At 37.4% G+C, this 288,358-nt stretch overlaps 2 protein-coding genes across 2 annotated transcripts; both read left to right on the top strand.

Annotated features, from left to right (window-relative positions):
* The first annotated feature begins 69,619 nt into the window (after positions 1 to 69,619).
* Positions 69,620 to 71,035, top strand: LOC128657740 (tigger transposable element-derived protein 6-like). Its single transcript, XM_053712146.1, has 2 exons — positions 69,620 to 70,482; positions 70,594 to 71,035. Exons 1-2 carry the CDS (start codon positions 69,620 to 69,622, stop codon positions 71,033 to 71,035), a joined length of 1,305 nt encoding a protein of 434 aa, XP_053568121.1.
* Positions 71,036 to 83,855: 12,820 nt separating this feature from the next.
* On the top strand, positions 83,856 to 279,739 carry CLVS2 (clavesin 2). Its single transcript, XM_053710775.1, has 5 exons — positions 83,856 to 84,244; positions 162,661 to 162,835; positions 259,962 to 260,072; positions 275,144 to 275,364; positions 279,652 to 279,739. Exons 1-5 carry the CDS (start codon positions 83,856 to 83,858, stop codon positions 279,737 to 279,739), a joined length of 984 nt encoding a protein of 327 aa, XP_053566750.1.
* The last annotated feature ends 8,619 nt before the right edge of the window (positions 279,740 to 288,358 follow it).

Raw genomic sequence — 288,358 nt, 5'->3', positions numbered from 1 at the left:
CGGCAAGCCTGAAGGCTTGTGTGGAAACAAGGGGATCAGGGGCCATTCGGGCCTTTGATATTTCAGCCCCTTTGTCATCATACACTTAGGGGCCGATTTATCATCAGTCTGTCCGATGTGATCCGCTCAGTGGATCATGTCCGACAAACATTGATAAATGCAGACAGCATACACTGTCGGCATTTATTATTGTACAAGCAGTTCTGGTGAACTGCTTGTGCAATGCCGCCCCCTGCAGATTCACAGCCAATCGTCAGCTAGTACAATCAGCCCGATCGCATAGGATCGGGGCGGATTGATGGTCCGCAGCCTCAGAACAGGTGGACCAGTTATGGAGCAGCGGTCTTAAGACCGCTGCTTCATAACTGCTTTTTCCGGCGAGCCTGAAGGATTGCGCAGAAACAGGGGCATCAAACTCCATTCGGAACTTGATAATTCGGCCCATATTCTAAATGTAAGGGAAGGCAGCACTAAAAAATAACATATTTTTTTATAAAAAAATGTATATATATATACTTTAGAACCCATGTCACAACATGAAAATCAAATAAAGTGTAAATATTCACATACCAGAATTAAAACAAGCACATAAATACAGTCACCCTGTGAAAAACATAGTAAGAAGTCTCACTGACCACAGGGCTTCACCAGAAATACAAGTGAGAAATGCCTGTTCAATATATCACTGGGATCAATGCTATCTCTCACTGTAGGGATATTAGCAGCAACAATATGAGTATGTGAAATTATATAGGGCCAGACCACAAGTGGAGTGCAAACGTTTGCGCGCAATTGATAGGGGGTTTACCACTGGTATTACAACTTGAAAGTAAATGCAATCACTTGAGCGCAATCGCGATTTACGCTAAAATTATTACTGTGCCCTCAGAGCTCTGGTTAGCTGTTTCACAAAACAAAAAAGTTGCACAAAACACATCAAAAATACATTACAAAGTACAGTTACACTCATAATAACACCATCTCATAAAATATATAAAAAAAATATATTGCACACAACAGTTATAAGGGCTCAAACGTATGAGGCCTTGTGTTAGAAAAAAGGCAGGCAAAGGGCTTTAACGTTGAGATACATACAAAAACATGTCTAAAAATGTATATGTATGTATTTGTGTGTGTATATATATATATATGTATATATATATATATATATATATTTATATATATAATATTCATATTTAATAAAGGTTTTAACTATGTATTTAATGTAAATATTTCATGTTCCAATGTTATGCACATAGCAGAATATGTTCTATGTATTTCTAAATATATATTACTATATATATCTGTATATACAGTATATATATATATATATATATATATATATATATATATATATATATATATAGATACACGTATATATTGTACCAAAAAACAACAGATATATGTAGAAATATTTATTTATGAATAAATAGGACATATTTTTGTTTGTGAAGAACATTGGGATGTGAAATATTCATATTTTCATGCCGGGTTAGCTCACGAGTAAGATGTTTTTTCCCCCCACTTTTTTTGCTCCATTGACTTGAATGTGTTAATGCACATTGGGTTAGACAGCGAATGAAAACTGTTTACTTTCAACTTTTAATATGAGCACTACCCAACGCGTACAAAAAACTTACTTCTAGTGGAGTTTGCGCTCGAGCAGGGAGTTAAATACCCCCCCCACTTATAATCTGGTCCTTAAAGTTTACAAGCATGTACATTCTGAAATCAAACTCCTCCATCAAAGATCATATTTATTTTATTATATAATACTATATATTAAATTGCTACAGACACCCCTGCAGGTACTCCCTTTTTCTTTTACATGATATACCGAGTCCACGGGTTTCATCCTTTACTTGTGGGATATAATCCTCCTGCTAACAGGAAGTAGCAAAGAGCACCACAGCAGAGCTGCTATATAGCTCCTCCCTTAACTTCTCCCCCAGTCATTCTCTTTGCCTATGCTAGCAATAGGAAGGGTAAAGTGATAGTGGTGATAAAATGATAGTTTTAATTTCTTCAATCAAGAGTTTGTTATTTTTAAATGGTACCAGTGAGTACTATTTCTCTCAGGCAGCATTGGAAGACGATTGCTGCCTTGAGATTGATGACCTTAGCAGACGTAACTAAGATCCATAAATAAAAAGAGAGAAGCGCTCAACCTGGGAACGAACAATAGCATAATAGCTTGTTCTATGGCAAGTTACCACCCTAGAAGCAGCCTCTTTTTGCTCAATATGTGCCTTTCACAGAGAAGAACTTTCCTGTAGCATATCAGTCTGATCCTGACTTTTCAGTACAGTCCAGCCCCGAAATACCAGGCAATCCCCTCTCTGAACAAGAGAAACAGCAAAACCCCAGACGTACGTTTCGGCCTATTGTGGGCCTCGTCAGTGAGGTGCAGCCATATCCCTCTAGGCACACTGAGCAACGGGTCCACGTCTGGATTCCCGCATCACACTTAGGGAGACTTCCCCAAGTGTCATAATTTGCATAAATAAAAAGAGAGAAGCGCTCAACCTGGGAACGAACAATAGCATAATAGCTTGTTCTATGGCAAGTTACCACCCTAGAAGCAGCCTCTTTTTGCTCAATATGTGCCTTTCACAGAGAAGAACTTTCCTGTAGCATATCAGTCTGATCCTGACTTTTCAGTACAGTCCAGCCCCGAAATACCAGGCAATCCCTCTCTGAACAAGAGAAACAGCAAACCCCAGACGTACGTTTCGGCCTATTGTGGGCCTCGTCAGTGAGGTGCAGCCATATCCCTCTAGGCACACTGAGCAACGGGTCCACGTCTGGATTCCCGCATCACACTTAGGGAGACTTCCCCAAGTGTCATAATTTGCATAAATAAAAGAGAGAAGCGCTCAACCTGGGAACGAACAATAGCATAATAGCTTGTTCTATGGCAAGTTACCACCCTAGAAGCAGCCTCTTTTTGCTCAATATGTGCCTTTCACAGAGAAGAACTTTCCTGTAGCATATCAGTCTGATCCTGACTTTTCAGTACAGTCCAGCCCCGAAATACCAGGCAATCCCTCTCTGAACAAGAGAAACAGCAAAAACCCCAGACGTACGTTTCGGCCTATTGTGGGCCTCGTCAGTGAGGTGCAGCCATATCCCTCTAGGCACCACTGAGCAACGGGTCCACGTCTGGATTCCCGCATCACACTTAGGGCGACTTCCCCAAGTGTCATAATTTGCATAAATAAAAAGGAGAAGCGCTCAACCTGGGAACGAACAATAGCATAATAGCTTGTTCTATGGCTAGTTACCACCCTAGAAGCAGCCTCTTTTTGCTCAATATGTGCCTTTCACAGAGAAGAACTTTCCTGTAGCATATCAGTCTGATCCTGACTTTTCAGTACAGTCCAGCCCCGAAATACCAGGCAATCCCTCTCTGAACAAGAGAAACAGCAAAACCCCAGACGTACGTTTCGGCCTATTGTGGGCCTCGTCAGTGAGGTGCAGCCATATCCCTCTAGGCACACTGAGCAACGGGTCCACGTCTGGATTCCCGCATCACACTTAGGGAGACTTCCCCAAGTGTCATAATTTGCATAAATAAAAAGAGAGAAGCGCTCAACCTGGAACGAACAATAGCATAATAGCTTGTTCTATGGCAAGTTACCACCCTAGAAGCAGCCTCTTTTTGCTCAATATGTGCCTTTCACAGAGAAGAACTTTCCTGTAGCATACAGTCTGATCCTGACTTTTCAGTACAGTCCAAGCCCCGAAATACCAGGCAATCCCTCTCTGAACAAGAGAAACAGCAAAACCCCAGACGTACGTTTCGGCCTATTGTGGGCCTCGTCAGCTGAGGTGCAGCCATATCCCTCTAGGCACACTGAGCAACGGGTCCACGAGGCCCATAGGAGGCCGAAACGATCGTCTGGGGTTGTCATGTTCCTTGTTCAGAGGAGAATTGCCTGGTATTTCGGGGACTGGACTGACCTACTTGGCGGATCAGACTGATATACTTAAGGAAAGTTTTCTTCTGTGAAAAGCACACTGGTCTAAAAGAGGCTGCTTCCGGGTGTAAATCGCCATAGAAACAAGCCACTGAGCAGTTGTTCGTTCCTGGTAGAGCGCTTCTCTCTTTGTATGCCAATATTATGACCCTGGGGAAGTCTCCCTATGGGTGATGGGGGAAACCAGACGTGGACTCCTTGCCCAGTAGTGCTTAGAGGAATGTGGCTGCACCTCACTGACGAGGCCCATAGAGGCCGAAACGATCGTCTGGGGTTGTCATGTTCCTTGGTTCAGAGGAGAATTGCCTGGTATTTCGGGGCTGGACTGACCTTACTTGGCGGGATCAGGACTGATATATCTCAGGAAAGTTTTCTTCTGTGAAAAGCACACTGGTCTAAAAGAGGCTGCTTCCGGGTGGTAAATCACCATAGAACAAGCCACTGAGCTGTTGTTCGTTCCTGGTAGAGCGGCTTCTCTCTTTGTATGCAAATTATTATGACCCTGGGGAAGTCTCTCCTATGGGTGATGGGGGAAACCAGACGTGGACTCCTTGCCCAGTGTGCTTAGAGGAATGTGGCTGCACCTCACTGACGAGGCCCATAGGAGGCCGAAACGATCGTCTGGGGTTGTCATGTTCCTTGTTCAGAGGAGAATTGCCTGGTATTTCGGGGCTGGGACTGACCTTACTTGGCGGGATCAGACTGATATACTTCAGGAAAGTTTTCTTCTGTGAAAAGCACACTGGTCTAAAAGAGGCTGCTTCCGGGTGGTAAATCGCCATAGAACAAGCCACTGAGCTGTTGTTCGTTCCTGGTAGAGCGCTTCTCTCTTTGTATGCAAATTATTATGACCCTGGGGAAGTTCTCCCTATGGGTGATGGGGGAAACCAGACGTGGACTCCTTGCCCAGTGTGCTTAGAGGAATGTGGCTGCACCTCACTGACGAGGCCCATAGGAGGCCGAAACGATCGTCTGGGGTTGTCATGTTCCTTGTTCAGAGGAGAATTGCCTGGTATTTCGGGGCTGGACTGACCTTACTTTGGCGGGATCAGACTGATATACTTCAGGAAAGTTTTTCTTCTGTGAAAAGCACACTGGTCTAAAAGAGGCTGCTTCCGGGTGGTAAATCGCCATAGAACAAGCCACTGAGCTGTTGTTCGTTCCTGGTAGAGCGCTTCTCTCTTTGTATGCAAATTATTATGACCCTGGGGAAGTCTCCCTATGGGTGATGGGGGAAACCAGACGTGGACTCCTTGCCCAGTGTGCTTAGAGGAATGTGGCTGCACCTCACTGACGAGGCCCATAGGAGGCCGAAACGATCGTCTGGGGTTGTCATGTTCCTTGTTCAGAGGAGAATTGCCTGGTATTTCGGGGCTGGACTGACCTTACTTGGCGGGATCAGACTGATATACTTCAGGAAAGTTTTCTTCTGTGAAAAGCACACTGGTCTAAAAGAGGCTGCTTCCGGGTGGTAAATCGCCATAGAACAAGCCACTGAGCTGTTGTTCGTTCCTGGTAGAGCGCTTCTCTCTTTGTATGCAAATTATTATGACCCTGGGGAAGTCTCCCTATGGGTGATGGGGGAAACCAGACGTGGACTCCTTGCCCAGTGTGCTTAGAGGAATGTGGCTGCACCTCACTGACGAGGCCCATAGGAGGCCGAAACGATCGTCTGGGGTTGTCATGTTCCTTGTTCCAGAGGAGAATTGCCTGGTATTTCGGGGCTGGACTGACCTTACTTGGCGGGATCAGACTGATATACTTCAGGAAAGTTTTCTTCTGTGAAAAGCACACTGGTCTAAAAGAGGCTGCTTCCGGGTGGTAATTCGCCATAGAACAAGCCACTGAGCTGTTGTTCGTCCTGGTAGAGCGCTTCCTCTCTTTGTATGCAAATTATTATGACCCTGGGGAAGTCTCCCTATGGGTGATGGGGAAACCAGACGTGGACTCCTTGCCCAGTGTGCTTAGAGGAATGTGGCTGCACCTCACCGACGAGGCCCATAGGAGGCCGAAACGATCAGTCTGGGGTTGTCATGTTCCTTGTTCAGAGGAGAATTGCCTGGTAATTTCGGGGCTGGACTGACCTTACTTGGCGGGATCAGACTGATATACTTCAGGAAAGTTTTCTTCTGTGAAAAGCACACTGGTCTAAAAGAGGCTGCTTCGGGTGGTAAAACGCCATAGAAAAAGCCACTGAGCTGTTGTTCGTTCCTGGTAGAGCGCTGCTCTCTTTGTATGCAAATTATTATGACCCTGGGGAAGTCCCCTATGGGTGATGGGGGAAACCAAGACGTGGACTCCTTGCCCAGTGGTGCTTAGAGGAATGTGGCTGCACCTCACTGACGAGGCCCATAGGAAGGCCGAAACGATCGTCTGGGGTTGTCATGTTCCTTGTTCAGAGGAGAATTGCCTGGTATTTCGGGCCTGGACTGACCTTACTTGGCGGGATCCAGACTGATATACTTCAGGAAAGTTTTTCTTCTGTGAAAAGCACACTGGTCTAAAAGAGGCTGCTTCCGGGTGGTAAATCGCCATAGAACAAGCCACTGAGCTGTTGTTCGTTCCTGTACGAGCGCTTCTCTCTCTGTATGCAAATTATTATGACCCTGGGGAAGTCTCCCTATGGGTGATGGGGGAAACCAGACGTGGACTCCTTGCCCAGTGTGCTTAGAGGAATGTGGCTGCACTCTCTGACGAGGCCCATAGGAGGCCGAAACGATCGTCTGGGGTTGTCATGTTCCTTGTTCAGAGGAGAATTGCCTGGTATTTCGGGGCTGGACTGACCTTACTTGGCGGGATCAGACTGATATACTTCAGGAAAGTTTTCTTCTGTGAAAAGCACACTGGTCTAAAAGAGGCTGCTTCCGGGTGGTAAATCGCCATAGAACAAGCCACTGAGCTGTTGTTCGTTCCTGGTAGAGCGCTTCTCTCTTTGTATGCAAATTATTATGACCCTGGGGAAGTCTCCCTATGGGTGATGGGGAAACCAGACGTGGACTCCTTGCCCAGTGTGCTTAGAGGAATGTGGCTGCACCTCACTGACGAGGCCCATAGGAGGCCGAAACGATCGTCTGGGGTTGTCCATGTTCCTTGTTCAGAGGAGAATTGCCTGGTATTTCGGGGCTGGACTGACCTTACTTGGCGGGATCAGACTGATATACTTCAGGAAAGTTTCTTCTGTGAAAAGCACACTGGTCTAAAAGAGGCTGCTTTCCGGGTGGTAAATCGCCATAGAACAAGCCACTGAGCTGTTGCTTCATTCCTGGTAGAGCGCTTCTCTCTTTGTATGTAACTAAGATCCATGTTGGTTCCCACAGTGTGCTAAGGAATGCTAGAGAAATCTTCAGTGTGAGGAACAGTTTTCATGCTACAAGCAGCATTGAGGTATGTTCAGTCATTTATTTCTGAGGAGACTGTGATATATCAGAACTGGCTGACATAGTTCCCATAGAGGGAAGGGGTAAGCAGTAATTCTGTGGAAAAATAGGGTATTACTGTAATCCTGGGCATTATTTGTTTTTCAAGACTAATGCAACTTTATATGTTATGGTGAGACACTGGGCAGCCTAATGATTTTATTGTCAATCTAAAATGGGTGGCTGGTTGTTATACTTTTCCTCTAAGTGAATCCACATTGCTAGTACTTTATTTTTTATACCCACATGCATATGTTTGCCACTTTACTGCGGTTGTTTAGACTCAGCTTATTCCGGAGAGGATGGGCAGGCCTAATTTCGCGCCTCAATGGCGCAGTTTCTTCACAATACCGGAGTGATTTTCAAACTGTCATTTTCAGCTCCGGTTGGGCCAAACTGACTCCTGGTGTTCCGGAGTGATTTTGAGGCTTGATTAAGATCCCTGGGGGCAAGTAGGCGCCACAGCAGAGCTGTGGCGTGGTGCAGGGGATTATAAAGTTTTCCTAATAAACGTTGTTTTATTGATAACTCAGAGGATTAATTGCTCTTTACTGTGGTGTGCAACATATAACCTGCATTGTAGGGCAGGTTTATCTTAAAATTGGACATATGTGAACACTTTTAAGCTGTTTTTGCAAAATTGTGCGCTTTTTATTTTCTTAAAGGAGCAGTACCATTTTTTTTTTCAAAAAATTGTGTTATCTCACTAAATAGAGTGTTTAACGACTTTGTGGTGTTTACATAGCCTGTTTAACACTGACACTAAGGAAGTTCATGTTCTATGTGTTTAGAAGCCATTGTGGAAACCCCCTTACATTGTGCCCTTCTTGTACTGAAAGGACCTTACACTGTAAAGAACATATTTTATGTAATGAAAGTGTGTCTAAGGATTATTTTCAGTCTGTAGAGAATCAGGATACGCCATCTAATTCTCTCCCCAAGTGTCTCAACCTTTAAAGCCCACTCAAGCGACGCCAAGTACTCCTAGTGCGTCTACTTCTTTTACTTTGCAAGATATGGGCTGCAGTGATTTCTACTACCCTTACAGAGGGTACTATCTAAACTGCCAGGTTTGCAGGGTAAACGCAGTAGGTCAGGTATTAATGTAAATACTGAACCCCTCTGATGCCTTAGTGGCTATTTCCGATACACCCTCACAATGCTGATTTGGGGGGTTAGGGATTTAATGTCTGAGGGAGAACTTTCAGAGTCAGGAAATGTAATTACCTCAGACAGATTCGGACGTCACATCCTTTGAATTTAAACTGGAACACCTCTGCCTGTTGCTCAGGGAGGCTTTAGCGACTCTGGATGATTGTGACCCTATCACAATTCCCCCAGAAAAATTGTGTAAAATGGACAAATATTTAGAAGTACCTACTTACACGGATGTTTTTCCGGTTCTAAGAGAATTTCGGAAATTGTTAAGAGGGAATGGGTTTCTCCCCCTCCTAACTTTAAGAAAATGTTTCCTATATCTGACACCATACGGGACTCCTGGTGATTGGTCCCTAAGGTGGAGGGAGCTATATCTACTCTAGCTAAGCGAACAACTATACCCATTGAAGACAGTTGTGCTTTTTCAGACCCTATGGATAAAAAATTAGAGGGTCTTCTAAAGAAACTATTTGTTCACCAGGGTTTTCTCTTACAGCCTACAGCCTACATTTTTCCAGTAACTACTGCAGCTGCCTTTTGACTTGACGCCCTGGAAGAGTCTCTGAAGGTAGAGACACCTTTAGAGGACATTTTAGACAGAATATATTCTCTTAAATTAGCCAATTCATTTATTACAGATGCTGCTTTTCAAATTGCAAAATTAGCAGCGAAAGGACGCATGCCATTCTGGCGCGCAGAGCGTCATGGCTAAAGTCGTGGTCCACTGACGTATTGTCTAAAACTAAGTTTTTAACTATTCCTTCAAAGGTAAGACCCTATTCGGGTCTGAGCTGAAGGAAATAATCTCTGACATTACTGGAGGTAAGGAGCACGCCCTACCTCAGGTCAAGTCCCTCAAGATGAGGGGTAAACAAAATTATTTTCGTTCCTTTCGAAATTTTAAAGGAGTATCCTCTGCGTTTTTAACGGAGTATCCTCTGCTTCCTCTTCCTCCACTAAGCAGGAAGAGAATTTTGTTCAATCCAAGTCGGTCTGGATTCCTAACCAAGCCTGGAATAAAGGTAAACAAGCCAAGAAGCCCACTGCTGCTACCAAGACAGCATGAAGGGGCAGCCCCGATCAGGGACCAGATCTAGTTGGGGGCAGACTCTTGTTCTTTGCTCAGACTTGGGCAAGGGATGTACAGGATCCCTGGGCATTGGAAATTGTGACCTAGGGGGACTAGCTGGAATTCAATGATTTCCTCCCAAAGGGGAGATTCATCTTTCACGTCTGTTTGTAGACCAGACAAACAGAGAAGCGTTTCTTATGCTGTGCAAAAGACCTTTACACAATGGGTGTAAGTTGCCCAGTTCCACAACTGGAACAGGGGCAGGATTCTACTCAAATTTGTGGTTCCCAAAAGACCAATTTTAGATCTCAAATGTCTAAACAAATTTCTCAGAGTCCCATCGTTCAAGATGGAGACCATTCGTACAATTTTTGCCAATGGTCCAGGAGGGTCAATATATGACCACTGTGGATCTGAAGGATGCGTACCTTCACATTCTTATCCACAAGGATCATCATCAATTCCTAAGATTTGCCTTTTAGGACAAACCTTATCTGTTTGTGGCTTGTGGCCCTTCCCTTCGGGTTGGCCATGGCTCCCAAGATCTTCACAAAGGTTCTAGGGTCCCTTCTAGTGGTTCTCAGGCACGAGGCATAGCGGTGGTGCACTATCTGGACGATATCTTGATCCAGGCATCAGCCTATTATCTGTCCATATCTCACACGGACGTTGTGTTGTCATTTCTAAGAACTCACGGTTGGAATGTGATGTAGAAAACAGTTCACTGGTTCCACAGACAAGAGTTCCATTCCTGGGAACTCTGATGGACTCGGTAAACATGAAACTATTCTGACAGAAGTCAGAAAATCAAAGATTCTAAATACTTGCCGAGCTCTGCAGTCCTTTCATCGGCCGTCACTGGCTCAGTGTATGGAAGTCATCGGACTAATGGTAGCAGCGATGGATATCATCCCGTCTGCTCGCTTCATCTCAGACCACTACAACTGTGTGCGCTCAGTCAGTGGAATGGGGATTATGCAAATTTATCTCCTCAGATAAATCTGGACCAAGAGACCAGAGACTTTCTTTGGTGGTGGTTGTCACTGGACAATCTGTCCCAAGGGATGTGCTTCCGTGGGCCATCTTGGGTAATAGTAATGACGGACGCCAGTCTCCTGGACTGGGGTGCAGTCTGGTATTCCCTGAAGGCTCAGGGTGTGTGGACTCAGGGTGGAGTCTCAATTGCCAATCACTATTCTGGAACTGAGAGCGATATTCAACGTGCTGCTGGCGTGGCCTCAGTTGGCTTCGGCCAAATTCATAAGATTCCAGTCGGACAATATCACGACTGTGGCATGTATCAAATCATCAGGGGGGAACAAGGAGTTCTCTAGCAATGATAGAAGTATCAAAAATAATTCGAAGGGCGGCTCACTCTTGCCATCTGTCTGCGATCTATATCCCAGGAGTAGGAAACTGGAAGCGGATTTCTAAGTCGACAGACTTTTCATCCGGGGGAGTGGGAACTTCATCCGGAGGTGCTTGCAACCTTGATTCATCAATGGGGCAAACCGGAATTGGATCTGATGGCATCTCGACAGAATGCCAAACTTCCACGTTACGGGTCCAGATCAAGGGATCCCCAGGCTGTACTGATAGATACTCTAGCAGTACCTTGGTCGTTCAACCTGGTTTATGTGTTTCCACCTTTTCCTTTCCTTCCTCATGTGATTGCCAGAATCAAACAGGAGAGGGCTTCAGTAATTCTAATAGTGCCTGCGTGGCCACACAGGACCTGGTCAGATCTAGTGGACGTGTCATCTCTGCCACCATGGAGACTGCCATTGAGAAGGTACCTTCTCATTCAAGGTCCTTTCCAACATCCAAATCTAACTTCTCTGCAGCTGACTGCTTGGAGATTGAACGCTTGATTTTATCTAAGAGGGGTTTCTCTGAACCGGTCATTGATACTCTGATTCAGGCTCACAAGCCGGTTACTAGAAAAATTTACCAGAAAATATGGCGTAAATATCTTTATTGGTGTGAATCCAAGAGTTACTCATGAAGTAAGATTAGGATTCCTAGGATTTTGTCTTTTCTCCAAGAAGGATTGGAGAAGGGATTATCAGCTAGTTCCTTGAAGGGACAATTTTTTGCTTCACAAGCATCTGGCAGATGTCCCAGATGTTCAGGCTTTTTGTCAGGCTTTAATCCAGAATCAAGCCTGTGTTTAAAAACAATTGCTCTGCCATGGAGCTTGAATTTAGTTCTTAATGTTCTTCAAGGGGTTACGTTTGAACCCATGCATTCCATAGATATTAAACTGTTATCTTGAAAGTTTTGTTTTTACTAGCTATTTCTTCGGCTCGAAGAGTTTCTGAGCTTTCTGCATTACAATGTGATTCCCCTTATCTTATATTCCATTCTGATAAGGTGGTTTTGCGTACTAAAACCTGGATTCCTTCCTAAGGTTGTTTCACATAAGAATATTAATCAGGAAATTGTGGTTCCTTCCTTGTGTCCTAATCCCTTCCTCTAAGAAGGAAGTTTGTTACATAATTTGGATGTGGTTCGCTCTTTAAAGTTTTATTTACAAGTGACCAAGGATTTCTGTCAAACATCTTCCTGTTTGTTGTTTATTCTGGGAAGCGTAGGGGTCAAAAAAGCTACATAAACGCGCAAGTGATTATTCTAAGTTTGACTTTTTGTGACTCCTTGGGTTAGCGTGCGTAGTTAACGCTCAAGCGGAAGCATTAATTAGAGCTTCACTTGTAATCTGGCCCATATATGCTCAATAAGCAGGACAAGCATAAAGATAAAGGACATATTACAAGTGGAGTGCTATTTAGCACTTTCGCTCTTGCACTAACTGCGTTAGAAGTAAACTTTTTGCGTGCATCGGGTTGTGCTTGTATTACAAGTTGAAAGTAAAAAAATATCGCTCTCACACTAACCCGATGCACACAAAAAGCCAAACTTAGAATATCGCGTGTGGGATAACCTAATCTCCCATATAAGTCAATGGAAAAAAAGACAGAAAAAAAACTTAACAACTCACTCGTGTGCTAACCCGGACTCATATTCTCAAGTATGCTAACCGGGCATAAAAATATTTCTCATTGTAATGCTCTAACATAGAAGAATATGTTATATTTTATTCATAAAATACATATTTCTACATAATCTGATGGTATTCTGTACAATATATACCTTTACCTATATATAGCGGATTATATATAGGTATAGATATATATACAGATACAGAGAATATAATACCTATTATTTTAAAACCTTATACTATAGGTGAAGGTACAGCAGTATATTTAAATTAATAACAACTAAAGAAAAAGACAAAAGACTGCACCTTTTTTTTTAACACAGTAATTGAGTGCAGTCTTTTGTTCTTTTTCTTAAATAGCCATAATATATTAATTAATATATATATATATATATATATATATTATATATATATATATATATATATATATATATAAATAAATACTCTGTTTATAGAAGACCCAGGAGTTCAATGCAGGAAGTGTATTTATTAATACCAATATTGTTAGAACACACATATGTGTATATCAAAGATATCACTATCATGAGCAAATCCTGTTGGAAGAGATTTAAGAGGGCAAACATAAATAAGCAGTGTAAGTTGGGGTATCCATAGAGATGCTTGCACAGTCAGTTAGTATATTGGCATATGAGACATACATCTTGCAGACATTGAATTGACAATTAGTGTAGTGCTGGATTGGTTCACCTAGGTGCTAAATCTGTACATATATAGACATATATAGACATTCACTCACCGAGGCACTTATTAAGTACACTTTGCTAGTACTGGGTTGGACACCCTTTTGCCCTTATTTCTTTGTGGCATAGATTTAATAGGTGTTGGAAACATTCCTCATAGATTTTAGTCATATTGACATGATAGCATCACGCAGTTGCTCTGCAGATTTGTCGGGCCTGCTACATCAATGATGCGAATCTCCCGTTCCACCACATCCAAAAGGTGCTCTATTTGATTGAGATCTGGTGACTGTGGAGGCCAATGAAATACAGTGAACTAATTGTCATGTTTAAGAAACCCAGTTTGAGATGATTTGAGCTTTGTGACATGGTGCATTATCCTGGAAATAAACCAATCAGAAGATGGATACACTGTAGTCATAAAGGGATGGACATGGTCAGCAAACAATACTCAGGTAGGCCATGGCATTTAAACAATGCTCAATGGTACTAAGGGGCCCAAAGTGTGCCAAGAAAATATCCCTAACACCATAACACCACTACCCACCAGCCTGAACCCGTTGATACAAGGCAGGATTGATCCATGCTTTCATGTTGTTTACGCCAAATTCTGACTCTACCATCTGAATGTCGCAGATGAAAATCGAGAATCATCAGACCAGGCAACATTTTTCCAATCTTCTATTGTCTAATTTTGGTGAACCTTTGCAAATTGTAGCCCTCAGTTCCCTGTTCTTAGCTGACAGGAGGGGCACCCGGGTGTAGTCTTCTGCTGTTGTAGCCCATCTGCTTCAGGGTTCAACGTGTTGTGCGTTCAGAGAAAGTATTATGCATAACCTTGGTTGTAACGAGTGGTCATTTGAGTAACAGTTGCCCTTTCTATCATCTCGCACCAGTCTGCCATTCACCTCTGACATCAACAAGGCATTTTCGTCCACACAACTGCTGCTCATGGATATTTTCTCTTTTTTGGACCTTTCACTGTAAACCCTAGAGATGGTTGTGTGATAAAATCCAGAGTAGATTCAGCAGTTTTTTTACCTTCTTCACCTCTAGATGCATTGAGTTGCTGCCATGTGATTGGCTGATTAGCAATTTGTGTGTTACAAGCTATTTACAGGTGTACCTAATATGGTGGCCCCGGTGAGTGGATATTTATATATCTTGACAAATGTATATATCTTAAAGTTAAAACCCTTTGCCTGTCTTTTTTTTTCCTTATAACTAAGACATCATATGTTTGAGCCCTTATAACTTTTGTATGCAATATTTTTTTAAATTAATTTATATTATGTAGTGTTTATTATGAGTGTAAGTGTACTTAGTAATGTATTTTTTATGTGTTTTGTGCAACTTTTTTGTTTTGCAAAACAGTAAAGCATACATCTGAGGATGCAGTAATCATTCTAGCATAAATTATGGTTGAACTAAAGAAATCGCGTTTACTTTCAACTTTATTAATCCAGCGGTAAGTTTGATGAGCGCAAAAAAACACGTGCGATAAACCCCATATCGCTCAAGCAAACAGTTGTGATCCACTCGTTTTATGGCCCATAGTGCATAACGATATATATATATATATATATATATATATATATATATATATATATATATATATATATATATATATATAAAATCCCACGTAGGGCTCAGCACTTACTTTGTCAATAACATCTGCCCAGGGTGCATTAAAAATATCAGTCCAAATCAATAGTAAGCACTCACCGGGTCTTATAATATAAACAATTTTAATATCAGTAACGTTTCGGGGGTGTTAGCCCCGTCCTCAGACCGTACAAAATACATTAAGACATTGTATGAAACAATAGGGAATAGGTTCCCTGAAAGAAATGCTTATATAGCACTCTCTGCCTAGACTGGTTGTAGAGGCAAAGAAAATGTATGTTAAAATTTAACCTTTATTGAACTGATTAAAACATGGACAATACAAACGTTTAAAATTACTCTATCATGAGTCGCTGTATTAAATAGATTGCAAGATCTGAGAATTATAAATCTGGCCTTTATAGTATAGCCTGTATTGTCAGATCTCTCTATATAGTATCCAGTAGATGGGGTTATATAGGGCGGTGAATATCAGATAACTAATATGTACTGTACAGATAATCTTGTTATTTCACACTGTCATGGTGAGTGTACAAATAAATTGAAAGTCCTTCTATTAATAATCTCTAATCTAAAGTAGATTAGTTCATTCAGTATTGAAGGTAGGTAGTATTATAACTCTGTGGTTTTAAACTGAATACCACATTATAATTTATATTTCAGTTACCTGTTATTTGTTATTAGTTGATTATTTATTTAAACTGATATGTATGTTACTGTGGTGTATCAATATCAAGAATTGAGTGTTAGTCTATCACTCTGTAACCGTCTTAATTACATTTCATATGATGTTAGTAGAATTTGTGGCGCACTATCAACGGTTAACTTCTGTACCCTTTTATTAATAAAAATTGTTTTAATGAATATGCATTGTTAAGCTAGTAACACTTAGATCTATTTTCAGTAGCATATTGTATCATTGACTGGTTTGTATCTACTACAACTGTTAGATTCTAGCACACTGTTAGGGTTAAATGTCTGATAATGTCTATGCGAGTATCTCGGTAATGAATTGGTTTGCTTAACACTAGTACTATGGGTTATATTTTAATATTGGTATTCACACATTACTTCAATAGAGCCAATGTGCCCAGTTAGGGGTTAACTATTGTATCGGTATGCATGGTGTTAACTTATTGATAGATTCTTAATACATCCACATGTATATTATTTACTTAGTCTGCATCCATAGATTTTATCTATAATTGTTTGCTTTCACTTGTTACTATTTGTTAATAGTTAACTGATATATCTATATATATGCTGAATTCCCAGTTTTGCAACGTATAAAAATGTTGCTTGATCTATGTTAGCAAGTTGTATCACTGGCTTTATTTACATACATGTATTGTTTATCACACTCATGCACACTGTTGAAGTTAATTTTGTAGCGCTACATATGTGCATGCTACGTGGTGTTTTTCTCAGTGATTTAACATCTGAATCATATGCTATATTTGCTTTAGCGTGTGTTTGTCACTGGTTTTCTGGGCATTCATATAATATTTGTGCACTCTTGCATCTTAGTGAATTTAACTAGCTATATCAGCATCGCCGTATACTGTTGCTGGTTCTATTGTCATTTGATTCCCGCTGGTGCACTGTTACCTTTCTGTTGAATTAGCTACTGTATTGTGGACATATAACTCCTGCGTGATAAATTCACGATTACGTTATACACTCAATGTTCTTGAATTAATAACCTCTATAGTTGGCGGTAAACACAAGAGGATTTAAGGCTCAATATAAAGCAAACACAAGGAAGACATACATATAACTTATAGTTTCAACATAATGAAACGTTGTAATTAGATTTCATATTACAATCTTGTATACATAACTTTCCTGCACTAATTATTATCACAAAATGTATATATTAATAACGTTTCTCTTTTGAAATCCTTATTGCACATCTTCTCCAAGGCTTATTTATCCACATATTCATTCTAACTTCCAGTACCAGTAGTCGCTATATATATTGGTCAGTATTCCAACTAATGACAGATTCGAACCCTTCTGCAAAAACAAGCACGTCCACCTTTATGAGACAACTAATCCACCTTAGGACAACATAGGTCTGTTCGTACAATTAAACACCAATAGGCCGTTTGGGAAATACAGACAGCGATGTAAACCAATCAAAAAACAGTAGAGGCGGGTACATCCGGATCACGTAAGGAATAAATATTTTGAACCACGGCAGCCCGCCGCCTTTGATAAAGCCTAAAACAGGCGAAACGCGTCAGGGGGGTTGTGTGGGGACAATGGAGTCCCATTATATGTCATTTTAATCTATCTATCATAGCTGTAACGTTACAAACAATATAATTTGAAATATGTCAAATTAACCAATCAGGTGGGACCGGGGATGGTGTCCTCAGTTTGTAACAGTGGCAACATTGTATTTACCGCCAACTATACGTAATCGTGAATTTATCATGCAGGAGTTATATGTCCACAATACAGTAGCTAATTCAATAGAAAGGTAACAGTGCACCAGCGGGAATCAAATGACAATAGAACCAGCAACAGTATACGGCGATGCTGATATAGCTAGTTTAAATTCACTAAGATGCAAGAGTGCACAAATATATAATGAATGCCCAGAAAACCAGTGACAACACACGCTAAGCAAATATAGCATATGATTCAGATGTTAAATCACTGAGGGAAAAACCACCAGTAGCATGCACATATGTAGCGCTACAAAAATTAACTTCAACAGTGTGCATGAGTGTGATAAACAATACATGTATGTAAATAAGCCAGTATACAACTTGCTAACTTAGATCAAGCAACATTTTTATACGTTGCAAACTGGAATTCAGCATATATATATAGATATATCAGTTAACTATTAACAAATAGTAACAAGTGAAAGCAAACAATTATTGATAAAATCTATGGATGCAGACTAAGCAAATAATATACATGTGGATGTATTAAGAATCTATCAATAAGTTAACACATGGATACCGATACAATAGTTAACCCCTAACAGGGCACATTGGCTCTATTGAAGTAATGTGTGAATACCAATATTAAAATATTAACACAATAGTACTAGTGTTAAGCAAACCAATGATTGTTTAAAATCCAAGAATAAAGACGTAGCAAGTAATGCACATGTTAGTGCACTAAGAATCTATCACGAGTCACTACATGTACAACGTTATAATAGTTAACCCCTTACAAGTGCACACGAGTTTCACTGCAGTGATGTGTAAATGCAGAACAAAGCAATTGTAACCAAAAGCTACAACAAAGGGAATTCATTACCGAATACTCGCATATACATTTATCAAACATTTAACCCTAACAGTGTGCTAGAATCTAACAGTCGTAGTAGATACAAACCAGTCAATGATACAATATGCTACTGAAAATAGATCTAGTGTTTACTACTTTAAACAATGCATATTCATTAAACAATTTTTATTAATAAAAGGGTACAGCAGTTAACCCTTGATAGTGCGCACCAAATTCTACTAACATCATATGAATGTAATTAAGCGGTACAGAGTGATAGACTAACACTCAATTCTTGATATTGATACACCTCAGTAACAATACATAAATAATAATATCTAATAACAAATAACAGGTAACTGAAAAATAAATTATAATGTGGTATTCAGTTTAAACCACAGAGTTATAATACTACCTACCTTCAATACTGAATGAACTAATCTACTTTAGATTAGAGATTATTAATAGAAGGACTTTCAATTTATTTGTACACTCACCATGACAGTGTGAAATAACAAGATTATCTGTACAGTATATATTAGTTATCTGATATTCACTGCCCTATATAACCCCATCTACTGGATACTATATAGAGAGATCTGACAATACAGGCTATACTATAAAGGCCAGATTAATAATTCTCAGATCTTGCAATCTATTTAATACAGCGGACTCATGATAGAGTAATTTTAAACGTTTGTATTGTCTCATCTTTTAATCAGTTCAATAAAGGTTAAATTTTAAACATACATTTTCTTTGCCTCTACAGCCAGTCTGGAGAGAGTGCTATAATAAGCATTTCTTTTCAGGGAACCTATTCCCTATTGTTCATACAAATTCAGTGTTAAATGCTAGCACCACTCCTCATAACAAACATAATATATTGATACTTAGACATAAGGTATCTGGAGTAATAAGCAACCGAGGAGCTTGCCTTGATAGTGCCCTTGCAATTGTGTGTATAGTGTTAAGTATACATTAAGACATACCTGTAATATATACCCCAGCACCAAACACCCGTGCCGCAAACCGGAAGTCCCATGACGTCAGACCCGCTCCACTGCGCAGGACCAATCGTTACCATGGTAACCGAAAGCGATGTGACTGAAATAGAATAGTGACAGATCATGTATACATTTAGTAAGCTCACAATGAATATCAACTACTACTTCCCTATTTCTACCATAAGCTTAATCTGCATTTGACAAGCATTTAGTCTTAACAAAACATCCTGTAAGTAATCTATAAAGAAATTACATACCTCAAATCTGAGACTGCATGGCCAAATTGCCCAAAATCTTGTACTATCTACAATGGGCTACTCAACACCAAATTTTTTACCCATCCGTCTACAAATAAAATGTTTGAGATCCGGCATAGAGTAACCTGCACGACAACACATATTGTGTATTTGCTCCATTGTCCATGTGGGTTATTCTATGTCGGAAAAACTATTGATGACCTCCGGACTCGCATTGGCCAACCACCACACTTCAATACGTATGGCCATAAAGAATTGCACGTCTGAACAACCTGTTGCCCGACATTTTGTGCAGTTTGGCCATGCAGTCTCAGATTTGGGGTATGTGATCATTGATCACATCCCCCCTCTTACGAGAGGGGGTGATAGAGGGAAGTTGTTGTTGCAGCGTGAGTCTAGGTGGATATTCAACCTGGGCACATTGGTGCCCAGGGGGTTGAATCCCCACCTGGACTGGCACTGCTTCCTTTGAGTCATCCATTCTGTTAGTCAGCTAAGAGGATAGCCTAGCTAGTTGAGATCTAGTAGTGAGCAATATGAATCCTTTTTGTTTATTCTCTGTCCTGAAATAGAGATTGTTAATTCTTTTTAGATAGTTGCCATATAATTAAATAATTATTTGTAGTCTTCTATAGTACTTCTACCATGCTATCTAGTGCATAATTTGGGCTTCTTTAGATCTAGAGTTATTGTTTGAGTTAGCATTGATTTGCAACTGTAATATAGTAATTTCTTTATAGATTACTTATAGGATGTTTTGTTAAGATTGAATGCTGTCAAATGCAGAATAAGCTTATGGTAGAAATAGGGAAGTAGTAGTTTATATTCATTGTGAGCTTACTAAATGTATATATGATCTGTCACTATTCTATTTCGGTATTTTGGTTGGTCCTGCGCAGTGGAGCAGGTCTGACGTCATGGGACTTCCGGTTTGCGGCACGGGTGTTTGGTGCTGGGGTATATATTACAGGTACGTCTTAATGTATGTTGTACAGTCTGAGGACGGGCTAACACCCCTGGAACATTACTGGTATTAAAATTGTTTATATTATAAGACCCGGTGAGTGCTTACTATTGATTTGGACTATATATATATATATATATATATATATATATATATATATATATATATATATATATATATATATATATATATATATATAAAATAAAAATAAAATTTTATTTTGAGCAAAGAACAATGCTATTTCAAGTTTTTCTTAATACACCTTAATACACCTTCTGCTTTAGCACACTTGGATTAATAAACCTTCTGCTTTAGCACACTTGGATTAGCGTATCTTCGGGTTAACGCACAAGCAAAATCCAGAACATGGTTTTGTAGGGCCTCATAGAAATCTATGGTTGGAGGGAGTTAGTGTGGCCCTGCAGGGTCGGCTCCAAGGGGGGGCATTGGGAGGCAAATGCCCACCCAAATGTAATGCTGTGCCACCTTAAAAAAATATTGATATGATCATACGCTTTTAAAAATAATAAATAAAATAATAACTTGTTATGTAATGCTGCATGCTGGGGGTGAGTTAGCTGCCGAACTGTGAGGTTGCATCACGCATCTGCAAGGAGCTCCGTGTCTTAACCTCTTATTTGGAATTGGAAGTTAGAGACTTTTTGGACTTGTCTTTAACCCTATTAATTTTACCTAACTATAGCGAGTTACTCATTTTCTTAAACAATAGACCGTGATAAGAATATGATTGTATCATATAAATATAAGTCTATAAATGGCTACCGGCTTCTATCGACATCTCAAAAGTGCACTGTGATCTTAGGCCGGGCAATTTATAGACTTATATTTATATGATACAATCATATTCTTATAGGTTCACAGTACATAGGTTGTATTAAATAGCCTGATATCCGTTGTTTATTGTGCAACAGGTATAGCTAAATCTAATCTCCAAAATTACCAGTACCTGAAAACCTTGTATCCTCACTGCTATTGCAAACAAAGGGGTTAATTGCATTGGGGGGTTTGGGGTGCATGGCTGTTTAGGGAACATGATTCAGATTTGAGAATGAGTTTAAGGGTTTTGGATCATGGTGAGTAAGGGGTGAATTTTTTTTTTAAGGAGCTATTGCACTGGGGGTCTCAAGTTTAATGGCTCTGTTTTAGTGCACTGCATAGGATTTAGACTTCATTCTTTTACCTAGTGATTTAGCACATATTCTCCAAATGTAAATAGTGGGGGATAAGCCAGCCAAAAGCTACACTTCCCTGCAGAATATGTAGGTCTGCTCTTATTTTGACTCTAATACATGCTTTGTAAATGTGTGCCCCCTCGCGAAAAAAACAATGCTCCCCATTTCAATTGTTCTGGAGCCGACCCTGTGGCCGTGCTATTTGACCTCCAGATGTTAATTTCATCTTTTAACAGGAGTGCAATATGTTATTGATTTAACTTGTGCTCCACCGGCAACCTAGGCCAAACTTGGCAAACCATAACATTTATATTTCCCTTTAAAAGGGTAGTTTGAGGAGAAGTATATTTGTAAAGGGCAACATACCACTGACTTTGATGATTTTTTTGCTGCCCCCTTGTCAGCTGTTCTAAAGCCATGGGGCCGATTTACTAAGCTGCTAATACAGCTGTTTCCGCACAAGCCTTCAGGCTCACCGGAAACATAAGTAAAGAAGCAGCGGTTTTAAGACCGCTGCTCCTTGAATCATCCGCCACCTCTGAGATGGTGGAAAGCAATGATTGACACCCCTTGCTAGCGGCCCCAAATGTGCAAGGGGCGACTTTACACAAGCATTTCACGAGAAATGCTTGTGCAATGATAAATGCCAACAGCCTATGCTACAGCAGATCATGTCTGCTCGCAAAATGATAAATCGGCCCCATGGTGTCATTGGATTTTAGTGAAATCTGTGTAAAACGTGTCTATTTAATCTTGAGCATAAAGGACCATATACATATGCTGTTGTACAGATGTAGTTGCAGATCATATTTGTTTACATAAATGGCACATACAGCAATAACGTGTTAACATACTCAATTACAATCATTTTTGCTGATTTAACCTAGAGCTATCCATATTCTCTAACCAGTGTGCAAATAAAAATATAAGAATATTATTGTAAATAATAATATCAATGGTGTGTTTTGGTCTTCTTACCATAAGATGGATAGCTGTAGTAAAAATATAAATGTCCTTTATTTAGCACACCTTGTATTCATTTTATCTGCAATATATTTATAGATGTAATCAGGCACTTTTCATGGGATAAATACTTTTTTCCCCTTGAACCTAAGGTAAAAAGTAAAGAATAAACTTTGTATAATGTTGTTGGAATACGTATTCATGTTTCTTCAGACAAGATCCCCTCCACAAAAGTAACAGTTGCCATGGAAACTAGTTTTTTTTTCCATTTAATGGCAAACCATTTTCTCTTGACACAATAACAAGCTTTACATTTGGGAAGGAATCAAATTATGTAAACAAAACACATTAAAGGTTCGATTTATAAACATTTTTGTATGTGCCTTATTAAAACATAGTAAATCAATACATTATAAATAGCTAACATAGAGGGCTAGATTATAAGTGGAGCGCGAAATATCGCTTCTGCGAAAGCTATATTTGTGCTCCACGCAAATGTGTGCTGGTATTACAAGTTAGAGGCAATGCGAACACAACCTCGTGTTCGCATTGCACGAAAGCTTTGCGCTCACAAGAGCGTGCTTCCAAATATATATATGTGGCTGAACTGTTATCCGACGGACATTTGTCTAGGGTTGCCACCTCAGCCATGTTTTCTTGGACACTTTTGAGTTACACATGCTGCAGGGTGTGCACTGTGCAGGGAGGAACATGTATTGTGTTTCTGGACAGCACTATTCATATTCCTCCCTGCACACCCTGCAGCATGTGTAACTTATAAGTGTTCTGTATTTTAAGGGACGGGTGGCAACGCTAGCTGAGACTGTTCAGAGTTGGCATTTAAAAGCCAATATGCTGAAATTTAGGACAGAAGTCCAAGTTTAGGAGTGTCTCACAAAATCCAGGACACTTAGGATTAAGGTTGCCAACTTGGCCATGTTTTCCTGGACACATATGAGTTACACTGGCTGCAGGGTGTGCAGAGGGCAACATGCACTGTGCAACTGCTGCACAGCACATGAATAGTGGCCCTGGACAGCACTATTCCTGGTCCTCCCTGCATACCCTGCAGCATGTGCAACTCATATGTGTCAAGGAAAACATGGCAGAGGTGGCAACCTTACTTAGGACCTCTGGGCTTAGGGCTAAACCAATGCTATTTTGCTTAATGGGACACCAGCGTAGGGTTGCCACCTCAGCCATGTTTTCCTGGACACTTATGAGTCACACATGCTGCAGGGTGTGCAGGGAGGAACATGTATTGTGTTTCTGGCAGCACTATTCATATTCCTCCCTGCACACCCTGCAGCATGTGTAACTTATAAATGTTCTGTATTTTAAGGGACGGGTGGCAACCCTACATTTGTCTGACTGACATCTGTGCCTGTCGGATAACAGTCCGGCCATGAGATAGATAGATAAGGATAGATACAGATCGAAAGACAGACAGACAGATAGACAGACAGATAGACAGACAGACAGATAGACAGATGGGGGCTGATTTATCAAACTTCAAATGGAGCTTGATGCTTCTGTTTCTGCGTGAGCCTTCGGGCTCGCCGGAAACACAGGAAACACTAGTTATGAAGCAGCGGTCTAAAAAAGATAAAAGGCAAAGATAAATGCCGACAGCGTATGCTGTCGGCATTTATTGATATGCAGCGGACATGATACGCTACATCGTATCATGTCCACCCACACTTTAGTAAATCGGCCCCATAGATAAAAGCACGTCGTGGGGGGTGGGACCCATGGTTAGGTTCCCAGAAGCAGTTACGGTGCCTGAGGCTCTGATTAGAACAGAGCACTCTGGAGCATATCTGCCCTCGGCCGACGTCGGTAAAGAGTCTCTCGGACATATATCTGACGGACAAATGTGCTTCGGCATTCTGTCTGTCGGCATTTTGTCAGAGCACCATATATATATATATATATATAATATAGTTTCTGTTATTCTTTGAACCTTAAAATGGGCCTTTATAGTTGAAAAATTACATCCTCTAACTTGTTAGAGCATTTCATTTTAAGATGTGGCCTTTTAATGCTATGGGGCAGATTTAATAAGCAGCGGGTGCTGCTTTCTCCACAAGTTAGCGGTCTTTTAGGTGGTAGACTGCAATCATCCCGATCAGATACGATTGGGATGATTGACACCCCCTGCTAGTGGCAGATTGGCCACGAATGTTCAGGGGGTGGTATTGCACAAGCATTTCACAAGCGTATGCTGTAGGCATTTAGTAATGTCTGGCAGACATAATTTGCTACAGCGAATCATGTCCACCCGACATATGATAAATTGCGAATCATGTCCGCCCGACATACGATAAATTGACCACTCGCAAAGGTTTTAAGCATATAATAGAAGTTCCGCTCTGGACCCAAAGAGCACTGCTGATTCTAAATGGAAATTGTTGGTGCAGTTTCCGCTTGGGATCAGCATGTAATTTTTTTTACTATAATGGTCCTTTAAGTTAGACCTATAACTTACTTCATAGAATGAGATTAAAGCAATGTAAAATCTGCCTGATATTTTTTTATTATTGCAGATTGCCGGTTTCTGTAAACAAAACAAACTTGAACACAGTATGTTTATAATGTTATAATGTTATGATGTTTATAATGTTAAAATACAAAAAGATACCCCTTTTCCCACCAAAAATTGATACATAGGTTTTCAAGCATTGACGTTAAACCAAAAATGATTTGTAATAAAAAACTTCTACCATCACAATATTATTATCTTGCTGTGCTGACATTGCTTTAAAATTCTTCCAGCTTCTTATCCTCTCCTCCACCTCTGAAGTGGAAGAGATAAATCATCCTGAATAAGCAAGCTGGAGTGATAGACAAGCCCTGCTCTCACATAATTAGTTGCGCTAAAGCAGGGGGTGCAATTGCACATGAGGGCTCTTATGTCATCTTAAATTTTGCCAACCCATACTGCATTGCAAGTGGCAACTGCCGGCAGACAGGTTCTCAGCATAAGAACTTGTCTTCCTGCAGCTTGAAAACTTCTCCTTTATGTATCATTAACTCACTGATCTTACACATTGTTATTTTGTATTTGCATTTTAACAAATCACTGTAGTATAGACTCCCCACTGAAAATGTTTACCTTTCACTGGAACTGCACGTTGTCACCCCATACCAATTTCACTCATTTGCAGTCCTCAAGGCACACCAACAAGCCATATTTTCAGCATATCTGGACTAGAGTACATGTGAAATAATCAGCTGATCAGTAACCATGGTTATTACCCTGCTCTCTTTCAAGGAAATCACGAAATCTGGCCTATCAGTGTGCCCCCGGACTAAAATTGAGAAACACTGCCCTATACTAATACTTACTGAAACACTTCCCTATGATTAATAGCCTCATCCCCATTATAAATAAATTCCGATGCCATATTAAAGCTGATGATGTTTTGTATAATGTCAACAAACCCTAGAGAACAGTTTGATGAGAGTAACATTTCCTATAGTTTGTACAATTAACGGAGCACATAAAATATAATCATGTGCTGACGTCTGTGTGGTTCAATAACACATTTTACTTTAGCTGTAGAAAACCTTTATCACCGTTCATATCTGGTGGTGTTTTGCTTAACTTCTGTATTGGAGGTAGCTAAAGTTATTTTCTAAAAGTGTGTGCTAAAAAGGGTTTGATTTGTGTAGCTGACCCAGAATCAAAGCATCGAAATTGATGTGTTAAAGGGACAGTAAAGTCCAAATTAAACTTTCATGATTCAGATAGGAAATGCAATTTTAAACAACTTTCCATTTTATCATCTCATTAGCTTTGTTCTCTTGGTATTTTTAATTGAAAGCTAAACTTAGGTAGGCTCATATGCTAATCTCTGCCGCCTCTTATCTGAATACATTTTACAGTTTTTCACAGCTAGAGGGCGTTAGTTCATGTGTGCCATATAGATAACATTGTGCTCATGCACGTGCAGTTATTTAAGAGTCAGCATTAATTGCCTGAAATGCAAGTCTGTCAAAAGATCTGACATAAGGAGGCAGTCAGCAGAAACTTAGATACAAGATAATTACAGAGGTAAAAAGTATATTAATATAACAGTGTTGGTTATGTAAAGCTGGGGAATGGTAAATAAAGGGAATATCTATCTTTTTAAACAATAACATTTTTGGTGTTTACTGTCCCTTTAAAATACTACACGCATTCCTAGCATAGGGGTGTGAAATGGCTTAGCAATGAAGTGGTTAAAACACAGGTTCCTTTATGGCTAATAAATTGTAACATGCAGAAATGCATATTCAGGGATTTTTTGACCCTGGCTCAGTATTTTATCCTCTAGAGACCCCTTTAACAACACTATTCAGTTCAGTGCTTATTGCGAGCTCCAGCTAAATATTAATAAAGTTTAAAGTATTTCCCTAGTTTGTCATAAAAGTTTCATGAACTGCTGCAGAGTGTAAGGTGGGGCTAAACACACTCACTGCTTCACGGAGTTGGTTACATTCATTTACATTTCTTATGACAAACAGGCACAGTTTAATCTTTTTTTGTATTTATGCAAAGTCATTTAAATGGTAATTTAAACCTGTTTTCCCTTGTTTAGATTTGGATGAAGTACAAAGGAAACAACAAAATGCTTTATGTTGTTTCTCATTTTAAATATATAAGTCGCTAACAGAACTATAAACATCTTTTTGTAGTGAAGTGAAGTAAGTGACAAGTATAAGGAACAGTTATGAATTGAACTGATAGCTTCCCCATGAGTTTTAAACATGCAATAAATAAGCTATTTCAATGGTGCAATTTCTTTGATAGTTTTTTAAGTCCATCTACAAAGATTATTACAGAAAAATTACACAGAGTTTGTAGAACCATTAGAATAATTATTCTCTGCTTATCATTTATCTGCTGTGGTCTTTTTAACCCCACACTGCGACTCCTTGGAAAACAACACTGAATATTTCATTACACTGCTTTCTGTTATGTTACATTCAGTTTGCAAGGATTTTGCAGTTAAAAAGATCACTCGATATATTTAATAACAGCCACTATGTTGCTTCATGGATCCTATTCAAATTGTCATGTACTTTACTGTACTTTAGTGAGTGGTCTCCATAGAATAGCCTGAGAAATGGCAAATCTAAAGAGGACGAGGTTGCTAGTTAATCTAACCCCTCTGCTAATTGTTCAGTACCCCTAAAAGATCTGTTTTAAGGAATTTCCTAAGAAAGTTGCTAAATAATTTCACAGCTATATCCAAAGAAAATAATTATCCAATGGCCAATAAACAAATAGCAAATACCCTTGTTCACTGTAGCTTGTATATACTGGCCATAATCTTAAATGATGTTGCAAATTATATAGAAAGTAATCCAGCATGCAGGAAGTCGTGTAAAGACACATAAACAATTTTACACAATATTTAAATAGTCCTGAAAAACAATATATTTTTGCAAAAAACAAACAAACAAAAAAAAACACACAAGATGAGCTAACACAGTAATTAGCTAACAATTTGTAAACCTGTTTGTCTAATTTGCATTGATTTTGAACATGGTTTATCACAAGAGCCCAAATCTTCAAGAGGCTGGAGGTAGGACTTTGGTGGAGAATGTAAAGTGGTGACAAAGGGCCCTGTTAATTATACTGTGGGCAGACATTAAGTGAGCATCCACTGCTGGAATCTAATATTGCTTGTGAAGCCCCTCCCCCTGCTCACATGCAACTGTGCAAGAGCAGTGCTTTTCATCCTTGATGAATCGTCACCTCTTAGGAGGCACTGAGGTTAGGAAGCAGCAGTTATAGAACTGTTGCATCTTACCTTGCTGTTGCAGGCTCACATAAATGAGCACACCCTCATTAGCCACCATGTTTCCCTTGCATTATCTGCAATACATACAGAGACAGCATCGGGGGGCACAAGGGGTGCTGGAAGCCCTACAAGCCCCTGTTGTGGAGGATATAGTTGCTGCTGAGGTCCCTGGTCATGGTGCTGTAGCCGTCCCTGCTCCTGCTGTCCCTGCTCCTCACGCTGTTGTCCCTGTTCCTGGTGGTGCCCCTGCTGCTGTTGTTGCTGCAGCTGGTCATAGGCCAGCAGGGCCTATAAGACGTCGACATCAGCAGAGGGGAAGTGCAAGGGCAGCAAGGATACACAGGGTTAGGGTCACCCTGTTTGGGATGACAGAAGGGGAGGTCAGGGAAAAGTATTGCTTGACTTCTGCAAGCCTCATTGACCTATATGAGGTCTTGAAGGATGATATTGACCCTCAAGCGAATAGGAACCGAGCTCTGACTGGTATGCAGAAGCTGTTGTGTGTTGTACACTTCCTGGCATCCTGCTCATTCCAGTCAACAGAGGGGCTTGTGTCTGGCCTAGCGCAGTCTACCTTCTCCAGGATTCTAGGGGAGGTTTTGACTGCTCTAGATAACCAGACACAGCGATACATTAATTTCCCCCGTACCCCCCAGGAATGGAACAGTCTTAAACAAGGCTTCTATCAACTGGGGGGTATTCCCAATGTCATGGGGGCAATTGATTGCACACATGTGCGTATCATGGCCCCACATGAGGAGCCATTCCTCTATATTAACAGGAAAGGGTTTTACTCCTTGAATTGCCAGATGGTCTGCGATACCACTCTGAAATCCACACATGTGTATGCAGTCTTTCCAGGTAGTGTACACGATTCCTACATCCTGCGCCAGACCTCCTTATTCCAGCTTTTCGAATCTGGCACACTCTCGGGAGGTTGGCTGCTTGGTGAGTATGCACTACCTTCATTCTATCTGTATATTTCTACTAAAGGGACACTAAACACAAAATAATTTTCTCATGTTTCAGATAGAGAATACAATGTTAAACAACATTACAATTTACTTCTATTATCTCATTTGATTTATTCTTTAGATATCCTTTGTTTAAGAAATAGCAATGCACATTGATGAGCCAATCATATGAGGCATCTATGTGCAGCCACCAATCAGCAGCTAATGAGCATATCTAATATGCTTGTCAGCAAATGATATCAAGAGAATGGAGCAAATTACATAATAGAAGAAAATTATAAAGTTGAATAAAATTGCAGGTTCTTTTTAACTCATGAAAGAAGAAATGTGTGTTTCATGTCCCTTTAAAGGGACAGTATACTATAAATAGTTTTTCACTTAAAAGGACATTTTCTTGAAAATAGAATTTTGTCTAGACTAATCCTGGTATAAAAGTAGATTGCTTACAATGCACCAATTTAATGTATTTGAAAAATAGATCTTTTAAATGAAATCCATGTTATGTCCCTTTAAGCACATGATGAACTTGTTGTAATCAGAATACATATGTTACATGACAGGTGACGCAGGGTACGGCTGCAGACCATGGCTGTTAACTTCCTTGGTACACCCCCTTACAGAGCCACAACTCAGGTACCAGGAGGCCCACATACGGACCAGAAATGTAATAGAAAGGAGCTTTGGCCTATTCAAAACCAGATTCAGGTGTCTGGATTTGACAGGTGGAGCTTTACAGTATAACCCCAACAAAGTGGGTTCCATTGTCAATGCATGTTGTATTCTACATAACATTGCTGTGAACACACATATATTGGGGGACATGGAACCAGAACAAGATCAGCAGCTGGTTCCAGTACTTGAGCATGTGGACAGGGGGGCACTGAGGGGGAATGAAGTGAGGGACCTTGTCATCCGTCAATACTTCACCTGTAAGTTACTTGTTCATAAGTACAGTAAACCGTAACATTCACATGTATTATGATGTTTGACTGTACCTCACCAACCATTGCATGTGTATATATCATGTCTTGCAGAATTACATACTGCGGATTTCCACTGCATGTAAGTGAAACTACTACATCCCACCCCCCTTCCCTTAACCATCCTAATTACTGAAAATGTCTCATTTGTTTAATTCATGTTTATGTCACTCTGATTTATTGACTATCATTAATAACAATGAAAATGGATGTTTATACCTTATGTTCACACCTTCTGTAAATACATTATTATTTATATATATATATATATATACCCACATGGCAATTTATATTGGATGTGAGAAACCTTGATTTACATCTTAGAAATGAATATTACTATATGTACCCTTCATACACAACTATGTGATGTGGTTTATACAACATGAAATGTCATAAACATGATAATATTACCTTTGTTTGCCATTTCCACACAGGTCATATTATATGTTTTAACAATATTAGTGTACTAAAACACACCTCACATGGATGTGGATGACAATTATATGGTAAATAACAGAGGACAAGATTTATGGTGAACTATAAGAATATTTATTTATTTTTTGGCTTCTTGGATGAGGGAGCTGAGGTGGCTGTAGTAGATTGCCTTCTTCTCCTTGTTTGAGAAGATTCTGCTGTTTCTGCTGGTGTGCTGGCCACAGATGATAGGCTGGAGGCAGTGTCCTGCTGGTGTGTAAAGTGCTCAACCAACACACCCAAGAGTTGCTTTTGTTCTCTCCATCTATTGTCCATTTGCATCTGCATATCAGACAGAATTCGCATCATCTGTGACTGGTTATGAACACTTGCACTTAACGATGCTGCTATGTCCCTCTATAGCTCTATGCTACGTTGTTGTCTCCTCTGTTGGCTCCTGAAGAACCACTCTTGGCCTTTTTGTATGTTCTCCGTGCTTGTTATGAGCCTCCTCTGGAGTGCAATGTATTCCTCACCCAGGGGTGAATACAATGCATCCACAGGCTCTTGAGCAGCAGGGCTTCTATGTGCTTGTGGGGAAGGGTCACCTGCATCTGCTGTTGCCTGAGGTGCAGGTTCAGCTGCATCTGCTTGTTCTGTTGGGACAGGTTCAGCTGCATCTGCTGGTTCTGTTGGGACAGGTTCAGCTGCATCTGCTGGTTCTGTTGGGACAGGTTCAGCTGCATCTGCTGGTTCTGTTGGGACAGGTTCAGCTGCATCTGCTGGTGCTTCAGTCCTTTCAGCTATATTTTCATCATCTGCAGATGGTGGAGCTCTCCCAAGTGATGAGGATGGTGGAGCTCTCCCAAGTGATGAGGATGGTAAAGCTCTCAGGGTGGATCAATAGTCCCACTGATGACCAGTGTGTGACCACTCAGCCTGTCCAGTTGGCACTTCTTGTGACATACTCGGTGTGTAAAAGCCATGACTGCCCTGAGATTGTGTTGGGGGGGGTAAATACATGGACCCTTTGTGCCTGTCTTGGCTCCCCCTCAAATCCAAAAGAAGAATATTCCTCTGGCCAGGAATCTTGCCAGGGGTCATATGTCAATGGTGGTGGCATCACTTACGGGTCCTCAACTGAAGCCATCCAACCCTGCTCATGCCTGGGAGCATACTCTCCATGTGGTTGCCTGAAGACTGGTGGTGGATGCTGCATGCCTGTGACTGGTGGTGGTGGTGGTGGTGGTAGCGGCATGCCTGTTTGCATCCTCGTGACAGAAGGTTCTGTGGAGGAGTCAAATGATGAGAGGGATTAGTACAGTCATATATATGTCCATGTGGGCATACAATGTACATTGATACATGCTAGGGCCTATACTGATTCTCATGTCAAACTCTATAACATGCATGTGCACATTGTGATTTGTGATATGAGGGATTTTAATATGCGCAGTATACAGGTATGTGTTTCATAGAATAGTTATGTGTACATTTCAATGATGGAGAAAATGTGTTCTTTAAGTGACACTATGGTCACACAATTTACTTTAGCCTGATGTAGGCACTGAACCTGCTTTCTCTAGCTAAAAGTATTGTGATGGATATAGTGTCCATTTACTGAAAACTCTACATGTGGCTTGTGGCCTGTGTTACTCTGAGACGTTAGTATTGCACTATTCCACCTCATATCATGAATTGCATTGTGTTAAGTAGCATTAAAGGGACACTGAACCCAAAAATTTCCTTCATGATTCAGATAGAGCATGCAATTTTAAGCAACTTTCTAATTTACTTCTATTATCAATTTTTCTTCGTTCTCTTGCTATCTTTATTTGAAAAAGAAGGCATCTATGCTAAGGAGCCAGCAAATTGTTGGTTCAGAACCGTGGACAGCACCTGTTTATTGGTGCTGTCCAATCAGCAAGGACAACCCGGGTTGTTCACCAAAAATGGGCCGGCATCTAAACTTACATTCTTGCTTTTCAAAAAAGAGAATGAAGAAAATTTGATAATAGGAGTAAATTAGAAAGTTAATTAAAATTACATGCTCTATCTGAATCAAGAAAGAATAAATTTGGGTTCAGTGTCCCTTTAATGTCAAATATAATGGTAGATGTTTTTGTTAGTAGGCCAAATACCATGCTCCTCATTGTGTACATGAATGTGTGATAGTAAAGGATGTTATATCTCAAATACATATAATACTGGTGTGTGGGATGTTACTCACCAGCATGATGTGCTGTGGTTGCAGCCCCTGAGTCATGAGCCCCTGGAAGTCCACGGACTGCTGTGATACTCAGGGACCTGCGTATCATTTCCTGCCAGGTGTTATATTCTGTGTCCAGGGGTGGACCACCGCCTGTTCCCCTCTGGTGCATGGCTTCCTGCCCCATCTTTTCTTTCACCTGCCTCTTGCAGTCATTCCACCTTTTTTTAAGCCCCTCAACAGTCCTCCTCTGTGGGGCCACACTGTTGACGGCATCCTCTACTGCCAACCATGCAGTTTTATGCCTTTTGGCAACGCCTTTGCCCTTCTCCTGGCCAAAGAGGGCACTGTGATTGTCCATGATGGCCTGGACTAGGGCAACATTCTCATTGAATGAGAAGTTTGGACATCTCATCCTCTCATCCTCCGTGGATACCTGGCTTGCTCCCTGTGATGTCCTTGGTGTGGGTTCCTCCCTATCCTCTCCCCCCCCCCCCTTCTGTCCCCATGTGCACCCTCTGTCCCTCTTCTAGATGTGCCTGGTCTCTGGGGCTCTCGGGCATCTCCCCTCCTATCATCCCTTCTAGCTCTCCCTCTCCCCACTCCACTTACTCCCTGATGGGGACCCCACTGCTCCTCCTGTCCTCTACAATACTCCTCTCCCTGCCACTCCTCTCCCCTCCCCTCCTCCCCTCCACCCTACCTCTCCCTGCCATCCTCACACTACACACACTCACACACTTACACTCACTCCCAGTTCAATCACACACAATCACAACCAAACACTCAGCCTATCACACTGTAAAATTGAAATAAAATGTGTGAGGTGTTTGGAAAAAAAGTGTGGTGTATTTGTATATGTATATATGCAATATGTGTGCAATATGTAAAAATATGTGTGTGTACAAGCTTAACCAAACAGTAATGCGACCTAACTAACTCCTCTGTTTGCGCCTCTCTCTCTACTCTCACTAATCCTCCACTCCAGTGTAGTGTGCTGTAGCTCAACAAACCATCCAAACACACTGAAGAAAATGGCGGCTGCACATGGGTTTATATATGAATTTTGAATAGCATAATTACGTGGTGCATTTATTTGAAATCGCGGTTCATTTTTACGAGTGTTAGCCTAATTTGCATAAGACTACTCTTTATTGAGACTTTACATGGACAAAATACAGGCATAAGTGACTTGCGACGACTAAAATGTGTATTTGCACACTTTTCGGAAGATCGCCAGTTTGTCCTACGTACGCCAGTTAAGCATCTAACGGTGCAGTATATGTAATACCCCGATGTGCAAGGTGAAATTACGGGCGGCGCGGGTTCCCTCGCTTGCGCCAAAAACTACGCTGTATATCGGATCGCGGTCCTGATGCTTGTTTTTCAGCACACAAAAAACTGTAGTACATATTACAACCACCTCTTTTCGATGCAATGAAAAACAAAACACAAACAAACAAAATAAAACAGCTGGCATTAATGTCTCCACATTTTCCATTTCACACCCAAAAATTCTCATTTTTTCTTTACCAATTAATTGACTACTTTTTAACCAGCTTACCAATATACTGCCTCTCTTACCCCTCATATTTAAATAGGCTGTCTGTAACAGTGCTGTTTAAAGTCAGCCTCACTGAGAGGCGTTGTACCATACATTTCAGTAGGTGGCAATGATTCTCTAATACCGGCAATATATTCAAAACCACCTACATTGAAGGTGTAATGTAAATGATCCCTTTACACAGTAATGTATGACAATTTACATGTGTCAAGAGGAACTCAACACCTGTTCTTACAATACATTAGTGAATTAAACATATCAGTAATACACCTAAAGGAGCAGGGGGATTTTGGGTATATGAAATATGTATATACAATGTTTAAAGGTACAGTCTACATAGTGTTGCCACCTCAGCCATGTTTTCCTGGACACTTATGAGATACACATGCTGCAGGGTGTGCAGAAAGGAACATGTATTGTGTTTCTGGACAGCACTTGATATATTCAGTATTCATTTTCCTCCCTTCACACCCTGCAGCATGTGTAACTCATAAGTCTCCAGGAAAACATGGCTGAGGTGGCAACCCTAAGTCTACACCAGTATTTCTATTGTTTAAAAAGATAGATAATCCCTTTATTACCCATTCACCAGTTTTCCATAACCAACACAGTTATATTAATACACTTTTTACCTCTGTGAGTTGAAAGTTAAAGGGACAGTCAACGCCAGGATTGTTGTTGTTTAAAAATATAGATAATCCCTTTATTACCCATTCCCCAGTTTTGTATAACCAACACAGCTATAATAATACACGTTTTACCTCTGTAAATACCTTGTATCTAAGCCTCTGCAAACTGCCCCCTTATTTCAGTTATTTTGACAGACTTGCATTTTAGCCAATCAGTGCTCACTCCTAGGTAACGTCACGTGCATGAGCTCAATGTTAGCTATATGAAATGCATGAACTAACGCCCTCTAGTGGTGAAAAACTGTCACAATGCATTTAGATTAGAGGCAGCCTTCAAGGTCTAAGAAATTAGCATATGAACCTCCTAGGTTTAGCTTTCAACTAAGAATACCAAGGGAACAAAGCAAAATTGGTGATAAAAGAAAATTGGAAAGTTGTTTAAAATTACATGCCCTATTTGAATCATGAACAAAAAAATAACCTCCCCTATGAAATTACCATGCCCTATTTGAATCAAACAAAAAAAATAACCTCCCCTATGAAATTACCACATATCAGTCACACTTACATTTATTAAACATTTATATTAATTCTAGAAAATTCTGTAACAATGTAAACTTTAATAAAAAAAAAAAAACAGTTTTCTGTGATATTATCCATGTATCTTTTAGTGATGGCTGTATTGATAAATTTTTTTTATAGAAGATCTTACATTTATAGAAACATACATTATTTAATATGATTAATTCAAGTATCTTTATTAAAATACAAATTAAATCCTAATAGTTTAAAGATGGACACGTAATCTTGATGTGACTTACCAAATATCTTTGACATAAAATTAGACTTTTTTGTTATACTTTCTTATAAAAAATGTTTGACAATCAAGAAGCTGTAGGTAAAAAATAATCATTATGAGAATGCTTGAATCAGTGCACACTAACAAAAGATAGAGCCCCAGAATCAGCAGGTGTTCCTGGTTAGCTATAATTTTTGCAAGTTTATATCCTTATGTTGAGCCTGGATACCCTAGGGGAACGATTTGTTGTGTCACTCATAAAGCACAAGGGCAGCAGGTGCAGAATTAAATAGGGATCAACAACAAAGCCTGCTATTGGGATGTGGGGGTTGTCATGTTCCAGTTTGCTGTATGTAGATATCGGTACAGTTACATATGTGGAAGGGTCAGAATATTTAGAATTGGCTTATAGAATAAGTGCTGAACAACCACTGCCCCCATTTTAAAAGTCCTATACATCAGGAAAACTAAAAATATAGTGTTAGACTGTTTCTTACTTATACTGAGATATTAAAAAAATAATAACAATTATTAAAAAGTATTATTTATACTGTAAAATAGTCTAACTAATCCATAGACTATCTATCTAATATATCTATCTATCTTATCTACTGTATCTATCTGTATATAAAAAAAAATACATACACACATATATATATATATTCTATGGATTATTTGGAATATTTGACAGTATGAATTATAATTTGTAATAATTGCTATTGTTTTTATTTTTATTTTAATATAAGTGAGAAGAGTCAGGGTGAGGATACAGAACAAGTGTTGAACAACCACTGCCCCCATTTTAAAAGTCCTATACATCAGGAAACCTAAGAATATAGTGTTAGACTTTTTCCTCACTTATATTAATATATATATATATATATATATATATATATATATATATATATATATATATATATATATATATATATATATATATATATATATATCAATTATTAAAAATTATTAATCATACTGTAAAATATTCTTAATAATCCATAGAATGTATATATACATACATATATATTTATTTTACAGTATGTATAATATATAATAGTTTATATTTAATATTTCAATAACGAACCATGATGAGCTTTTTTCTATTTTACATTGAAAATAATGTACTTTTTATTATTAAATATATATTTCTATATATATCTGAAGCTGTTCATGTAAAATACATATCTATACCTACATACCTAGGAGTGTCCATTTGAGGGCTGAGACTGGAGTACCCACTTGATGGCCGAAGATATGAGCGCCCACTTGAGGGACGAAGACAGGAGTCTGCCAGTGCTGGTAGCAGCACAAATAAACTGCTGGAGACAGAGCCCTCCAGTAGCACAAAGACAGTGCAACAGGCTCAGAGAGAGCCAGCAGCAGATGTCCCAGGTTCAATCCTAGGAACAGACATGACACACTAGCTGCACCACCCCTTTAAATTGTAGCTGGCCAGCTTCTGCAGCCCACTGGGAAATCACCTTGTAGGCCAATACTGCCATGACTATAGCTATAATTTCCCTCTGATAAAAATAACACTTTCGCTTGAGTAAGGAAAAATGTTATTTCAAGTATAGCTTTTTTTCAGATTAGCACACAAGCAAAAGCTCATAGGATGCCCAATTTGCAACAAGTCCGTTTGTGAGATCTGATCTACCCAGATCAACCGTGCTATCATTGTGAAGTGGAAGCATCATACCCAACATTACAAGAACTTTTAATACTTCTCACCTCTCTTGTATCCCAGTCCTATCTATGCTTCCATAGGAGGAAGGTGAGTAATAGAGGGGTTCTCAGTCCTACTTAGAGCCCATTTTTCCATCACAGAGCCAGGAGAAGCAAAGATGAAACATAAAAACACCTTCTGTGAGTTATTCACAAGCATGGCACAGGTTAATATCTTTCTTTTTTTAATTTTCTGTAGAATAGTGTTCCCCCAACTCCTTCCCTCCAATGATCATTAGTTCGGGACCCCCACCCCAACCCACATTTCTTCTGTAGTGTAGCTCCCCATCCATCCCTTTCTATTTATTTTTTTATTTTCTGCAGTGTAGCGCCAACCCATTCCCTCCCCCTCCCCCCTCTACTGCTGCACCGCCCACCTGCCTCCCGGGTTTTCCTCCCACACCTCTTGCCAGCACCAGCAGATGATTGTTACAGATGGTGACACACACAGTGTCGTGCTCCGGTTCCATATGCAGGCAGATGCCTGGAGCTAAGGAAATCCAGCTCTCGACTGTAACTATTTGCTTTGCATATGGATCATATTATTAATTATACCTAATACTGCTTTTCCACTAAATGTATCTGTTCACCTTCTAATGCACTACACAGGGGAGTTTTAGAGCATTTGCTCCAGGATTTAATAATTTTGTGTGATCAATAATTTTTGAGGTTTTGGAGTTTATGCTTCCTCAATATACAGTAGGTGCAAATACATTAGTTTGATACGTATCTTAAATTGGATTTTCTGTTTTTCTGGTTTTTAAAGGATCAGACCAGGTAAGGATAATCTTAAATATCAGGTTCAAACAACTCAAACAACTTGATTGATTTTTTAACTTTCTGCTAACCTCCCAGTTGTATTCCTGTTTCTGAGGGAATTATCAATATTTAGATAAAATACGAACTAATAAGCGCAGAGTGTAATCGCTAAACTCCTGAATTACCTATGGGTCTCTTTCAAAGGTGTGGAAAATCAACATAAATAGTTAAAAATAATCAGGAGCGCTAAAAAAGCTAAAAACGATTGTATAGATATATTAAAGTGCTAAGTGCGGCCCCTATGTGCCAAAAATAAAAGTGCAAAAAATCACTTATAGATTGAGTGCATCTAATTAGATTAACAATTTATCATAAAGTGCATTCATGTAAAGATTGTCTATTAGTACATATGTCTTTAGGATTACTATGTATCTAAGAACATATAGAAAAAATGTGAAGATAAAATGTCCTCTTGTGCAATCGATTAAAAGCACAAGCTGAGGTATGTGGATCTGTGTCTAGTATAACCAAAGTGCTATATCTATAATCAAGTGAAAAGAAAGTACAGGCTGTGATTCACAGAGCTGATTTCTAAGTATGTGTATAGTGTAATAATGTACTATAACAAAATATGATAAAAGAACAATGTCTACAGTGGTTAAATTAAATTAAAATCTATACATAAGATAGAAAAATTATAAACATAATATGCTTTAAATCAATAAATGTGTCGAAACACTAAAATTAACTTGATAGTTAAAATACAACAGAACAAGATTTTAAGGCTATGCCTAAAATTTAATCAGTAGTCAACATATGCAAACAGATAAAAATAAAAATAAAAATAAAAGTAAAACGGACGTCTCCGTATAGCACTAAAGAAAGGTTGCCACCATATATTATGAGAAGGAAAGTAGACTTTACAAATTTAAAAGTCCGGATAGCCAAATAAGCAATTCTTATAGTAAACGGGAATACTTATCTTGCCCGTAACCAGTTCACAGAGTTAGTTGGAGGGGAAATGTCCTCACTTGACTCCAAACAATTCAGCGGTCAGTCCCGTAAATGAAAAATTACCGTAGTGGTCCTTAGGTAGGCAGTGTCGAATTTTTCTTCTGCCGTATCCAGAGGCTAGAAATAGTTATTATCATAATGACCACTATAGAGAGAGGCCAGATTATTATAGATCAAATAGACCAGTCTGGGATAATCGAAACCATTGGGAAATACCAATGAAAAATAGGTACACTCCTCTAAATCATGAAGAAGTAAGACCTAAGCAAAAAGAAGATGAGGCCTCTTTTTTAGGGAACAGCCCTCTAAGAGAGGGCACATCCAAAGATCTGATAGAAAGGAACAAAACAAATACATGGACAAACAAAAACAACAAAAAAAGACCTCTAGAGGAACAAGAGGGAGTGGGATCAACACACGAAGCAAAATGAGGGAGATAAATACATATAGAAATGGAGTTTTTAATATTAGCACTAGCACTTTAATAGAAGATGAAATAAAGATTTTAAGCTATGGTCTATCTTTTGCCCCCAGTGTAAGGTTAAATAAATTTAACACACACATACATATTAGGAAATTCGTGAGAAACCTCACACTTAAAAGATTTTATATGAAAAGTCCACTAGAAACAAGTTGTACTAATAGAATCATGACTAAACAAGACAGTTTTATTCATACTAATTTAAGAACCAAGTCTACTTTCAACCCTGTTTCGTCCAAAGGGACTCATCTAGACACCTTCGAACAATTGGTCCTTAAAGATTTAAGGAGAAGTAAGTTCTCAAAATTTACAAAGATAAATATGACAAAGAAAGAAAGTTTAAATTTAGAAAATTTAAAAAAGAATAAAGATGTAACCATTAAGCCCGCCGACAAGGGCGGCGGGATTGTAGTAATGGACACAAGTTACTATAAAGCAGAGGCCAGTAGATTGCTAGGTGAGACTAAAACATATAAAAAATTAGAATTGAATCCAACTAACAAATTTGCAGCTTGTCTTAAAAAATTGATAGGAAATGGCAAAAGACTGGGTATACTTAATGAGAGGGAGGTGGAATTCCTGGACCCCATCTATCCGAGGGTCCCGGTATTCTACTTCCTTCCTAAAATTCACAAGAATTTAGAGCGACCTCCAGGGAGACCAATTATCTCCGGGATTGGATCTTTGTCATCCAATCTTTCACACTATGTGGACATATACCTACAAAAATTTGTTAAAAAATTAGATTCGTATTTAAAAGACTCAACTGAGGTTTTGAATATTTTAAGGGATACAGTTTGGGAAGAAAATCTGATTTTAGTTACTGGGGATATAACATCGCTCTATACAGTGATAGATCATGCAAAGGGAATAAAAGCAATCAGTAAATATTTAGATACTGATCCTGATATGATGAATGAACAAAAAGAATTTCTCCTTACAAGTATAGAGTTTATCCTAAAAAATAATTATTTTATGCATGATAAACAGTTTTATTTACAAATCGAGGGTACGGCTATGGGCACGAGGTTTGCACCCAGTTATGCTAATCTTTTTGTTGGAAATTGGGAAGAGTCCTTTTTCCAGATGCATGACTGTGGTGCAGACCTTGTGCTCTATAGGCGGTACATCGATGATGTCCTATTGCTATGGAGAGGGACAGAAGACAAATTACTTAGTCTCTTTAAAGACATGAATACCAATGATAGTGGCCTGAATTTCACTTTTAATCACAGCAGGGAAAAAGTTGTCTTCTTAGACTTAGAAATCATGGTTATTAATAATTCTATACAAACAAAAGCACATTTCAAAGAAGTGGATTCTAATAGCTTCACTCACGCTAATAGCTGTCATTTGCAACAGTGGAAAGATAATATCCCTGTTGGACAAAGTTTAAGGATAAGGAAAAACTGTTCTAGAATGTGTGACTTTGAGAATCAAATTGAAGTATTAATAGAAAAGTTTAAAGACAGAGGTTATAATGAAGATACTGTAAATAAAGCTGTAAAAAGAGCCAAAGAAACAGATAGAGACTCCTTACTTATTTATAAACAAAAAGATACTAAAGATAATAAGGAAATAATTAATGTCCCGTTTATTACAGATTTTAGTGCAGACCATGGCCTCATGAGGAAAATCCTCAATAAACATTGGGCAATACTTAGAGAAGATCCTATAATAGGAGCTTCCCTCCCACCCAAACCTAGAATGATTTTTAAGAAAACCAAGAACTTCAAGTCCATTCTGGCACCTAGTATACCAAACACTAGAACACATGGGTTTATACAAAAAGACCTACAGGGAGAAAAAATTTCAGGTTTCTTTCCCTGTTACTCCTGTAAGGCCTGCAAACATAGTGATAAAAGAAGAATCTTAAAGGTCCCCAAATCAGGAGATGAAATTAAAATTAAAGAATGTATCAGATGCACCACCAAGGGAGTTATATATGCCCTTAAATGTACATGTGATTTGATTTACTTTGGTGAGACAAAACGAATGATCAAAGATAGAATAAGGGAGCACCTTCTTTGTATCGAAAAAGGAATTGATGATACTAATTTGTACAAACATTTTAAACTAAAATATAAAGGCAGAACTTCAGATCTTAAATATTGGGGAATATTACACGTTAAACAAAATTGGAGAGGGGGAAATATAGAAAAATGTCTTAAATTAAAAGAAGCAGAGTTCATTTATAAATATGAGAAACTATTCCCTACTGGATTGAACTCAGAACTTGATATCTCACCATTTTTATTGGACTAACCCCATTTTAGACTTTTAGATTTTTATCACTCTTAAGTAACCAATTATTCTCCCATTTTTGTATAAAAGTAGAAAATATTTTCTGTACCTATTAATGTCCTGAATATTAATTATATATTTTTAAGTATGTATTTCTTTTTAATAATTTAATAATTGTTTATAGACTCTTACACCAAGGTTTTAAGGATTATACTGTGAAATATTATATTAAGTTCTTATTTTTCTTATTTTTATTATTATTGTTATATGAATTATATGTATCTTTCATTTAAATTATAAGTAAGGTTGCCAAAAATAGAGGTCTGTCAATACCATCTTATGTAACTATTTCTACCACCTTAACTAATTACTTTGGACCAATGAAAAATTGGGAACACCTTTAAAAAGGTGCAACTGTCGGCAACACCTTCATCTTGAAAAAGCCCTGTATAGGGAGAAACGCGTTGATGTTAAGTTGCCTTTGGACTTTGTTACTCTATTTGCAGTTTGAATTATAAATCTGCTAAAGAATCCTATTTCTTTCATTTAAATTGCCTGGGTTAGAGATAAGCTAACATAGCCCTGGGAACTGCATAAGCACTTTCCACACAGGCACCAGCACTTTTTGAAGTGGAGGATTCCACATTCCCTGCACACTTGGAAGATTGTGCGCATTGGACTGGCTTTAAATTCAAAGTAAGGTGAGACTATAATTGCCATAAACTGATCGGAGCATTTGTCCCCTTACAACGGATGTTCTAATTAGTAGGCTGCGTGCTCGTTGGCACTTAAGAGCGGATACCTCATTCTAAGGACTACGGCAGAAGAAAAATTCGACACTGCCTACCTAAGGACCAATCAGATTGCGCCCTGTGAACAGCGCCTACAAAAAGTGACGTCACTCCGCTACGGCGGTAATTTTTCATTTACGGGACTGACCGCTGAATTGTTTGGAGTCAAGTGAGGACATTTCCCCTCCAACTAACTCTGTGAACTGGTTACGGGCAAGATAAGTATTCCCGTTTACTATAAGAATTGCTTATTTGGCTATCCAGACTTTTAAATTTGTAAAGTCTACTTTCCTTCTCATTATATATGGTGGCAACCTTTCTTTAGTGCTATACGGAGACGTCCGTTTTACTTTTATTTTTATTTTTATCTGTTTGCATATGTTGACTACTGATTAAATTTTAGGCATAGCCTTAAAATCTTGTTCTGTTGTATTTTAACTATCAAGTTCATTTTAGTGTTTCGACACATTTATTGATTTAAAGCATATTATGTTTATAATTTTTCTAACTATCTTATGTATAGATTTTAATTTAATTTAACCACTGTAGACATTGTTCTTTTATCGGATTTTGTTATAGTACATTATTACACTATACACATACTTAGAAATCAGCTCTGTGAATCACAGCCTGTACTTTCTTTTCACTTGATTATAGATATAGCACTTTGGTTATACTAGACACAGATCCACATACCTCAGCTTGTGCTTTTAATCGATTGCACAAGAGGACATTTTATCTTCACATTTTTTCTATATGTTCTTAGATACATAGTAATCCTAAAGACATATGTACTAATAGACAATCTTTACATGAATGCACTTTATGATAAATTGTAAATCTAATTAGATGCACTCAATCTATAAGTGATTTTTTGCACTTTTATTTTTGGCACATAGGGGCCGCACTTAGCACTTTAATATATCTATACAATCGTTTTTAGCTTTTTTAGTGCTCCTGATTATTTTTAACTATTTATGTTAATTATCAATATTTCCTAGGTATAAGCCAAACAGTGATTCTTTGTTACTACATCTTCTAAACTCATCAGGATGTTTCCTTTATCCACTTCTCTCATAGGCCTTTGGGAGTTCATTCCAAAGGTGGTCGGAATTATCTCCATAATAAATGGAGAACTACTATTCCATTCATGGATAGTAATTTTCAGGAATCCTTTGGATAGGAAATTGGAGTCCTTCCATAGAAAAGCTTTTCAAAAGACAGGTTTTATTTTTAAAACTCTTTTTGGTTTCACTGTGTAGCTGCAGTTTTGAACTTTAGTGTGATACTCTGCTAGATCTATTCTCAGATGTTCCTGCTGATCTTTCAAATTGTTTACAGCTTCTAAAATTTAACAAATTATTTATTGTGATGCCATTGTAAACATACTTTCAATTGAAACCACAATTTAGCTTAGCACTCTTGACTAAGCTCTGTGATTATTTTGTGGTCAGCAGACTTGTTTTTCATGTTTTCTACAGAGGCTCTACAGTTAGCCTCTCCTCAAGGAGAGACTTATTTTAGTCAGATAATGTCACAGCTGTGAAGCATATCAGTCATCAAGGGAGAACTCATAGTTATACTTCATGAAAAGGTAGCACAATCTTGTTGCATGTTTGTGTTCACTCTAATTTTACAATATATATTCCTAAAATATGTACACACATCAGATATATTTCCTTTTTTTTTTTTTAAAAAAAAGCAATTAATTTAAATAGCTTAAATAATATTATAATAAAACCAAAATACATATATATTATTATTATTATTATTATTATTATTATCGGTTATTTGTAGAGCGCCAACAGATTCCGCAGCGCTAACAGATTCCGCACATGGGTGTCTAATCACAAATGTAGAAATTGTCTTTACAAGGATCTTCAATAAAAATCTACTGCATGGTATTCAATACAATCCTATATAAAATATTAGAATAGGTGTATAGTTAATTAACCTCTATTTTAACTGTGTTCTCCATGAATTGGTATATTAACGAGTGACTGGTAATACTATATATCATATGCGTATAGTTAATTAACCTCTATCTTAACTGTGTTCTCCATGAATTGGTATATTAACTAGGGACTGGTTCACATATATTAGTCCCTGGGTCATGTTGTCTTTATCACTATTTCTTCAAATGATGCATTTGGAGAAATGTTGGTTTGCTATTAAAAAGAGTCTTGTGAAAGATGACTTTAACAATGTTTCAATTGTGGGTAAGTAAGAATACCTTATATAATTTTGCCAGCTACTTTTGTGGGTTATGTTCCTCTCTGTGTGAGATCCCGTCGCTCGTCAGGTGATCACTTTTCTGCCAATCGACCCCCTCCTTTACTGGTCATGTGATCATTACTAGTCTGCCTTTTTGTCTTCGGTTTTGTAGAAAATTCACAGTGCACTATTTTCCAATTTGATTCTACTCTGAGATAGATCCTCAGTGGGTTGGGACTGCAGCAGTGCTAGCAGATATGTTGTTTCAGTCCAAGCTCCTCTGATGGAGTGCTGCACTGGGAGTATATTTACCACTTAGTCCTCTCGTAGCCTTCCTTCAACTAGCTGCTTGATACTTTTTTTTTCAGCCTTTGTCAAAATACCTGATCTCATCGTTGTCTTTCCTTTTATTGCCTTTTAAGACTCCACCTCTTTAGTTTTCATTGTTTAACTCTTTCCTTTTAGTTTTTCTAGGTATCTCTTCAACAAAGAATTAGATGAGAACCAAGCGATTGCGCTACTTTTTTTTTAAAGTATAAGATAAGAAACAAATCATTTTTAAGAATAACTGTTTTTAAAAGGTTAGTTGAGTTCAAATCTCACTCTTCTAGATAAATATACTACCTATCTCAATTTTACTGGGAACTCATAGTTCCCTAACATTGTATAAGGTCACATGGATTTTGACTTGGGCAAAAAACAATCTCTGTACAATATCTGCAATTCTCATCCCAGGAGTGAACATCTGGAAGGCATATTATTTTAGATGACAATCCCTTCATCTCATCAAAAGGTTTTTGACCACATTTTGAATCAGTGGGGTCTTCCTGGGATAACCCGTATGACCTTTATTAAACCACAAACTTCCTAGATACTTTTTCAAGGTTCGTTTTGTTTTTTTTAAGATCTCAGGCTTCTCAGTTTATCGGTTTGGAGATTTTAAAAAGTTTAATCCTCAAGCAAGGTGAGTTTTCTGACAAGGTATTAGTTGAAAGCTTATAACAAATTACACTTATTACAAGATTTGGAAGGTTTGTATTCCCTGATTTGATAAACATTGTTTTCCTAGCATTCTTTCAGAATTCCTAGAATTCTCCACTTCTGATAAGAATAATTATATAAGGGCTTTTGCATCAGTTCTTTGCAATACTACAATTGTGTTTTAGTTCATAGCAAAATTACTAAAGTAAGGACAAGTCAAATGATTAAATTTCTCTTCCCTGGAACCTAATTTTGGTTTTAAGTGTTTTGGATTTTTTTCCTTTTGAGCATATGCATGACTTAGACATTCTTCTTCTATCTTGGTAGGTATTGTTTTCTTTTAACAATCACTTCTGCAAGGAATGTTTCTGATTTGCCTACCATTTCTTGTGACACTCTTATCTTCCATCAGGATAAGGCAGTTTAAAAACCTTAATATTTTTTTACCTAAAGTGGTTTTTTCAAAAAACAGTTAATCAGGAAATTATAGAAACTTTATTTTTTTTAGAAAGTCATTTGTATAATTTAATAAAAGCATTAACAAATTTCAAGGGATTTTAGACAATACTTTTGTTTATTTGTTCTTTTCACTGCTTTTCCTTTGGATCAGGCAGCTTCATCTTTCATTTTAGCTTCCTGGTTTAAACAGTGGATACCTAAGGTTTTCTTGAAGGTGGGAATGTTTTCCTCAAAATAATTACAGCCCATTCTACTACATCAGTTTCTGCTTTTTGGTCGTTTAACAGAGAAGCTTCTCTTGAACAAGTTGTAAAACAGCAACCTGGTCTGCTTTACACACCTTCACCAAGTTCTTTCTTTTGATATTTTTGCCTCTCCTGAGGCAGCTTTTGAAAGGAAAGTCCTTTAGACTACAGTGTATGGTAAAAAAATGCCGGCCTTAGTTTTCATCCCACCCATTTACTCGTGGTCCCCACAGATTCGGTATTAGATTCTAGGAGTAATGGCTCATGGACTCTCACCACTATATGAAAGAAAACAACATTTTTGCTTACCTGATAAATTCATTTCTTTCATGGTAATGAGAGTCCACAAGACCTGCTCATATTTATTTTTTCAATTGGGGGCAGTTCTAGTATGCACCTCATTTACCCTGCTTTGTCCTTTCCTACTTCTCCTTTCTCAGCTATACATTAGACTGGGATACCAAAGAGTTGTGAGGGATTAATGTTTGGTATCTTTGCCTCATCCTAGTGGCCAGGAGTTGAATTCTCAGGAATAATGGCTTGTGGACTCTCACCACCATGAAATAAATTAATTTATCAGGTAACTATACATTTTCTAATTGTTCTTTCATAACATAGAAATAGAATCCTACATTTTGGTGTTATAAGAATATAACCTTAAATGTGGAACCGAAAAGGTATAATTAAAATGTTTAGGAAACAAGAACTAAGATGCTGTTTACCTTTGTGCCAATGAGAAATGACACAAAGGCCTCTATTTAACAAAGTCTGGCAGACCTGATCCGACAGTGCGGATCAGGTCCGCCAGACCTCGCTGAATATGGAGAGCAATACGCTCTTCGTATTCAGCATTGCACCAGCAGCTCACAAGAGCTGCTGGTGCAATGCCGCCCCCTGCAGACTCGCGGCCAATGGGCTGCCAGCAGGGAGGTGTCAATCAACCCGATCGTACTCGATCGGGTTGAATTCCGGAGATGTCTGTCCGCCTGCTCAGAGCAGGCGCACAGGGTTATGGAGCAGCGGTCTTAGTGACCGCTGATTCATAACTGCTGTTTCTGGTGAGCCTGCAGGCTCGCCAGAAACACGGGGCATCAAGCTCCATTCGGAGCTTGATAGATAGGCCCCAAAAAGTTTTTAATTCTATATGATAGTTTTTTTTATATGTGGGTATCCTTATAAGCTAAAGTTATTTTCCAAGGGGGTTAAGTCATTTGAAAAAATAATGATCCCATGGCTAGATCAGCATATAAATAAGCAATATTAGCCTGTGCAAACATACGGCTAGATTACGAGTTTTTGTCAGTAAGGCTTGTGGGGCTAATGAGCAGTTTCAGCTCACCGCTAACCTACAGACAACGCTGGTATTACGGGTTTTTTTCAACCGTAAAAAAGTGAGCGGAGAGCAAAATTTAGCTCCACATCTCACCTCAATACCAGCACTGCTTACGGTAGCGGTGAGCTGGCTAAACATGCTCGTGCACGATTTCCCCATAGGAATCAATGGGGCTGATTCAGCTGAAAAAAAGTCTAACACCTGCAAAAAAGCAGCTTTCAGCTCCTAACGCAGCCCCATTGATTCCTATGGGGAAATACATCTTATGTCTACACCTAACACCCTAACATGAACCCTGAGTCTAAACACCCCTAATATTACACTTATTAACCCCTAATCTGCCGCCCCCGACATCGCCGCCACCTGCATTATAGTATTAATCCCTAATCTGCCGCTCCGGACACCGCTGCCACCTACATTATACTTATGAACCCCTAATCTGTCGCCCCCAACATCGCCGACACCTACATTATAGTTATTAACCCCTATTCTTCTGCCCCCAATGTCGTCGCAACCTACCTACAATTATTAACCCCTAATCTGCCGCCCCCAACGTCCCCGCCACTATAATAAAGTTATCAACCCCTAAACCTAACCCTAACCCTAACTTAAATATAATTTAAATAAATCTAAAGAAAAATACTATTATTAACTAAATTATTTCTATTTAAAACTAAATACTTACCGATAAAATAAACCCTAAGATAGCTACAATATAACTAATAGTTACATTGTATCTATCTTAGGGTTTATTTTTATTTTACAGGCAACTTTGTATTTATTTGAACTAGGTAGAATAGTTATTAAATAGTTATTAACTATTTAATAAATTCCTAGTTAAAATAAATACAATTATACCTGTAAAATAAATCCTAACCTAAGTTACAATTACACCTAACACTACACTATCATTAAATAAATTACCTAAATTAACTACAATTAATTACAATTAAATTAAATTAAATAATCTAAATTACGGGAAAAAAACAACTAAATAACAGAAAATAATAAAATAATTACAATTTTTAAAACTAATTACACCTAATCTAATCCGCCTAATAAAATAAAAAAGCCCCCCAAAATAATAAAAATCCCTACCCTATACTAAATTACAAATAGCCCTTAAAAGGGCTTTTTGCGGGGCATTACCCCAAAGTAATCAGCTCTATTACCTGTAAAAAAAAAGACAATACCCCCCCAACATTACAACCCACACACCCAACCCTACTCTAAAACCCACCCAATCCCCCCTTAATAAAACCTAACACTACCCCCTTGAAGATCACCCTACCTTGAGACATCTTCACCCATCCGGGTAGAAGTGGTATTTTATTCAGAATATTTGTATTTATTTTAACTAGGAAGTTATTAAATAGTTAATAACTATTTAATAACTATTCTACCTAGTTAAAATAAATAGAAAGTTGATTGTAAAATAAAAATAAACCCTAAGATAGATACAATGTAACTATTAGTTATATTGTAGCTATCTTAGGGTTTATTTTATCGGTAAGTATTTAGTTTTAAATAGGAATAATTTAGTTAATTGTAGTAATTTTATTTAGATTATTTTAAATTATATTTAAGTTAGGGGGTGTTAGGTTTAGGGTTAGACTTAGGTTTAGGGGGTAATACATTTAATATAGTTGCGGCGACGTTGGGGGCGGCAGATTAGGGGTTAATAAATGTAGGTAGGTGTCGGCGATGTTAGGGATGGCAGATTAAGAGTTAATAAAATTGAACTAATGTTTGCGAGGCGGGAATGCTGCGGTTTAGGGGTTAATATATTTATTGAAGTGGCGGCGATGTCCGGTCGGCAGATTAGGGGTTAAAAAATGTATTTAAGTGTTTGCGATGTGGGGGGGCCTCGGTTTAGGGGTTAATATGTAGTTTATGGGAGTTAGTGTACTTTGTATCACTTTAGTTAAGAGTTTTATGTTACGGCGTTAGCCCATAAAACTCTTAACTACTGACTTTTAAATGCGGTAGGAGTCTTGACAGGAGATGGTGTACCGCTCACTTTTTCCAAGACTCATAATACCGGGACCTCTCAAAGCTGCTTTTTAAGGCTAACGCAAGACTCGTAATCTAGGCGATAGCATTTTTATTAGTGAAATAAATAAAATATTTAGTTTGAGATCATAAAACTCCATAACAGGCCTTTACCCATATAAAAACATGTCCAGGAACTAGCTTCCATGACCAGAGATTTTTTGTTTATATCTAGGAAATGTTCTCCTTGCTTGAGATTCTCAATCGATTTTCAAACAGGTAGTTAATATGTAGAAAGCAAAAAGTGGTAAACAACAATTCTCCATCACAATATATATTAAGCTATGGAAATACTTGTGTGAGATAAATGTAATCTTTGTTCCAGCTTCTTTCCAGGCTCATAGATGGGTAAGAGCTAAAGGGACATGAAACACAAACTTTTTCTTTCATGATTCAGATAGAGAATACAAATTTAAACAACTTTCCAATTTACTTCTGTAATCTAATTTGCTTCATTCTCTTGGTATCCTTTGTTGAAGAAGCAGCAATGCACTACTAGGAGCTAATAACATGAGGCATATATGTACAGCCACCAATCAGCAGCTCCTGAGTCTACCTAGGTATGGTTTTCAACAAAGGATACCAAGAAAACAAAACAAATTAGATAATAGAAGTAAATTGGAAAGTTGTTTAAAATCACATGCTCTTTCTAAATCATGAAAGACAAAATGTTGTGCTCATGACCCTTTACAGGGAGTGCAGAATTATTAGGCAAGTTGTATTTTTGAGGATTAATTTTATTATTGAACAACAACCATGTTCTCAATGAACCAAAAAAACTCATTAATATCAAAGCTGAATAGTTTTGGAAGTAGTTTTTAGTTATAGCTATTTTAGGGGGATATCTGTGTGTGCAGGTGACTATTACTGTGCATAATTATTAGGCAACTTAACAAAAAACAAATATATACCCATTTCAATTATTTATTTTTACCAGTGAAACCAATATAACATCTCAACATTCACAAATATACATTTCTGACATTCAAAAACAAAACAAAAACAAATCAGTGACCAATATAGCCACCTTTCTTTGCAAGGACACTCAAAAGCCTGCCATCCATGGATTCTGTCAGTGTTTTGATCTGTTCACCATCAACATTGCGTGCAGCAGCAACCACAGCCTCCCAGACACTGTTCAGAGAGGTGTACTGTTTTCCCTCCTTGTAAATCTCACATTTGATGATGGACCACAGGTTCTCAATGGGGTTCAGATCAGGTGAACAAGGAGGCCATGTCATTAGATTTTCTTCTTTTATACCCTTTCTTGCCAGCCACGCTGTGGAGTACTTGGACGCGTGTGATGGAGCATTGTCCTGCATGAAAATCATGTTTTTCTTGAAGGATGCAGACTTCTTCCTGTACCACTGCTTGAAGAAGGTGTCTTCCAGAAACTGGCAGTAGGACTGGGAGTTGAGCTTGACTCCATCCTCAACCCGAAAAGGCCCCAGAAGCTCATCTTTGATGATACCAGCCCAAACCAGTACTCCACCTCCACCTTGCTGGCGTCTGAGTCAGACTGGAGCTCTCTGCCCTTTACCAATCCAGCCACGGGTCCATCCATCTGGCCCATCAAGACTCACTCTCATTTCATCAGTCCATAAAACCTTAGAAAAATCAGTCTTGAGATATTTCTTGGCCCAGTCTTGACGTTTCAGCTTGTGTGTCTTGTTCAGTGGTGGTCGTATTTCAGCCTTTCTTACCTTGGCCATGTCTCTGAGTATTGCACACCTTGTGCTTTTGGGTACTCCAGTGATGTTGCAGCTCCAGTGATGTTGCCAAACTGGTGGCAAGTGGCATCTTGGCAGCTGCACGCTTGACTTTTCTCATTTCATGGGCAGTTATTTTGCGCCTTGGTTTTTCCACACGCTTCTTGCGACCCTGTTGACTATTTTGAATGAAACGCTTGATTGTTCGATGATCACGCTTCAGAAGCTTTGCCATTTTAAGAGTGCTGCATCCCTCTGCAAGATATCTCACTATTTTTGACTTTTCTGAGCCTGTCAAGTCCTTCTTTTGACCCATTTTGCCAAAGCAAAGGAAGTTGCCTACTAATGATGCACACCTGATATAGGGTGTTGATGTCATTAGACCACACCCCTTCTCATTACAGAGATGCACATCACCTAATATGCTTAATTGGTAGTAGGCTTTCGAGTCTATACAGCTTGGAGTAAGACAACATGCATAAAGAGGATGATGTGGTCAAAATACTAATTTGCCTAATAATTCTGAACTCCCTGTAATATAAAAGAAAAGGGTTATATGAGATGTATCTCCTAAGCACATGACTATTAAACATGTATATGCCATGGCTATCTTAGCCTACAACCTTGCAAATAGATATTTTCAAGCATCTCATTTTCATGACATGACTTAAATTTTCTCAACCTTTAGTTAGCAGGTCAAAACTATAGCTTTAAAATACATATTGTGGAATTAATATATAATCATTACATAATTCCACCTCTTTATAGCTCTCAGCCAATCATCATAGTAATATTAATAATCTGGTAGCAAATGCTAACCTCAATTTGCTGTGTTTTTGGTGTCAGGTCTCATAGATCCTTGTTTATTCAAGATAGAACAATTGCAGGGATCCAAATAAACAGGAAAACTGGTTGACTTAACAAATAAAATGATCACCCTTTGTGAATTGATATATAGGATAGTTTGGTGCAAGTATTTTATGTATTTTTATTTTAATATATATGCTTTGTTAAGTCAGGGGTAGGTGAATACATTGCCAATATTGACAAATAAAATGTCACCCCTTTTGGAATTTTGGGGTGCTGAACCAAAAATTGGCCGTCTCCTACGCTTAGATTCCTGCTTTTTCAAATAAAGATAGCAAGAAAATGAATAAAAAATGATAATATTAAAATAGAACGTTGCTTAAATTGCATGCTCTATCTGAATCATGAGATAAAAAAATTGTGTTTAGTATCCCTTTTTAAAACATGCATCACAAATGAGTTGCAAATACTCAGACTGTCATCTTCATAACATTTCCTAAATAAATTTACCCCAGGTAGTGAGAAACCTTGTCTGGACTTAGCTTCTCCTGCTGTCATGGTATGGTGTACCTTTAAGTAGACAACTCCACCCATGATCACTCACCTACAAAAGGAGGAGTTGTAACATTCACTAACTGCTTGATTATTGCAAGAGTTAGTTTGAGTACTTGATACCTGATTAATTATCCTCCAAGATTTGTCTCTACTATACCTTATTTTCAAGCCATTCATTGCTCTAAGGATCTTAATCCTGTGTTCATCCATAAGTGTCTACCTTTAACAGTAGCGTTAGCAGCCTCCGTCTGTTAGAAACCTCTGACAGCACTTCTGACGTCATCCGCCGATAACAAGGAAACCCCACAGCTCTTCTCACCAAACTTCCTCAGTGTGCAGCGTACGTGAACGCTGAATCTGCTTTCTCTCTTCTCCGTGTTCACAGATATCTCACTGGGTGGATATAGATTTCTGAGTTTGTATTACACGCAAGTATATTTTCTCTACATACTTAAAGACTGCCTAAGATTTACTTACCTGATTAAGCCCCTGAAGTAGTTCTCTGTGTACACGCTAAAACACTGCATCTGCTGCTCCCCTGTGAATAATTGCAATATACCGCATATTAACTGCTTCAGAGGCTACAACTGTATAATAACTGTTTTATAGGCTATAACTGCATATTAACTATTTCACAGTATAAGAAGAGTTCCTTCTAATTCTCTCTCAAGTGTTCTTACATTGATTATCTGGTTTTCATATGCTTCCATTCTCATATGTACATGAAATTATCTGTGAGAATATGTTATAAATAACAACTGTTATTCCTTTAAAGGGACATAATACTCATATGCTAAATCACTTGAAACTGATGCAGTATAACTATAAAAAGCTGACAGGAAAATATCACCTGAGCATCTCTATGTAAAAAAGGAAAATATTTTACCTCACAATCTCCTCAGCTCAGCAGAGTAAGTTCTGTGTAAAAAGTTATACTTCACCTGCTCCCAGCTGCAGGTAAAAATATAAAAAAGTGAAGAAATGAACAGCAGCCATTCAGCATCAGCAGTGCTGAGGTCATGAACTTTTACTGTGATCTCATGAGATTTGACTTGACTCTCATGAGATTTCATTGTAAACTTCCTTTACCTGATTGGTGAAATAAGATGAGAGTGCACGATGCTCAGCCCTTCAGATGTCCCAGGACAGACACACTAAAATGCTGCTTAGAAATCCTTTACAATGGGAGGTGGCTACTGAGGAACTTTTGAGGTAAAATATCTTTCTTTTTTACATAGAGATGTTCAGGAGATATTTTCTAGTCAGCTTTTTACAGCTATGCTGCATCACTTTCAAGTGTTTAAACATTTGGGTATTATGGCCCTTTAAATCCTACTCATTATTTGAGTTTGTGAGTTGGAAATCAGGAATATCTACATATACTCAAATAACAAAAATACAGGCTTTACTCAAACACTAAGAGGATTAGCTTATGATAGAATAATCAAGCCATTATTACCTTTTGATTACCATGGATCCCACAGAAATGTCTAACCAAATCGCCACATTAAATCAAAAGGTAGACTTTCTAGTACAGGGCTTAACAGAAGTCCAAAATGAGAACAACACTCTAAAACATATTATGAACGATTTCTTCACACAAAAATCTAATGACTATCCTGAACCACACATAAACTCACCTAGAGCGTTTACAGGAGTCCGTTCACAATTTTGTGAGTTTAGGAACGCTTGTTTGTTAAAGAGACAGTATACACTCATTTTCATATAACTGCATGTAATAGACATTAGTATAAAGAATAAGATGCACAGATACTGATATAAAAATCCAGTATAAAACTGTTTAAAAACTTACTTAGAAGCTGTCAGTTTGGCTCGGTTGAAAAGGTAGCTGGAAAGCCCACTGCAAGTGACAAATAAGACCCCCCCCCTCCTACTTCTTTTACATATGAAAAGACCCTTTACACAAACAGGAGCAAGCTGGAGAAGGTAGCTGACGGTATTCACATAAAACTTTGGGGCTTGGTTAGGAGTCTGAAAATCAGAGCAATGTTATTTAAAAATAAGCAAAACTATACATTTATTTAAAAAAAAAAACTTTATGGGCTATATAAATAGATCCTCTACAAAACATTTATGCAAAGAAAAAATGAGTGTATAATGTCCCTTTAATGTTCACAATGAAACCTAAAACATACCACACTGAAAAAATTAAGGTATGTACCACTATATCCTATTTGAGTGGGGGATATAGAACTTCTCGCTATCAAATGTGCACTCGAACATTGGAGGCATCTTTTGGAAGGAACCATAAGACCATTCTTCATCTTTACCGATCATAAAAATCTGCAATACTTAAGGAATAATAAAACACTCTCTTCCTGACAAGTACGTTGGGCTTTGTTTCTTGACCGTTTCAACTTCCTCATTAGCTACAGACCAGGGTAAAAAAACATAAGGGCAGACGCCCTATTCCGATCCTTGGAACCCCTACCTGATAATGAAGAGACACTGCCCATCATTCCTTCCCATAAATTCTTAGCAGTATCAGCTACCTTACAATCAGATATCTTAACTGCCCTCCAGAAGGATACCACAATACCACCGTCATGTATCAAAGACGTTACTTCAGGTCTTTATTTTCACAAAACCCTGACCTATATTCCACCACCATTAAGGAAAACTATAATACAACATCATCATGACTCACCGCTTTCCGGTCACCCAGGAATCTCAAGAACACAAGATCTCATAAGCCGAAACTTTTGGTGCCCTCGGGTCAAGCAGGACATATATGACTACGTAAGAAATGGTCAAATTTGTGCCAGGAATAAAAAAGACCATCATAAACCTTTCGGATTGTTGAATCCTCTACCCATTCCAGAGATCCCCTGGAGTATGATTGCTATGGATTTTATTGTGGACTTACCACCCTCAAACAATTTAACCACCATACTAGTTGCGGTTGATCATCTCACTAAACTGGCCCATTTTGTTCCTCTAAAGAAGATTCCCAATTCTACGACAACAGCTAAGGTATTCTTTTCTCACATAGTGAGGCTTCACGGTTTACCATCCTCCATTGTCTCAGACCGAGGGACGCAATTCACATCCAAATTATGGAGAGAATTATGTCAAATGCTGAAAATCACCCCAAGACTGTCCACAGCATTCCATCCCCAGTCCAATGGACTCACTGAGCAAATAAACCAAACATTGGAACAGTACTTGAGATGCTATGTCTCCCACTTACAAGAAGATTGGTCCGAGTGGCTTCCCATGGTGGAATTCGCCTATAGTAATTCGATTAACTCCTCCATGAAAACTTCACCCTTTTTTGCATCTTATGGTTATCATCCAATGTCCCTTCCCAACATTAAATCTGTATCCAATTCTCCTGCTGTGTTGGATTATGTTAGTAATATAAAAAACACTATGTCTGTGCTAAAAATGCATCTAGAAGAAGCGAAGACAAAACAGAAATACTACTTTGACAGAAAACATTGTGCTCCTCCGAGTTATAAACCAGATGATCTCATTTGTCTCTCAACAAAAAATCTGAAAATTAAAGTGCCATGTAAAAAGCTGGCGAACCAGTTCATTGGCCCTTTTAAAGTCCTAAAGATTATTAACCTGAATGCAGTTGTACTTAAACTGCCACCTACTCTCTGAATTCACTCCTCTTTTCATGTGTCCTTGTTAAAACCCTTTCTCAGTGTTAACGATTTGTCTGGACAAGGAACTCTGGCACCTACAATAATTATTGATGACCAGACTGAATATGAGGTTGAAAAGATATTGGATTCACGCATCAGATGGAGGAAAGTGGAGTATCTGGTCCACTGGAAAGTATACGGACCGGAAGAAGATTCCTGTATACCCCTTCGAGACCTTCATGCACCTTGTCTACTCTCTGTCTTCCATGCTAAATTCCCATCTAAACCTGTTTCTGCATCCTCATTGAGGATACCCTGAAAGGGGGATCTGTCATGGTACAGTGTACCTTTAAGTAGACAACTCCACCCATGATCCCTCACCTACAAAAGGAGGAGTTGTAACATTCACTAACTGCTTGATTATTGCAAGAGTTAGTTTGAGTACTTGATACCTGATTAATTATCCTCCAAGATTTGTCTCTACTATACCTTATTTTCAAGCCATTCATTGCTCTAAGGATCTTAATCCTGTGTTCATCCATAAGTGTCTACCTTTAACAGTAGCGTTAGCAGCCTCCGTCTGTTAGAAACCTCTGACAGCACCTCTGACATCACCCGCCGACAACAAGGAAACCCCACAGCTCTTCTCACCAAACTTCCTCAGTGTGCAGCGTACGTGAACGCTGAATCTGCTTTCTCTCTTCTCCGTGTTCACAGATATCTCACTGGGTGGATATAGATTTCTGAGTTTGTACTACACGCAAGTATATTTTCTTTACTTACTTAAAGACTGCCTAAGATTTACTTACCTGATTAAGCCCCTGAAGTAGTTCTCTGTGTACACGCTAAAACACTGCATGTGCTGCTCCCCTGTGAATAATTGCAATATACCGCATATTAACTGCTTCAGAGGCTAAGACTGCATAATAACTGTTTTATAGGCTATAACTGCATATTAACTATTTCACAGTATAAGAAGAGTTCCTTCTAATTCTCTCTCAAGTGTTCTAACATTGATTATCTGGTTTTCATATGCTTCCATTCTCATATGTACATGAAATTATCTGTGAGAATATGTTATAAATAACAACTGCTATTCCTTTAAATCCTACTCATTATTTGAGTTTGTGAGTTGGAAATCAGGAATATCTACATATACTCAAATAACAAAAATACAGGCTTTACTCAAACACTAAGAGGATTAGCTTATGATACCTGGTGATAAAACACATTCTCCCAATGTGCATTTTACCAGGCAACCTAAGCTTTTTCAAGGTTTATAATTTGGTTTCCTGTTTTCTTATGTTTCAGTTTTTGTGGTTTCCGAAATTATTGATGGATTTAATATCAATTGGTGCAGTCTCTTTATAAAGAAAGAATATTTAGGAACAGTACAGAATGCTACATTTAGGTATTTGGGTATGTCAGCTGATACTAAATGTGGTGCAAAACGTGTGTGAAATAATTCATTAGATGTTGTTGGTTGCCATGTATGCTATATATAATTATAAAGAAATTCAGTTTTTCTATTGACATTATATATTGTAGGTTTTTTTTTACCATATTTGTGTATTTGTGTATTCTTAATATTTGTGTATTCCTGAAATCTGTTTTTCTAATAGTGATTAATCTGTAAATAGAATCAGTGCAAACTACTAAAGAACATCTTAAACACAAGGGTGTGAAATGGCTCTGTATTGAAGGGATTAAAAAAGTTGTAAAAAGTAGAAAAATGAATTAATCTCACAAACTTCTTAGCTTTAGTCAAGCTGAAGATACTTTGTTCTTTTGTCTCTATCGGTGCTAATATTTAGGACTCAATGATTAAACTTTTGCTGTACCAGACATGAAAAGCCGCACTGACACTGGCAGGGGCTGTTCATGCAAGTTACGAGAAAGGGAAATTACTCTGGGGCTAGTAAAATTAGCAGGAAGCACGGTTTCTGGGTAGTTTGACACAATCTCACCACCTTTCATTTTGCAAAAAGAAAAAATAGCGAGAACTGCCAGGAAAAATATTTACAGAATAAACCAGACTTGACAAAATTTTAACTACTCCCATGGAATGTTCCTGTTCAGCTCACTAGCAGAGTTGGGGAAACTCGTTTTACAATAAGGAAAGCAACACGCTTTGGGTTTTATATTATAAATATAAATTCCTTCTTGTTTTTTGCATGTGCACTGTAGTTTCATTACAATTTCTACTGTGTGCCTTAAATAGGTTTTTTTTTCTGCATAATTTTAATGCGATTTTTACATTTTCACTAAATACTAGTTTTTAATTTCATTTAAATTTTTAACTCAATTAAACAATGCAATTTAATACTACATTTGTATGTCAATATTTAATTTATTAATTTTATATAATGATTTTTTGTGAGCCCTACTGTAATGTATGCATCACCTTAAAGGGACATGAAACCCCACATTTTTCTTTCATGATTCAGATAGAGAATACAAGTTTTAAAAAGTTTCCAATTATCACAATTGCTTTGTTCTCATGTTATTCTTTCTTGAAGAGATATCTAGGTAGGTACACATGTCAGGAGACCTACATGACCGGAAATCATGCTGCCATCTTGCTAATGTTTACCATTGATGCTAAACTGCTGCCGTATAGTGCACAGGGGCGTATATATTCGCCCGTCTGCTTGGCTTCTCCTCCTTTAAAATTGCACACGAGTGCTCCTGTGCACTTGTGTTCAATCCCGCCCATGCAGAGCCAATCACGTGCGGGCAGAAGCTGTCAATCTCTCTGGTCGGAAGAGACTGGGGAGGTTGAAATTCTCCACCTAATTGGAGGAGAACAGGGCAGGGAAACAGTGGTCAACAAATAAATAAAGGGGAGAGACGGGCTTGATAAATGAAGCTCATAATGCTGCAGACAAGTGCACACTTCTAAACTTACTTTAAGCAAAGGAAAACAAATAAAATTTGATAATAGAAGTAAATTGGAAAGTTGTTTAAAATTGAAATCTCTATCTGCATTAGGAAAGAAAAGATTGTGGTTTTATGTCCCTTTAACACACTTTAAAGGAGGGAATACCTCTTTGCGGGCACACTGTTCTCAAGGTAAAAACTGCCTTTATAGAATTAGGGCCGCGGCTTTATAGTACTGGCAAGTTTATTTTAAAATCTCAGAAGCCCAGAACTTTAGATAAGTGGGCCCTAAATCACTAGCTTTAGTGAAGCTGCTATTAAAAAAAATACTCTGCTCTGCTATAAAATATATATATATATACTGTATATATATGTGTGTGTGTGTGTGTGTGTGTGTGTGTGTGTGTGTGTGTTCAATGGGGGTTTTATATATAGATTCTCTGTAATTATGTATATTACATACAAAGTTGATGGTTTAGTAAATGGAGCTATATCCAAATAAATAGATCTGTCACATTCATCCCTTCAACCTTTTAGTCACACAAGTGATTGTACCTGTTTTGGGGGATGAAATGGTACAGATATGGACACTTTAACAGTTGGAAACATATTTGTACCTTATTTACCCCTAAATTATACATATTAGTTCCTTAAGGAGTAATTATACACCACATAAACCACAGCAATTGTACCCCAAGGGGCCTATTTATTAAAGGTCTTGCGGACCTGATCCGACAGTGCGGATCAGGTCCGCAAGACCTCGCTGAATGCGGAGAGCAATATGCTCTCAGCATTTAACATTGCACCAGCAGCTCACAAGAGCTGCTGGTGCAACGCCGCCCCCTGCTGACTCACGGCCAATGGGCTGCCAGCAGGGAGCTGTCAATCAACCCAATCGTACTCAATTGGGTTGATTTCCGGCGATTCCTGTCCGCCTGCTCAGAGCAGGCGGACAGGGTTATTTAGCAGCGGTCTTTAGACTGCTGCTTCATAACTTGTGTTTCTGGCGAGTCTTCAGACTCGCCAGAAACACAGGCCCACAAGCTCCGTACGGAGCTTGATAAATGGGTCCCTAAGTGTTCACAAACGGACCCCAACTGTACCCTTTTTTTCTGACAGTGTACAAACATCTGAGAAAATAATGTTCACACAGCACAGCCTTAAAGGAATATGAAACCCAATTTTTTTTTAATGATTCAGATAGAGCATGTTATTTTAAATAACTTTCTAATTTACTTCTATTTGCGATGTGGTTCTATGTTAGCTTATGGGAGTAAAAATTGCAGGTGACGGTGAAATATATGCGCTGCATTTATATGCGGCGCCATATATGTGATAAAAAAAACGCGTAAAAACTGGCATCGCCGGCTTTTGCGGGTGACGCCGCATATGTAATCTTGCCCTTAAGAGCCAGGCTGCCAATAAACGGGATGTCATCCAAGATGGCGTCCCTCGAATTCCGATTGGCTGATAGGATTCTATCAGCCAATCGGAATTAAGGTAGGAAAATTCTGATTGGCTGATGGAATCAGCCAATCAGAATCAAGTTCAATCCGATTGGCCGATCCGATCAGCCAATCAGATTGAGCTCGCATTCTATTGGCTGATCGGAACAGCCAATAGAATGCGAGCTCAATCTGATCGGAACAGCCAATAGAATGCGAGCTCAATCTGATTGGCTGATCGGATCAGCCAATCGGATTGAACTTGATTCTGATTGGCTGATTCCATCAGCCAATCAGAATTTTCCTACCTTAATTCCGATTGGCTGATAGAATCCTATCAGCCAATCGGAATTCGAGGGACGCCATCTTGGATGACGTCCCTTAAAGGAACCGTCATTCTTCAGTTGGACGTCGTCGGAAGAAGATTGATCTGCGCTGGAGGTCTTCACGATGGAGCCGTTCCTCATCGGATGAAGATAGAAGATGCCGCTTGGATCAAGATGGTTGCCGGTCTGGATCGCCTCTTCTTCCCGGATAGGATGAAGACTTTGGAGCCTCTTCTGGACCTCTTCAGCCGCAGGATTATGGATCGCCAGCCCCCGCTTGGGTTGGATGAAGATTTTGTAGCCAGGACCGATCGGTGATACCCGGTGAGGTGAAGATAAGGTAGGAAGATCTTCAGGGGCTTAGTGTTAGGTTTATTTGAGGGGGGTTTGGGTTAGATTAGGGGTATGTGGGTGGTGGGTTCTAATGTTGGGGGGGGGTATTGTATGTGTTTTTTACAGGCAAAAGAGCTGAATTTCTTGGGGCATGCCCCACAAAGGGCCCTGTTCAGGGCTGGTAAGGTAAAAGAGCTTTGAACTTTTTTAATTTAGAATAGGGTAGGGCATTTTTTTATTTTGGGGGGGCTTTGTTATTTTATTAGGGGGCTTAGAGTAGGTGTAATTAGTTTAAAATGGTTGTAATATTTTTCTAATGTTTGTAAATATTTTTTTATTTTTTGTAACTTAGTTCTTTTTTATTTTTTTGTACTTTAGTTAGTTTATTTAATTGTAGTTATTTGTAGGTATTGTATTTAATTCATTTATTGATAGTGTAGTGTTAGGTTTAATTGTAGGTAATTGTAGGTATTTTATTTAATTTATTTATTGATAGTGTAGTGTTAGGTTTAATTGTAACTTAGGTTAGGATTTATTTTACAGGTAAATTTGTAATTATTTTAACTATTTTAGCTATTAAATAGTTCTTAACTAATAGCTATTGTACCTGGTTAAAATAAATACAAAGTTACCTGTAAAATAAATATAAATCCTAAAATAGCTATAATATAATTATAATTTATATTGTAGCTATATTAGGGTTTATTTTACAGGTAAGTATTTAGCTTTAAATAGGAATAATTTATTTAATAAGAGTTAATTTATTTCGTTAGATTTAAATTATATTTAACTTAGGGGGGTGTTAGTGTTAGGGTTAGACTTAGCTTTAGGGGTTAATCCATTTATTACAGTAGCGGCGAGATTAGGTCGGCAGATTAGGGGTTAATAATTGAAGTTAGGTGTCGGCGATGTTAGGGAGGGCAGATTAGGGGTTAATACTATTTATTATAGGGTTATTGAGGCGTGAGTGAGGCGGATTAGGGGTTAATAACTTTATTATAGTAGCGGTGCGGTCCGCTCGGCAGATTAGGGGTTAATAAGTGTAGGCAGGTGGAGGCGACGTTGAGGGGGCAGATTAGGGGTTAATAAATATAATATAGGGGTCGGCGGTGTTAGGGGCAGCAGATTAGGGGTACATAGCTATAATGTAGGTGGCGGTGGTGTACGGAGTGGCAGATTATGGGTTAATAATAATATGCAGGGGTCAGCGATAGCGGGGACGGCAGATTAGGGGTTAATAAATCTAATATAGGGGTCGGCGGTGTTAGGGGCAGCAGATTAGGGGTACATAGGGATAACGTAGTTGGCGGCAGTGTACGGAGCGGAAGATTAGGGGTTAAAAAATTTAAATATAATGGCGGCGATGTGGGGGGACCTCAGTTTAGGGGTACATAGGTAGTTTATGGGTGTTAGTGTACTTTAGAGCACAGTAGTTAAGAGCTTTATAAACCGGCGTTAGCCCAGAAAGCTCTTAACTACTGACTTTTTTCTGCGGCTGGAGTTACTTCAGCCACGACTCTAAATACCGGCGTTAGAAAGATCCCATTGAAAAGATAGGATACGCAAATGACGTAAGGGGATCTGCAGTATGGAAAAGTCGCGGCTGGAAAGTGAGCGTTAGACCCTTTCCTGACTGACTCCAAATACCGGCGGTAGCCTAAAACCAGCGTTAGGAGCCTCTAACGCTGGTTTTGATGGCTACTGCCCAACTCTAAATCTAGGCCTTTGTGTTTACCACCTCAAATGGAAGTTCATTCCATGAATCCACCACCCTTTCTGTAAAAAAAATGCTTCCTTAAATTTCTCCTGAATCTGCTACCCTCTAACTTTAGATTGTGACCCCTTGTTCTGGCATTTATTTTTTTGTGAAAAATGCTTTCAGCTTCTATTTTATTAAGTCCCTTCATATATTTGAAGGTTTCTATCATGTCACCTCTTTCCCTTCTATCCTCTAAACTATACATATTTAGATCATAGAGTCTTTCTTTGTACTTTTTTTATATTTTAGACCATGTACCATTTTAGTAGCCCTCCTTTGAACAGCTTCTAGTTTATTTATATCTTTCTGAAGATATGGTCTCCAGAACTGTACACAGTATTCCAGATTTGGTCTAACTAATGATCTGTAAAGTGGCATAAGAACCTTGCTATTTCTGCTACTAAAACCTCTTCCAATGCAACCAAGCATTTGACTGGCCTTGCTGGCTGCACTGCGGCATTGTGTACCAAATTTTAAATCATCTGAAATAATAATTCCCAAATCCCTTTCTTCTTTAATTACACTCAGTAATGTACCATTTAGACTATAATTGGCCTTTGGGTTTTTGGATCCATTATGCATAATTTTGCTCTTGGTAATATTAAATTTCAGATCCCATTTATTTGACCAGTCCTCTAGTTTATTAATATCACAGTTCATTTGATCAACTCCTCCTGGAACATCTACCATGTTACAAATTTTTGTATCATCAGCAAACAAGCAAACCTTCCCCTCAAGCCCACTTCCAATATCACTTATGAACATGTTACAAAACAGGCCCAAGAACTGACCCTTGGGGTACACCACTAGTAACTGATACCTCATTTGAATGTACTCCATTAATTGAAACCCTCTGTCGTCTATCTTTAAGCCAGCATTCTACCCACTTAACAATCTTAGCATTTATTCCAAGGCAATACATTTTGTGAATAAGTTTGTTGTGTGGGACGGTGTCAAATGCTTTGCTAAAGTCTAGATATGTCAATTACGTTTACTCACAGGGAATAGTTCTTGGCAATAACTAGCAAAGGGAAAATGCAAGTTTGGTACAAGTAGGGAACTATTTCCCTCATATCCTAACAAATTAGATTTTCGATAATCTGTTGGAGATCAATATGTTTTTGCATTTTCCCTTTGCTAGTTATTGCCAAGAACTATTCCCTGTGAGTAAACGTAATTGACAGGGATCTTTACTCAACAGTAAAATAAGATAAGTGTATCATCAATGCTGGTTTCTTGTGTTTTATATTTTATATTAGAAATGTTTTTGTTCTAATGTTTTTTTCTTGTTTTTTCAAACATCTAAATTTTATGCAATGTAATCTGTTTAAATATAAAGTTACTACTTAAAGGCAATCTCAACCTGTATACATTTAATAACTATTTTGCAGTGTTATTGCTCTTTGTGGGCCAGATTACAAGTGGAGTCCAATATTGTGCTTATGCACTCAGTAATACCATCGCACGTAAATGTGCCGAAAGCGCACTTCCATGGGCTCCTGACTTCTGGTTAATTGCGCTTAGTACAAAGTGAAAACGCAAGCTTTCAGTCACATTAACCAGCCACTTGTAATGGCTGGTTATTTAACGTGACACTGGAAACGGGCAAATTTGTCCCTTTACGGGCGTATGTTAAGATAGCACCTCACTAGTTATCTAGCCCTGTATAATCGGAAAAATTCCCAGTGACAAATGTGCTGAATTTCTATGCATGTCTATGCAAGTGTGAGATGACATTTCTTTAGGAACCTTTCTTATGTTCATCACCGCTTGAAATTAATATAGCATATTATTCCTCCACCTCAACCACCTGACAACTCAACCACACTCATGCACTGGGCAGTCAGCTTACTCTCATCTTTGACTTTTCTAACTAGGCCAACAATCTGCTGAGACACAGGTCACACTCGCATACAATGTGTATATCTGCTGAATGACCTGCTGACAGTCTAACCTAATTACAATGTATACAAAGGATGGCGCTAGTAGCTTGGTGTAACAGACACACTAATTCAGGACTTATAGTCAAAAGATTTTACTCTATAATAGAAACTTAAAATAAAAGTGTCATACAACATGCATTTGGAATTTACTCAAACAAAATGTTAATAATCAATATTCATAAAAAGGGACGTCTCCCTTACATATATAAAAAAATGTTGCATTATGAAATTGCAAATAAGGTAAAAAAGCAATGAGTGTATATGTTATACCACCTTAAAGAAGCCAAAAAAATAAAAATACAAAATTATATAAAAAAATATAATATCATAGACTGATGTTGAGTCCCAAACAGTCCTCGTAATATTAGATATCCTTGGACGTTATATCCCAAAAGTGAGAGTTCTAGAATAACTCCTATATTTGTCTCCAAATAGGTCTGCAAATCTCGGCAGAACATACAATGTATCATATAAACTTTCCAACAGTTCATCATATAGATAAAATGCCTCCTTATAGATTCATGCAACATAGTACACCATATGAAAAAGACTGCTTTGCAGATTGATCATCAGAATATCACGTTATAGTGAATATTGGCAGAATAAACAATATGTTTTCTGATTATGTGAAGCTTTCAGATATCTTTTCATATATGTTTAAAAGACTTCTGTTTAAAAGTTTGTGCTGCGCATAATACCTTGTTCGAAGCTGCTCTGCAGAGTTAAATTCCGAACTGGATGTGGAACAAATACTCGCCTCCTTGATATAATAGGAGTAATTTCACTCACCCCTTTTCCACCACTGTAATGGCTTCTGTATCAGGTTCCGGTCGGTAATGGAGCCAGCAGATTCAATCAGATGATTATGAAAAAGGACCCGCTCTATGCGTAATAAACGCGTGGGATACTAGGTACCTAGTGATGTAAGAAGTAGAAATATTGCAGGATAACAGCTTAACTTCCAGGGTATTGAGCTTTCTCAAGATAGCAGCTGTACCTGGAAGTCAAGTTTAAAAACCTGCTGCCTATTTTCCATTGGATAAAGATTTTTTGGAGTTAATGGATTTTTAAGGTGGAATGTACTTAAGGTGATATTTGGAGTATTCTTATTCATTGAGAGTTATAAGGCTTAGTGTCAAGCCTCTTAAGGTGGTATACAAAAATTTTGGTAAGAACTTGCAAAAATATATTTAAGGTGGTATATAAAAGATTTTTTTTAAAAGTTGTTGTGTTTTCACCAATGGTGATAATACTAATAATAATGATGAAACTATTCAACAGATTTTCTACATTTCTTTTAACAGCTTTTTAATGCATTTTTGTTTAACGTTAATTTATAATATACAGTGTGTATAAAAAAATTTCATAACCTGATACATACAAAGACAAATAATAAAATATTAATAGATACCTCAAACTAAGGGGAAGAGACTATCTATTATATATATATAAGCTGATAGATCTTAAGAGAATATATATTCCCAAAAAAGGGAAAAGATAAAATACTAAATTAACCCTTTACTAGATTTAGATTTTTCTTTTTACAGCATAGTTTATTGTTTTTATGTATAACGTTAATTTGTAATGTATAATATATGTCAAAATATGTCAAATTTATTCATGACTTATACATACAACACCTCTAGGACAAAATAATGATAGATATCTCAAATTAGGAGAATTGTTTTATTTTCTGTGTATATATATATATATACAGGGAGTGCAGAATTATTAGGCAAGTTGTATTTTTGAGGATTAATTTTATTATTGAACAACAACCATGTTCTCAATGAACCCAAAAAACTCATTAATATCAAAGCTGAATAGTTTTGGAAGTAGTTTTTAGTTATAGCTATTTTAGGGGGATATCTGTGTGTGCAGGTGACTATTACTGTGCATAATTATTAGGCAACTTAACAAAAAACAAATATATACCCATTTCAATTATTTATTTTTACCAGTGAAACCAATATAACATCTCAACATTCACAAATATACATTTCTGACATTCAAAAACAAAACAAAAACAAATCAGTGACCAATATAGCCACCTTTCTTTGCAAGGACACTCAGAAGCCTGCCATCCATGGATTCTGTCAGTGTTTTGATCTGTTCACCATCAACATTGCGTGCAGCAGCAACCACAGCCTCCCAGACACTGTTCAGAGAGGTGTACTGTTTTCCCTCCTTGTAAATCTCAAATTTGATGATGGACCACAGGTTCTCAATGGGGTTCAGATTAGGTGAACAAGGAGGCCATGTCATTAGATTTTCTTCTTTTATACCCTTTCTTGCCAGCCACGCTGTGGATTACTTGGACGCGTGTGATGGAGCATTGTCCTGCATGAAAATCATGTTTTTCTTGAAGGATGCAGACTTCTTCCTGTACCACTGCTTGAAGAAGGTGTCTTCCAGAAACTGGCAGTAGGACTGGGAGTTGAGCTTGACTCCATCCTCAACCCGAAAAGGCCCCAGAAGCTCATCTTTGATGATACCAGCCCAAACCAGTACTCCACCTCCACCTTGCTGGCGTCTGAGTCGGACTGGAGCTCTCTGCCCTTTACCAATCCAGCCACGGGCCCATCCATCTGGCCCATCAAGACTCACTCTCATTTCATCAGTCCATAAAACCTTAGAAAAGTCTTGAGATATTTCTTGGCCCAGTCTTGACGTTTCAGCTTGTGTGTCTTGTTCAGTGGTGGTCGTCTTTCAGCCTTTCTTACCTTGGCTATGTCTCTGAGTATTGCACACCTTGTGCTTTTGGGCACTCCAGTGATGTTGCAGCTCTGAAATATGGCCAAACTGGTGGCAAGTAGCATCTTGGCAGCTGCACGCTTGACTTTTCTCAGTTCATGGGCAGTTATTTTGCGCCTTGGTTTTTCCACACGCTTCTTGCGACCCTGTTGACTATTTTGAATGAAACGATTGATTGTTCGATGATCACGCTTCAGAAGCTTTGCAATTTTAAGAGTGCTGCATCCCTCTGCAAGATATCTCACTATTTTTTACTTTTCTGAGCCTGTCAAGTCCTTCTTTTGACCCATTTTGCCAAAGCAAAGGAAGTTGCCTACTAATGATGCACACCTGATATAGGGTGTTGATGTCATTAGACCACACCCCTTCTCATTACAGAGATGCACATCACCTAATATGCTTAATTGGTAGTAGGCTTTTGAGCCTATACATCTTGGAGTAAGACAACATGCATAAAGAGGATGATGTGGTCAAAATACTAATTTGCCTAATAATTCTGCACTCCCTGTATATATATATATATATATATATATATATATATATATATATATATATATATATACAGTGAAAACTGTCCAAGACGGACTCTGTATAACACGGAAACCTGTCCATGTCGGAAATATCCATTCGTCCCGGCACTTAGTGTATACTTTCATTGTTTTACTACCTGGATAAGCCGGAAACTGTCCAACGCGGAAACGGAACGTGGTCACAGTGTTAATTGCGTATACATTTGGTTCACTTACTTGGATAAGCCGGAAAATGTATGTGAAAGGGTGTGGCAACACTGGAACGGAAGTGAGGTGGGAACGAGACGACGGAGCAGACGCTGACACTGAAGTGCTGTGAGAAGGACGCAGAAACGTTAGTGGTGTGGGAAGGAAGGGGTGTTGTAAGGATGCTGAACAGACGCTGACACGGAAGTGATGTGAGAAGGACGTAGAAACGTTAGTGGTGTGGGAAGGAAGCGGAAGGGGTGTTGTAAGGACGCTGAAACGGAAGTGGTGTGGGAAGGAAGCGGAAGGGGTGTTGGAAGGACGCTGAAATGGAAGGGGTGTTGGGACGGATGCTGAAACTTAAGAGGTGTGGGACACAGAATGGCTCCTAGAAAGTGCAACACTCTTACTCTTGCTGCAAAAGTTAAAGTGATTGAGGCCTACACAAAAGATAAGTTGTCTGTAAAACAATGCATAGAGAAATTTTAAGTGTGGCAAAACGCAAATTTATGAAGCTATCAAAAATAAAGAGAAAATCATGGAAGAATGGTTAGCTGGCAATGGCGAAGTGAAGAGGAAAGTAAAGGCAACTGGAAATGAAGATTTAACCAAGCTCCTGTGGGAATGGTTTGTATCCGCATGCTCTAAAAATGTACCAATTTCTGGTCCTATACTACAAACACAAGCCCTCGAACTAGCCAAAGAATTAAGCAAAACAGATTTTAAGGCATCTAATGGCTGGTTGGAAAGTTTTAAAAGGAGGCATTGCATTGTATGGAATGAAATATGTGGAGAAGCAAAGGATGTAGATCAAGCAACTGTTAGCCAATGGGAAGAAAAGCTCAAAATGCTTAAGGAACCATACGCTACAAAAGATATCTACAATGGCGATGAAACTGGCCTATTCTTTAGGTTGCTACCTTCAAAAACTCTGGCTGTTAAACGTGAAAAATGCACAGGAGGAAAGTTATCCAAGGAAATATTGACGGTGTTCCTCTGTGGAAACATGGATGGGAGATTTGAGAAGCCTCTTGTGATTGGTAAGGCAGCAAAGCCACGTTGCTTCAAAAACATAGACACTACACAGCTTCCCGTTATTTCGCATGCAAATAAAAAAGCCTGGATGACAGCAGAACTAATGTCTGAATGGCTCAAGTTTTTTGACAGAAAAATGAAGAGAGAAGGTCATAAAGTCATCCTGTTTTTGGATAACGCTACCTGCCATCCACATCTGAAACTTAGCAATGTAAAATTAGCCTGGTTCCCTGCAAACACAACAAGCGTAACACAGCCAATGGACCAAGGTGTTATCTACACGATGAAGACACACTATAGAAAATTATTGCTACAGTCCTTGGTTGCAAACATTTCTACCACACAAAATGTACACCAGCTTTCCAAGTCCATAACAGTCCTTGATGCTGTCAACTGGATTTCTATGGCATGCAAGGCTATTTCTGCTGATACCATTTGCAAGTGCTTTGTAAAAGCTGGTTTCTCTAATTCAAACAGGAACGATAATGAAGAATTGCCAGAAATAATACAGGTGACTGTAGAAGAAAACAATGATATTCGTTCATTATTCCAGCAAGGTCTTGTTGACAGTGAAATAGACCGTTACATTGACATAGACAAAGAACGTGCGACGGAAAGCACATTTACAACTGCTGTGGAACTTTTAGATCAACAACAAGACAGTGATGAGAACATGGATGACGATCAAAGTGCTGAAACCACAGAAATTCCCAGTGAGCCATTGATTAAAAGCTACCAAGATGCTCTAGAGAAAGTTCACCAGTTGCAAGAGTTTGCATTATTTAATAACTGCCCGGAGCTTCTAGAACCAATAACATCCACTAGACATTTAATTGAAAAAAGGATAACCAATGCCCCAAGAAAACAAGAAACATTATTGGGAATGTGGGGACAAGTAAAAACATACAGTAGACAGTAACTGTAGTACACTATCTAAATACAGTAGACAGTAACTGTAGTACACTATCTAAATACAGTACAGTACTGTATAAGAGTATGTAAAGCTTAAATACAGTACTGTACTGTTTTTTAGTACAGTAATGTACATTATTTAACAGTACTGTTGAATGTTTTGTTTATGATCATTATTTCTGATGACTAACTACTGTATTTTCCTGTTTTAGAACACACTGGCCTGTTCAAGATCATTCTGTATCCGGACCTTCAAGCAAGACCTCTCCAGCAACAGTACAGTACAAACATTTTAAAGTACAGTATTGAACTTGATTAAAAAAGTAATCTATGTAAACACTGTCTCCATCTGCAGCTACAAACATTTTAAAGTACAGTACTGGATTGGATACAAAAAACATAACACACACTATACAGTACTGCACTTTAAAATGTTTACTGTATTACAGTAATTGTGAACAAAGTTGATGCAACAATTAATCTTTTACACTTAATAATGTTCAGTACTGTATTTGTATAGAATACAGTTGATGTCTTCATAGCCATTTTCTGTTAGAATGACAAAGTACTGTAGTAAAGTACTGTAAAATAAATCCAGATACTGTACTCTACAGGTGTACAATAACAATTTTAAAGTATGTACAGGTAGAGTACAGTACCTGTGTTTTTATTTACAGAATTTTATTTTCAGTAGTTGTACACTATTTTAAGTACTGTGCATTATTTTATTTACAGTAATTGTACTGTATTTTTATTTACAGTACTGTATTTTATTTTCAGTACTGTACTTTAAAATGTTTGCATAAGATGTGATTATTAGTGGGCATTGCGCTCAATAGATACTGTACCTGTAATTGTACTGTTGTACAGTATTTAGAAGAGTTGAAGTTTGTGTATTACAGTACAGTAATTATGAACAAAGTTGATGCAACAATTAATCTTTTAATAATGTTCAGTACTGTACCATTTTCTGTTAGAATAAAAAAGTGCTGAAGTACAGTACTGTACTGTAGAAATAAATCCAGATACTGTACTGTATAGAACAGGTGTACACTAAAAAAATGAAAAGTACATACAGGTAGAGTACAGTACCTGTATTTTTATTTACAGTACTGTACTGTATTTTATTAACAGTACTTGCACAGGTATTTTTTTATTTTCAATATTTTACTGTATTTACAGTACTGTAGTTTAAAATGTTTGCATATTACTGTATGTGATTACTGTATTAGTGGGCATTGCGCACAATAGATACTGTAGCTGTAATTGTACTGTATTTAGAAGAGTTTAAGTTTGTGTACTGTATTACTGTAATTGTGAACCAAGTTGATGCAACAATTACAGTTAATCTTCTACCGGTAAAAATGTTCAGTACTGTTCCATTTTCTGTTAGAATAAAAAAGAACTGTAGTACAGAACTGTAAAAATAAATCCAGATACAGTACTGTACAGTACAGGTGTACACTAAAAAATAAAAAGCACGTACATGTAGAATACAGTACTGTACCTGTATTTTTATTTTTACAGTATTTTACTGTACATTTTATTTAAAATGTTTGCATAAGGTGTGCTTACTGTACCTGTATTTGGGGGGAATTGTGCAGAATAGATACTGCACCTGTAGATGTCTTTGTACTGCATACTGTACAGGTACAGTTTAGAAGACTTAAAGTTTGTGTACTGTATTACTGAACAGTAATTGATGCAACACATAATCTTTTAATACAGTACTGTACTGTGCTTGTATACAATTTATGTTTTCTCACCCATTTTCTGTGTTAGAGAAAAAAAGGTAATCCAGATAAAAACTAAATAAAAGACTGTAATGATTAAGCAGAAAAATTGTACTGTCTTTGTTACTTGCATGCAAGAAAAACAAGAAATTGATTCTGATTAGGGATGCAATGATATTGGTACTTTATGGTATGGTGCTGATCCTGAGCATTTGCGCCAAAATGCTCAGATACCAGAACTGACGGTCAGAGGGAGACCTGCAATGCCGTGAGGGAACATGGGAACGGCTTCTCAGCCAATCAGGTAGCTGGACAGCAGGTCATTACCTGCCGCCCGACTTCCTGATTGGTCAGGAATCCAGTCTTATGCTCCCTTGCGGCATGGCAGGTCAGACTGGCTTCATGACCAATACGGTAACATTATTCTGCCATTTTTGATTTTGCGCATGTCAAAAGATGCTCCATCAGTTACTAACTGTATAAGACGGAAACCTGTCCAAGACGGAAAATTTCCGTTGTCCAATGCCATTCAGTCTTAAGCAGGTTTCACTGTATGTGTGTATATATATATATATATATATATATATATATATATATATATATATATATATATATATATATATATATATAGACTAATATAATATAGGAGATAATATCATGTATCAGATTAGATTCCCAAAAAGGGGGACAAGTCAAGTTCTGAATTTAACCCTTTAGAAAAGAGGGTGTCAAATCTATATATCATTTCTGATTCCTTTCTCAAAAGTCTGGTTTCAAAGTTGCCCCCTCTCCAGTTTCCTTTTACTTTACATATACCTCAGAATTGGAAATTGTTGATGTTGTTATTGTGTGCTTCTCTAAAGTGTTTATACAAATGTGTATTGAGGTTACCTTTTTCTATATTACAGAGGTGCTCTCTGATTCTATCCCTCAAAATTCTAATAGTTTCACCAGTGTAAAACAGATTACATGAACATTTTATTTTATATACAACTCCTTTTTGAGAACATCTAATCATATCTTTAATGTTAAAAGTCTCTTCAGTTCTTGGTAAAACAATGGTTTTGCTTCTTGTACTGTATCTACAGGCTCTACATGTGTGGCAAGGAAAGAAACCACTTTAATGTTTTCCTTTCAGGTCCCTTTCAACTAAACGTATATTATTTCATTTTAGTTCACTAGGAGCCAGTATCTGTTTAAGATTTCTGACCTTTCTAAATATCATTTTTGGTTTATGTGGCAAAACATCTCCTATTAATTGGTCTTTTTTCAGTATGTGCCAGTGCTTGTTTATTATTTTTTTAATGGTTGAATGGTTCTCACTATAGTATGTTAGGCTAGGTTATATTCTCTGTTTGTTTGCAATTTTAGGGGTTCAGTTTTATTGTAACTGAGCAAAGTACTTCTTTCTGTCTCATGTGCTCTATTGATAGCCTCTTGTAATTCATTATCTGTATATCCTCTCTCATTGAACCATTTCTGTAGTACGTTTACCTGGGCGTCAAAATCTATTTGTCTCGAACAGTTTTTTTTTTAATCCTTAAAAATTGTCCAGTTGGAATATTGTACTTCCATCTTTTGAGATGGCAAGTTTTTTTTATGGACATAATTGTTACAGTCGACTTTGTTAAACATTTTGGTGGCAAATTTATCTTTATCTATAAATATCTCCAAGTCTAGGAAAGATATTGATTCTTTGCTATATTCATAAGTGAAATTTAACCCCTTGTCGTTGGAATTCATAATTTGAAAAAACTTTTGGAGATTATCTTCTGAACCTCATATTATTAGAATGTCATCAATGAACCCTTTAAAGAAAATGAGATCCGCACCAAGCTCATGTGTATTCAGGAAATTGGCTTCCCAATATCCCATGAAGATGTTAGCATAGCTTGGTGCGAATCTCGTGCCCATTGCTGTGCCCTCTATTTGCAAGAAATATTTTTTGTTGAACCCAAAATAATTGTTATTTAGTATGAATCTAATACTTTTTAAGAGAAATTCACACAATTCAGAACTTCTTTATCTTCCCGTAGGAAATTTTCTACTGCTTGTAATCCTTTAGTGTGATCTATCACTGTGTACAGTGAAGTGACATTGCATGTTGCTATCATGAGATTATCTTCCCATTCTATATTTTCTACTAACTGTAGTACATGTCTGGAGTCTCTGAGATATGTTTCCAAATTCTTAACATATTTATGTAGGTGTATATCTACATATTTAGATAGGTTGCAGGTAATGGACCAATTCCGGAGATAATAGGTCTCCCCGGGGGGTTGGATAGGCTCTTATGCACCTTGGGGAGAAAAGAAAAAATGGGAATTCTCGGAAATTCTGGATACAGAAACTTATATTCATTTTCATTCAAAATGCCTAGATCTTAACCTTCTTGGAGAATACCTCTAAAAAAAATTCTAAATTTATTAGTTGGGTTTAAGTCTAATATTTTGTAAGTTTTGGAATCATTTAAAATTCTATTAGCTTCTTTTATGTAATTGACTCTGTCCATAATTACCAGTTGGTTTGATTATGACTTGTTTGTTTTTTTGTAAGTAATCAAGAATATCTCTATCCTTTTTGTTTAAATTGAAATTGCGTCTATGTTTTTTGGGGTCATAGTCTTTTAGATCTTTTAAAACCATTTTCTCGAAAGTTTCAAGATTACATCCTTTAGCATGAATTGGGTAGAATTTTGATTTTGGTCTTAAATTAGTGTGAGTATTGATGTTAGTTTGTCCTCTATCTCTTCTCACAAAATTAGAAAATTTAATTTCTTTCAATTTGTTCTTTTATAAAAAATCTCTTGAGTGTAAGTTTTCTTACAAATTGTTTAACGTGTATGAGTGTATCAAATTTGTTTAGAAGCTTTGTTGGAGCAAAATACATGTCCAAAGATAAGATACGTTTTTCATCTTCATTTAGAACAACATTACTCAGATTAAAAATACCATTCGAGTCCCCTACTATCTCACTCTTCTGGCCTCCCCTTCTATTATTTGCCCCTCTTTGTCCTCTAGTTGTCTTTTTTTAAGTGTAACGGAGTGTATGGTTTTTCTCTCCTTTCTTGTATTGTTAGGTTTTTTGAGCAGTCCTCCCTCAGAGGGCTGATCTCTAAAAAATAATTTTCTGTGTTATTTGATGGATGTGTCTCACTTTCATGTCTCTCATTAAAATGTGTGTATCTGTTACTGGTTTCTAATCTCCAACTATCTGCTCTCTGCCTATAAGGTTGATTTAAATATTGTCTTTCATTTGGAAAGTAACCTTCATTTGGATAAGAGTTGGAATTAGAATTATAATTCCTATTTTTATGAAAGGGATGTGTATGATATTGTCTGTTGATATTGTATTGTCTGTCTGTATGTTGATAAGGAGGTCTGAAATTTGATTGATAAGGTTGATTTCGTTGATATAGGGATCTTTAATTTTGTTTTTGTGTTGTATTATCTAAATGTGATCTACATTCGGAGTACATACAATAGGGTCTGTTATGAGTACTGTCTCCTTTAAATTGGCCTTCTCTATATTGACCTTCTCAATAATAGCCTTGATTACCTCCCCTATATGGAGCTTGTTGACTATGTCTTTTCCAATTATTGCCTCGATTGTAATTAGCTGTTTTCCAGTCTACTTTTTGCCCTATATTATCTATGTTAGTCTGGTTTTCTGTTTTTTCCTGATTCTTCCTAGGAAATTAATTTGCTTAGTTTTTATCTCTTTACAGTTTTCTCCATTTTGTGTCTAAAAGTTTATGTTTCAGGTCTGTTAGTTTCTGTACAAGAATAATCTGTCTTTCTTTAAAACCCTGACTTTCTTTTTTATTTTATAGTCTTTGTTTGTATTCAATAATCTGTTAATTTATAGTGCTTAAGGTATAGTTCCTTGATTTCTTCAGAATCCCTATAAGACTACACGAGGCCTCCATTAAAACTGTGTCCCATTCCTTCTGTAGGGTTTACAGTAAAAGTGCATGCTTTTTTAAATTTTAGACCACTGGCTCCTAGTGAACTAAAAGGAAATAATATAAGTTTAGTTGAAAGGGACCTGAAAAATTTAAGTGGTTTCTTTCCTTGCCACACATGTAGAGCTGCCTGTAGATACAGTAACAGAAGCAAAACCATTGTTTTACCAAGAACTGAAAAAACTTTTAACATTAAAGATATGAATAGATGTTCTCAAAAAGAAGTTGTATATAAAATAAAATATTCATGTAATCTATTTTACACTGGTGAAACTACTAGAATTTTGAGGGATAGAATCAGAGAGCACCTCTGTAATATAGGAAAAGGTAACCTCAATACACATTTGTATAAACACTTTAGAGAAGCACACAATAACAACATCAAACATTTCCAATTCTGGGGTATATGTGAAGTAAAAGGAAACTGGGGAGGGGGCAACTTTGAAACCAGACTTTTGAGAAAGGAATCAGAAATGATATATAGATTTGACACCCTCTTTCCTAAAGGGTAAAATTCAGAACTTGAATTGTCCCCCTTTTTGGGAATCTAGTCTGATACACGATATTATCTCCTATATTATATTAGTATATATATATATAAAATAAAACCATTCTCCTAATTTGCGATATCTATAATTATTTTGTCCTAGAGGTATTGTATGTATGTCATGAATAAATTTGACATATATTATACATTACAAATTAATGTTACACATAAAAACAATAAACTATGCTGTAAAAAGAAAAATCTAAATCTAGTAAAGGGTTAATTTAGTATTTTATCTTTTCCCTTTTTTGGGAATAGAGTTTGCCTAACTATATATTCTCTTAAGAGCTATCAGCTTATATATATAATAGATAGACTCTTCCCCTTAGTTTGAGTTAGCTATTAATATTTTATTATTTGTCTTTGTATGTATCAGGTCATGAAATAATTTTATACACACTATATATTAACGTTTAACAAAAATGCATTAAAAAGCTGTTAAAAGAAATGTAGAAAATCTTCCTGTTGAATAGTTTCATCATTATTATTAGTATTATCACCATTCATGAAAACATAACAATTTTTAAAAATAATCTTTCATATACCACCTTAAATATATTTTTGCAAGTTCTTGCCAAAATTTTTGTATACCACCTTAAGAGGCTTGACACTAAGCCTTATAACTCTCAATGAGTAAGAATACTTCAAATATCACCTTAAGGACATTCCACCTTAAAAATCCATTAACTCCAAAAAATCTTTATCCAATGGAAAATAGGCAGCAGGTTTTTAAACTTGACTTCCAGGTACAGCTGCTATCTTGAGAAAGCCCAATACCCTGGGTGAAACGCGTTGAAGTTAAGCTGTTATCCTGCAATATTTCTACTTCTTACATCACTAGGTACCTTGTATCCCGCACGTGTATTACGCTAAGAGCCGGTTCTTTTTCATAATCATCTGATTGAATCTGCTGGCTCCATTACCGACCGGAACCTGATACAGAAGCCATTACAGTGGTGGAAAAGGGGTGAGTAAAATTACTCCTATTATCTCCAGGAGGCGAGTGTTTGTTCCACATCCAGTTCGGAATTTAACTCTGCAGAGCAGCTTCGAACAAGGTATTATGTGCAGCACGGACTTTTAAACAGAAGTCTTTTAAACATATATGTAGGGATATCTGAAAGCTTCACATAATCAGGAAACATATTGTTTATTCTTTCAATATTCACTATAACGTGATATTCTGCAGAGCAGTCTTTTTCATATGGTGTACTATATTGCATGAATCTATAAGGAGGCATTTTATCTATATGTTGAACTGTTGGAAAGTTTATATGGTACATTGTATGTTTTGCCGAGATTTGCTACACAGTGGCAACACTATATAATGCTGTAAAATCATTTTATTTACCTATTTGGAGACAAATATAGGAGTTATTCTAGAACTGTCACTTTTGGGATATAATGTCCAAGGATATCTAATATTATGAGGACTCTTTGGGACTCAAAATCAGTCTATGATATACTTTTTTGTATAATTTTGTATTGTTTTTTTCTCCGGCTTCTTTAAGGTGGTATAACATATACACTCATTGCTTTTTTACCTTATTTGCAATTTCATATTGCAACATTTTTTTTATATATGTAAGGGAGACGTCCCTTTTTATGAATATTGAATATTATTAACATTTTGTTTGAGTAAATTCCAAATGCATGTTGTACTTTTATTTTAAGTTTCTATTATAGAGTAAAATCTTTTGACTATAAGTCCTGAATTAGTGTGTCTGTTACACCAAGCTACTAGCGCCATCCTTTATATATATTGTAATTTCCTTTTTTCTGTAACCCCTTTTAGGGAAGTGGTCTAGGATTGGATAAGGTGTAACTTTAGGCTTAGTGCAGTTCTTAGTTTGTTCATATCTATAATGACAGTCTAACCTAAGCCTCCTGCCAACCTGCATATTTCACGTTACAGTGTATGTTATGCATCTGTTATCATAGCTGTGTATTTGTCAAGTGAGGCAGTGTGTGAAAATGCTTATTTATCTCTGTAAGCAAACCTATTTCCATGAGCAAATGTGTCATTCTGGTCACTTGGGCGACATTCTAAAACTCCTACTGCACAGCCGTAAAGGAAAGGAGCACAATGTTCACACACAGCTTTAAAAGGACAGCTCAAGGCATTCACACACAGCCTTAAATGCCATAAATGGATGGTTTATGGTACACACAGATGTAGAGATGGCTCAAGGCATTCATACACAGAGTTATAGAGATTTCACACAAAGACATGAAGCTGTCATTTTTGTCTGTGTGTGGGTGTGGTGGGGGGCATGAGTTTGTCCTTCAAGGCTGTTTGTGTGCATGCTATGAGGTGCCATTTTAAGACTTTAAAGCTTTGTATATTGAACAGTGCTGTGATCTGTCCCTTTAAGACTGTGTGCTGCGTATGTATTGTGGCCTCAATCCCTTTAACCCCTTTACACCATTAGGATGCTGTCCTAACAACGCTGGGCCTAAACACTGTAGGACAGCATTGCACGTCCTACTCGATATGATCATCCTGCAACCTCCTCCTTTGACGCAAGCTAGAACTGGCTTGGGGGGCATGCTTAGAAGTGTAGGCAGTCTCCCTTTGTCTAAACAGATCCAGAATGTAGTGATATTTTAGATGGAGTTGAATTCATCAGTTGTAATGAAGATGCACTATAACTTTCTTTTTAAAAGTAATTTTTGTTGTTTGAACTGTTCTCCAATCAGCGCTCTAGCCATACGGCACCTTTGTTGTAGAGTACAGATATTTCAATATTTCAAACCGTTAGCTCAACAAAAATATTACTTTTGAAGTGGGCGGCCAGAGTGCAGAGTACTTGAATTTCAGCACTACATTAAAAAGTAAGTTATAGCGGATCTTTATTACAACTGCAATATCTCTAACATTTCAGTCACTTTAAGGACTGTGTGCATGGTGGGAGTGTGCCCGTGCCTTTAAGACTGTGTAAGTGTAATGTGATCTGTGCCTTTAAGAGTGTGTGTGTTTGTGCACTGTAATATTAAAACTGTGTGAATGTAGTGTGAGCTGCCCCTTTTAAGGCTGTCTTTGTGTCTATCCATTTTATGGGATATTAAACCCAATTTTTTTATTTTATAGAACATTATATAGAACATGTAATTTTAAGCAACTTTCTAATTTACTCCTATTATCAATTTTTCTTCATTCTCTTGCTATCTTTATTTAAAAAGCAGGAATGTAAAGCTTAGGAGCCAGCCCATTTTAGGTTCAGCACCCTGAATAGCAGTTCCTTATTGGTGGCTACATTTAGCCACCAGTAAGCAAGTGTAACCCAGGTTCTGGACCAATAAGGGGCCGGCATCTTAGCTTTACATTCCTGCTTTTAAAAAGATAGCAATAGAACAAAGACAATTTGATAATAGGAGTAATTTAGAAAGTTGCTTAAAATTGCATGCTCTATCTGAATCATGAAAGAAAAAATGTGGGTTTAGTATCCCTTTAAGATTGAGTTCCTATTAAGTGCATTTTGGGTGTGCTTTAAAGCCTGTGTACCTGTCTCTAAAAGACTGTTCATGGTGTGAGCTGTTCCTTAAGGCTGTGTGCATATGGTGCAAGTTGTCCCTTTAAAGGCTGTGAGTGCCCTGTGTGTGTGTGTGCATATATCCCTTTAAGACAGAATATCCCTTTTAGGCTGTGTGCATTGCACAATTATAAATGAATACTGTTATCACTCCCTTTAAGACCATGCCTGTGATGTGAGTTTATCCACTAACTGTTGTGTGTGCCTGCCCCTTAAAGACTGGGTGAACAGGTGCCAAGCGGTCTTTTAAGACTGCACTGTCTGAACATTATTGTGATCTGTCCCTTTAAGACTGTGTGCGTGTGATGAAAGTTGTCCCTTTGAAGGCTGTGAGTGTTGTGTGTGCAGCATCCATTTAAAGAGATTGCCAACTTAACGATTGTGCTGCAGGGTATATAAAAATATTATTCAAAACAGGGGTACTTTAATTTCTGACATTTTTAAATGACGCTTCATTTGTCAAATATTTACAATATAGCGCTGTTCCTCCGGAGTATTAGTCAACCCTCAGCTAAATAAAGTGTAAGATGCGGGCGGAGGAATAGCGCTATGTTTACCATCGCTATATGGTAAATATATGACAAATGAAGCAACATTTAAAAATGTCATAAATTATAGTTGCCTGTTTTGAATAATATTTTTATATACCGTGCAGCACAATAATTAAATTGGCAATTCCTTTCAGGTGGTGTGACCTGCATGTAGATGATTACTGTTATTGTTCCCTTTAAGACTGTGCATGTGGTGTGAGTTTAATCACTAAAGTTTGTGTGTGCCTGCCTCTTTGTGTGAGCAGGCAGCGAGCTTCCCTTTATGGCTGTGCTGGGTATGTATGGTGTGAGCTGTTCCTTTAAAGCTGTGTGCATGTGGTGCAAGTTGTCCCTTTAAAGGCTGTGAGTGCTCTGTGTTTTTGTACATGTGCCCCTGTCCCTTTAGGACAGAGTGTCCCTTTAAGACTGTGTGCACTGTGCAGATGCATACTGTTATTGCTCCCTTTAAAACTGTGTGTGTGGTGTGAGTTTATCCATTAAAGGTTCTGTGTGCCTGCCCCTTTAAGACTGCGTGTGCAGATGTCACGCTGCCCTTTAAGGTTGTGCTGTGTGAACATTAATGTGATCTGTTTCTTTAAGAATGTGTGTGTGTGTGGTGCAAGTTGTTCCTTTAAAGTTTATGAGTGCTGTGTGCACGTGCCACTGTCCTTTTGAGACAGAGCATCCCTTTAAGGCTGTGTGCATTGTTTGCGGATGCATACTGATATCGCACCCTTTAAAACTGTGCATGAGGTGTGAGTTGACCCTTTAAAGGTTGTGTGTGCCTGCCCCTTTAAAACTGTGTGAGCAAGTACTGAGCATTCCTTTAAGGTTGCTCTTTGTGAACATTAATGTGATCTGTCCCTTTAAGACTGTGTGCGCGTGGTGCCAGCGGACCCTTTAAAGGCTGTGTGGGTTTTTTCCTTTCCCTTTAAGACTGTGCAACCTAGTGGAGAGCTGCCCTTTAAGGCTGTGCTGTGTGAACATTATTTTCTCAGCAGTTTGTACAGTTGGTACTGACAGAGCTGTGTACAGTAAACAGTTACAAATGTATAAAATATGTAGGCTGGGGCTTTTATGCAATGTATCCATGTAGGTGAGCAGAGCAGGCTGGGCAAAGTCTATGGGGAAAACAGGAACTTTACATCCCAAAATATGGCTCCCCTTTTTGTTCATTATGACACAAACAGTGCTGTATTGTCAGTAACCCTCATCTGCACCTTAATACCAATTTGTGAAGTAAAATAATGCTGTATGGCCGAGAAAATAATTTAGATAGCTAAACTCAGATTTTACCCAGGTGTAATCATGACAAGGGGGATGTGAGTGAGTCGGCTGCTACATACTGCTCTAGCTAAGTGATGATGAGGGCAGCTGGAGTCCCTCTTATCAGAAGCCGTTAGAGGTACAAGCTGCAGATACAGACTCAGCCCAGGCTGACGTCACCCAGCCTCTAGCAGCAGCAGCAGCAGGACGGCAAGTGATTGAACACACACAACAGACGGGCAGCTTCTCATCTCGTTGTCATCTCAGGCTCAGCAACTGCAAAGCAAGAACACAAGCAAAACAGGCAGCTTGTGCTCTCCAGGTCTGGCTCTGATGCAGGGATCGTATAAAAACAAGGAGCAGGATATTGTATATACAGAGAATAAGGGAAGGAGGTACATTCAGAAGGCTTGATAGCCCATTCATTCTCCCTCATTGTCTGAGAGGCTCGTGATGTGAAAAGAAGAGGGTGTAGTCTTTAAAATTAGCTGCAGCATCCACCCGTAGAGGAGACCTCAGTATTCTACATCCTTGTATGTAAGAGATGCGACTTCATCCTCCCCTGAGGTTTCCTGTAACAAGATGAACTACTGGAGGTTGCCGCATTGATTGGTTTTATTTTTACCTGACACAACATGGGATTTTTTCTTGGTATTTTTGTTGCTACCTTTTGTTGACTGGCCAAGAGGAAGCTTATGATGGTACTTTTTTTGGTATTGTAAGCACATGACTGTGGATAATACGCTGTAACTGGTAATCTGCTCTGCAGACCCAGGATATAAACCAGTAACAATTGCAAGATTAGCATTTTTTTAATATAAAGATATTATCACTGGAATAAGTTACCAATGGTCAAACTGGAGCACATCCTATGCACATTTTAAAATTGTTAGTTTGTCAGTTATCCTGGACAGAGATAATCGCCAGAGATGATTGTGAGGATGCTATATGGTCCTGAGGATTAGCTTTTCCAGCTGCTGCTTATTGGGGGCGCTCTATTCATCTCTCATTGCTAATCTTTGGGGTCAGGACAGGGGAATACAGATACAAGTTGAGACTTATCTGTCAAGAAAACCGTTGATAAATGCCTTTTCTGGTAAACATCCTTTAGTCATCTATATTCACATCTTGTATTTATGCAATTTGTGTTACACATTATCTTACACAATATCACTGAACACAATTTGCTATAATTAATATTTCTCAGGTTAAAAAGGATACATTATTTTATTGCTTGCATATACCACATACAAAATGACTCACTTGCAGGCTGGTCTGTCTCCTGAGACACTGGAGAAAGCTAGATTGGAGCTAAATGAGAACCCAGATACTCTACATCAAGATATCCAGGAAGTTAGGGATATGGTAATCACAAGACCAGATATAGGATTTCTCAGGACAGATGATGCCTTCATCTTGAGATTTTTAAGGGCAAGGAAGTTTAACCACTTTGAGGCTTTCCGGCTATTGGCTCAATATTTTGAGTATCGCCAACAAAACTTGGACATGTTCAAGAACTTTAAGGCCACAGATCCAGGCATTAAACAGGGACTCAAAGATGGATTTCCTGGAGTACTCTCTAATCTTGACCACTTTGGCAGGAAGATACTAGTTTTGTTTGCTGCCAACTGGGATCAAAGCAGGTAAAACTCAACTACTAGCAAAACAGATTTTAAATATAAAAGTAAAGATAAAGTAATATACTAAACAATTGTTAATTGCTCACAAATATTCATAGAAATCAAAGTCAAATGTTTTTCATAGAAGACTAGAGCTTGCTTTTGGCATTAGCCAAGGTACTAAATTAGGACCTTCTTTGCCAACCCAAACATTCCATCTGTGTGTCAATGTCATTACCACCCCATTGTTACTACACCTTTGTATGTATTATAGAAACACGCCCATTTCATCTTGATGACAAGCTTCCCGTTGGGGTTCTTGGCAGTAGGTTTGGATGTAGGGGACTTTTGGCTATAAAGTAAAATTGTTTACTAGGTGCCCCTAGAGATCTGGTCAGTCAACTTTTTATGTTGTAGCATCCTATGGTGATGCCATTTTAGGCAGTTACAAATTGACATGTTTATTTCCCCTCTTATTGTGCTAATCATATTTTGGCCATACACAATAGAATGGAGACAAGGTCTATGAGGGAATATAATATAAAACATTTGAAAACAAATGAGAATATAAAAAAATTTCATAAAAATAATAGCAATTACAGAACCAGATCATTTAATTTATAATTTAGAAGGTTCAGGAGTAATTTACACGAACAGTTCTGTTCTATTCATGCAATAGGCTTTCCACAGAGGTGAGAGGTGAGCCCACCTCTTTCAGATTGCATTTTAACAGTTTTTCACCACTAGAGGGTGTTAGTTCACATATTTCATATAAATAACACTGTGCTCATGCACGTGAAGTAATCTGGGAGCAGGCACTGATTGGCTAAACTGCAAGTCTGTCAAAAGAACTGAAAAAAGGGTCAGTTTGCAGAGGCTTTGATACAAGATAATCACAGAGGTTAAAAGTATATTATTATAACTGTGTTGGTTATGCAAAACTGGGAAATGGGTAATAAAGGGATTATCTATCTTTTAAAACAATAAAAATTCTGGTGTAGACTGTCCCTTTAAACATATTACCCCTCCTTTAGTTTTATATCATAACAAGTGATATCATCCTAATGTTATTTACTGGTCAGGCCTGAGGGTTATTTTGGTTAATGTACTTGCTTTCGGGATTGTGCAATTTTTCACTCTTTTCATAATAACTTAATGGGATAGAAAGTGTACTATTTTGCAGCAGCATACACACATATGCTGTGAGGGCCTGAGCACAAATATTCAAACACTACACTTTCCCGAAGAGTCAGGAGTGGCGTGTATGACACAAATTAAGTCTTTACAGGCACAAAACACACCGATGCCAGTTCTCTGATCTTGATTTCTGGTGCACGGGCTCACACAGCATATGCACATATGCCACTGAAAAATAGTAATAATAGTGCAAAAATGCTTCTATTTAAACTTGAAATGCATCTATGCATATTTCAATTTTGACCTTTCTACCCCTTTATTAATCTCCTTTTTCAGTAGAACAAAACTATTTCTGTCATATGTCTTCAGTTCTAGGGCAGGAAACATTTATATAATTTCATGTTTAGAAACAATCTCACTTAAGAGACATTTTTATGTCTGGACCTCCATACTGATTGGATTGAGTATGCTTCATGGCAATAGTAAAGCTGACTCTACACCACACATCTGTAATACCTTTCAAAGGGAACAAGTGACTGCTATATAATCTTAGGGGTCTTTTCCTTCACTAGTTGCAAATTAAAATGAATCCCAAACATATCCATAACCTCAGTCAACTAAATAGAGATTTGCTGATTTTGGATGCTACAAAAGCTTTGCAGCAGATATCCTTAAAGGGACAGTCTATTTAAAATTAAACTTTCAGGATTCAGAGAGTGCATGCAATTTTAAACAACTTTCCAATTTACTTTATTATCAAATCTGCTTTGTTCTCTTGGCATTCTTTGTTGAAAGCCACACATAGGTAGGCTGATATGCTAATTTCTAAGCCATTAAAGGGAGCCTCTTATATTAATGCATTTTGACAGTTTTTTTATGGCTGGAAAGTGCTAGTTCATGTGTGTCATGTAGATACCGTTGTGCTCACTCCAGTGGAATAATTTATGAGTCAGCACTGATTGAATATAATGCCATATGTCATAATATAATATAATATAAGTCTGTCAAAAGGACTGATAGATACAAGGTAATCACAGAGGTAAAAAGTATATTAATATAACAATGTTGGTTGTGCAAAACTGGGGAATGGGTAATAAAGGGATGTTCTATTTTTTAAACAATAATAATTTGGGAGTAGACTTTAAAGGGAAATTAAATTTGAAAATTTTTCTTTCATGATTCAGATACAGCATGCAATTTTAAATAACTTATCTTCTTTTATCACATTTTCTTCATTCTCTTGTTATCTTTTGTTGAATAAAGCTCAGGAGTGAGCACGTATCTGCAGCACTACGTGGCAGCATTTTTACGAGAATGTTATTCATTTGCAAGAGCACTAAATGGCAGCACACATTCCTGCCGTGTCGTGCTCCAGACACCTACCTAGGTATCTCTTCAACAAAGAATACCATGGGAACTAAACAAAATTTGATAACAGAAATTAACTGAAAACTTTTTTAAATTGAATGGTCTCTCTGAATCACAAAATAAAATGTTTTGGGTTTTTATTTCCCCTCAATTTAGTATGAAGCTGATCAGTTCTAACAGCCATGATTGAAATAAAATGCAATGAAACTTAACTTCTTTCCATGAGAGCCTCTCTAGACTCAGGAGAGTGCATGTGTCTTCAGAACAATATGACTAACATCGTTACAAACATTATTGCAATCACTGCTGCCATATATTACTTAAAGGGACAGTCTACACCAGAATTTGTATTGTTTAAAAAGATAGATAATCCCTTTATTACCCATTCCCTAGTTTTGCATAACCAACACGGTTATATTAATATACGTTTTACCTCTGTGATTACCTTGTATCTATGCTTCTGCAAACTGCCCCCTTATTTCAGTTCTTTTGACAGACATCCATTTTAGCCAATCAGAGCTGGCTTACCTGAACTCCACGTGCTTAAGCACAGTGTTATCTATATGTCAAACATGAACTAACACCCTCTAGTGGTGAAAAACTGTCAAAATGCCCTGAAAGAAGAGGTGGCCTTCAAGGGCTTAGAAATTAGCATATGAACCTCCTAAGTTTAGCTTTCAACTAAGAATACCAAGAGAACAAAGCAAAATTGGTGATAAAAGTAAATGGGAAAATTGTTTAAAATTACATGCCCTATCTGAATCATGAAAGTTTATTTTGGACTAGACTGTCCCTTTAAGACTTTACACGTGCATAAACCTACCTTAGTATGCTCTCATGGAATTCAGCTAAGTCTCAACAAAGGATATCAAGATAAAGAAGTAAATTGTATGTTCTGTCTAAATCATTCTGACTCCTAAGTCCTTTTAATACCTTAAACATGCACATCTCACACCCATTCTGAAGAATTCTCTTGACTCAGATGCCCTTCTGCCTACAAACCCTTAATGGTATTCCTGTCATTAAAGATTTTACACTGCTGTGTATTTTAGTGTCTATTCTGAACACTCAAGACTCCAATACACTAAAATAAAAAAATTAAAAGTCTTATAACTGGGCTCCCTTGGATATTTATATAGATGATGATCACTAAGGCAACAAAGAATGTCATTTCACCATAGCTGTGCAGCAATATCAGCAGTAGAAGCAGCACATTGTAACCCCTTTAATGCCAAAGAGGATTGCATCTATTCTCAATCACCTAGATTACAAGTTTTGTGCTATAGAGGGTGCAAAACGAAAGTTGCGCTATTTCACCCTCCATAGCGCTGCCATTACAAGTTTTTTAACTTGGGGGAAAAAAAGTTAAGTTTAAACCTAACACCCTGACATAAACCCCAAGTCTAAACACCCCTAATCTGCTGCCCCCGACATCGCCGACACCTAAATAAAGTTATTAACCCCTAATCTGCCACCCCGACATCACCAACACCAAAATAAACTTATTAACCCTTAATCTGCCGCTCCCGATATCGCCACCACTATAATAAAGTTATTAACCCCTATTCCCCCGCAACCCAACATCGCAGACACTATAATAAAGATATTAACCCCTATTCCACCGCTCCCCGACATCGCTGCCACTAAATAAAGTTATTAACCCTAAACCTCTGGCCTCCCACATCATTGCCACTAATTAAACCTATGAACCCCTAAACTGCCAGCCCCCAACATCGCAAAAAACTAAATTAAACTATTAACCCCTAAACTTAACAACCCCCAAACTTTAAATTAAAATTTCAATATCCCTATCTTAAAATAAATAAAAACTTACCTGTGAAATTAAAAAAAACTAAGTTTAAACTAACAATTAACCTATCATAATTATTCTAATAAAATTAAAATAACTACAAATTAAATAAACTAAATTACACATTAAAAAACCTAACACTACTAAAAAAAATTATTCTAAAATTACAAAGAATAAAAAATACTAAATTACAAAAAATAACAAACTATAAATTATGAAAAAAAAACAATCGAAATTATCCAAAATAAAAACAATTACACATAATCTAATAGCCCTATAAAAATAAAAAATCTCCCCGCAAAAAAAATAAAAATCCTAGCCTACAATAAACTACAAATAGTCATTAAAAGGGCCTTTTGTAGGGCATTGCCCTAAAGAAATCAGCTCTTTTCCCTGTAAAAAAAATACAAAGACCCCCGCAACAGTAAAACCCACCACCCAACCAACCCCCAAAAATGAAAAACCTAACTCTAACAAAAACCTAAGCTACCCAATGTCCTGAAAAGGGCATTTGTATGGACAGTGCCCTTAAAAGGACATTTAGCTCTTTTGCATTGCCCTGAAAAGGGCATTTAGCTCTTTTAAGAAAGCCCAAACCCTAATCTAAAAAAAAAAACCCACCCCAAAAAAGTTAAAAAAAACATAACACTAACCCCTGAAGATCCACTTACAGTTTCTGAAGTTCATCCATCCAGGTGGCGTCTTCTATCTTCATCCAGGTGGCATCTTCTTTCTTCATCCCAGTGGCATCTTCTATCTTCATCCTGGCGGCGCGGAGCAGGTCCATCCTTCAAGACATCCGGTGCGGAGCATCCTCTTCATATGGTCACCACCATACACTGAATCTTCAATGCAATGGAACCTTTTCAAAATGGCGTCCCTTGCATTCCTATTGACTGATTTGATTTTTGAAATTCAAATTAGCCAATTGGATGAGAGCTGCTGAAATCCTATTGGCTGTTTAAATAAGCCAATAGGATGATAACTAGTGAAATTCTATTTGCTATTCAAATCAGCCAATAGAATTTCAGTAGCTCTCGCCTGGATGGATGAAGACCTCGCCACCTGGATGTCCGGACTACAGAAACTGTAAGTGGATCTTTGGGGGTTAGTGTTATTTTTTTTTTAAACTTTTATGGGGTATTTTTATTTTAGATTAGGGTTTGGGCTTTCTTAAAAGAGCTAAATGCCCTTTTCAGGGCAATGCAAAAGAGCTAAATGTCTTTTTAAGGCCAATGCCCATACAAATGCCCTAATCAGGGCAATGGGTAGCTTAGGTTTTTGTTAGAGTTAGGTTTTTTATTTTGGGGGGTTAGTTGGGTGGTGGGTTTTACTGTTGGTGGGTCTTTGTATTTTTTTTACAGGGAAAATAGGTGATTTATTTAGGGCAATGCACTACAAAAGTCAATTTTTGTAGTTTATTGTAGGCTAGGGTTTTTCTATTTTGGGTTGACTTTTTTATTTTTATAGGGCTATTAGATTAGGTGTAATTGTTTTTATTTTGGATTCTTTAATTTGTATTTTTTCATAATTTACTGTTTGTTATTTTTTTAATTTAGTATTTTTTATTTTTGTAATTTAGTATTTTTTTCTTTGTAATTTTAGAATTAATTTTATTTAGTAGTGTTAGGTGTTTTCAATGTGTAATTTAGTTTATTTAATTTGTAGTTTTTTTTTAATTTTAGTATAATAGTTGTTAGGTTAATTGTTAGTTTAAACTTAGTTTTTTTTTTATTTCACAGGTAAGTTTTTATGTATTTTTAGATAGGGATATTGTAATGTTAATTTAAAGCTAGGGGGTTGTTAGGTTTACGGGTTAATAGTTTAATTTAGTTTTTTGAAATGTGAGGGTCTGGCAGTTTAGGGGTTAATAGGTTTATTTAGTGGCGGTGATGTGGGAGGCCAGAGGTTTAGGGGTTAATAACTTTATTTAGTGGCTGCGATATCGGAAGGCGCGGAATAGGGGTTAATAAATTTTATTTGTGGCAGCTATCTCGGGAGTGGCAGATTATGGGTTAATAAGTTTAATTTAGTGTTTGCGATGTGGGAGGGCCTCGGTTTAGGGGTTAATAGGCAGTTAATGGGTGTTAGTGCACTTTGTAACAGTTTAGTTATGAGTTTTGTGTAACAGTTTTGTTGCGCAAAACTCATAACTACTGGTCTCAGATTGCAGAACGGATCATGTCGTTATAGGCTGGAACGCAAGCATTGTAGCCTCACCACACAACTTGTCATACCAGCGCTATGGAAATCCCATGCAAAAATATCATTTTTTTGAGTGCGGGATTGACGTTGCGTTACAGGCTAAAATGCTTGCAGTACAGCTATACTGACAAAACTCGTAATGGCTGCGTTCCAGTTTTTTTTTCAGCTTTAAAACCGGAATGCAAAAGTCGTAATCTAGGTGTTTGTGTTTTAGTTCTCCCTGGCATACAAACGTTCTCTGATGACATTTATCTGAGCATGCATGAAACGTTTCAGATCGAGGATGTTTTTGTCACACGTATGATGCTTACTGTAAAATGAATAAAGGATCTTGTTTGGCTATTTTTCCCAATGTGGGAGCTTACTTCTTTGACTTATCCAAATGATTGTTTCTATAGATGGTTGCTTGAATTCATCATAACCCTAAATCTAAAACCAAATTAAAAATGCTAAACATTATGCCAACCCGGGGGCGTGTCCGGGCAATGGTGGTGTACAGCCGCATTTTCATAAGCTCTTGATGATGACTGGCAAATCCGCCGATTTGCACAGAAATCTGACAGTAGATTTGAGGACAAATTACAAGAATCAACGTTATATTCCTAATGCATCTACAGGATATCCTTATTTGCTGTCTAAATGACCCTTGAGCCCTGAACCGGACATCCAAGGCCTTAGGTGGAGGCCTACTCAAAACCTTGGCACCCTCCCCCGGTTATCCGGATACAACAGTTGTATTGAAACTGTATTCTCCACCGGAGATATCTTAGGCGGTTCCACTTTGTGTACCTTTCTAGTTAACCATGGAGATAATTGAGAGATGGGAATATAAAGTAACATCCTTGATTCATACCCATTTCACGGATATCAAGCAACTATTATGCCACACTATGGAGATGCTATTAGCAACCTCAAAGGGGATCCGAAGCTCTCATTTCAATCAGCCTAACTACGCAGAGTGTCCACAGTCGGAGGAGATAGCAGATTTGGGGTCGCAGTGCCCAGAGAAGGGCTTGTTCCTCACTGAGGCACACAGTTCAGGAACTGGTAATATCCTCAGGAACCCGCATTAACCTACCGGCACTGAGGACCCTATCTAAAGAAGCAGCTGAACCAAGTCGACCAAGCTTATCAGGTCATGCTGTACCACATAAAATATGCGCTTCAACGGCTGTGCATAACAGAGGTTGTATGAACCGAAGTGCTTCTGTTTCAGAGAGACAATTACAACCTAGGAGAGAGCAGGTAAATATCGCTCAGGACCGTCACAACAGCACTACAGCGGATTTTATACTACAAAATCCTAATGACCCTGTGCTGGTGCTAAGTAAAATAGGAATTGGCTGACTGGATACCGCATTGCTACAGCGGATCACCTAACGTGGGAGCTCATTGTCTGTAGTAAAGTGCTGATCTGATTATTCCATCTGTCTATTTGTACTGAATAATATGACAGCAGTGTGCTTGAGTCTACTTCACATGGACACCAGATCTCTCTCAAACTTTGTAGCCTACTATTGTTGATTTTTCTTTTGGAAATCGGTTTTCCCTCATGGTTATTAAAAGTTAAGTATAGACTGAATATGAGAATATACTCACCACAAAGCTATTAAGGAGCAGCACACATCTGCATGCTATTGATGTATGTACCTTAGAAATGTGTATCTGTTAGCTAATACCAACATCTATGGGTTCAGAGTCTTCTGTTATGTACTAACTAACTTATTGAGTGTAGACCATTTTCATATTAGTTAATAGGGGTAAGCCTCATTGATAAGTGGGTCTGCTGGTAATGTTAAATTTCACTGGCATTGTTTCTTATTATTTGTTTAGAGATAGGTTGCAACTAACTAACATCAAATATACACTCAGAGTAGTATGCCTCTGGGTCTGCGGCCGAGACTTCAGAGTGCATCCCCTTATGACCATATGAGCTAAGTTCACAAGTTGCTTACAAAGGCTCAGCATAGTTGGCATCTTGACTAGCAGTCTAATGCTAATATACCATGTACGCTGGATCTATGTTTTCCCTGTGCTGACATGACATCCTCACACTCACTAACAGCAATGTTCTATTCTAAGTCCCTCACACTCAGGTCAAAGTAAATATTTTTCTCCCAGATATACTTTATGCAATGGAATCTAACCTTGAGAGTATTCTCCCAATTTCAGCTCATGTCTCTTCACATATACTTAGGTACACTTATTATATCTCCCATATTCCATCAGTGGACCACTACATTTTTCTTTTTACATTTTTAAGAACCTCAGGTTTCCCCTGATACATATTCATCCATAATACCTACTCTTTACTACACCATCCTAGTTTTATATTCAGACGCTTACATTTTCATGTCTATAATCTTGGCAAGTCAGGAAGGACTAACAGATGACTACTACTATAGCTAAAACATGGATCTAAACCCACAGACATTATAGTACCCTATTGTTACACTAGTGTTCTTAGCTCATTTACTACTAAGTACTTTCCTACATGTTCTTACACATTTTACCAACTGACAGTTTATGTATTGTTATTTATCATTATCTAGTTCTTAAATACTATATACTACCTACTGTATATTTTCCTCTATTATATCAGTAGCTAATCTCCAACCAATCTTCCCCTGGTCCAAATAATGATCGCTTTATACGCTAATCCCCCTTCATTCAGTTCATAAGTTTGGTAAGACCTAAGAGTGGATTTGGATATTTTATGAGGAATTTGTGCTTCAACCACCCTTTTGCCCATCCCATCAAGTTTATAATGAGCTCAATAGAGATCCTACTAAACCATATCATAACAACCATACTGTATCTCTCAAATACCCGGACACGCCCCCCCCTTTTCCCCTTTTTTTTTAACCAGAGCAGCTCTTGCCCGCTGAATCTCCCTCCCCCCAAAATAAAACCACGGTACTAACCCCCATCTTACCACAATTCACTCTGAATAGATAAATTACTCTATGGTCTCCACAGTAATTTGGGGACCATTCTTACCTTTACTAAGTCAAAGGTTATAAAATTAGGTTCTTTAAAATATGTTCCAGTTAGCCATCTCTGCCACACGCAAAGACTTTACTTTTTACTTTCAACCCTATATATTATACATTTTATAATCCACATCTTAGACAGACTTTTGTAATCTCTGCCGGAACTTTAATTCTTATTGCTAGACTTGTTGTTTTGTTATTTTGTACAGTTCAAGTTTTCATTCACAGGTACTTAGTATAGATGTGGGTTTGGCATGGCACTTATAACAATTTCACTGGTACCTTAATGTTTTGGACCTAGCCTATTTTCTACGTTAGAATTGTAAAGAGTTTTTTTTCCAAGTCTGATCTGTATCTGAACATATGTACTGTTTCTATGTTACTACTCATTACCTCAATAAAAAATTTATTTAAAAAAAAAAAAAAAAACATTATGCCAACCCTAAACCCTGGCAATTGTTACCATTGGATATGTTACACAGTTGGTTTATTGTTGTAGGCAACCGTGGAAATGTGGCTGGATTATTAGGTTAAGGTTTTAGGTGGATGAAATCTTATTATAATTTCCTCTCATGCAGCCTTTTATTCACTTGATTAATTATATGAGTTATATTGTCTTAATATCCAGATGTTTATTGGGAAATTTCCTTTAAAATTATTTTTAACCACCATTTTCATATAAAATTGTGCTTGTTTTTTTAGTTCCACACTCCCTATAGAGGCCAAAAAGGCAAAATTTCCCAGCACTTGTGCGTTTGGGCTTCCAAGCCTTTAAATGGATCTTTGTCAGTTTTATTAACTACATAAATACACAGTAACAATTAGGAAACAGTGAATGAAAAATGAATAAAATGTTTTGCAGCTCAAGCTGCATATGTTGACACTGATATTATTAAATACATGGGGTTTGTTTGTCAGCCACTTGAAACATTTCTGTGGACTGTCATGATATCAGACAAAATTTATATATCAGTAGCCCTAGAAATGACATTGTTTCTGAAAAAAAATGTTGTTTTAGGCTGAAAGAACAAAAATAGATTAGTTAATAGTAATTGCAAATGAAAAAAACAATCAATGCAGGTTATCAGTTCTTTTGCCTGGAAGCAACGGCAAATAAACAAGTGCACACAAATAGAATGTTGCCTTAGTTCCAGGGTAATGTCATCTTAATGCTACAAGACAATTGGGTGCTTCCAACTTTATGACAACAGATCGGAAGCTTTGCTCTCACGAGCTTTCATAGGCCCCAAGTTATCAAGGCCCCGTATTCAGCATTGCACCAGCAGCTCACAAGAGCTGCTGGTGCAACGCCGCCCCCTGCAGACTCGTGGCCAATAGGCCGCCAGCAGGGGGGTGTCAATCAACCCGATCGTACTCGATCGGGTTGATTTCCGGTGATGTCTGTCTGCCTGCTCAGAGCAGGCGGACAGGTTATGGAGCAGCGGTCTTTGTGACTGCTGCTTCATAACTGCTGTTTCTGGCGAGTTTGAAGACTCGCCAGAAACAGGGGCCATCAAGCTCCATACGGAGCTTGATAACTAGAGGCCATAGGCTCCAATCTGGTCCTCGTTCTCATGCCATGAGACACGGCATGAGAACCAAGCACAGCGAAGGGGCATGAGAACCTAGCGCAGCAAAGAAGGTAAGTTGGGCAGCAATGGTTAGCAAATTTAAATATATATGAATATATATACATATATAATTATGTGTTTATATGTGTATATATACACATATTAACACATAAATATATATGTATATTAGCATGTACATATATATATTTATAGAGAACACACAGTTTCTCATAGACCCACACCCGCACACTTTAACCCCTAAAGACTGCTTAGTGCAGTTTTTTTTTCTTTTAAACATGCTACATTTATTTATTTAAAAAAGAAAGTTTTATTTTGAGGGCAATTGGGGGAAATTTTAAAAATTGACCAGAGGTTGTAAAGGCTGGTCAATTATTGTTTGCTTGGTCGAAAGATAAATTAGCGCTCCACTTGTAATCTAGCCCTGTGTGTTTAAAACTGATTTTATGGGCACTGTGGGCATCTACAAAAAAGATAGAAGAAAGTTAGTACTCCGTTAAGAACTAATTTCACATGTTTTGTTAGTAACCCGTATCTTCATCTTCAGCCATCCACATGTCCCTTGCCGGCTTGAACTCCTGGGAACAGTGGACAGAGAACATGTCATTGTCTTTACCCCAGAAGATATATTTCCTAGAAGGGATATATAGTAAAATGATGGATATATGTATAAACCACACTTCTTTTTTGGGGTGCATCGTCTAAAGTTGCTAGAAAATCTAGACTACTCGTTTCATTAACTTTTGAGCATACCAAAGAGGAGCTGCTAAATTGTACTTTAACTTCACCTGTCTTTCTCCCAGTTAGAACCTGTTTTATGACTCTTCAAGACTAGGGATGGGCGAATGTTTCGCAACATTCGAAAAACGGCACGAATTTTAACTCATTCGATTTTCGAATGTTCGGTTTCGAATTTTACGATTACATTCGAAAATATTCGAATTCGAAAAATTCGAATTTAGATTGTAATAGTATTTCTAATGCTTTTTCTTTAAATGTAATATTCGAATTATGCAATATTCGAATTCGAAAAATTCGAATTTAGATTGTAATAGTATTTCTAATGCTTTTTCTTTAAATGTAATATTCGAATTATGCAATATTCGAATTCGAAAAATTCGAATTTAGATTGTAATAGTATTTCTAATGCTTTTTCTTTAAATGTAATATTCGAATTATGCAATACGTGTATTCGAATTCGAAAAATTCGAATTTAGATTGTAATAGTATTTCTAATGCTTTTTCTTTAAATGTAATATTCGAATTATGCAATATTCGAATTTGAAAAATTTGAATTTAGATTGTAATAGTATTTCTCATGCTTTTTCTTTAAATGTAATATTCGAATTATGCAATACGTGTATTCGAATTCGAAAAATTCGAATTTAGATTGTAATAGTATTTCTAATGCTTTTTCTTTAAATGTAATATTCGAATTATGCAATATTCGAATTCGAAAAATTCGAATTTAGATTGTAATAGTATTTCTAATGCATTTCTTTAAATGTAATATTCGAATTATGCAATACGTGTATTCGAATTCGAAAAATTCGAATTTAGATTGTAATAGAATTTCTAATGCTTTTTCTTTAAATGTAATATTCGAATTATGCAATACGTGTATTCGAATTCGAAAAATTCGAATTTAGATTGTAATAGTATTTCTAATGCTTTTAAATGTAATATTCGAATTATGCAATATTCGAATTCGAAAAATTCAAATTTATATTCGAATTAGAAAAATTCGAATTTATATTCAAATTCAAAAAATTCGAATTTCGAATGTAGACATTCGATATATTTATAAACATTCGAATTCGAAAGTGACATTCGAAAACTGTAAATAACATTCGATTTTCTAATTTTTAAGAATATTCGTTCTTATCGACATTCGAATTTAGAATTCGAATTTCGGTAATAACATTCGTTCTACATTCGAAATTCGAAAATTTGCACATTCGCCCATCCCTATTCAAGACCCAGCTCTCTGATTGGAGCTGGTATCCATGTGACATGTGCAGGGTGGAGGACTCAATAGAATAGTTAGTGCCTTTGACTGGTTTGACTCTAGCTGCAGTGTCAGGCTGCACTTAAAATGCAGGCTCTTACTGTGGCAATATGCATTCCCATGAGTGCATTCTAGCAGGAAGGAGCTTTCTCATGGACAGGCACCATTGGAAGTGGGGAAGCCTTGGTTGAGGTTAGCAATTGGGATGCTGATTCTCTACATTTCCTTCAAGTACAACATTTGGGGACTTTCCTTCAGAGCATAGATAAGCAACTTGTGGAGAAAGATCTGCTATGGAGCAGTGTTTTGGAGTTCCAGTATGTTCTTCTAGGAGACAAGTATTATCAAGCCTTTCCACAGAGCACGAAGAACAGAGAAATTGTGTTTCATTCTATACTATGTTATGTGCTATGTTGTTTATATTTAGCTCACAGGCAATACCTCTGTCTCACTTGTTGCCCAAGTGAAAGATGGTAATGTGAGGATTGATGAGGGTTAAAGCAGTTTGTTGACATTTACAGAAGAAGAAGTATAAATGCAACCTACAATAAAACTTAATCTAAATATCATAATTTTGGGCTGAGATATAAACATGCAATTTCTTTCTGCTGGTTTATTTCTTTTTCACAAAATCTCTCAGCATCTATTCATAGGTTAACTTAATATATACTCGTAGACTAATGGCTAGATATGTAATGAACTTGAGGACATGTGCACTTATAATTATTTAGTATTCATTTTTTTGGCGGCTCTGACATATCTATAGTCATTATGCAATTTTATATACAGTTATATTTATTTGTTTTTCTTTTAAAAAAAGTTAAGTAACTCCGATGGCTCTGAAAGTGATCTTTGTGGAGAACTCACTCAAAACCGGGAAACACATAGAAGAGCTACCACCCAGGTGTAATAATTCCAAAGGAGGAATCTGCACTCATATCTACATTCCATCAACTGCTAGTATGTCATGGTCAATTGTAGGTATAATCAAATGTATCAAAGGATCTGCACTTGCTGGACTTGGAATAAAATAAATTTATTTAGAAAAACATGTGACATTTTTGGGACCAACATACCTTTCTCAGACAAACAGAGTGCATAGTACAAACAGTGTAAATAAAGCACATAAGGTCCCTCCCATTGCGAGAAACCGCCAAGTTTACAACATCTAGTGGAATTTTTATCCAAATTTCATTGTGTATAAAATACATTGAAGCCGTTTATATCACTACATAAAATTATCAGTGCTGTACATCACCAATAATAATTGTTTACCAAGCTCCTGACACAACTTAGCCAACATCAATAAATATGACACTCAGTCACTGAGTTAAAACGTATGTGTAATGTAGTCCCTCAAGCCACATGAACACAACCACTCTATCTTGTTACTGTATCCATGTATAAAATGGGGAAATAAATGTAATTATGTGAATGACCAAAATAACCTGCCAAGGTCCTGTTCACCTGAATAGGACAAGTGTGATTCAGCATTGGCCATTTTGTAATATATATATATACAAACAGCAAGAAGTTTCAAACAGAGTCTGCAACACTCATACAGATTAACAGCAAGTAGGGGACAACTATGAGGTAATAAATCCATAACACAGAGGATGTGACAGTGTAAAGTAAAGTTATAAAATATTCATTAGTTGGCTAAAATTGAAGGGCATGGATTGTGCAGTAACAACTTATAATGGGACCATAACAAAATGGCCATTTGACATATGGTTACAATACTGGACCATAGAACATAAATTAAACATATTAGAAGCAGAGCAGATGGGGATGCACAAAATATTATCCTGCAATATACAAAGTTATTATTCCCTATGTACACCCCAGTATCTATATACATTTTCAATTGAACAATTTTCAATTGAACAAACTAAGGTGAGCATAGGATGATGCATCAGATCAACAGCCACACTGGTGCCAGAAGACACAAGTTTTAGAAGGGTATTCACAGTACTCACAGTTATGGTGGATAGTCACAATTTTGTATGAATTCGGTGGAATGACAAAGATGGTCTCAAAAATTTACATAAACAAAGCCACCCCACTATTCCAGCCCTGTTGTGCAGACTTAGAATCCACACCAAGGTAGCTGAAACCATTCTCTAATGTTGTTAAAGGGACAGTAAAGTCAAAATTAAACTTTCATGATTCAGATAGAGCACGCAATTTTAAACAACTTTTCAGTTTACTTCTGTTATCAAATTTGCTTCGTTCTCTTGGTATCTTTTATTGAAGAATAAAACTAGGTAGGCTCATAAGAGCTCAGGAGTGTGCACGTGTCTTTAGTACTCTATGGCACCAGTGTTTAACAACATTATTGGTAGCTTTGTTATACAATGTTGCAAAACACTGCTGCCATAGAGTACTAAAGACACATGCACACTCCTGAGCTCTTATGAGCCTACATAGTTGTACTTTTCAATAAAAGATACCAAGAGAACAAAGCAAAAATTTGATAACAGAAGTAAAATGGAAAGTTGGTTAAAATTGCATGCTCTGTCCGAATCATGAAAGTTGAATTTTGACTTTACTGTCCCTTTAAGGATGTCGCAGGGGTGAAACAGTGCCAGTGCTAGTTTATTTGTATGTTCAAACCATGGGGAAACATTGTATCCAGGGTAAAATACATTAATTCCAGTTGCAATAATATAACACCCACAATTATATGATTACAATTAGTATATTCAATTAGTATATTCATAAATCAATAAGTGAAATTCTACTCACTGACAATTGTATTCATTACATTTATTTATTTGCAACTGCATTAAAGGGACATAATACTCATATGCTAAATCACTTGAAACTGATGCAGTATAACTGTAAAAAGCTGACAGGAAAATATCACCTGAGCATCTCTATGTAAAAAAGGAAGATGATTTACCTCACAATTTCCTATGGTCAGCAGAGTAAGTTATGTGTAAAAAGTTATACTCAGCTGTTGCTCACTGCAGGTAAAAAAAAATGAAGAAATGAACAGCAGCCAATCAGCATCAACAGTGCTGAGGTCATGAACTCTTTTACTGTGATCTCATGAGATTTCACTTAACTCTCATGAGATTTCATTGTAAACTTCCTGAAGCTGAATAGGGAAATAAGATGAGTGTGCACGTAAGCTCGCTCCTTCCGCTGTCCCGGGACAGACATACTGATTTGTTGCCTAGAAGTCCTTTACAATGGGATGTGGCTACTGAGAAACTTTTGAGGTAAAATATCTTTCTTTTTTACATAGAGATATTCAGGTGATAATTTCTAGTCGGCTTTTTACAGCTATGCTGCATGACTTTCAAGTGTTTAAACATTTGGGTAATATGGCCCTTTAATTAAATATAATCCTCAATGATCATACACTCATCATATACTATATATATATATATATATATATATATATATATATATATATATATATATATATATATATATATATATATATATAAAATTCAAATAGGATTAAATTCTTCATATTCCACATGGAAATCACGGTGACAACTTATTACATTGCAATAGACTGATGTTTAGGAATTCTTGAAATCTCTTACCCTAATGATACATTTTGGTGATTTGAGTAAATTGTGCCATAGTGTCTTTTGTTTAAAGTTTTTTTTATTATTCTGAAAAGATGCTATTTTTTTCAGATTCCCATGTTTTGTTATATCTGCCACATTTAACCGTTTTCAACATTTAAAAGCTTTGGAAAATAATGATTTAACATTTATCATAGTCATAATTATATACTACTTATATTTAGATTGTTGTTAATAATAATTGGCTAGATTACATGTTTAGCGCTATACCGGGTGCGTAAATAACACAATAAAATGAGCGGTACCGCACTTTCCATATCACTGCCATTACGAGATACTGAAAAACCTCCTTGTGCTGTGCGTTATGGTGCGTTAAGCTCCATACTGCACAAAAGCCAAGGGCTGAGTTTACATGCTCATGCACACTTTCCCCCATAAACATCAACGGGGAGAAAGTGTTAGAAAAAAACTAAAACCTGCGATCGCCGAATAGCTAATCGCCGTAACGCAACCCCATTGATGTCTATGGGGAAAAGAAAGTTACTTTTTCGTTTTTTATTTTTCGTATTTTTAGTGTTAATTATTTTTTGTAATGATAGATTTTTTTATTTTTTCATAGTATTAGGTTTATTTAAATTTGCAATTTAGGTTTTTTAATTGGTAGTTTTTTTATTTTATTATAATAATAATGTTAGGTTAATTTATAGTTTAATGTTAGTTTTTTTTTTTTCACAGGTAAATTTTTATTTATTTAAAGATAGCTATATTGTCACTTTTAATTTTAAAGTTAGGGGGTGTTAGGTTTAGGGGTTAATAGTTTAATTTAGTGTTTTGCGATGTGGGGGGCCGGCAGTTTAGGGGCTAATAGGTTTAGTTTATTAGTTAAGATGTGGGGGGCTGGCGGTTTAGGGGTTAATAGGTCTATTTATTAGTTTTGATGTGTGGGCCAGCGGTTTAGGGGTAAATATGTTTATTTATTAGTTGCGATGCGGGGGGCCGGCGGTTTAGGAGTTAATAGGTTTATTTAGTGTTGTTGATTTCGGGGAGCAGCGGATTAGGGGTTATTAACTTTATTTAGGAGTCTGCGATGTGGGGGCCCAGCAGTTTAGGGGTTAATAGGTTTATTTTAGTGTTGGCGATGTGGGTGGGCAGCGGATTATGGGTTAATAAGTTTAATATAGTATTTGTGATGCGGGAGGGTGGCGGTTTAGGGGTTAATAAGTAGTTTATGGGTATTAGTGTACTTTGTAACATTTTAGTTATGGATTTTGCAAAACAAAAAATGTTTCACAAAACTCATAACTACTGGTTTTAAATCGCGGAATGGCTCATGATGGTATACGCTGTAACGTAAGCATTTTAGCCGGACAGCACAACCTGTAATACGGCGCTATTTTTTGAGGGCGGAATGGACGTTGTGTTACAGGCTAAAATGCTTGTGGCATAGCTATACTGCCGCGACTCGTAATATGCATTACCAGCCATTCAACGCACAATGACACATTTTTTTTCAGCAATATAGCCGCAAAACGCATAATCTAGGTGAAAGTGAGTATAAATGCATTCAATAAGAATCTACACACATTATTTAAGATACATTCAAGCAATCTGTTTTATAGTTATTGAATATAAAGTTGTTATATGCCAGTGGGGAATAATAACAATAGAGCAGGGAATTGCTATGTCCCAATTGGCCAGATGCGGTAACTAACCCTTCCATGTTTGCTTTTAATCCTAGCTGAGAGCTTGTAAGTGAGTGCTGGACTTCCTCTGTGTGTTGTATTAATTTGTTTTGTAATTTTCCCTATGGTTCTTGCACCCAGACCTGTCTGGGGTAAACTGCCTGTGACTCTGGGGACAGCACAGCTTCCTGTGAGTGCCATTGAGCACCCAGAACTGAGCATGTTGCAGGGATATGGGATGTGTACCCAGTCCAGTCTGAGAGTGTAGTCCCCTTCCGTGTTCTGTATATGTCTAGGGTGATTACATAAGCCTGTGCACCCATTACTTGTTCCCAATTTGTTTGATTGGGAGCTTGCATTGTTTGGCTGGTTTAGGGAACCAGGTTTTGAAAGTGACTTTGGTGTGGTACCGGGGCTTGTCCCATTTGGCTAGATGTGGTAACTAACCCTTCCATACTGATTTGTTGCTTAGAAGTCCTTTACAATAGGATGTGGCTACTGAGAAACTTTTGAGGTAAAATATCTTTCTTTTTTACATAGAGATATTCAGGTGATAATTTCTAGTCAGCTTTTTACAGCTATGCTGCATGACTTTCAAGTGTTTAAACATTTGGGTAATATGGCCCTTTAATTAAATATAATCCTCAATGATCATACACTCATCATATACTATATATATATATATATATATATATATATATATATATATATATATATATATATATATATATATATATATATATATATATATATATATATATATATACTAAATTAAAATAGGATTAAATTCTTCATATTCCACATGGAAATCACGGTGACAACTTATTACATTGCAATAGACTGATGTTTAGGAATTCTTGAAATCTCTTACCCTAATGATACATTTTGGTGATTTGAGTAAAGTGTGCCATAGTGTCTTTTGTTTAAAGTTTTTTTTATTATTCTGAAAAGATGCTATTTTTTTCAGATTCCCATGTTTTGTTGGATCCAATTATATCTGCCACATTTAACCGTTTTCAACATTTAAAAGACAGCTTTGGAAAATAATTATTTAACATTTATCATAGTCATAATTATATACTACTTATTTTAGATTGTTGTTAATAATAATTATTTAAGATACATTCAAGCAATCTGTTTTATAGTTATTGAATATAAAGTTGTTATATGCCAGTGGGGAATAATAACAGTAGAGCAGGGAATTGCTATGTCCCAATTGGCCAGATGCGGTAACTAACCCTTCCATTTTTGCTTTTAATCCTAGCTGAGAGCTTGTAAGTGAGTGCTGGACTTCCTCTGTGTGTTGTATTAATTTGTTTTGTAATTTTCCCTATGGTTCTTGCATCCAGACCTGTCTGGGGTAAACTGCCTGTGACTCTGGGGACAGCACAGCTTCCTGTGAGTGCCATTGAGCACCCAGAACTGAGCATGTTGCAGGGATATGGGATGTGTACCCAGTCCAGTCTGAGAGTGTAGTCCCCTCCCGTGTTCTGTATATGTCTAGGGTGATTACGTAAGCCTGTGCACCCATTACTTGTTCCCAATTTGTTTGATTGGGATTGGGAGCTTGCATTGTTTGGCTGGTTTAGGGAACCAGGTTTTGAAAGTGACTTTGATGTGGTACCTGGGCTTGTCCCATTTGGCTAGATGTGGTAACTAACCCTTCCATTTTTGCTTTTAATCTTAGCTGAGAGCTTGTAAGTGAGTGCTAGACTTACTTTCGGCTAGATTACGAGTTTTGCGGTAAGCTGAAAAAGCAGCGTTAACAGGTCCTAATGCTGCTTTTTCAGTACCGCTGGTATTACAAGTCTTGCAGGTTTAGGGGCAACGCACACTTTTTTGGCCTTAACGCAAACTGACTTACGTAAAGTTCGTAAACCTTTTTTTCTATGGGACTTCCATAGCGCTGGTATTACGAGTTTGTCCTGGGAAGCCAAAAAGTGAGCGGTACACCTTCTACCTCCAAGATTCGTAACGCATTCTAAAGGCAGTAGTTATGAGTTTTACGCTACAAAACTGTAGCATAAAACTCAAAATTAAAGTGTTAAAAAGTACACTAACACCCATAAACTACCTATTAACCCGTAAACCGAGGCCCTCCCGCATCGCAAACACTATAATAACATTTTTATCCCCTAATATGCCGCTCCGGACATCGCCGCCACTAGAATAAACATATTAACCCCTAAACCGCCACACTCCTGCCTCGCAAACACTAGTTAAATATTATAAACCCCTAATCTGCAGCACCTAACATCGCCAACACCTACATTATATTTATTAACCCCTAATCTCCCTCCCCCAATGTCGCCGCAACCTACCTACATTTATTAACCCCTAATCTGCCACCTCCAACGTCGCCGCCACTATTCTAAATTTATTAACCCCTAAATCTAAGTCTAACCCTAACCCTAACAGCCCCTAACTAAAATATAATTTAAATAAATCTAAATAAAATTACTAACATTAACTAAATTATTCCTATTTAAAACTAAATACTTACCTATAAAATAAACCCTAAGCTAGCTGCAATATAACTAATAGTTACATTTTAGCTAGCTTAGGGTTTATTTTTATTTTACAGGCAAGTTTGTATTTATTTTAACTAGGTAGAATAGTTATTAAATAGTTATTAACTATTTAATAACTACCTAGCTAAAATAAATACAAATTTACCTGTAAAATAAAACGTAACCTAAGTTACACTAACATCCAACACTACACTACAATTAAATCAATTCCCTAAATTAAATACAATTAAATAAATTAAATTAAATTAGCTAAATCACAAAAAAAACCCACTAAATTGAAGAAAATAAAAAACAAATTACAAGATCTTTAAACTAATTACACCTAATCTAAGAGCCCTATCAAAATAAAAAAGCCCCCCAAAAATAAAAAAAAAACCTAGCCTAAACTAAACTACCAATAGCCCTTAAAAGGGCCTTTTGCGGGGCATTGCCCCAAAGAAATCAACTCTTTTACCTGTAAAAAAATACAAACAACCCCCCCAACAGTAAAACCCACCACCCAAACAAACAACCCCCCAAATAGAATCCTAACTAAAAAAAACTAAGCTCCCCATTGCCTTGAAAAGGGCATTTGGATGGGCATTGCCCTTAAAAGGGCATTTAGCTCTGTTGCAGACCAAATCGCTAACCTAAAAAATAAACCTACCCAATACACCCTTAAAAAATCCTAACACTAACCCCCGAAGATTCACTTACTGGGAGAAGTCTTCATCCAAGTGGCAAGATGTCCTCAACGATGCCGGCAGAAGTGGTCCTCCAGACGGGCAGAAGTCTTCATCCAGACGGCATCTTCTATCTTCATCCTTCCCGGTGTGGAGCGGTTCCATCTTCAAGACATCCGACGCGGAGCATCCTCTTCAAACGACGAACTAACGACGAATGAGAATGAAGGTACCTTTAAATTATGTCATCCAAGATGGCATCCCTTAGATTCCGATTGGCTGATAGAATTCTATCAGCCAATCGGAATTAAGGTAGAAAAAATCCTATTGGCTGATGCAATCAGCCAATAGGATTGAGCGGGCATTCTACTGGCTGTTCCAATCAGCCAATAGAATGCAAGCTCAATCCTATTGGCTGATTGGATCAGCCAATAGGATTGAAGTTCAATCCTATTGGCTGATCCAATCAGCCAATAGGATTTTTTCTACCGTAATCCCGATTGGCTAATAGAATTATATCAGACAATCGGAATCTAAGGGACGCCATCTTGGATGACGTCACTTAAAGAGATATTCATTCTGAAGAAGACGTGGTTTGAAGAGGATGCTCCGCGCCGTTTGTCTTGAAGATGGAGCCGCTCCACGTCAGAAGGATGAAGATAGAAGATGCCGTCTGGATGGAGACTTCTGCCCGTCTGGAGGACCACTTCTGCCTGTCTGGAGGACCACTTCTGCCGGCTTCGTTGAGGACATCTTGCCGCTTGGATGAAGACTTCTCCCGGTAAGTGAATCGTCGGGGGTTAGTGTATTGGGTGGGTTTATTTTTTAGGTTAGGGCTTTGGGCTGCAATAGAGCTAAATGCCCTTTTCAGGGCAATGGGGAGCTTAGGTTTTTTTTGTTTGGATTTTATTTGGGGGGCTGGTTGTGTGGATGGTGGGTTTTACTGTTGGGGGGTTGTTTGTATTTTTTTTTTACAGGTAAAAGAGTTGATTTCTTTGGGGCAATGCCCCGCAAAAGGCCCTTTTAAGGGCTATTGGTAGTTTAGTTTAGGCTAGGGTTTTTTTTATTTTGGGGGGCTTTTTTAATTTTGATAGGGCTCTTAGATTTTTATTTTCTGTAATTTAGTGTGTTTTGTTTTGTGATTTAGCTAATTTAATTTAATTTATTTCATTGTATTTAATTTAGGGAATTGATTTAATTGTAGTGTAGTGTTAGGTGCACTATTCTACCTAGTTAAAATAAATACAAACTTGCCTGTAAAATAAAAATAAACCCTAAGCTAGCTACAATGCAACTATTAGTTGTATTGTAGCTAGCTTAGGGTTTATTTTATAGCTAAGTATTTAGTTAATGATAGTAATTTTATTTAGATTTATTTAAATTATATTTAAGTTAGGGGGTGTTAGGGGATAGGGTTAGACAGGTTCAGGGGTTAATAAATTTAGAATAGTGGGGGCGGCAGATTAGGGGTTAATTAATGTAGGTAGGTTGCAGCGACATTGGGGGAGGGAAATTAGGGGTTATTAATTATAATGTAGGTGGTGGCGATGTTGGGGACGGCAGATTAGGGGTTAATAAATATAATGTAGGTGACGGCAATGTCTGGAGCGGCAGATTAGGGGTTAATAAGTATAATGTAGGTGGCGGCAATGTCAAGGGCAGCAGATTAGGGGTTAACAAGTGTAAGATTAGGGGTGTTTAGTCTCAGGGTTCATGTTAGGGTGTTAGGTGTAAACATAACTTTAGTTTCCCCATAGGAATCAATGGTGCTGCGTAACTGAGTTTTACACTGCTTTTTTAAAGATGTTAGACTTTTTCTAAGCCGTCTCTCCCCATTGATGTCTATGGGGAAATCATGCACAAGCATGTACAACCAGCTTACTGCTGACTTAAGCAGCGCTGGTATTGGACTGTAGTGTGGAGCTCAATTTTGCTCTACGCTCACTTCTTGCCTTTTAACGCCGGGTTTGTAAAAGCCTGTAATACCAGCGCTGTAGGTAAGTGAGCCGTGAGAAAAAACTGCACTTTAGCACCGCACAGCTCATAACGCAAAACTCGTAATCTAGCCTTATTTGTGTTATATATATACAGTTGTGCTCATAAGTTTACATACCCTGGCAGAATTTATGATTTCTTGGCCATTTTTCAGAGAATATTAATGATAACACAAACTTTTCTTTTACTCATGGTTAGTGTTTGGCTGAAGCCATTTGTTATCAATAAACTTTGTTTACTCTTTTTAAATCATAAAGACAACAGAAACTACCCAAATGACCCTGATCAAAAGTTTACATACCTTGGTGATTTTGGCCTGATAACATGCACACAAGTTGACACAAAGGGGTTTGAATGGCTATTAAAGGTAACCATCCTCACCTGTGATCTGTTTGCTTGTAATTAGTGTGTGTGTGTAAAAGGTCAATGAGTTTCTGGACTCCTGACAGACCCTTGCATCTTTCATCCAGTGCTGCACTGACGTTTCTGGATTCTGAGTTATGGTGAAAGCAAAAGAATTGTCAAAGGATCTGCGGGAAAAGGTTGTTGAACTGTATAAAACAGGAAAGGGATATAAAAAGATATCCAAGGAATTGAGAATGCAAATCAGCAGTGTTCAAACTTTAATCAAGAAGTGGAAAATGAGGGGTTCTGTTTGATAACATACTGCATTCATCTTGCCATCAATTCTGACCAAATTTCCTGTGCCTTTGTAGCTCACACATCCCCAAAAGATCAGCGATCCACCTCCATATTTCACAGTAGAAATGGTGTACCTTTCATCATAGGCCTTGTTGACTCCTCTCCAAATGTAGCATTTATGGTTGTGGCCAAAATGCTCAACTTTGGTCTCATCACTCCAAACGACTTTGTGCCAGAAGGTTTGAGGCTTGTCTCTGTGCTGTTTGGCATATTGTAAGTGGGATACTTTGTGACATTTGCGTAGTAATGGCTTTCTTCTGATGACTCGCCCATGCAGCCCATCTTTCTTCAAGTGCCTCCTTATTGTGAATCTTGAAACAGCCACACCACATGTTTTCAGAGAGTCCTATTTCATTTGAAGTTATTTGTGGGTTTGTCTTTACATCCCGAACAATTTTCCTGTCTGAAATTTTAGTTGGTCTACCTGACCGTGGTTTGGTTTCAACAGAACCCCTCATTTTCCACTTTTTGATTATAGTTTGAACACTGCTGATTTGCATTCTCAATTCATTGGATATCTTTTTATATCCCTTTCCTGTTTTATACAGTTCAACTACCTTTTCCCGCAGATCCTTTGACAAGTCTTTTGCTTTCCCCATGACTCAGAATCCAGAATCATCAGTGCAGCACTGGATAAAAGATGCAAGGGTCTCTCAGGAGTCCAGAAACTCATTGACCTTTTATACACACACACTAATTAAAAGCAAACAGATCACAGGTGAGGATGGCTACTTTTATTAGCCATTCAAACCCATTTGTGTCAACTTGTGTGAATGTTATCAGGCCAAAATCACCAGGGTATGTAAACTTTTGATCAGGTTAATTTGGGTAGTTTCTGTTGTCATTATGATTTAAAAATAGTAAACACAGTTGATTGATAATAAATGGCTTCAGCCAAACACTAACCATGAGTGAAAGATAAGTTTTTGTGTTATCATTTATATTCTCTGAAAAATGGCCAATAAATCATAAATTCTGCCAGGGTATGTAAACTTATGAGCACAACTATATATATATATATATATATATATATATATATATATATATATATATATATATATATATATATATATATATATATATATATATATATATATATTGATATAACCTCGTAACCTCGAATCGCTGGAGCCGGGCATGGGGATTACCTGGATTCTGTATACTTTGATTCTAGCAGAGCACTGGGTTGTTGGAAAGGATGGTGTGTGCCGTTTCCTCTACATATATATATATATATATATATATATATATATATATATATATATATATATATATATATATATATGGGTGAGGATCCCAGATTGCAGCACTCATAGAAGGGTGGGAACATAAACAGAAAGCAATTGATGGTGCAGTATGAATATACTAGTATACAGTGTGGTACAAAGAGTAAGAATATTGCTCACCTTTTTGACCCCAAACATATGAGGTCTGTTGAGAGCATTGAGGGGAATTAATCCCTATCTGTGTTAAAGATGATGATCCCTTGGTAAAGGTGATGATCCCTTGGTAACCTGTTGGAGTATGGTACTTCTTTCTTTTGGTGTCTTTGGGAAGTATTATTCTTCTCCTCTATGAAGTATGGTATCTTTATCTTTCTATAGATGATGGTGAGCTTCTGCTGTGTACTAGTTTAGTGATTCCGTTCTCTATGGAGTATGGTAGGGACCACTTGTAGAAACAATGAAGTACTTCTCCTCTGTGGAGTATGGTAAACTTTTACCCTTTTGCCCTTCAAAAAAAAAAGGGGGGGAGTGTAGTAGAAAACGTTTGGTGATGAGGAGTAAAGGATAATGCTCCTTATCTTAGTTAAGGAGTGTGCAATATAATGAGTTAATCGATTGTATAAAAACTCAGAGAAAACTCAGATGTGAGTTTGTAATAAAGATAAAAAAACTTTCAGCTAGATTACGAGTTTTGCGTTATGAGCGGTCCGGTGCTAACTTGCACGTTATTGTCACCGCTCACTTCCTTACAGCGCTGGTATTACAGGTTTATAAAAACCCAGCGTTATCAGAAAAAAGTGAGCGTAGAGCAAAATTGAGCTCCATACCGCACTCCAACACCAGCGCTGCTGAAAGCTGCGGTGAGTTGGTTTTACGTGCTCGTGCATGATTTCCCCATAGACATTAATGGGGATAGCCGGCTGAAAAAAGTCTAACACCTGCAAAAAAGCAGCGTAAAGCTCAGTAATGCAGCCACATTGATTCTTATGGGGAAACAACATTTATGTTTACACCTAACACCCTAACATGAACCCCGAGTGTAAACACCCATAATCTTACACTTATTAACCCCTAATCTTCTGCCCCTGACATTGCCGATACCTACATTATACTTATTAACCCCTAATCTGCCGCTCCGGACATCGCCGCCACTATAATAACCATATTAACCCCTAAACCTCCACACTCCCGCATCACAAACACTAGTTAAATATTATTAACCCCTAATCTGCCGCCCCTAACATCACCGCCACCTACCTACATTTATTAACCCCTAATCTGCCACCCCCAACGTCACCGCCACTGTACTAAATTTATTAACCCCTAAGTCTAACCCTAACCCTAACACCCCCTAACTTAAATATAATTAAAATAAATCTAAATAAAACCTACTATCATTACCTAAATAATTCCTATTTAAAACTAAATACTTACCTGTAAAATAAACCCTAAGCTAGCTACAATATAACTAAAAGTTACATTGTAGCTAGCGTAGGTTTTATTTTTATTTCACAGGCAAGTTTGTATTTATATTAACTAGGTAGACTAGTTAGTAAATAGTTATTAACTTTTTACTAACTACCGAGCTAAAATAAATACAAATTTACCTGTAAAATAAAACCTAACCTTACACTAACATCTAACCTTACACTACAATTAAATAAATAACATTTATTAAATACAATTACCTAAATTACAAAAAAATACACTAAATTACACAAAATAACAAAATAAATGAATTACACCTAATCTAATAGCCCTATAAAAAAAAGCCCCCCCAAAATAAAAAAAAAACCTAGCCTAAACTAAACTACCAATAGCCCTTAAAAGGGACTTTTGCGGGGCATTGCCCCAAAGAAAACAGCTCTTTTACCTGTAAAAAAAATACAAACAACCCCACAACAGTAAAACCCACCACCCACACAACCAACCCCCCAAATAAAATCCTAACTAAAAAAACATTTGCTCCCCATTGCCCTGAAAAGGGCATTTGGATGGGCATTGCCCTTAAAAGGGCATTTATCTCTTTTTCAAGTGCCCAAATCCTAATCTAAAAATAAAACCCACACAATAAACCCTTAAAAAAAACCTAACACTAACCCCTGAAGATCCACTTACAGTTTTGAAGACCGGACATCCAACCTCAACCTCAATGAGAAATCTTCATCCAAGTGGCAAGAAGTCCTCATCGAAGCTTGGAGAAGTCTTCATCCAAGCCAGCAGAAGTGGTCCTCCAGGCGGGCAAAAGTCTTCATCCAGACGGCATCTTCTATCTTCATCCATCCACGCGGATCGGGTCCATCTTCAAGACATCAGGCGCGGAGCATTCTCTTAAATCGAAGTCTTCTTCCAGATTGAAAGTTCCTTTAAAGGGACATGAAACCCACATTTTTTCTTTCATGATTTAGAAAGAGCATGTAATTTTAAACAACTTTCTAATTAAATCTAATTATCTAATTTGCTTCATTCTCTTGATATTCTTTGTTGAAAGCATATCTAGATATGCTCAGTAGCTGCTGATTGGTGGCTTCACATAGATGCCTTGTGTGATTGGCTCACCCATGTGCATTGATATTTTTCAATAAAGGATATCTAAAAAATGAAGTAAATTGGATAATAGAAGTAAATTGGAATGTTGTTTAAAATTGTATTCTCTGCCTGAATCATGAAAGAAAAGTTTTGGGTTTAGTGTCCCTTTAAGTGACGTCATCCAAGATGGCATCCCTTGAATTCCTATTGGCTGATAGGTGACACCACTATCTCCCCATCACCCCAAGTCCGCTGCCTAGTAGTTACACTTGACTCCAATCTGTCCTTCATACCCCACATCCAATCGCTCTCTTCATCCTGTCGCAACCACCTACGCAATATCTCCAAAATGCGTCCTTTTCTGAGTGCTGAAACTACTAAACAGATATTCTATTCCCTAGTAATTTCCCGGCTTGACTACTGTAACAACCTACTAACTGGCGTTCCTCTCTCCCACCTCTCCCCCCTTCAATCCATCCTAAATGCCTTTGCTAGGCTAATCCACCTCTCCCGATGCTCTGTATCTGCTGCACCCCTCTGTGAGTCCCTTCACTGGCTTCCCATTCACAGCAGAATTAAATTCAAAATTCTCACTCTGACCTACAAAGCCCTTACCAATGCAGCCCCCCCCCCACACCTGTCCTCACTCATCAACAAATATACTTCAGCCTGTCCCCTAAGATCCAACAACGATCTACTCCTTGCCTCTTCTATCATCACCTCCTCTCATGCTAGACTACAGGACTTCTCTTGTGTGGCACCAACCCTCTGGAATGCACTTCCTTGAGCTGTCAGACTTTCCCCCAACTTCTCCTCCTTTAAACACTCCTTAAAGACTTTCTTGCTCAGGGAAGCCTATCACCAAATCAGTAACTAATGAATTCCACTTGCCTAATAGTTGCCCTTATCTAACTCCACACTAACATCATTCCCACCTTTGCAGTCCCCACCTCCTGTTTCTAACCCCCCTACCCATTTAGATTGTAAGTTTCCACAGGAAAAGGGCTCCCAATTCCCCCTGTATTTTGTCTGGTGTCTCATATTGTACTGTCCTTTTATCTTTGTTACCCATGGACAGTGCTGTGGAATCTGTTGGCACTTTATAAATAAAGAATAATATATATATATATATATATATATATATATATATATATATATATATATATATATATATATATATATACAGAAATACTTTGCTAAAGTACGAAAGCTTTCATCCAGAAATTGTGTTTAATTCTATACCTAGGAGTCAGCTACTTCGTACAAAGAGAATAGTCAAAGACCAGGAGATATTGCCAGAAAGATTAAAATCTATAGGCAATAAATTTATCCAAAGAGTATTGAGGAATTGGATAAAAAACAAAACAAACAAAGTAGAATAAAAAATGGTCAAAATAGACTGGTTTTCTCTATGGAATACAGTAATAAGAGTAATGATGTCTTTAAAATAGTGAGCAAATATTAGCATTTATTGTTCAAATATAATCCAGAAGTGGAATCCTTTAAATTGCCCCCTATGCCTTCTTATAGAAGGGTAAAAAATCTTAGGGATAATATTGTTAAAGCAGATGTGGGCACTACTAAATCATCTAGTATTAACTACCTGACTACACCTAATAAGGGATGTTATCCTTGTCTACATTGTGCTCAATGCAATTCTATTATAAAAGGAAAATTCGTAGAGCAGAATGATAAAAGGAAGCAATATACCATCAATGGATTATATACATGTCAGACCAATTATGTAATTTATTTACTTAAATGCCCATGTGGGCTTCGCTATATTGGCGAGACCACTCAGGCCGCCAGGGATAGATTTAGTCAACATAAAGCTTCCATCAAGTCAAAAGACCTGTCATTACCAGTATCTGCACATTTCACACATATGGGACACACAGTAAGTCAACTTCGTTTTCAAGTAATAGACCACATCCCCATCCATAGAAGAGGGGGTAACAGGGAATTAAAACTGAAACAAAAAGAGGTATGGTGGATTAAATGTTTAAATACTTTACACCCTTATGGTCTGAATAGGGACTATGATCTGTATTTGTTTTTATAAAAAATTAGTATGTTATGTATTCTGGTACCACTAGAGGCCACTAATGGAATGCATTTTGGAATACCTGGACAGGTATGAGTTAATTTAATTAGCATGCAACACTGACACCTGATTGGTCCAGATACCCTTTTTAAATGTCTGTTTAATTGTCTTTTAACTATGCATGAATAAGGACCATGTAGGTCCGAAACGTCGCTTTTTATGGTTGTTATATCCTAAATAAAGAGAATTTTTCACCTTTAAAAGAAGCATTTTGTACTGTGATGCTGACACATATTTTGTACATGGACTGTATTCATTGGAGTTTTGCTGATACTCCACTGTGACGGGCACACAGGCTGGAAACTATCTACAAATTTATGGTGCTGGACTCCAATTATCTACTTTATATATATATATATATATATATATATATATATATATATATATATATATATATATATATATATATATATATATATATATATATATATATATACAGTATATATGCATTCATACACATATTTAGACATTATCTATCTATCTATCTATCTATCTATCTATCTATCTATCTATCTATCTATCTATCTATCTACTGTGTATATATATATATATATATATATATATATTCAAATGGGTATTAAGATAAACACTTAATCCACCAGGACATTTTATACTTTTTACTGAAAATGTTATATCCAATTAAATATTTCCTTTTCGGATTTGAGCTTAATATATACTATGCTACAAATAATACCAGCTTCATATATAGATAATACTCAATGGCCAACTATCTTCAGCATTATCAAAATTTTATATCAGTTGCATTAATGTCAGAATACATAATTATCCTTTCATGGTGCAATAGCCCTGACAGAATTTCACTGCTTTTGCAATTAAATTTCTCCCACTCTTAGAACACTAAAAGCTGTAACACAAATGAATAAGGTAAGGAGAAGACAAGAATGTTGAATTTTAATATCTTTGCTGATTAAATTTGTATTGTTCAGGATTCTAATCAAGAATATTGGAATAGGTAACAAGCCTTTGAAGGTTAATTTACATGTCAGTGTCATGATACCTATAGTTCAGAGGAAGTATTTTTGAGACAAATATCAAGTTCTTTAAATCATTACTTGCTTTTCCGAAATCTATATCAGCACTCATTAACACATTTACACATTGATAAAGTGATACATAGAAATATACCTATAATGAAAAAAAAAAAATTGTCAGCTCCTTTTTCAATATGAAAAAATGTTTAATTCTCTAGGTAAATTAGAGTGATGAACAAAAAAAAATGAAAGCAAACATATGTAAAACTAAAAAGGGTCAGAATTACAAATCAGATCTATAAATTGATTGACACTGATGCATACAACATCATGGAAAAGGATGAAGAGTGTTTTAGGATGATATTTCAGCTAGGACAAGAAATTTTAGGAGTGTTAGGAATAGACAAATTACATATGAATTGCTATGAAAAACTAGATTTCATAGAGGTTACTATGCTGTGAGTGGGTGGCTATAGTTTTAGCTATAATAGTGGGATTATGATCCCATTTAGGACTATATTACGAGTGGAGCAATATTTAGCGCTCCCTCTCATGCATTAACTTCACTAGACGGAGGCTTTTTGCTTTCAATGGGTTATGCTTTCATTACAAGTTGAAAGTAAAAGTAAAAATGTTTCAAAATTATTAAACATACTGTAAAATATTCAAAATAATCAATAGAATATATCCATATATTTTACAGTATGTTTAGTAATTTTATTAATTTGTATTTTTCTTTTTTATATTTTACAGGTAATATTTTAATAATGCGCCTTAAGATTACTATTTTTTCATGTGCGCTAACCCAACCATGGTAAAATCTAAATCACAAAACCCTAATGCACATATTTTACATTCCATTTTTTTTACTTTTTATTATTAAATATATATTTCTATTTATATTTGATACTGTTCATGTAAAATACACATCTAGGTATATAAAGATATATATGTTATGGGTAAAGTCAGATATTGGGTAGGCCAAGGATTACCCAGGTAAAACGGACATTACCCAAGCGGCTCTGGGTAAATCCCGATGTCTGATCATAAATCCCTTCACAGTGCGGACGGATTGATAAATCGATCTTATAGAGTCTTTCTTTGTACATTTTATATTTTTAGTATAGCCCTCCTTTGGACAGTTTTTAGTTTATTTATATTCTTCTGGAGATATAGGGGCTGAATTATCAAACTCCGAATGGAGCTTGATGCCAAACAGCAGTTATAAAGCAGCGGTCTAAAGACCGCTGCTCCATAATTGACCCGCTGCCTCTGAGGCTGCGGTCTGCAAACCACCTGATTCTATATGATCGGGCTGATTGACACCCCCTTCTAGCAGCCGATTGGCCGCAAATCTGCAGGGGTGAACTGCTTGGGCAATGTTAAACGCTGTTGGCATTCAGTCATGTCTGTCGGACATGATACGCTACAGCGTATCATGTCGGACAGTCATTGATAAATCGGCCCCTATGTCTCCAGAACTGTACACAGTATTTCAGATGAGGTCTAACTAATGATCTATAAAGTGGCATAATAACCTTGTTATATTTGCTATTAATCTGTTGGCGCTCTACAAATAACCGATAATAATAATTATAATAATAATTAATACCTCTCTCAATGCAACCTTACTGGCTACACTGCTGCATTGTGTACCAAATTTTAAATAATCAGAAATAATAATTCCCAAGTTCTCTTTAGTTACAGTCAGTAATGTATCACTGAGACTATAATTGGCATATGGGTTTTTGGATATTATAAGCATAATTTTGCTCTTGGTAAAATTACATTTCAGATATCATTTATTTGCCCAGTCCAATACCACTGTTAATATCAGCCAATTATCTAGTTATACAGGTTTCTGGATATGAAGGAAAGACACATACATTACAACACTTAAAAAAAGCCCCCAAATTTTGTGTGTGATTTCCCTGCATGCTGGCGAGTATTTAAATATAAGGCACTAAGGTAGCAAAGTTACAGTTTTTGAATTGGCAACCATTGGACGTGTTCTAGTCAAGGGGCAAAGAAGTCCTCAATTACAGGAATAAGTGGTGTTAAATTTATAATAATGTACTAGACAAACTCCTTAGCCAACCCAAAGGAAAAATAAAGATATAAATGAAGCAGCACTTAATTATACTTATTGGCCGCTAGCAGGGGGTGTCAATCAGCCCGATTGTATAGGATTGGGCGGATTGCAGACCACAGCCTCAGAGGCAGCAGATCAGTTATGGAGCAGCGTTCTTTAGAATTTTTATCAGAGTTAGATGAACACATGTTGGAAAGACATGAAACCCACATTTTGTTTCTTTGAGGATTCAGATAGAGCATACAATTTTAAACAATTCTTCAATTTACTTCTGTTCTATAATTACTTTGTTCTTTTGGTAGCCTTTGTTGAAAAGCATGCCTAGGTAGAATCAGAAGCAACCCGATCTAGTTGCTCATTAGTGACTGCACATACATGCCTCTTGTCATCGGCTTACCTGATGTGTTCAGCTAGCACCCAGTAGGGCTTTGCTGCTCCTTCAACAAAGAAAACCAAGAGAATGAAGCAAACTTGATATTAAAAGTAAATCAGAAAAAAATGTATGCTCTGTTTGAATCATGAAAAATTGTGTTTGCATGTCTTTTTAACTTCAAACTCCTCCTTGGAGAGTCTGTATCCCAGAGAGCTTTATTACTTTCTATGGACAGAGATTATTCGTCTTGGAGAGAAATAACAAATTAAAATGAAATGTTTTCACTACAGTTTAACTTGCCTTGACTTCTAGCTTAGTATACATTACTTTTCTGTCAGTTAAATAAGTGTATTATGAAATTTGAACAAAATGTACATGCATACAGCTCGTAAGATAAATCAGTGAGAACTGCTACTGTAAAATGCTTGGAGCATAGCATGAGAATTGTGAGAGAGGCTCAGACATGTCCTGGGAACTCACCTGTTTTGCCAAGAGAACTCCTTTGTACCTCCTGCTTTCTGAAAACATTTTTTTTTACATCAAACAAATACACAGTGAAATACAATTTGTAAAAGATACACAGAAATTTACAAAGTATGATACTAATTTGCAAAGTAACACAGAAACTTTCAAAACATAATAATAATTTGTAAAATCACTGTTGTATACACAACCTAAATGCATTCAAATACAAAGCGTAAAGGTAATAAAGCTTAAAGGGACAGTTCACCCAAAAATGTTCTCCTATTTAAATTGTTCCCAATGATCCATTTTACCTGCTGGACTGTATTAACTTGTTTACTCCTTTACCCCTATTTTGGCATTTGAAATAGCTTATTTAGCCTGTGGTATCCCCACCTATACCAAAAGTTTATATACTGTAGACTATGCTATTGAATAACCTAAGTAAACACAGCCAGCAGAAGAAACAGTGGGGTGCAGGGTTGTTAATAATAAAATGATTATTTTTCATTGTTCTCTCTAAATATTGAACTTTGGTTTACCAGACAAATATAAGATAAGCAAGTAAGTCTGTGTACACAAAGTGATAATATAATGAGATATGATATTACCTGAAACTCAACCCATTGTAATAGGCTGTGGTTTAAAAGCACAAAACCAGCTACTTCATATACACAAATAAGCCTGAAAATGCAATTTCTCATATATTTTATACTCTGCAGCTGGTCATTGAAAATACATTCATATAAAAACAATTTTACAGTGTACTGTACTGTAAAGGACCCATTCAGAAGTGTAAGGTAGTATAAAGTACAAAACACAAAGTGTAATTGTAACCAATCATGTTATGCAGTGATATATTAAACTGAGTTTGTCTCTCCTTCACATACAGAAATGCAGGGAAAGCCACTTAGAGCTGCATAGCAAAATGTGCCTGTCTAGAATCTTGTGAGAGATCTTGCAGTGCTAAGGGATCTTTTACATCTTCTCATCTGAGTGGAGAGCTTTATGTGAAGCACCCATAAACAATCCAAAAACAACCTCCCCGTTTTACGCGGGTAATCTTAGGCTTACCCAATATCTGATTTTACCCACAACATATACTGTATATCTGTATATACCTAGATATGTACTGTACATGAACAGTATCAAATCTAAATAGAAATAAATATTTAATAATAAAAAGTAAAAAAAAAAAAAATGGAATGTAAAATATGTGCACTGGGTTTTGTGATTTAGATTTTAACGTGGTTGGGTTAGCGCACATGAAAACATAGTAATCTTAAGGCGCATTATTAAAATATTACATGTAAAATATTTTAAAAAATTAATAAAAAATTACTAAAAGATACTAAACATACTGTAAAATATATGGATATATAGAATATTTTACAGTATGTTTACTTTTACTTTCAACTTGTAATAAAAGCATAACCCATTGAAAGCAAAAAGCCTCCGTCTAGTGAAGTTAATGCGCTAAATATCGCTCTACTCGTAATATAGCCCTAAGTGGGATCATAATCCCACTATTATAGCTAAAACTTTGCCACCCACTCACAGCATAGTAACCTCTATTAAATCTAGTTTTTCATAGCAATTCATATGTAATTTGTCTATTCCTAACACTCCTAAAATTTATTGTCCTAGCTGAAATATCATCCTAAAACACTCTTCATCCTTTTCCATTATGTTGTATGCATCATAGTATCAATCAATTTATATATCTGATTTGTAATTCTCACCCCATTTAGTTTTACGTATTTCTGCTTTCATTTTCTTTGTTCATCACTCTAATTTACCTAGAAAATTAAAAAAAAATTCATATTAAAAAAAGGAGTTGACATTTTTTTTTTCATTATGGGTATTCGTGTTTCTATCACTTTACCAATGTGTAAATGTGTTAATGAGTGCTGATATAAATTTGGGAAAAACAAGTAATGATTTATAGAACTTGATATTTGTGTCAAAAATACTTACATGTAAATTAACCTTCAAAGGCTTGTTACCTATTCCAATATTCTTGATTAGAATCCTGAACAATACAAATTAAATCAGCAATGATATTAAAATTCAACATTCTTGTCTTCAGCTTACCTTATTCATTTGTGTTACAGCTTTAAAAGTTCTAAGAGTGGGAGAAATGGAATTGCAAAAGCAGTGAAATGCTGTCAGGGATACTGCACCATGAAAGGATAATTATGTATTCTGACATTAATGCAACTGATATATATATATATATATATATATATATATATATATATATATATATATATATATATATATATATATATATATATATATATCCATATATATATATATATATATATATATATACTGTACATATACACAGTATATATAGTAGATAGATATGTCTAAATATGTGTATGATGTGTATGAGTGCATATATATATATATATATATATATATATATATATATGTATATATGTGCATTTTTATATATTTTTATATATACATGTCTATTTTTATATGTGCATATACATATAAATATACATATATATATATATATATATATATATATATATATATATATATATATATAATCATTAAAATTATGGTGGAGATAAAAGTCTGAGATTAAAATCCTCCATGAGGCCTATTTGTCAAATGTCTGTCAGACCTGATCCGACAGTGCGGATCAGGTCCGACAGACATCGCTGAATGCGGAGAGCAATACGCTCTCCATATTCAGCATTGCACCAGCAGCTCACAAGAGGTCTGAAGACTCGCCAGAAACACGGGCCCTCAAGCTCCATTCGGAGCTTGATAAATGGGCCTCATTGTCTCAATAGTAAATTAATATACATTTTTGCATAGGAAATTAGCACATCTAGGCAAGTATCTCAGCTTGCTTTCACCCAGTAACACTCCAGATACACTGTTATCAATGCACAAGAGGATTCTTGGTAAGATATACAAATCAGCTATCCAATCTCAGTAAGATATGCAAACTAGATATCCAATCTGGGTAAGATAAACAAATTAGATATCCAATATCTAATTTGCATATCCTACCCAGAATCCTCTTGTGCATTGATAACAGTGTATATGGAGTGTTACTGGGTAAAAGCAAGCTGTGATACTTGCCTAGATGTGCTAATTTGCTATGCAACAATTTATATTGATATAAAGATAGATAAATAAATGATAAAATGCACTCTCTGGATTTAAAAGTTTCAACAAGCTTTACTGTGTGACGTTTCAAGGTTTTCACCCCTTCCTCAGATAATGAAAAAGTGAACAATGAAACAATATAAAGATATACATAAGCCCCTCCCCCCAGTGCACCACCAATTACATGTTTAGCCTGTTAGCATTTCTATCAATTTGCTAATTGCCATTTGCCATATGCTGATTCAGTAATAAGCCAAAAAAATACAATACACCAACTATGCAAATGTGACATAAAAATATATACACAAGGGGCGGATTCGGGACACCATTGGAGATGGCTGCACCTTAGAGTTACTCCCGGCAGAGGTGCAATGTAAGGCCACTCATACAAACCTCTGACCACTCATTTTGGGCAGAAAGAGCCAGATCCAGCTATCTGACTCCCTCAGCTGCAAGCCGATATCGCCCGCATTCAGATCTGACACGAACGGAGCTAGTACAGGCTGCGGCCTAGTCCGGAACACGGAGATAAGGCGAAGCAGGTTAAGACCTGTGGAGGATAACGACACATACCCAGAACACATCAGCTTGGCGAACCCAAGAAGTATGTTATTTAAAAGATAGAAGGGTCACTCACCGTGACATTATTAACGCGCACAGGAGCCGTGCTACACCGGATGGTGTAGTGACGCATTAAATTTATCACTAACTGCTGGATCTTGCTAGGCAGACTACAACTGATAGCTAATGCCATACACAGACCCACACTAAGGTGTTAATTGATGAACAGCAGGACCACACCAAATAAAAAACCCTTTAGATATAAAAAAAAGAAAAAGAAATACTAATTCTGGGGCATAGAGCAGATGAATTTATGAGTTAACTATACTCAGATATCAGATAAGGGGCTGAGACATACAAAAGCCATATAGCCCAGTTGGGTTACAGAGTTCACATCTCTGGAATGTTTCTGACAAACATCAGTTACAAGACTGGGAATACCAAGAGAGACTTACAGGAAGCAATCTGGAACATATAGAGAAGTGGGCTCTGACTTATTATAGGCTTCATAATTCAAACATCGCCACAGGGCCCACACATCATGGCCTCCAAAAGAACCCAGAAACAAGATAAAACTCCCAAAATAGGAGCTAACAGTATCACTCTCTTTTTCAAACACAGAGACAGAGCAAGAGCTATTGAGGATATCCCAGATGCCATGACATGTGAAACAACACCCCAGGATCCAACACGCACTTCCACACAGGTACCAAATATGTCTCTAGATCAAGAACAAGAGGCCACTGTTACCCTTAAAGCAATGGAGGGCCTCATAAATCAGGTTAAAACATGCATTAAAGAGGAATGTGCAGACCTCAAGAATAATATTACAGAACTGGGACACAGAGTTGAGTTCCTAGAGGAAGATAGAGAAGAGATGACTTCAGAGATTCTGTCCTTGTCCAACAAGATTAGACATATTGAAGATCTTGAAGTTAAAATTGACAAAATAGAAAATAGAATGCGACAAAGCAATATAAGAATAAAAATATGAACTATTTGGACGGCCTGTTTAGAGCGTTGCTGGGCAGGGAACACCCAGATGAGAATAACATCCAGATGGAACGAGCACACCGATCCCTGAAACCCAAGCCAATAGATACCAACCCACCACGAGATGTTATAATATGTTTCACCAAATTTCAAGAAAATGAGCTTATCCTTCAACAATCTCGAAAACAGCAATCTTTCCAATACCAAGGTTATACGATTCAATTCCCTTTAGACCTTTCAATACGGACATTATAAAAAAGAAGAGAATTCTCTTTCCTGACACAGCATCTCAGAAACCTTCAAATCCCATACAGATGGGGCTTTCCTGCTCAGATCCAGGAGGTGAAGAATGGAACAAGAATAGACTGTACACAACCCACAGACAGTGTCACATTTTGAAATAAATTGGGTATTCCACAACCTGATAAGACCACAACAGCCCCTGAAGATGGAATCCCCCAAATATTACCTACTAGAACAAGACTACAGACAAGGCCCTGGAGTGAAGTGGCTAGGAAGAAGCCTGGCCTCAGATCTACATTGGACAATGACACCTCTATACGAGTCACCTGAATGACATTGGAGACTTTTTCACATTTACTGCAAGCTGCACCTATGAATAGTACAACGGCAGGTAACACCCCCTGCAAATAGCAGGGAGTATGAACTGAGGGATAGGGAATGACCCAGCACTGGGAATGGATAATGGCCGTTAAAAGTTATTGACTTTTATGCTTGTTCTGATGTTATGTTGTACTGTTATAAGTTTATGTTGTTGTTATCAGTTCTTTATCCTTCTCGCTACAACTTATCAAATGGATACTGATGGGAGATCTACGAGTTATCCCATCGCTGACACACCTCCCCCTATAAAAGTAGCTGGAGTGAACCTTGAGCTCAGACAGCAGGACATTTTAGAGGTACCACATAAGAGTTGTTAGCGTTGTTTTCACCTTTACAGGTTTAATTGTTTCCAGGTATGTTTACTATTTAGCCTTTGGATAATATAATGCACCTTGTACATTGCTACATACATCTATACGTTACAATTACGACTCAAAACTCCCCACCAAACAATATATTAATAGCCACTCAAAACGTAAAAAGGTTTTCTGTCCGCTCAAAAGCAATCCATTGCCCTCCATGATTTCTATAAAAAGAACATTGATATTGTTTTTTTACAGGAAACCCACTTTAAAAAAGACACAAACCCAGACTCCCAACTTACCACTATGACCAACACTTCTTCAGTTCAAATATAACGAGGAAGAATGGTGTTGGCATTCTGGTTAAAAAAGATATCCCTCTGGAATTATTACACAGTAAAAAAGATGAGGAAGGTAGATTCCTCATTGTAGTCAGCCTCTGCTATGGCAGGCCCATAATGCTAGCTAATCTATACGCCCCAAACAGACCATATTCAAAGTTCTTCAGAACTGGGATGAATGAGGTGTTGGAAGTGGCCAAAGGTCCCATATTCATTGCTGGAGACTTCAATTTCCCAATGAACCCTGACATAGACACATCCACTGGGAAGTCAAACATCCCCATGAAACTGATCAAAGCCAACTGTACAGCATTACAAGCTATACCGATGGTTGATGTCTGGAGACTGACTCACACTAACACCAAGGACTTTACATTTTTTTCGCAACCACAGAAAACATACACGCGACTTGATTATATATTATGTGACCAATCCTCACTCCAATTACTTATAGATGCGAGAATATCAGAAACACCATGGTCAGATCATGTAATGGTGCTTGGCTCATTTGCATGGTCGCAAAAACCGGGACTTGGAGACTCATGGAGAATGAACAATACGATTTTCACTGACCTCCTAGCTTTTAAGACCATTGTAGACAAGACAGAGCTCTTTTTTGAGTTAAATAACCCACATGAGACCTCTCTAATGAACAACTGGGAAACTTACAAATGCTTCATTAGAGGTGAAATTATCAAGTTATCTATCCAATCCCGCAAACAACAAGAGGCAAAATACAAAACATTAGTCTCTACTTAATTAACTAGAAAAGGACCACAAGTTAAATCCCTCCTCTAATACACTCCTTACACAAATTCAGCAAGCTAGGGATGACCTCAATCAACACCTCATTAAGAATGCACATAGACGCGCCCTAGCGCTAAATGCCAAGTACTTTGCAGAGAAAAACAAATCAGGGAGATTGATGGCAAGAGCCCTCAAGAAAAAGCACTACAAAGCATTTGTTAAAATATAACCAATAATGACAATGAAATCAAACATACAAGCACTGATATTGCCGATTCTTTCTCAGAATACTATAGTAACCTATACCATATTAACACTCAAATACCCGACAACAAACAGGAGCTGATAGATGGTTACCTCGATCATATTAACCTCCCTTCTCTGACAGACCAAGACAGATGAGAGCTTGACGCCCCGATATTCATGACTGAAATACAGGATATCATAAGACATCTCCCTCTGGGAAAGGCCCCAGGACCTGTCGGCTTTACAGACAAATTCTACAAGATGTTGAGCAAACAATTATGCCCCTACCTACTGACTCTATTCCGCTCCATAGGACAAGACAATGACTTCTCCGACTAGATGCTAGACGCAACAATTACAGTTATTCCCAAACTGGGAAAAGACCCAAGAAAAGTAACTAACTACAGACCAATCTCTCTAATCAATATTGATATAAAAATATACGCCAAGTTGTTAGCAAACAGATTATAACGATTTCTCCCAACATTGGTACATCCGGATCAAGTTGGGTTTATCTCAAACCGGGAAGCAAAAGATAACACGACTAGATTGCTTCACCTGCTACACCACTCCTCCCACACCAAGACTCCATTGACTTTGTTATTGACCGATGCCTGTAAGGCATTTGATAGGGTAGATTGGCAGTTCCTATGGTCCACATTAAATAAATTCAGATTACCCTCTATATTTATAAACCAAATTAAAGCTTTATATTCCCAGCCACACACAAAGGTAATAATCGATAACACCAAATCACAGCATTTTCCAATCCTTAATGGCACTCGACAGGGCTGCACACTGTCGCCACTCCTGTTGGCACTGTCAGTTGAGATTCTGGCGGCAAAAATTAGAATGACCGAGACGATACAAGGTATCTCGAGGAGGAGTGGCGACAGTGTGCAGCCCAGGAGGAGATAAGTACACTAAGTGTTTGCTCTTTGCAGACGACATCCTCTTCACTTTAACTGACCCACGACAATCACTACCATCCCTACTCGACTTCCTACTTGAAATACAACAAACACTCCAATTTATCTTATCTTATACAAAATGTAGTTATTACACCTTCCAAGACTTACTTGACCACTCTGAAATTCAATCCGATTGGCTGATCCAATCAGCCAATAGGATTGAGCTCGCATTCTATTGGCTGTTCCAATCAGCCAGTAGAATGCGAGGTCAATCCTATTGGCTGATAGGATTCTATCAGCCAAATGGAATTCAAGGGACGCCATCTTTGATGATGTCACTTAAAGGACCAGTCATTCAGTCGTCGGCCGTCGGATGAAGAGGATGCACCGCTCCAGAAGGATGAAGATAGAAGATGCCACCTGGATGAAGCCTTCTGCGGTCTGGATGTCCTCTTCTGGCCGGATAGGATGAAGACTTCGGACCCTCTGGAGGGCCACTTGTGCCCAGCTGGGTGAAGACGTCTCAAGGTAGGGTGATCTTCAAGGGGTTAGTGTTAGTTTTTTTTAAGGGGGGATTGGGTGGGTTTTAGAGTAGGGTTGGGTGTGTGGGTGGTGGGTTTTAATGTTGGAGGGGTATTGTATTTTTTTTACAGGTGAAAGAGCTGATTACTTTGGGGCAATGCCCCGCAAAAGGCCCTTTTAAGGGCTATTTGTAATTTAGTATAGGGTAGGGAATTTTATTATTTTGGGGGGCTTTTTTATTTTATTAGGGGGATTAGATTAGGTGTAATTAGTTTAAAATTCTTGGAATACTTTTTTTATTTTCTGTAATTTAGTGTTTTTTTTCCGTAATTTAGTTTATTTAATTTAATTGTAACTAATTGTAGGTAGTTTAGGTAATTAGTTTAATTATAGTGTAGTGTTAGGTTTAATTGTAATTTAGGTTAGGGTTTATTTTACAGGTACTTTTGTACTTATTTTAGCTAGGTAGTTATTAAATAGTTAATAACTATTTAATAACTATTCTACCTAGATAAAATACAGGGAGTGCAGAATTATTAGGCAAGTTGTATTTTTGAGGATTAATTTTATTATTGAACAACAACCATGATCTCAATGAACCCAAGAAACTCATTAATATCAAAGCTGAATAGTTTTGGAAGTAGTTTTTAGTTTGTTTTTAGTTATAGCTAATTTAGGGGGATATCTGTGGGTGCAGGTGACTATTACTGTGCATAATTATTAGGCAACTTAACAAAAAAACAAATATATACCCATTTCAATTATTTATTTTTACCAGTGAAACCAATATAACATCTCAACATTCACAAATATACATTTCTGACATTCAAAAACAAAACAAAAACAAATCAGTGCCCAATATAGCCACCTTTCTTTGCAAGGACACTCAAAAGCCTGCCATCCATGGATTCTGTCAGTGTTTTGATCTGTTCACCATTAACATTGCGTGCAGCAGCAACCACAGCCTCCCAGACACTGGTCAGAGAGGTGTACTGTTTTCCCTCCTTGTAAATCTCACATTTGATGATGGACCACAGGTTCTCAATGGGGTTCAGATCAGGTGAACAAGGAGGCCATGTCATTAGATTTTCTTCTTTTATACCCTTTCTTGCCAGCCACGCTGTGGAGTACTTGGATGCGTGTGATGGAGCATTGTCTTGCATGAAAATCATGTTTTTCTTGAAGGATGCAGACTTCTTCCTGTACCACTGCTTGAAGAAGGTGTCTTCCAGAAACTGGCAGTAGGACTGGGAGTTGAGCTTGACTCCATCCTCAACCCGAAAAGGCCCCACAAGCTCATCTTTGATGATACCAGCCCAAACCAGTACTCCACCTCCACCTTGCTGGCGTCTGAGTCGGACTGGAGCTCGCTGCCCTTTACCAATCCAGCCACGGGCCCATCCATCTGGCCCATCAAGACTCACTCTCATTTCATCAGTCCATAAAACCTTAGAAAAATCAGTCTTGAGATATTTCTTGGCCCAGTCTTGACGTTTCAGCTTGTGTGTCTTGTTCAGTGGTGGTCGTCTTTCAGCCTTTCTTACCTTGGCCATGTCTCTGAGTATTGCACACCTTGTGCTTTTGGGCACTCCAGTGATGTTGCAGCTCTGAAATATGGCCAAACTGGTGGCAAATGGCATCTTGGCAGCTGCACGCTTGACTTTTCTCAGTTCATGGGCAGTTATTTTGCGCCTTGGTTTTTCCACACGCTTCTTGCGACCCTGTTGACTATTTTGAATGAAACGCTTGATTGTTCGATGATCACGCTTCAGAAGCTTTGCAATTTTAAGAGTGCTGCATCCCTCTGCAAGATATCTCACTATTTTTGATTTTCTGAGCCTTTCAAGTCCTTCTTTTGACCCATTTTGCCAAAGGAAAGGAAGTTGCCTAATAATTATGCACACCTGATATAGGGTGTTGATGTCATTAGACCACACCCCTTCTCATTACAGAGATGCACATCACCTAATATGCTTAATTGGTAGTAGGCTTTCGAGCCTATACAGCTTGGAGTAAGACAACATGCATAAAGAGGATGATGTGGTCAAAATACTCATTTGCCTAATAATTCTGCACTCCCTGTAAATACAAAGTTGCCTGTAAAATTAAAATAAACCCTAAGATGGCTACAATGTAATTATTATTTATATTGTAGCTATCTTAGGGTTTATTTTATAGGTAAGTATTTAGTTTTAAATAGGATTCATTTATTTAATAGTAGTAATTTAATTTAATTTTATTTAAATTATATTTAAGTTGGGGGGGTTAGGGTTAGACTTAGATTTTGGGGTTAATAAATGTAATATAGTAGCGGCAACGTTGGGGGCAGCAGATTAGGGGTTAATAAATGTAGGTAGGTGTCGGCAATGTTAGGGACGGCAGATTAGGGGTTAATAAAATTTAACTAGTGTTTGTGAGGCGGGAGTGCGGCGGTTTAGGGGTTAATACATTTATTAAAGTGGCGATGTCCGGTTGGCAGATTAGGGGTTAAATAATTTTATTATAGTGTTTGCGATGTGGGGGGGGGGGGGCTCGGTTTAGGGGTTAATAGGTAGTTTATGGGTGTTAGTGTACTTTGTAGCTCTTTAGTTAAGAGCTTTATGTTACGGCGTTAGCCCATAAAACTCTTAACTACTGACTTTTATATGCGGTAGGAGTCTGGACAGGAGAGGGTCTACTGCTCACTTTTTCAGGCGATCATAATACCGGCGTTAGGCAAATCCCATTAAAAAGATAGGATTCGCAATTGACATAAGGGGATTTGCGGTAAGCTAAAATTGTAATACCTCATAATACCTCAAAATACCAGCGGGCGTTAAAAAGCAGCGTTGGGACTCCTCAACGTTGCTTTTTAAGGCTAACACAAGACTCGTAATCTAGCCGTATATCTCCCTAAAAAACCTGGGGGTCTGGGTCTTCCCAACTTACTTAACTATTATTGGGCTTATCACCTCTCGCATATTATTACATCAAATAACATTCATAACCCCAAGACGTGGGTCACTTTAGAATCACAATTAATTGGAAACGTTCCTTTGGGAGCTCTCTGTTGGATACCTAGGTCTCTAAGACCTACACCTGCCCTCACAAATTCTCTTATTATCGAAACCCTTACAATTTGGGATAAAGTGATTCACCTCTACCAACATATATCCAGCAAATTCTCCCCTCTCACACCACTTGTGAATAGGAAATTAAGTTCATACCTTCCTAGACTCTATAAAGGGATTCCCTCATACCTATGGGGCGTTTAAGACACAGCTGGAACTATGAAATGAAATAGGACAAACAGTCAACGCATGGTTTTCTTATCTACAAGTTAAACACTTTTTCCAAACACATGTTAACAAAAATCATCTTACAAGAGAATTCACCCCATTTGAAACTATATGCTTATTGACTAAAATGCCCAAACATCTCATATCCCTAACCTATAAATTACTACAAACACCACAAAATAGAAAACATCCCACATTCAGTGATCAGTGGGAGAGAGAGCTAAATATTTCACTGACAGATTCTGATTGAAAGAAAAGTTACCTATATACCAAAAAAATCTTCCATCTCATCGGCCATAGTTGAAACCAACTACAAGGTACTGTTGAGATGGTACCTCCCACATTCTCGCCTACATCAGATATACCCGGCAGCTTCCTCCAGTTGCTGGAGAGCTTGCGGTGAACAAGCCACACCATCACATGTATGGTGGTTCTGTCCCAGATTGAGACAGTTTTGGGAGCAGGTACAGCAAGTGATTAATCAGAAATTAAAACTGCAAATATTATTAAACCCTCAAATAGTTCTACTTAACATCATGCCACATATTAAATGTCAATATCGATTAACCTTACTACAAATCTTATTTAACAGTGCAAAGATATTCATTCCCTGACTCTGGAAAAAGACACAATTGCCCACCCTAGCCCAATGGCTTAGAGAGGTAGATTACACACTGTCATTAGAAGAAATGTATCATAACTACCACACAAAGACAGATCACTTTTTAAATGTGCACTTATTGTGGAAGGAGGATTAGGCCTAACAGGACTCTAACGTTTTATGTGACCTAGCCCAAGTTAACGCAGAGTCTCATAGTAATACAAATAGGGAAAAGTATAATCTTCTGTAGAGAATATCCGCAGAGTCTTCTGTCCTTAGTTGTTACCCCCAGTAACCCTTATTTCCTTCCCCATCACTTCTTGATACCCCTTCACCAAATTCTTTCATCCTTTCCCCATAAATATCATGTCAGGCCGGCTTTGTCTGGATTGTAGATACGATTTTACTGTATCAGTGATATTTTATTGTATTAGTGATAATGTAATCGACATTAGATGTAAGTGTCTGGCGATGATATTTCCTTATTCTTGATGAACTAAAAAAATAAAAATTATTTACAACAAAAATATATACACATAAATGTACAGAGTTTATGGTAGTAATGTGTATATTATTTATACCTGTGTATGCCCTTGCTACAGCTCATATTATACTGAATGTGAAGCAGGGAATAGGATAGGATTGAGGCTGATTAAATAGTTTTTTGATCATACCGATTGGCCCTGGATCTACTAGAGTGAGACAGAGAGAATTAAAGTGAGTAACATTATGTATATATAGTATACATGTCTCTATACACATCGCTATACCCATTTCTATACAACCACATATAGTGTACCTGTACTAGCCGTGTTTGCAATGTGTAGGAAGCCCAGGACAGTTAACAATTAAATTATAAGCGCTAGAGGTGAAAAAAACAGCTTAACTATTGAATTCCCCTCCAGGAAAGCAAGAAATTGAGAGCAAAAGGTCAGATGGTAGTTAAGCGCTAAGAGCAAGGTTTGTGGGAGGATGTTATATATCTATAAATAAAGCTATATAGCGGTATATATAGTGGATAAAAAATCTAATATTGGATAGGTGATAAGTGCTGTGTAGGTTCCAGTACTCGAAATATATAAATAAATATAGTGAATAAAAGATAAAGGAAGCGAAGAAAGTACAAATATAGATACAATTTATTAAAATAGGTTTAAAACAATATATCAAATATTTGACAATTAAAACATCTGTATCTAAAAGTGCAGGGACGTCTCCCTTATTCGTTACTGTTTAGTAACAGTTGATAAAAGAGATCAAATGGCAGTGTAAAGTACTTGCGTTTTAAATTGCTGTTAGCAACTGTGAGGTGAAAATGTATCTCCTTAGATGTTCAGTAGAGATGCGAAGTAACAGTCGGGTAGAGACTGCGTTGTATGCGGTTTGGCGTTCCCAGATGGTGTTGATTGCGCCTTTTTTGTGACCGGTGTGACGTCACTAAAGCCAGTTGCGTGCGGCATTTCTGTGGTAGCCCCTATTCCGCAAAGATTGTGGAAGTCTTGGGGGAATAAACTGTGGAACTTGGCGGTCAAAATAAATGACTTGATGGTTAAAAGCAATATAGGGATGAAATGATCCTCAGATTGTGCAGGCTGTGCGGTCGCGATGTAGCGACTAAAAGTGCGGTTTGTTCCCTTTGGTTGCTAGTAGCAACTGGTGGATCCTTTTAATGTTGAAACTTGGCGGTCGTTAAAAAACGACTATTAAGGCAGATGTGTCTTTGCGGTCGTTGTCAAAAAACGACTAAACGACTAGAAAGTCTTAGAGTAGCTTGGCGGTCACTTTATAGCAACTGGGAGATCTTATGCGGTCGTTAGTAACGACTCTGATGTTCCTATATAAATGGGACCAGGCACAAGAACATAGGGTAAACGTCCTCCAAATGTGCAGTATAGTGAAATAAACAAAGGCTAAAAACAAACATGATGTCTTGATAAAGCCCACGGGCGAAACGCGTTGACTGAGACACTGTGCTATTTGTTTTTAGCCTTTGTTTATTTCACTATACTGCACATTTGGAGGACGTTTACCCTATGTTCTTGTGCCTGGTCACATTTATATAGGAACATCAGAGTCGTTACTAACGACCCCATAAGATCTCCCAGTCGCTATAAAGTGACCGCCAAGCTACTCTAAGACTTTCTAGTCGTTTAGTCGTTTTTTGACAACGACCGCAAAGACACATCTGCCTTAATAGTCGTTTTTTAACGACCGCCAAGTTTCAACATTAAAAGGATCCACCAGTTGCTACTAGCAACAAAAGGGAACAAACCGCACTTTTAGTCGCTACATCGCGACCGCACAGCCTGCACAATCTGAGGATCATTTCATCCCTATATTGCTTTTAACCATCAAGTCATTTATTTTGACCGCCAAGTTCCACAGTTTTATACTGTGTATATATATATATATATATATATATATCTATCTATCATCTATCTATGTTTCTGTGTTTATACATTAATAAAGCTATATAGGTATATATATCTATCTATATATATATATATATTTTTTTTTTTTTTATTAATTACACACACACATATATATGTTTCATACTAATATTTGAGGAATTACATTTTCCTGAATAATCTTTCCCTGCGCTATTTAATTTTTGTTTTGTTTAAAAAGAAACACAAATCAAATTTTTGTTAAATATTTGCATTTGTTTTCATGAAAACGAATGTAAATGTTCCAAAGCTACTAATGAAAAGATCCCCTGTAGTTGCAATACTTGTATGTACAATACCTGAATGCTCGCTCAATACCCAATCCTCTTCTTGCCACAGCCCTGGCCACGCTAACAAGAGGCTTAGCAGTTCGGTTCCTAGTACCTACACCTCCAGTGCGCGTTTAGGTTAGTATAAAGTCTAAAAATCAATATATACTGTATATGTATGTGTATATATATATATATATATATAAAAGTCCCCTGTAGAGATCGGCACTCACTTTACAATATCCAGCCTGCCCGGAGTGCATTCAAAAGGAGGTAAACAAAACAGTGTGAAAGAACGCACTCGCCGGGTCTTATAAATCAAGTAATTTAATACATAAGCAAATGTGACATTTTGGGGTTGTTTACCCTGTCCTCAGACCTCATAAGTCTGAGGACGGGGCTAACAACCCGATAATAAAAGATAATTTTATTCTATTTGAAGGACATTGGAATGTTAAATATTAATAACTCCTTCAGGTTTAGTGATGTAAGTCAAATGCAGTGTCAAGTTAGCGCGAGCAATAAGTGTTAGTTTTTTTTCTGCGCTCAACATTAAAGTCTATGGGGCCAATTTATCAAGGGCCGAATGGCTCGCCGGAAACAGCAATTATAAGGCAGCGGTCTTAAGACCGCTACTCATTCACTAGTCTGCTGCCTCTGAGGCAGATGTCTGCAATCTGCCCGATCCTATACGATCAGGTTGATTGACACCCCCTGCTAGCAACCGATTGGCCGCGAATCTGCAGGGGGCGGCATTGCACAAGCAGTTCACCAGAACTGCTTGTGCAATGTTAAATGCCGACAGCCCCTATGGGTCAAATGTGTTAAAACTGTCTCAATATTCGAAGTCCTGAAGCTAGCACACGGGTTTCACTCGTTCACAAACAATATACCTTCAACCAAAAAAAACGCCTGCTAGCCCGTGTTCAATTAAATTATAATTCCAGTGGTGTTTGCACAAGAGTAAAAGCACTGAATAGCAAACCACGTGTAATCTAGCCCTGTATATTTAAATTCATTGGACAGTTTAGTGCTAAAACCAATTTTGCAGGTGATTATAACTTTGCATTGCATGAATGAATTTATGTCAAATGGTATATTGTGGGCCACCTTAGAGACTACAAATGTTTAAGTTTGAAAGTACATTTTTATAAAGGATTAGAGTTATTAAGGGTTGAAAAAATATACTTTTTCCAATATCTTAAAGGGCCACTAAACCCAAAATCTTTCTTTCATGATTCAGATAGAGAATAGAAATTTAAACAACATTACAATTTACTTCCATTATTTATTTTGCTTCATTTTTTAAATTTCCTTAGTTGAAGAAAAAGCAATGCACATGGTGAGCCAATGAGCATATCTAGATATGATTTTCATCAAAGAATATCAAGAGAATAAAACAAATTAGATAATATAAGTAAATTAGAAAGATGTTTAAAATGGCATTCTCTTTCTAAATCATAAAAGAAAAAATGTGGGTGGCATGTCCCTTTAACATTGAACATGTTGCATAAGTTTTAAGAAAAATTGTTTCAGATTTTTTTCTTCTTTTTTTATGGCATATGCACAGCTTTAATTGAGAGTATTTTACACTTTTGTAAAATTAGAAAATTGGTGGTTTTTGAGGTGTTCAATTCAGCAGTTGCACAGTAAAGATTTCCTTTAACAAATTAGGCCGCAGCTGATGCAATTTATCAATATTATGATAGGATAAGATCACTAAATATGGCTACCGTTCATACCTGTTGATGTGAGTGCTCCTTCGTGTATTTTGAGGTACTAAAATCAGTTTCAGACAGCCCCTGTTAGTAACACTAACTGCAGAGAGAAAGGAAAGCCCATGTCCTTGTGGGTGATTGTAAAGGAAAGTAGTTACAATGACAACTTTTAAAGTAAAGCCTGTATTATTCACCCAGTGCCTCTGATTTCTCGTTAAAGGGACAGTCAAGTCAAAATGAAACCTTTATAATTCAGATAGGGCATGCAGTTTTAAACAACTTTCCAATATACTTTTATCAATAAATTTGCTTTGTTAGCTAAAATGCAAATCTGTCAAAAGAACTGAAATAAGGGAGCAGTCTGCAGAGGCTTAAATACAAGGTAATCACAGAGGTAAAAAATGTAGTCATATAACCGTGTTGGTTATGCAAAACAAGGGAATGGGTAATAAAGGGATTATCTATCTTTTTAAACAATACAAATTCTAGAGTAGACTGTCCTTTTTACCGTACCAATTAACAATGTAGCAAACAATAACCATCCATACACTACATGGTAGTACCTATAGACCGGATACTAGCCTACAAGCCTCAGATCCACTATAAGACCAGGCATTCTTTTGTATGTATACATCCCATTGCGGCTATTTGCATATTTGCATACAACATTTGGCTAAAACAAAGTAAAATGATTCACCTAAAACAATACATTTGAATCTCTATTAATACATGGATGGAAGAAGCGAGGCGGGGGGATCGCCCAAGCGGAAGAGGGGAAAAGGAGGGTCAGGGGTTCCCTAAACTACAGAAAAAGGAAGGGGGCGCTACACTAGAGAAAAAGAAAGAAACAAATAAAAGAAAGACTGGCTGCAAGTAATAAATATGACAGTAGGCAATGAGAGGGGGTTGGGTAATAGAGCTGCTCTTTTTCTTATGTTTTTTTTTTTGCATTTATTTTTATTTGCATTTAATACAATTGAATGTTGTTTTATGAGGGGGGGGGTTATATATAATTTTAAAAAAAAATATTCATGCACTGTCTCTTAAAAGTAACACTCAAGTCAAAATTAAACTTTCATAATTCAGATAGAGCATGCAGTTTTAAACAACTTTCCAATTTATTTCCATTAACAAAATGGGCACATTCTTTTTGTATTTACACTTTTTGAGTCACCAGCTCATACTGAGCATGTGCAAAAATTCACAGAATATACGTTTATGCATTTGTGATTGGCTGATGGCTGTCACATGATACAGGAGAAGTGGAACTAGACATAACTGACTTGTCTGAATTGTCAGAAAAAATCTACTACAAATTTGAAGTTCAGACTAAGGGGCATATTTATCAAGCTCCGTACAGTCTAAAGACCGCTGCTCCATAACCTGTCCGCCTGCTCTGAGGCTGCGGACAGAAATCGACAGAAATCAACCCGATCAAATAAGATTGGGTTGATTGACACCCCCTGCTAGTGGCTGATTGGCCACAAATCTGCAGTGGGCAGCATTGCAATGATAAATGCAGAGAGCGTATGCTGTCAGCATTTACTGATGTGCAGCGGACATAATCCACAAAATTGGATCATGTCCGCTCGCAGCATCATAAATAGGCCCCTTAATGCTGTTGCATTGTCTTTTTATCATGCATTTGTTGAATATGCAAATCTACTGTATTTACTGGCATTTAATTAATTAAAACAAGATGTTTTTATATTTTTGCCAGTTGTTTGGAATAGCAGGCCTTAGAGAGTATTTATTTGCATTGCTATTGTTATTTTTTACCTCTAGATTGTGGATGATGACAATGTTACCTATTTAAAAGGTGCCCCCCTTCTAGGGTTGCCAACTCTCCCTTATTTCCAGGGATTTCCCTTATTTGCCCAAATGTTTTTACAATCTCCCCGGCTCCTTTATTTATCAGCTCTTGGAACTTTTTTCTCACTTATTTTTCACAACATGTAAAATCTTTATTTCAAACATCTAATATTGTACTTTTGTACTCCCAATCAGTTAATGATTGTGATGTATCTGACAGTTTAATGCCTTTACTCCCAACTGTGCCTTAAATGAGAAACTGAATTCTCGAATTACAGTATCTACTGTATAATTTGATGATTTACTACATGTAATTTGTCAATTCCTTAGTCTCTCTTATTTTATAAAAAAAAAAAAAAAAAAAAGGTTGCCAGCACTACCTCTTTCTGTGAAACTCCTTCTGTAGCGTATAGAGGCGGCCTCCTTCACCCCAGCTGCAGGGGGAACTCCCTATGATGTCACCATATATGTGAATAATGTTATAGGAAGCAAGTAATAATCTGCTGGTGCTGGGTCAGTAGCTGGGGAAGGGCTTTAAAAGTCCATATCACACCTCCCTCAATTGGTCACTCGTACTTTTCCCCTGTTAAATAAAAACATTGGGCCGAATTATCAAGCTCTGAATGGAGCTTGATGCCCCTGTGCAGTTATGAAGCAGTGGTCTAAAGACCGCTGCTCCACAACTGGTCCGCCTGCTCTAAGGCTATGGACATCAATCCGCCCGATCCTATTCGATCAGGCTGATTGACACCCCTGCTAGCGGCCAATTGGTCACGAATCTGCAGGGGGCAGCATTGCACAAGCAGTTCACAAGAACTGCTTGTTCAATGATAAATGCCAACATCGTATGCTATCGGCATTTTTCGATGTGCTGCGGACATTATTTGCTACATCGTATCATGTCTGCTCACACTTTCATAAATCGGCCTCATAGACTTTTATAGATGAGATCCAGAAGGCCATTGAGTCTGTCCACATTTCTTTCTGTATGCTTAGTAATACTCAAGATAGCTTAATACACATCCCACGCATTCTAGGATTCTATGCAGTCTTTGTTCTTACCCTCTCTATTGTCAGCACAAATGTTCTTACAGATTTTCTTCTAAACCTATTACCTTCCTACTTGAGATCACAGTCCTTAGATTTAGGATTTTTTGTTGTGAAAAACGCTTTCAATTACATTTTTATTAAATCTATTAATATACCAGAAGCTTTGTATCATATAACCTCTATCCCTCTAATTCTCCAGGATACACATATTAAGGTCATGAAGTCCTTTCTTGTAAGATTTAGTTTTTACAACATTTACTATTCGTTGCCTACTTTTAAACAATGTTTAGTTGATTTATATTTTATAAAAGGGAATAAGAACCTCACTTTTTCTGCCGCTAATACCTTTCTCCATAAAACCAAGCATTCTACTAGACCCAGCTGCCACTTTGTTTATTAACAATAAAATTGTCTGAAATAATCACACCCAGGTTTCCTTCCTTTTTTGTTACTGTAAGTAAAGTGTCATTATGTGTATGCACTTTCTAGTGTTACTTACATTTTAGATCCTACTTATTTGTCCAATCCTTTAGTGTATTATTATATCATTTAGGGCTATATTACAAGTGGAGTGCTAATTTATCACGTGCCTAGAAACTGGCAAATTTGCCCATTTGTGGGCATGTGATAAATAACCAGCCATTACAAGTGGCTGGTTATTGCTACCGCAAGCTCACTGTAGAAATTAGCGCTTTTAAAATTAACCAGAGATATTCCTCTGACGAAGCGGTGACACAACCGTGAAATGCGTAAGGCCACGCCCACCTTGCGTCTGTCTTTGTGAAACAGCGATCAGCTGTGTTTGTATCTGCACGGACCATTTTGCTCAAGAGAGATTGTACTCCAAAAAAACTCCTACCAAAAGGGATGTGAGTGGAATAAGAGGCCGGGAGAAATACTTGTCCAGATCTCGAGTTACAGACAGCGACACCCGGCATTCAGGTTGGATTTGTCCTGACTTCTTTGATTAAGCACTTTCATAGCAAGCGGTTCTGAGCGGAACTTTCAAACTACATGCTCAAACATACCTCACAAGTTTGAGGTTGACTCTTGTGAGTAGATACCCTACGGGGAGCAGTTTTAATATACCCCTGTATTATTGTTTAAATTAAATTGATTTGCACTATGTAGGTGCCTTTGTGCGCTTTCTTTCTCATTTTTTTTAGATTTCTACCTTACTCCGTGAGATTCCGGAGGATTAATAAGATACAGCAGCCGACACCTACAATTGATCTGCACTATTACGTGGGATCCAACCAACTTATCCTTTTTATTGTGATTTATTATCTTATCATTATATATTTTATTCTGTTATATATTTCAATGAATCAATATTATTTGATTATTTGAATGTTTTGATTTTGGCATCATCCAGATATTTATATTGTATTTTAAAAAAAATAGGTTTATTTAGAGCGCAGTTCTGTGTTTTGAAAGAGAGGTTTTTTAACCCTTTGACATACACGCTTTTTTTGTTTCATATATATATATATATATATATATATATATATATATATATATATATATATATATATATATATATATATATATATATATATGTGTGTGTGTGTATATTAACCCCTTAACAACGGTGACGTACCATGTACATCTCCATTCATTAAGGGCTTTCTTTTTTTATAATAGTAGTATATCAGTCTGATCCCACCAATTACGGTCAGTCCAGCTCCAAAATACCAGGCAATTCAAAAGACTAACAATGTTATTGAGCTAGATGTTCGCTACTGTGAGTGCGCTTCTCTCTGTATGTATTTTGTTTTCCTAAGGGAAAAAGGGGCAACCAGACGTGGACTCCTTGCGCAGTGTGCTTAGAGGAATATGACTACACCTGTGACCTCACTGACGAGGCCCAATGAAGGCTGAAACAATCATCTGGGGTTACTGTGTTCCTTGTTCAGAGTGGAATTGCCTGGTATTTTGGCGCTGGACAGACTGTAATAGGCGGGATCAGACTGATATGCTGCAGGAAAGTTCTACTCTGTGAAAAGCAATACTGGCCGGCTAAAAAGAAGCTGCACCCAGGTGGTAAATCACCATAAAATAGGCTAACAAATTATTAAGCTGGTTGTTCATTCCTGTGAGTGCGCTTCTGTCCCTATGTATATAGAGAGAGAACAAAATCTGTTTAATCACTAGTGTCTAATCTAATTCTATAACATATTACACCTGTTATGTCAATAATTTCTTTCTAAAATGCTGTTTTTGAGATTCCTTACTAAGTATGATTTCTGTCAACCATTCTTTGAGTGTCTTTTAACTGTTTTACAGTCTTTTGATTACACCAATTGTGCTATTTTATTAGCATCTATTTTATCTTTTCTTTCTCTTCTTTACAGATGCAGCTAATGCAAACATTTTTGTTACTAAAATGTCTGTAAAAGTCGCATAATTCCATCTCATGGTGTGAAATCTCATAAAAATATGAAATATCCCTATTTTCCTATAGGGAAGGTGGGAAGGAGGGTATATAAACCTAGACCTTCTGGTATATTCCTAGGTACTACAGAAAGTAGTGCCTAATGCCTAAGTTAAAGTAATTTATAATAGAGTGTAAGGAGAAAGAAGCATTATATTGGCACACTTACAGGTTATATCACCATGGAGAATAAGGTGGTGAAGAGCGGTATGTGTACAGGAAATCCAACCATTTATTCATAAAACATAACATTTATTAGTCATATAAATATAAAAACTGTGGACCATGCCACCATTTAAAAAACAAGTGTAAGTGAAATGTGTGAGATTGTGTTTTTAAAAACAAGTATCAAATAGTGAGCACTGCTAATCCTCCTAAGTCAAGCAAAATGCCTGGCGGTCAATTGTTTAATGTTGGTAGATCATAGGTGGAAAAATACAGACTGTGTATATAGACACAAATAGGTAATACGGATTGGTTATCAATATGGTTGCTAAGTAAATTATCTCCCAGAAACAATACTCTACAGTAAAAAAGTGTCAGAATAATTCTGCACCCAAATGTTGCGTATAATACTTGTCAGGGAAAATAGCACATATAACTGATTACCATATAGTAGTCTATGCAGTTATATTACTTATATTTGTTTATAGTTAGAATGATAACATATTATATTGAGGAACATTCCACAGTATCTATTTAGCTAGGTAAGCTATTCACCACCTTATTCTCCATGGTGATATATAACCTGTTAGTGTGCCAATATAATACTTCTTTCTCCTTAAACTCTATTATAAATCTCATAAAAAGAAACATGGTCTAATACTATCAACATAAGCTTACATATATAACATAGACTTTTAAGATTTAAGTTATGTATTCCAAATGACACATGTTTATTTTACACACACACACCCTCTCTCAAAAGGCATTCGATTCCTTTGACATGGCTTTAGTTAGTACATTTTTCTTGCTGTTTGAAGCACATGTGCAAAAAAAGTAATGGCAATAGATCATCTGCACGTAGAAGTCTCACTCTTTATGATATAGGAATTATGCAACTAAATAAGTACATGAAAATGCCATTCTATGCAGATATGTCTAAAAGTCAGACAATGATTAGTTTGCCCTGTGACCATGTGCTTCTTATAACCAGTATAAGAGTATAACCATGACTTATCTAGGATATACTATAAGTTCAAATCAGAACTCAACTCATCATACAAAAAACACAAGCATAAGCAATGTAGATATTCAGAATTTAGGATACCAGTTGACACATGTTTATTTAAATTTCATTGCCGTTGTTTTATTTGGTAAACTGTTCTGATGTCAGAGCCATGTAATCAGCTCGCTCCCATGACTATGTGTCTTCTGATGTCAGAGCCATGTAATCAGCTCGCTCCCATGACTATGTGTCTTCTGATGTCAGAGCCATGTAATCAGCTCGCTCCCATGACTATGTGTCTTCTGATGTCAGAGCCATGTAATCAGCTCGCTCCCATGACTATGTGTCTTCTGATGTCAGAGCCATGTAATCAGCTCGCTCCCATGACTATGTGTCTTCTGATGTCAGAGCCATGTAATCAGCTCGCTCCCATGACTATGTGTCTTCTGATGTCAGAGCCATGTAATCAGCTCGCTCCCATGACTATGTGTCTTCTGATGTCAGAGCCATGTAATCAGCTCGCTCCCATGACTATGTGTCTTCTGATGTCAGAGCCATGTAATCAGCTCGCTCCCATGACTATGTGTCTTCTGATGTCAGAGCCATGTAATCAGCTCGCTCCCATGACTATGTGTCTTCTGATGTCAGAGCCATGTAATCAGCTCGCTCCCATGACTATGTGTCTTCTGATGTCAGAGCCATGTAATCAGCTCGCTCCCATGACTATGTGTCTTCTGATGTCAGAGCCATGTAATCAGCTCGCTCCCATGACTATGTGTCTCCCATATTGTTATAAACATTTGCGTGACTTAGATAAGATCAGCTTTGTTCTCATTTATAGAGTACTTTTCAAATGTAAATAAAAAAAGAGGATAATTCAATAATTGAGTGTCTTCTAGAGACAGATCTAACATTTTTTACTTTTTATTGCACTTCTTACTGTTATTGTACTTCTTATAATTATTGCATGTACAGATAATTGACTGTTTCTCATATTGTGTACTCATAGATAAATGCATACACATTTAATTATAAGACTTGATGCTTATGAAACTTGTATGTAACACATTCTATACATTGGTTTCTGTAATGTATATCCTCAATAAAAAAATGATTTACAAAAAAAAAAAAGAATCTTGGGGGCCGATTTAACAAGCTCCGTATGGAGCTTGATGCCCCTGTTTCCGTGCAAAACCTTCAGGCTCGACGGAAACAGAAGTTATGAAGCTGCCCCATAACTTGTCCGCCTGTTCTGAGGCCACGGATCGAATACGATCGGGTTGATTGATACCCCCTGCTAGTGGTCGATTAGCCGCAAATCTGCAGAGGGCGGCATTGCAAAAGCAGTTCACAAGAACTGCTGGTGCAATGATAAATGCCGACATCGTATGCTTTCAGCATTTACCGATGTGCAGCTGACATGATACGCTAATTCGTATCATGTCCGTTTGCACTATGATAAATCTACCCCATGGTATTCAAACTGTTTTCTATTTCACTAGGAGTTTATTGCTGTGTGAAACGGAACACCCTTGGTGTTTTGTAATAAACTCTTTTAATGGACTTTTCTATAATTAGTAACAACCATTTCTTGTTCTCCAAGATTTTTCAACAACCCTTTAACGGTTAACCCCTAGCTGCTGAACCATTTCACAACCCAGTGCTAGAGATTTATTTTATTGTTTTCACTCATTGCATTTACTCAAAACAAACAAACATTTTTTTCTATGAATTACCCATACAATTAGTACTTTTTTTTTTAATGCAGACTAAGGGGTATAGTTATGATACGATGTAGCGTATCATGTCCGCTGCATATCGATAAAGGCCGACTGCATACAGGCCGACTGCATACACTGTCGTCATTTATCATTGCACAAGCAGTTCACCAGAACTGCTTGTGCAATACCACCCCTTGCAGATTCGTGGCTAATCAATCGGGTTGATTTCTGTCCACGGCCTCAGAGCAGGCGGACAAGTTATGGAGCAGCAGTCATCAAGGGGCATCAAGCTCCATTCGGAGATTGATAAATCGGCCCCCAAGCCTTTTTTAGAAACTATTTTTAGTTTGCATACATACCACAACATGGTACAGGATAAAAAGAAACAAAAGCCATGGTACAGGATAAAGAGAAACATGCAAGTCATTTTTTCCTAAATATTTCAAACACACATTTTATTTTCCCACATTTAAGGGCCCATTTATCAAACTCCAGGGGGAGCTTGAGGGCCTGTGTTTCTGGTGAGCCTGCAGGCTCGCCAGAAACACCAGTTATGAAGCAGCGGTCTAAAGACTGCTGCTCCATAACCTGTACGCCTGCTCTGAGCAGCCCGACAGACATCGCAGCAATTCAACCCGATTGAGTACGAGTAAATGTGCAATGCTGAATACGGAGAACGTATTGCTCTCCACATTCAGCGAGGTTTGTCAGACCTGATCCGCACTGTCTGATGCAGGTTCCAAAAACATCAATATTTAGAATGTCAAACCTATTTTGTTCAATAAATATTAATAATTAAAAAGCAGTAGATGTATTGTAATGTATGGGGGGGGGGGTTCACTTTGCACCATATTGCAATATTATTTTAGCAGAAATGAATAAGTCTGGAATGGCTAAACTATAAAAAAAATTGATGCATTTTAAATTTAAACAAAATCCTGATTTCTCAGTGGTGCCTTATCTAATTTTGATAAATTATCCATATTACTACACCTGTATAAACTCTGAATAGGTTGATAGAAAGAAAAAAAAAACTTTAATTAGTTGTACCAAATATCATCCTATATAGATTTTCATAAAATATCATTTATTTTTTACATTCACTCAAAGTTATTAGTTATTTCCTAAAATGGAAATATGGATCTATGAGCATTAATATCAACAACTCCACAAAATGAGACTACTGGCTACTGCCACTATGAAGATCATGTCATAGACATGAAACACCTTGTGGGACATCACTATTTTAAATATAGCCTTTAATTATATATTTTTGAGGTGAGGGTTAATAAAGGCCTCTTAAAATGTGACAGAATCACCTAAAAACTGATGTTTAGAGGTACTGCATATGCCATAGTTATGACAATTAGCCATCAGCTTGAAGGACACAGGATTGCTGAGTTCAGAATAGGAGATACAGTAGACCCCCCCCCCCGATGTTGTTCCATGTGCTCATGGTTCTTTCAAATGTCATGGAGATCAGCCACCTGCTACCTTACAGATAAGCTTTTGCTTTTTTTTAAAAAGGACTTGACTTGCCATGTTGTAGTGCATATGTTGTGGTGCTAGGGTCCCTTTAAGACCATAGGTTCATAAAAGACCCCCCAGTATACAGGGGGTTGCCATATAAATCTACTAAATCTAAAGGGTTATGAGACCCCTCATTTGAAAATAAATAATTGTCTCTTTCATGTGAGGGGCACAGTATGCGTGTTGTATTTTGTCTAGTGGAGCCCCCATGCATTAGGTAGGTTTTTACCTACTAATGACAGGGCTGTTAATACATAAGCAATAGAATACTTCTGAACCTTACAGATATACACAATAATATCATGTGCATTATATTTTAGAATTGTCTAATTTGTAATTGTTTTTGGTGTATGTGAGAGCAATACCCCCTTCTGGTTGGCTGTGTTATATTAGTTTGTGTATGTAATTAGGGTATATAATGGTTATGGTTCTATACATTTGTTTTCTACACCACAAAGGTCTGATTTCTCTTGTTAAGTGTATCCAGTCCACGGATTATCCATTACTTATGTAATATATTCTCCTTCCCAACAGGAAGTTGCAAGAGTCCACCCACAGCAAAGCTGCTATATAGCTCCTCCCCTAACTGCCATACTCAGTCATTCTCTTGCAAGCCTCAACATAGATAGGAGGTCGTGAGAGTCTGTGGTTTTTTATACTTAGTTTATTCTTCAATCAAATGTTTGTTATTTTTAAATGGCACCGGAGTGTGCTGTTTATCTCAGGCAGTATTTGGAAGAAGAATCTGCCTGCGTTTTTCTATGATCTTAGCAGACGTAACTAAGATCCATTTGCTGTTCTCACACATTCTGAGGAGTGAGGTACTTCAGAGGGGGAATGGCGTGCAGTTTTTCCTGCAGATAAGGTATGTGCAGTAAAATATTTTTCTAGGAATGGAATTGACTAAGAAAATACTGCTGATACCGAAGTAATGTAAGTAAAGCCTTAAATGCAGCGATAGCGACTGGTATCAGGCTTATTAATAGAGATACATACTCTTATAAAAATGTGTTTTAAAACGTTTGCTGGCATGTTTAATCGTTTTTTAACGTACATTGGTAATAACACTGTAATGTTGGTATAGCCTTAAATGCAGTAAAAGCGACTGGTATCAGGCTTATTAATAGAGATACATACTCTTGTAAAAATGTGTTTTAAAACGTTTGCTGGCATGTTTAATAGTTTTTTAACATATGTTTGGTGATAAAACTTATTGGGGCCTAAGTTTTTTCCACATGGCTGGCTTAAATTTTGCATAGAAACAGTTAACTGAAGCTTCCCACTGTTGTAATATGAGTGGGAAGGGCCTAATTTAGCGCTTTTTTGCGCAGTTAAAATTACAAAATGAATCATCCAGATTCCCTCAGCAGTCCCATGAATACTACAGGACATTTCTAAAGGGCTAAAAAGACTTCCAAAATCGTTTATAGGGAAGGTAATCCACAGCTCTGCTGTGGCAGTTTGTTGTGTCTGTTTTTAAAAACGTCTATGTCGTTTTTTTTATCTGTTTTTTGCATTAAGGGGTTAATCATCCATTTGCAAGTGGGTGCAATGCTCTGTTACCTTATTACATGTACTGTAAAAATTTTGTTTGTTTTACTGCCTTTTTTCACTGTTTTTCAAATTTTGACAAAATTTGTTTCTCTTAAAGGCACAGTAACGTTTTATATATTTGCTTGTTAACTTGATTTAAAGTGTTTTCCAAGCTTACTAGTCTCATTATTAGTCTGTTCTAACATGTCTGACATAGAGGAAGCTCTGTGTTCATTATGTTTTAAAGCCATGGTGGAACCCCATCTTAGAATGTGTACCAGATGTACTGATTTCATGTTAAACAATAAAGATCATTTGTTGTCTTTAAAAACATTATCACCAGAGGATTCTGTCGTGGGGGTAGTTATGCCGACTAACTCTCCCCACGTGTCAGACCTTTTGACTCCCGCTTTAGGGACTCACGCTCAAATGGCGCCAAGTACATCAAGGGCACCCATAGCGTTTATTTTACCAGGGGATTCTGTCGAGGGGAAAGTTATGCCGACTAACTCTCCCCACGTGTCAGACCCTTCGACTCCCGCTTCAGGGACTCACGCTCAAATGGCGCCAAGTACATCAAGGGCGTCCATAGCATTTATTTTACAAGACATGGCAAAGGTGGTGAATAATACTCTGGCAGCAGTATTAGTCAGACTACCTGAAATTAAAGGAAGGCAGATAGCTCTGGGGGTAGATACAGAGCATACAGACGCTTTAAGAACCATGTATGATACTACCTCACAATATGCTTAGTCTGTGGGTGATTATTTTTTTTTGACTCAGGGAAGATTATTTAACCTGATTCTGATATTTCTACATTTAAAATTTATGCTTGAGAACCTCCACTTGTTGCTCAGGGAGGCTTTGGCTGCCCTGAATGAATGTGTACAATCGCAGGGCCAGAGAAATTGTGTAGACTGGATAAATAATATGCAGTGCCGGTGTGTACTGATGTTTTTCCAATACCTAAAGAGGTTTATTAAAATTTTTTTAATAAGGAATGGGATAGACCAGGTGTGCCGTTCTCTTCCCCTCCTATTTTTTAGAAGAATGTTTTCTAATAGTTACGACCACACGGGACTTCTGGCAGACAGTTCCTAAGGTGGAGAGAAGAGTTTCTACTCTAGCTAGGCGTACCACTACCTCTGGCGAGGACAGTTGTGCTTTTTAGATCCAATGGATAAAAAATGTTTATTCAACAGGGTTTTATCCTGCAGCCCTTTGCATACATTGCTTCTGTCACTGCTGCTGCGGCGTTCTGGGTTGAGTCTCTTGATGAGGCTTTACAGTTAGCGACTCCATTGGATGAATATATTTGACAAGCTTATGCTAGCCAATTCCTTTGTTTTCTGATGCCTTTGTTCATTTGACTAGACTAACGGCTAAGAATTCTGTTGAAGGAGATTATTGCTTATATCACTGGAGGAAAAGGTCATGCCCTTCCTCAGGATAGGTCCAAATCAAGGGCCAAGAAAGGTCTAATTTTCGTGCCTTTTAAAACTTCAGGGCAGGTGTGGCATCCACTTCCCCTAAGGCAAAACAAGAGGGAATTTTTGCTCAGTCCAAGGCGGTCTGGAGACAATCGGACCTGGAACAAAGATAAGCCTGCTGCTGCCTCTAAGGCAGCATGAAGGAACGGACCCCTATCCGGTAACGGATCCTATAGGGGGCAGATTTCATTCTTCGCCCAGGCATGGGCAAGAGATGCCCAGGATCCCTAGGCATTGGAATTTATATCCCAGAGATATCTTCTGGATTTTCAAAGATTCCCCCCCAAAAAAGGGGAGATTTTGCCTTTCCAATTATCTGCAAACCAGATAAAGAAGGAGGCATTCTTACATTGTGTATGAGATCCATCCAGTTCCAAGAGAGGAACAGGGACAGAGTTTTTACTCAGATCTGTTTGTGGTTCCCAAGGAGAGGGAACCTTCAGACCTATTTTGGATCTAAAGATCTTAAACAAATTCCTCAGAATTCCGTCTTTTAAGATGGAAACTATTCGTACCATCTTAACTATGATCCAGGAGAGTCAATAGAGGACTACAATGGATTTGAAGGATGTTTATCCTCACATTGTGATGCATAAAGATCACCATCGTTTTTCAGGTTTGCCTTTCTAGACAGGCATTACCAGTTTGTAGCTCTTTCCGTTGGTATATCTACAGCCCCAAGAATCTTTATGGAGGTTCTGGGGTCACTTTGGCGGTCCTTAGGCCGCGGGGCATAGAAGTGGCCCCTTATTTAGACGACATCCTGATACAGGCGTCAAACATCCAAATTGCCAAGTCTCATACGGACGTAGTACTGGCATTTCTGAGATCACATGGGTGGAAAGTGAACAAGGAAAGAGTACTCTATCCCCAATCTCAAGGGTTTCCCTCTTAGGGACTCTGATAGATTCTGTAGAAATGAAAATTTACCTGACAGAGTCCAGGTTGTCAAAGTTTCTAAATTTCTGCCGTGTTTTTCATTCCATCCGCGCCCTTCGGTGGCTCAGTACATGAATGAAATCAGCTTAATGGTAGCGGCAAGGGACATAGTACCGTTTGCACGTCTACATTTCAGACCGCTGCAACTATGCATGCTCAGTCAGAGGAACGGGGATTACACAGGTTTGTCCCCCTGTTAAACCTGGACCAAGAGACCAGAGATTCTCTGGTGACTATGTCGGGTCCATCTGTCCAAGGGTATGACCTTCCGCAGGTCAGATGGGACAATTGTTACAATAGATGCCAGCCTTTTAGGTTGGGATGCAGTCTGGAACTCCCTGAAGGCTCAGGGATAGTGGACTTAGGAGGAGACCCTGCTTCTAATAAATATTCTGGAACTGGGAGTGATATTCCATGCTCTTCAGACTTGGCCTCAGTTAGCAACTCTGAGGTACATCATATTCAGTCGGACAATATACACGACTGTGGTTTACATCAGCCATCAAGGGGGAACAGAAGTTCCCTAGCGATGTTAGAAGTCTTACAATAATTCACTGGACAGAGACTCACTCTTGTCTATCAGCTATCCATATCCCAGGTGTTGAGAACTGGGAGGTGGTTTTTCTAAGTCGTCAGACTTTTCTTCCGGGGGAGTGGGATTTCCTCCGGAGGTCAAGACCAGGCAGGAGAGGGCTTTGGTGTTTTTGTCAGCGCCTGCGTAGCCACGCAGGACCTGGTATGCAGATCTGGTGGACATGTCATCTTTTCCATCTCGGTCTCTGCTTCTGAGACAGGTCCCTCTACCTCAGGGTCCTTTCAACCATCTAAATAGAATCAATGTGAGATGGACTGCCTGGAGACTGAACGCTTGATGTCATCAAAGCATGGCTTCTCCAAGTCAGTCATTGATACCTTAATACAGACATGAAAGCCTGTCTCTAGGAAAATTGAACATAGATATGGTGTAAATATCTGATTGTTATGAATCCAAGGGTTACTCATGGAGTAAAGTCTGGATTCCCAGGATATTATCTTTTCTCCAAGATGTTTTGGAGAAAAGGGTTGTCAGCTAATTCCTTAAAAGGGACAGATTTTTACTCTGTCTATTTTTTTGCACAAGCGTCTGGCAGGTATTCTAGACATTCAGGCATTTGGTCAGGCTTTGGTTAGATCCGAGCCTGTGTTTAAAACTGTTGCTCCACCATGGAGCTTAAACCTGGTTCTTAAGGTTCTTCAAGAAGTTCCGTTTGAACCTTTTTTTGTTCCATAGATATCAATCTTTATCTTGGAAAGTTCCTTTTGGGTAGCTATTTCCTCGACTCGTAGAGTCTCCAAGTTATCTGTGTTACAATGTGATTCTCCTTATCTAGTCCTTCGTAGGGATAAGGTAGTCCTGCGTACCAACCTGGGTTTTTTCCTAAGGTGGTATCTAACAAGAACATCACTCAAGAGATAGTTGTTCCATGCTTGTATCCTAATCCTTCCTCAAAGAAGGAACGTCTATTACACAATATTGGACGTGGTTTGTGCTTTAAAGTTTTACTTACAAGCTACTACAGTTTTCATCAAACGTTCACCTTGTTTGTTGTCTATTCTGGACAGAGGAGAGGTCAAAAGACTTCGGCAGCCTCTCTGTCTTTTTGGTTAAAAAGCATAATTCATTTAGCTTATGAGACTGCTGGACAGCAGCCTCCTGAAGGGATTACAGCTCATTCAACTAGAGCTGTGGTTTTCACTTGGGCCTTTTTTAAATGTGGCTTCTGTTGAACAGATTTACAAGACGGAGTCTTGGTCTGCGCTTCATACTTTTTCAAATTTAACAAATTTGATACCTTGCTTCTTCGGAGGCTATTTTTTGGGAGAAAGGGTTTCTTACAGGCAGTGGTAACTTCCGTTTAAGTTCCTGCCTTGTCCCTCCCATCATCCGTGTACTTTAGCTTTGGTATTGGTATTCCATAAGTAATGGATGATCCGTGGACTGGATACACTTAACAAGAGAAAACATAATTTATGCTTACCTGATAAATGTATTTCTCTTGTAGTGTATCCAGTCCACGGCCCGCGCTGTCACTTTAAGGCAGGTAATTTTTTCATTGGAACTACAGTCACCACTGCACCCTATGGTTTTTCCTTTCTCTGCATGTTTTCGGTCGAATGACTGAGTATGGCAGTTAGGGGAGGAGCTATATAGCAGCTTTGCTGTGGGTGGACTCTTGCAACTTCCTGTTGGGAAGGAGAATATATTCCATAAGTAATGGATGATCCGTGGACTGGATATACTACAAGAGAAATAAATTTATCAGGTAAGCATAAATTATGTTTTTTTTTATGTTTTAATAATAAGGTTAGATATTGTTTGAGAGAATTTGTAGTGGTTTAGCAAATAGTAGGATTGTATAACACATTATCACTGTGTCTGTTCCCAGATTGAACATGGATCCACATTGTCAAACTATAAAACTAAGGTCGAAAACCGCAAGTGATGCAGATCTACTTGTTTATAATCTCTCAGTCACAGGAACACACAAATTCTGTTTTCAACAGCCCATTGCTTGCCTTATTTTAGTAGCACAGATCATTAAACAACAGGCACTTCTAGGGACATAACTGTGCAATAATAAAATGCTCTGTTGCGTTGGAACATTTTATTAATGCACAAATGCTTGCTTATAACTTTGTGAAAAGGGGTAAAACACACAGTTAAAGTCCCGCTTGGGAGCTGCAATGCATTACATGTGTATTTAGGAATGGTTTGGCAGCACATCCACTGTGGTACATTAACCATGTGTTTTATAATGTATTACTTTTATTTATTTTTTAACACATGCCTTAAAGGGACATTTAACACTGGACATTTAACACTAAATAAGTGCTAAACAAAATGATATTTAATAGCAAAGATTGGCATTAGAACAATATGCAGATGTTATATATATATATATATATATATATATATATATATATATATATATATATATATACTGTTTAAACATATATACTGTTTAAACACTGAAATAATAAGTGTAACATTTTAGTGCAAAAAAAGCACAGAGCACCGCCATGTTGTAACCTGTTTCCAGTCTGCTGAGGACAAATAGGGACAGTTTTAAATGGACCACTTGAGTGTGCAATCAATGAGAGAAAGGACACGTTTCAGCTTCTCTCCCATATTCATAGACTGCATTTTACATCACATTCCCTGAGCTATATACACAGCCTTGTCTCATTAAATAACACCACCTGCTGGTTAACCCTTTCTCGTCCTTTGATTTATTTACAGGGTACATATACTGGACCTGAAAGTATCACATAATCTTTACAAAGTAAGCCAAGAACTCCCCCAAATTATACAATATTTCATTTAATAGTTATACTACTTATTTTCATTATTTTGGGGGGACATTTGCTTATTTAATTTATTGTATTTAGGAATGTAGTTAATATTCACTTTTTTGTGTCCTGCCTTTCACAGGGTTTATTCCTCTTTTTAAAATACTTTAACACATTAATACTATTAATACTTTCATATTGCTCAATAATTTTATTACAGTCCCCTTGTGTTACTTATATTACTCACAATAGTTAATTAGACTATGGGGTCAATTTAATAATGTGTGAGCGGACATTGTAGCGTATCATGTAGCGTATCATGTCCGCTGCACATCGATAAATGCTGACAGCATACCCTGTCGGCATTCATCTTTGCACCAGAAGTTCTTGTGAACTGCTGGTGCAATGCCACCCCCTACAGATTCACAGCCAATCGGCTGCTAGCAGGGGGTGGCAATCAACCCGATCGTATTCGATCCGGTTGATTTCTGCCCGCTGCCTCAGAGCAGGACGGACAGGTTATGGAGCAGCGGTCTTTAGAAACACGGGGCATCAAGCTCCGTATGGAGCTTGATAAATTGACCCCTATATCTTGAGTTAAGACCCCATTGGTATTCTAGTCTGCAATTTAAATATCCAAAATATCTCTCTTTTCCCCAAAAATGTTCCCAGTCACCCCCTCATTTCTACTCTAACCTGTTCTGTCACATTCAATGACAAAGTTCCCACCCTTTTGTCATGACATGTGACAAAATGTTTGAGCATGGGGGGGCATATTTCCTGTCTTTTTCTGTCTCTTCCTCTTCTCTACTGTTATACTAGAGAGATGCTCTCTATTCCTAATCCTATTTCATTTTATCCAACATACTGCAGATGACATTGTGTGCATGTTATAGAATATATTACATATGTTAATCTGCAGTTCACACAGGATTTTATACTGAACACCTCCCCAGTAACAGCAGAATGGAATGTTGCTCCAGCTTTTAGATAGTTACATGTCTTACATTCAGCAAAGGTCCATCTGTATGTCCCCTTAAATGTTAACCATGAGCTGAGTGTTTTCTCAGTCCTGGGAACCGTAGGTGACAGCCAATTACCATCATCATACCTTTTCTGTACAAAAACCTACATCTTCTGGATATTATGTCTTTAAGTCTATTGTCTGCAATTAACATAGGCAAATGTCTTCATACAATATTGCAAATCTGATAGTATTGCAGAATATATTTTGTTACAAATGTTACTCCTGTTTTTTTCTGATACCTTACAGTGTCCTTTACTAACATTTTTCTATCCATAAACACTACTGAATATTTTGCCTTTTTTATTATTTTATTTGAAAAACCTCTCTCCCTTAAGTTTCCTTCCAGAATTTTTTGTATCTTCATGAATTGTGCCCTTGCTATTGCACCTGAGATCTGTTGAGGGTGGTTACTTTTTGCATGCATAACAGCATTTCTAGAAATAGGTTTCCTATAAACTGTCGAATCTATAGTACTTTTTTTTATATTAGCCTTTAACATAACATTCAAATAGGGTATCTCGCATTAGTTTGTTTCAAATGTAAACCTCAGGTCCATATCATTTTCATTTAGATGACCAACAAAATCCTTTAATGTTTCTATTTCTTCTCCATATAAAAAGCAGGTCATCTCTAAATCATTTGTACATTATGATATTGGACCTATACTGATTTTTCTCTCCAAAAATGTGGGCAGCTCCCCCATGGCTGTCCAAAAATTTTGGAGATAAAATACATCAAGAAAGCAAAAATAATTGTGTTTTAGCAAGAATTCAGTCACTCTCTACACATAACTTTAAAAATCACTTATATGTGCTCCTATGTGCCAAAAAATACTCTAGTCTCAAAAGACCCTTCTCATATGGTATAGGGCTATTTAATGACTCAACATCAACTGTTAACGACTTACATTGTTCAGGTCATTCATTTTTTCTATAATCTGAATTAAAGTGTATTTCTCAAGTAACTTGCCAGTTCTAGTACCATTGGCTTTAATATAGAATCAAGACATTGTGATAAAGGCTCTAATAATGTATGTATACCTTAGACAATAGGTCTAACATGTGAAATATAGGAATCTTGGGATGCTGTACCTTTTGGAAATCAAAGATATTCTGATCAAAGTAATTAAACTTTTTTCCTCTTCTAGCTAAACATTCAGCTTCTTTTTAAAGATTAAAGTAGGATTAAAACATATGGTCTCAAAAAAACATCTTCCAGACATTAAAACATAACAGACAAAGCTTTCCTATCAGTCTGACACATTTCAGCTTCTCTGCCATATTCATAGACTGAATTTTACATCACATCCCCTGAGCTATATACACAGCATTGTCTCATTAAACGCCACCTGATTGTAAACCATTTCACCTCCTGATGTTTTTACAGGGTATATATACTGGACCTGAAAGTATCACACAAACTTTACAAGAACTTCAATAAACTATACAATATTTAATTTTTTACTAACTAGGCAGTAAACCCTAAAGATAAAATTACACAAAATAAAAAAAATTAAAATTACAGAAAAAAATAAACAAAGCTTTTCAAAATAACAAATGTAAACCTAAACTAATACCCCTATAGAAAATCCCCCCAAAAATAAAAACACCCCCTAATCTAATACTAAACTACCAATAGCCCTTAAAAAAAAAAATCTTCAGTGTGCGACGGACAATCACATTAAGAGGAGCCTCCACGCTGCTGAGGACCGCTGCCGCTGAGGACCACCACCGTTGAGGACCGCTGCTGAGGATCCACACATCGGGGAAGCCGGCTCCGCACCTCCGCTCCAGGCCGCCTTTAACCGCATGAAGAAAGAAGATGATCTCTGCCGGACTTGAGGAATGGTGAGTACCTATTTGGGGCTTAGTGTTAGGATTTATTTCAATTTTTGTTTTTGTTTTTTATTTTTAGGATTAGGGATTTAATGGGCTGTAAAAGAGCTGATTGCCCTTTCAAGGGCAGTAAAAGAGCTGAATGCCCTTTTAAGGGCAATGCCCATACAAATGTCCCTTTAGGGGCAATGGGTAGTTTAGTTTTTTTTAGTGTTAGTTTTTTTTATTTTGGGTGGGTTACTGCTAGGGGGGATTTAGTAATTTTTAAATGTAAAAGAGCTGTTTAACTTAGGGCAATGCCCTACAAAAGGCCCTTTTAAGGGCTATTGGTAGTTTACGGAGTGTTTTTATTTTGGGGGGGCATTTTCATATGGATTAGGTTTAATTTTTTTATATTTTATAATTTTGTTTATTTTTTTCTGTAATTTTGGAGTTTTTTATTTTTTGCAATTTTATGTTAGGTTTTATTTAAGTGTAAAGTATTGGGGTTAATTTAGGGGGTGTTAGGTTAGGGGGCTTAGTAATTAAATTAGTTATTTGCGTTGTGGGGGGTTGGCGGTTTAGGAGTTAATAAGGTTTATTGTGATGTGGGGGTTTGGTGGTTTAGGGGTTAATAGGTTAATTAGGTTTATTGCAATGTGGGGGTTTGTCTGTATAGGGGTTAATAGGTTAATTAGAATTATTGCAATGTGGGAGTTGGCAGTTAAGGGGTTAATATTTTGGTTATGTTATTTGTGGATTAGGGGTTAATTACTTTATTATTTTGCTATGTGGAGGTTGGCGGTTTTGGTGTTTGTTAATACTTTGTGGTTAGGTTTTTTGTGTTATACTTTGTGCGGGCGGTTACCTGTTTTTATTTATTTCTTGCAAGTGGTTACGTGTTTTTTGTTATTTTGTGCGGTTGCATGTTTTGTTTTTTTAAGACTTCGGGTTTGCCTACGCTGCATCCAGGTGGATTACGAAAATGGCAGGGTGATTCTTTCACCACCCTGACATTTTCAGAATTCACCGGGATGCAGCTTTGCTGCATCCAGGTGGATTATTTTGGCTGCACGCACAGCCAACATTCTTTTGGCTGCCTCGCGCAGCCAACATTCCTTTGAGGATGTGTGTGCAACTGGCGCCCCCGACGGACGCGTTACAAACGCGATTATAGTAAAGATACTACTTATTTTCATTTTTTTTGTGGCACATTGCTTACAAAATACAGCTAATATTCACCTTTTTGTGTCCAGTCTTCCACAATGTATATTCCTCTTTCAATGAGAGAAAACAATGCAAAAAAAAACACCAAAGGTGTTGGCAAAATCAAATAGCTTAAATATGGGGGTCTTTAAAAGGACTTGGAATTCAAAATTAATCTTTCATGATTCAGGTGAGTGTATAACTTTATAGTTTATTCTATTACCAAAATTAGCTTTTTTTCCTCAGTTTCCTTTATTGAAACTTTCTATAAGAGCATATCTAGGTAGGCTCAGGAAAGGCATTTGACATCAGCACTATATGGCCTCACTGTCTGAAAAAATACTTGGAACAATGTAACATTCGTGAAACACATTGAAGTTGGAGCTGTGAGTTTATTTCATAGTAACTCTCCCCTGGGGATTCCCATAAGAACAGTTAAAATCAAAGTTCCATGTATTGTGTCTTTTACTGACGATAGAGAAACTCTCCGATAAAATTAGATATAGCAGGAAGAGAGTTTATAATATATTGTAAAAGTGACATGTTAGATAAAGCCAATTCAATTGATGTATATTTTGCAAAGGTTATTTTTATGCAATGCCACATTTTCAATTTTAAGAAGGTTGATACTGATGAAAATATTAGCACATGGTTAATGAACTGGGTAAGGGATACTAAAAAATGATAGCAAACTGACCACAATCTAAGTGAACTAACATGATAAGAAGGATTCTATATAGAACATTATTAGGTCCTGTTCTTTTCAATATTTTTACTGACCTTTATCAGGGAATAAAGAGCAACCTTTTATTTTTTGTGGATGATACAAAATTATGTAGTGTAATTGGCAGATCAGGGCATGTCTGTGCATTTGGCAGACTAGAAAAACTGACTTAAAACTGGAATATGTAAGAACATTTTAAAATTATGAATATATGAAGCAAAATTAAGCAAACTGCCTACTACTTAAAATGGCCATTATAGTGATAAAATGACATGCTCTGATTTGTTATCCCCACAATGGCATTACATATATAGTTAAAGTATTGGTTAAGAGTGGAAATCAGTGCACTAGTCACTTGACCCACTTGTGAAGCTAGGTCTGCTGATTCGTACAGCACCAATTACTGTTCGGGAACCGCAGTTCTCTAGAGCTCTCAAGCAATAATTTAGCTATGAGTTTAACCTATTTGCTGGGGGTAAATATATAAACCTAGATTACAAGTGAAGCTCAACCAATAGCACAGAGTGTGCTATCCATATTGCAAGATTCGTGTACAATATTTATTTACCAGGTAATTTTAGCAGCTGACATTTTTTTAGCCCACCCAATATTTTTAGTTAATAGTGCAGGCAGGGTGTGTTATTATCTCTCTTATTACAAGTGGTGAGTTATGTGTTGTGCTCAAGCATATAATAGTGCTGGAAAATTTAGCGCTGTTGGAGACCTGAAGTAAAATGTGAAGACTTGAATATATGCGTGTATAATATATTAAGATAAAGGGCTCTATTTAACAAGCTCTGTGTGGGGCTTGATGACCCCTGTTTCTGGCGAGTCTTCAGACTCGCCAGAAACAGCAGTTATGAAGCAGCGGTCACAAAGACCGCTGCTCCATAACCTGTCCGCCTGCTCTGAGCAGGCGGACAGGAATCGCCACAATACAACCCCATCGAGTACGATCGGGTTGATTGACACCCCCTGCTGGCGGCTCATTGGCCGCGAGTCTGCAGGGGGGCTCTTGTGAGCTGCTGGTGCAATGCTGAATATGGTGAGCGTATTGCTCGCCGTATTCAGCGAGGTCTGGCAGACCTGATCCGCAGTGTCGGATCAGGTCCGCCAGACCTTGATAAATATGCCCCAAAGTATTTTACTCATACATACTGTACATCTTTTTTCAACCTTATCTACTATGTATGTTACATGTTATATACATTATTTATACATATTAAATGTACAATATAGTTTGTTTTTATTGAAGTAAATTTGATAAAAGTGACTTAAAAGGATATTGTATATGACAAGGAATTGGACTGGTAAGGGTTCAGATGTGTATATGTATGTGTGTGTATTTGCATGTGTGTAGATATAATATAGGTGTGTATGTATATATGTTTATGTACATATGTATGTGTGTGTATTTGCATGTGTGTAGATATAATATAGGTGTGTATGGATATATTTTTATGTACATAGGTATGTGTATGTATGTGTGTGTATTTGCATGTGTGTAGATATAATATAGGTGTGTATGTATATATGTTTATGTACATATGTATGTGTGTGTATTTGCATGTGTGTAGATATAATATAGGTGTGTATGTATATATGTTTATGTACATGTGTATGTGTATGTATGTGTGTGTATTTGCATTTGTGTAGATATAATATAGGTGTGTATGGATATATGTTTATGTACATGTGTATGTGTATGTATGTGTGTGTATTTGCATGTGTGTAGATATAATATAGGTGTGTATGGATATATGTTTATGTACATAGGTATGTGTATGTATGTGTGTGTATTTGCATGTGTGTAGATATAATATAGGTGTGTATGGATATATGTTTATGTACATGTGTATGTGTATGTATGTGTGTGTATTTGCATGTGTGTAGATATAATATAGGTGTGTATGGATATATGTTTATGTACATGTGTATGTGTATGTATGTGTGTGTATTTGCATGTGTGTAGATATAATATAGGTGTGTATGGATATATGTTTATGTACATAGGTATGTGTATGTATGTGTGTGTATTTGCATGTGTGTAGATATAATATAGGTGTGTATGGATATATGTTTATGTACATGTGTATGTGTATGTATGTGTGTGTATTTGCATGTGTGTAGATATAATATAGGTGTGTATGGATATATTTTTATGTACATAGGTATGTGTATGTATGTGTGTGTAGATATAATATAGGTGTGTATGGATATATGTTTATGTACATAGGTATGTGTATGTATGTGTGTGTATTTGCATGTGTGTAGATATAATATAGGTGTGTATGGATATATGTTTATGTACATGTGTATGTGTATGTATGTGTGTGTATTTGCATGTGTGTAGATATAATATAGGTGTGTATGGATATATGTTTATGTACATAGGTATGTATATGTATGTGTGTGTATTTGCATGTGTGTAGATATAATATAGGTGTGTATGGATATATGTTTATGTACATGTGTATGTGTATGTATGTGTGTGTATTTGCATGTGTGTAGATATAATATAGGTGTGTATGGATATATTTTTATGTACATAGGTATGTGTATGTATGTGTGTGTAGATATAATATAGGTATGTATGGATATATGTTTATGTACATAGGTATGTGTATGTATGTGTGTGTATTTGCATGTGTGTAGATATAATATAGGTGTGTATGTATATATGTTTATGTACATATGTATGTGTATGTATGTGTGAAGGATTTAAAACTATATTGCAATACAACATCATTTTCATTTTATTTTTTACATGGGTCAAGAAGAGAGTTATCCAATGTATGGCTAAACATTCAAATATGTCTTCCCTACTTGTAGAACAAGAAAGTCTTAACATTCTTTACATTTTAATTTTTAAAGCCAACTTTAATACAATTTATTTAAAAGCTTCCATGCTTTAACGCATCTTTGGCTTCGCGCTTGAGTGATAGCATGCCCTTATAGACGTCTATAATGTGAGGGATTTAGCGCACACTAATGAATTAGAACATGTAATTGTATTACTATAAAGGCCTTCCAAATAGAGAAAACACACGAATCAAAGACCAAAAAGCATTTCTTATTATTCTTATAAATAAAAAATATATTAAAAACTAGTACACAATTCCAGGGAACAACTAAAAATGCAATTAGGATTTAAGCATGTATAAAAAGGGGTATACTTGTAAATAAAAAAATTATCATTTGATCCCAGTATACAAGTAAGTCCTAGGGGGCGATTTTTCAAGCTCCGTATGGAGCTTGATGCCCTTCTTTCCGCGCGAGCCTTCAGACTCGCCGGAAACAGCAGTTATGGAGCAACGGTCTAAAGAGGCCACGGACAGAAATCAACCTGATCGAATATGATCGTGTTGATTGACACCCCCTGCTAACCTCATATTGAGTTTGGAGAACAATTTTAGGAATTGTTTCTCAAAAAAAATTAACAAATAGCCTTATTAAAGAAGATATAAATGAAGGAAACAAGATTACTAAATGGAAAAGACAGTTTTGAGGATAGGGTAGCCAAATTTGGTCTGCCTTCTCTGGAAAAGAAGTAACTGAGGGTGGTATGATTAAATATATTTAGTGGCCTTGCAGAGAATCAGCAAGATCACTGTGTATACTAAATAATTGAATGTGACAGGCATTTAAAGTTAAAGGAATGAGAATTTGGGGCTGATTTATTAAATGTTGGATGGACATGATCCGCTGTAGTGGATCATGTCCGCCCGACATCACTAAATGCCAATAGTATATGCTGTCGGCATTTAACAGTACACAAGCATGTGTAGTGAAATGCTTGTGCAATGCCGCCCCCTGCAGATTCACAGCCAATCATCCGCTAGCAGGGGGTGTCAATCATCCTGATCATATCTGATCAGGATGATTGCTGTCCGCCACCTTAGAGGTGGCGGACGAGTTAAGGAGCTGCGGTTTTACGACCACTGCTTCTTAACTTCTGTTTCTAGTAATCTGGAAACTACGGGGGTAGGTTGCAGCATCCGCTGCTTGTTAAATCTACCCCTTTGTCTTTAGCAATAAAGTTTGTTATAATGTTTGTTTCTTTTTCACAATAAAAGCAGCACTGTGAGGTATACTGAGAAGCAACAGACTACAGATTTAGTGAATATCTCCAAAAAAGTGCAATGTTACTGCTTTCAATTGGCATGACTGTTATTTAATGTCAGGAATCAAAGGATAGCTATAAAGAAGTTTTGCTTTCATTTTACCTTGCTATGATTTTAGGACTATGATATCTAATCTCTTTTTTTTAAACAAAATTCTTTAAGTTCTGATACATTAAACTTTTTAATTAATAGTCAAAGTTCATCAACATACAACTAACCATAAGGATTTGGAATGAAACAATTTTAATATAGCTGTCCCTCAAAAGATTTATTTTTGTATACAGGCATTTTCTTCACAACTAGATGACTCATAAATGTATCTGTCAAGCAGAATAAAATAAAATGTCTCTTTATATGGGCACTTAATGTCCAGGCAGTACACTTTATTATTCATAAGCTTAGGTTGCACGCACATTAGAGTTGATTTAACTTGAACTCTAATATTAAGTTGACATTTTTCTCAAACTTGCGTTATTTTCCCTTGCAGAAACCATCTCATCCAGTTGTTTATTCACTTGCTAAAGAAAATAACTGAAACAGCAGGGTCACAAATGCATAATTATTCAGCCCGAAAACAACGTGAATAGGTCCCAGTACCCTTTTTGATCTGCAATTAAGCAGACATCATTTTGTAAAATGAGATTGTATTGCCTGTTATATATTTGTTATAAATGTAGTAGATCTAATATTTGTCAAAATAAAAAGCTACATAGAATAAAACCTTGTGGTCTTTATGTAATAAAGTAATTTCATGTTTTTGTTTGTTGTAACTAAAGTCTTAAACACTCTTATCTCCCCAGGTCTGTCAATCGGTCTAAAATGTTTAATTATTTTACCCATTAAATGACTAACCTGTGATTACACATTGATTGTCTGTTTACATTAGGGCCACAGTGAATATGTGTGTGTGGGGGGTTACAACACGGTGCCATACTTATTGCAGAGGGCATATCACAGCCACTATGCCACTTAGATGGACTTGCATGTCCCTCTAAAATGCTAACAATAAATATTTAACTTTGTGCTAATTTATAAAGCAATCATTTTCTAGACTTTTTTTTTCTTCTAAATAGCACTACAATTAATTAATAGTTCTTTTAGTAATACAAGTATAATGTGTGGTATATAATGAGTGTTTAATAGAAGGTAAACATTTGTTTAATGTATCATGGAAATGGGATTGTATTGTCACAGTATTTGATTAATTGTACCAAACATACAATGTGAGACAGATTACTAAATTATAGCTAAGTAGTTATTCCTCAGAGTATCTGAGGTTATCGTATCAAATCAATATCATGTTTGAAAAATCCCCTGAGAAAATGTTCTCTATGTACTCTTCAAATATAGATGATGATAGATAAATAGATAGACAGACAGAAAGATTAGATAGAGAGATACACAGACAGACAGACAGACAGACAGATAGATAGATAGATAGATAGATAGATAGATATACAGTCAGATAGATAGATAGATAGATAGATGATAGATTAGACAGCCAGATAGATAGATGATACATAGAGAGATAGATAAATGGATAGATAGATAGATTAGATAGACAAACAGACAGACAGATAGCCAGATAGATTAGATAGATTAGACAGACAGACAGACAGATAGATAGATAGATAGATAGATAGATAGATAGATAGATAGATATACAGTCAGATAGATAGATAGATGATAGATTAGACAGCCAGATAGATAGATGATACATAGAGAGATAGATAAATGGATAGATAGATAGATAAATGGATAGATAGATAAATGGATAGATAGATGAATAGTAATAATATTATTTCCTTACTTAAATACATATATCTCCCTGTTTTGTGCAGGTATACGCTTGTGGATATACTGCGTGCAATTCTGCTTTCTTTAGAAGCTATGATAGAAGATCCAGAACTTCAAGTCAATGGATTTGTATTAATAATAGACTGGAGCAACTTTACCTTCAAACAGGCCTCCAAACTTACCCCAAGCATGCTGAGACTAGCAATAGAGGGTCTGCAGGTAATCAATAACTTGGTATTATGCTCATTATTGTCTGTGTTCAGCTTCCTATTATGTCAAATATTTTATACTTTGTTTTCCTTTTTCCATATAATAGAGGGATTTAAAAAAATAATTTATTACAATTTCAAATGGTTGTTTTTGTGTTGAATAAACAATATTTTTTTTATATCGGAATTGTGGAAGTTTGTCACTTCAACCAGTACAATAAGAAGCCAGTGACTGACCTAGATATCATTATATATATATATATATATATATATATATATATATATATATATATATATATATATATATATATATATATATATATATATATATATATATATAGGCACCCCTGACAATTTCCATGATTTTCATTTAAAAATAATTGGGTGTTTGGATCAGCAATTTCATTTTGATCTATCAAATAACTGAAGGACACAGTAATATCTCAGTAGTGAAATGAGGTTTATTGGATCAACAGAAAATGTGCAATATGCGTGAAAATGAAATTAGTCAGGTGCATAAATTTGGGCACCCCAACAGAAATATTGCACCAATATTTAGTAGAGCCTCCTTTAGCAGAAATAACAGCTTCTAGACGCTTCCTATAGCCTGTAATGAGTGTCTGGATTCTGGATGAAGGTATTTTGGACTATTCCTCCTTGCAAAACATCTCCAGTTCAGTTAGGTTTGATGGTTGCCGAGCATGGACAGCCCGCTTCAAATGACCCCACAGATTTTCAATGATATTTAGGTCTGGGGACTGGGATGGCCATTTCAGAACATTGTACTTGTTCCTCTGCATAAATGCCAGAGTAGATTTTGAGCAGTGTTTTGGGTCGTTATCTTGTTGAAATATCCAGCCCTGGCGTAACTTTAACTTTGTGATTGATTCCTCAACATTATTCTCAAGTATCTGCTGATATTGAGTGGAATCCATGCGACCCTCAACTTTAACAAGATTCCCAGTACCGGCACTGACCACACAGCCCCATTGTATGATGGAACATCCACCAAATTTTACTGTGGGTAGTCACTGTTTGTCTTTCTTGGAACGCTGTGTTCTTTTGCCGCCATGCATAATGCCCCTTGTTATGACCAAATAACTCAATCTTTGTTTCATCAGTCCACAGCACCTTCTTTCAAAATGAAGCTGGCTTGTCCAAATGTGTGTTTGCATACCTCAAGCAACTATGTTTGTGGCGTGTGTGCAGAAAAGGCTTACCCTTTTACATCTACATTTACATCTTCTCCTTGTGCAAAGTGCGCTGAATTGTTGAACGATGCACAGTGACACCATCTGCAGCAAGATGATGTTGTAGGTCTTTGGAGGTGGTCTGTGGGCTGTTTTTGACCGTTCTCACCATCCTTTGCCTTTGCCTCTCCAATATTTTATTTGGCCTGCCACTTTTGGCCTTAACAAGAACTGTGCCTGTGGTCTTCTATTTCTTCATTGTTCCTCACAGTGGACACTGATGACTTAAATCTCTGCGATAGATTTTTGTAGCCTTCCCCTAAGCCATAATGTTGAACAATTTTTGTTTTCAGGTCATTTGCGAGTTGTTTTGAGGTCCCCATGTTGCCACTCTTCAGATGAGAGTCAAAAGGAACAACAACTTCCAATTGGCCACCTTAAATACCTTTTCTCATGATTGGATGCACCTGTCTATGAAGTTCAAGGCTTAATGGGCTCACCAAACCAATTGTGTGTTCCAATTAATCAGTGCTAGGTAGTTACAGGTATTCAAATCAACAAAATGACAAGGGTGCCCAAATTTATGCACCTGTCTAATTTTGTTTTGATGCATATTGCATATTTCCTGTTAATCCAATAAACCTCATTTCACTACTGAAATATTACTGTGTCCTTCATTTATTTGATAGATCAAAATGAAAATGCTGATCCAAACACCCAATTATTTATAAATGAAAATCATGGAAATTGTCAGGGGTGCCTAAACTCTTGCATACAACTGTGTATATATATATATATATATATATATATATATATATATATATATATATATATATATATATATATATATATATATATTTCCTGCAAGTTTCAATTTAAATAATAATAATCCTATATAATAAAAGGCCAAGTGTGTTTGTCCGAAGCTGTCATGTGCAGTAGAGACTGCGAGCGAGGACAAACACACTTGGCCTACCTCACCTGGCATCTGGCGTGGAGTGGGTGTGGCCGGACAGGCGTGATGTGGGTGGGGCCGGGCGAGACATATGTGGGGCCAGGCGACATATATGGGGCCAGGCATTACGCGGGCGTGGCGGCGAGAGAGAGCAAAATAGGGGAGAGAGAGCAAAAGAGGGGGAGCGAGAGAGAACAAAAGAGGGAGAGAGAGAGAGCAAAAGAGGGGGGAGAGAGCAGAAGAGGGGAGGGGAAGAGAGAGCGCAAAAGAAAGGGGGGAGAGGGGGGGAGCAAGGGTTGGAACCGCGGTACTTAAAAAAATTGGCCCGTGTACACAGGCTTTAGGACTAGTAGACAATAAATAAATAAAATATATAATAAAACAGTTTTTAATTAACCTTTGTCATGCAAAAAATATTCGTAACATACATCATTTTTACTTTTTTATATTCTTGATATTTTTTATAAAAAAAATGTTTTAAACATTTTTCTTACTTTTACATAGATTCTGTGGGGCTGATTTATTAACCAGTGGATGCTGCTTATTCCACGTGAGCCTTACAGCTTGCCAGAAACAGTATTTAAGAAGCAGCGGTTTTAAGACTGCTGCTCCTTAACTCATCTGTCACCTCTGACGTGGCGGACTGCAATTATCCTGATCAGATATGATCAGGATGATTGACATCCCCTGCTAGCGGGGCGGCATTGCACAAGCATTTCACCAGAGATGCTTGTGCAATGATAAATGTCAACAGTGTATGCTGTCGTCATTTAGCTATGCTGGGCGGACATGATTCGCTACAGCGAATCATGTCCGTCCGGCATTTGATAAATCGGTGCCTATGAATTACCATAACTGCCTCTAAACCCCATATCTTCATTTTGAAGTCTAAACAATAACACTCTTAAAAGACATTGAAGTGATAACGTTCCATTATCTCTTCCAGTCCAGTGTATAAAACCTATTGTTGCATTATTATAAAAATATGGATGTACCAGTTTTACATATTTCTAAAATAAGTCAATATCACTTTTGCAGCTACTTGAGTTTAGCATAAGGGTGCATGTTCCAGAGTTTGAGATTGTATATTAGTCTCTGACAAAGTCCATGGTCACACAAGAGTCTTTTTCCATTAACTATTGTTTAAATTGTACATCTAGCTTTATGGAAATATAGATATTGTGTTAAGATGGTAGCGTTTGTGAGGCTGCATATTCCTGATTGCAACCAAGTCTGTACTGACATTTGTAATTATAATTGTAATTCTAAATTCTATTACATGTTTCTTTTAAATATTTTTTTATCCAATCATGTTCTTAGAAAGGGTATTTAATTCATGGAAACTAATGATTGGTAGCTATGAATAAGGCTTACAGCCAAAACGCGTAAAACTCTTTTCTGCTTGAGAGTTTCTTGTGGACAAGTTTTTTTTTACTTTTTCAATCGAAATAAAGTTATGTTTTTCATGGTCCAGGTAGAGCATGCAATTTTAAGAGACTTTTTAATGTATTTATTTTTAAAAAAGACTCAGGAGCTGTAATGCACTATTGGTAGCTGTTGATTGGTGACTACACACATAGGTGTCTTGTCATTGGTTTACCAGAAGTGTTCCCCTTCCAGCAGTTAAACACATAGTGGTCTATTTATGAAACAGTGGATGCTGCTTCCGACCCTCTCCGCTTCAGTTCCGACTGAAGTGGAAGTTAAGAAGCAGCGGTCTTAAGACCGCTGCTCCTTAACTCATCTTCCACCTCTGAGGTGGCGTACAGCAATCAGCCATTTGAATACGATCGGGTTGATTGAGACACCCTGCTAGAGGTCGATTGGCTGCGAATCTGCAGGGGGCGGTATTGCACCAGCAGTTCACAAGAGCTGCTGGTGAATTGATAAATGCCGACAGCACATGCTGTTTGCATTTATCGATGTGTGGCGGACATGATCCGCTACAGAGGATCATGTCCGCCCACACAATAATAAATAGACCCGATAGTTACATTCATGCAATATTACAATGAACATTTTCTTTTTGCATCTTTATATCCCTTTAAGGTCTCTGTACAGTAGCAGATTAGTATATTTTCCCCATGGCAAGAATCAGCTAGGGCCACACTCTCCTAGACTACTAAAGCTCAAACTATATAGCCTTTTATTGTATTGCTCCCTACTTCATAACCTCTGCAGGAAGCTGGTGACAATCTCACAAACAGCAGTGGTCATATTTTAATATTATGCAAAACTAGCAATCATATTTAAAAAAAAAATTAAAAACAGCTTGCATATACTATACTAAAAGTCATACTTTAAAGGGACATAAAACCCTATTTTTTTCCTTCAATGATTCAAATAGAGCATACAATGTTAAATAACTTTCAAATGTACTTCTATTATAACATTTGCTTCATTCTTTTGGTATCCTTTGTTAAATGATCAGCAAAGCACTACTGGGAGCTAGCTGAACACATCTGATGGAACCAATGACAAGAGGCATTTACGTGCAGCCACCAATCAGAAGCTAGCTCTCAATAATGCATTGCTGCTCCTGCCTACCTAGGTATTCTTTTTTAACTAAGGTTACCAAGAAAATAAACAAAATAGATAATAGACTTTAGTTGTAAGTTGTTTAAAATCATATGCTCTGTCTGAATCATGACATAAACATATTAGGTTTCATGTTTCTTTAAAGGGACAGTCAAATCAAAAATAAACTTTCATGATTCAAATAGGTCATGTAATTTTAAACAACTTTTTAATTTACTTTTATCACCAATTTTGCTTTGTTCTCTTGGTATTCTTAGTTGAAAGGTAAACCTAGGTAGGCTCATATGCTAATTTCTTAGACCTTGAAGGCGACCTCTTTATGTGAATGCTTTTTGACAGTTTTTCACCACTAGAGGGCGTTAGTTGATGTGTGTCATATACATAACATTGAGCGCACTTAAAGTTACCTAGGGGTAAGCACTGATTGGCTAAAATGCAAGTCTGTCAAAAGAACTGAAATAAGGAAGCACTTTGCATAGGCTTAGATACAAGGTAATCACAGGGGTAAAAAGTATATTAATATAACCGAGTTGGTTATGAAAAACTGGGGAATGGGTAAAAGGAATTATCTTTTTAAACAACAACAATTCTGGTGTTAACTGTCCCTTTAAATGCACATTATACTGAAAAATGCAGTAGTATGCATATACAAAGATCAGCATTTAAAGAAATGAACCCCATCGTGATGGCCAATTTCAACATGCGGAAATAAAACTGTCTTACAACTTTCAGTACCTACATCCCTGGAAATCCTTGCGAAGTTGTTAAATATTTTTGTTTTCCTGTAATGTGAATTGAAACTAATGCAGCAGTAGGTTGTGCAGCCCTGTTTAATACTCTTCAGTTGATATAGGCATCTCCCATAGCCTTATCGGAAACTGCCTAAGGAATGCTGACAAATATATTTAGGACAGGAACCTGCATATTTCAGAAATACATTTAAAGGGACAGTAAAGATAGATAATCCCTTTATTACAAGGAATGGGCGAATGTGTTTATATTCGAATTCGAATGTTAGAACGAATGTTATTGTAGAAATTCAATTTACATAATAGAATGTTGATAAGAACGAATATTCTTAAAAATTCTATTATTGAATGTTATTTACAGTTTTCGAATGTCACTTTCGAATTTGAATATTACATTTATAAAACACAGTACTAGAAATACTATTTTGAATTCAAATGTCACATTCGAATTCAAATGTCACAAATTTAAATTTTGAATATTACATTTATAAAACACAGTATTAGACTAGAAATACTATTTCGAATTTAAGTGTCACATTTGAATACGAATTTAGCATTCAAATTTAAATATTACATTTGTTAAACACAGTTGAAAACTAGAAATACTATTTTGAATTTGAATGTGACATTCGATTTCGAATGTAGCATTCAAATTCAAATATTGCATTTATTAAACACAGTTGCAGGCTAGAAATACTATTTTGAATTTGAATCTTACATCCATTTGAATTAGAATATTACATTTCGAAATTGAATGAATACATAGCTAAACATTCTATTTTTCAAAACATTCGAAATTCTATTAGAACGAACAAATGTATCAAAATTCGTTTTAAATTTCGAATTTTTAGAAACATTTGCCCATCCCTATTAATTACCCATTTCCCAGTTTTTCATTATATACATTTCATAATATACATTTTACCTCTGTGATTACATTGTATCTAAGCCCCTGCAGGCTGCCTCATTATCTCAGTTATTTTGACAGGCTTCCATTTTAGCCAAGCAGTGCTGACTTATAAATAACGGGAGTGCGTACAATGTTATCTATATGGCATATGTGGACTAGCACTGTCTAGCTGTGAAAATCTGTCAAAGTGCACTCAGGTAAGATGCGGCCTTCAAGAGTTTAGAAATTAGCATATGAGCCTACCTAGGTTTAGCTTTCAAGAAAGAATACCAAGAGAACAAAGCAAATTTCATGATAAAAGTAAATAGGAAAGTTGTTTAAAATGTCATGCTCTGTCTGAATCATGAAAGTTTAATTTGGACTAGACTGTCCTTTAATAAAAGTATTTTAGTTATACAAATTTACTTTTATTAGCTCTATTGTGATATGTAAACTCAATTATGATCCATTTACATTGACTTAATGTGTTAATATGATTTTATTTGCCTTTTGCTAGCTATTTGTTATAATATATATATATATATATATATATATATATATATATATATATATATATATATATATATATATATATATATATATATATATATATATATATATATATATATATATATGCAGATAGTTTTGTGCTAAGCTAAGAATTGTGGGATAAAAGGGCTAAAAAATCTCATACTCTGCTATGAACGTGGATTTGATGTTGGGTGCTATGTTTGTGTTTGCAGAAAAGTAAATAAGCACTAATAATCAACTACGCTCAGGCATTTCTTTTATTAGCATGTATTGAACAGCATGCATTTATGTAAACTATAAAAAGCACAACTCTCACAGCTGTTTGCTCTGAATAACCACTCTTTGAAAGTACTTTGTTTTATTTGCTATTTATTCCTGCTTATTTCATATTAACATATGCACATATTTAAAACAATTACTGTTTTGGGGAGTTCTAGTGTATAATACTGTTTTTTTTACATGCACAAATACAATTACTGTTTTGGGAAGTTCTAGTGTATAATACTGTTTTTTTTACATGCACAAAAACAATTACTGTTTTGGGGAGTTCTAGTGTATAATACTGTTTTTTTTACATGCACAAATACAATTACTGTTTTGGGGGAGTTCTAGTGTATAATACTACTTTTTTTTACATGCACAAAAACAATTACTGTTTTGGGGAGTTCTAGTGTATAATGAAATTGAATTTATACAGGGAGATATAGTATCAGACCATATATTAATGGTCTGATAAAGTAAGGGAAATAAAGGCACACAGAGAATTTATTTCGTAACAAAAATAAATTTATTAATTATAATCCCTTTATCACATTTCGTGAATACTCTGCATTGACTCAAACCAAACACGAAATAAGGTAAACACCATATATATACAACACCTAACGTCTAAGGTAATAGTACCTGCAGGATATCTATAAAGCATACGTATGCTGCTAAATCAAATAATATCTAAGACACACCTTAATCAAATTACCAGATTATATAGAGACCTAAGATAGAACATATATGCACATATCAAGACACATAATAATAGTTATAACATGTCTAAGACAGTGTGTCAAACAGATTGGAAAATATGAAACAGCTGAATAAAGTCTCTCTCAACCGTAAGGAGGAAAAACAGTTAGATACTGCACTCGGTCCAGGAAGATGCAAATGAAAAAGCAATCCTTCATACAAAGGGTAAAGTAAATGTATTAGTTCTTACTGTAACATGTTCCAAAAAGTAAGATTTGAATCACTTGCCAGGATCGAGCAAACAGCAGTAGAACAAACAGGTTCTGTGTCCCATGAGATTTTCAAAGGAGCAGACCGCTCTCTCTGTGGCGTCTGATGTCACTGAGGGGGGAGTGGTATAGCTTGCAAAGTCCTCCAATCGGACTTGTAGGTAAAGTGCGCTTTCCGTGTATGGTAGTGATCAGCTGTACCGGCATCCGCCGCACCGAGAAGGAACCAGGCTTTCCCTAGGCTGATAGATCAAAGACATCGGAGCGTACACCAGGATATACGCAAGCTTGCCCAGACAGATGCGATGTGTATATTCCTCTCGCTCTTAGCTTACGTGCATTTGCTTAGACTCCACAGGTGCCTGTTCTCCAAATCCTGTATCCGCTTAGCAGGGCAACAGATTAGACACCAGACAGTCCTTATAATAGCACAGATCATATGTTTATTTGCAGCATGTTTCCTTATAGTCAGCACTTAGATAAGTATGCAGATAAAGTGCAGGCAGTAGAAAGGTATAAAAGGCTATGCGTGTGCCATAGACCTTAGAACCTTAGACAGTTCATATAAACAGGAGTTAGTCGACCTGCTCCTGGTTAAAACACTTCAGTGTTGAAAACACAAACCAACGACCGTTTCACCCCCACATCCAGTGTGTTTCACAGGGGTTCATCAGGGCTTGAATGGATCCTTACCGGATTTCCTCTTGATATAAAGCTCACCTGACATTCCTCAGGTGTGCTTCCCCCACCTGGGGTAATTAATTAAAGGTGTATTCACGTAAGTAAACATATTCCAGTTTGAAAATGCATTGAATCAAAATACTAAAATCTTATGTGTAAAGTTGTGAAGATTCCAGTTATACACTAAAATCCTAGGAAAATAAGGTGTCATCATACTTTGTTGTGGTAAGAAATGCTAGAAAGCTGAGGAATTAGGCTTTTTATTTTCCTAGGATTTTAGTGTATAACTGGAATCTTCACAACTTTACACATAAGATTTTAGTATTTTGATTCAATGCATTTTCAAACTGGAATATGTTTACTTATGTGAATACACCTTTAATTAATTACCCCAGGTGGGGGAAGCACACCTGAGGAATGTCAGGTGAGCTTTATATCAAGAGGAAATCCAGTAAGGATCCATTCAAGCCCTGATGAACCCCTGTGAAACACACTGGATGTGGGGGTGAAACGGTCGTTGGTTTGTGTTTTCAACACTGAAGTGTTTTAACCAGGAGCAGGTCGACTAACTCCTGTTTATATGAACTGTCTAAGGTTCTAAGGTCTATGGCACACGCATAGCCTTTTATATCTTTCTACTGCCTGCACTTTATCTGCATACTTATCTAAGTGCTGACTATAAGGAAACATGCTGCAAATAAACATATGATCTGTGCTATTATAAGGACTGTCTGGTGTCTAATCTGTTGCCCTGCTAAGCGGATACAGGATTTGGAGAACAGGCACCTGTGGAGTCTAAGCAAATGCACGTAAGCTAAGAGCGAGAGGAATATACACATCGCATCTGTCTGGGCAAGCTTGCGTATATCCTGGTGTACGCTCCGATGTCTTTGATCTATCAGCCTAGGGAAAGCCTGGTTCCTTCTCGGTGCGGCGGATGCCGGTACAGCTGATCACTACCATACACGGAAAGCGCACTTTACCTACAAGTCCGATTGGAGGACTTTGCAAGCTATACCACTCCCCCCTCAGTGACATCAGACGCCACAGAGAGAGCGGTCTGCTCCTTTGAAAATCTCATGGGACACAGAACCTGTTTGTTCTACTGCTGTTTGCTCGATCCTGGCAAGTGATTCAAATCTTACTTTTTGGAACATGTTACAGTAAGAACTAATACATTTACTTTACCCTTTGTATGAAGGATTGCTTTTTCATTTGCATCTTCCTGGACCGAGTGCAGTATCTAACTGTTTTTCCTCCTTACGGTTGAGAGAGACTTTATTCAGCTGTTTCATATTTTCCAATCTGTTTGACACACTGTCTTAGACATGTTATAACTATTATTATGTGTCTTGATATGTGCATATATGTTCTATCTTAGGTCTCTATATAATCTGGTAATTTGATTAAGGTGTGTCTTAGATATTATTTGATTTAGCAGCATACGTATGCTTTATAGATATCCTGCAGGTACTATTACCTTAGACGTTAGGTGTTGTATATATATGGTGTTTACCTTATTTCGTGTTGGTTTGAGTCAATGCAGAGTATTCACGAAATGTGATAAAGGGATTATAATTAATAAATTTATTTTTGTTACGAAATAAATTCTCTGTGTGCCTTTATTTCCCTTACTTTATCAGACCATTAATATATGGTCTGATACTATATCTCCCTGTATAAATTCAATTTCATTACTGATTAAGGGTGGCACCAGTATCTATATTATCAGCAATATTTCCCATTCTCTCATACACCCCCATTTATATATTTTTCAATTATTGAGGATATTAATAGAGGATTCTTTTTGTCCTTTTTCTCGTTTGAGATAGAGTGGATTGCTGTAGGAGCGAGTCACTTGCCCCTATCTTCCTCCCTTTTTACTCTCTGTATTTTGACTCTTTCCAATATAAAGTATGGCATATGTTTTGTCTGATGACTTGTGGGAGGCCGAATTGAAAGATTCTCTTGCCAATGATAATGCAGTTGGAGAGGATAATGATGAGGAGAATATAACAATTTTCAGTGCTTTTAGGAGATACAGATACCTCCTAAATCGACAATTGAAAATTAAAGCTGAGAATGCTAGCCTAAATAACTATAAAGAAAAAAAGATTATTCCAAGAGGTTTACGTCTATCATTAGATCCAGGTGCGAATACAAGGGAGGATGAGGAAGGTGATTCCTTTGTAGAGGATTGGAACGATAAATTATCCTCGACCTCCCTTGATTTGATGGAAATGATGATACAAAGAAATATTAGACGACTTGAAAAAGTCAAAAATGAGGCTGAAAAGGCTCTTTTGAAAGTTAACACCTTTGAAAGTGATCTCAACTTTGAGAAACTGAATGGTGAGACAAGTACTAATATTATTAAATTAAAATCGGACATTAAAATGAGGAAATGTAGAAAATTTAGAAGGGATCAGGAGGACTATAAAAATGGAAGGGTCTATGTATATAAGTCCCAAAAGGGGACTTATGACTCAGGGACAGATGCGTCTGACTCTGAGACAGGGCCCTCAAAAAACTCCCCTGGCATAACTTCAAGAGAAGGAAGAGAAGGACTAGAAGAGGCAAAAGGAAAAGATCCTTTTGGGAACCCCTCAAAGGAGAAGAGATATCAGACCAGACAGACCAGGGGGAGAGGGGATCATTATGTTCAGAACAGAGGGAGATTCAGAGGGAGGGGAGCATGCAGGGGTTACTAGAGAGCCCATCTATGGATGAGTTACAAATTGTTAATCTCTCATCTTTCCCTCTGAATCTGGCACATGTTGAGCTCCTTAAAAAGGGTCTCTCTTTCTGCCCTACAGCTAATATTGATAAATTTGAGGTATTGAAAGATTTACATCTATTCGCTAGGAAAATTGTTTTATCTGTGGTAATGAAAAATAGAAATTCTAACACTTTGGATGCCAATGATCAGCTAGCTCTAAGAGACTTGGAATCTCTATTAGATGATAATTATCAGGAGGGTCCTAGTAATGAATCCCAGGACAATCCTGCTAATTACCAAAAACCCATTTTCAGGTCCAAATCCTCATACATGCCCTCTCTTTCCTTAGTGCCATCTGTAAATCTCTTTGTGAAGAAAATGGAAAAGGAAATTGACATGATGGTTCCTTTTAAGACAGATGACAATTTGAAACCTCGAGAGAGGAAAGCTTTGAGGGAACTGTCTGTGGCCGGGGGGTTGGTGATCAAACCGGCCGATAAGGGCGGAAATTTAGTCCTTTTGGATGAACAGCTTTATGTAAATGAAGCAAAACGCCAATTGAATGATAAGAACCAATATGTAAGGTTGGATCACAACCCTCTGGCACAGATACAAAATTCTCTCTTTAAACTTCTAAATGAAGCAAGATGCAGGGGAATCATAGATCAGAAAGAGTTTAAGTTTCTGGTCTCTGATTTCCCTGTAATGCCTGTTTTCTATATTCTCCCGAAATTACATAAGAACTTGAAGTGTCCCCCAGGAAGGCCAATCGTGTCAGGGATTGGCAGTGTCACTGAGAAAGCTGGGGAATATGTAGATAAATATTTACGTCCTTTTCTTTTATCTTTAACATCATATGTTAAGGATACAGCGGATCTTTTGAGGAAACTTGATGGAGTGGTAGTAAATGATAATACACTGCTAGCTTCTCTAGATGTAGAGGGGTTATACTCCTCTATTCCTCACGATATTGGACTCCAGGCAATAAGGAAATTTTTGGAAACAAAAGGTCCCCTATTCTCAGAACATTCTGAGTTTGTTATTTCTCTACTTAGATTTGTCCTTCAGAATAATGTATTTACATTTGACGGACAGATCTATAAACAGATACGGGGAACAGCTATGGGGGCAGTGTGTGCCCCCACTTATGCCTGCCTCCACTTGGGGGCTTGGGAGTCAGATATATTTGAACGACACAGTGACACCTTTAACAATAAGGTGTTAATGTGGGTGAGATATGTGGATGATGTTCTTGTCTTATGGGACGGGAGTGTAGAAGAATTCTATGATTTTGTTCATGAACTTAACCATAATGACAGGAACATCATCCTCACATCAGAGACAAATAAGACCGAACTAAACTTTCTTGATATTACTATTAAGAAGGAAGGTTTGAAGATTGTGACAGAAAATTTCAGGAAAAAGAATGCCACTAACAGCATCTTGCATGCTGATAGTGGTCATCCTGTTCATCTTATTAAGGGGATTCCGTATGGACAGTTTCTCCGGCTTAGGAGAAACTGTTCATCACTAACCAAATTTGATACACATGCTGCCCTAATGAAAGAAAGGTTTCTCAAAAGAGGCTATTCCAACAAATGTCTTAAAAAAGCTTTGTGGAAGGCACGAAAGACTCCTAGAGACCACCTTTTGTATAATGTAAAAATCAAAGCCCAAAGAGACGCAAATTAGATTTATCACTAAGTTTAATAATCAATGGTCCAATATTAGATCAGCACTGGTTAATAACTGGCATATACTTGCTTTGGATGACAAGGTTAGAGATTCTATTGGTGAAAAACCACTACTAACAGCTAGAAAAGCACTAAGTTTGAGAGATCACTTGGTTCAGAGTCAATTTGTGAGAGGGCCCTCTAATGCTGATTGGCTAAGAAGGGACAAGGGAATTAAAGGTAGCTATCCATGTGGGCACTGTGTGTACTGTGCCCACATGGATAGCACCAAACAGTTTTTCACTTCAAGTGATAAGGTTTTTGATATTAAATTCTTCTTCAACTGCAAATCTGAAGGGGTAATCTATCTTCTTCGCTGCTCGTGCCCGGTCTTTTACGTTGGAAAAACCAAAAGGTTAGTAAAGGACCGGGTACAGGAACATCGGGATGATATCCTTCATGAAAATGACACAAATGTGGCAAGACACTTTGGCACGTTCCATAATGGAAATGTTGAATCTTTGAAATTTACTATAATAGACAAAGGGATAACTAATGGCAGAGTTGGCAATAATGACAGAGTTCTATTGCAGAAAGAGACAAAATGGATTTACAAACTTAATACTAGATACCCAGTAGGACTTAATGATAAATTGGAGTATGCTAGTTTTTTATAGTCAGTGGACTCTCCCATTTTCAGGCAAGACATGTGCTATATTTGTAAGGTGTCATCATACTTTGTTGTGGTAAGAAATGCTAGAAAGCTGAGGAATTAGGCTTTTTATTTTCCTAGGATTTTAGTGTATAACTGGAATCTTCACAACTTTACACATAAGATTTTAGTATTTTGATTCAATGCATTTTCAAACTGGAATATGTTTACTTATGTGAATACACCTTTAATTAATTACCCCAGGTGGGGGAAGCACACCTGAGGAATGTCAGGTGAGCTTTATATCAAGAGGAAATCCGGTAAGGATCCATTCAAGCCCTGATGAACCCCTGTGAAACACACTGGATGTGGGGGTGAAACGGTCGTTGGTTTGTGTTTTCAACACTGAAGTGTTTTAACCAGGAGCAGGTCGACTAACTCCTGTTTATATGAACTGTCTAAGGTTCTAAGGTCTATGGCACACGCATAGCCTTTTATACCTTTCTACTGCCTGCACTTTATCTGCATACTTATCTAAGTGCTGACTATAAGGAAACATGCTGCAAATAAACATATGATCTGTGCTATTATAAGGACTGTCTGGTGTCTAATCTGTTGCCCTGCTAAGCGGATACAGGATTTGGAGAACAGGCACCTGTGGAGTCTAAGCAAATGCACGTAAGCTAAGAGCGAGAGGAATATACACATCGCATCTGTCTGGGCAAGCTTGCGTATATCCTGGTGTACGCTCCGATGTCATTGTCTTTGATCTATCAGCCTAGGGAAAGCCTGGTTCCTTCTCGGTGCGGCGGATGCCGGTACAGCTGATCACTACCATACACGGAAAGCGCACTTTACCTACAAGTCCGATTGGAGGACTTTGCAAGCTATACCACTCCCCCCTCAGTGACATCAGACGCCACAGAGAGAGCGGTCTGCTCCTTTGAAAATCTCATGGGACACAGAACCTGTTTGTTCTACTGCTGTTTGCTCGATCCTGGCAAGTGATTCAAATCTTACTTTTTGGAACATGTTACAGTAAGAACTAATACATTTACTTTACCCTTTGTATGAAGGATTGCTTTTTCATTTGCATCTTCCTGGACCGAGTGCAGTATCTAACTGTTTTTCCTCCTTACGGTTGAGAGAGACTTTATTCAGCTGTTTCATATTTTCCAATCTGTTTGACACACTGTCTTAGACATGTTATAACTATTATTATGTGTCTTGATATGTGCATATATGTTCTATCTTAGGTCTCTATATAATCTGGTAATTTGATTAAGGTGTGTCTTAGATATTATTTGATTTAGCAGCATACGTATGCTTTATAGATATCCTGCAGGTACTATTACCTTAGACGTTAGGTGTTGTATATATATGGTGTTTACCTTATTTCGTGTTGGTTTGAGTCAATGCAGAGTATTCACGAAATGTGATAAAGGGATTATAATTAATAAATTTATTTTTGTTACGAAATAAATTCTCTGTGTGCCTTTATTTCCCTTACTTTATCAGACCATTAATATATGGTCTGATACTATATCTCCCTGTATAAATTCAATTTCATTACTGATTAAGGGTGGCACCAGTATCTATATTATCAGCAATATTTCCCATTCTCTCATACACCCCCATTTATATATTCTAGTGTATAATACTGTTTTTTTTACATGCACAAAAACAATTACTGTTTTGGGAAGTTCTAGTGTATAATACTGTTTTTTTTACATGCACAAAAACAATTACTGTTTTGGGGAGTTCTAGTGTATAATACTGTTTTTTTTACATGCACAAATACAATTACTGTTTTGGGGGAGTTCTAGTGTATAATACTGTTTTTTTTACATGCACAAAAACAATTACTGTTTTGGGGGAGTTCTAGTGTATAATACTGTTTTTTTTACATGCACAAAAACAATTACTGTTTTGGGGGAGTTCTAGTGTATAATACTGTTTTTTTTACATGCACAAAAACAATTACTGTTTTGGGGGAGTTCTAGTGTATAATACTACTTTTTTTTACATGCACAAATACAATTACTGTTTTGGGGAGTTCTAGTGTATAATACTGGTTTTTTTACATGCACAAAAATAATTACTGTTTTGGGGAGTTCTAGTGTATAATACTACTTTTTTTTACATGCACAAAAACAATTACTGTTTTGGGGAGTTCTAGTGTATAATACTGTTTTTTTTACATGCACAAAAATAATTACTGTTTTGGGGAGTTCTAGTGTATAATACTACTTTTTTTTACATGCACAAATACAATTACTGTTTTGGGAAGTTCTAGTGTATAATACTGTTTTTTTTACATGCACAAATACAATTACTGTTTTGGGAAGTTCTAGTGTATAATACTGTTTTTTTTACATGCACAAAAACAATTACTGTTTTGGGGGAGTTCTAGTGTATAATACTACTTTTTTTTTTACATGCACAAATACAATTACTGTTTTGGGGAGTTCTAGTGTATAATACTGGTTTTTTTACATGCACAAAAACAATTACTGTTTTGGGGGAGTTCTAGTGTATAATACTGTTTTTTTTACATGCACAAAAACAATTACTGTTTTGGGGGAGTTCTAGTGTATAATACTACTTTTTTTACATGCACAAAAACAATTACTGTTTTGGGGGAGTTCTAGTGTATAATACTACTTTTTTTACATGCACAAATACAATTACTGTTTTGGGGAGTTCTAGTGTATAATACTACTTTTTTTACATGCAGAAAAACAATTACTGTTTTGTGGAGTTCTAGTGTATAATACTACTTTTTTTTTACATGCACAAATACAATTACTGTTTTGGGGGAGTTCTAGTGTATAATACTACTTTTTTTTACATGCACAAAAACAATTACTGTGTTGGGGAGTTCTAGTGTATAATACTACTTTTTTTTTACATGCACAAAAACAATTACTGTTTTTGGGGAGTTCTAGTGTATAATACTGCTTTTTTACATGCACAAATACAATTACTGTTTTGGGGAGTTCTAGTGTATAATACTGCTTTTTTTACATTCACTAAAACAATTACTGTTTTGGGGAGTTCTAGTGTATAATACTGCTTTTTTACATGCACAATTATAGGAGAAAAGGGGGTTACTTTTGTGTTATTAGCAGTCTGCACCAGAGGACATGCACTTGCACAGACTGTACAGATATTGTACAGTAAAACTGTGACACTTTCTTTAAACAGCTAGGCTTTTTTAAGAGTCTGCACACAAGGGTCCAGGCATGATGCAGCTGGGGTCCAGGCCCCAAGTAGCAATGTCACTAAAGACTGCAGAGACAGATGGAAAACCTAGAGGCATCTGAGACCACTATTGTTACACGCTATTTGCTGAAGACAGAATTAATAATATAAACCATATATTGATCTATACATCTAAAATGGCATCTGTGACTGTTTGAAAGCCTATTGCACATGTGCAACATAATAGAATTATTCCAATTTTACACTTTATCAACACACATGGGGGGACGATTTATCAATGTCTGGCAGACATTGCTGAATGCCAACAGCAAACGCTGTCAGCATTTAACATTTCACAAGCAGTTCTGCTGAACTGGGTGTGCAATGCCGCCCCCTGCAGATTCACGGCCAATCGGCTGCTAGCAGGGGGTGCCAATCAACCCGGTCATACACGATCCTGCGGATTGATGTCCGCAGCCTCAGAGGAAGTGTACGAGTTAAGGAGCAGCTGTCTTAAGACCGCTGCTTCTTAACTCCTGTTTCCGGCGAGCCTGAAGGCTCGCGTGGAAACAGGGGTATATGGCCACATTCGGGCCGTGATATATCGGCCCCTTTGTTTGTTGAATTTGATGTTTCCATTTTGTTGCAGAAATAAAGTACAAAACCCATGATAGGGAGGATTATGATTACTGAAGCTATTACTCTCCGTACATCGTATTAGTGATTTCCCTCTATCTGCTAATATCTAATCAGAACTTTTCCCAATAAGTAAATGATGTAAGCGCTTAGATTGTGATCAGTCAGACCATGAAAAATATTTTTGATTGAATAGAGCAAAAGAATAGATTATTGTATGCACCATTTGCATATTTTATTCACATACAACCTGAACTGCTATTGTTTCCCACTGGAACAAAGGATTCTGAGTGAGGATGTGAAAATTACCTCCTCAGTGCCTTTTTTTGTTTCAAATATCCATTTTTAACACAAATTGTATATAAATAGATTTCATGGAGAATTTTTTTTTTCTTACTTATTTGCCGCCATAACTTTTTTGTACCGTATGCACAAGATTATAATGTCTAATTATGTGTGTTCTTTATTCTTGGTGACTCACTGAAGCTAGGTTTTTAATGGAAGATAAAAAAAATATATATGTACACCAAGCTTTTGTTTATTTAGAGAGAGTACATTTTTGTACTCAGAGAGAGCGCTGATAATTGAAATACACTAGTACAATCAGGAAAATCAATAGAAGGTCAGCCTTTTGGAGATGCACTGAAATAAAATAAACAGGAAGCCAATTAAAAGGAAGATGCCAAACAAAACACAGTTAATACCTATTGTCTTGTACAATTTATTAAGTGTAATTAAAGAAACAAATTATATTTTCTAGAATGCATTAAAGCAGTTGTTCGTTTGCATCATTAGCCATTGTTATTAGCATTATTAGTAGATATTGTTATTATAATGTGCAGTGAAGGTTAAAGCATCATGCTTTTTGTATAACATAGCAGTGGATGAAGGAGAGCTACACCCACACAAGGAAATTCCCTTTGGCTGCTGTAATATTCCAGACATCTTTAATTAGCAATATATTCCATATAAAAACCAAGCAATTAAACATATAGGTATTACTGAAAAATATGTAGTAAAGTAGCAGTTTTAAATATAGTGATGGTAAATCCTAGTGTTTAAAAAATCCTAGGATTTGCCTTCACTAAAAATAAATAGGAATTTCAGAGATCACTTTTTAAAATATTGTGCTAAACACACCCTTTCTGTGCAGAGGCCTCCTCGCTAATCTCAGTGCCTCCGGCCAGCAAAGGCATGCTGCTCTTCCTTCAATGAGGTGACATTTCCAGCTCTAAGCCAATAGCCATGCTAGCATACAGAACAGTGTCGTAGGGCTAGCACAGCCATTGGTTTAGAGGTGAAAACTTCACCTCATTGAAAAAATAGTGCTGTGCTGTAGTCGTCCGCCAGAATTGCTGAATTTGTTTCCTCAAAAAAAAAAAAGAAAGAAAAGAAAGAAAAGAAAGAAAAAATAATAAAGTAAATTAGGCTGGAGGACAAAAACATTTTTAAAAAAAAATAAAGATTTGTTTAGAAAAATAGACAAATACCGAGACAGATAAATATAGAGAGATAGACAGAGGAAAATAGACTGATTAACAGAATAACAGATAGTGTGATACACTGACAGGGTTGGCACCTGGTCGGTATATTAGTTGCACAGATGTCTTCTGCCAGTGACAATATTATGTAAATACTAGCAACGCTAATGCTGACATTTAAGCGGGCAGCAGGAATAAGGTTGTCATATGAACCTCTGTCCTACTCTGTCCTAGAGCAATCAGCCATTACAGTACATATTATCTTTTTTTTTTTTTTTTTTTTAACAATACAAATTCTGATGTTACAGGAAGTTTGATGGTGGAGCACTAATGTGAATGACATAGGTTGTAAGGTGGCAAATTCTGTTGCTCACAATCTCCAAGCCAGATACTCAAACATGCAGCTGCTACACGTATGTCTCTACAAGACTGGATCAAAAATCAAGCGCAAAAATGCTTTGCATTTTTTTGTGTTGGTATTATAAGTCCATAATTAATATTTATTATGCCTGAAGTTGTATTGAGCTCTATACACTATTCAATTCAAATAGCACAGGTGCAAAATTTCCTTTAGGTAATATACATCTAGTAGGGCTCACACTAAAATTTATGTCAGATTGGGTGCAAAGCCGATAGTGAAAAATAGGTACTTCCGGGCCATGGGGTTGATCTGAGGTCTGATGCGGGTTTATAACTGGTAGGTACTTCAGTACCATGGGTATTATCTAAGGTCTGATGCAGGCATATAACTGGTAGGTACTTCAGGACCATGGGTATTATCTAAGGTCTGATGCAGGCGTATAACTGCTAGGTACTTCAAGACCATGGTTCTGATCTGAAGACTGATGACTTCATATTACTGGCAGGTATTTCAGGGCCATGGGTTTGATCTGAGGTCCGATACAGAACTGACAGATACCTCAGGGTCATGGGTTTGATCTGAGGTCTGATGGAGGTATATAACTGGCAGGTACTCTAGGACCATGAGTCTGATCTGAGGTCTGATCTAAACAATTCAATAGTCACTGCTTTGAAATTGGATACTGATAGAATGCCACAGTTTAATATGAAGATTTCCTCCAACCTTCTCACCCAAAACTTACATACGTACAAAATTATGTTTTGGTTATCAATACAGAAAACCAAAATCCTGTAGCCTAATATATCACATAGTACTAAATACAGCGGAGGTCTGATGCAGGCATATAACTGGTAGGTACTTCAGGGCCATGGGGTTGATCTGAGGTCTGATGCAGGTATATAAATGGTAGGTACTTCAGGACCATGGGTATTATCTGAAGACTGATGACTTTATATTACTGGCACATATTTCAGGGCCATGGGTCTGATCTGAGGTCTGATGCAGGTATATAACTTGCAGGTATTTCAGGACCATGGGTCTAATCTGATTTCTGATGCAGGCATATTATAATTATTATTATCTGTTATTTGTAGAGCACCAACAGATTCTGCAGCGCTATAAACATAGACGGAATACAAGGAAAAATGTATAGGGATCAAACAGGTTGAGGGCCCTGCCAAGAGTCACACTGTTGAAGTCAGCTCTTAAGAAGGTGATCTACAAACAGCTGGGCTCTTAGGCTTACATGCTAAGGGGGTTCAAGGGGATAGCAATGGAGTAGAGGAACTGTTATAAAGAAAGGTTAGTTTAGGTTGTATGCATAACAAAAAGAAAGTTTCAAGGAGCACCGTGGTGATAGTTAAAATACTAAACTTTATTGCAAAATATTTCACAGGGTTTCCATACCCCGGGGGTAAAATAACATAAACAAGTTTTCGGACACACTATCCAATAGGCTGCAAGACAGAGTGTTTTAAGCACGCAAGACATTTTAAGCAGGCTTGGAGTAAGGCGAAAGCCTTAAACCAGTCAGACAGTTATTTGCCTGTAAACTTGTTTATGTTATTTTACCCTCAGGGTATGGAAACTCTGTGAAATATTTTGCAATGAAAATTTGTATTTTTAACTATCACCACGGTGCTCCTTGAAACTTTCTTTTTGTTTTGCTCACGGTGATTGGACACTAGTAAACACGTGGTGCTTAGCCATACTGCAGAGCATAGGCTAACAGTCACGGAGGACGGTCCTGAGGACATGCAACAGAAAAATGCTGAATCTTTGCAGCGTTCATCAACACATCACACTAGTGATCTGGGCACCCGTATGGAAAGCAGAAAGTGGATTATGCAGCACCAGGGGAAGCTGGAAGTATCGCAGATGCAGAAGCAGTTGATTTTGAAAAGCTTGAACACATGATCCACAAGTGGTGAGTCACACTCTTTCATGTGTTTTGTCAGCATCCTAAATACTCAAGCCTATTAGGGGACAGGGGAATTCCCCCTCAGTGTGAGCTAGACAGGACTATTTTTACATCACTGGGTACCCTTGTGGACCAATAATTACAGAGTTTTCTTTTTTCTTTTTCCCTGTACATTGTCTATAGGTTGTATGCATCCCTGAACATTAGAGTCTTTAGGGAGCACTTGAAGCTTTCAAAACTAGGGGAGAGCCTTGTGGAGCGAGGCAGAGAGTTCCACAAGATGGGATCCAGTCTGGATGGAGAAGTCCTGGAAACGGGAGTGTGAGGACGTAACAAGGGAGGAGGAGAGTAGGAGGTCATAAGCAGAGCGAAGGGGACGGGAGGGAGAGTATCTGGAGACAAGGTCTGAGGCATATAACTCATAGGTACTTCAGGGCCATCGGTTTGATCTGAGGTCTGATGCAGGCATGTAACTGGCAGGTACTTTAGGGCCATGGGTCTAATCTGAGGTCTGATGCAGGTGTATAACTGGTAATCCTAGCAAGTGAGAGACAGCGATAGAGATAGAGATTAAAAAACAGGTAAAAATATTAGTTTTTTTTGTATAATCTATACTATAGTTGCGTTTATAATGTCTGTCGCCATCGGCAGTTGCGCACGCATCCTCAATAGAATGTTGTCAGCTTGAGGCAGCCAACAGAATGGATTCTTTCATCACCCTGCTATTTTCGTAATCCACCGGGATGCAGCGAAGGCAAACGCAGCATTACAAAAAGAAAATCCCTGTAATAAGTATGAAAAAAACACCTAACCGCACGCAATAAGTATTAAAAAAAATTTACCGCCCGCAATAAGTATTAAAAAAAAACCTAAGCACCCACAATAAGTATTTAAAAAAATATAACTAACCGCCCGTACAAAGTATTACGGAAAAAAAACAACTACCTAATAAAATTATTAACCCCTAAATCCACAATCCCCAACACGCAAACTACCTAATAATCTATTAACCCCTAAACTGCCAACCCCCCACAATGCATTAAACCTAATTTACCTATTAACTCCTACACCGCCAACCCCCACAATGCAAAAAACTAATTTAATGACTAAGCCCCCTAACCTAACACCACAAATTAACCCCTTAATTACAGTTACCTAGATTATGAGTTTTGCGTTGCGGCTTGTAACTCTGAAAATATGGCATTTTCAATGTTAAAACAGCACCGCAGCTATTACAAGTCTTGTCGGTATAGGTGTACCGCACACCTTTTAGCCTGTACTCCAACATCAGTACCACGCTCGTAAAAATTATGTTTTTTCATGGGATTCCCATAGCGCCGGTATTACGAGTTTTGCGGTGAGGCTAAAAAGTGAGCATTACAGCCTAAAATGAGAAGATCCGTACCGCCATCTAAAGTCAGCAGTTATGAGTTTTACACTACAAAGCTGTAACATAAAACTCATAACTAAAGTGTTAAAAAGTACACTAACACCCATAAACCACCTATTAACCCCTAAACCGAGGCCCTCCCGCATCGCAAACACTATACTAAAGTTATTAACCCCTAAACCTCTGCCCTCCTGCATCTCAAACACTATTTAAATATTATTAACCCCTAATCTGCCATCCGCCCACATCACTCCTGCTATACTAAAGTTATTAAGCCCTAAACCGCCGCCACTATAATAAACCTATTAACCCCTAAACCGAAAGCCCCCCACAATGAAATATACTAAATAAAACTACTAACCCCTAAACAAAAAGCCCCCCCACATCACAATAAACTAATTTAAACTAGTAACCCCTAAACCTAACACCATCCTAACTTTATATTAAAATTACAATTTCCCTATCTTAAATTAAATTAAAACTTACCTTTCAAATTAAAAAAAACTAAGTTTAAACTAACAGTTAAACTAATATAACTATTAAACTAAAATTAAACTAACTACCAATTAAATTAAACTAAACTACACATTAAAAAAATCCTAACACTACTATAAAAATTACAAACTAATTACAAAACAAATTAAAAAGAATTACCTAATCTAATAGCCCTATCAAAATAAAAAAGCCCATCTAAAATAAAAAAACCCTAGCCTACAATAAACTACCAGTGGCCCTTAAAGATATCAGCTTTTTTACCTTTAAAAAAAAACACAAAGACCACCCCAACAGTAAAACCCACCACCCACCCAACCCCCCAAAATAAAAAACCTAATTCGAAAAAAACCTAAGATACCCATTGCCATGAAAATGGGCATTGCCTTTAAAAGGTCATTTAGCCAATAGGATTTAAGCAGCTCTCATTCTATTGGCTAATTCGAATTAGCCAATAGAATGAGAGCTGCTTAAATCCTATTGGCTGAGGTCTTCAGGATGGACCCGCTCTGCGCCTCCAGGATCAAGATAGAAGACGCTGCCTGGATGAAGATTGAAGAGGCCGCCTGGATGAAGACTTCGCTGAGATGAAGATCGTTCAAACTGTAAGTGGATTGTCAGGGGGTTAGTGTTTTTAGTGGCTTTTTTAAGGGTTTATTGGGTGGGTTTTATTTTTTAGTTTAGGGTCTGGGCAGTAAAAGAGTTATATTGTAGCTAGCTTACATTTTATTTTACAGGTAAGTAAGTATTTAGTTTTAAATAGATATTGTTTAGTTAATAATAGTAACTTTAATTTAGATCTAATTTCATTATGTTAAAGTTAGGGGGTGTTAGGGTTAGGGTTAGGTTTAGGGTTAGGGTTACATTAGGGTTAAGTTTAGGGGTCAATATAGTTTAATTTAGGTTGTTGCGATGTGGGGGGCTGGCGGTTTAGGGGTTAATAGGTATTACTTAGTTAATAACTGTAAGTTTAATTTAGATCTATTTTAATTATGTTAAAGTTAGGGGGTGTTAGGGTTAGGGTTACGTTAGGGTTATGTTAGGGTTATGGGTTAATAGTTTAATTTAGGTTGTTGCGATGTGGGGGGCTTGGGGTTCAGGGGTTAATAGTTTTATTTAGTGGTAGTGATTTGGGATGACAGAGGTTTAGGGGTTAATAGCTTTATTTAGGTGGCGGCGATATCAGGAGCGGCAGATTAGGGGTTAATAACTGTAGGCAGGTATCAGCGATGTAAGGGTCAGCAGATTTGGGGTGTTTAGACTCTGTTTATGTTAGGGTGTTAGGTTTAAACTGTCTTTTATCTTCCCCATAGACATCAATGGGGCTGCGTTACGGAGTTTTTGTTTCCACGATCGCAGGTGTTAGACTTTTTTTTGCCGGCTCTCCCCATTGATGTCTATGGGGAAAGTGTGCAAGAGCAGGTCAAGCACAGTGCTTGTTTTGGGAGCGGTATGGAGCTTAAAATCTCCATATCACCCGCGCAAGCAGTGTTTTTTAAAACTTGTAATGGCAGCGCCTATAGCGCTCAAAACTCACAATCTAGGTGAGTAAAAATAAACTACATTACAATAAAAGATACAAAAAAAAATTACATTAGATTAATCTAATTACAAAAAATAAAAAAGGCTAGCATTGCAAAAAATAATAAACACATTACACAAAATAAAAAACTTAAAGGGACACTGAACCCAAAATGTTTCTTTCGTGATTCAGATACAGCATGAAATTTTAAGCAACTTTCTAATTTACTCCTATTATCAAATTTTCTTAATTCTCTTGGTATCTTTAGATGAAATGCAAGAATGTAAGTTTAGATGCCGGCCCATTTTTGGTGAAAAATTGATAATAGGAGTAAATTAGAAAGTTGCTTAACATTGCATGCTCTATCTGAATCATGAAAGAAAAAAATTGGGTTCAGTGGCCCTTTAAACCTAATCCCTATGAAAATAAAAAAGTCCCCTAAAATAAAACACCCCCTAATCTAATGCTAAACTACCAATAGCCCTTTAAAGGGATTTTTGTAGGGCATTGCCCTAAGTTAAACAGCTCTTTTACATTAAAAATAAACAAAGTCCCCCCTAAGAGTGAAAACCCCCCACCCACCAAACCCCCAAAAGACCTAACACTATTGCCCTGAAAAGGGCATTTGTATGGGCATTGCCCTTAAAAGGGCATTTACCTCTTTTTCACTGCCCTTAAAAGGGCATTCAGCTCTTTTTCAAAGTGCCAGAAAAAAACCTAAGTTTTAAAAAAAGTAAAAAATTTAACAATAAAGCCCGAAATAGGTACTCACGGTTCCTGAAGTCCAATGGAGAAGGTCTTTTTCCAGGCGGGACCATCATCTTCATCCACAGCAAAGGCTACGTGGAGTGGAGGTCCGGAGCGGTCTTCCCAGATGTGTCGATCCTCTGCGGCAGTCATCGGCGGTGATGGAGCTCCTTGGTGGCAGCATTGGCGCTCCTTGGCGGCAGCGGTCCTCGGCGAAGGTGTGGAGGTGCCTCTTCATGTGATCGTGCGCCGCACACTGAAGAAAGAATTCAAGGTACCCCATATTTATTGGGGTACCGTAAATTCCTATTGGCTGAAATTTTCTAAATCAGCCAGTAGGATGAGAGCTACTGAAATCTTATTGGCTGATTTGAACAGCCAATAGGATTTCAGTAGCTCTCATTCTATTGACTGCTTAGAAAAATTCAGCAGCCAATCGAATGAGAGCTACTGAAATCTTATTGGCTGCTCTGAAAAGCGAATAGGATTTTAGTAGCTCTAATCCTATTGGCTATTTTGAAAAATTCAGCCAATAGGAATGCAAGGTACCCCAAATTGATTGCGGTACCTTGCATTCTTTCTTCAGTATACCATAGACGATCGATGAAGAGGAGCCTCCATGTCGCTGAGGACCACCACCGCTGCCAAGGACCACTGCCACCGAGGACTGCCGCTGAGGATTGCCACATCTGGGAAGACTGCTCCGGACCTCCACTCCATGCCGCCTTCGCTGTGGATGAAGATGATGGACCTGCCTGGAAAAAAGACCTTCTCCATCGGACTTCTGAAACCTTGAGTACCTATTTGGGGCTTTAGTGTTAGGTCTTTTAAAAAATGTTTTTTTTTTTTAAACTTAGCTTTTTTTTGGGCACTTTGAAAAAGAGCTGAATGCTATTTTAAGGGCAATTTCCATACAAATGCCCTTTTCAGGGCAATGGGTAGATCAGGTTTATTAGTGTTTTTTTTGGGGGAGGGGGTTTGGTGGGTGGGGAGTTTTAATGTTATGGGGGACTTTGTTTATTTTAAATGTAAAACTTAATGTTTAACTGTTTAACTTAATGCAATGCCCTACAAAAAGCCCTTTTAAGGGCTATTGGTAGTTTAGCATTAGATTAGGGGATGTTTTTACTTTGGGGGGGCTTTTTTATTTTCATAGGGATTAGGTTTAATTTTTTTATTTTGGATAATGTGTTTATTTTTTTCTGTATTTCTATTTTTTATTTTTTGCAGCTTGGGGGTTGTATTTACAACATATAGACTACCCTCTGGGCAGGCTTACCAACTAGTAAACTAATAAAGCAGAATACACCAATAAAAAATTACTTATGGATTTTATCAACAGCCACATAATGTAATCAGGTTTTAATTTTTCATCAAATTTACATTTATTTAAATATTCTGTACATACAAAGAGAGAAAAGTTATTTAATCAGAAATTAACTTCTGTTAACAACTTTATGAATTAAATGTAAAGTTAAGAATCATTATGACTACATTAAGGGATAGACATTTACTAAGCAGCTCCTGCACTTTTGAATTGTGCTGCACAGTCACTGGGTGAGACAGTTACATCTCTTAAATTGCTCCTGAGTGAATTTGCCTTTGGTGCTGATCAGAGCATACAGCTGTCAGGCAGCTTCAGAGCCTTAGAAAATGAATGAAGAGTACTCCTATCAATGATGTCAAAACCCTCATAGTTGGCATGCAGACTTCCTGTTTTTATGTAATGCCTGCCTGCTTCAGCGTTGTAATTTTGGGAAAATATGCAATAAAACTCTAGGTAATGTTCTGGCTTCCAGTATGACTTGGTCTAAAAATTAAAGGTATACCTCTTAATCAAGTTGGTTACACTTTAAAGGGACCCTTAAGTCAAAATTAAAGTTTTTATGATTCAGAAAGAGCAAACAATTTTAAACAACTTTCCAAACTACTTCCATTAAAAAAGGTGCACAGTCTTTTTATATTTACACCTTTTGAGTCACCAGCTCATACTGAGCATGTACAAGAATTCACAGAATACATATATGCATTTGTAATTGGCCGATAGCTGTCACATGATACAAGAGAAGTGGAAATAGACATAACGACAATTGTGAGTAAAAATCTACTACTCATTTGACGTTCAGACTAAGTGCTATTGAATTTAATTTTTACCATGCATTTGTTGAGTATGCAAATCTACTGTATTTACTGGTCCTTTAAAGGACATTACAAGGGTGCAGGTGACCATGTATCGATTTGTATCACTTTACAATCTACTGTCACCCAAAAAGTTTACACACTTGAGGTCTGTACTAATTGCAGAACAAAATATGCTGTTTATTTGATTTGGTACCAGCAATATAAGCTTCAGTACATGGGAAATACTATTTGCGGGGTCCATGAACAAATTGGTATAGACAACATAGCTCATCATTCTGCTTCAACATCACATTTTATTAGTGAGTACCATTGTTCGACACAAAGTTTTAATGGTGTGTCATTGAACATGTACAAAGATGCAATAAGGTGGAGCTAGAGAAGCTCTCTTAGCTAAAAGTGAGGCACTCTGACTCTGCGTACATGTGTCCCACTAGGTTTCAATATTGAAGCAAATGTTATTCGTTTCTGGCAATATATATACTTTAGTAAAATATCTGTAGATTCAATAAATCCTTTATCACATTTTTTTTTCTTCATTTGATATCCAGTCTGTATGTACAGAGTATCTCACCCTTGATAGGTGTGTATATCATATATTACTAGTTACAGTCCCTGTGTTTACCACCTCATTTGGAAGTTTATTCCATGAATACACCACCCTTTCTGTAAAAAAAAGTGCTTCCTCACATTTTTCCTGAATCTGCTGCCCTCTAACTTAAGATTGTGATTCAATGTTTTGGTAATTATTTTTTCGTTAAAAATGCTTTCAGCTTCTACTTTATTAAGTCCCTTCATATATTTGAAGGTTTCTATGATGTCACCTCTTTCCCTTCTCTCCTCTAAACTTTACATATTTAGATCAAAGAGTTGTTTTATATTTTAGACCATGTACCATTTTAGTAACCCTCCTTTGGACAGTTTCTAGTTTTTTATATCCTTCTGTAGATGTGGACTCCAGAACTGTACACAGTATTCCAGATGAGGCCAAGCTAGCGATCTGTAAAGTGGCATAGGAATACTGCTATTTCTACTATTACCTCTCTCAATGCAACCAATTACTCCACTAGACTTACTGTCTGGACTGCTGCATTGTCTACTGTATTTTAAATAATCTATAACATGTGCTTAAATGAAATGAAGGATTTTATTACTTTAGATAAACCCTCTTTGTCACTATTACGACTTGATATTATATGTAATACTATTCAGGCACACAGCCTGTTGCTAGAATGACTTCTTGAATAGCAATATTAAGTCTGCCATTTTGAACTATTATTTGACTAAGTGAATCACTCCTGTCCTACCATGTATTATCATTTTAATTTTTTAATTTTTGAGGTTGCATTTTACACCAATGGAACTGCTTATCCGTATATATATTTTAGGGAGGAGAGACACAGGTTTATGATTAAGGCATTGCTTTGCTGAAACATGTAAGACCATGTCTATGCTGTTTTGGATATTTCTTATAAACATTTTGCTCCTTTACCTCCGTGCCCACTTTCTGTGTGATTGCTCCTTCAGTGCCACACATTTACAGTGGAAACCAACCGGAACCTGGCATGCAATTTATACTGGTACTATAAATTTCTGTATTAAAACATTACTGCCACCAGCCAATGAGACCACAATACCGACTGTGCTTGTAAAATACACTGTTATGGTCATACACATTATCATTTCTTTATATTAGCAGATGTCTTGGAAAGGCAGTAATCAGATTTGAAAAGTAAAAATTTATGGAAAGAACCCCAACATTGGGTGAATGGCTCATGAGGAAATAGGGAACTAAGCTGGACATTCAGAGGTCAATGATCAAACCTATGAATTTTCAGATCAAATTAGGCTACTTAACAAGCATGGCTACAAAAAAAAAGCCATTGTATGAAGAAGAACTGAATTTTAAATTCTGTAAATGTATCAAATATATTTTTAGTTTCTAAAATTCCAATATTTTAATTCATATGAGTCCACATGTATTTATTGTCAACAAGACTGCATAGTAAAAGTTTCACTACGTGAAATGATAATGATATTTCAATATGCACAACTGACACTACCGTCCTATTTCCCTACTTCCTCTTGTCTCAAAGCTTCTTGAAAAGCTGGTATAAGCACGCCTATCCCAGTTCCTTACATTAAACTCCCTCCTTGACCCACAGCAATCGTTAGGGTTAACAATGACCTACTTACAGCAAAATCCAAAGGCCACTTCTCTCTGCTTATCCACCTTGATCTGTCTGCAGCCTTTGATACTGTTGACCACCCTCTTTTGCTCCAAACCCTCCAATCCTTTTGCATTTGTGACACAGCCCTCTTGTGGTTCTCTTCCTACCTGTCTAACCATACCTCTAGTGTAGCCTTCTCTGTGACCTCCTGTGCCCCATTACCACTTTCTGTTGGGGTACCGAAAGGCTCTGTCCTCGGTCCCCTTCTCTTCTCAATCTACACATCATCATTAGTTTCCTTAATAAAGTCTCACTGTTTCAATATCATTTGTATGCTGATGACACCCAAATCTACCTCTCTGCACCAGACTTATCGCCTTCATTGCTAGATTAGGTTTTTTTTGTTAATACTTCGTGCAGGCGTTTATGTTTTTTTGCTAATACTTTGTGCGGGCAGTTAGGTTTTTTTGTTATTATTTCATGTGGGCACTTAGTTTTTTTTGTTAATACTTTGTGCGGGCGTTTATGTCTTTTTTGTTAATTCTTCATGCGGGCGGTTAGGTGTTTCTTTGTTAATACTTTGTGCGGGTGGTTAGGTTTTTTGTTATTATTTCATGTGGGCGGGTTAGGTTTTTTTTGTAAATATTTCATGCGGGCGGTATAGTGTTTTTTGGTTAAAGGGACACTGAACCCAAATATTTGTATTCTTTTGGCTGTGCGTGCAACTGACGATGGAGACGGATGCATTACAAATGCGAATATTGTATAGATACGATGGAGGTGGGGCAGGTCATAGGAGGGAGTGGAGCCCTGATGGCGTTTGGGGAGGTCATTAAATGTACAACTGGCCTAAAGACCCAAGTGTTTCTGAAGAATAGCAACACTCATGCCCTAAACAAGTCATTTTTAAACTTTATAGCAGTTTTCCATTTTGAGGGCTTATGCACATTAAGTATTTTTTTCAACCTTAGAGAAAGTTGAAATGAGCTTAGAGAAGAGATCTCTATGCAGTTTTGCTGCTGTTTAAAACTATATTTGTATCCTGTACTTTAGAGCTGCTAATGCTCAGATTTCTACTTGTGCTTTTATCAGTGTGCTTTTATATTAGAATTATAACTTCTATTATAAAATATTCTCTAGAAGTTAAATTATATCTCATGTATGTAATGCCTCTATTTAAATGCCTTTGATTTTAAAGGGACCATAAACACCTTGTAATTACAAGTTGTTTCTGTTGTGTTGCTATAGAATAACATATTGACAAAGTATTTAAGTTTTTAAAACAAATTAACATCTGTTTTACTGCAATTGTTTTTCAATAGAAACACCTATCATTTGCCTTATTTGGAGGAGCCAATCAGGGCTTTAGTCCATGGTCATAAAGTTAGTATAAAATGAATTAATTTGCAGTTGATTTCTGATAAAGCCAATTAGGGACATATATGTAGCAGGGTTTGTCTTGAGAAGTCAGCGGGTCCATTTCAAGTTCTGAGAATTAGAAATTGCTTCATTTCAGAGCTAAATTTTAAATCATAATATCATTTTTGACTACTATAAGATTGCAGGGGCATAAAGAAATTAGTTTTACAGTGGAACAGAAAAGGCCAATAAAGGTAACAGAACAGCCGTTAGGAACAGAGACGATTTACCTTTCAGAAGAGGTTATTACAACTGGACATATATCATCCTCTGCATTACAAAGCAATATTTATAACATGTTTAACCAAGTATGTTTTCTCCTCAAAATGTTTATATTTTATTCTTCCCAATTCAAAACAAAGATTGTTTTTGTTAAGTATATAGTCCTAGTATATGCTAAAATCAGAGTATTCACAAGTTGCTTAATCATAATTTATCTGTTACCATGAATTTTTAGCATTTAACTAAATCTGATTTGAGGGTATATACTCTTCCTTTAAGTAGCAGTTTGATTTAGGCCTAATTCTTCAATTGTATTCATTAGTAAGTAGAAAATATACTGAACATGTAAATTTGTAATTAAACTTGTGAAAGTAATATATTTGTTTTGCAAAGACTAACATGCTTATATTGCTCATAGGATAATAAACTGTTTTACATTAGTGAAAGGCCAATTCAGGTATAAAAAAATGGGCTATAATAGATTTAAATATTGTATAAAGCATACTACATCTTCCTCCTTTTTTAAGCAGAACATGATGGGAATTTTAGACATAATTGTTTTATTTGTTATTGAAATTATATTACAATATGTTCAGAATATAAAAGATAAAAGATAGCCAGCATAGTCAAATTTATATTGTTTCAGAGCCTGAACTGTTACCTGACCGGCATAAAATAAATACTTACTATTCAATCCAGAATATTCTGTCAAAGCTCACAGGAATGGAACCTGAAATAACAGCAAAAATCTTGTAATTTTCAACAGTTTTAGGTTGTGAGAATCCCATGGCCTGCTGCCATAGCAACCTGCTGCAGTTTATTGCCAGAGGGAGGAAATAATGCAAAAAAAAATGATATCTGGAATAACACCAGCTCATCAACTCCATTTTTGTATGACAGCAGAGCTTTTATTCAGTACTGTCCTTCGTTTTCATGATTACGCTTTATCAGCCTTTTTAATATACTTGTACTAACAGCAGTTTCAATCAAAACCTTTGGCTAGGTAAGGGTATGTTATAAAAAAACAAAAAAATAAACAAAGCCTTTTTTATATACTTGTACTAACAGCAGTTTCAATCAAAACCTTTGGCTAGGTAAGGGTATGTTATAAAAATAAACATTACTGATATCAAAGCAAAATAGCTAAAAAAGAGATCTGATTTAAAACTACTATATATTTCATTTTGCCATATGTTTACTTCAGTTTTAGTCCAACAGAATTTGCATGTAAAATGTCTCTTTAAACAGTGTTTTCTGATTGGAAACCATATACCAATAAATTAGATCACATGGGCATCCACTTGCAACAAGCTATTCAATGTTTGAACTTATGCTGTGAAACAGTGATAACTTTTTAGGAGAGAAGTTTAGCTAATAAAAATATATTGCAACAAATGTTTTTATTTAAAATTGAAATGCACTTAAAGGGACATTAAACACTTTGAGATGGTAATATAAAATGATAAATTGTATATAAAACAACTCTGCAATATACTTTCATTATTTATTTTGTCCTCTTTGCCTGTAATTCCATTCTGAAATTGTGAGCTTTTCAGTTCCTGTTAGAAATGGAAGTGCAGAACACTGTTATATACCACACAGCCATTGGCTGCACACTCTAGTGACCTATGTATAACTTTCCCTAATTGGCCACAGCAGAGAAGGTAACACAAGTTACAACATGGCAGCTCCCAGTGTTTTATAGACACTAAAACTTTACACTTATTTTGTCACTATTTAAACAACTAATGAAACTTTCAAAAATACATCTACATGTTAGTCATGGACTAATCTTTTCTTTGAATGCATCATTCTATCTCGCATGTATTTAGTGTTTAATGTCCCTTTAAAGTGAAGGTCAATTTAGATGAAACGGTGCTTTAATTAATCAAAATTGACATTCAAATACTTACCTTTTAATCTTCACAGCCGCTCCAGCTCTTCCCCCGGCCGTCAGAAGCTTCTTCATACGTCAGAAATGACGAATCCGGCTTCCTCCAATCATGGCTTTCCCCCCGGGTGAATCAAGGCCTGAGGCAATGCTGTAATTGGAGGAAGCCGGATTCGTCATTTTGGACCTGCGAAGAGGGCTTGCGATGGGCGGAGGAAGTGCTGCAGCAGCTGTCAAGATTAAAAGGTACGTTTTTGAAGAAAACAAGTGAAATGGCAATTTTGATGAATTAAAGTGCCCTTGTTTTAATAGTATTATTAAAAACCGTGCACCGATTCATCTAAATTTACCTTCACTTTAAGCAATTTTCAGTTTTGACCATTATCTCCCTTTATAAGTCTGGGCAATTTGAAATAAATAAAACATAAAATTTGCTTGAAATTGTTGATTACAAACATATAATGTATTGCTATTAAATGGTGAAAATAAAATAGCTGCATTCAAATATCAGATTGTTACCATCTACACTTTTGCTTTGACTGCATGTGTTTTACTTCTGTTAAAAGGGCAATAAACACTATTTGTAAATACATTGGTTTATTGTATGTATTACAAAAAAAACACTTTGCAACATTCTTTCATTATTGATTTTATCCCAGTTTTCCTCTAATTTCATTTTGAAAACTGCGAGCTTTACAATTATTGTTAAAAACGGAAGTGCATACTCCAGATTTAAAACAGGTATATTCTGTGCAGAGAAGGAAAGTTATGTTACAACATTGTTATAATGTTTACTAATTTAAACAATTTGAATAATGTGTAAACATTTTCTAATTAATTGGAATGGCATAGAAAGGGAAACCAAAAAAATCATCCAAGCAACCACAAATGTTTTTGTTTTTTGTTTTTTTTTGTTTTGCACAAAAATGGGGCCAATAAGTTTGAAGAAAAATGTAAACACTGTCTGTGCTAAAATATATTAACTGGTTATTTAACCAACCATTCAATTAAGAAAACACATTTGTGAGTGGTGCAATGGAGTGGAAATTTGCAGTAATAAATATCTTATGATCCATCAGTTAAATGTAATATCCTTATTTTATTGCTGTAGGTTAAATTTCCTGCTACATAAATTCTTATTACAGAATTTTCAAACTCTGGTGCTGAATCAATATCAGGATATCATGTTTTATTGTTAAATCAGATCGAGGACAGGTAGATTATTAATTTGCAGAACAACAGAGACATTCATCTGGGAATTCTGCATCTGTAATTACTTGTTCGGAAAGATGGTACCCATATTGTTTAGCTACTTGTGGGAACTGAGGAAATATTCCTGAATGATATCAGTCATAACATCCACAATAACAACTCTTTATATTATAAGTTGTAGTTAATTTTAGCTTTAGTGTAGAGATCAGCCTCCCACCTGACACATCAGACCCCCTGATCCCTCCCAAACAGCTCACTTCCCTCCCCCACCCCACAATTGTCCCCGCCATCTTAAGTACTGGCAGAAAGTCTGCCAGTACTAAAATAAAAGGTTTTTAAATTTTTTTTATTTTTTTTTAGCATATTTACATATGCTGTGGTGTAGCATCCCCCCTTAGCCCCCAACCTCCCTGACACCCAAAACACCTCTCTAACCCTCCCCATCTGCCTTATTGGTGGCCATCTTGGGTACTGGCAGCTGTCTGCTATTATTTCACAGTCAAAAAAGTGTTGTTTTTTTTAAATGTACACTACTGTTACACCAGATATGAGTGGTGGCACTGGGCAAGTGGGCACAGTATACGCTGTGAGCCTGACAAACACGCTTGCAGGCAGGCAACTGCAATTAGATTACACAGGAAAAAAAAAAAGCAGACTGATGTTCTAGCCCTAAAAAGGGCTTTTTGGGGTGCTGTCCTTACAGTAGAGATCAGATGAGTACTTCAGGACTGTAGTAGACACTGAATACACTAGCCTAGCTATTGATTTCCCTATTAAATCAGCAGCAGCTATACTGTCCCTCCTCTCACTAAGAATGCAGCTTCCAAATGAATCTAAAATGGATTCTGTCCAGGAGGTGGGAGGGTCTGGGAGGGAGGGTCTGCTGCTGTTTGGCTGTAATGTGTCTTCTGACTGTGAGGTACAGGGTCAAAGTTTACTCAATGATGATGAATAGGGGGCGGATTGAACATCGCATATGTTCGCCCGCCGAGGCGAACACGAACATGCTATGTTCGCCGGGAACTATTCGCCGGCGAACTATTCGCGACATCACTACTGTAGAGTATAATAATTTGACAAAGTGATGTAGTTCCTCAAATGCTGCTGCTGTCCTATATGAGCAGATAGAAGATGGTTCATTGGCATTAACGGGTACAGAATATATTTATTATGATAATTGTCTTTGGTCTGTGTAGGAGACCAGGATACCTTTATCCTTTTTTATCATATTGAGTGTTAACACATCCAAAAATAGTCAAGTCCCGGAAAAAACAGACAACTTTCTAAATAAAGTATTTCCAAATGGGTAAATTTCAGGTTAAATTAACTTCTTCAGCTCCACCTCCAGGGTGACAACGTTAAATTATCCTGATGAAGCCAACCAGAATGATTGACAAGCCCAGCTCTCACACAATTTGCTTATGCAATGATAACTGTGGGCAGAAGATGCTGCCTGCTCGCCCCAATGCCATATGGTTAGCTTCCTAGGAGTGTACCCTTACCACCCTGCATTTGTTAAATGGAGCCCAATCACTTCTCTTTATTTCTTTTGACATCTCTCTCTTTCGCATTATGTTTGTTTCTTTTTATCTCATGTTCTCTCTTTTGCTTTTTCCTATTTTCCTCTTTCTTGCACACTAATGGTGTATATCAATTTGTCTCTGTCAGTCTCTCTCTCTCCTTTGTCTTTCTCTCTTTCTTACTCTTTCTTTCATTATCTTTTTTCACCCACTCTCTATTACTCTCTCTCTCTACAATTACAATTTTAAATAAAACTTCTCAGCACAGCATGTAATATATATCAGTGTTGCCAAAGCAAATTGTTTAGGGAAAAGGTATATGGGATATGGTGGTGAAATTTCAATCTTTACAAAGTTGGACATAAATAAGATATAATGGGAAAGTGTAGTCTCTTTGGGATATATGTAGCACATCTCTGCTTATGACATATTTTGATAGTTATCTTCCTATTGGTTTGTGTTTATTTTTTCCTCCCTCTCACTGGAACATAAGCACTAGAGATGAATATTGCTTTAAGTTATTTTTAATCATATTGGAGTATTTGGGCACTGAAGCAGAAAGTGTGTCTTATCTTCTGCCCTCCTCCCTATAGCTTTTCTTTTCTTACATTCTCTTTCTCTCCTTGTTTTTATAGTATACACTGCTATTAAAAAAAATAATAGTTTTGCAAGTAAAGTAATAGTTGTTACATCTAAAATTATTTTCCTTTTTTTTTTTAACCTCAAGCAGCATTGTCTATTATACAGATGAACAAATAATAAACCAATTGTTGACACATACATTTGTATATCTCTGTCTAAATGTTTCCTATATTGATTGGTTTGTTTATTCCTCCTGGTTGTAGTTTGTAGTATTATTATTGCTTTAAAGGGACACTGAACCCAATTTTTTTCATTTGTAATTCAGAAAGAGCATGCAATTTTAAGCAACTTTCTAATTTACTCCTATTTTCAATTTTTCTGAATCACGAAATTAAATTTTTGGGTACAGTGTCCCTTTAAAGATTAATTTTTTTAAGACATACTATCTCCAGCATATCAATGAACAGTTCAAGACAAAGATATATATTAGACATGAGCGTTTCGTTTTGACCGAATTTTAGCCGATTCGGAGATTAAAATGCATCCGAATTTCAGAATAAGCACCATAACTAAAATCCCCCCAAAAAATCAGAAAATGAATCCATCAGTTTCCGAATTTTTGGATCCATAATTCATATTCGGAATTTTTCATTGTTGTAATCTAAACCGCAGTTCCCCGACATCGCATACACTAAAAAAATATCGGTTAAACGGGGTATTAGAATAGGAATAATTTTTATTATTTTGGATAATTTTGTTTTTTTGTAATGGTAGTTTTTTTTAATTTCTGTAATTGTAGTTTTAAGTTTTTTAGTAATCTTAGGTTTTTTTAATTTTAGTAATGTTAGTTTTTTTTATTTTTAGTAATGTTAGGTTTTATTAGTGTAAGCTTAGGTTTTATTTTTATTTCACAGGTAAGTTTGTAATTATTTTTAAATAGGTAGTTAGTTAATAGTTGTAACTTTAATTTAGGTCTATTTTAATTATGTTAAAGTTAGGGGGTGTTAGGTTTAGGGGTTAATATAGTTTAATTTAGGTTGTTGGGATTTGGGGGCCGGCGGTTTAGGGGTTAATAGTTTTAGTTAGTGTCGGCAATGTCGGGGAACTGCGGTTTAAGGGTTAATAGCTTTATTTAGTGATTTAGTTAGTGTTGGCTATGCCGAGGAACTGCAGTTTAGGGGTTAATAGGTTTAGGTAGTGTTGGCGATGTGGGGGGCGGCGGTTTAGGGGTTAATATGTTTTGTTAGTGTTGACTATGTGGGGGGACGGCGGTTTAGGGATTAATAGCTTTATTTAGTGTTGGCGAAGTGGGTGGCAGCGGCAGTTTTTAAGAATTTTATTTCGACAATCGCTGGCATATTAGTTATGTTTAGTTAAATCGTTTTTTTCATATCCTTTCGTTTTTTTCCAATCCATTCTTTATTCATATGCATTATTCTATTCTAAACTTCATAATAGAAAAATACATATGAATAAAGAATGGATAAAAAAAAACGAACGGATCCGAAAAAATTATTTAACTTAACATAACTAATTTGCTGAAACTAATTTTGTTTTTTAAACTTAAAGGGACACTGAACCCAAATTTTTTCTTTCATGATTCAGATAGAGCATGACATTTTAAGCAACTTTCTAATTTACTCCTATTATCAAATTTTCTTCATTGTCTTGGTATCTTTTTTTGAAATGCAAGAATTTAAGTTTAGATGCCGGCCCATTTTTGGTGAACAACCTGGGTTGTCCTTGCTGATTGGTGGATAAATTCATCCAGAAATAAAAAAGTGCTGTCCAGAGTTTTGAACCAAAAAAAACCCTTAGATGCCTTCTTTTCAAATAAAGATAGCAAGAGAACAAAGAAAAATTGATAATAAGAGTAAGTTTAAGTTGCTTAAAATTGCATGCTCTATCTGAATCACAAAAGAAAAAAAATTGGGTTCAGTGTCCCTTTAACTAATTTGCCGAAGCACATGTTTAATATATATATACAAATGTCTACACTATAATATTGTTTGTTTATCAGTTAACTAGATTAGCAAATATTTAAGAGATAGGGTATAAGATGAAATATATGACAAGCTCATACAGTATATTGTGTTCTTTTATTTATTAACTAACATTTCTTATTAGAGATGTTCAAGATACAAGATGCTTCTAGTTTTAACTAATGTTTTATTCTGAATATTACATCTGAACAACAGATTTTAATTTAAGATGGTAGTTTGTTGCACCATTAAAGGCTCTGGGGTCCATTTATCAAGCTGTGATTGCATCTTAGGAACCCTAGCGATCCAAGCTTATGTGAGCATGTGAGCGTGCCTGAAATGCCAGTTCAGAAGTAGCATAAAATGGAGGAGTTAAATCATCCCTGTCATATCTGACCTGGATATTTGATAAGCCCTGCAGTAGGTGTGGCTGCACGAAAATTTGCTTGAGCAATTATAACATGCAGGCATCAGATGACCGAGAGTTAACCGAAATGCCGGGAGGATAGGATCCTGGGAGCAAAATTGTCCCCCCCACTATTTGATAAATGGAGGCCTCTCTCTTTAAAGGAAAATATAACTATGGGATGGTCACAATCATGCTCCTGTTATGAGTAAACAATATCTTAAGTCAGTTTTGTCAGAAAACAACATGAATTGTCATCTGCCTCTTAATTTCCAGATTTCTTAATCCCAAAACTAAAGATAAACAAAATGGAGATTCTGGGGTTTATTGATTACATCATAGTTTAAAGGACCTGTATTCTGTGATCCATTTTAATCATGTGTAGTGATGCTAATAGGAGACACGTGCCATTAACCTTTGACCCCTACACACCACACCCCCACATTGCAAACTACCGTGCTACACCATTAACCCCTAAACCACCACCCCCCACATCGCAAAACTCCCCACTACACTATTAACCCCTTAACCACCACACACCCACATCGCAAAGTACCTGCTACACTATTAACCCCTAAACTGCCATACCCCCTCTTTGCAAAGTACACCCCTAAACTATTAACCCCTTGACCACCACACCCCACATCGAAAAGTACCATGTTACACTATTAACCACTAAATTACCACACTCCCACATTGCAAAACTTCCCAGCTACACTATTAACTCCCAAACTGTCACATTCCCCATCCCAAAGTAACGTTAGCTTTTTTATTTTTATGTAATGCTAGTTTTTTTTGTAACTTAGGGGGTGTTGAGGGGGTTAGCTGTTAGGAGGTTAATGAGTACTTTGCAATGGGGCTGTGGTGATTTGAGAGTTAATAGTGTAGCTGGGCAGTTTGCAATGTGGGGTGTGGTGATTTAGGGGTAATAATGTAGCAGGACACTTTACAATGTGGGAATGTGGTGGTTTAGGGGTTAGTAGTGTAGCAGGGTTCTTTGCCATGTGGTGGTTTAGGGATTAATAGTGTAGTGTGATACTTCACAACGTAGGGGTGTTACAGTTTAGGAGCTAATAGTATAGTTTAGTGCAACTTTTTCCTCTGTCCAAACACCTTTATGCAAACTTTCAAGTTGCGTAAAAAGTTTGAGCATTGAATGCGATTGCATTTGAGCGATTGTATTTAATTTCAACTTGTAATACAACCGCACATTGCTTCTCAATGCTACCCATAGAAAATATGGGAAGCATCAATTACCGTGAGTTTGCACAAACAAATCCACAGTAATTTAAACAGTGCACCACTTGAAATATGCATTTGAGCATAAAAAAATGCTGTGATCTTGCGATTGTGTTTATGTTCCTCACGCTAATGATAGTGTAACACTCGTAATCTAGCCCTCAGTGTTTAACCCCTTGCACCAAATAGACATAGGTACGTCACTATAGAGGCGGAGCATGTAAAACAAAGAAAAACAGACATAACGCAAACCACTCTAATTGTAAATCATATTACAACAAATTTATTACAGCACAAATAATACACAGCACACTAACATGGTATACCCTCAAACAAGTATGAGGTACTGTATGTTAAAAGAGTAGGTCGCATATAGCGATGGTCAAGAGTAGAATGTCACTATGATCACCAGTGCTGGTCCTGCAGACTAAAGCAATATTTCTCCGGAAGCAGGTTCCCTTGTGATCAAACAACAATTCACCAGGCTCTTTCTCAAAAATGCTTATAGCAAGTGCACCACAGACACTGTGGAGCACCCTCTAAGCCGGCTGGAGGGAATACTACTTACAACTGATTTTGCGGTTTCTGTGGGCGTGACCAACCTTCTGAGCCGCATACCGTAACCAGAGACATTGTTCAATAATAACGGTCTATGTTAGCGGACGTTCTTGCTTCGGTTTGTCCTCCTTAAAGCCTTGTGATTCCTACACTTGTTTTAAATAAAAAGTTGCATCGCTTTTACAACCTGAGTTCACTTCAATATCTCCATTAGGAGTCTCCAATGGGCATTTATATCTAGAGCTTGATGTGAAGCTCTAGAATATGTGAATATGCTGCTTACATATATTTCTAACCTGAATTCTTAACAGGACTTCACTATCTGCAGCATTTGTCTGTTTTTTTCCTGAGGTGCAATTACTGGAAGCCATCAACATCACTTTTCACCCATATCATTGAAGCACTAATACATTGTTTTTGGTTGTTTTTTGATATCACTGTTTGTGTTTTAACAGGTTAATAATTTGTTGTTGTTTTAAATTTGTTGTTGTTTTACATAGTTAAAGTTTGCTCAGAAGCAGCAAAGTGCTACTGGGAACTAGCTGAACACATCTAGCGAGCTAATGACAAGAGTCACATGTGCGTAGCTACTAATCATTAGCTAGCTCTCAGTTGTGCATTGCTGCTCGTGAGCCTACCTAGGTATACTTTCACCAGGATACAAGAGAATCAAGTAAATTTGATAACAGAACTAATTTGAAAAAATCTTAAAATACTGTCTGAAGCACGAAAGTTTAGTTTTGACTTTCGTGTCCTTTTAAATGAAAAAAAAAGTTAATTTAAAACTGATTTTTATATTATATTTGCTTCCTGCCGTGAACGGCTAATGGACTTTCTATATGTAACATATCATTTAAATCTATACCTGTCCTTTAAGGGCCCGATCCAATATGCAGCGTCGCCCGCAAAAGCCGGCGACGCTGAATTTTGAGCTGGTTTGGTATCCTATATATGGCGTAACCTAGAAGTTACGCTCGTATATTTCTGCCTTCGCCCGTAGTTTTTTGGGCCATAGGCAGGTATACCAAACCAGCGCAGTTTGGTATCCAATATACACAGGGCCGGATTTACATCTCAGGTGGCTGTAGGCACAAAAACCTGAAGCGCCCCCCCCCCCACCCTCCCAGAAAAAAAGTGGAAAAAATTAGGACTTTTTTTTATTATTATTTAGGACAACTAAAAATAAATATTAGATGTAAAATTACATTTTCCCTTTTATGGAGATACACAAATACACACACCAATTGCAATATTTGTTGTAATGGAAGCTACACCAAGAATCAATATTCACTTGACTCAAATGGCCATACAACTTCTATTATGTATAACAAAAACAAATCATGTTAAACTTTTAATGCAAAATATTCTAAAGAAAACCCTATTTAAAGGGACATAAAATGTGACAGTTTGCTGGGCATTTTATAATAGCACTAGTGCTTGCACAGAAGTGTGTTAGCCACTTGCAAAAGAGTTAAACACATAGTCAATGTCAGTTCTGAGACAGCAATACACATCTGTGCAGACCCAGATGGGCTCATAGGACATGTTTATTGACAAGCCATTAGTGTATTGCTTTTCTGGAGATGACTTTGACTATGTGCTTAACATTTTGTTGGAGTTAAACACAGTTTTGTGTAAACAGCAAAATTAAAACTAGCAGCATGCAAGCTCATCACCATCAACAACCTGTGCAGCCAGTGGAAGAAAATATAAAATGTAGGTATTTTTTTCCACTACATGAAAAAAATCTTGTAAACTCTGATATTTTTGGTACAAATACACACAGATGTTACATTTATTTTGTTCTAAAATATAAATATCATATGATGTTGCTCTCAAGGGAAAACATGGAATATTGTAGATTATATGTAATCCAGGGGTCAACAAATGTGTTTAAAATTAAAATATATATATATATATGTGTGTGTGTGTGTATGTGTATATATATGTGTGTGTGTGTGATGTGTGTGTATGTGTGTATATATATATATATATATATATATATATATACACACATACATATACCGGTACATACATACAAACAAATATGCCATGTGAGTGGTTTACACACATACACATTTTACAGCCTTACAGTCTACAAACTTTGTTGTCAAAGTGCGCTAAAGGCTGTAAATCACAATTGGCAACTTATAATAAAGAGCAGAGCAGCTAGTCCCACATAACCTCCACACCTCCAAGGCCTTTATAGAACAAAAACATTCATCCTGAAGCAGAATTTAAACTCCTGGCTATAAAAAAGGAATACAGCACATAACAAGTGAAAACACTGCAACCCTCTCTGGTAGCCAAGGGGTTAAAGTGCTCTGCTTGTTATGTTTTCATTCTAGGCAGCATTAGAAGCCTTGTACAATCCTAACCTGTTCTGAAGTTTTCATTCCTCAACAAAAAGTTTCTGCACCACATCAGCATGGAGCTTGGCTGTGTGAGGCAACAGAAGTACATAAAATAAAAGTGAAACTAAACATGCCTGGCGAAAATGGTAGGGGTTTAGTTTTAATCTTTGCCCCTCTCTCCTTCATGGCTCCCTCAACTGCTGTAACATATTCCCAATGAAACACTCAACTTTGTAGGCACCTGGCAGCACAATTCTTACTAAAATAAATGCCCTCATAAAAACTGACAGGCGCCCCTCACTGCAAGGCGCCTGTAGGCACATGCCTACTGTGCCTAATGGGAAATCCGGCCCTGAATATACAGCATAAGGACTTACGTGGCGAAAATGGAGAAATCTTACTCCATTTTCACCTCACCACAAATTGCAGCCGTAGTAAGCCTTACGCTGTCTATTGGAGCCCCGTAACTCCCTAAACTAGCTACAAAATAAACCTAACACCTAACGCATGCGCAATGTCTATCTACCTGTCAACCGCAATCTGCTAAATAAAACCTAACACCTAACACATGCGCAATGTCTATCTACCTGTCAACCGCGATCCCCCGCCGCAATCCCTAATAAAGTATTTAACACCTAAACCACCGCTCCCGGACCCCGCCGCCACCTACATTAAAAGTATAACCCCCTAATGTGATCCCCCTACACCGTCGCCAGCTATATTACATACCCCCTAATGTGAGCTCCTACCCCGCCGCCAACTATATTAAACTACCCCCTAATGTGAGCACCTTACACCGCCGCCAGCTACATTAAACTACCCCCTAATGTGAGCCCCTTACACCGCCGCCATCTACCTTACCTACCCCCTAAAGTGAGCCCCTACCCCGCTGCCATCTATTTTAAAATTATTAACCCCTAATCTAATCCCCCTACCCCGCCGCCAGCTATATTAAATTATTTAACCCCTAATCTAATCCCCCTACCCCGCCGCCAGCTATATTAAATTATTTAACCCCTAATATAATCCCCCTACCCCGCCGCCAGCTATATTAAATTATTTAACCCCTAATCTAATCCCCCTACCCAGCCGCCAGCTATATTAAATTATTTAACCCCTAATCTAATCCACCTACCCCGCCGCCAGCTATATTAAATTATTTAACCCCTAATCTAATCCCCCTACCCCGCCGCCAGCTATATTAAATTATTTAACCCCTAATCTAATCCCCCTACCCCCCCGCCAGCTATATTAAATTATTTAACCCCTAATCTAATCCCCCTACCCAGCCGCCAGCTATATTAAATTATTTAACCCCTAATCTAATCCCCCTACCCTGCCGCCAGCTATATTAAATTATTTAACCCCTAATCTAATCCCCCTACCCCGCCGCCAGCTATATTAAGTTATTTAACCCCTAATCTAATCCCCTTACCCCACCGCCAGCTATATTAAATTATTTAACCCCTAAAATACTAAACTATCCTTACCACTAAACCTAAGTCTAGCCCTACAAATAGCCCTGAAAAGGGCTTTTTGCGTGGCATTACCCCAAAGTAAACAGCTCTATTGCCAGCCCTTAAAAGGGCTTTTTGCGGGGCATGCCCCAAAGAATTCAGCTCTTTTACCAGCCCTTAAAAGGGCTTTTGGCGGGGCTTTGTCACAAAGTAAACAGCTCTTTTGCATCTAATCTTAATCCCCCTACACCGCCGCCACCTATAATAAATGTTTTAACCCCTAATCTAATCCCCCTATACCGCCGCCACCTATATTAAACACATTAACCCCTAATCTAATCCCCCTACACTGCCGCCAGCTATATTAACTATATTAACCCTAATTATATTAGGGTTAATATAGTTATTATATTATATATATTAACTATATTAACCCTAATTATATTAGGGTTAATATAGTTAATATCGTTATTATATTATATATATATTAAGTATAATAACCCTATCTAACTCTAACATCCCTAACTAAATTCTTATTAAAATAAATCTAATTAATATTAATATTATTAATTAAAATATTCCTATTTAAATCTAAATACTTACCTATAAAATAAACCCTAAGATAGCTACAATGTAATTAATAATTACATTGTAGCTATTTTAGGGTTTATATTTATTTTACAGGTAACTTGGTATTTATTTTAACTAGGTACAATAGCTATTAAATAGTTAATAACTATTTAATAGCTACCTAGTTAAAATAATCCTAACCTAAGTTACAAATACACCTACACTATCAATAAATTAAATAAACTACAAATATCTAAACTCAAATACAATTAAATAAACTAAACTAAATTACAAAAAAAACAAACACTAAATTACAAAAAATAAAAAAAAGATTACAAGATTTTTAAGCTAATTACACCTATTCTAAGCCCCCTAATAAAATAAGAAAGCCCCCCAAAATAAAAAAAATTCCCTACCCTATTCTATATTAAAAAAGTTAGCTCTTTTACCTTACCAGCCCTTAAAAGGGCCTTTTGCGGGGCATGCCCCAAAGAAAACTGCTCTTTTGCCTGTAAAAAAAAAACACAATACCACCCCCCAACAATACAACCCACCACCCACATACCCCTATTCTAAACCCACCCAAACCCCCCTTAAATAAACCTAACACTACCCCCCTGAAGATCTCCCTACCTTGTATTCACCCAGCCGGGCAGAACTCTTCATCCGATCCGGGCGATGTCTTCAATCAAGTGGTAGAGAAGTCTTCTTCCATCCAGCGATGACTTCAATCAAGCGGCAAAGAAGTCTTTTTCCATCCGGGCGATGTCTTCAAGCAAGCGGCAGAGAGTCTTCTTCCATCCGGCGATGTCTTCAAGCAAAGCGGCATCTTCAATCTTCTTTCTTCGCTCCTCCGCCACGGAGCAACCAACCGGCACGACGACTTCCCGACGAATGAGGTTCCTTTAAATGACGTCATCCAAGATGGCGTCCGTCGAATTCCGATTGGCTGATAGGATTCTATCAGCCAATCGGAATTAAGGTAGAAAAATCTGATTGGCTGATTGAATCAGCCAATCAGATTCAAGTTCAATCCGATTGGCTGATTGATTCAGCCAATCGGATTGAACTTGAATCTGATTGACTGATTGAATCAGCCAATCAGATTTTTCTACCTTAATTCTGATTGGCTGATAGAATCTTATCAGCCAATCGGAATTTGACGGACGCCATCTTGGATGACGTCATTTAAAGGACGTCATTTAAAGGAACCTCATTCCTTTATTATACTTAATATATATATATAATATAATAACGATATTAACTATATTAACCCTAATATAATTAGGGTTAATATAGTTAATATAGCTGGCAGCGGTGTAGGGGGATTAGATTAGGGGTTAATGTGTTTAATATAGGTGGCGGCAGTGTAGGGGGATTAGATTAGGGGTTAATGTGTTTAATATAGGTGGCGGCGGTGTAGAGGGATTAGATTAGGGGTTAATACATTTATAATAGGTGGCGGCGGTGTAGGGGGATTTAGATTAGATGCAAAAGAGCTGTTTACTTTGTGACAAAAGGGCTCGTAAAAGAGCTGAATTCTTTGGGGCATGCCCCGCAAAAAGCCCTTTTAAGGGCTGGCAATAGAGCTGTTTACTTTGGGGTAATGCCACGCAAAAAGCCCTTTTCAGGGCTATTTGTAGGGTTAGACTTAGGTTTAGTGGTAGGGATAGTTTAGTATTTTAGGGGTTAAATAATTTAATATAGCTGACGGTAGGGTAGGGGGATTAAATTAGGGGTTAAAAATTTTAAAATAGATGGCGGGGTAGGAGCTCACTTTAGGGGGTAGGTAAGGTAGATGGCGGCGGTGTAAGGGGCTCACTTTAGGGGGTAGGTAAGGTAGATGGCGGCGGTGTAAGGGGCTCACTTTAGGGGGTAGGTAAGGTAGATGGCGGCGGTGTAAGGGGCTCACTTAAGGGGGTAGGTAAGGTAGATGGCGGCGGGGTAAGGGCTCACATTAGGGGGTTATAGATTTAATATAGCTGGCGGCGGGGTCTGGGAGCGGTGGTTTAGGGGTTAATAACTTTATCAGGTGGCAGCGGGGTCCGGGAGCGGCGGTTTAGGGGTTAATAACTTTATTATTTGACGGCAGGGTCCGGGAGCGGCGGTTTAGGGGTTAATACATTTGTTATTGTTAGGATAGTGAGGGGGGATAGCGGATAGAGGGTTAGATGTGTCTGGCTATGTTTGGGAGGCATGTTAGACAGTACGGGTGATTTCATACTTTAGTCAGGTTTTGTAGGCACCGGCAGTTTCTAAAGTGCCGTAAGTCACTGGCGATTCCAGAAATTTGTACTTACGCAGATTTCTGGACATCGCTGGTTTGTCAGACTTACGGCACTTTAGCATCTGACGGCGCCGTATATAGGATAGCTCGAGTTGCGAGCTGAAACTACGGGCGGCGGGGGTTCCCTCGCCGTATATCGGATCGCGCCCTAAAAGTGTTATGTGAAGAAGCTAGCACGACATTTCCAATCCATTAGAAAACACAGAAAACACATTTTGAGCATTATTTTTTTTTTTTACATAATTTTAGAATTTGTCGAATTGATCATCATTGGCCACTTAAAAACCCATTTTTGACAGTTTAAAGGGACAGTCAGCTTCATTTTTTTTTATTGTTTAAAAGGCCAGATAATGCCTTTACTACCCATTCTCCAGCATTGCACAACCAACATTGTTCTATTAATACACTTTTCTAACCTCTAAGTTTGTCTGTTTCTAAGCCCCTGCAGGCTGCCTCTTATCTCTAAGCTTTTTAGCTTTAGCTTTTTAAATATTGTACAACAGTTAGAGATTGCTAGTTCATGTGTGCCATTAAGATAAACCATTTGCTCATGTCAGTGTAGTCTGCTGTGGCTTAGATACAGGTAAAAAGTATATTAATATATCCGTGTTAGTTGTGCAGAACTAGGAAATGGGTAATAAAGGGAATATCTATCTTTTTAAACAATAACTATTTTAAAGTAGACTTTCCCTTTAATAATAATAATAATAATTAAAAAAAAAAACCATGATTTTAAATAAGTGTTTATGATCTGTTAATTGCACACATTGCAAATTGATGTTATTGGTTAAAGGGTCAGTAAATACCTAGGGCTCCATGTACAAAGCAGTGTAAGCTACTCCGGAGCCCTTGTGGGGCAAGTTCACACATGTGAGCCTTCTTCCTGCAATTTAAGAAGCAGCAGTTATTAGACCACTGCTTCTTACACTCTTTGACAACTATGAGATGGTGAAGAGAAATACCCCCAAACTCGCTCGTTTGAAGTGATTGACAGATACTTCCCTTGTGCGATTGGCCGTGTAAGAGAATCGGCAGGCATTATATACTTATCGGAGTGTGTAATAATGCATATGTGCCAGTTGACGAACAGATCCACTGCCTGTATGCAGCAAAGGCGTGTGGACAACTTCTCAACTTGAGAAGCTCGTCCGCACACCCCTTGATACATGGGGCCACTTGTAATTTATTTTTCAGTTGACATGCAATAAAATTAAGATACTATGTGCGCATGAAATATTTTTGAAAGCATTAACATGTTAAGTGTGGCCTTTTTTGAATGTTTACTGCAGTTGTTTTTAAACTGCTGAACTCCACGCACCAGTTAAGATTATCTGATCATCTCTGCTGAAGCCAGTCATGGACAGATATGTTGCAGGGTTAGATTTATTAAAGCCTATGAGCATTTATAATCCTCAGAATTTGAATTATTTTAATTTCAAGAGTTACATTACAGGAAAAGGGCTAGGGTAAAAATTAACGAAAGTGTATTACAAAGTTGTTTTACTACACATAATGAAACATTTTGTATTGCAATCTTAAAGTGTATACCATCCCTTTATGTATTCTGTCTGTGTTTAACCAGATATATTGGTTATATCATATGTGTAATTTGAGCAGTTTTACTATTTATCAGTGGGTTTTGTGGTGGATTGGAATGGCTTATAAAACAAAGCCATAAATCACTGAAGCTTGCACATGTCGTAATAAGGAAATAATGATCAAATTGAAATATTATTTTCTGCTCTTACCTATTTTTCTGAATTTCTGCTATAAACAATGCTTGACTATTTTTTGTTGAATTATAAAAGAGGTTTCATTTCATTGGAACCCAATTGATAAACCTTCATTTTTCTGTCTATAAATACAAGAATCGACTATTGGACCATGATAATTGATAACCCATCCTAAAATACAATTAGCTTGATTAAAATCTAGGCCAAAAAACTATTAAACACTAATTTGCATCAAGTTATAAAGATAGAAAATCTTGGCTGGAATCCAAATTTTAAGACAACATTCAAAAAATGAAAGCAATTGAAAATTCTGTTTAACATTTTATTCTGCATAATAATAAGTCTATTTAAAATATCAGTTTTTCTTATAGAAGTTCTAAATCCATCTTCCAGTATTAGCCTGATAAAGGATTTAAAATGGTTTATAATAATTCCAAATCAATGGAAGAATAAAAATCAAATATATCAAAACATTCTGGTCTCTCTTTTTTTAACAACATGCTTTTTGGTTTTAGTGCTTTCAATTATTTAAAGATTTGTGTTAATAGAATATTAAAGTGTATACAAATAATGTATCCCTCAACATTACATTTTTGCTATGACATTTAAAGAGACATTTTTTCTTTGCATAAATGTTTTGACTATGATCCATTTACTTTATATAGCCCATACAGATTTTTTTTCTTAATATATATAGTGTTGCTTATTTTTTTAATAACATTGTGCTGATTTTAAGACTCCTAACCAAGCCCCAAAGTTTTAGATGTATACTGATGTCTACAGACTCCAGCTTGCTCCTTTTTGTGTTATGGGTCTTTTCATAGGACTGGGGGAATGGCTGCCCTTTTTTATTTCTCAGCCCATTTCAGTGGGTGTCCCAGCCTAACCTCATCAACGGTGATACATTGGGAACTTCTAAGTACGTTTCTAAAAGGTTTTACAGTGGATGTTTATATCAGTAGCTGTGCATATTCTTTAAAGTAGTGTCTATTACATGCAGTTATATGAAAAGTGGTGTATACTGTCCCTTAAAATATAAAGGCAGAATTACAAGTGGAACACTACAATGCAATTTTTTTTATTAAAATCAAGCAGTAGGATTAATGTGCATTTCTGTTGATTGATTTAACTGAGCAACAGGAAGCCAGTAAATTTTATTGGTTCATCTGAATTTCAAAATCAACCAAAAGGATGAATGATCATTCCTATGGGAGGATTTCAAATAAATAGGTCGATAGCAATAAAAACATGTCCAGAAAAGCCTTATATCAATAAATAAATCAATTAATAAAAATTGTTAAAGAAGAGCCAGAATGATTCAAGAGAGCATAAGTAGAGGACACTGCACACATATTTTGACCCCCCAGACAGAAAACTTTGCATTATGAATAGGTTGGTTTATTTTTTAGTTTTTAATGTAATTTTTCTTTTTTTTGGTAATTTAAGGAGTTCAGATGTTATTAGGGTAGGGGATTTTTTGAAGGGGGGGGGGGCTTTCAGTGGTGGATGTAGTAATGTAAGGGTTCTTAAACTATTTACAGGTACCCAATTCCCAGTATGTCCCCAATACGTTCTTTGCCAGACTTTCAAAATTATCCTCCTTACCAGTCCTATTAGGTACCAGTTTGACTTCAAAAGACGTCAATAGCTTGATTTTATTTTACATATGGATAGATTGGTGGCAGATTAGCTGAAAATCATAAAGATTGTTATCATATTCATTTATACAAAAAAAGATATTCATGTTGAGCAGTATTTTGGCCTAGGCAAACAAGGCTCTTGCCTAGGGCAGCAGATTTGAGGGTGGCAGCACATTTTTGTGTCTATTTTTAGAAGAAGCTTAAAGTTATTTTAGAAGTATTATACAGGCATATAATAGTAGATTTTGCCCAATGAGCTTACATTCTCAGGGGTATAATAAGAATGCCCATGGAGCTTAGAGGTTTAGAGTTAACTCTGAACCTTTCAAATATGTGCATGCAAGTGTTTTTCAAGCCCTGGTTAACACTTACATTGGAAATGCCATAAAAATGTATTATGGCCACAAAAGGCCTAAAACTTGCGGGGGGGGGGGGGGAGCAGACTTTTGAGTGCCCAGGGCAGCACAAAACCTAAATAGGCCACTGGTTTTGATTTATGTGTTTTCTGATTAGTTTGTGTATATATATATATATATATATATATATATATATATATATACACACACACACACACGCATACACACACACACACTGGGAAAATTAATTGTGGGCTATTATATACAATTAATTTTAATTGAACCTTAAACTATAACTCCATACCAGTGGTAAGATTATGTGACACACATTTGATAACAAATATTTTTATTCCAGTACAAAGGAAGCTTGCGGAATAAAGATTTATTTAGGGGGGGGTGTGGCTTGGAAGTGGCCATGATCGGTCGCAATTTATGAAGCTCCCAGGTCAACCCTAATAATCTGCTAATAATCCAAGGAGATATATCTCATCTCATTCATGCTATTTGAGTTATGGCTACTCTACAATGTGAGAAATCGGACTATACCAAGATTGTCTCATCTACGACCTCTGAAGCCTGATTAAGTCCATGGAGACCTTCAGTTGAGGCCTATACCAGCACTTGATGCATCCTTTCCCCCGCCAGCTCTTGATATGTTACTAATTCAAGAGGAATATTGCTTGTATATATATATATATATATATATATATATATATATATAAATCAGCTATAATGGAGGAGCTACATATAGCCATAAGATCGCTACTCCAGGACTTCGAGGTCAAAATGCATGATAAGTTTGACAAAATTACCCTACTCTGTAAAGCAATGAGAAGTAAGTTAACCCCTTCCCAGAAGAGCCTTTACCCATTACGGACAACAAGAACCTCTCCCCACTCCCCCAAGATGAAGGTCTGGCCCAGAAGGAGACTTTGACACAAAGGTACATAGGAGCCTACAATGCTAAAAAGTATGGAGCTGACAGAGTCAATCGTCAAGCTATGAAATTTACAGCGGTTGGATCTAACCCGATAGGGTCCTCTGCTCACACAACAGGGGAGATGCGGCCGGCTTCCCTGGTGATGATGGAGACCTAACATCCCTGATTGGCCTCACTAAAAGCAGGACACTGCTTGTAAACGTGCATCCTAAGACCGCCTTTGCTCATGGATCTAGGAGAGCCCAAACAGAGAAGCTCGTTACCATCGTTAGCAGACCATACCATTTTCCAGGCTTCCTGATCACAAAAGGAGATGATGACCTCTCTTCCCCACCACCTATACCCATGTCCCAACAAGTTACTGTAGAAGTAGACTCTGGTTTGGACACAGTGGTCATTCAGAGGAAACATCCCTCGCTCAAGCGGTCTGGAGTGGGCTGATACCCGTAAAACTATATTGCAGTCTCGCTCAGACAAAATTCAGAGAATTGACCATTACAAAAGAACTTTCAGCTTCACACGCCATGCTGATTGTGGGGTAGAGACCCAAGTTTTTACTTAGCTAGTAGTTATACTTTGTTGTTGTTTTTTTTCTTGTTTTCTTTTTTTTAATTGCATATTTCATACTAGACATGTTTTTAACAGGACGTTAGAATTGTAAGGGTCATGCCTGTAGCTACAAAGCTTTGTACCTATTCTATATCAGTTGGCCTAGTAGCCATTATAATAGCTACCTTCACTTCTAAATATATATACTTAAAGGAGTCCAAACTTTTGTTCAACAGCATTCTGAGCATGACTCATAATAAATTTCTTTTTATTTGGTTGTATCACTTTTTTTATTATTATTACTTTTGACTACTCATGTCTTTTAATTGCCAACTCATATACTGAAGTCTAACCTAAAAAAAAAATCATTTAAACGAGAAAAAAAAAAAAAAGATTTATTTAGAAGATATTTTAATTTATTACTTTTAGTCACAGACTTTAAACACAGGAAATTGTCTAATGCACTCATAAAAATGTAGTTTAATTATATTTATGCATCTTTTTACAGTAATTATGCAAACTGATATTTCCACCTCTTAACCAGACAGACCTCGTTTTTGATTTAAATATCTTTTTACAGTAATCTATATTTGAAGATTTAGGGCTAAATTATGAGTGGTGCGCTAACTGTTGTGTGCAAGCGAAAAGAAGTTTATCTGTTTGTGGGTGTCAAAAGTAGCATGTGTATTACAGGTTGAACGTAAACGTGTTCGCTTGAGTGCAATTGAATTTACCGTGGTTTGGGATAGCACAACTTCAGAGCTCTGGTAAACTGCTATACTCGACTAAAAATTTGCACAAAAAACATCAAAATTATATTTAAAAGTACAGTTACACTGATAATAACACTATCTAATATTTTTTTTTTAAAAAAATTGTAATAAAAAGTTATAAAGGCTCAAAAGTATGAAGTGTTAGAGAAAAAGATCTGCAAAGGGCTTTAATATAGAGATACATACAGTATATATACATGTCTCTGTATATGTATATATATATATATATATATATATATATATATATATATATATATATATATATATATATATATATATATATACAGGGAGTGCAGAATTATTACGCAAATGAGTATTTTGACCACATCATCCTCTTTATGCATGTTGTCTTACTCCAAGCTGTATAGGCTCGAAAGCCTACTACCAATTAAGCATATTAGGTGATGTGCATCTCTGTATTGAGGAGGGGTGTGGTCTAATGACATCAACACCCTATATCAGGTGTGCAGAATTATTAGGCAACTTCCTTTCCTTTGGCAAAATGGGTCAAAAGAAGGACTTGGTAGCTAAGAAAAGTCAAAAATAGTGAGATATGTTGCAGAGGGATGCAGCACTCTTAAAATTGCAAAGCTTCTGAAGCGTGATCATCGAACAATCAAGCGTTTCATTCAAAATAGTCAACAGGGTCGCAAGAAGCGTGTGGAAAAACCAAGGTGCAAAATAACTGCCCATGAACTGAGAAAAGTCAAGCGTGCAGCTGCCAAGATGCCACTTGCCACCAGTTTGGCCATATTTCAGAGCTGCAACATCACTGGAGTGCCCAAAAGCACAAGGTGTGCAATACTCAGAGACATGGCCAAGGTAAGAAAGGCTGAAAGACGACCACCACTGAACAAGACACACAAGCTGAAACGTCAAGACTGGGCCAAGAAATATCTCAAGACTGATTTTTCTAAGGTTTTATGGACTGATGAAATGCGAGTGAGTCTTGATGGGCCAGATGGATGGGCCCGTGGCTGGATTGGTAAAGGGCAGAGAGCTCCAGTCCGACTCAGACGCCAGCAAGGTGGAGGTGGAGTACTGGCTTGGGCTGGTATCATCAAAGATGAGCTTGTGGGGCCTTTTCGGGTTGAGGATGGAGTCAAGCTCAACACCCAGTCCTACTGCCAGTTTCTGGAAGACACCTTCTTCAAGCAGTGGTACAGGAAGAAGTCTGCATCCTTCAAGAAAAACATGATTTTCATGCAGGACAATGCTCCATCACATGCGTCCAAGTACTCCACAGCGTGGCTGGCAAGAAAGGGTATAAAAGAAGAAAATCTAATGACATGGCCTCCTTGTTCACCTGATCTGAACCCCATTGAGAACCTGTGGTCCATCATCAAATGTGAGATTTACAAGGAGGGAAAACAGTACACCTCTCTGAACAGTGTCTGGGAGGCTGTGGTTGCTGCTGCACGCAATGTTGATGGTAAACAGATCAAAACACTGACAGAATCCATGGATGGCAGGCTTTTGAGTGTCCTTGCAAAGAAAGGTGGCTATATTGGTCACTGATTTGTTTTTGTTTTGTTTTTGAATGTCAGAAATGTATATTTGTGAATGTTGAGATGTTATATTGGTTTCACTGGTAAAAATAAATAATTGAAATGGGTATATATTTGTTTTTTGTTAAGTTGCCTAATAATTATGCACAGTAATAGTCACCTGCACACACAGATATCCCCCTAAAATAGCTATAACTAAAAACAAACTAAAAACTACTTCCAAAACTATTCAGCTTTGATATTAATGAGTATTTTGTGTTCATGGAGAACATGGTTGTTGTTCAATAATAAAATTAATCCTCAAAAATACAACTTGCTTAATAATTCTGCACTCCCTATATATATATATATATATATATATATATATATATATATATATATATATATATATATATATATATATATATATATATATATATATATATATATATATATATATATATATATATAAAAACAAAAAGGGTACAGGACAAATGGCTACTATAAATGTGTCTTTTTCCATAGAAAAAATTATCAAAATTTAGAAAACATTAATGTTATGTTAGATTATAATTTTAATGTGGTGCAGACCCTATAAAAAATTATTCTTCAACAAACTTCAAGATGAGAACAAGGACCATCAAACATTTCCTAAGGCCCTGTATAGATAGGGAATCAATCACTCTTTTTTATAAAAATAGCTCAAAAGTGTAGGTAAATTAAACAAATGGAATGAATCTCTGACCAGTACAATCACAGAGAACAAATTTTTTTTATTAATAGTACAGAAAGAAGTAAATCCTAAATGTCCAAACATAGCTATAGGCCAGTTGTGCGCTGGCCTCGGGTATATGTTAGTAACACAAAGTAAAGTATGTTGAACAAACAATATAGTACATGTGGCCAATTAAAACCCTGAAGATGTGCACATCATAATCATAATATTGGCAAAAATACAATCCAAAGACACCTAGTACACTGCTACATCCAAGCTGTACACGGTACCCAAGTCAATACAAGGGATAATTACCGGACAGGTAAATTTTTAGGGATCTAAGTAGTGATAGGTGCTTTGTAAAGATTTCAGGAACAACAATAATGGCAGTATAGCAACAATTACAAAGAATTACATACAAGTATGAAGAATAGCTATTGCAATGGTTATTAGCAATAAGATAGATAGTGAGTTACATACAAGTATGAAGAATAACTATTGCAATGATTATTAGCAATAATATAAATAGTGGAACATAGTAATACATCCTCCATAATGAATTGCCTCAATACATCAGTTACATAGAGACACAGCAGTTTACATAGAGATGCCTGCATATATTGAGATAAAATTCTCACAAGAATGTATTGCTGAAGAAAACAACCAAATCACACCAGGATGATTTTCCACATATAGCGGTATTGTTTTCAGCCAAACTTAGCATAAGTCCAAGGTATGCAAAATGGGATAAGTGCTGCCAAAGCTGCATGCATGTTAGTAAAGCATTGTACGTCTTATTGCTGAAGATGTTGTGTGAAAACAGCAAACAAGCCAAATGAGCAGTGGGAGTCAGTCCAGGCTAACCCCCCATATTGCATGTGAAAGCAGCTATATTCCTATGTTAAGCCGTAAGCATGCACTTATCTGATTCTGGAGGTGTCCACAATTGAGGTCCGCTGTTTGTTACCGGTTGCCTCCTGAAATACTGCCTTGTAATTGATTCCCATGAAACAGTTTGCTGTGCCAGTTGAATGCTACACGCTGAGACTGCAGCGTGGTAGGACTGCGTGCTTACTTCCTGGTTGGTCACATGTGCGTCCGTGATCCAATGCTTACGATCCTGATCGTTTCACCCACAATGCCAAATGATAGACGGGGCTTCCTCAGGGCAGATGGATCTAAGCCCTGCTGGGAGGGAATATATCCACAAAGACTCCTCCCAGTTTTAACCGGTTATGTACCTTAATCTTGATGCTAAACAATGTGTAACATACATACCAAACCTAACTATTTCTAAAGAAGAAGGAAGTAAATAGCAAAAAATTGATGAGACATAATTAGTTAATGACGTTCACAATTACAAACAAATAAAAAAAATAAAAAAAATGAAAAACAAAAGATAAGCAAAAGAATGAAATAAGTAGTCTTTAATTAAGATTAAAAACAGAAACTCAGGGAGCAAGTAGTGATGTTAGAAAGCTATTCACTTTAATAACATCCAAATACTCTAATATACATGAATATTATAATAGAAAGGGGCTTTTTTAGATGAAACTAGCCATATCCAACTTTTCATTAAGACCAACTGGCGAAAGAGTGTTCAAAGTAAATATCTACTTACACTCTTTTTGGAGCAGACATTTATCGTTGTCCCCCCCTCTTCCATGCACAATACCTTTGTCTATACCTGTAAAGCGTAGACAACCTGGGTTGCTGTTATGTACAGCTTGGTAATGTCTCGCAATGCTGCTAGATTGTATTTTACCTTTTATATCATCCCTGTGTTCCTTTATACGATCTTTAAAGATACGTTTTGTTTTGCCCACGTAGAACGCCGGGCAAGAACATTCCAGGAGATACACAACCCCCTCCGTATTGCAATTGAAGAAGTAATTAATCTGAAAAGATTTTTTACTATTGCCAGAAAATGTCTTGGTCCTTTTCATAAATTCACATGTCACGCACTTTCCACAAGGAAAGTTGCCATTAGGGATGTGCTTCTTAAGCCAATTTCCTTCTTTTTCTGTGGGTTTAAATTGGCTCGAGACCAGGTTATCTTTAAGATTTTTTGCTCTTTTTGCTGTAAGGCTGGGATAGGTCCCAACTTCTTCAGCAATGTTGCCATCACTTAAAAGGATTGGCCAATGCTTATTGAGAACTGACTTAATGGTTTGCCAATGACAGTTATAAGTCGTGGTTAATCGTATTACTGACTTTGTTTGTTTAGTCTTCTTAAACAGGAGATCATCTCTATCAATTTTTCTTGCGTGAATCATAGCTTTTTTAATCTTACGCCGTAAATAGCCACGTTCAAGAAACCTGTCTTGCATGAGCTTTCCATGTTCCTCAAATTTCTCTTTTGACGAGCAATTGCGGCGTAGCCGAAGACATTGGCCTTTAGGAATTCCTCCTATAAGGTGTTGGGGATGGTGACTACTTGCCATTAATAGGCTATTAGTAGCCATAGCCTTTCTAAAATTTTCAGTGACCAACATATTGTTCACATTTTTTACCTTAATGTCAAGAAAATCAATCTCAGATTTACTAAAGTGCATAGTAAGTCGTATATTTAGATCATTTTGGTTTAAACTATTGACAAACTGCAATAATTCAACTTGATCACCCTCCCAAATGAGGAATATATTGTCCACATATCTCAGCCAGAAATAGACATGTTTAGTGAACAAATCGTGTTGATAGACTGAATCCATCTCCCATTTGCCTAAATGTAAACAGGCGTATGTGGGGGCACATGTGGCCCCCATGGCTGTTCCTCTCAATTGCTTGTAAATTCTATTATTAAACATGAAAACATTATTATTGAGAATGAATCTTAGAAGGTCAACAATGAGCTCAGTATGTTTGGAAAATTTTGTACCTCTGCTTGACAGGAAACTTTCACAGGCTTTTATACCAGTATCATGTGGGATACTGGAATAAAGTCCCTCTATATCCATTGTCACTAAAAGTGATTCTTTGTCAACTGGCATCCCATTAATTTTTTTCAAAAAGTCGGTTGTGTCAAGAACAAATGACGGTAAAGTCACCAAGAAAGGACGCAGAGCATGATCACTAAAGTGACCTACATGTTCAACCAGACTCCCGATGCCAGAAATGATGGGACGTCCAGGCGGATTCTTAATGTTCTTATGAATCTTAGGTATACAGTAAAATATAGGCATAACTGGATTGTCTACCATCAAATAACCAAATTCTGTATTGGTAATTGTCCCATAATTTCTGGCATCATTCAAAATTGTGAAAAGTTTTGATTGCAAGATAGGCAGCGGGTTGAAGTCAAGTTTAAGATATTGATCTTTATCTGACAATTGTCTCATTACCTCCTTGCAATACATAGTTTCATCCCATAGAACGACATTACCCCCCTTATCCGCTGATTTGTACACAACGCTGGGGGCCGTTTTTAACTCTTTCAGAGCTTTTCGTTCTTTCTTGGTCAAGTTGTCATCAACAATGCCACTCAGTGGCAGTTCCTGTATCTCCCTTTCAACCAATTTAACAAATAAGTTAACTGCAGGAGAGAAAGAAAGTTGCGGCATATAAGTGGATCTTTTCTTAAAATGAGAAGATAATTTAAAAGGTAAATCTATCTCTGACGCTAGAAAAGAATCTTCGTCAGAGGTCAATTCCTGATATAATTCATTAAGGTCCTGTAGCGCCAGCCTATCCTCAGTGGTCAAGATAAGATCCTCAATTATATTCTTAGATCTATTTTTAAACATTTGAGAAATAACTACTTTTCTAGCAAATCTGTGAAGATCTTTTAGAAAAGTAAACTTGTCAAATCCATTAGATGGACAAAATGACAAGCCACGCTTTAGCACACTGAGATGGCAGTCTTTTCGCCTCAACAACTGCCATCTCAGTGTGCTAAAGCGTGGCTTGTCAAATCCATTAGATGGACAAAATGACAAGCCACGCTTTAGCACACTGAGATGGCAGTTGTTGAGGCGAAAAGAGGACAGGTTGATCACCTGCAGGTTATCAGATGAAGGGGGTGCATCTAGTAGGGTCTTCTGCCCCTCCGACCCCTTGGTCTGTAATCCTGCTGCCTCTCCGAACTCCTGCTGAATTCTCTGTCCCTGGACTGGCGGTAAGGATACCGTCTTCCTCCAGTATTTGTACCTGTCCCTATTCCATCTCTTCCGGCCCCCCCTCCTCCTTCTTGTGGGGTGGACGGGCCAGGGCGTGTCTCGTTTTTTGACATCCTGTTATCAAATTCTGCATCTGAACAGTCAGTCCCAGAATCATATGAACCACGTATATGTCTATAACTGTAAACCTGTTTTTTCTTATAGTCTTCCTGGTCCCTAACCAGTTTTCTACCTTTTCTTAACTTAATCTCAGACTGCAATCTTGCAATCTGTTCCTTCATTTCACTATTGAGCTTTTCAAAATTTGTATATATATATAATGTGTATATGTGTTTACAGATGCATTTATGTTTTTATATGTGTATATATGTATTTACAGATATATATACAAATAAACACTTAAATGCATATGTAAACATATATATAAGCTCAGATGCACTTTAAATAGATATTCCTAAAAATATCTTTATATATCTATACCTATTTATAATCATAAATATATATAGATATATACTTTATCAAAAAACCATCATATATATATAGACATACAGTATGTATTTAAGAATAAATAGAACATATTCTGCTATTTGAATAACATTGGGATGTGAAATATAAATACAATTTTCATGTCGGGTTAGTGCACTAGGTTAAACAAGATCAGGTTTGAATAACTTGTTTGGTGTTTGTTTTTTCTCCCTACTTTTCACTCTCCATTGAAATCTATGGGGAATACGTTAACGCAGACGCAATATTCCAAGCTTGACTTTTTGCATGCAACGGATTAGTACTTGTGTAAAAAAAGTTTTAATTTCAACATGTAATATGCTCACTACCTGATGCGCAAAAAGCTTCTAGCGGAGTCAACGCGCGAGTGATAAATAGTGCTCCACTCGTAATCTAGCCCTTAATTTCATATATATTATCTTTCATCAATTCATATTATTTTATTTTTATTTTATTTCTGATCTTCGTCTTCATCTGTATTTCATATTTAAAAATAGGTTATATTTCCTCCAAACGTCTTTACATTAAAGGAATTTTTGCTGAGTTTTGCAGTATTATTTATTACATATATATTTTTTAAGATATATGGGCAGAAAAAAAAGTCTGGTTGTTTATAGCACTTAGTGGCTAACGGGAGGAAATGTTTAGACCAAGGTAGTAGTGAAGATTAATGGAAATCTGAGTGATTGATAGTTACCCAGACAGTGCTTGTTTTTTGTTGCATTTAATATGTAATTTTCCTTTCTTTTCTACTTCACAAAGCTATAGGTTTTATTTGGAAATCCCCTTTTATTAGCTTCCAATACTTAGGGTACTTAGGGTATTCTAACTTAAAATTATTATTTTTTTAATTGTATAATAGAGTGAGTAAATATATTCAGTATTATTCAGATAGAGCCTGCAATTAAAAAATCTAATTTACTTATGTTATGAAACAGTAGGCTCAGGAGCAGCAATGCACTACTGGGAGCTAGCTCAACACACCTGGTGAGCCAATGACAAGAGTTATATGTGCAGGTACCAATCATCAGCTAGATTCCAGTAGCACATTACTGCCCCTGAGTCTTCCTAGAGCAAGAAGCAAATTTAATAACAGAATGAAATTGGAGAGTTGTTATAATTGCAGGCTCTATCTGAGTAATTAAGGTTTACTTTTTATTTTACTGTCCCTTTTAATCCAGAAAATGGAATTAAGCCAGCACTGATATTAAAGGAATAGTCTAGTCAAAATTAAACTTTCATGATTCAGATAGAGCATGCAATTTTTTTTTTAATATCACTTTTATTGAGGTCTGATACAAAAAATAATACATAGACAAGGGAAAACAAACAAAAAAAAGAACAAGTAATAAAAAAGAAAAACAATGGATCAAAGACATGGCATCGACAATCTTGATACAAGTCACTTCTGTCTATTTCGTCATAGAAAAATAAATTTTACGTACCATATTTTATATATAGTAACTCATATTGCCATGTTACATTGATTGTGTTTGTTAACACAAATACTTAATGTTAGACCTCCTTTTTTTCCCCCCTTTCCCCCTCCCTCCCTCCCTCCCTCCCCCTCCCTCCCCGGTTGGCCTCCCCCTCTACTCCCCTTACCCAAGAGAGAGAGAAAGAAAAAAAAAAAAAAAAAAAGAGGGGAAGAAAAGAGGGGGAGAAAGAATGGCTTAGATCACGTATTTAGTCCATACCCCCCCGACTCCGACCCCCACCTCCTACCACAAATTGAGCAACACCAGTTCTGAGTTCCTAAATGGGAAGATTATCATTTCTATTTCATTAATTGGATAACCTTTAATAAAGGCTGACCATTTCAGAAAGAATTTTTTAATGTCTCCTTCATTATCGATATTCGTATCCCTTTGCTCGATCATGCATTGTTTCTTCAAACAGTTTTTTACCTCGAGGATTGAGGGAGTCTTTAAGCCCTTCCAATGCTTAAGAATCAGATATCTGGCAGCAAGAATTGTGAGAATGATTAATTTTTCCTGAGGTTGTTGCCGAGCTTCCAATTGGACACAGAAAATGATCTGCGTCAGGGTGAGTACCAAAGGGGCAGCCACCAGGTTTTTGTTAAGCCAAAATTCAACTCTGTGCCAGAATTGGCGTATCTTTGGACAATTCCATAGCATGTGGACCAGGTCTGCTGCAGCAAGGGAACACTTTGGACAAACCCTAAATTCTGAATTATGTATCTTGTGACCTAGGGCTGGAGTGAAATATGTTCTATGTAGGACTTTAAGGTGTGCTTCCCTCCACGTAGCAGAGAGAGTGGCCTCTGTACACTGTTTGACTCTACCGGTTCTGAGGGAATTAACCTAGACCATGTCGTTGCTATGTGCTCCAGTAAAGAAATTCCTTTGTTAACGTTAAGGAGTGCATAGCAAGGGGTAATTGACATACGTCCAGCTTTTATCAAAATCAACCATTTCTCCAGTTTTCCTAAGGTCCATGACCAATCTGTGTTCCTAGTGTTCCTAGTGATCTTTAATCCATAATGTCTAAGTTGCAAATATGCAAAAAATTCTTTATGTGATAGATTAAATTCATTTTTCAAGTGTGCAAATGTTTTTATAACATTTGAATCATTTTCAAAGATTTGCTTAACCTTTACCAGTCCTAGTTGGGACCATTTATCAAATGTGGCCATTTCCAGGCCAGGTTGAAATCTTGGATTTCCTTTTATTGGTAAGTATTGGGATATACTGCAATCCACTTTTAGGGTGTTCCCTATTTTCCACCAGGCTTTAATCGGGTTCAAAATACTTTTAAGCTTTTTGATTTCAGGGGGTAACAATTTAGGTGCACAATGCACCAAACCAGTAAGAAGATATGGGTGACAGATATTTGTTTCTAATGAAATATTTGTGACATAGTCTTTAAAGAGAATCCAATCTGTCACTGTTCGTGCAAGAAAGGCCATATTGTATTGCCTGATGTCTGGCAAGGCAAGGCCCCCATATTCCTTTGCCAGAGTTAATTTTGTTAGAGAGATTCTCGCCTTTTTCCCCTGCCAGAGGAATTTCCCAACTGCCCTATTAAGTAACCTAATGTCTTTCCCGTATAGTATTAATGAGGTGTTTTGTAATATATACAAGAGTTTCGGGAGGAGAATCATTTTGTATAGGGCTATTCTCCTAGATAATGAAATAGGTAAACTTTGCCAAGATTTCAACCTCTCACAGATCATTGTTAATATAGGTGTTATATTAACTTTATACAGCTCAGTGAAACTTACTGGTATAGTAATACCCAGATATTTAAATGATTCAAAGACCTCTTTAAACGGACTATCTTTGATTGAATCCCTGTTTTTATTTAACCAGAATAATTCCGATTTCGAGGTATTTACCATATACCCAGAGAAGGAGCCAAATTGTTGGATAATGCTAAGCAGTTTGGGTATATTCGACTTTGTATTTGAAATATAAAGAAGAATATCATCTGCGTATAGCGCGGCCTTCATTTCATGTTCGCCCAGATTAATACCCTCAATACTCTGCCGGATCTTTATTGCAAGAGACTCTATGGCAATATCGAAAAGAAGGGGGGACAGGGGGCACCCCTGACGTGTTTCCCTTTCTATTACGATATCCGAGGATAATAAATTATTAACTATTAGTCTAGTGGATGGACATGTATACAGGTTATGAATAAAATTAGCAAAGTTATCCCTAAATCCAAATTTGGCTAAGGAGGTAAACAAGTGACTGAAATAGACTGAATCAAATGCCTTAGCCGCATCAATAGCGACTATTGCAAGATCCTTTTTTCCCTCTGTACCTCTCTCTCTGGTTTGAAAGAATTCTGTCAGCAGGAGAACCTCCCTGATTTTGGAGGCTGAGTTACGGCCATGGATAAACCCTGCTTGATCCTTATGAATAATAAGTGGGAGGCTGCCTTGAAGCCTACGTGCCAAAATTGAGGCAAGGATCTTATAGTCCGAGTTCAAGAGGGCTATCGGTTGATAAGATTCCTTATGACTAGGATCCTTGCCTCCCTTCGGAAGCAGAGTTGTGAAAGAAGCTAAAAAACCAGCTGGTATGGTGTTGCCTTCAATAAAGAATTTGTTATATGTGTTACATAAATACGGAGCTATATCTGTAGTTAAAATCTTATACACCTCATTGGGAAGACCATCTGGGCCTGCTGCTTTATTCGTTGCAGATTCAAAGATCGTTTTGCTGACTTCCTCGTTGGAAATTGGGCTATTAAGAATAGAATTCATTTCTGCTGTGATTGAGGGACAGTTTACCTGACCCCAGAATTGCTCAGACTGAAATTTATCTGCAGATTTTGCTGAATATAAGTCTCTATAATATTCTGTAAAAGCCTCTAAGATGTCTTCTGTGTTTACCAATAAGTTCCCCTGATGAAGAACTCCCTCAATCATAGGGGGCTTATTGTCACCTTTGGCTAACTTAGCTAGTAATTTGCCAGATTTATTACCAAACCGGTAAAGCTTGGCCTGAAACCTCAGTTCTCTCTGTGTTTCCACTAATAATACCATAGCGTCTCTTTCGCTCTTGGCTTTTATGTATTTAGCCCAATGGAAAGGTGTATTTTGCAGCAGGTAACGGTTATATGCATTGGTCACGAAGCTCGTGGCCTCTTTCTCTCTCTTTTTCAATTTTTTGGATATCATAGCGGCATAAGCCGTTATTTCTCCTCTGAGGACTGCTTTAGCAGCTCCCCAGAATATTTCCGGGCGGTCAGCAAATTCGGAATTAAAATGAAGGTATTCCTTGAATTTGTTAATCAAATGGTTCTTAAATTTGGAATCATTTACCAAATAGTGAGGGAATCTAAATCTTGTAGAAGAGTTTATGTACCGGTTTAGCTGTAGTTCTAAAAAGATAGGGGAGTGGTCTGATAGAGTTACAGGAGTTGTTCCTGCAGTAGTTTTCATTGTGCATAGTCTATCATCGATTAGAAAAAGATCTATTCGGGATAGAGTTTTATGAGCCTTGGAAAGGCAGGTGTATTCTTGAACATCAGGATTTTGAATTCTCCAAATGTCTTTAACAGCTAAATTCTGAGTTAAAGTTTTGAATATTTTTGTTTCAAGTTTGTCTCTTTTTTGTTTTGCTTGTTTATTGGTCTGCCGAAGCCTGTCTAGAGGAGATTGTGGCGCCATATTGAAATCGCCGCCTAATACCACATAACCTTCAGAATAGGTTAGTATTTTAGATTGCAACGTATCCCAAAACCCATAATCCAGCATATTGGGTGCATATACATTACAAAGAGTAAGCAATTGATCTTGAATTTTAATTTTCATCATTACAAACCTCCCCTCAGGGTCCCTTTCGGAGTGGATTAACTCATATTCTAGTCTTTTTCCAATCAAGATGGCTACCCCTCTTTTTCTCCCAAAACTGGGAGAGGCAACAACCTCTTTAACCCAAGAGCCTTTAATTTTTTTAATTTCGTCTATGTTTAAGTGTGTTTCTTGCAAAAATGCAAGATCTGCCTGCATTTTTCTCAGATGGGAGACAATTGCTTTCCTTTTAATGGGGGTCGAAATACCTCCTATGTTCCATGATATTAATTTAACTTTATCTAGTTTTTTAGTCATCTGTTAACATAGATAGGGCGATTATGGCAGAAGGCAGGAACGGGGGCGAGAGCAGGAGGGGAACACCAAGAAAAGGAAAAGAGAGAAGAAGAAGGGAGAAAGAAACAAAAAAAAAAAAAAAAACCAAAAAGAAAAAACACAAGGGGGGGGTGAAAAGAGGGGAAGAGTGAGGAGAGAAAGAACCCCCCCCCCAGAAAAGAGAGGGGGAGGGAGGGGACAAGGAAAAAGAACCCCGAAATATCTCAATTCAATGCTCGGCAGGGAAATTTCCCCTGCTGAGTTCTTGGTCCAATAGTGGTCCTCTTCAGAGGACTGTTTTAATTTGAAAAAACCCATGTCAGTTCTATTGAAGGCCTATTAACCCGGTTGTTGTCTATTTGTTTCTGTCTAACTACACACTGTTTGTGTTGTGGATTCTATTTCAGAGAAAAAAATTTCAGCTTCGCGAGCATTTTCGAAAAAATATACCTTATCCCTAACAGTTATTCTGAGTTTGTGTGGGTATAATAATGTCGCTTTATATCCCCTTTGTATCATTTTTATGCATATTGGTGCCAGTTCTTTCCTCCTTGAGGCTGTCTCAGCTGAGAAGTCTTGAAACACAAGAATTTTGGCACCGTCTAAACTAATTGGTTGTTTCTTTTTAAATTGTTGAAGTATATTGGTTTTGTCAAGGTAGTTTAAGAAACGCACAATTACTGGTCTGGGCCTATTTGTTTTATTATCCAATGGGGGTGGTCCTATTCTGTGAGCCCTTTCTATTATTATATGAGAAGTAGGCATTTCTAAGAGTTGTACTAGAATCTGGGTAACAAACAAGGAAAGATCTTCATATTTTTTGCCCTCAGGTATTCCTATAATTCTTATATTGTTCCTACGAGATCTGTTTTCAAGATCCTCGACTTTTGACATTAATTTTTGGATTTTGAAATTAGTTTCTTCTAAGTTGGAGCTATGCGAGACGGTAAGATCCTCTAGATCCGAAACCCTCTGTTCTGCCTCCTGTAGTCTATTTGAAAATTGCCTAATTTCCTGGGAAAGTTGTACTATATCCTGTTTTATCTCAGATCTCAAAGTTTCAAATTTGGGAGTTAGTGCTTCTGATATGTTAGAGACCAAGTTTTGAATATTTAGAGTCTCTGTAACAGGATTAGTAGTAGATGTATTGATATCTGTTACATTTTCTGGGGCTCCTTTAGTTTTTTTGTCCTTGTGTCTGCCTGCCATGCTTGGAGAAATAGTTCTAGGGGTGGTGTTGAGAAATCTTTCCATAGGACAATTGGGAACTGTGTAAGGGAAGTGAGTGACTAAGTGTGTAGGGGTTTATGGGTTATAAACCCAGGGTCGAGGTGTGAAGCGTGATTGTGTTAGTGTGAATAGATGTGATGTGATGATATACGGATTAAATTATTGTGAAATATTAAAGTGAAGGAGAAGGGAAGGAAGGGAAGGGAGGATGGGGAAAGAGGGAAGGAAAAAAAAAAAAAAGGGGGGAAGGAGAGGGAAGGAGTGATTAAAGGGGAGTAAATTCTATATTATTAACCTGTAAGACAGGGTGCAAAAAAAAAGGCGAGTTGTGCAGATGCCAACGGTGATTATGTGCATACAGAGAAGGAACCAAAAACTAAAACAGTGATCCCCAATGGGATGTGAATTGTTTAAGTGATTTAATACGAACTATTCAGCCAAGCAATGGCGAGATTAAATCAAAACAACCTGATTCTGCTTCCCCTGTTCTAACTAATAGGGGTAAAAACCCCTTAACAACTTTTACTTTTCAATTCCAGGCAGACAAAATTGTTTCAACTTTAAATTTATAGATTAGTGGGGCAGTTTTACAGCCTAACTTTTCTAGTGTTCTAAAAGAGGATTTTATATACAAGAAAGCTAGATATTTTTTAATTTAACAAGATTAATGTCTCACGTTTACATGCAACAATCTACAAGGCAAAGAAAGGAAATTGAATAGCAGTGTGGGGGTTGTTGTTGGAGCTACCTAATTACAAGTTCCCTAGGTCTTAAATTGATCTACCCTTCCTTGCCTTCTTACAAATAAGGGCAATCTATTATATGTGTGTTTATGTGATTTGCATGCTGGTAATTAGTTCAAGACTATTCAGCCCAGCAACGGCAAGTTTATATCAGTAAACCTGAGTTTATCTCAATATACTCAAAGTTCCCAACCTAAGCCAGTTTGTGCTGTAGCTGACCTATTAGTCTGATTAATAGAAATTATTTCTATCCCCTTGGATACAATTCTTATTTTGAAGTGGAGTGTAGTATAATTTATACAGTATATTAGTGCCTCAAACGCCTGTGACCAAAACTAGGCACAACAATATTTAGTATGAAGACAAAAATAGGAGGTATATCTCTCTAAATGTTACAAATAGTACTCAGCCATTGGGTTTACCTTAAACTTGTAACCTGGACATACATAACAATCAACAAAAGAAAATCACAACAGATATTCAGTTACATAGTACAACAGAGCAAATTATTTTTGCACTTGATGGATAATTTAGTAAAGTGCAGTCTACAGAATAACTCCTCTAGTACCCCTACCAAAAAATTAGGCACTTCAATGTTTTAGATGCAAGAAAAAAAGCAGGTTAGCTTACAATATGATAAAGCAAAGTTAGTGTCTTAAATTAACATGCACAGGATTATTTAGGAGGACAAAGAAAGTAATTAGTAACACATATCAAACAGCAAGGTATAATTCCTTATGTCTTGTTAACTCTCTTCCCCCTCCCTTCCCCCCCACTCCTGCCCCTTCCCTTTAGAGCGTTTGGGCAAAATTTATGTTCTATATATTAAATTACTTAAGGCCACAGATTTGCAGCAGACATCGGCCAATTTTGCTAATTTTCAATCTTAGGAGGGTGTTAGGTGTCCCCTTCAGGGGGTAAGTGTCAGTGCAGGCCAAAGCCTGGGGCCTAGTGTACCACCTGAGGCATATGTAGATTACCTGATAAGGGCCCCTTAGAATGACTCAGACCACGCAGCATTATGATCGAAAGCCAATTCTGTTTATTGCACAGTGCAAGCCTTTCTTATAGTGACATACAGGGTTAAGGGGATGACACGTTAGGACCGCGTCATCTTACACAGTTATACAGAGCAATTTACAAGGAAAAACTGGAACATGAGTTTCTCATAACAATATTTACAGAGTCATAACAAACTACCATCTGCAGAGACAACCGAGTGTCTAAAGCCTCTTGTTTACATTATCTTATTCTATCTTACTTCTAGGCATTAGGCCAGGGTACATTGGCAAGGCCGAATAGCTAAAGAAACTCATAACATGCATATAATTCTCACTGCATAATACCCCAGTATAATAAAGTCTATTCATTACAAAATGGCTGCGAGGAACAAGATGGCTGCCATCAGGTTCATATTACCCCTAACATACCATCCTTTTATTCTAACAGAATAACATAAAAATAGACAGGCATAGAAAATTAGTAAAGCCTTATATTATGGTAACAGAACTCTATAAGAATACTAAAGAGAAAAATATTCGCATGTCGTGATATACTTTTATAGGCTAATTGTCACTGCATATAGGTACAGTCCCTCCAATACCTTCCATCTATCCTCCAGCCTTCCCAAAACTACCGGTCTACCAGCACAGAGACCCAACCAGCCCCCCATCTACCCCCAAACAACGCTGCATCTTCTATCTCTCCACCTGCATTGCTAGCACCCCCCAATATGTCCAACAGTTCCTTTTCCACAGTAAAGCATGACATAGCAACAGCACAACTGTCTCTAGGTGGCCTCTGATCACTTTAAGAACAGTCTTTGTCCATTTGAGAGCGCTGCACCTTGACACTTTGCTATAATACAGTTCTCCAACAGTTCATTTGCAGTAGGGGTGCTTATCCACGGTTCTTCCGCAGGGAGATACTGGAAATCTGATGGTTTGTTCATGGGGTAGACAAGGCAACCAGTGGATACCCATGGCAAACAGACACTCGAGTCACAGGGAGTCTAGGAAGCAAACAGAAACAGTACAGGATGAGTACACACCGCAATACAATCACAATTATGTCCCAATAAAACGTCACTTACATCCTATGTCATTTAAAAATCAAACAAAACATTGTTGATATATAATACAACTTAAATACATTGACATTTCTCAGAGAATAATTTACAACTTCTCTATATCACTTTGAACTTCAAAAAAATAAAAGAACCTTGTGTTGCTTTATTCTGGATGGCTGCTATCTATAATGCTTATAATTCTCCAACCTAAATTCTCTCACACTCCTATATGAGGAAAGCATACAAACAGAACATCATTTAAAACTACAAGCTCTTTTAAAGGTAAACACATCTTTATGGTAAGAATTACTCTCTTTGACAAACATCAGGAATGACCAAATTCACTTTGCAGATACCATACTAATTAATAAAAGGGAAAAATACATTTGCTTTCATAAACTATAATTATGCTATTCCCTGAAACATTTCTCTGTATATTTACTATAAACTTCTAGCTTAGACGTGTCCTCCTTATGTTCTAAAGGGTGAAGGGTCTAAAATATTATGCTATGTTGCAGCATTTTCCTTAAACCTATTTTCTTATACTCAGTGGGCCATTCAATAGAGTACAATACTGCAAAGTTCACAGTTACCTTTATCTAAAAAGTTACTATGTTAAGCACATAAACTACAATGTGCACTAATACCAATGAAGCATATGATTTCTTAGACCAAATATGATCAATAAAAATAAAACAAATACAAGAAAATACAAAACAAGCAATATAAGGAATGGAGTTAAAACAATACTCCCCTAATTTAATTGGTTGATCCTGTAACAGCATAACAGGACTTCCATATCGAGCGGTAAGGCACAGTCCAGAGAAGGATAGTCTTTATGTCCTGAAGACACACATCAGAGAAAACAGTCATGGATTACCCAGAGTCCAGTTCTGGGGCTGGTACCAGCATGCAAAACAAAGAATGGATCCAAAGATAGTTCAGTAACTTTTTTTACTGCAGTATGATGGTTAAAACAAGCTTGACAAAAGGTCTTTCATCTTTATCTTTTCTTTCTTTAAAGGTTTACTTGCTTTCAATCTTTAATCTTTTGAAGAGTGCACTTATGGAATTTTGCCTGTACAGATTTTACCTAAATATGGAAACTCAAAAATAATTCAGTTAGTGTGTTTCAATCTCTGAAGACAGCATACTCTCATCCTGCAAATACAAATATGTTAAGAACAAAATAGAAAAATAAAACATTTTAGGCCTCTGAAATATGAGAGCAAAATAAAACACAGAAAGACAATAAAAAGATCTAATCCTAGGGCACAGCTGGTGGTTAGACAATAACATTGTACAAGGAGATTCAAAACGTTTTAGGTTCACCTCCTAAAAGCAATCACCCCCATTACATAACGATATTCATCAATACTCATCAATACTTCCCCCATGTTTGCGTAAAACATCTCATGTGACACGCACACACAAGATAACAAGAAACTAAACGATAACGCATGCACTCCACTCATGCAGAGACAACTCTCAATAGCAAGCAAAATGAAATACACTTCACAATTCAATATGCTGTCCACAAAAGAGAAAAACATAACAAACAATGAAAACCAATCGTTCTTGTCTTACACAAAAGGAAACATTAGCTGCTGACACAAATTTCAAACAACCACAATTAACTTAGAATGCAACACATATTCTGACATTCGCTGAAATGCAACACACTCAGAACATGACAAACAATTAAAAACATCCACTATGTACAAAACTTTAATATCACACAAAGAAAGCAATCACAGCAGATGCCCAAGAAACTTAAGTTGCAGATTGCACAAATAAAATTGCGCTTATTTGGGAAAGATCAGATAACCACAGTAGCCACTGTTAAAGGGACATTCTAGGATAAATGAAAATTCATTATTCAGATAGGACTTTTAATTTTAACCAACCTTCCTAGATTAAACCAAACATAGGTAGGCTTATATGCTAATTTTTTTAAACCTTTGAGGACTGCCTCTTATCACAGGCTGTATAAATCTCATTACAATACCAAGAGACAGAATACACGTAAGCCATATAAATAAAACCAAAACTGTGAACAGATAAATTAGCTAGTTATATAAATGCAGTAGAATCAGATAAACTGTGCATCATTTGTTTTAGGGGTGTTTATTTCTAGACACCTTATAGACCACGGCTTAACTGTTAAGCAGCAATCAAAGTCATTGCAATAATAGTGGTAGACTAGTTAATAACCAAATAACTATATATATTTTTAAAGTGTCACTGAAATCACTTCATTAAATAATATCTCATTTATTTATTGAACGCAGTGGGGGTTATTTTAAATAACAAAGAGTTATATCTGTGAGATACAGTTTGACAGCCACAGAAATAAAATTATCATTTTTTAAGCTATATTCTATGGCAGAATATAATATAAATATTTGTTTCTTTGTAGTGAGCAATTTATAGTTATCATTTTTTATAACATAGAACACCAGTACTGCCGCTTTAAATGTACAGTGCAAATTGTTCTCTCTGTAACAAAGCCAAAAAAAACCAAAACATGCACAGTGTTATCAGTCTTTCTCAAGGATAGTAAGGCAAGCTCAAAGTTTCATTTCTACTTAAAGGAGAAACACTGTTTACTGCTTAAAAATATAAAATTCACACTAAAACGTGATAAAAGCTAATTAGTTTAACCACAACAAAATTATTGGATTTAACGTTGTATATAATTTGATATTCCCCATTCTGCAGTTGTCCAGCCAAATATAACAACCGTATATAACACAACAAAAAATAAGCTTTCTGAAAAAGAAATACTAATACAATTTCTCCTTTAAATTAATCCCAATGATCCTTATAATAAAGAAAATGTATACTGACGTTCATTAAATAGCCTAAACAAGCATAAGCAGCATAAGAACGCACTCACAGTGGGATGCAGGCTAATTAAAGGGACATTTTAACCAAATTAAAAATAATCTTTAATTGAAACTGCTAACACAGTGAAATATACTAGTGTTAGGCTTACAGTAAACCTCATCGTCTTTTATGTAAATATTCCCTTAAATTCTCAGATGTTATACCAGTTTTCCTGTATCCCTTTAAATATTTTCACTCCTCTGTTTTTTCTTGTTTTTTTTTTTTTTCCTTTTCTTTTTTCTGTCCGCTAGTCTCACGGATCCCTACACTAAAATTGTAGACAACTTATCACTTCAGTTTGCATTACAGAGAGAATTAAGTTATGCTGCAAAAAGAATATCTGCTATCTGAACAGCAAATTTAAAATAAATATATACAAAGAAAGGTCTCTAAAAATATATTTAGCAAACTACTAATACAGGGTTATTGCACTGGTTCTTTAAATAAGAAAATGACAATTTTCTATTGCTCCGTCTACGCACTGAGCTCTGATTTTCCAGACAAATATAAGATAATATGCCACTTGTATAACAAGTCATGGACAATACATTACTAGCAACACCTTGTTACAGTGAACCGTCCCTTTAAGGACTAACCATTCATCACGCAAATTACATATGTATATCCTAACCATAATTTAGGCTGCTTGTATGATTTACCACACCAATTTCACCTCTGTACTGTAGCATGACCTGCAGATTAATTTACTTGCAACAAAAACGGACGCCCTTTTAGAAAAACTTTCAATTACAGCCTATAAATATATTTCATTGTGTGCACCCACGCCGTGCACAGACCTTACAAATACAACATACGTTAACCCATTAATCATACCAGAAACAGTTTCATATTTACCAGAGCGTGACAAAAAATCACACACACCATCGCACTTTCAAAGCCGTTACTTCACTTACAAAAACAATATCATATCTTTACATGCCGAACAACAATTATCACTTAAAACTAAAACTGCATATGAATACCACATACTTAAAACATGCTGGTGACTTTGAAATACAGTTATATAAAATAACATTACCAAATATCTTCTAAAAACGTCTGATTTCCCAGCAGAGAAACAGAAGGAAACATTATTACGATACAGAAGTTCATTCCATCTCGCATACCAGAGATTCACTCCCTTTTTTCCTTTCTCAGAAAAACATCTATTTTCTAGCGTACGACATACATATATATATATAAAAAAACACTAGATTAACTTTTCACCATTTCCACAATGCATTTTTTCTTTTTTTTCGAAACCCCACAAAATGGCCACTTTTGCAGGGTTTGAAACAATCGTTTTCAAATAATACATTCTGTTCCTGGTCCAAAGTAAATCTGTTACACGCATACCACAGTGAGAACCTACAGACCATCACACATTATGCATCTCAATATACACAATTTCATTTTTGTTACTGCAAGCAAACAAAAAAAATCTTACAAACGAAGCTGCTGTAACAGGTTTCTTTTCTTTTTTTTTTTTTTTCCCTTCTGATCTATGTGCGCGCTCAGTGGTGGCCCCCCTTCTTTGCCTGCTACATTCTTTAACACAGAGATTTCTCTATTTATCAAACAGCAGTACTTACTGACCGTGTTTTTTAAAAAAATATTTCTGTCTTTTGCAGAAACTATTAACTCTTCTTTTCTTTTACCTTATACATGTAATTTTCTCTGTGCATTCTTATCTATGAGCAGTTCCCCTTTCTCAATACAATAATAACATGCACAGCCACTTAATATTTTCTACGCACAGCATAAAAAAAAACACAAACAAAGCAAAGCAAGCATCAGATATCAACATGAGCTTCAGGTGGGTAGCAAAACTCTATTATGGGAATGAATATGGGAAACTTCAACACACGTGAGACTTACTCACTTCACTGCCAAGTTGCCCGGGGGACCTTATCTTAAAAGAACCTCCCGTCGACTGGCATACATATATTACTTGCGCGCTTATCACCGACAGGACTCACAATACCTGTCGTGTCCCAGCACAGGACTGATTACCTGTCTGGAGGGGTATCACAACTGCCGGCAGGACTTTAACCTCCGCAAACCTGTGCTTCAACCACAGGAACCCCTTTAACCTTATATCATTATCATCAACACCTATTACCAGACTAAATTTAGGTTCAAATTCACAGAAAGAAAGCATGGTAAAAGCACTCATAGTTACTCCCTGCGAATCCCACTGTCCTGACGCCAAAACTGTTAGGTGTCCCCTTCAGGGGGTAAGTGTCAGTGCAGGCCAAAGCCTGGGGCCTAGTGTACCACCTGAGGCATATGTAGATTACCTGATAAGGGCCCCTTAGAATGACTCAGACCACGCAGCATTATGATCGAAAGCCAATTCTGTTTATTGCACAGTGCAAGCCTTTCTTATAGTGACATACAGGGTTAAGGGGATGACACGTTAGGACCGCGTCATCTTACACAGTTATACAGAGCAATTTACAAGGAAAAACTGGAACATGAGTTTCTCATAACAATATTTACAGAGTCATAACAAACTACCATCTGCAGAGACAACCGAGTGTCTAAAGCCTCTTGTTTACATTATCTTATTCTATCTTACTTCTAGGCATTAGGCCAGGGTACATTGGCAAGGCCGAATAGCTAAAGAAACTCATAACATGCATATAATTCTCACTGCATAATACCCCAGTATAATAAAGTCTATTCATTACAAAATGGCTGCGAGGAACAAGATGGCTGCCATCAGGTTCATATTACCCCTAACAGAGGGCTTATACCTTTACACCTGCACTGGAGTATCAAAAGGGGAAACAAGGATGTTTAATTACCAAGTGCAGGTAGAACACAGCTTTTTTTTTTTTTTTTTTTTCTTCTCTTTTTTATATGAAAACAGCGACCAATTAACTTAGCAATATATTGAATCCTAGAGTAATATCTTAAGTTAATATGCACAGAATTATGTGGAGGGAGAGAAAAGGTGGTTAGTTGTACATAACAAGCAGCAAACAAATTGCAGGTACCCTGAGTCCAATTTTTTCAGAAGTTTGAGCAAGATTAAGCTGTATATGTTTAAATTTGTTTAAGCCAGTAATTTGCAGCAAACAGTTTCTTGAAAATAGATGCAGTGAGATGTTAGTTTGCTAGGCAAAGTGGTAAAGATGTCCCTCTCACGTCTCAACCTTTTGTTAAAGCAGTGGAGTGGAGACAACAGGGAAAAAAAAGAGTCATATGAAGGAGTTAGTGGCTCATGCAATTAGCAAGAAAAGATGCAGTTCATTCTTAGTCCAACTAACTTCCTTATAGATAAATAAAGGTGTTAAAGAAATAGCGTAGGTTTTTAAGGTAATTTATGCTCCTTCCACTCTTAGGTTTAAGAAGCACTTGTCCTGTTAAACCCTTTTAATTAGCTTCCCTTTTCCTTCCAGCGAAAGGGTATATTTCACAAGTGTAGGAGCTATGCCTTGGCTCTTTCAATATAGCTGGACAATATGCACCTCTATAGAGGAAAAGTACCTTAAACTATGCAGCTCGGTGCCATAGTTATATCAGAACGTTTCAGGTTCAATGTTCCAGTTATAAACCTATGCCTCGCCTTCCCAGGGTGACTGGCCAACATGTGCCCGATCCAAACGCCAGGCTTCCACAAGCAGCATCGGTGTGTGGAAGACTATGGCTCGACGGTCACTCACATGCTGTGTCAGCAAGCAGCACGGCGCCGGACAATCAACGTCACCAGTCAGCGCCTCATCTGACCGCACACACCGCTCCTACTGCAGAATGAAGAGAGGCAGCCGGACTCCACTTTCTTTTAGCCTACAAAGGTTGGTAGAAATGAGGGGAATTGAAGCAGTGCGGGGCATGCAACTTAGGCCAATGTTGGGTCAGAAGATTTTGGCTAGGTATGAATCTCAGTCACAGGGTTCTAAAAGTCGTAGGCAGACAGCATCGTTAGGCGGTCTCCCATCCACCTCCTCACGCAGCACCGGTGGGAGGAGTGGGGGGGGATCAGCCCGTGCTTATTGTTTTGAACCCGCAGAGAGTTTTTAGTGAAACTAAAGGGGCCAAGAGCATATGCGGTGTGCTGTAGGTACACCGCTATGGAACCAGGATCCAGTTGCCTTTGGATAATTAGCCGCCCAGGACAAGGGCAGAGCTCGAATTAGCCGCCAGTGGCTAGTATAGGAGTTTAGAGAGAGTGTGCTCTCAGCGTGTCCTGCACACAGTCTCCTCCCCCGGAACCTAGAGCATGCAATTTTAATCAACTTTCTAATTTAATCCTATTATCAATTTTTCTTTGTTCTCTTGGTATTTTTTTTTTTTTTTTCCAAATAAGCTTTATTGTATAATTCAAAATGACAGTTTTTACAGCAAAATCATTGTAGCAAAGTATGACATCAATGTTCGGTATAATACAGTATTCTCTTACATATCTTTTTACAAAGCTGTTAAGATTCTTTCTGCCCTACACTCACGGCTTGTCTAGGCCGGCCTCTGGCTGTTCCTTCACCTTTTCCACTTCTCTCCCTGTTCCCAGGTCTAGTTACTTCTCTGTGTCTTTCAGTGGTCGGGACTCTGTCCATTGTAGTATTATCCTTCTCTACCCTGTGCCCTCGCCTGTGGTTATGTCCCCTGTGTTAGTTGTATTGCCCCTCCTTCTCCCTCCATTTTGGTATTCGTGTAAGCTCTAGGATGGCTATCATATGTGTCTCTGCCCATCACGACAAGTGATGCCCCAGCAATTATCTTTGTGCCCGAGCCTAGGGTGATGTATATCTATGAGCGGGGACGGGGGGGGGGGAGGATAGGGTGGTTCGTCATGAGTGCTTGTTCCATATTTGTAGCATTATTTCATGTGTCTCCACTGTGCCATTCCTAATGTGATGATATCTTTCTAGTTGCAGTAGCAATCTACTTGTTTCACCCACTCCTGGTGAGTAGGGGGGTGGCAGTTTTCCATCTACGGGGGATTAGAGTATTTGTGCTGTTCAGCATAGTTAGGAGTAGTTTCCTTCTCGTCATGCATTTAATCTTAGGTAAGCCAGCGTACAGAAGCATTATTTTTGGGTCTCTGGGGATTATAATCTCCAGAACTTTGCAAATGTGTGCAAGGATGTCCGTCCAGAATTGCTGGAGTTCCGGACATTCCCACCACACGTGCAGGACGGTACCCTCTGTCTCACAGCCCCTCCAGCATCTACCCGAGGCGTTCGGATATATTCTCTTTAACCTGCTTGGGGTGAGATACCACCTGGCGAGGAACTTATAGTTAGTTTCTTGTATCTGTGCTGATATAGAAGCAGTCTTATTATTGAGGAATGTGTTTTTCCATGTCTTTACATTTATTTCCTCACCCAGCTCCCTCTCCCATGTTTTGGTATATGCTGGTAGGTTACCTGAGTCATTTTGTCGCAATTTCTTATATATAATGGATATCAGGTGTGAGCGTGTCCGTCCGTCATAACAAAGTTGTTCAAATTCTGTCAGCTCATGGGTCAGGGTGGTTTTGTCTTTGTGCGTCGATATAAAGTGGGAGATCTGAGCGTAGGCTAGCCAATTCAAATGTGGTACTGTATCTTGAACATCCTCCCATTTTTTTAATTTTATGTTGTTGGATCAGCCTATTGATTGTGTTCTGTCCTACCTGCTGTCCCTGGACTGAATATTTCCTCGCTATTCCCAGTGCGAGGGCTGGGTTGTCCATGTATGGGGTCATGGGGGAGGTCGGTGAGGATATCCATGTGGATGTATGGATAATTTTGTCCCACACCCTGAATAGTTCCTTAAAGAGAGGATATCTATCTACAATTCGTGATCTTTCCTTCCCTAATGTCCAAGTTAGATATCCCAGGTTATTAATATGTAGTATTGCTCTATCTATCTGTATCCAGTGTTTTGAATTATCGTTTGAGTACCATTCCACTATTCTTTGTAACATCAAAGCCTGTCTATATGTCAATATATTCGGGACTCCCAGACCACCCTCCTCTTTTGCCATGTACATAGTTTGCTTGTTTATTCTGGGTCGCACGTCTCCCCAAATGTATGATTCCAGAGAACCCTGGAGTCTGTTCATAAAGCCTTTTGGGAGGGGAATTGGTAGAGCCTGCATAACATAAAGTATTCTGGGGAGCACATTCATTTTTATAACACTAATTCTGCCCAGCCATGACAGTTTTTTGTTTTTCCAATTGGATAAGTCTTCTATTATCATCTTTTCTAATTGTTTGTAATTAGCTTCAAAAATAGCCTCTGGATCTGCAGATAGCTGTATTCCTAAATATTTCATTGTGACTGGCTGCCTATGTAGTGGGCATTGGGACATCAATAGGGACATTTTATCCTCTGAAAGATTTATGTTTAACACCTCTGATTTGTTTATGTTTAATAGAAAATTGGAGTATTTGCCATACTCCTGAATTATCTTTAGGGCCTGTGGCAGCGATTCCTCTGAATTTGTTAGGGTTAACAGGATGTCGTCCGCATACATGGCTATCTTGTGTTCTGTGTCATCTAATTTAATTCCCGACACCCGGGGGTCTGCGCGGATCTTTAGGGCCAGAATGTCTATAGATATTGCGAATAATATTGGGGAGAGGGGGCAGCCCTGTCGAGTTCCGTTTGTGATCTCAAAGCTCGTGGACAAGAGGCCATTGACTTTAATCTTGGCTGAAGGGGCGGAGTAAAGTGAAAATATCATTTCGATGAAATGTGTGCTGAAGCCCATCTTTGACAGAGCGAACCGTAAGAACGTCCAGCTCACCCTGTCAAAGGCTTTCTCCGCGTCCATAGATGTCAGTGTCATTGGGATGCGTTCTAATTTAGCATATTGTAATAACTGCAGAACCTTCAGGGTGTTATCCCTTGCCTCCCTCCCTGGGACGAATCCCACCTGATCCGAATTGATTAATCCTGGGAGAACCCTATTTATTCTTGTGGCCAGTATCTTCGCGTAGATTTTTACATCTGAGTTAAGTAAAGAAATAGGGCGAAAATTTTCGGGCCTCTCTGGGATCTTTCCCGGCTTGGGGAGAACTGTAATATGTGCCTCCAGTAGGTTCCTTGTAAACCCTCCATCGTTTTGTAGGGTATTATAAGTGTCAGCAAGATGAGGGGCCAGTGTCTGTCCAAATTTTTTATAGTATGCTATACCTAATCCATCTGGTCCCGGGCTTTTTCCAGTGGGTGAGTCTTTTATTGCCTTTAGAATTTCTGCAGGAGTTATACATGCCTTTAATTTTTCTGCCTCTTCCGTACTAATTTGGGGGATTTTTATATTATCTATATATGATTCTAACTCGTGGTTAATGCTCCCATTTTCGGGATTTATGTCAGTAGGTCTTGTGTTATCTTTTAAGTTATATAATGTTGAATAATATTGTCTTAACGTCTCTGCGATACCTCTGCTGTTGTCATGTTTTTTCCCCTGTTTATCTACAATTCCTGTAACATATGCCCTATATTGTTTTCTCTTGAGTGTCTTTGCTAGAGAGGTCCCCGGTTTGTTACTGTATTCAAAATAGTGTTGTTTTAAATAGAGGGCTTTCGTTTGGGCTTCTTTAATTTGTAGGTTTTGTAGCTCAGTTTTGACTTTTTTCAGGGAAGTGTATACATTTGTATCAGTCGTGTCTTGTTTATGTTCCCTTTCCCAGTATGCGAGTTGTGCTTTCAATGAGTTATAATATTGTCTGGACTGCTTATTCTGTTGTGTTTTGATTTTAATCATCACTCCTCTTATCACTGCTTTGTGCGCCTCCCATATCATGGAAGGTTTGCTCTGATCTGTTTTATTAATTTTGAAGTATTCCTCTAATGCCTTTGTTATTTCCAGAACTATTATCGGATCATTCAGTAAAAACTCATCTAACCGCCATATGTGGGGTAGAAATGGTCTCTCTTGCCATTCGAAGTCGCAGACCACGGGAGCGTGGTCTGACCATTTGATAGGCATTATGTCTGAGTAAGTGATTTGCGAAAGCATAGCTGGGTCTGCTAATATGTTATCAAGAGTACAGATGGTGCGGGTGTGAGAAGAATGTGTAATTCCTTGCCCTTGGGTGCATCACCCGCCATGTGTCCCGAAGCTGTAATTGCTGTATTTGCGCAGTTATTGATTTCAGAACTTTTTTTGGGATGTTAGAGGTACCGCTAGAGGTGTCTATTTTCGGGTCTAAAGGCGTGTTAAGATCCCCTCCTACTATCATTTCTCCTTTGCCTATTTCCAAGAGTTTTTGGGTTACTGCCTTCATGGTAATATGTTGCTGCTGGTTGGGTAGGTATATATTTGCTAATGTATCTATTATATAAAAGACCCACAACTATGATATATCGTCCTCCCTTATCTTTTTCTACATGGGTTGCCTGAAATTGCACATTGTTGTTAATAAGAATTCCCACCCCCCCTGTCTTTGTAGGGCCCGAGGATAAAAACTTTGTTTGATATCTGGGGCTTAATACCTTTGGTTCCCTCCCCCTCTTAAAGTGGGTCTCCTGTATGAATAATATATCACCTTTTTGTTTCCGTAAGTCATTAAAAGCGATGGATCTTTTTTCTGGACTGTTGAGGCCCTTAGCATTGATAGTGATGAGTCGTAGTTTTTGTGTTTTATAATGTTCTTCCCTTGTCTCTCTGTCCACTGTATTAGTTATTTCGTGATCTTATTGCTGAAGTGATAGGCATGGCCTTGTTTTAGTTTATTGTGGGAGATGTCAATCCCTATACCGTGAGTGCAGTATTTCCAGTAAAAGGTTAGTGCTACTTGTGTGCTGTGTATCACGCAGTGTCTTAGATGTCTACGTTAAATTGGGGGGTGTTATCCCTTGTCCCCAGACCAGTCGTCTGATATGCAATAGTCTCATATATACTAAGCTTAACTGCCTTATCTTGCTCCGCCTAATTTGTTATTTGTTTCTGGGTGTCTAGGGAGATCCCAGCTACGCTGTACGTCTGCTTTGAGTCCTATGGTGTGCGGTAATCTAGAGTTATCCTTAGGCTTACGGTCATGGGTTATTATGCGTATCCCCATACCCTGTTTCACATCACTACCACAGTCACCTAGTGTACAGTATCAGCCGTATTTAGTCAGTTCAGGATTTAACCCAACTGCTAGCGTGGATATTAAAACACACGCTGGCACACTGAGAAATATCCAGGACGTGACCCACTCAGGAAACAAAATAAGCAGGATATAAGACCTTCCCAAAAGAATTAGTAATTCAGTATATCTTCTTGGGGACAGAATTGATTTACAGGAGATAGCGTTCCTTTCTCAGGGAAATAGAAACAAACAAAGATTATGTCCCTTTAAGCAGGTTATCAGCGAACAAATGATAATGTTTCTTTCTTGCAGGTTTGCAACAAACAAAGAATGTCCCTTTAAGCAGGTTGTTAGCAAACAAATAATAATGTCCTTTTAGCAAGATTAAAGCTAACAAAGATAAAGTCCCTTTAAGCAGGTGTCCGCAAACAAATGTTAATGTCCTTTTAAGCAGGATTGTCAGCAAACAAAAGATAATGTCCTTATTAGCAGGATTAAAGCAAACAAAGATAAAGTCCCTTTAAGCAGGTGTCCGCAAACAAATGTTAATGTCCTTTTAAGCAGGATTGTCAGCAAACAAATGATAATGTCCTTATTAGCAGGATTAAAGCAAACAAAGATAATGTCCCTTTAAGCAGGTGTCAGCAAACAAATGATAATGTCCTTGTAGGCAGGTTTGTAAGCAAACAGATGATAATGTCTTTTTAAGCAGGTTTGACAGCAAACAAATAATAAAGTCCTTTTTAGCAGGTTTTGACAGCAAACAAATAATAATGTCCTTTTAAGCAGGTTCGTAAGCAAACAAGATTTGTAGGCAAGAGGTATAGGCAAAACTAAGTCAGGAAGGATAGGGTCAGGATCCAAAAGATAGTACTCACATAGACAAGGTCCGGCAAAAGAGAACAAACGGGCCCCGAGTAAATCTCCCGCCGAGATTTAAAGGCAGAGAGAGGGCCGTTACGTCAGAGGGGTTGTCTAGAGAATGCGTCACGTTGCCTAGCAACGTGACGTAAGAACCCAGAAGAGATCCGGGAGCCGCGGCGACACGGCGATGAACGGAGGAATCATGACAGCACCCCCCCCTCAAGGACCCCTCCGGGGGACAGGACCAGGCCTAGTAGGGTGAAACTTTTGAAAGGCCTTAATTAAGGCAGGGGCACGCCGGGCAGGTTCCCAGAATCGTTCCGTAACGGGATAACCCTTCCAATGAATGAGATAATACAGTTTCTTACCACGAAGTTTGGAATCCAGGATGTGACTGACCTCAAATTCAGGTCGTCCATGAATCAAAAGAGGTGGAGGTTTGAGCATTTGTTTAGAATACCTATTAGATAATACAGGTTTCAGAAGAGATACGTGGAATACCGGATGGGCTTTGAGGGTCTTGGGCAGAGCAATTCGGTAAGCAGTAGGACATACTTGACCCAGTATCCGGAAAGGACCCACATATCGTGGTCCCAATTTGGTGGAAGGCTGCTTGAGGCGAAGATGATGTGAAGAAACCCAAACCTTATCGCCAGGCCGATATTTAGGAGCCCTCCGTCGCCGAAGATCAGAATAGAACTTATAACGTTCAGAAGCCTTGGAAAGAAGAAGGCGTATCTTCTTCCAATGACGAGTTAACCTCCTGGCGGATAGATCAGAAGCAGGATTTTCTGTGGAAGAAGTGTGTAGAGGAAATGTTCTGGGTTGAAATCCATAGGCCGCATGAAAAGGAGAGGTCTGAAGAGAGGAGTTGTAACGTGTGTTATGAGCCAATTCTGCTAGTGGAAGATAACCAGTCCAATTAGAATGATGATGATCCACATAATGCCTCAAATAAGTTTCAAGGCACTGGTTAACCCTTTCGGTTTGGCCATTAGACTCCGGATGATGTGAAGTAGACAAAGAGATAGTTGTTCCAAAGTGTTTGCAGAGTGATCTCCAAAACCGAGAAACAAATTGTACTCCTCTATCCGAAACGATGTTCAGAGGGAAGCCATGTAATCTCACGATGTGTAAGAGAAAAAGTTCGGAAAGTCTTTTGGCAGATGGTAAACCAGGTAAAGGAATGAAGTGAGCTGTCTTAGTGAACCTGTCAACAACCACCCAAATAGTGTTGTTTCCAGCTGAAAGAGGAAGATCGGTAATAAAATCCATGGATAAATGGGTCCAAGGCTGATGAGGAATGGGTAACGGTTGGAGCAAACCGGAGGGAAGTTGACGAGGAGTCTTATTGCTGGCACACTGTGTACATACTGAGACATAATCTGTAACATCTTGAGACAGAGTAGGCCACCAGACATGTTGCTTGAGCCTTCGAGCGGTGTTACTGATGCCAGGATGTCCAGAGAGAGGACTGTCGTGAGCCCAATATAGAATCTTGGAACGAAGACGTTTAGGAACAAAGAGTAGGCCATCAGGAGGTTTGCAAGACAAAGGAAGATCCTTTTGAGCAGATTGTAAGTCATGTAACCACGAGGTTGATAACTGGGCTAAGACTTTATGAGGTTGAAGTATGGTACCAGATTCAGGAGTTGAAGTATCTTGAAATTGTCTGGAAAGGGCGTCAGCCTTGATGTTCTTAGAACCGGGAATATAAGACAGATTGTAATGAAAACGTGAGAAGAACAAAGACCAACGTGCTTGTCTGGAGTTCAGTCGATTGGCCGTTTGAAGATAGAGAAGGTTTTTATGATCTGTGAGTATAGTAAATGGCAAAGAAGTGCCTTCCAACCAATGCCTCCATTCATCCAGGGCCATTTTAATAGCAAGTAACTCCTTATTGCCTACATCATAATTTAATTCAGAAGGAGAAAATTTCTTGGAGAAGAATCCCACAGGGTGAATCTTTCCTGTGTCAGGTATACGTTGGGAAAGAACAGCCCCAGCAGCAACTGAAGAAGCATCCACTTCAAGAATAAATTGAAAATCCGGATTTGGGTGATGCAGGATAGGTGCAGAAGAGAAAGCTTCTTTGAGAGAATCAAAAGCTTCAACAGCTTCAGGAGGCCACTCTTTACAGTTTTGTCCTTTCCTGGTGAGAGACGAAAGAGGTGACGTAATAGTGGCAAAACCTTTGATGAATTTCCTGTAATAACTGGCAAACCCCAGGAAACATTGCAGAGCTTTAAGAGAATCAGGTCTAGGCCACTCCAAAATGGCAGAGAGTTTAGTTGGATCCATTTCAAATCCTGATTCAGAGATTACATATCCCAAAAAGGGAATGGACCTTTGATGAAAAGAACATTTTTCCAGTTTAGCAAATAGATGGTTATCTCTTAAACGTTGAAGTACTTTCCTGACGTGATGTATATGATCTTGGTAGTTTTGAGAAAAAATTAATATATCGTCAAGGTAAATGATGACAAAAATGTTCAAGAAATCCCGAAAAATCTAATTCACGAAGTGTTGAAAAACAGCAGGGGCATTACACAACCCAAAAGGCATGACCAGATACTCATAATGCCCAAATCGAGTATTAAAGGCTGTCTTCCACTCATCACCCTTGCGCATACGGATGAGGTTGTATGCTCCACGGAGATCGAGCTTGGTAAAAATGGTGGAACCTTGAAGATATGTGAATAATTCAGGTATTAGGGGTAAAGGATAACTGTTCTTGATGGTAATTTGATTTAACCCTCTGTAATCGATACAAGGTCGCAGTCCGCCATCCTTCTTTCCCACAAAGAAGAATCCAGCCCCTACAGGAGAAGAGGAGGGTCGAATGAATCCTCTGGCCAAATTATCTTTGATATATTCTTCCAAGGCTACATTTTCAGGCCTAGAAAGTGGATAAGTTTTGCCTCGAGGATAAGGAGCCCCAGGAAGAAGATCAATAGGGCAATCAAATGAACGATGAGGAGGAAGACGTTCTGCTTCTTTTTTAGAAAAGACATCGACAAAATCTTGATATGGCGTAGGTAGAGGACCAGAAGTGTCGGTAGTAAGAGCAATAGTGAGTGGTATTTTAGTAAGTGCTTGAAGACAGTTAGTATGGCAAGATAATCCCCAGGAGGTGAGTTCACCATGGGTCCAAGAAAATGTAGGATTATGTAACTGAAGCCAAGGAAGACCCAGGATTATGGGAAATTGAGGAGTAGTAATCACATCAAAACATATCCTCTCACAATGAAGTACTCCGACAGAAAAAAGTATGGGTATAGTAGTAAACTGGATGAGTCCGGAACCCAAAGGATCTCCACTAACAGTAGAGACGGAAACTGAAAACTTCTTTCTTAGTAAGGGAATAGTGTGAGTAGACACAAAAGTGGAGTCAATGAACACTCCTCCAGCACCAGAATCAATAAGAGCTTGGGTATGAATCTTGTTATCACCCAATTGAAGGGTTACAGGAACAAAGAGTTTATTATAGAGGGAATGAATTTGTTCCCTGGACAGAAGTTAAGCCCTGGCTTTTACTGGCCTGGTAGGACAATCCCTTAATAAATGCCCTTTAAGGCCACAGTAAAGACACAGGCCAAGAGACCGTCTTCTCAAACGCTCAGTTTCTGTTAATTTTATGGTTCCTACTTCCATAGGTTCAGCCTGATCAGGAGAAGGAGAGGCAGTCGTTACCGGGTTAGAAAAACGAGGAGCCAGACGAAAAGGAGTTCGAGTTGAGGACCTCTGATTTCTTTCTCTTTCTTGTTGGCGTTCACGATATCTAGAATCAAGACTGATGCAAAGATTTATTAAGGCTTCTAGGGATTCTGGAAGTTCCCGATACACCAATTCATCTTTGAGACGTTCTGAAAGTCCTTTGCGAAAAGCTGCTCTAAGAGCTCCCTGATTCCAAGTAGTTTCAGATGCAAGAGTGCGGAACTCAATGGCATATTGAGACACTGGCTGACCACCCTGACGTAGGTCTAATAGAGAAGCTTCAGCAGTGGAAGTCCTTCCAGGTTTGTCAAACACGTTAGAAAAAACAGAAAGAAAAGCATCCACATCCTGAAGTATAAGATCATCTTTTTCTAACAGAGGTGATACCCAGGCCAAAGCTCTTCCTTTCATTAAGGAAATAAGGAATGTAATCCGAGATGAGGGAGTAGCAAAAAGGGTAGGACTGTTACGAAAGTGAAGTCGACATTGATTCAGAAAGCCCCTACAATCTTCAGGATTCCCATCATATTAATCTGGAAGAGGAATCCTAGGACTCAAATGTCCTTGTGATTGGTTGTTGGGAATAGGAGGAGGAGATGCCTCAATATTAGGATTGGGAGGGATAGGAGCAACCAAGCTCTGTAATAATGTAGTGATTTGATCCAGCTTAGTATCCAAGGATTGCAAGTGGGTAGCATGAGATCCCAGTAATTGTCCCTGGTGAGTCACGGCCATGGATAATTCAGTGGGGTCCATTTATGGCCCGTTTGTAATGTCAGCCGTATTTAGTCAGTTCAGGATTTAACCCAACTGCTAGCGTGGATATTAAAACACACGCTGGCACATTGAGAAATATCCAGGACGTGACCCACTCAGGAAACAAAATAAGCAGGATATAAGACCTTCCCAAAAGAATTAGTAATTCAGTATATCTTCTTGAGGACAGAATTGATTTACAGGAGATAGCGTTCCTTTCTCAGGGAAATAGAAACAAACAAAGATTATGTCCCTTTAAGCAGGTTATCAGCGAACAAATGATAATGTTTCTTTCTTGCAGGTTTGCAACAAACAAAGAATGTCCCTTTAAGCAGGTTGTTAGCAAACAAATAATAATGTCCTTTTAGCAAGATTAAAGCTAACAAAGATAAAGTCCCTTTAAGCAGGTGTCCGCAAACAAATGTTAATGTCCTTTTAAGCAGGATTGTCAGCAAACAAAAGATAATGTCCTTATTAGCAGGATTAAAGCAAACAAAGATAAAGTCCCTTTAAGCAGGTGTCCGCAAACAACTGTTAATGTCCTTTTAAGCAGGATTGTCAGCAAACAAATGATAATGTCCTTATTAGCAGGATTAAAGCAAACAAAGATAATGTCCCTTTAAGCAGGTGTCAGCAAACAAATGATAATGTCCTTGTAGGCAGGTTTGTAAGCAAACAGATGATAATGTCTTTTTAAGCAGGTTTGACAGCAAACAAATAATAAAGTCCTTTTTAGCAGGTTTTGACAGCAAACAAATAATAATGTCCTTTTAAGCAGGTTCGTAAGCAAACAAGATTTGTAGGCAAGAGGTATAGGCAAAACTAAGTCAGGAAGGATAGGGTCAGGATCCAAAAGATAGTACTCACATAGACAAGGTCCGGCAAAAGAGAACAAACGGGCCCCGAGTAAATCTCCCGCCGAGATTTAAAGGCAGAGAGAGGGCCGTTACGTCAGAGGGGTTGTCTAGAGAATGCGTCACGTTGCCTAGCAACGTGACGTAAGAACCCAGAAGAGATCCGGGAGCCGCGGCGACACGGCGATGAACGGAGGAATCATGACATACAGTGTGTGCCCTGTTCCCTTATTATACCTATACGTATGTGCCTTTCCATGCTCTACTCTTTATATCACCTGTGCCCTTACCTCAGATGGTGCGTCAGCATGCTGCAATATCTCTACTCCCACTGGTTGTGCCTCCCCTCCAGCAGTGGTGTGTGTAAAGGTGCTGTTAGGTAAATCGACAAAATCAACCTCGAAACATATAACAGATGTCTATTTGCCAGATCAAGGCATCGATCTCTCATAATTGGTAGCTAAGCTCTTTTGACAATACATATGTACATTATCACTTCACATACTATTGTACATTACATTTTACTATTGTCCAAGGTACCCCTGTAAAAGAATTTAGTTTGCATTAAATTCAGCAAAAACACATCTAAACCAAACATTTCAACATTTACTATGTATCAAACAGGAGTCTAGCCTCCATTGAGGCTGTATTAGTTTCTCACATACAAGTCCTTTTGAGCATGTCTGTATTTCATTGAATGATATATAAGAGAGCGCTTTGGTAGTGGTCTCATGCTGATTTCAGTCACTAGAGTATGTATGGGTAAAAAAGCATATCACCCAATGTTCTGCATATGATTGTATATGAATTAACAATGCGCAACATTCCTTCTCATCCACACGGATATCTTAATTCACTAAGAGCAATGTAAGTCGCTCAGGCAGTGGATCATCTTACATCTATAGGCACTCTGGCTTTGGTGACAGCTTTTCGGCTACAAACATTACTAGTGAATATAATTTGCGATAATTTTAGCAATGACGTTATAAAACTTTAACATTTTAACAGGTAAGATACATAAACTTATAACTTTATAACTTTGAAAACGTTACCCCTCTTGACAAGAGCAGCTCTTGTTGAGAATCAGTCTGTCCGTGAAATAGATAAGTTCTATAGCACTGTCCCTTCTCCGGAATCTACAAGTCCTTCTGAGTTCCATCTTTCTGTGCCCGTGGTACTGACGAGGTGTTTCTATCCTGTAATGACTGGTCTTTAGGTGGAACAATGTTCACTTGAAGGACTTCGCAAAATCGTTCCAGATCATCCGGGCCTCTATATATAGCCGACTTGTCTCCTTTTGAAGCGTGTATACAGACCGGGAAGCCCCATCTGTATTGTATACCTCTTTCTCTCAAAACTGATGTAATAAAATGGAGCTCCCTCCTCTTCTGTAGAGTTGCTAGACTCAGATCTGTAAATACTTGTATAGATATTCCTGCGTGTGTGAACTGTGGCTTTTGCCTTGCGTGCCGCAGTATTTCTACTTTGTCTTGATAATTAAGGAATTTTATAATCACATTCCTTGGTGGTGCTTTCGGGGAGGGTTTGGCCCTTAGGGCCCTGTGCGCCCTTTCCATTACCACTTCTGCTGCAGTGCTGGAGCCTTTAAGGGTTCGAAATAGATCCTGTAAATACCCCGGGAGGGCTGTTGGTTGTACACTCTCTGGGATGCCCCTGATCCTCAGATTGTTTCTGCGCCCTCTATTATCCAGATCTTCTACCTTCTCTTGGAGGTTTTGGATAGTTTCCTCTTGGTTGTACAGGAGTTGCGATAGATGATGCATATCCTGAGTGACAATATCATGGTTTTCTTCAAGATTTACCACTCTATTATCTATTCTTTTAATATCCCTTTTCATCTCCTGGAACATGTTCTTCATGTCCGCCATGGCAGATTTGATATCCTCTTTAGAGGCTAATAATTTCAGATCATCCCTTGTGATTTCTATTTGTTTGTTATGAGTGGTAGAAATTATTAAATCAGTTTCATTTGGCTCTACTGATGAGGGTGGATTCTGTGTGATTTCTAAAGGGGTTTGTGCTGTCTCCTCTGCTGACTTTAAGTAATGATCCATCATCTTGTTCTTAGGGTTAGTGTCCGCTTTTAGCATTTTTTTGGCCGGCATTACACTGCTGTGTGACCAAAGAGCTTATTTTTTGGGGCAGGTCTTATTATTAGCTAATTACTGAGGCACTATTTGGGTGCTATTGCTTGTGCTACCAGGGATTGGCCCTCAGTGTATTAGGCCTCAATCTGTGCTGTTAGCAACTGTGAATAAAGCAAAAGTCAGGTTGGGGTGCACTTTCAGGAGGATGAGCGTGATTTAAAGGTTATGATTTAACCCCCTTTACCAGTTTTCAGCTGCTGTGTGTCCTTTTCTGTCGCACGGCCTGCCACGTGGGGTGCTATAAATATTGTCTCTATACCCAGTACTTTGTGCCTGTTATACAGTTGTGCTCGCTGTTATGTCCCTTTAGTTTCACAGCGTGTATTACTTCTTGAATACTATAGCTAATGCTGGGTCTGTTGTGTATTGTGCACTGTTATGTTTGGCTGTGTTTTTATCCTAGTTGCCGTGCAGCATCCATTATGCGGTAACCACCGCTGCTTACCCTTCATGTGGCGCGGTCGTACTGTCCGCTCTGGTATCTCTATCCACTGTGCTTGTTGGGTGATGCTGTCTGCTGTTTAGCCCCACCAGCCTTTTTCTGCCGCTCTATTTGTACCGGATGAGTCTCCTGCATAGTGTGACATGTGCCGGTGCTTCCTTTACATGTACTATCTCTGGTGGTGCGGCCTGCGCACCCTCTCACCTCCTATTTGTGACCGCGTGTGCTGCGGTCTTAGAGCCTCTCCGCTCCGTTATCGGGTAGACTGTTGCAGGTCCCTCCAGCTGTGTGTCTCTCACCGGCACCGGCTTATATTCCCCGGTTATCTTCTTGCCCGCGGTCGTGGGGGCTACTCGCCTGAGTTTATCTGCGGTGCGCCTCTGGCCATATGGCGCCGTATGTATGAGTTGCTGCGCCCAGGATCTCCGGTCTACCCCACAAAAGTTGTTGGAGCATTAAATCTATTAAATAGAGCTTTGTTTTAGGCTGCTAGCTATATTTAATTTAACTAATCTGGGGACAAGGGCCTAGGAGCTGCGCTAGCAAGCTGCCATCTCTGTACGTGGCCAAGCTCCGCCCCTCTCTTGGTATTTTTATTTGAAAAAGCAAGAATGTATCAGAAAGTAAGAATGTAATCAGAAAGTGCTACCCAGGTGCTGAACCAAAAATGGGCCGGTTCTTTTGCTTACATTCTTGCTTTTTCAAATAAAGATACCAAGAGAACGAAGAAGAATTAATAAGAAGAGTTAATTAGAAAGTTGCTTAAAATTACATACTCTGAATATCTGAATCATGAAAGTTTAATTTTGACTAGACTATCCCTTTAAGTAGATGAAAACATGAAAAGCATATTTATGTAATATTTATATTTAAAGGAATACTGAACCCAAATTTTTTTTCTTTTGTGATTCAGATAGAGCATGCAATTTTAAGCAACTTTCGAATTTACTCCTATTATCAATCCTATTATCCTATTATCAATTTTTCTTCAATTTTTCTTCGTTCTCTTGCTATCTTTTTTCATCTAAGCTTTTTTTGGGTTCAGACTCTGGAGAGCACTTTTTGATTGGAGGATGAATTTATCCACCAATCAGCAAGGACAACCCAGGTTATTCACAAAAAATGGGCCGGCATCTAAACTTAGATTTTTGCATTTCAAATAAAGATACCAAGAGAATAAAGAAAATTTGATAATAGGAGTAAATTAGAAAGTTGCTTACAATTTCATACTCTGAATCACAAAAGAATCACAAAAGAAGAAAATTGGGTTCAGTGTCCCTTTAATTAAGTGTATTTACAGTAAATATTTTACATTTCAATGTTTTGCACATAGCAGAATATGTTCCATGTATTTATAAATAAATATTCATATATATATAAATATATATATATATATATAAATATATATATATATATATATATATATATATATATATATATATATATATATATATATATATATATATATATATATATATATATATATATTACACCAAAATACCATCAGATATATGTATAAATATGCATTTATGAATACATAGAAGATGTTCTTTTATGTGAACAAAACTGGAATGTGAAATATTCATATGTTCATGTTGGGTTAGCTCACGGGAGAATATGTGATTAGGGTGTTAAAAGAAAAGATAACTCTGTATTTTGCATAGACACCATGATCCACCCTTAAATAATATCGGGCAAACAAGTATCCCAAGAAGTCCCGCCCCAATTCCATCCCCTGCTCTTGTACATCCAATCACACAAGACCAGGGGTTGTCAATCACTCTGATCAGATCAGCTTGTGGTAATTTTAATATGCCACCTCTGAGAAGGAGGACAGGTTAGGAAGCGGCAGTCTTAATTTTCAGAAGCTGGATCCATAGCTTCAAAATTTGAATCCTATGCAGTAAGTTGTGCACTCATATAGAACCCGAATTTCTTCATATGAAAACACATGTTCAACACAGCTCTGAATAAAACACGCTAACAATTGTATTTCTTTAGAAAAGTTAGAACATTACTTTGAAAATGTGTGGGCCTTTGTAACTTGATGCTTTTTTGATTGTGGGTTTACTTACTTAAGTTTCCAATATAAACCACTCTTCTGCAAGCAAAAAAAAACAATACTACTGCTACAGAATGATGCTGTTTTCCAACAATTTATTTCTCACTTTAGAAGACTTGAAAATGATCAGTTTAGAACACCCAGATCTTTCTAAGTGGATAAATTACAGAGTATGAACCATAAGTGAACTGGTGTTAGGAGGTTGCTGAGTGTTTTTACATTATTGAAACTTTCTGCAGTTTAAATGAGGCAGCATATTCAGACTTATTTGTCTACCCAAGCCTCACAAATGCTCACAGAAACTAAGCATGGAAAATGAACAATTTAAAGTAAACTTAAAGGGATACTAAACCCAAATTTTTTATTTTGTGATTCAGATAGAGCATGCAATTTTAAGCAACTTTTTAATTTACTCCTATTATCAATTGCTCTTTGTTCTCTTTGTATCTTTATTTGAAAAAGTAGGAACCTAAGCTTAGAAGCTAGCCCATTTTTAGTTCAGCACCTGGGTAGAGCTTGCTTATTGGTAGCTACATTTAGACCACCAATAGCCAGCGCTATTCTGGGTACTGAACCTAAAATGGGCCAGCTTTTAAAGGGACATGAAACCCAAATTTTTTCTTTCATGATTTAGAAAGAGCATGTCATTTTAAACAACTTTCTAATTTACTTCTATTATCTAATTTGCTTCATTCTCTTGATATCACTTGCTAAAAGCATATCTAGATATGCTCAGTAGCTGCTGATTGGTTGCTGCACATAAAGGCCTTGTGTGATTGGCTCACACATGTACATTGCTATTTCTTCAACAAATGATATCTAAAGCATTGAGCAAATTAGATAATTGAAGTAAATTGGAAAGTTGTTTAAAATTGCATGCCCTATCTGAATCATGAAAGTTTAATTTTGACTAGACTGTCCCTTTAAGATTACAGTCCTGTTTTTTAAATAAAGATAGCAAGAAAATGAAGAAAAATTGATTATAGGAGTAAATTAGAAAGTTGCTTAAAATTCAATGCTCTATCTGAAACATGAAAGAAAAAAAATTGGGTTTAGTGTCGCTTTCACATTATCATATATCTATCCATCATTTTAATCTCAGCTAAAAAAAATGAGCATGATCTGCTTTCATGTGCATTAAAGGGACAGTCAACACCAGAATATTTGTTGTTTAAAAAGAAAGATAATCCCTTTATTACCCGTTCCCCAGTTTTGCATATCCAACACAGTTATAATAATACATGTTTTACCTCTGTTATTATCTTGTATCTAAGCCTCTGCTGACTGCCCCCTTATTTCAGTTCTTTTGACAGACATGCAGTTTAGCCAATCAGTGCTCACTCCTAGGTCACTTTACGTGCATGAGCTCAATGTTATCTATATGAAACGTGAACTAATTCCCTCTAGTGGTCAAAATGTATTCAGATTAGAGGCAGTCTTCAAGGTCTAAGAAATTAGCATATGCTTCCTAGGTTTAGCTTTCAACTAAGAATACCAAGAGAACAAAGCAAAATTGGTGATAAAAGTAAATTGGGAAGTTGTTTAAAATCGCATGCCCTATTTAAATCATGAAAGTTTTTTTTGGACTTGACTGTCCCTTTAACTGCAAAGGGCTCCAGTGCACTTATATGTGTCTATAAATGTATATATATGTATGTTTGTGTTTATATGTGTATGTATATCTGTAAATACATATATACACATATAAATACATAAACACATCTGTACACACATATATACTTATATCTATACATACATATCCATATTTAGAGATGTATATGTATGTATCTCAATGTTAAAGCCCTTTGTCTGCCTTTTTATAACACCTGAGATCTCATATCTTTAAATCCTTATAACTTTTATGTGCAATATTTTCTTTGAATAATTTTTATTAGATGGTGTTATTATGAGTGTAACTGTACTTTGTAATGTATTTTGATGTGTTTTGTGAAAACAGTTAACCAGAGCTCTATGGACGCGGTATTCATTCTAGTATAAATCGTAATTGCGCTCAAACGATCACGTTTATTTTCAACTTGTAATACGCGTGGTAAACCCGACGAGCGCAAACACCGTGATAAACCCCTTATCGCTCGCCCGTAACTGTTAGCACTCCGCTCATAATCTGTGCCATAATCAGGAAATCATTGGAATTTGTTATCCTGTGGCATGTCGGCTATTGAACATATTTAGAGAGGGAAGGCTTCTGTTAAAAACCATAGAACCTGGAAAGCTGTCTCTTACTGGTGACAGCATATGCTTCAATATTATTTTTCCTGAAAATGTTATATGTAGACATATTATTGCCATTGTCCCATTGAAAAGAAGCTATTAAAGGGATATTTCACTTACTATTTTCTTCTGTACTATCTAAAAGAAAATGTTCTAAAATGTATATATGCAGGGTTTTGAATAGATGTTTCTGGCTGAGTAAATCAACTTGTTCTTATCATGCAGCAAGCAGTAGATACTAATGCATTAGTTGTACACAATCGTGCACTTCCTGTTTCTTTTTACTTTTTTTGTGTAAAAATATGTTTACCTGCTGCTCTTTCATATGGAATTTGTCATATAACCTTACCTAGACTCTAATGCAGAGCATTCATTCTCTACACTGAAGTCAGGCCTATTTTACATTGAGGTGGTAAAGTTTGGAAACTAGTGGGAAACAAATGTATCTCCATTAAAGTCTATGGAGAATTCTTATGTTACCACCAGTTTCCAAACTTTACCATCTCAATGGAAACTAGCCCTCTGTTGGTAGGAAGTATGATTCCTTATAGGTTATTTAACCTGCCCTCCTTAAAATTGAAAAAAAGATGTGCAGCACTTTGTAACAACTTAGGGCTAGTTTCTATTGAGGTTGTAACGTGAGGAAACCAGTGATAAAATCAATTATCTCCATTAATGTCTATGGAGATTTTTTACGTTACCACCAGTTTCTACACTTTACCACCTCAATGGAAACTAGCCCTTATTCTTTGGAATGTCTACCAAATATGGGGATTTCCAGTTTGAGAATAATGAATGTACACTTGTAGAGCAATCAGATTAGGCAAAAAGCTGCCTCCATCAATGTTACCAAAATTAAAGGGAAAAAGAGTAAAAAAAAGTCCACTTTAAATGTGGCAGTAGAATTTATAAACTCAGTGTTGGATAATTACATTTGCTTCCAATGTGACAAGTTGTACACATGATATTGAATCCTACATACTGTATATTGCAATTTCAGTTATATCGTTTACCTGATTATTTGCCATTTGTGTGGAATTTAATATGTACCTTGTATGCAACATCTTTTGAAAAATATGATTTTGGAACATTTCTGAAATATTGAGAGTGGACCCCTTTTCTACCACTGCAGTTTCTAAACATTTTAAAATGTTTAGAATTCAATATTTTTTTAATGGAATTAAACACATATTACGCTAGTTAGAGGTGTCAAAAGAGATAAAATATTAAATAAATGTGAAACATTTTGGATTTTCACATTGCAAACCCACGAACCCCCATGGCATTAATAACACATGGTATGTAAATATTTTTTTTGTGATATCTAAGTCAATAATGTTAGTTGTATCAATAACTGTAACATTCCACATTTTTACATATGTTTGATGTAGTATTAGTAATGGATTCATAATATCATGATTCAAGGTATTGATAGGCTAGATAGATTGGCCAGGTCTAGTATACTTGTTACATATTAATTTCTTAATGACCATGACATATCATGTACATCACTGGTCATTAAGGGATTGTCTGGGTATAATAGCGCAGGTGTGTTTTCCCTTCTATATCCTCATCACTAGACATATGTTGTTGCCTTACCCTTTGTGCTATTTGTCCACACACTTGATGCAAGCTGTAGCTTTTTACATGCCTGCAAGCACTCTGTCAGCTGAACCTGATGAGGTCTCTCTCCTAATGGAAACCCTAAATCAGAACACTTATACAGTAATAGAATTCGTTTTTTTTTTTATACCAAAGTCACTGTTTTCTTCTTAACTGCTCTTTAGAAGGAAGTTTGACTTTAATTGCTTGTTTCAGATGTTTGCCACCCTTTCCTAGTTATTTGAAAACAGAGAACAGATCAAATGATCTGGATAAGACAAAAATAGCAATTTCTTTACAAGAAAGATGCTCAGAGGAATCCTCTGGAGGCAAACATAAATTATATATTATAGGTTTCTCTGGAAGACTTTACACTCCAGATTGACACATGAAAAAGGCAGAACTACTTAATTTTTTCATTTTAAAAATGTATTTGTTTTGGTTAAAACCAAGCTCCCTTTTGTTTCACAGACAATCCTTTCACTTTACATTGTGTTTTTTTTTTCCAGGACAGTTTTCCTGCACGGTTTGGAGGTATCCATTTTGTGAATCAACCCTGGTATATTCATGCCCTGTACACAGTAATTCGACCCTTCTTGAAGGAAAAGACAAGGAAAAGGGTAATTGTATTATGATTATTCTTTATTTTCTAATGTTTTGCAGTAACCAAACAATTTTCCTCAGTTTTGTTTTAACATTTTCTTAAAATTACTGAAACACATAACCATGCATAGTAGCAGAGAGAGAGATATTAAGGGCACAGTAAGGTAAAAATAAACTTATTTTTTTTGGATAGAACATGCAATTTTAAACAACTTTCCAACTTACTTTTATTATTAACTTAGCTTTGCTGAAGAGTATACCTAGGTAGGCTCAGTAGCAGCAGTGCACTACTAGGATTTAGCCAAACACATCTGGTAAGCCAATGGCAAGAGCCATATGTGTGCAAACACCCATCACCAGCTAGCTCACAGTAGTGCATTGCTGCCCCTGAGCCTACTTAAGTATGCTTTTCAACAAAGGATACCAAGAGAAGGATGAACATTTGATAGTAGAAGTTAATTGGGATCATATTTGGCTCTTGTAATTGGCACACCAGATGTGTTCAGCTAGCTCCATTTAGTGCATTGATACTCCTATGGCTACTATTCAACAAAGGATTCCAAGAGTACACACATTTGATAATAGAAGTACATTGAAAATTTGTTTAAAATAGTATATTCTTTTCAATCATTAAAGTTTAATTTTGTATTTACTGACCCTTTAAAAAGGTGAAAAAGGGGGGCAGAGCCAGCAGCTGAAGAGAACAGTCGCATCTGCTTCGAGCTTCGACAATTAATTAGATATTAAGCCCAAAAATATCCAGGACATTCATTTTATCCACTGACATCAAGAGAGTGAGTGAGACCACTAGCCGCTTTTTGTAGCCCGAGGATTACTAGTGCAAACTTCAGGGCAATGCCGATCACTGAGGCCTATAGGCCTACCCGGATCCCTTCTGGAAGATAACTTCGAGGGCAACTCCTGAAAGTTCCTCAAGCCTCTATACAAACTGTAACTTACTAAATGACTCAGCTGCCATCAGTAGCAAGAGTTTGGGACTTACGACAGAGATCTGCAGTTAATGAGGTTCCTGAGACATCTCCGGTCGCTACTACTATCTATATATGAGACAATACTAGAGAGTCACTCTGAGATGATTGTACCTGACATAGTATCTGTCGATATTTGTGGCCCGAAGACATTTACATGTTCAGAGTAAGAACCCACTCTTCCCTATGACCCAAGGTGCAATTAAGATACATTGATAGAGACAACAAAATGGAGGATTTCCATACCATAGTACGGGCCCTATTGTTGCAGCTGGGAGAGACCATGCAGGATCGATTTGAAAGCTTATCACTACTTATTCATGACCTGGGCACTCATGGGGACCTAAGTAATATGGAGGAACCAGTTGGAACAATCTCTCTTACCCAACAGGAACCCGCGCTATACCGGGCTGCTGCACGGGATGAATTAGGTAATATTGAGGAACTTGGCAAAACATCCTCTCTTACCCATCAGAAGCCCACGCTCTGCCGAGATGTTCAATTAATGGCTCTCAGTAGTGTTACAGACACCGCACTGGTGTCACGTGAGTCGATTGATCCTTCCTACCTCAGTCCTACAGGGGTGTCGACAGGTTGCCAGGGGCGAGTTGTACACTGACAGAAGCAGGATTATGCAACAAACCTCTTCAATTCCCAACACTACAAAATGGACCCTCAGCTGATTCGACATGCAGCCCTGACTTACACTACTTCTATCATGCCTTCATTGTCACTCCGGAGGGTGAGTCCTTTAAGTGTCTTAGAGATCGTCTCTGACTATAATGTTTTGCATACTCCCCTACACTATGCATCCCAACCAGCTGTGTGGGAAATATTTACCCTTACCCCTGGATCGGCATTTCACTATGATGGCGACCAATTTCAACCAACACTGCCTCAGCCTAACAATGGTGCTTGTTTTCCTATATGTCATGGAGACTCTCCGGTTCATCTTACAGCTAGCCCAACTAAAAGATCTGGTGTGGGCTAAGAGATCAGCTGAATTGGTATGCTGATACCTTTCAAGATTGGACATTGCCGTTCAGTTATAGATGTATGTTGTATCTCAGAGAAAAGTTTGTAAAGCAGTTCGCATTGTATGTTGGACTCTCCACTGTACATGTTAATGAGGATTAGCCCATTATTATTTATGTTTCCCTAGTAAGCCTCACATATATATATGATACCGTTATTGTAATGGTGGATGTCCAGATTTGTGGTGTGCATAGGAACAAGGTTCTCTTTTTAGCTGGTTACGGACACACCTTGTTACATGCTTGTCTCTCTATCTATAACTAAAAGCTGCAAGTATCCACTAGCAACGTTCAAGTTCATAGTTAGCCCTCTGTAGATAGCCCATATTTCCTAAATATTGTGAAGTTATCTCTTTTCCTTTGGGCCTTCAGTTCGCTGGATAACTTGAGGATGCTCTTATCCCCCACAATCTTTACTTGAGCTAGATAGCTTAGTTCTTTTTACACACAGAGCAGTACTATTTAACAGTTTTGCCAGCACTTACTAATTTTCTACTTTTCAGTGAAATTTAACCTACAGCTGATTTCACACCGCCTAACTGTTAATATATTGTTATACTGCACCCCCTAATGAGAATGGAAATAACTAACCCTCTTGTGTTCTACCATAAGTACATTAAGTAGGTATCTGGTTTATATATTATCATAGTCAGAGTGCGCTAACTCAAGTTTTTAGTGAGATAACAATGTGCATAACTATATTTTACATTACCTTCTCTAGATATTTAGCTCTCATGGCACATGTCTATGACACTGTGCGAGTATGTTCGTGTTTTGTATTATCTCCTCTAGATACTTAGCTATCATGGCACATGTATATTACACAACGCTAGTATGTTTGTGTTGTAAATTACCTCCTCTAGATATTTAGCTCTCATGGCGCATGTATATTATATTTCACTAGAATGTTTGTGTTTTGTTTTACCTCCTCTAGATACGTAGCTATCATGGCACATGTATATTACACAACGCTAGTATGTTTGTGTTGTAAATTACCTCCTCTAGATATTTAGCTCTCATGGCGCATGTATATTATATTTCACTAGAATGTTTGTGTTTTGTTTTACCTCCTCTAGATAATTGGCCCTTATGACACATGTATATTACATTACGCTAGTATGTTGGTGTTTTATATTACTACCTCTAGATATTTCGCTCTCATGGTACATGTATTTTACATAACACTAGTAGGTTTGGGTTTTATATTACCTCCTCTAGATATTTAGCTCTTATGGCACAGGACTATTACACTGCACTAGTATGTTTATATTACCTTCTCTAGATATTTAGCTCTCATGGTATATGTGTGTTACACTGTACTAGTATGTCTGTGTTTTATATTACCTCTTCTAGAAATTTAGCTCTTACAGCACATGTATGTTACATCGCACTAGTATGTCTGTGTTGTACATCTCCTCCTCTAGATATTTAAATCTCATGGCACATGTATATCACACTGCACTAGTATTTTTGTGTTTCATATTACCTCCTCTAGATAGTTAGCTCTCATGGCACATGTACACTGCATTCCACTAGTATATCCGTGTTTTTTATATTACCCCATCTAGATATTTAGCTCTTATTGCACATGTATATTATACTACGCTAGTATGTCTGTGTTTTATATCACCTCCTCTAGGTATGTAGCTCTCATGGCACATATATATTGCACCACGCTAGTATGTCTGTGTTTTATATTGCCTCCTCTAGATCTCTAGCTATTATGACACATGCATATAACACTGCACTAGTATGTCTGTTTTATATTACCTTTTCTAGAGATTTAGCTCTTATACTGAGCTAGTATGTCTAGTTCTCTAATGTTTCCTGAGGTGAACAGTATGTACAGTTGAGGTTCAGCGTGGTATTGGGCTCCATTTTCCATGAAGCAGCTGTACTCAAGTATTTAACCCATGTATGTTAAAATAAGCTGCTTATCTTGGACCTCTCCAGTTGTATTGTTTATATATGTCCTTGTTAGAGAATGATAGAAAGGTTTATTACTTATTTAAACTTCCATAATGTCCATAGTAATATAGTTGAGTATAGATGTCCTTATTTCTCTTGTTAAGTGTATCCAGTCCACGGATCATCCATTACTTATGGGATATATTCTCCTTCCCAACAGGAAGTTGCAAGAGTCCACCCACAGCAAAGCTGCTATATAGCTCCTCCCCTAACTGCCATTACCAGTCATTCTCTTGCAAGTCTCAACATAGATAGGAGGTCGTGAGAGTCTGTGGTTTTTTATACTTAGTTTATTTCTTCAATCAAAAGTTTGTTATTTTTAAATGGCACCGGAGTGTGCTGTTTATCTCAGGCAGTATTTGGAAGAAGAATCTGCCTGCGTTTTTTCTATGATCTTAGCAGACGTAACTAAGATCCAGTTGCTGTTCTCACACATTCTGAGGAGTAAGGTACTTCAGAGGGGGAATGGCGTGCAGGTTTTCCTGCAAATAAGGTATGTGCAGTAAAATATTTTTCTAAGAAATGGAATTGACTAAGAAAATACTGCTGATACCGAAGTAATGTAAGTACAGCCTTTAAATGCAGTGAAAGCGACTGGTACCAGGCTGATTGATAGAGATATATGCTAAGGTATGTGCAGTAATATATTTTTCTAAGGAATGGAATTGACTAAGAAAATACTGCTGATACCGAAGTAATGTAAGTAAAGCCTTAAATGCAGTGATAGCGACTGGATCAGGCTTATTAATAGACATACATACTCTTATAAGAATGTGTTTTAAAACGTTTGCTGGCATGTTTAATCGTTTTTTAACATATGTTTGGTGATAAAACTTATTGGGGCCTAATTTTTCCACATGGCTGGCTTAAATTTTGCATAGAAACAGTTATAGGGAAGGTAATCGACAGCTCAGCTGTGGCAGTTTTGTTGTGTCTGTTTTAAAAAAAAATGTCGTTTTTTTTTTTTTTTTTTTTTTTTTAATCTGTTTTTTGCATTAAGGGGTTAATCATCCATTTGCAAGTGGGTGCAATGCTCTGTTAACTTATTACATGTACTGTAAAAATTTCGTTTGATTTACTGCCTTTTTTCACTGTTTTTCAAATTTTGACAAAATTTGTTTCTCTTAAAGGCACAGTAACGTTTGTTATATTTGCTTGTTAACTTGATTTAAAGTGTTTTCCAAGCTTACTAGTCTCTTTATTAGTTCTAACATGTCTAACATAGAGGAGGCTCTGTGTTTATTATGTTTAAAGCCATGGTGGAACCCCATTTTAGAATGTGTACCAGATGTACTGATTTCATGTTAAACAATAAAGATCATTTTTTGTATTTAAAAACATTATCACCAGAGGATTCTGTCGAGGGGGAAGTTATGCCGACTAACTCTCCCCACGTGTCAGACCCTTTGACTCCCGCTTTAGGGACTCACGCTCAAATGGCGCCAAGTACATCAAGGGCACCCATAGCGTTTATTTTACCAGAGGATTCTGTCGAGGGGGAAGTTATGCCGACTAACTCTCCCCACGTGTCAGACCCTTTGACTCCCGCTCCAGGGACTCACGCTCAAATGGCGCCAAGTATATCAATGGCGCCCATAGTGTTTATTTTACAAGACATGGCAAAGGTTGTGTATAATACACTGGCAGCAGTATTAGTCAGACTACCTGAAATTAAAGGAAAGCAAAACAGCTCTGGGGGTAGATACAGAGCATACAGACGCTTTAAGAACCATGTCTGATACTACCTCACAATATGCTTAGTCTGTGGGTGATATTTGTGACTCAGGGAAGATGATTTAACCTGATTCTGATATTTCTACATTTAAAATTTATGCTTGAGAACCTCCACTTGTTGCTCAGGGAGGCTTTAGCTGCTCTGAATGAATGTGTACAATCGCAGTGCCAGAGAAATTGTGTAGACTGGATAAATAATATGCAGTGCCGGTGTGTACTTATGTTTTTCCAATACCTAAAGAGGTTTACTAAAATTTTTCATAAGGAATGGGATAGACCAGGTGTGCCGTTCTCTTCCCCTCCTATTTTTTAGAAGAATGTTTTCTAATAGTTGCCACCACACGGGACTTATTGCAGACAGTTCCTAAGGTTGCTGCTGCTGCGGCGTTCTGGTTTGAGTCTCTTGATGAGGCTTTACAGGCTCCATTGGATGAATATATTTGACAAGCTTAGAGCACTTAAGCTAGCCAATTCCTTTGTTTTCTGATGCCTTTGTTCCTTTGACTAGACTAACGGATAAGAATTCTGTTTTTTACTATACTGGCGCGCAGAGCGCTATGGCTTATATCATGGTCAGCTGTCGTGACTTTAATAAATAAGCTACTTAACTTCCCTTCAAGGGGCAGACCCTATTCAGGCCTAGTTTGAAGGAGATTATTACTTATATCACTGGAGGAAAAGATCATGCCCTTCCTCAGGACAGGTCCAAATCAAGGGACAAAAAAGGCCTAATTTTCGTGCCTTTCGAAAATTCAAGGCAGGTGTGGCATCAACTTCCTCTAAGGCAAAATAAGAGGGAACTTTTGCTCAGTCCAAGGCGGTCTGGAGACAACCGGACCTGGAACAAAGATAAGCAGGTCAAGGAGCCTGCTGCTGCCTCTAAAACAGCATGAGGAACGGACCCCTATCTGGTAACGGATCCTATAGGGGGCAGACTTCATTCTTCGCCCAGGCGTGGGCAAGAGATGCCCAGGATCCCTGGGCATTGGAAATTATACCCCAGAGATATCTTCTGGATTTCAAAGCTTTCCCCCCCAAAAAAGGGGAGTTTTTGCCTTTCACATTTATCTGCAAACCAGATAAAGAAAGAGACATTCTTGCATTGTGTACGTGACCCATTCAGTTCCAATAGAGGAACAGGGACACAGTTTTCCTCAAATCGGTTTGTGGTTCCCAAGGAAAGGAAACCTTCAGACCTATTTTGGATCTAAAAGATCTTAAACAAATTCTTTAGAATTCTATCATTTAAGATGGAAACTATTCGTACCATCTTAACTATGATCCAGGAGAGTCAATAGAGGACTACAATGGATTTGAAGGATGCTTATCCTCACATTACGATGCATAAAGATCACCATCGGTTTTTCAGGTTTGCCTTTCTAGACAGGCATTACCAGTTTGTAGCTCTTTCCTTTGGGTTAACTACAGCCCCTAGAATCTTTATGGAGGTTCTGGGGTCACTTTGGCGGTCCTTAGGCCGCGGGGCATAGAAGTGGCCCCTTATTTAGACGACATCCTGATACAGGCGTCAAACATCCAAGTTGCCAAGTCTCATACGGACGTAGTACTGGCATTTCTGAGATCGCATGGGTGGAAAGTGAACAAGGAAAGAGTTCTCTATCCCCAATATCAAGGGTTTCCCTCCTAGGGATTCTGATAGATTTTGTAGAAATTAAAATTTACCTGACGGAGTCCAAGTTGTCAAAGTTTCTAAATTTCTGCCGTGTTCTTCATTCCATCCGCGCCCTTTGGTGGCTCAGTACATGAATGTAATCGGCTTAATGGTAGCGGCAAGGGACATAGTACCGTTTGCACGCCTACATTTCAGACCACTGCAACTATGCATGCTCAGCCAGAGGAACGGGGATTACACAGATTTGTTCTCCTGTTAAATCCGGACCAAGAAACCAGAGATTCTCTTCTCTGGTGACTATCTCGGGTCCATCTGTCCAAGGGTATGACCTTCCGCAGGTCAGATGGGACAATTGTTACAACAGATGCCAGCCTTTTAGGTTGGGATACAGTCTGGAACTCCCTGAAGGCTCAGGGATAGTGGACTCAGGAGGAGACCCTCCTTCTAATGAATATTCTGGAACTGGGAGCGATATTCCATGCTCTTCAGACTTGGCCTCAGTTAGCAACTCTGAGGTACATCATATTTCAGTCGGACAATATCACGACTGTGGCTTACATCAACCATCAAGGGGGAACAGAAGTTCCCTAGCAATGTTAGAAGTCTTAAAATAATTCACTGGACAGAGACTCACTCTTGTCTAAAAGCTATCCCTATCCCAGGTGTTGAGAACTGGGAGGCAGATTTTCTAAGTCGTCAGACTTTTCATCCGGGGGAGTGGGAATTCCCTCCGGAGGGGTTTGCACAAGATCAAGCAGGAGAGTGCTTTGGTGCTTTTGACAGCGCCTGCGTGGCCACGCAGGACCTGGTATGCAGATCTGGTGGACATGTCATCCTTTCCACCACGGTCTCTGCTTCTGAGACAGGACCCTCTACCTCAGGGTCTTTTCAACCATCTAAATATAACTAATCTGAGATGGACTGCCTGGAGACAGAACGCTTGATGTTATCAAAGCATGGCTTCTCCGAGTCAGTAATTGATACCTTAATACAGGCATAAAAGCCTGTCTCTAGGAAAATTTAACATAAGATATGGTGTAAATATCTTATTGTTATGAATCCAAGGGTTACTCATGGAGTAAAGTCTGGATTCCCAGGATATTATCTTTTCTCCAAGATGATTTTGAGAAAAGGGTTGTCAGCTAGTTCTTTAAAAGGACAGATTTCTACTCTGTCTATTCTTTTGCACAGGCGTCTGGCAGGTATTCTAGACGTTCAGGCATTTGGTCAGGCTTTGGTTAGAACCAAGCCTGTGGTTAAAAATGTTGCTCCGCCATGGAGCTTAAAGCTGGTTCTTAAGGTTCTTCAAGGAGTTCCATTTGAACCTTTTCATTCCATAGATATCAAACTTCTATCTTGGAAAGTTCCTTTTTGGTAGCAATTTCCTCGGCTCATAGAGTCTCCGAGTTATCTGAGTTGCAATGTGATTCTCCTTATCTGGTTCTCCGTACGGATAAGGTAGTCCTGTGTACCAACCTGGGTTTTTACCTAAGGTGGTATCTAACAAGAATATCACTCAAGAGATTGTTGTTCCATTCTTGTATCCTAATCCTTCTTCAAAGAAGGAACGTCTATTACACAATTTGGACGTGGTTCGTGTTTTAAAGTTTTACTTACAAGCTACTACAGATTTTCATCAAACATTCACCTTGTTTGTTGTCTATTCTGGACAGAGGAGAGGTCAAAGGACTTCAGCAACCTCTCTGTCTTTTTGGTTAAAAAGCATAATTCATTTAGCTTATGAGACTGCTGGACAGCAGCCTCCTGAAGGGATTACAGCTCATTCTACTAGAGCTGTGGTTTTCACTTGGGCCTTTTTTAAATGTGGCTTCTGTTGAACAGATTACAAGACGGAGTCTTGGTCTGCGTTTCATACTTTTTCAAATTTAACAAATTTGATACCTTGCTTCTTCGGAGGCTATTTTTGGGAGAAAGGGTTTTTTACAGGCAGTGGTAACTTCCGTTTAAGTACCTGCCTTGTCCCTCCCATCATCCGTGTACTTTAGCTTTGGTATTGGTATCCCATAAGTAATGGATGATCCGTGGACTGGATACACTTAACAAGAGAAAACATAATTTATGCTTACCTGATAAATTTATTTCTCTTGTAGTGTATCCAGTCCACGGCCCGCCCTGTCACTTTAAGGCAGGTAATTTTTCCATTAAACTACAGTCACCACTGCACCCTATGGTTTTCCTTTCTCTGCATGTTTTCGGTCGAATGACTGGTAATGGCAGTTAGGGGAGGAGCTATATAGCAGCTTTGCTGTGGGTGGACTCTTGCAACTTCCTGTTGGGAAGGAGAATATATCCCATAAGTAATGGATGATCCGTGGACTGGATACACTACAAGAGAAATAAATTTATCAGGTAAGCATAAATTATGTTTTTATTACAAAGAGCCTGAACTAATGCAGTAGCTCCTGTGAGACAGAAAGCCTCACCATTGAGTTTATAGTCTCTATATCCAAGTCTGTTTTGCTCTGGTAGATGAAAGGGGATAATAGGTCCTCTAATCTCTGGTTGCTATTCGCAATCCCACTATTACACGCTGCTACTATGCTAGCAGATATACTGAGCTCTGGGTTATATACACAGTTTTCGTATATACTCCCATAGCTTATAATCTATTACTCCTGTTCTGAGTGATTATGATTGCTATCTTCTCTAAATACTGTTGAGTCTTCTAGTTAGTGGCTCTTTGCTAGAAACCATATTTTCCCCGCTTAAACCAAAAACATGAACAGGTCTGAAGAGGTGTCACTCAACAGCCATACGCTGATTCTACTTATACAGGGGATGCAACTATTGATGTTCCTTGCCAAATTGACAAACAGTACTGTGAACCCAGTGGGTCCTTAGCAGGTTCTGAGGCTGTGACTATGAAACTTTTAATGTTTTTGTGACATACCCTAACTCTAATTTACTCATGACGTTAATAGAGGATAACTTTACTAATAATGTATTAAAGCTTAGAGACCCAATAGTAATTAAAAACCTGACATGCTAACTGGCTCCGCCCACCTCCACCCCCTCCCTACTCTATTTCGAGCGGAACCCCCCCATAAAACTATAAAGCTAACTCCCCCCTGGCCCTAATTTTACCTGAATAGATACTCTAATTCACTTTCTATACGGCACAGAGAGGACCGTTTTTGTTTCTACTACCTTTATTATAAAACTGAAGTCTCACTATAGATTGCCCAAATCTTATAATAACGCTTGAGATATATGGATACATAATGCCCTTTTTACATGTTTTTTTTCTGCAATATTTATCTAACAATACTGCATATGCACTTTTTCTGTAAATGTTTTGGGGCATACCCTTTATGTTGTATTTGTTTATGACTTCAATAAAAATTGTTTTAAAAAAAAAAAAAAAAAGGGAAAAAGAGAGCAATAGAGCAACAGAGCAACAGAACCAGACATAATACAGGTGAAGCTAGAGGGAACCAGACATAATACAGGTGAAGCTAGAGGGAACCAGACATAATACAGGTGAAGCTAGAGGGAACCAGAAATAATACAGGTGTGAAGCTAGAGGGAACCAGACATAATACAGGTGAGGCTAGAGGGAACAAGACACAATACAGGTGAGGCTAGAGGGAACCAGACATAATACAGGTGAAGCTAGAGGGAACCAGACATAATACAGGTGTGAAGCTAGAGGGAACCAGACATAATACAGGTGAAGCTAGAGCAACAGAACCAGACATAATACAGGTGAAGCTAGAGCAACAGAACCAGACATAATACAGGTGAAGCTAGAGCAACAGAACCAGACATAATACAGGTGAGGCTAGAGGGAACCAGACATAATACAGGTGAAGCTAGAGGGAACCAGACATAATACAGTTGAGGTTAGAGGGAACCAGACATAATACAGGTGTGAAGCTAGAGGGAACCAGACATAATACAGGTGAAGCTAGAGCAACAGAACCAGACATAAAACAGGTGAAGCTAGAGGGAACCAGACATAATACAGGTGAAGCTAGAGGGAACCAGACATAATACAGGTAAAGCTAGAGCAACAGAACCAGACATAATACAGGTGAAGCTAGAGGGAACCAGACATAATGCAGGTGAAGCTAGAGGGAACCAGACATAATACAGGTGAAGCTAGAGGGAACCATAAATAATACAGGTGAAGCTAGAGCAACAGAACAAGACATTATACAGGTGAAGCTAGAGGGAACCAGACATAATACAGGTAAAGCTAGAGCAACAGAACCAGACATAATACAGGTGAAGCTATAGGGAACCAGACATAATACAGGTGAAGCTAGAGCAACAGAACCAGACATAATACAGGTGAAGCTAGAAGGAACCAGACATAATACAGGTGAAGCTAGAAGGAACCAGACATAATACAGGTGAAGCTAGAGCAACAGAACCAGACAAAATACAGGTGAAGCTAGAGGGAACCAGTCATAATACAGGTGAAGCTAGAGCAACAGAACCAGACATAATACAGGTGAAGCTAGAAGGAACCAGACATAATACAGGTGAAGCTAGAAGGAACCAGACATAATACAGGTGAAGCTAGAAGGAACCAGACATAATACAGGTGAAGCTAGAAGGAACCAGACATAATACAGGTGAAGCTAGAGCAACAGATCCAGACAAAATACAGGTGAAGCTAGAGGGAACCAGTCATAATACAGGTGAAGCTAGAGCAACAGAACAAGACATAATACAGGTGAAGCTAGAGGGAACCAGTCATAATACAGGTGAAGCTAGAGCAACAGAACCAGACATAATACAGGTGAAGCCAGAGGGAACCAGACATAATACAGGTGAAGCTAGAGCAACAGAACCAGACATAATACAAGTGAAGCCAAAGGGAACAAGACATAATACAAGTGAAAATATAGCAACAGAACCAGACATAATACAGGTGAAGCTAGAGGGAACCAGACATAATACAGGTGAGGCTAGAGCAACAGAACCAGACATAATACAGGTGAAGCTAGAGGGAACCAGACATAATACAGGTGAAGCTAGAGCAACAGAACCAGACACAATACATCTGAAGCTAGGGGGAACAAGACATAATACAGGTGAAGCTAGAGCAACAGAACCAGACATAATACAAGTAAAGCTAGAGGGGACCAGACTTAATACAGGTAAAGCTAGAGCAACAGAACCAGACATTATACAGGTGAAGCAAGAGCAACAGTACCAGACATAATACAGGTGAAGCTAGAGGGAACGAGACATAATACAAGTGAAGCTAGAGCAAAAGAACCAGACATAATACAGGTGAAATTAGAGCAACATAACCAGACATAATACAGGTGAAGCTAGAGGGAACCAGACATAATACAGGTGAAGCAAGAGGGAACCAGACATAATACAGGTGAAGCTAGAGGAAACCAGACATAATAAAGGCGAAGCTAAGGGGAACCAGGTATAATACAGGTGAAGCTAGAGCAGCAGAACCAGACATAATACAGGTGAAGCTAGAGGGAACAATACATAATACAGGTAAAGCTAGAGCAACAGAAACAGACATAATACAGGTGAAGCTAGAGGGAACCAGACATAATACAGGTGAAGCTAGAGGGAACCAGAAATAATACAGGTGAAGATAGAGCAACAGAACCGACATAATACAGGTGAAGCTAGAGCAACAGAACCATACACAATACAGGTGAAGCTAGAGGGAACCAGACATAATACAGGTGAAGCTAGAGCAACAGAACCAGACACAATACAGGTGAAGCTAGGGGGAACCAGACATAATACAGGTGAAGCTAGAGGGAACCAGACATAATATAGGTGAAGCTAGGGGGAACCAGACATAATACATGTGAAGCTAGAGCAACAGAACCAGACACAATACAGGTGAAGCTAGGGGGAACCAGACATAATACAGGTGAAGCTAGAGGGAACCAGACATAATATAGGTGAAGCTAGGGGGAACCAGACATAATACATTTGAAGCTAGAGGGAACCAGACATAATACAGGTGAAGCTAGAGGGAACTAGACATAATACAGGTAAAGCTAGAGCAACAGAACCAGACATAATACAGGTGAAGCTAGAGGGAACCAGACATAATACAGGTGAAGCAAGAGGGAACCAGACATAATACAGGTGAAGCTAGAGGAAACCAGACATAATAAAGGTGAAGCTAGAGGGAACCAGAAATAATACAGGTGAAGATAGAGCAACAGAACCGACATAATACAGGTGAAGCTAGAGGGAACAATACATAATACAGGTAAAACTAGAGCAACATAAACAGACATAATACAGGGGAAGCTAGAGGGAACCAGACATAATACAGGTGAAACTAGGGGGAACCAGAAATAATACAGGTGAAGATAGAGCAACAGAACCGACATAATACAGGTGAAGCTAGAGCAACAGAACAAGACATAATACAGGTGAAACTAAAGGGAACCAGACATAATACAGGTGAAGTTAGAGCAACAGAACCAGACATAATACAGGTGAAGCTAGAGGGAACCAGACATAATACAGGTGAAGCTAGAGGGAACCAGACATAATACAGGTGAGGCTAGAGGGAACCAGATATAATACAGGTGAAGCAAGAGCAACAGAACCATACATAGTACAGGTGAAGCTAGAGGGAACCAGACATAATACAGGTGAAGCTAGAGAAACAGAACCAGACATAATACAGGTGAAGCTAGAGGGAACCAGACATAATACAAGTGAAGCTAGAGGGAACCAGACATAATACAGGTGAAGCCAGAGGGAACCAGACATAATACAGGTAAAGCTAGAGCAACAGAACCAGACAAATACAGGTGAATCTAGAGGGAACCAGACATAATACAGGTGAGGCTAGAAGGAACCATAAATAATACAGGTGAAGCTAGAGCAACAGAACCATAAATAGTACAGGTGAAGCTAGAGCAACATAACCAAATATAATACAGTTGAAGCTAGAGCAACAGAACCAGACATAATACAGGTGAAGCTAGAGCAACAGAACCAGACATAATACAGGTGAAGCTAGAGCAACAGAACCAGACATAATACAGGTGAAGCTAGAGCAACAGAACCAGACATAATACAGGTGAAGCTAGAGCAACAGAACCAGATATAATACAGGTGAAGCTAGAGCAACAGAACCAGACATAATACAGTTGAAGCTAGATGGAACCAGACATAATACAGGTGAAGCTAGAGCAACAGAACCAGACATAATACAGGTGAAGCTAGAGCAACAGAACCAGACATAATACAGGTGAAGCTAGATGGAACCAGACATAATACAGGTGAAGCTAGATGGAACCAGACATAATACAGGTGAAGCTAGAGCAACAGAACCAGACAATACAGGTGAAGCTAGAGCAACAGAACCAGACATAATACAGGTGAAGCTAGAAGGTTGAGACATGGAAAAGAGAGAAGAGAGACAAAGAAACTGCACCTGCAACAACGATTGATGAAGATTCTTCACCTTCTTTCAGTATCCAATACTAAAAACTAAGCACATTTTAATTGCTTAACAATGCAGTATTTGCTTTGTAACATTAGTGTGCTCTTGATGTCAGTCATAACTGATGTGTTTACATATTTAAGATTAATTTCTATAATTTCATATAGACATTTGTTTGCTCATAAAAGAGCTGTATTTGGTTATAGATATAAAACTAAAAAAGATAAAGCTGCATTTTTAAAATAGTAATATCTTATCTTATAAAGTTTGTTATAAGACTTCATCCATATTATATCCTTGGCCATTTTAGATATTTCTGCATGGAAATAACTTGAACAGCTTGCACCAGCTTATTCACCCAGAAATCCTACCATCTGAGTTTGGAGGGATGTTGCCACCATATGATATGGGAACATGGGCAAGGACACTATTAGACCATGAATATGATGATGAGAGTGAATACAACGTGGATTCCTACAACATGCCAACAAAGGAAGTGGAAAAGGACCTTTCACCCAAAAACATGAAAAGGTACATTATGTTTTGCCTTGAAATTATTATCAGTAAATTATGCATAGGAAATCAATTAGAGTGTCCAAAACATACATTACATTCACCATGTATAGTCAAAGCAATACAACATTCATGCAAACATTTACCCTAAAGTCTCAAACAAATCTGGCTTACATTTTTTTGACCTATAGATATCATTTTTGGGTCTTTTAAAGGGACACTGAACCCAAATGTTTTCTTTCATGATTCAGATAGAGCAGGCAACTTTCTAATTTACTCCTATTATCAATTTTTCTGCATTTTCTTGCTATCTTTATTTGAAAAGCGAAAATGTAAGTTTAGAAACCATCCCATTTTTGGTTCACAACCTGGGTTGTCTTTTCTGATTAGACAGCACTAATAAACAAGTGCTGTCAAGGGTCCTGAACCAAAAATTGTCTGGCTCCTTAGTTTTCAAATAAAGATAGCAAGAGAACGAAGAAAAATTGATAATAGGAGTAAACTTGCCTGCTCTATCTGAATCATGAAAGCAAAAATTTGGGTTTAGTGTCCCTTTAAGTGTTGGGTACTGGACATAGAAGCTGGGAAATGTCTTCAGCAAATGACGTAGTGCACATTATACATTCCAGCTGAACATAAAAAATATACATTTTTATACAAACATTTAAAGTAAATTAATCATTTTAATGCCTCTATTATTACATTAAAATTAGTAGTTTAAAAAAAAAACAATGACAAATATTAAGGGCTAGAATACAAGAGGAGCTCTAACTTTTCGAGTGCCCGCAATAGGGCAAATTTGCGCGCACACTATAAATTACCAGCCATTACAAAAGACTGGTTATTGCTACCGCGAGCTAGTGGTAGCAATTAGAGCTTATAAAATTAACCAGAGATCAGATCTCTGGTTAATTTTAGAAATGTGCCCAAAATGCCCCCCAAATCAATGATGATTCACTTTATTAAAAATAAAGATAGTAGCATCCTTATTTTTTAATAAAATAACAGCAAAAAGCAGTTAGGGGTGTTAGAAAAAAACTGCACTAAAATGTGCCTTTACATTGCAGTCAATGTGAACTGTGTGTTCAAAGTAAATATACAGTATATGAATATGCTTATATAATATATATTTATGTGTCAATATGTGTATATATACATATTAACACATAAATATATATGTATTTAAGCATATACATATATATATTTAAAATGTTCTGCCATTGCTTTGCTACCTACCTCCTTTGCTGCACTAGTTCTCATGCCGTGTCTGACGTCCTGAGAACAAAGCTCCCATTTGAGCCTATGGAAGTGCGCTCTCGCGAGCTTATGTTCACATTGGTGTCAAATTGTAATACCAGCACACATTAGTGTGCGCTGGTACTACTCAGTAGATCGCAAATATCACTTTCACAAAAGCAATGTTTAGCGCTCCACTTGTAATCTGGCCCTAAATACTTAAAATCCTCTCATCTTACATCTGGAATGTTTTTGGAAAATATTATTTTAAATAAAGCATCTAAAAATAAATTAACATGTAGCAACCTCAGGAAATTAAAAATGTAACATGGAAACAATTACACTATATTACTGTGCAAATTATGACACAATATAGGTCAACCAGATTCAAGAACATGTTCATTATATTATTATGATTTATTTCTCTTTCTATAGCTTGTAGAATAATAGTATATGGAAAATAAGGGATTCTGTCTAGAGTAAAACAAGATTATATTAGTGTTTTTTATTCTGTAATACAATTAAGAGCAAATTTTAAGCAGGAGATTAATGAAGATGAATATATGAGGTAAAATAATACTGTCCCCCCTCATACATTTGCCGATTGGCAAAAAGACCCACACTGATGACTTTAGGCATATCAGCTGTCACTGAATGTTAAGCGAGTGGAGTTGTCTCATTTTTGTCTCAAAGAAAGATAGAGATAAACTCTGAAGAACTAATATACACATCGTTGAAAGGGCTTTTCAAACCAATCTGAAACCCAAATTCCCTCTCAGATTGCTTACAAAAAGGACAGAAAGAAAGACAGGAGTTTTCAGCCAGGCATAGAAAATCTCCCAGTGTGGAGATGTCACTGACCTCTCAAGTGAAATGTGGGTTTATCTGTCGATCCCCTGGTCTACAGTGTGCTGTTCCTTGTGTAAAGTTGCAGATCCCCAAGGTGAAAAGAAGAATTATCTGATGATGTGAGATCCTTGGCACTGCCTCTGATGGGCTCATCTTCTGGAAGCAGTTTATCTGCAGCTGAGGAAAGCACAGTAGATAAAGGTGCTGGCAAGTAGGTACAATTCACCTTCATAGCCCATTGGTTATTAACGTAAACATGTAAACATGTATTATAGTTTGGGAGCTTTTTAGGCATCTCCATTTTTCTGTTTCAAAAATGAGACTCCCATTGATTAAAGATTAGAACTCTAAGGTGCTACTGCAGTCTGTAATGCAAATACATGTCCTCCACCTCTGCTATCAAACAGCAATTTGACACCAGGAAATGGTTTTAATGCTCACAAATAGTGCTGTTGCCAGAGAGATTGGTCTCTTTGTGAGGCAACATTACCAATAAACATTTTGGAACTCATGCAATTTGGCAAGCAGTGGCCTACCAAAATCACCAAGGGGGAGCTTGCAGTTCCTTGGTAAGAAAAAATAAGTGTCCCGCATAATCAGATGGGCAGAAAGCCACAGTTGTATGATCGCAGCTCTTCACATTCTAGAGAGTTAAGAATTGGTAGACTTTCTCAGTTCTTAGTGTTTTCACTAAGAAGAGTGGTCATTGAGCCAGGAGGTATTCAATCGCATAATAAGATGTTGGGGCTTGCCAGAGATAGATCTCTTAGCCTTTTAATTCAATAACAAACCACCCCACTTTTGTTTCAGGATCTTTCCACCATTTTCTTTTATATAGGTTGAAAGCCAGAATAAAACAAGAACAAGCATCAGGGATTGTGATTCGGTTTATTTATGACTTTGTATGCAGACCTGAATCCAATCTCCTATTTCCCATCTTAACAGCTTCCTCATAGAAAGAACCTTCTTTCTCAAAATCAATTCTTTCATCAGAATCTCAGAGCTTGAATTTGGCAGGTTGTTTCACAAAGGTTTGTCTGATAAGGTCATTGATACCTTATTTCAGGCCAGAAAGCCTCTTACCTGGTGTGTCTATCAAAAGGAGTGGAAAATATTTTTGGCTTGGTTTACAAAAAAGGGATACCTTTGGTATTCTTCATAAATTCCTAAAGTTCTTGAATATTTGAGAAAGGCATATCAGCTAGTTCTCGTTAGGTTTAGACTTCTGCCTTATTTGTTCTTAATAACAACAAAATTGTGAAAATTCCTTATGACTTTGGCTCAGTATTTAATAAGAATTATGCCAGGGTTTTATCCTTACTCCTCTTTGAATTCTTAATCTGGTTCTGAAGGTTGTGGGAGAATCCACATTTGAATTTATGCATGGGTTGAACAATAAACTTGTCTTATGGAAGGTCCTCTTCACTTAGCCATTTATTCTGCTAGAATGACTTTTAAGCTTTCAGCTTTTTCCTGTGATCCTACTTTCCTGATTTTTAATCAGGATACGGCTGCACTACATACAAGTTATTCCTAAGGTGGTCTCTACAGACTCTATTAATCAGGAAATTATGGTTTCTTCATTATGCCCAGCAACTTCTTGATAACCTTGATGTCATGAGGGCTTTAAAGTTTTATGTTCTTTTTCATTGTTTGTCCATTTCTCTAGACTTACAGCAAGTACATTAGGTGCTTGGCTTAAAGAGACATGAAACTAGGGTGACCATATTGCCGCTTTAAAAATGTACACATACGAAAAATACATATGTCAGGGCAGTTTTCAGGGCTGTTTAAAGAAATGTTTTGTATAAGAACCCTAATATATGTATTTTTTTTATATGTGTCCCTTTTTAAAGCGGCAATATGGTCACCTTACATGAAACCCAACATTTTTTCTTTCATGACTCAGATAGAGCTTATCATTTTAAGCAACTTTCCTATTACTTCCATTATCTAATTTGCTTAATTTTCATGGTATCTACTGAGAGCATAAAGCAAAATTGATAACAGATTCCTATGATGCATATTTAAGGTGGGGGGGAAATGAATTCCCAGTTTGATAAATGGACTCTGCTATGATTTTTTTTTTTTTTTTTTTTTTTTTTTTTAATACATTGTGAAGCACAGATTGTAAAATATTTTTTTACAGTGATATATCAATCTTAACACTTATCTTAATATTATTAGGCTGAATAAAGTTCTACTTTTGTTTATTTACAGATCACAGTCAGTAGTGGACCCTGGGGTACTAAAACACAATGACAAAAATGAAGAGGAAAATATGCAGCCTTTGCTTTCTCTTGATTAGCAGTTTATATGCAGCAATTATCAAGAGTTGGAAAGAAGAGTTTATTTTCCAGGAATAACAAAACACTTTGCAGGAATGTACCAACTGGAAATGTATTAAATATGCTATTGTTGCATAGTGTAATTTAAGAAAGAGTCTTTCTACTTGCAGTTTTAGGAGGTGACCAATGGATTATTAATTATTTTCTGTAAGTGCCAACTTGTTTGTAAATAGTGTGCAAGGCTTCCTCTTTGGATTTATACATGCAGAATAGAGCACTAGTGGGAAAATTGATTTAACACCAATTCATGCTTTAAATTGTGTACTGTACAAAAGAGTTAATCCAAAACAAAATATATATAATCATAGTAGGTTCCATTCTTTTATATAAAGCCATATAGTAGCTTTCGCACTGCTTTTTATTCTGAATATCGCAGTGAGGCATTTCTTTAATTGCTTTGCTAATATATACTGTATATAAAAAAAAGAGATTTTGAATTTGCAAAGCATATCAATATTACGTAAGAAATAAACCCTGCTGGTTTTACTAAACTTTTAAGACATCTGAACAAGGTATATCTGTACTGTGCCAAATTGGTTTGTTATTGGAATTGGTGATTATTTTTTTTACAGTAATCTTATAAACAATTAAAAAGTCACAAACAGTGCAGAAATGTGCCATAAAGTAGAATCAATTGGATGTGCTAAATACTGTTTTATGGACCGTGTATTTTATTCACAACGCTGTCTTACGTTTATAAAAGTATGTCTTACCTCTTGTAAATTGATCATTACGGGTTGGGATGTGCACAGTAGCAAACGTATGCTCTGCAATCAGTAGACAGTTTGGTCAAGATGCACAGTTTGTATTTTTATCAGTGTTTTATTAATGTTGTTGATCACTTACTAAACTATATTGACCACTTGTGTCTGCTTTCAAACACTCATACGCAGTTATGTTCCATTAAACCAGCTGATGTGCTGGCTGAGCATCATGGGAAATGTAGTTCCAAAACCTCTGGAGGGCCAAGTTTGAGGATGTCTGCACTAAACAGTCACTAAGTTAAGGCTATGATATGGATTAGATATGGATTAGCACCTAATGAAAACTTTATTCATTTTGCTCGTTAATATGTTTTACTTCCTGTTCTATTCATTTCACATAAATTTCCAACAGTTAAATAGTAATTTGTTTTTCCTCAGTTAAAGGGACACTTAAAAATCTTCTTTAAGAATTATGTTTATTTTTTGTTGCTTGAAAGTAGTGTGAAGTAAACTGTTTTAAATTTAAACTTGACCTAATAGAGCTGTATTAGTTATATACTTCCTGATAATGTTCATTGGTTGATAGAGGCTTTCTTTTAATGGTCATTGGCTGATAAGCCTTATAACTATTAGTAGCAAGTAACTATCAGCCAATGACCATTAGCAGAATTTTCACAGCTGATCTTGGTATATTAGTTTAAATTTAAACTGCTTTTACTTCATATTTTTAAGCAAAAACTTCAACATGTTTAAATGTTATTTTCATGAGGATTTTAAAGTAAAAGTCCCTTTAAGTCTTTCATTGTAAATTGAGTGTATTAAAGTATACATATACAAAACATTAGATAGTGAACTATTGGTGTAAAATGTAATATTCCGAGCTGTCTTAAAATGTCATTTCACACAATTTCATTGCTGTCATGCTCATTCTGTCTCAAAACATAACGATTCATTTATTTAATCATATCTAGTAAATTCTAGAACTACATTTTTTAGGAATTCTAGTTGTCCTGCCTCATTGGCTACCTCACTATAAAAATGCATTTTGCTATAAGCATAGGCCTAGCTTCCTTTGTTGTGGTACAGTTTGGAAACTGGTGGTAACATAAAAAATCTTCACAGACTTTAATGGAGATAAACGTTTTCATCACCAGTTTCCACAAAACTAGGCCAAAGGGGTAGATTTATCAAACCCCGGTTGGACATACGCTGTCGGCATTTAACAATGCACAACCATTTCACAAGAAAGGGGGTGTCAATCATCCCGATCGTGTCGGATCGGGATGATTACAGTCCGCCACCTAAAAGTTGGTGGACGAGTTAAGGAGCAGCGGTCTTAAGCAGCAGAAAGCAGCATCCGCTGCTTAGTAAATATACCCCTTAGTGTGTAAACCATTGTAAGTAATTTATTCACTGATGTAAACCTTTTAAATATTCACAGTAATGCTTTGCTGATATTTACACATGTTGCAAAATCTGGAGCTAGAGCATATATTTACAGTATGTCACATAACAGTACATCACAGATGTTGTTGCACAGTTGGCCATAGTAGCTACCTGACACTTATATTGTGAAATGGCTTCAATAAGCAAATACAGAAAAAATGCAGCCACATTTAGAGATTTGGGATGGAAAAAGTTATATAATTACATTATGATTTTTAAACTGACAAACAAAATATTAGTACTAGTATGGCTGGTAAGCAAAGTATCATTTTTAAAGTAAAACAATATATTTTAAATCCATATGGCATTTCAACATTTTACACTGATTTGGATTTCTTGTCATAATTATTTAAAATTAAAATGATAATATTAAAGGTAACTTTTTTCCCCCGCACCATACCTTTGATGTAATCACAATTCCAGGTAGACTGTGCTTTGCAATTGATAACATCTATATTTCAGATCCCTCAATCAGAATGCAGGAGGATCATAGAACATTATTCTCATATTCCAGGTTGTGAAGAAACCTAGGCCCCCTTGTATTAAGCGGCGTAAGGACAAGCTTCTCAACTTGAGAAGTTGTCTGCATGCCTTTGCTGCATATGGGTAGTGGATCCATTCGTCCGCTTGCACTCTGATGAGTGTGTAATGCCCGCCCAACTGGTCACGCAAGAGAAGGGTCTGTCAATGACCCCTAGCGAGTGAGTTTTGGGTGATTTCTCGCAGAGGTGGCAAAGAGTGTAAGAAGCAGCTGTCTAATGACCGCTGCTTCTTACATTGTGGGAAGCAGGCTCGCATGTGTGAAACAAGGGCTACAAAGCAGCTTACGCTGCTTTGCACATGGAGCTGCAAGTATTTACTATGATGCACATATACTCTAGTTCAACACTGTGTAAAGCTTATGAAGAAAACTTATGCTGCTGTTTATTGTTAAACATTGGGATTAAACTTAGATTGATTTAGAGAGCAGCAAACACCAGTTTTATCTTTTTTATTTATGTAATTAAAGGGACAGTAAAGTCAAAAAAGATAAACTTAAATGGATTAGATAGAGTATGACATTTTAAACAACCTTCCATTTTAGTAATCTTCGTGAGTTCAGGAGCGTGCATGTGTCTCTAGCCACCTGACAGCTATGTTTGCAAAATTGTTTATAGCACTCTAATATATAGATACAAACACTGCTGCCATAGACTGCATAAGACACGTGTATGCCCTGAATTCCCAACAACCTTCTTAGGTTTAGGGGCAAATTTATCATGGTGTGGACAGACATGATCTGCTATAGTGAATCATGTCCGCCGCACATCGATAAATGCCGGCAACATAAGCTGTCTGCATTTATCATTGCACCAGCAGTTCTTGTGAACGGCTGGTGCATTACCGCCCCCTGCAGATTCGCTAGCAGGGGGTGTCAATTAACCCGATCATATTTGATCAGGCTGATTGCTGTCCGTATAACCTCAGAGGTGGTGGGCGAGTTAAGGAGCAGCGGTATTCTTAACTTCGGCTTCAGGCGGAACTGAAGCGGAGTGGGTCGGAAGCAGCATCCACTGCTTCATAAATCGACCCCCAAGTCTTCAACAAAGAATACCAAAACAACAAAGCAAATTTGATGATAGAAGTAAATTGGAAAGTTGTTTAAAATTTCAGGCTCTTTCTGAATCATTTACTTTTTGTCCCTTTAACCTATTAACTTAAAGGGACTGTGAAGTCAAAATGTAATTCCCCTAAAAGGCTTAGCTTACAAGTAGAACACAAAAATGCAAGCAGCATTTCATTTTACATAGCAGTGCATGCTCTATCAAATAAAAACATGCAATTAATCATCTATTATCTCCCTTTAAGCATAAAACACTTCACACATACATACACATATATTATATATATATATATATATATATATATATATATACACACACAGTATATACAGACAAACATACACATACACACATATACATTTTGCCCCATATGCTAAGTATTTTCATATGTAATGCAAACTAGCAAGCAATAGTCATTTACTTTAGGTTTCAAAAAGCACTTAATTTAAGGAGGTATTTTGGATTGTGCATGAGATTAATACTTAACTGACCTTTTGTTATATAAGTTCATTGAGTGTGCTAATATCGCTCTGCACTATTTCATAAAGGTATAGCGTTGGTTAAAATCTATAACCATTCAACTGTAATACAATATTGTGCATTATAGTTCACATGAATCCAATCACAAGATAATGCACCCTCTCTATAAATTGTGCTCTACTTGTAAACTTCCCCAACAATTAATTATATATTACTCAAAAGAAATTTCAATTCACTTTCATTATTTATTTTTCTTGCTTTTCCTGTAATTTAACTATGAATATTTTATAGTGTTACTGCTGCCCCAGAGAAGCTGAAGTGCTTTTTTTGTGGATTTCAGAACTCTAACGTTCCTACATGCATAAAAGTGATTGGTTGAAATGTGTAAGAACTTATTTATACCTGTTCCTAATTGGCCACAGTAAAGGGAGTAAAATTAACAACATTCAAGGCTCTTTTCAAAGGATATGTCCCAGGCCTGTGAAACAATGCAAATTTTACTATCAAAGGGGTTGATTCCAATCTTGTCAATCATGTTTATTGGCTTTTTTTTCTTGTCACCCAATATGTGTTCTTCAACATTAGAATGAATGAATATCAAAAAGTTACCCATACAATGCAATGAAAAAAGAAAGACTGGACATAGAAAATTCATGATTTAAAAACATCATGCCCATAATACCTATCATACCCATATACAGATACCATTTAGATTGTTTGACACTTATCAGAAATACCACTTTATGTATTTGCACCACACACATGGATTTCGTTAACCCCACTAACCCATTTTGGTTTTCAGTGATCGACAGCCAACCATTATCTGTTGTTAACATTGCTAATGTGGTGAAATGGAGATTGAACATTGTAAGAATTATCAGTCTTCGCTGTGTTTGACTTGAAGAGACAATTTGATAAAAAAAAAATAACAGCTGATCTGTTTTTTCTGATATTAAACGAGTTTGGAATATCAATACCTTTATATAGCAGGTAGATCTTCGTAATTAAAAACTCTTTTATCATGATAATAAAAAACTTAAAGTGATGGTAAACTTTAGCTAATCAAATGCCATATATGTAATCTTTGCCATTAAAAAAGTATATGTACTTTTTTTTAATCTTTCTGTGAAATGGGTTAATTCTGTGCCTGTAGTAATGCTTCTTTTATAATGTAATACTGGTCCCCTGGGATTAACACTTTTTAATGACAATTCCAATGAACAGCCAATCAGTTTGTGTGCTATATGGTTCTCTTGAAGTCCAGCCCTTTGAAAGCCCTTAGGAAGCCTAGGTAAAAATTGTGTGTGACTGCTCTCTATGTCACAGCCCAGCCAAAAGAGGAAATAAAAGGGGGCGGAGAAACAGAAGATACCAATTAGGATTATAAATCTTTTATTATAAAATATATATATACATTTTTACAAAATCAAAAAAACGTGGTTTTGCTTATACACTAATATATGTTTCATTAAAACATTCTTAAAGTCTGAAATTTACCATCACTTTAATTTTTAACAAATATTCAAAAATTATTCCTGTCTCCAAGTAGCAATACACAGAACATGACAATTCTGAAACACATATGAGATCTCTCATTTACAGTCAAGATCTGTGCCTTGAAGTTTGAACCAGATTTTCTGTCCTTTCATAGAGCATGTAGTTGAGTTTAAAAGTACAGTTTATGGTCATACCATGCAGAGCTTTGTCACACTGTAATAATAGAATATAAAAACAGTACTCATTTAGTTTAAAAATACAATTATATATATACACACACACACACACACATATATATATATATATATATATATATATATATATATATATATATATATATATATATATATATATATATATATATATATATGTTAAAGTAAACATAAAAAAAAAACATTGTGTTAGAAAGGATTTACTGTCACATGATTTTTGCAGCAAAAGTTCTCTACTGACTATGGGCAAGAAACTGACTAGTACAAATATCTCCTAGTAACCACTTCTAAGGAAAAATTAATACTTTGCTTTGCTGTAGAGACCACATCCCCCTTGTGGGAATGTGACATGAAGTAATAGACCCTTCACAAAGCAAGTAAAAAACTAAATACGCAAATAAAAGGTAAAATCCTTTTAAAATGATGAATAATATATACTGCAATATTTATTTTATTATTTATAACCCACTGCTTAGTGTTTTTTTATTACAACAATGAAACAGACTGTTGTATATCCCTTTACGCGTTCACAGTCATTATAAATCCACAACACAGCACACAATACAAGTATTTTATCCTTGTGACAACTTACACTATATGGCAACAAAGTATTTCATTTTTATCATCTCAATTCTGAATAACTTCATAAATAGAGATCCTTGTTCACAATAACATATTGAAAGACATATATAACATTTTAGATTTTGTTGCCCGGTATTGCATTTACTGTGACATATTCATGCTTTTTTTACCAACTGTCTCTTGCAGAATAAATTATTCTGCTGAAAGACAAGATAATTGAATCAATCTTGTCTTTAAGAATCAATATTGTATCAATGTTTAAAATGCACAGTAATTTAATTTGCATGTAGAATTGCACAAGATCACACCTGTTATATATGCACATAAGCAAACTTTTCAAGATAAATGTCAGAAATCAAGCTTGATAATTATTTCACAGACTTTTTCAATGATACTAATTTGAATGTTATTTAATTATCACTTTTTTCTTTGAACTTCTGCATTGTAATTGTTCTGTTATGAGTCTTCATATGTGCAATACAACATATCTTCCTTTTTAGGGGGGGGGGGGAAATCAACACAGTGGTCTTATTATTGTTTGCATTTACATTGTGGAATACTGGTGTAGTGTATATGTTATGCTTTTATTAAATGTGAATTATTTATTTATTTAACTAAACTGACATATTCCATGAATAAGGGTATACTAAACGTACAGCCGCAAAGAACCCATTTACAGAAACTGTACTTATGTATATTCATTTGTATAGTGTTGTCTATGTACACAATTCTCAGCCGTCATGACAGCACAAATACAAATGATAATAATGTATTTTTAAATAAAAAGAACAAAAAAAAATACAATGAATATGACCTTAAGGGGGGAAAAATGATACTTTTACTACAAGAATGAAGACATTTTTTGATGTATGTGATCTTAAAGCTGAAGCAAATCACTTTGTTTTATATTTGTATAATTTGGTGCAACGCAGCACCAGATCCCTATTGTGAATATATGAAAAATGGTATGGAGCTTTTATGTTTAGATTTAAAATTCTCCCAGCTTGTTAATAGCCATTTAACTTTTGTAAAACCATAGACATGTTAAATACATGCTAGCTAGTTCACATGACAATATGACCTCCAGAGAGACAGCAGTCCTCCTACAGTTACTATGGTAACAAAGTGATTTTTGCTCTGCTGACGCTCTGCATCCTCAATGCATTATAAATATTTCATGTAAGAAAATGTGTCTTCACTGCCATCCCTTCTAAAGGACAAATCAATGTGTAAACATTGTTCTTTGAATTATATACAGTATGGTTGGCCTTTTAATTGTAATGACTAAATTTCATACCTTCTGTATTTATCAAAATAAAAAAGACCCAGACACATAAAACTGTTTGACATTTTGCAATCAGATGTTTAAAAGTATAAACTGACAGTGTATTGTGGGAAAGCAAAGGTTTTACAAATAATGTTAAAAGATTTCTTATTTCTTGCTTTCTCTTGAGTATATAACTATTAATACAAGAACCAACATTTGTTTGAAATGTGTAAAATGAAACAACTTGAAAAGGATTATTTTTACAAAACTACTATGGAAGTATTTAATTACAAGAAAAAAAATGTTAGGATAAATATTTTATTTTATTTATTTGTATTTATTTAACTTATTTTACCAGGAATAATAAACTTGAGCATTCTGCCACTGCTTTGAGTGTCTTTAAATAATTCTAAGGGGGCAATCCATGTTCCATACATATACAAAGATAAAAAAAAATGTGCACAAACATTAGGGTAAAAAATAGGTCACTGAAGTTGTGCTGTCCACAGCAATTCTGTTTGAGAGGGAATGATTACATAGCCTTTATAGATGCAGCAAACTTATAAAGTCAGGCAAATGATTTGTGCATTTTATCACATGAATTTATTCTAAAGAAATGCAAAATGGCTGTTGAGCATATACTGTTTTAATTGTGCCAAATAATTTGATTTACTAACATATTTGATTAGCAAAATGTTTATTATTATTATTTATTATACTTTATTTATAAAGTGTCGACATATTCTGCAACGCTGTCCATGGGTACAATTCGTTTAAATAAAACAATGAT

This window comes from Bombina bombina, chromosome 4 (assembly GCF_027579735.1).
Source record: "Bombina bombina isolate aBomBom1 chromosome 4, aBomBom1.pri, whole genome shotgun sequence".
NCBI lineage: Eukaryota > Metazoa > Chordata > Amphibia > Anura > Bombinatoridae > Bombina > Bombina bombina.
The sequence above is the reverse complement of the archived record's forward strand: the minus strand, read 5'-3'. Positions and strand labels throughout refer to the sequence as shown.

Bases quoted from the DNA above. Each gene is read 5' to 3' on its own strand.
- LOC128657740 (XM_053712146.1), top strand. From the start codon at position 69,620: ATGGAAGAATGGTTAGCTGGCAATGGCGAAGTGAAGAGGAAAGTAAAG. The intron at 70,483-70,593 runs GTCCATAACAGT...TAATTCAAACAG, and splicing joins AATGTACACCAGCTTTCCAA to GAACGATAATGAAGAATTGC.
- CLVS2 (XM_053710775.1), top strand. From the start codon at position 83,856: ATGACTCACTTGCAGGCTGGTCTGTCTCCTGAGACACTGGAGAAAGCT. The intron at 260,073-275,143 runs GTAATTGTATTA...TGGCCATTTTAG, and splicing joins AGGAAAAGACAAGGAAAAGG to ATATTTCTGCATGGAAATAA. The intron at 275,365-279,651 runs GTACATTATGTT...GTTTATTTACAG, and splicing joins TCACCCAAAAACATGAAAAG to ATCACAGTCAGTAGTGGACC.